The sequence below is a fragment of the Colossoma macropomum genome, unplaced genomic scaffold (genome assembly GCF_904425465.1).
Source record: "Colossoma macropomum unplaced genomic scaffold, Colossoma_macropomum, whole genome shotgun sequence".
In the NCBI taxonomy this organism is placed as follows: domain Eukaryota; kingdom Metazoa; phylum Chordata; class Actinopteri; order Characiformes; family Serrasalmidae; genus Colossoma; species Colossoma macropomum.
This window is the reverse complement of record NW_023494786.1, coordinates 13,516,911-13,788,353: the sequence shown is the minus strand read 5'-3', so window position 1 is coordinate 13,788,353 and position 271,443 is coordinate 13,516,911. Positions and strand designations below refer to the sequence as shown.

Here is a 271,443-nt window from a genome sequence, read left to right as displayed (position 1 = left end):
AAAACTATCGTTAAACAATATCTCAGACACCATTTTTTTACACATTCACCTGGTACATTGTGCCAACACAGAGCCAGGAAGACATAATAACCATTTTCCTTTCAAATGCTTCTCATCTCACAATGGGAAACACTTGACTTGATTTGAATTGGGGATTTATTTTTGACTGTATTTCTGTGTCAGTGCATTTTGTTACTTTCTAGGAAATAGCTGCAAAATATCAATGAAACTGTGACCATTATTAGTTCGATGAGCAATAAAAATGAAGGAGCCAGGTTTATAGGCCGCTATGCTAGCCTAATCCATGACACTACCTCCACCATGTTTCAGTCTGATTTTTTTCTTTGCTCCACATTTTAATCTTCCATTCCTGTTGTCATAGTTTCTGTCAATAAAACTTTAATAATGTGAGATTTACATTCTACAGTGTATAACTTTCTGTTGATTTATCAATATACTGGCAATTTCAATGTTTTCTTCACAGCTCTTATAATTATCACCTGTATTATACTCTACCTTCTTTTCTCACTTTGTCCAAAGGTTTTATTGACTTTGATACACTAATTTTATGCCATGCATCTGTTAATAGCTATAATGAATTTGTATTGGTTTTTGCTTACTGATTGCAAATACAGACAGAAGGCTAATGTTTTGTGTGCAAAGCTAACAATCACTTAACAAGCACACACTAAAACCTTCAGTGCCCCAGTACTTTAGCTACCCCAGTTTGAGAGACTGCCTGGAGCTGCAGTGTGGGTTTTGCCATTTTACTAAGGTATTAGGTCACAAGAAGGTGGCTTAGTTTGAATTTACCTAGCATATTCTATAATCAAAGAAACACAAATGTAACTGCTAGTGATGCACACATTAGAAAGATCAGGCCAGTCAATATGCTGCTGCTGATCAGTGTTTGAACACTGGAGGAGGATTTTCGCATAAACTTCTACTGCTGGCTTAAAATAACAAAAAATAACATGTAAAATGTTAACTATGAAATTTAGTATCTCTTCTTTTGCTATATGTTTCTGAAATGCTACATGTTCAATAGTTTATAGACATCTGCTCATCCAACAATTCTTTTGAAATCAAGGGTATTAATAGGGGGTTTGCACCTCTTTGCTGCAGTAACAGCCTCTACTCTTCTAAGAAGGCTTTACATTAGATGTTGGAACATTGCTGTTCAAATGCATTCAGCTTCAAGAGCATTAGTGAGGTCAGATACTGATGTTAGATGATTACTTCTAGTTCACAAACTCCACTCCAACTCATCCCAAGGGTACTGAATGTAAATTCATCACTCCAGAGAAAACAGTTCCACTGCTCTACAGTTTAATGAAGGAGGTCTTTATACCCCTCTAGCTAATTTCTGGCATTAAGCATGGTGACCTCATGTGCGGCTGCTCCAGAGCTTCAGAACTCCTTTCTCTGGAGTGATGGAGCACCATCCAGTACCCTGAGTTGCCAGAACTTATCCAACATCAGTACCTGACCTCACTGATGCTCTTGTGGTTAAATTCACACTGGTACTGATTCTCCTCAAAAACAAAATAGAGTTGTCAACACATTTAAAATTAATATGTAATACTACATTAGATTAATCTGTAAATAAGTGTACACTGTCAGATAAAAATGGTTGTCTACTCCAACACATTGTCAAAGGGTCAAAATGCTGGATCTAAATCTTTTTAGGAACCATAGCCATTTTTATATATAATCCTCATTTCAGAGAACCATAATTGATTGGATAATTGTCTGCTCAGTTTTTTTCTTGGTCAGTCAATGTGTTTTGTTACATTATTCATTTATACATAAGAGAGCTAATAAGGATCTCGAGTTGATTCCAGTTGGGGCATTTTGCATCTGGTTTCTGCAAAATGGGAACCAAAGAAGTATCACTGCTACTAAAGTAGGCCATTGTGGCTGACAAATCAGAATAAATCAAGCAGATACAAAAGCTAAACTTTAAATGTGCCAGAACATACTCTTTGGTAGATTGTTATGAAACATGAACACATTACAGGCCTAGTAGAGCATTAGTTGGAAACAGTCCCAGTGTCTGGTGATCTCTGTGCATCGTAAGCATAGACTTAAACATAATTTTAAGATTATTTTTGGCATTTTCAAGATTATTTAATGGGACAGTGATGTATAAAGTGCACTGTTATTCCCATTATGATTACCTGAATATAGATGTAAATACCCTCAAATTAGAGCTGTTTTTCTGTACTGTAACCTAATTGTTTCAATTCATATTCAGTGTGCTGGAGTACAGAGCCAAAACAAGAAATACTGTGTCATTGTCCAGTTACCTATGGTTTGCACTGCAATTTTCTATTTATACACAGAACAGTGCAGCTCTGCACTGCAATGTGAATAAGGACTGGAATGAGCAGTTTAATTATTGCATTAATTCAAGTCTACATTGTGCATAATTTAGGAGAGTCCAGACAGGACCAGATTCAACTTTTATTTAGTCAACAGAACTATGTTAAAGTTAAAACATAAAAAAAAACCTTTCCTGAATGACTATGTGGACCACACCAGAGTGTATATCAGAGTATGAATTAGTGGTCACTGGCTCAGACAAGGACTACGTTGGCAGGACATTAATTCCTCGTCTGACGGAGATTATGATGTCTGTGGATACTTCAGCACTAATTAACCTATTTCTGACTGCAGAACTCTTTCTCCTGCTGAATGCTCCTCTGTCCTTGGTTTTGACCACAGATCATGTTCACGTTAAGAACATAAGCTAGTTTTCTCCCTCAGTCTCCATACTTGCACACTCCGTGCCTTCTGTGCCACTGAACTGTCTGGAGAACGTCGAGCACGTAAGTACAGCTGGACTCAAGGCTGGCAAGGTAAGAACCTTCCAACAGCACCATCTTGTGGTGAATTTTACACGGAAAAATGAATAAAGGACATCCACACTGTACACATTCTTAAAATGGTTCTACAAGGGTTCTATAATAAAGACGAGGGTTCTAAATAGAACTATGAGCACTCAATATTTGAATGCATTTGTATGAATGAATGACATTCATTTGAAATGATTCAATGAAATCATTTTATTTCAATTCATTTAATTTCATTTCATATTTGAATGCAATCATTCAATGCAGACCTCAACAACAGTGAACGTGTCTTGGATTACTTGGAGCAGAAAATGCATCCAACTTATAAGACCGAACTTTGAAGGTGTGGAAATTTCTTTGAAAAACTCACAGTAGGTCTCCTGGAAAAGAAAGAACGCTATCATGAAGGCCGAGTGTGAACACAATAGTGAAAATTCTGATGTTGCATTAAGTTGTATTAAATATATATTTTTTTATATTAAAAAAATCAATGAAACCCAACCATTTGAATGCATAAATTGTTCTTTGCATGACCAAATGGTTCACCTCTATGATGAAAAAACAGTTGTATGTGAGCCATGAACTGCCCCCCCCCACCCTTTCATGTTTTTATCTGAAACGGCACACCCAAAGCAAAGGGGGGCGCTGTTCCCACATACTTTGGGCTACCGTCGTGATTTTGCTCTTATTTGAAAGGTAACGCGCTCACGTTTTTCCCCCACAGTCAGAATAACCGTATAAACGACTGACGCAGAGTAACAGAGGCTGGAATGAAGGAGTTTATTTCCGCTTAACTCAAAGCTGTCTAAACTGATCACTGCCTATTCAGTGTTCCTCAGCCTTGGTCCTGGAGCCCCTCAGTCCTGCAGATTTGAGTGTTTTCTTGCTTCAGTACGCCCGCTTTATTTTACTGTATTTATTTTTAAGGGCTTGTTAACGAGCTGATTATTTGCATCAGGTGTGTTGGGAGCCGGGAAAACACTAAAATATGCAGTGCGGTGAGGGCTGAGAGACACTGCTCTAGTAGGCTGCTTACAGTACAAACACGACTGAGCCACAGAGCGACCCGTGTCTGGCGGCTTTACTGGCCTTCGCTCATTCGGCGCTTATGTTGCAAATGAGACGAGTGTAACTGCTGTGAATAACGGGTCATAAAATGGTCTGAATAAAATCCTGAAGATTTCAAGCTTTCTATCGGTGTATTGTATCACTGTAATGCTGGACGATTTGTTGCAAAAATGATGTAACGTTATATAAAAAAACGGAAGTGAACGGCGGAAGTGGGTCGGTGCCGGTACAAGTATTCAGAGGTTATATATTTACAAGGGTTATTTTACGGTCTATTCAAAATCGAGCAATTATTGAGACAGTGATGAGCCAGACATTAAAAAAAATCATACTTTTATCGAAAGCTGTCGTAACCCCTAACCCCAATATTTCGATATGTGAAAATAATACTTACATTTTTGTATTTTTCCCAATGTTTTTCAAAAGATATTTTTGATTTCGTTTAAGTGAAGTTGAAAGATTTATATTTACAGTTTAATTCTAAGTAAAAAAAGTCAGAACATGCTGTCCCATGTTTTCATGTCACTACCAAACAGTTTTAGTCCAGAGGTGGAGCCTCTTGGATGCCTCCCGACAGGTGTGCTGCATGACACACTTAACATCCTGCCATGCTCTGTAGCCTGTACAAAAAGGCTGAGCAGGCCGAGTTTACCTTGATTTTTGAAGATGAGAGGAGGAAAAGATCTGACTTTGAAAGAGAGTTCATAATTGGTGCACAGTTGGCAGTATTATAATGCAAGGTTGACAGGTGTCACCAGGGGACAGCCAAGTTTTGTTCCCCCCTTTCCCCTGTCAGTGTGAAGTCCACTGAGGGTATTTTTTTTTCTTGTTTGTGTGAGTCTACATATTTATAAATACATCTCTTACATACAGCAAACCTCTTGGAGATCCATAAATCTTGGGAAATGTCAGCAATAAACAAAACATTGATGAAAAAACAAACAAACAAACAAACAAGAAAAAAAAACTTCATCCTATGATTTTTATCTGGGTGGGGGTGGTTTCTTCAAGGATGATGATGCCATCATCCACAAGGGGTCACTGGATGGTTTGATGAGTAGACCTGGGTATCAAAATTCAAAAGTTTTTTTGCTATTAACATCAGCACTTCTTGATTAGTCTGTGATCCATTACTGTCAGTCAGTACACCCAATATTTCTGGTTTGAAGGAGAAGTCCATCAATGTTTCAAAATTTCTGTTTAAATCAAATGTTGACAATAGTGATCAAAGGAACCAGGGGTCACGATGGGTACAATGCAAATATAGCCATTTTACTGACCAATGAATCTACATGTCTTTGAGTTTTTATATGTAATGTTGATTATGGTAAAATAGTGATAAACAATACACTGCCCCTATGTACCTTTTTCCATGAATGGATATAAAAAATGTTTTAGGTCAAAACATTTCAAAACTGTCATAAATCAATGTCACAGACATCAGGCAGCGTATTTGTACTATTTAACTTAATAAAAGGGCACATTTCACATCAGCAAACTCTGACTTCGCTTTCATCTTAACCATTTAACTGTGTAGGATAAAATGGCAGAATTCCCTTTTAAGCCACAAACACTTTAGCTTTGTTAATAAAGAAGGTATTGAAAAAAATATCATTCAGGAATCATTATCAAACTCAGGGTATCGCTACTGGTATCGATTCAATAAACTTTTTTTCAAAAAAACTTTTAAACAAAACCTAGAATTACTGTAGAGTATAAAAACATATGCGATGACATTTGCAGTCATCAACCCAAATGGAGATCTACAGGGGATTTTCCACCAATGTGTCAGCAAGCACTTTCCACCACCATCACCAAAACAAATATCTTCTGGAAGAATGGTGTTACACCCCTCCACTGTGGTTCCACATACTTGTAGAATCTATGCCAAACAGCACTGAAGCTATTCTGGTGGCTTGTGGGGAACCAACACCTTGTGGGTTTTTCCTTTAATTTGTCACCTGTATATACACAAGTGTGCTGCTTTTTGTTTAAGAAGAGTGTCACATCTTAAGAACCACTGTAAAAGCCACAATTAAGGATTGTAATGCTATTATTGTTTGCATATAATTTATACTATGTTCAAAAAGTAAGATAAGTGTAAAATTAAAAATTTAGTTATATTATAGTTGATAGCTATTACAAACCGGATTCCAAAAAAGTTGGGACACTAAACAAATTGTGAATAAAAACTGAATGCAATGATGTGGAGGTGCCAACATCTAATATTTTATTCAGAATAGAACACAAATCACAGATCAAAAGTTTAAACTGAGAGAATGTATCATTTTAAGGGAAAAATATGTTGTTTCAAAATTTCATGGCGTCAACAAATCCCAAAAAAGTTGGGACAAGTAGCAATAAGTGGCTGGAAAAAGGAAATTGAGCATATAACGAACAGCTGGAAGACCAATTAACACTAATTAAGTCAATTGACAACATGATTGGGTATAAAAAGAGCTTCTCAGAGTGTCAGTGTCTCTCTGAAGCCAAGATGGTAAGAGGATCACCAATTCCACCATTGTTGCGCAGAAAGATAGTGCAGCAATACCAGAATGGTGTTACCCAGCGTAAAATAGCAAAGACTTCATCATCAACCGTGCATAACATCATCAAAAGATTCAAAGAATCTGGAACAATCGCTGTGCGTAAGGGTCAAGGCCGTAAAACTCTACTGGATGCTCGTGATCTCCGGGCCCTTAAACGTCACTGCACCTCAAACAGGAATGCCACTGTCAAGGAAATAACAGAATGGGCTCAGGAATACTTCCAGAAAGCATTGTCAGTGAACACAATCCACCGTGCCATCCGCCGTTGCCAGCTGAAACTCTACAGTGCAAAGAGGAAGCCATTTCTAAGCAAGCTCCACAAGCTCAGACGTTTGCACTGGGCCAGGGGTCTTTTAAAACGGAGTGTGGCAAAATGGAAGACTGTTCTGTGGTCAGATGAGTCACGATTTGAAGTTCTTTATGGAACACTGGGACGCCATGTCATCCGGACCAGAGAGGACAAGGATAACCCAAGTTGTTATCAACGCTCCGTTCAGAAGCCTGCATCACTGATGGTATGGGGTTGCATGAGTGCTTGTGGCATGGGCAGCTTGCATGTCTGGAAAGGCACCATTAATGCAGAGAACTATGTTCAGGTTCTAGAACAACATATGCTCCCATCTAGACGTCATCTCTTTCAGGGAAGACCCTGCATTTTTCAACAAGATAATGCCAGACCACATTCTGCAGCAATCACAACATCATGGCTACGTAGGAGAAGGATCCGGGTACTGAAATGGCCAGCCTGCAGTCCAGATCTTTCACCTATAGAGAACATTTGGCGCATCATAAAGAGGAAGGTGCGACAAAGAAGGCCCAAGACGATTGAACAGTTAGAGGCCTGTATTAGACATGAATGGGAGAGCATTCCTATTTCTAAACTTGAGAAACTGGTCTCCTCTGTCCCCAGACGTCTGTTGAGTGTTGTAAGGAGAAGGGGGGATTCCACACAGTGGTAAAAATGGCCTTGTCCCAACTTTTTTGGGATTTGTTGACGCCATGAAATTTTGAAACAACATATTTTTCCCTTAAAATGATACATTCTCTCAGTTTAAACTTTTGATCTGTGATTTGTGTTCTATTCTGAATAAAATATTAGATGTTGGCACCTCCACATCATTGCATTCAGTTTTTATTCACAATTTGTTTAGTGTCCCAACTTTTTTGGAATCCGGTTTGTATAAGAAAGTCTTGTTTTAGTGGACAAAAAATACACAAACATATTAAATAGAGTAATTTCTTTGGTTATCTATTTTGGCTTTTTGTGCTTTTTTTAAAGAACTTGTTACAGTTAAGAAAATGATGTGCATTTTCACTGCATACTCCTAAGAATGCACAGAAGGCAGGTGTTTTCCATCCTGTGGTTAATTGCTGTTTCTTTTGACACATTATCTTCATTGTCTTTAAAAATTACATGTAAGCAACATCCTCATAATGCACAGCAAGCAGATTTGCAATGCCTCGACTTGCTACATCTGAATGCATTCTAATGCTGGCCTCGACAGCATGCAGATTTTAATGTTTGTTGTGGCTAAAGCTGTGGTATGTTCTTGCCGATTGACATGTCACTGGTGGTTTTTCTTGATAAAAGATGCGACAGACTGACTTAAGACAGGCTGATTCTACACGCACAACAGTTCCGCCGACAGATGCTTCTCTGAGTGTCATTTACTTTCTCATAACACACTGAGAGCTGTTGTATTCTGCTGATGGAATATTGGTAAGTTTTTTCGAATTTATACAGATTTTTGCAATGTCAATATATTGGCAAAATACAACGTTATGCTTAGTTATAATATCAGAAAAGCTCATTATTTACAGAGAGAAAGAAAAAAACAAAACATTTTTTTAATACTGAGAACAGAAATGTGCTGCTGTTTTGTTAAGGAAGTGCCACATCTCAGCTTCGCAAGTTCTATAAAGTTATTTTTACATACATAAAATTTATACTCATTATTATATGTTGCTGTTGATTCCACTCTTACAGATTACACTGTTTAGATGATAGCTTGTATTGAATAGTAGTTTTTGTTACCGGTGTTTACAAATAATGTAACAAACAACAACTAAATAGAGCACTTAAATGTGGCTTTTTGCACCATTGATTGTTATTCTTGATTGAGAGCTTTGACAATTTTAGAAGTTCAAGGGAGAGAGCTGTATCTGTTGTTTACATATAAAGATGCTGAGTTGTGACTTGTTTTTTCCTTCTCAGGTCAAAGTACTGAACCATGCTTCGGCTTCTGAGTGTGGTATTGACCCTAACTGCGGCAGCTGGAGCTTGTATGAAGTCATGCGAGTGTGCAGACAACAACACCTCCATCACTTGTTCAAACCAGAATCTTCTGGAGTTTCCTCAACCTCTACAAGGTGTCAAGAACCTTTACGTGACTAACAGCTGGATCCGTGCTCTCCCCAATGAGGGTTTGGAAGAACTTTTGATACTTGATCTCACCAACAACCATCTTGGTGCGTGGCTTACTGATACTCCCACCTTACCAAATATGAGAAGCCTCACCCAGCTGTTTTTAAGAGGAAATGGAATTTGCACACTGGTGACTGGACAATTTCAAGAACTGAACAATCTCACTTTCTTGGATCTCAATCAAAACAACATCAAGATTCTCCCACCAAAGTTCCTCAAAGGTTTGACCAACCTTCAGGTCCTTACCTTGAGCTTGAACCAGATACAAAACCTGCCTTGTACAGCTTTCAGTGGAGCTCCTGCACTTAGGGAGCTCCACCTGAACAATAATAATATACAGATGATAGAAAAAGGTGTGTTTGAAAACTGCACCAGTCTAGAAAAACTCATTCTGTCAAAGAACCATTTGAAAACCATAGAGAAAGGGACATTTTTAGGTCCACTGGGCTTGGCTCACCTTGATCTTAGTAAAAACAGGCTCGCCACTGTGCCCACAGCCGCGCTTATGGATACACCCAATCTCACTAGCCTCTATTTGCATCAAAATGATATCACCTTTGTTCCTGAAAATGCTTTCTCTGGACTGTCATCATTAATTAGACTGCATCTGAACAACAACCCCATTTATAGTTTAGATGAGACCTCCTTGCAAGGTCTTTTTCAGCTTGGTGAACTTGATCTGAGTTCCAATCAACTGCAGAATCTGTCCTCATTAGTATTTCAAGATTTAGGCAAACTGGAGTGCCTCAATCTATACAACAATGCATTGATGTCACTCCCTCAAGGCCTCTTTAACAATTTAACCAAGTTAAAAGAACTGCAACTAGACAAAAATAAAATTCGTACCATCCCGCCAGATCTATTTCAGTCACTTTTAAAGCTCAAACAATTACAGCTGGACAGTAATCTCATCTCAGAGCTCAACTCATCTTCATTCGGAATGCTGAGAAGGCTTATACACCTCGATCTTAGCAATAACAGCCTGACCAAAATTTCCAGACAGCTTTTTCACAACACAGGACTGTCCCCTGATGACACTGAACACCTATACTCGCTAAGAGACTTTAGACTTAGAGAGCTCCACCTGAGCAGTAATAATATTGAGATGATAGAAAAAGGTGTGTTTGACAACTGCACCAATCTGACTAAACTTCTTCTCTTCAACAACCACTTGAAAAGCATAGAGGAAGGGACCTTCAGGGGGGCACCGTACCTGCTTCACCTTGATCTTGGCAAAAACAGGCTTACTGCTGTGCCCACTGGCGCCCTTAAGGATACTCCCAATCTTAATCACCTTCACCTGCAACAAAATGCTATCACCTTTGTTCCTGAAGATGCTTTCACTGGACTAGCTGCATTGAAGAAATTGGACTTAAGCAAGAATCCCCTTGTAAGTTTGGATGAAAACTCCCTTAGGGGTCTCTTCAAGCTTAGTCAACTGGACTTGAGTTTCAACCAGTTGCAGGATCTGCCCTCTTGTGTATTCCAAGATTTGGGCATGTTGAAGAGCCTTAATTTGTACCGCAATGCTCTGACATCACTGCCAGAATGTTTGTTCAACAATTTGACCCAATTAAGAGAGTTGCAGCTTGATAGCAATAATATTTCAGTCATTTCCCCAGAGATATTTCATCCACTGACAGAACTCAGAGATTTACAGCTGGACCACAATCACATCTCTGAGCTCAATTCATCTTCATTCACAAAGCTGGCAAAGCTGAAGAACCTTTACTTAAATAACAATGAACTTTTGAGAATTCCTAAGCACCTTCTGCAGAAAACAAAACACCTGAAGGAGCTACAACTGACGCATAATTATATCCGCTCCATCCCAAAGTTTTCTTTCAAAGGCCTTACGAGACTCAGATATCTGAGACTCAGCCACAACCACCTTTCTGTTGTCCATACTGAGCTGCTAGCTAATCTTAGTGACCTACGGGAGCTATCACTAGATCAGAACCGAATAGAGAGGCTCCCAGTTCGATTTTTCACAGGGCTTAAAAACTTGAGAATGCTCGACTTGGCCAACAATCATCTGAGTTTCTTGTCCACCAATGATTTCAAAGACTTGTACACACTGAGAGAGTTGCACTTGAGTTTCAATAAGCTCAGTGAATTACCACATAATATCTTCTCATCTCAAGAAAACCTTCAGAAGCTCTTCCTGCAATACAACCACCTGCACTACTTACCCCCAAAGGTGTTCTCCCCTTTGATCTCTTTGCAAGAGCTTGATCTAGAAAACAACCAGCTCCAGTATGTAGCCCAAATGCAATTCCGAGGCCTGAAGAACTTGAAGCAACTACATCTCAAATCAAATAAACTGCAGTCACTGGATTATGGGACCTTGGAGGCTCTGACAGCTCTGAGATCCATATATCTCAGTGAGAACCCGTGGGATTGCTCCTGTGCTTCCAACATGTATATCAGCAAATGGATCAATAAGAGTACTCATTTGGTGAAGGATAAACCCACATGCTTTGCCAAGTCTGGAAGGCTTGCTGGTCAAGGTCTCAAGATTTCTGCCTTGTCTCCAAAGCACTGTGTCAGCGCTGCCTGCTGCTCTACATGTATGCCACAAATGCGAATGATAACAATGCTTATATTTTTCATCTTGAATGTGTAGATCCCGTGAGGTCCCGTTGTTTCTGTCCAAATTCATGTGCTTTATCATAGCTGTGGTCCAAATAGCTGTTGCTTCAAATAAAATGTTATCTTTTAATAATAACTCTATTTCCTGTGTCTGTAACTGTTTCCAAAACTTTACATTTATAATGATTTCTCTTAACAATGTGTTCTGCAAGTCTTTTCAAATACTGCTGTATGGTTATTGGAGGATGTCAGAAGGATGAAGTGCATAGTCTTTATCAGATCAGGTCATAACCACAGGCCATCAGGTCATAAACAAACATACATTCTTGCACATATTTTAGCTTCCTGTCAAATGTTTTAAAAGGTAATCTGTGCAGTATGCCAATTCAAATATATATAAACTAATCTGACATTAAATGAATAATCCATTTAGATTTACAACCCCAATAAAGGGTAAAAAGCTAAATTACTGACTTCCCAAATTCCAACCAAAACATAAGACTATAAAAGAGAACTATTTTGTGTTTTATTAATTCATACAACTACTATATATCCTTTCCATATTTCTCTTGCTTTAAGGGTCAAGAGAGAATCTATGGAGCTTCTTCTGTATACTGAGTTCTTGCACTGTCTATTTTACATAACACAAACACCAAAAACAACTTTTACAAAAGTACATTTTACTTCCAGACTATTGTCCACCTGTTTCTCTGCAAAATCCGTTATCCCCCTTTTTAACCTGTTCATGAATGGCCTGGATCCCCATGGGACCCCCACAGAGCAGGTATTTTTTGGCTGTGAAAATATACATAAAATTCATTAAGTCAGTGTCTGTGTGTTTTTAGCTGGACCCTGTGTGAGCTAACTGTAGTAAGACTTAATGAAGAATGCCCAGCAAATGTCCTGAACTTATGCACAGACAGTCAAAAATCCATATCACAGATATTGTACATGCACAGGCCATACTGTAGTCCATCTGTTTCTCTGTATAATTTGTTAGCAGTTAGCCTTTATTTACCCCATTCATCAATGGTCAGGGCCTCCACTGAACAGGTATTATTTGGATAGTGGAAAAAGATTAAGAATATTTGTTGGGTATTCATTACCAACATGCTGTTGAACCATTTTATTGCAAACACAGGCCTCCAACTAAAAAGACGAAAAACTGACTTGAATTTCATGTAATTATTCACAAACTATCTAATAAAACTGACATTAGAGCTAAGGAGCTGGTATTTTTAAGTACCCAGTGAGCAACATAATTCAGTACGGTCCCTCTCAGTCAGTCACCTAATTTTAAAGTGATGGTTCAGCCAAAAATTAGGGCCAAATGATCAAAATGAAAAACATAGTTACATGTATATGCACCCTTTCATATCCTACAGCAGTGCCACAGTAGTCTCTAGAGTGAGATTTTCTGGTTTAAATATTAGGAAAAAGACCTTATTGGGGATATTTTGGGAAGGTGGGAGGAGTGTTTGAAAAATTACAACTGCTTGGTGTAGATTTTTGGGGTGAGCTGTTTAAAAAATGTTTTTCTTTTTTTTCCTCAGTTTGGCTCGATTTTTCTGACTGAAACGGTAACAAACTTGTGACTGGCATTCAGTGTTGATTAAAGATCTTTCTTAACACTGCATAAAATGACGAATAGCATATTAAACTCTAGTTTAGGCCCCTTTATAAAGTACACAATTTTCCTCTTATACCATAGTATATCAGCATAGTTGATCAGCAGAGACTTTTGGCATCTGGAGTTATGAGGATAATTACACCCACTTTTATTCATTGACAATATTACGCCATGTTTTTTAGGAACTACATAAGCAATTCTATTTGAGATTACTTAACCACTCACTGTGGTTTGAGGCAAGTGTGATGATTCAGACATGCAGTTCGCAGTCCTACAAAAGTTGCTTTCAGTTTTTCAAAGAAATCTGCAGAGATATTTTCCCACACCTCCAAAGATTAGTCTTAGAAGTCGGTTGCATTTTCTGCCTCTTACGATTCGAGTAATCTCAAACACATTCAGTGAAGTTGAGGTCTGGACTCTGGGGTGGACAGTCCATTGTTCTTTGTTTGATTTGCCAAATTTTCTACCGTTTTGACAATTTACTTTTCTCAGTAAGGGCTTCCTGGCAGCTACACATCCCTTCAGACCCATAGCGCCGAGTTGTCTTCTCACAGTGGAAGGATGGACAAATATTTTTCTGAAGCAAGAGTGAAGAGTGAATTTTCTCTTCACTCTCAAAGATGAAAGTACTGCTTCTCTGATGGTAACAGTTTTAGGGGGCTACCAGGTCTTGTTGTTAAGAGCCCTATTTTCTCCAGTTTTGTAAACTCCTGTCACTTATTTTCATTTTCACTTGTACTTTATGGCCATTTTAACTGGAAATTAAATAAATAAAGGGTGAACTTTGACTTTTGCACAGTAACTGACTTTTGGAGAATAGGAGAAAATTTCACTGGTCATATGCACATTTATGGCTTTTCAAGTTTCTCTGATAACCAAAACTCCTACCACATTTGTCACAAGTGTACTGTTTCTCGCCTGTGTGTACATACATGTGAGCTTTTAGCGTGTTCAGCTGGGTAAAACTGCGCTTACAGACATTACAGCTGTAAGGCTTCTGTCCAGTGTGTACGCGCTGATGTCTGCGGAGATTCCCTGCAGAGGAAAAGCCTTTGCTGCACACATCGCAGCTGAAAGGCCTTTCCCCAGTGTGGGACAGCTGGTGAGATTTGAGGCTGTTCTGTTGGGTGAACGTCCTGCCGCACACTGCGCAGCTATAGGGCCTTTCTCCAGTATGAGTCCTTTCGTGAATTTTCAAGTTGCCAGCACTTCGGAAGGATTTTTTACAGATGCCACATCTGTGAGATTTGCTACCACCATGTTGATTCTGGTGATTCTGTAGGCTGTTCAGAGAACTGATGCTTTCTCCACAGATGCTACATGAGACGGTCTCCTCCAGGTGAGTCCTAAGGTGCATCTCCAAAGAGGTCATGCAAGCTGACACCATCCCACAGGCGACGCAGCTGAAGCCATTCTGTCCCATGTGCCGGCCGTCGTGTAGCCTCAGCCCATTGGGCTGGCTGAACCCTTTCCCACATGATTTGCACACATAAGGTTTCTCACCTGTGTGAATTCGTTCGTGAGACTTTAGTGTGTTCAGCTGGTTGAAACTTCTCCCGCATGTCTGGCAGGTAAACGGTTTCTCCCCTGTATGGATCCTCTGGTGTCTGTGCAGATTAGAAAGACAGGCAAAGCTCTTCCCACATGTGTCACAGCTATGCTGCTTCTTCACTGAGTTTGCCATCATGTGTTTCTGAAGAGAATGAGGTCTTTTGCAGATCTCCACGTAAGTTTTACCTTTTGCGCATCTTGTCATGCTACAAAGCCTTTCACGATTTCTTGGATGCCTCTGATGAATGAAAGTCTTGCCACTTTGGCAACAGCTAAGGGGTTTCTCCACAGCAGCATGTAGAGCCTGGTGTGCTCTAAGATGAATCAAGTTGCTGAAGGTTCTTTTGCAGTTCTTACAACTGAGCTTACTTTCTCTTTTCCAGTATCTAGTTTGTGCCTTTATATGCCTTGTCTGTCTCACATCATTTAAAGCTGCAAGTGCATTTGCTTCCTTCCATACCATTTCAGAAGGAACGTCAACCTCTTCTGACCTGCAGATGTTTTCTTCTTCATTGTTTTCCCCTGATTTTCCATTGTCGATGGCATTCTCTAAGCTCTGTTCTGGCCCCTCTTCTTCAATGTCCATACATTCACCCATTCTGGTTGTCTGTAATAAAAACATTCATATATTTTAATACTTAAAATCATTTAATATCATAGGACTGATTTGCTAAAATAAGCAACATTTTACAGGTCACATTAATGCAAAGTTCAAAATGTAACCAACCTGCTGTACTGTTGAGACTGAGGTAATTACGATCTCAGGTTTCTCAATATTTTGGTGCTCCTCTCCTCTCCAACTTTGTGAGACATCAGATATTGTCTCCTCATAGGCTGCAGCGAGTAAGAAAATATGAGGGTTTGGCAGTACAATGATAAGGTATACCGTGGTATTTAAAGATGATGCCGGTATTTAAAAAATATGATGGTATTTCAAAATGATTACGTCAAATGTCTTTTCCATGTATGAACAGCCTCAGAAACACACTCCATCTATTTAGATTTTAGAGGGGCTCACTGATTGGTGGTGGTGGAGCTCACTGATAAGTGATGAATATAGAAAGAAGGGAAAAATAAAAGCCAGGAACTTAAAAAAAAACCTTAAAAGATTATGCAAGATGGCAGCTACACAAACCACAGAGTGTTTTTGATTTCAGCTTTCACTCTAACACCAATCACTTAACTTTGCGCTCTCAGATGTCATCTGTGTGTCATTTTAGCATCAGTTAGCAGTATCCAGGCCTGTGCTGTGGTGTGTATGCACACTTGGCCTGCTAACTTAGGTACCGTTAGCTTAGCCAAAGTGTTACAGCCCCGAAAAACACAGAACAATTATAGCTTTAGTCATCTAAACTTGTTGCATCAAAACAGCAGTTAGTCAGAATCAAACCTGCACTGTGATGGGTGGCACTGTTTGGTCCTGTAGCCTGCTCACTAAGCTAACGTTAAGTTAGCCTATCAGGATAACTTAACATTAACTCAATATTTCTTGAGTTACAGACAAAGACCAATCAAAGAGAATGGTTTTGTTTACTGTAGATAAGCAAATTACCTCCGTTAAAAAACATAAATGAGACAGACAATATGATCTCGCCAAGTATGGTGAATGCAAAGCCTGTATGTAACAAAAGTCTGTGCCAAAAGCATGCTTATAAATCTTGAGCCCTTGAGGTCTCTTGTCCTACAAGGCTGCACAAAGTGGAGGAAGACTGGAAAGCTTAAGGCATCTTTTGGGACGAGCAGGGAGGAGGAAGGAGGGTGTGCATGTTATCTATACCTGTTTGATGCCATTTGGGTATTTCATGAAGTTCTTGCTTCCTTCTTGACACAGTTTTATGTCTTTTTGCCACCGGCTTCTGTTTCCTCTTGAGGTTATTGCGTGCAATCTGACTTTGAGTTAAATGCAGATGTAAAACTGCTGAGGTGTCACTGAAGAGCCTGCAGATCTTCTCTACCGCTTCCTTTACTTGCATTTCTAGGACAGCATTCAGCTGAGCCTGAAAAGTGAGGGAAATCAAAGCAAAAACAAAGAGACAAACATGACAAATACAAATTTCAGCACTTTGTGAAAAAACAATGAAACAAAACAAATCTGTAGGAACTGCTGGTTGGGCAGGCTGAGTACAGCTGTAACAGCAGGACATGTTAAATATTTCATTTGCATTATAAACTTGAAGTGACACATACGTACTGCATATTAGAGGCGGGCAATACAGGAACATATAATATCACAATACTTACGGATTTTTTTTACGGCATGTCGATATTTATTTTGTCTGACATCTAATAAGTTAGAACAGACAAAGTAGTGACACGTTTTAAAAATACTACCAAAAACTACAAATCCAATTACTTGCATTCAAACAGTGCTTAAATGGTTCTTTGCGTGGTTATATGGCCCTATAGATTAATGGAGAACGTGCTGTAGTTGGTTTTATATAGAATCTTTTTGAAAAGGGTTCTATATAGCACCAAAAAGGGGTCTGTTATTGTTATGGTGTCAAGTTTGTAACAACTGAAGAACGCTTTTCAGTTCTATATAGAACCATACACAACATTCTCCATCAATCTGAAGAACTATTTCACCATGCAAAGAACGACTTAAGCATGCAAATGGTTGTTTGAGTGTTCATTGTTCTGTACAGAACCAATGTATTTTCTAAAGAACCATCTTTTTATGAGAGTAGTGATATGCCCATTTGTTATTATAAAGGTCAAGTTCCAGTAAAAAAAATGACTGTTTCCCGTCGGCGGAGTGGCCACTTCCTGCTGCCAGATGCCAATCAGGGACTGAGCCTATGCTGGTCTCTGGCCTGAGGTCGATTGTAAACGGCACAATGTCCTTACACACTTATTATGGAGTATATAGTTACTTTTTCATAATCTTCAAGACATTTTGATCTACAGGTTTATGCTAACATGCTGGAAGACGAATACAATTTAAAGGGTCACTCTGGCCAAAATGAAGAAAATGAGCCATCACTAGCTAAGTTACATCTGCTGTAAACACGCTTTACTCGGGTCCTACAGCGGTGCCACAGCATCTGTACAGGGAGGAGCTCCTGTTTAAAGACTAGGAGCCCCCTCTGATTATGTATCCTGAAGGTCGGGGACTTTTTTGAAAAATTCCTCCAAATAAGTAACGATAAGGCCACAGTCTGCTGTCTGCTGGTGCATCACTGGAGGTGAACGGTATCTGAACATGTTACCGAGGGCGAGCAGGTCCTCATACTGAGGCGGACCGGGCGGATATTCAGTGGAAATTCAGATGACCAACCTTAAACTCGGCCGCTGTGCTGAGAGAATCGCTCTCTGTAAACTTCAACAGAGATTCATCCAGAACTCTGCCCATTTTGTGCACAGTGGCCTTCATGAGTGTCTCCAGGATGGAGAACACCTGAGGCTCCAAGAGCGACAACATCCGCTGAGTTTCTGAGCTTTTTCGCAACATGCGTTTCTGAGGAGAACATAGGTTTACACTTCAAAGAAAGAAAGAAATCAGCTGCTGAACCAGCGCTGCACTGTTTCTGTCCTGTGCTGGACGCTGACAGGAGCGCGGTTTAGTTCACTGCTGCCGCACACTGGACTGGGGAGGGATTACATCATTGTGAAAGGCTAGCTTCTTAAATTATTATTATTATTATTATTATTATTATTATTATTACTAAAGCTGAGATTTGACATAACATGCATTCTAATCTGATGTAATGTTACAGTTATGCTGAACATATTGTGGCTTTGGCATAAGAAGAAACCCAGCCAGCATAAACCTCTGGCCCATGTCCGATACAGTTTGGCTAGCCAGATAAGAAATCTCTGGCCCAAGTCATTTTGCCCAGATCCGGCAACCAGAACCATCAAAATAAGCCCATTTATGCCCCTCATTTTGTAGACTACTTCAGATGCAATAGATTTAACAGCAGGAGGTGATCGAGAGTCTGCTGCATTTTCATTTTTATTTCAAATGGGCCTGAATCATTCATGAGTCACTGAGCTAAAATGGCTAACGTTAGCGTGGTTTGCACTTTTTGTCCTCCATCACGTTATCTACAGTTATTTGTGAGATACCTGTGTAATGGTCGTGGCAGTCATGTCTAAGGATTAATTCCAACCAGTATCTCAAATTAACTGACACACCATCCACTAACTATATGATCAAATACAGTTTCAATTAAATTGTTTATTCACATAACATCACACATCAGCATTTTGGCTACATCTTTTGAGCAAAAGCCAAGAAACCTTTGCTTGAGAAACATTTTGAAAGTGTCCAAAAATGCAAAATTGTACAGCTCTTATGCCTGTATTTAGCACACAGAGCGTCATCTGTGTTCTTTGCAGCTGTTCAGATTAATGAAGCTTCTGCCTCACCTTTCACACATGCACATTTTTTTTTGCCAGTATGTGTTTGCATATGAGGCTGCAGGTTGTTGGGTTGGGAAAAGCTTATCAAGCTAATGCCACCTTTCTCCCCAGTATGAACTAGCACGTGTCTCCTCAGGTTACCAGAACCGCTGAAGACCATGCCATATGAAATGAATGTCCTCCCTCGGAATCTGTGTCAGCTTGAAGGTTTTGCCATATATAGTGCATTTGTGAGTTCTCCTGAGTGCAGAGACACATGTTTTCTGTGAAAAGGCCTCACCACAGACACTTGAAAAGTTTGCCCTCTGTATGAATCTTCTTTCATAATCTAGCTTTGAAGATCTGAACACCACCCCTGAGGCAACGGAGCTGTAGAGCTTTCCACACATTTTGCAGCACTAAGGTTTCTTCTTATTCACATTCTCATGACTGTACAAGAACTTTTTCCCACACACTTCACACATGAATGGCTTCTCTAACTCATGAACCAACACGTGGCCTTTAGGGAAGCTTTTGTAAATCGTTTTCTACACATTTCACACGCATGTAACATCGCAATGAAGGAACGTGTCTTCATATTCTTTGCAATCATAAAGCTTTTGCCACAGATTTCACACTTGTCTACTGTGTGGACAAGAAGATGCTTCTTCCGTTTGCTGGTGGACTCGAAACTTTTGCACCAGCCTCTCTTTTAAAAGTGTCAGTCTGTGTATATGAGCATCCTGATTTGGAGAGTCATTTCCCACGTGCTAGACAGGAATACAACTTTTCACCTGTGTGGATCCTCTGGTGAGAAATCAGACTCGTGTTGTGCAAAGATACAGCTTTATGTCTGCATGAGTTAGTTTGCTTCAGTATCTCTAAAGCTTTTTCCACATGTACAGCAAAGGAATGTCTTTTTCTCACCAAGTGTACAGCTGTGACTGTTGAGGGCCCTTAGTAATCTAAAGTTCAACCATGTGGTTTTGCTTCAGCGTGTCCCCGCAGTGTGATAATCTTAGTAATCCTAATCATCTGACTCATTCTCCTTCAGTTTCACTGGTTGCACATTTTGCTCAGAAAGCCCAATAACAGTGCTCTTTCATCACTGACTGCCACCTGAAGCAGCAAACAATGAATGTATTTCTAGGAGATATTCAAAATAACATACACTCCATTGACAATTAATAGGGTGACCTAAAATGTACCTACACCTTGGCCATTTTGTCAGGTACACCTTCACAATAAGGTTTACAAATACTGTAGCCTGTAGCCCATCTGTTGCTGTAGACCATGACTGTAGACTGTAGCCCATCTGTTGCTGCATAGTTTATAATGTGGTCCTATTGTAATCTCATCCCATTGATGGACAGGGTAGAAGATGTGTCAGATTCCAGTCCTGAAGGGTCACATCACTACTTTGCGATCTCTTATTAAACACACCTGATTCAACTTATCAGCTGATTAGCAAGGACTTTGTGAGTTGAATTCATAGTCTGTGTTTGAAATAGCCTACTACATGCTGCGGTGTCTGCCATGGGCCATGCTCAGGAGCTTAGGGGATGTGGTAACGCAATGCGGCTCTCAGGAGATGCCACACTCCCAGCATAAAACAGACTATTGTAGATGTTGTTGTTGTAGTTGCGACTAGTGAAACAGTTGTTGTTTGCCAAATTGTGTCCATGGAGGGTGGGCTCTGAGCGTGAGTTTGTCCACCCTCCACGTGCCCAACGCACGCTGGGCTGGGCCTGTTTGAAAATGAAAGAGCATTTGTCTGTATGCGCGTAACATTAGGGGTTCCATGTGACTTGGTTTGGATTAAGTAAATACTTGGATTAAGTAAATACATCTGGGTTTGCCTGTGTGTCTGCTGGAATCCCATATCTGTTTCCATAGCATTCAATATTTTAGCACATGCTCCAGACCCAATCAGGAAACCATTGCTGATTTCAGCTTTAACTGTTTCTGCCAGTAATTCCTGCTAAAACCACCATCATGAATTCCATGCTGAACTAAGCTGTTTGTTGTTGGTCTGATGCTGGTTTAGCTGCTCACCCAGAATGGTCATGCTTGTTGACCAGCATACCAGCATCTAAAATACAACATATACTGGTTTTGCTGGTGACCAGCTATGTTGGTCTATACTTGTTTTTCTAGCAGGGATGACGTGATGAGTGTTGACATATTCAAACCACATCACAGTAAGTATGTTATGAATGTATCTTCTATGCATGTATAACTGTATCATTCTGTTAATGAAATCAACTGTGTTTCTTTAAAGGACTACAATAGATAATACCTAATAGATAAGATGTTTCATTAAACGACAAGTTGTTTTTAAATTTACATTAATTATTAATTAACATTAACTTACATTAACATCCTGGGCTATTTCAGTAATTTTCAAAATAAAAGTTACTTCAGAAGGTAGTAGTAGATGTACCAATATATCAAATATTAAAACCTGGCTATGATGTTGTATACATCATGTTAACATCTCAGCTGATGGAAGAAATCCATTTAACAGATTTAAACTTAAATGTAATTTATTTACACAGTTAGCATTAAGAGAATTTTTGTCCAAAGCCAGAATAAAAAAGGAGTTTGTAAAAAATGTTCATTTCAAATGTTGTGAAAAGTCTAACAGAGGAAAAGACCATTCAAGTCAATTTTAAGCCTTCTTATTTGTTTTAATAGACATAAGCTGCAGTTCAAACTGCAAATGAAAAGTATGTTTTACATATATCACATGTTCAAGCTCCAAAGCAAAAATCTGAAAAACCCAGTATGAGTTAGTCTAAATGCAACCTACACAGTTATTTAGAGGTTCCTCAGGGATCTTCCAGTTTGGGAGTTAGAAAAGAGCAAAAAGAGGATCATCTAGGTCCCTTAGGTCGATCTAAGAACTACTGAATTTGACCAATTGAAATATTGGTGGTTGTAGCTTTCACTGATGTGTAATTCAGGGCAGGGAGTAACACAGGAATTCACCACTGACAGCTGATGACAACTGTGTGTTTTAAACATCCTGATTATATATAACAGAACCAAATGCAACCAAACATGGAGCACAGTAGACAGAGAATAACATGAGAAGAAATGGAGGGTTTCTATTACCTTCAAAATGTACACTATTTAGAACAGCCTCTTGTGTTTGAGTAATGAGAATAAATGTTTGATGCTGTACCTCTCCCAGCAATGAAAACCCAACAGGCCAAAACAAAACTCCCACCTTTTGAACATCTGCTACTGAAACAGTACATAAAACAGCATCTCAACAGCATAGCAAACTGCTATTAAAGGCACTACACTAGCGTTCATAAGTTTGGAATCACTAGCCATATTTTCCGTTACTTTTATACAATAATATTCTATAATAATACTTATTCAGTGTGGATTTAAGTAATACAAACTACTTGCCAAATGGTATTCTTTAGATGTTTTATATACAATTTCAGGAATTCTGTGAAGAGGAAGTGAATAAACGGATAAATACCTGAATTATTTTTATAATTTTTTTTTGTCTTGAGATCTGATCACCACTTTTGAAACATGATGAATTCTGCATTTTAATTTTATTATAATTTAATTCTCATTTCTGAGCAGCTTTCCCAGTCATTTTGGAACTCTCCTATGTGTTTCTCATTCTAAACACATCTGAAATGTCTTAATTCACATTTACAGCTTCTATTATTATCATATTATAATATCGTATCATATTATAATCATTTCATACAGTTGTCTGAAAGCAAACTGTTGTACTGGTTTATAGTTTCGGACTCTTTTGAACAGCAATTCCAAACTTTTGAACACTATAAGCATTCACACACATTTGTGATCATTGTAGTTCCTAAGATAAGCGTACTTCTTCCCACATTTCTCACAAGTGTATGGTTTTATTCCCGTATGAATCTGCATGTGGGCCTTCACGTTGTTCGGCTGGCTAAAGCTTTTTCCACAAACTTCACAGCTAAATGGCTTCTCCCCAGTGTGAACGCGTTTGTGCCTGCGGAAATTTCCGGCAGTGCGAAAGGACATTCCACACACTTCACACTTGTGTGGTTTTTCACCAGTGTGAATGAGCATGTGCATCTTAAGCCCATTGGGCAGGCTGAACCCCTTTCCACAAAGCGAGCACTTGTGCACTTTCTCATTAGTGTGCAGGTACTTGTGCACTTTTAGGTAGGCCTTGTTGACAAAGGTCTTTTTGCACACGTCGCACCTGTAAGCTTTTAGCCCCGAATGAAGCTGCTCGTGTGCATAAAGGCCGGACATGCTGCTGAAGGACTTCCCGCACACTTTACAGCAGAAAGGATCATTCTCTGAATGAAGCCTCTGGTGCATTTTCAGAGCGTAAGTGGAGCTGTAGCACTTGCCGCACACGTCGCAGCGCTGAGGGTTCTTCTCGGCTCTGGGTTCTTCTCCAGCGTCTGTGTGTGTGAACATGTGGTTTCTGAGAGCATAATTGTACACAAAGGTCTTCCCACATTTCTCGCACATGAAGGGCTTGACCATTCCATGCACTGGCATGTGCTCCTTCAGGGAGCCCATCTGACTGTAGCGCTTACCACATACCTCACATTCATATGGCTTCAGGCCCAAGTGATTACGCATGTGCCTTCTGAGATTCGCCCTGTGCCCAAACCTCTGCCCGCAGGTTTCACACACGTGGGGCTTCTCCCCGGTGTGAACGATCTGGTGCTTTCTCAAACTGTTACGACGCTTGAAACCCTTGTCGCAAAGATTGCATTTCCACGGCTTCTCGTCTGAATGAACCCTCCTGTGAATATGAAGTGTGCTCGATTGCGTGAAGCGCCTGCCACACGTCTCACACTGGTACGGCTTTTCACCCGTATGGAGCCGCTGATGCGCTCGCAGAATGTACTCCAGCGTGAAGCCCCTTCCGCAAATGCCGCACAGATACGGCTTAACTGGCAAGTGGATGCGTTCATGCGTCTCCAGGTCGATGAAGCTTTTCCCGCACGTTTTGCATGGGCGGGGCTCCTTCTTCTTTTCACTGTGAGACAAGAGGTGTCTTTCCAACGCTTTGGGAAATTGGTACTTCTTCCCACATTTCTCGCAGGGGGGGAGGGCGGCGTTTGAGTGTCTTCGCTTGTGCTGTATCAGGGAACTCTTCTTTACAAAAGCTTTTCCACACTCATCGCATTTACACAACGCCTTCTTCTTTGGCACTTCAACTTGGGAACTAGTTTGCTCAGTTAATAGAACTGCTGAACTCTCATCTTTAACAGCAGAAGCACCTGTATCTGCAGAAAACAAAACAAATAGTGGAATTAAGTAATAATAATAGTATTATTATTATTATTATTATTATGATTATTATTATTATTATCAACAACAATAATAATTAACTTATTTTAGCATTTTTAGCATAAAGTTTTATAGCATCTTTCATACAGTAGAATGCAGCTCAAAGAGCTTTACAATGACGAAGGCAAACAAAAAAGAGTAACAGAAAAACAGAGAAGATATTAAGAAAAGCATGATAAAAACGTAAAAAAAAAGTCAATACTAATAAAGAAACAATAAGTATAAAACACAAAATGAAATAAGACAACAAGAAAATATGTAATATAATTACATATTACATAACATTTAAAAATCTAAAATAACATATACATATGGAAAACAGAATTTCCTTTGCTTTTCTAAAATAAAGGAGTTGGAAGTAATATGTAAACTTTTAAAGGGCGGCACGGTGGCGCAGTGGGTAGCGCTGTCGCCTCACAGCAAGAAGGGCCTGGGTTCAATTCCCGGCTGGGCGACCAGGGTCATTTCTGTGTGGAGTTTGCCTGTTCTCCCCATGTCTGCGTGGGTTTCCTCCGGGTACTCCGGTTTCCTCCCACAGTCCAAAAACATGCCATCAGGCCAATTGGATGTGCTAAATTGCCCCTAGGTGTGTGTGTGTGTGTGCGGATGTATATGTCTGTTTGTCTGCCCTGCGATGAACTGGCGACCTGTCCAGGGTGTATCTTGCCTTCTGCCCGATGACAGCTGGGATAGGCTCCAGCACCCCACCGCGACCCAGAAGGATAAGCGGTTTAGAGGATGGATGGATGTAAACTTTTAAAGTTTCAAAACATATTCAATATGCAGTTCATATATGTCCATATATGAAAACTATGCTGCAAAAACACCTCGTTTGAATTCACTGGCTCCATGAGAACCAACTCATTTAAATATAACCACCTATTCAAGGTACAGCAGTTTAGCTCCGCCCATTCAAGTTGAAGTTCTAAGGAATGTTTCAGCTCTGAATGAGGCACATTGCAGGACAGCCAATCAGAAGAGAGTTTGTTTATCTTACATCAGTCTTAAAGATACAGTAACATAAACAGCCTGTTTACTTCTAAGGAATAAAGGGAGGTTGGAAATGGTCACGTATGAATACATTATGACTGTTTTTGGTGTATAAACCACACAAATTTAAATAAGCAGATCTCAAAATGCAATAAAATATAGCATACAGGCCCCATAAAGACTACTTGTATCAAAATGCGTTTTCCTGTCTGTACTGTGACACATTTTTGAGTGAAATATGGTATCTGTGAGGGTCTCGGAGCTAGCTGAGCATTTTGCTTGATGATAGGTAGGGGTAATGGGAGAGGGAGGTGAAACATTATTATTAGTTAATATTATTTTTTCATCAATCAAAAATCAACATTAGAGGAAATAAATATAAACAGACAGTACAACATCAGCCAAACGTTTCTATTTATATAGAAGACATGGAGGCCTAAGAATCATGCCTACTTTACTAATTTTACTACTGTCTGCTTGTGCCATCTATTGGCCATTTATGGTTTCTTAAGATACATAGATAAAACAATGGGACATACAGAAGTGAAACCCTTGGTTAAATGATGGAGGGATCAGGCAATCCAAATACTGACATAAAAAACTGAAGGTAATTAAATATAGATTAATATGTTAGAGCCAAACCAGTTGGCCAATAATATGAGGTGATACTGATGACCCATCATTTTAACTGTTTCGGCAAAAACGTTGCTGATAATTAGCCGACAAATACTTAACTTTCTAAGGTCACAGCATTGCAGGGATATAAACCTGTGATTTCCTCTCAATAAGGCAAACCTTACATAGTTGTGACACTAAGAAACCCTAGAAAACTCTACATTCTACATTACATTCTACATATACATTCTAACTATACAGCAGTGATACAAGCTGAACTAGCCAACTAACACACAAAACACCACAATTACTACAATAAAAACAAATGTACAGTAAATGTAAAGTAAAATGTATCCAAACCTAATTTTACAATACAAAAAACTTGGTTTATAAAGAGAATTAATTAAAAAATTTTAAAAATGTGGAATTAATTAACAGAAACCAAAATCATGAAGAATTCTGGGTAGCTCTCTCAAGTCATGTTGTCATTCTGTAGTTGCCGTTTTGCCAGTATAAGACACTCCAAGTCTAAGCTGGATTTCTTACAAATTGCAGCAGTCACACCCTATGGTACACAAAATGGTTCCAAGCCATGTATGGTTTGTCCTACAAACATTTTTCCGCTGAATTAAGAGGTTGTTAAGGAGCCGAAATAGGAATTTTGCTATATGCAAGCCAACATTGCTGCGCACAGAATTGACACCATTAGACTGGCAACAAGTTGCTTTAGCAGTAGTCATGTACATTACAAGTAGCTGGTGTTATAATAAATTAACAGTAGACTTACTGTTATTTCTTTTTTGTCATTTCAGTGGAGGGGTGCATTATTATTAATATGAATGTAGCACTGTTCACATTTCAACTCTTCAATGACCTCTATATTCCACTGACGTTCAGGGAAAAAATGTATGTGTGACAAAATGCATCAGGTTTGGAATTTTTTATGCAACACAGGATGCAATAGAGGCAATAACACTTTCTTCTGAGCTCTAATCTAACACACAAAATGTAACTTTTTTTATTTCCTTTGTTTCAATCATTACACTCACATAAAATGGGTGTGCTGAACATAAATACTATAATTATTTAACAACACATGGTCAGAAATACTCAGAAATAAAACAATACATACCCGCCGTTAACAAGATGGTTTGGGTCTGATTTTTAGCTCCATCTTCCTGCAGAGCAGAACCAAATGTGTTGATGGAGTTGGACTTCTGGGTGGCAGAACTCTAAAAGAAATAAATCAGATGCAAATAAATCAGATACTTATAGTTTAGTAAAGACTCATCAAAACCATTTAATACAAACTGGTTTGAACATACTTTTGGAATGGCGTCCAGCTGTGGAGGAGCTGTCACTGGCAATGCAAAAACCACCAGCTCATTCTGTACATTCCCCGAGAGAGATACTGACACTCCTACAAAAACCAGAAAAGAGGATGAGGAGAAGGTTTTAAATGTGTGAGAATCGTGAGCCACTATTACTCAATATTAGATATTCTCTTAAATACACGTCCAAGCTTTGTACTCTTTTCGCTCATATATCAGAGGTCTCCCCACATGGTGCAGCAACTGAAAATGATGCAGATTTCGATTCAGGCACCATTTAAGGTGGAACGGGAAAAACAGAACGAAAGCTGGAGAATGAGAAGCAACTTCAGCCTCGTAAAAAACACTCAAATGTTGAGAGACATTTTACAAGAAACGATTTTACTTTTGTGGAAAAGTACTGCTGGAGATGCGAGAAAAGTGGCTAGAGCTGATCTAAAGCTTACAGCAGAGCAAAGTAAGTCTGCTTTTTCATTTCTGTTATATTTTTTAAACTTATACTAGCATATTAGCACATACTGAAACATATTTACAGCCAAGATGGTAAAATGGACATTTTTTAATCGATCCAGAATCGTCCACGTCCGCATCGCGATGCATCTTAGAATCAACCCCCCCCCACCCCTACTTACCAGACACTCCTGTTTGGGCACTCTCAGTGGGTCCAGATGCATGTTTTAGCTCTTGCAACCTCAGATTCCACGGAGCTGGCACTCTTTCAAACACACTGTCTGGGTCGACGCCTTTAGACACTTTCACTACACTGCAGAACTTGAACAGGCGGCATATTTTCCGCACTGCCTCTTTGGCCAGGAACTCCAGGACAGCACTGAGTTGCGTCTGCGAAGGAGGAAACAAAGTTTTCAGACAAAATACTTTATGAATGTTCAGCATAATCCGCCCACTATGCACATAATATTCCAGTTACTTTTTAAAACCAGCCATTCTTTGTTATAAGTGAGTTTTTACCTTATTATCACATTATATCGATGTGTTTTTTGTCTTATCACAGTGCCATGGCAGGAAGACAGAAGGCAATTATTACACATTAAGAAGGACTGATTGAAAAGCCCCTGCCAAAATAAAACATGTTTAGCTTACAGGAATATGATATTCTTGCTCAAAAGACAACATTAAAACGGGACAGGACTTTTTATATCTTTTGTTGCTCCAGGTACAACTAGCTTAGTTCACAGTCAGTCCAGACATGTTGATTCTCTTGTTCATAGTAAAAAGAAATCGGGTACGTTTTTAGACACGGTTGATTCATATGTACGTAATTATATGTGGGTGAGTTAATAAAGATTTCCTTCAGTGTTTTAGAAAAATCAGGGAAATCTGTGTACTGTGGCTTTAAGGAGGCGTAGCACAGCATGTTAGAGGCTGCAGAACCTCTTCACTCATAACCAGCACAGTAACTTCAGCAGAAACGTGTCTGAGGGAACTTGGCTCGTAATTTAGGATTCGTCAGTAGTTAGTTAGCTTTGCTAGCAAGCTAGCGTTAGCTGCCTGGGTGGTTAGACTGCTAGAGCTCACTAAAACGTTACTCATTTGTTTCCCGGTTAAACTTACAACCTTGAGCTCTGTTTCATCCCCCGAACTCGCTGGATCTCTGTCGTCCTCGGAACAATCAGGATGGCAGCCGAAAACTCTGCAGATCTCTGCGTGAGCCGTTTCGGTTAACACTGTCATTATCATCATCGTCTGACTCTGAAACACTTCGTACTTCGACATTGCGCCTCAAATGAAACAGCACTGATAAAATGTGACAGAAGTGACGTGTATTACAGCGGGCTAGTTATGTTTAAGTATGTTTACTACCAAGAAACTGTTATTGTTAGCTAGCTATGCTTATCCGAGCGAGTTGAGCATCTGGGAGCACCAAAGATTTTCAACCAGTGACGTCACATCTCGCGACGGCATGCATTTTAAAATAAGAGTTGCTCCTTCATACTGAGCTTCCAGTCAGGACTATCTGTAAATTTATTCCCAATAAATTTCATTTTCACACTTTTTTGATAAACACGTGATGTGAAACACAATTATCAGATGTGCACTTAGTATGCATGGTGTTATTATCACTCATTAAATAAATGCTATGTCTTTATGAGAAATTAAAATTGAAGGGCTCAGAATTAAAAGAAACATCGTGTTGGTGGAGCGTCTAGCCAATGAGGGCTCTGTTGTCATCAAGCCCATGGAGAACGACTGCAGCTTTTGCCCCTGAAAAACAGCCTATGTCATCATGAAGCAATGGCCACCCTTGCTGAAAAAAAGACCATTAATTAATTAGGATTAAAACTTTATAGTTTTACTTTCTAATGGCAATTGGCTTAATGGTTACTTTAAGATACCACTAGTTTCCCGTAGGACACCTTTAGATCCTATTAGGAAACCATCAGATGCATTTGGAATCAGTCCCAGGACACCTGTTGGACCATTAGGATCTTTTACACTGTGATATCAGCACAAAATACAAATGGTGACCACCAGGAACTGACAGAAACATTTGGTAGCTTCCATAATTTTTTTCAGCAGGGACGCAGATGTAAAAAAATCTAAATGGCTTGCATTGAGCCAAGACAGGTGCTGATCAATCTATGTAGGCTGTGTTAAGATGAAGAGCCTGTTGTCTTTGTTTACAAACCTTGGTTCCAGAAAAAGTTTGGACAGTATGTGAAATGCAAATAAAAACAGAAAGCAGTGATTTGTAAATCCACTTTAACCTCTACAAAAACAGTACTATGACAAGGCATTTAATTTTTTTTACCATATCAACCTTTGGTAAATATGCATTATTCTTTAACTGATGCCTGCAACATGTTCCAAAGACTAGAAATGTTAACATCTTAAACAGGTGATGCTATCATGCTTCAGAATAAAAGGAATACCCAGGAGCAAGGACGGATCAAGGCACAGCACTTCGCATCAGTGAATAATCCAACAGTTTAAGAATAACATTCCTCAACAAGCAACTGCAAGGATTGTAGGTGTTTCACTCTGTGGTGCATAATATCATGAGAAGATTCAGGAAATCCAGAGAAATCTCTGTGTGTAAAGGGCGAGGCCAAAAACACTACTGAATGCCCTGACCTTTGATCCCTCAGAAGGCACTGCGTTAAAAACCAACATGCTTCTTTGATGGATATCAACATATGTGCTCAGGAATACTTTGACAAACTTATAATAATTAGTGATTGACATTTGCAAAAGTTTGCATACTCTTCCAGTTTAAAGGTTCAGAACTTAATTAACTCATTAGACCTTAATTGAGTTGTTAGGACTGGTGAAACAGGTCAAGGATCGTCATTAGGGATTGTCAGCTGATGATGATAATTCCAAAGCGTAAGAAGTCCTCTGACTCTTCAAACCTTGTGATAACACTTCACAACTATAGGCTTCTCTAAGCAGCTGGCTGAGGATTTGAAATTAAGCTAACTGAAGCCAAAAAAACAAAGGAAGATATCAAAGCTCTTCCACCTTGTAATTTCCACTGTCTGAAATGTCACTAAGAAATGGAAGTTAAAGAGAAATCTCACCAAGTAAACTCCCTGATAGAATTGCTTGTATCCTGGCCAGAAAGGCAAAGCAAAACCCATAAAACCCATATGACAGCAAAGGACCTGCAGGAAAGTTTAGCTGACACAGGAGTGGTGGTGCGTGTTCTACTTTGCAGCATTGCCTGCACAACAAATATACATGGTAGAGTCTTCTGAGTCTTCTGAGGGAAACCTAACCTGCAACCTCAGCACAACCGTCAATATGCAAAGTATGCAAAACAACATCTAGATGAGCCAAAAGGATTTTAGAAACAAGTGCTGTGGACTAATGAAGTAAAAATGGAGCTCTTTGGCGACCATCACCAAAGGTATGTTTGGAAGGAAAAAAGGAACAGCATTTGATGAATAGATCACCTTGCTAACTGTCGGATGTGGGTGGATCTGTTATGCTTTGTGTTTGTGTGGCAGCCAGTATCACAGGAAACACTGCACAAATAGATGGAGGAATGGATTCCACTAAATATCTGCAAATTCTGGTAGCAAGTGGGTCACAACCAATCAGGAAACTGAAGCTGAAAAAATATCTTTACAACAGGACAATTAGGCCTTATTCTTCAACCATTCTTAAGAAGAAATTTCTTCTTAATACCCACTCAAGCAGTTTTTTTTATGAAGATTCTGACATTCACCAGTGTTTTCTTATCTGGGATTTGTTCTTAGGTAAGAACAGAATCTACACACACTCAAGAGCACAAAGGTGTGAACAGTTCTGCCCTGTACATAATGAACCATCATGAACTACTTTGAGAGCTGAAGCTTTTGGAAACAGTCCCCTGACTGGAACATAATTTCGAGGTTGTACACGTCCTTCTTTTCTTACTTGCTCGCATCTTAGATCCTCCTTCCGAGGATGTGTAAGTGTTCAAGTGTGTCCTACTTCTCAAACATGCAAAAGCAAGTTTATTGTGCAAGATGACACTAAACACACACTAAATGCGCCTAAATGCACCCTTTCCCCAATACAGCATAGGATCGACTAAGGCTGAAAGATTTGTGGAAAATATCTAATTGCGATTTTTCTGACTAATATTGCGACTTCGATTTTAACTGTGATTTTTTTTTATTGAGATTCTGAGGCTTGACCCCTGAACGTAGTGTGTCAAACTGCCAGTAAGTCATGGTTGTGATGTCACTGTTTTAAGATGGTTCTTCAAGGGTTCTTTAGTAAAGACAATGGTTCTATGTAGAACCGTAAGGACACAGTAACAGTATGCTCTACAGTAACAGTTTTTGATGCTGTACAGAACCACATACAACACATTCTCCAATCTCAATGTTTTCTTTTCTAAAGAACCATTTTTTTAAGAACCTTGAAGAACTATATTTTTTAAGAGTGTGGGCTATAATTAAAGAAAATCACAGCTCTTGCGATTTCCAAAAAAATTGCACCGTCTTAAATTGCGATTTCAATATAAGAACGATTTATCTTTCAGCCCTAGGATCGACAGGGCAGGGCAGTCTCTAATTCTGCCATTCATCTAGTCCACAAGGGGATCATGCTGACTTCCATGAGTCCACATGAGATGCAGACTTCTGCAATCTTTGCTTTTAGAATTACCCTAAATTCATTAAAATCTCTCAAGCCCTTAATAAGCGCTTAAGATATGCTTGCAGCTCTGTGGCTTTACAGACTTGGAGTAATGACTTTCAGTACTATGGTGTACATTAAAATATCTTTGGAGAAACCCATTTGCCCATTATGATTATCCATTTTCTCATAGCTTCTGACCAACGTATTGCCCTGTTCCTTATTATCCTTGCCTTTTAATACCCTGTGTGTGATAAACAAAATTGCTGTCTTATCAATGAATCCAGTCAGCACTCAGCAAATTTTGCATCTGTGTGACTTTGCCTCTGCCTTTTGTTGTAAATACACGCTACTCCAGTGGTTCATAATCTCAGAGCTGGTGAGCCCACGTCAGGCACATTTTTGTGATATGTCTCATCTAGCACACCTGATTAATCAACAAACTCCTCATGAGTTCAAAATTTTATCCGGTTATCTGGTCTTTACATTATGATATTGTACCGTATTTCTCCTATAAAAGCTACTGTATCTTGTTCGTCATTTCGACAGACAATGGTAAAATGTTTGGCTCACGCAGATTTTTAAGTAGCTTTGTAACAGAAGGAGTGAAAAGAAAAAAATGCAGCTGTTATATGCAGATATGATGTCACACTAAAAAGACCCAAAGTTACTGTTGATATGTCTGTCAAACTTTGCCCTCTGGTGGCGCCAGTTTTCCCTACGTCATGAACGTAGTATTGATACACAATCTTGACAGGTAACCTGTGTATTATATACACTGGAAGGCCTCCGTCGTTCGTCTGTTGTTCTTTTTTTGTACTTATTTATCTTGGAACTGTCCCAGTTTATGTTGTCATGTCCGTTTCACTATGAAGTTCGCAAAAAGTCTGCGTAACTTTCCTGCGGACAAGATGAATGGCAAAATTATACATAACCCTACGGCCCTGTGCACTTTCTTGGTAATGTTCACATTAAGTTATAATTACATAAATGTGCAATAAAAAAATACTAAAAATGATTTTAACATCTTTATCATTTATTCTTATATGATTTCACAAACATATAGGGTGTTTCTATGTCCAAAAGCAAGTTAATATCAATTCTGAATAAAAGGCTTCTCTTAAATCTTTTAAATATATGGAGTACCCTAAAGCACATTGAAGAAAGGGATCTTTGATGCCTTTTTAAATGTTACTCTCACATCAACATATACAAACTGATCAGAAGCTTGACAGATAAGCTGACTTAATAGTGTTACACACAGCTTCCTCAGGCATCATGAAATAAAATACATTTTGAAAACAAGACATTTGTGACAGAAAAGTGCTATCCAAAAAATCTCCCTAACGATTTTGGTCCATTAACTTGAGCATAAAAGAAATTAAATGCACTCGTTTATATTGACAGATATTTCACTAAAATGAAGTACGTAGATATTTTGCTGATGCACTGCTGAGTATGACTGAAATGTGGCAACTTTTGGTGCAATAAATAAAGTCTATCTGGCATCTGGTACATAAATAGTCGCCCTTGATTTCTTCCGCAGCCAGATTTGAATAATATCATCAGTACTACATTTTCCTTGTATGATAATATGAGATGACTGCAGCATGAAATTATTCATTTAAATATGTGAAACAAAATTACAGATCATAGATCATTGCATAGTACCTTAGATCAAGTATTAAATCACAAAACATACAATTCAGTCCCATCAGTACTAGCATGAAGGCCAAGATAAGAGATGGTCCCATTCATTCAGATACTTCCAGTTTTTTTTTTCTAAACCGATGGTTTGTATCAGTAGTTCTGATTTTTATAATAGGCCAAAGTACTTTTGATCCCAATAATAATATATATGCCAGTAGAAATGAAAACATTTCACAAACATTCTCCATTCAGAATCAGTTTAACAGCGCTAGATGATGCCTCTTTCTCAGTTAAGCAATGTGGACATCAGCAAGAAGTCCTTTCGATACAGCTTGTTTTTTCAAAGGTTTTCACACTAGACACTGTCTACTCCCAGTCCCCTTAGTTCATTATGGAGTCAGAATGACTCAGCAGGGTTTTTTCATACACAAAATCCTTTTCAGGTGGTTACAGCATGTCATCCTGGTTCTCCCTGGCTGGAGGGCTCCTGCGGCTCCTCCTCAGGCTGGAGAAGAAGGAGGAAGCAGTGAGGGCTACGCGGCTCAGGCCCACATTCAGGCAGTGCACTTCAGACGTCACTGGCACATCAGCGAACAGAGCACGATCTCGGGACAGCCGTGAGAGGCTTTCGCTGTTCTCAATGTCCTTCACAATGTTCAGGATCTCCTGCCTCTCCGTCTGCCGAGTCATCCCCCGGATGTTCAGGATGGCGGACACATGCTTCTTCCTTTAGGAGGAACAAATAATAGGCCTTGTGTTTATTACCATTATTGGAGCTGTACTGTGTGTGGTGTTCCTGTCAGTCATTTGAATATCACTTCATTTGATATGTGTTGATTAGTACAGGTACAACAATGTCAATGCAGCATTGAAAAATCACAAAAATGGATGTTTAAAATAGTGTAGCGAAATGTATAACTGAATTGCCAATATGCTTCAGTCTCTTCCAAGCATCTTTCTTTGTTCTATACATCTGGGTGCATCCTATCAGAGTAGGTGGGCAGGAGGAGGCTAAGCTTAAACTCTCACCCACACTCAAATACCTGCTATTTTTCTTAAGTTGCTTATAAATTCTATGGGTTGCAAGGTGCTTACTTTGTTAGAATGCTGGAATATCAGGCATAGAAAAAGCTCTAAAACATTCTATTTGAGTACAAAGAAATCTGTGTAGAATATAAATAGAGCTATATATATATGTGTGTGTGTTGCTACACCCACACTGATCTATAATGCTAATCCAATAATGTGCATTCAAGTCATCTAACTTTTAATTTCCAGAGTTCATCTTTACTATAACCTGTATTAATTTGCACTGTATTGAGATGTGTTGAAACATCCATTACAAAGGGCATAAATTACAATATAAAAAGATCCTCCGGGTGGCAGAGAAAATATTAGCTCTGATCTCTGATGTGATGACGCACAACAGAGCTGAGGTGGCACAGCTCATCCTCATGCACACTCATGTATCAACTGCCCCCTGTAGTTTTGAGGGAAGAGGGTCTGCCCATTGATTTGACAGCAGGAAATCTCCAAGCAGAGTGACAGGAACCCAAAATGGCTTCCTGGCTACGGCAGTGAGGCCTGAAGGTTAACAACCAGCAGTGAGTTCTGGTGGACAGCAGTGCTGCATAATTCAGCATTTTCACTGCTTTAATAAACCTTGATAGTCAGCTAGTACTAACTCCTCAAAGTTCTTGGCCTTACAGGACAGTAGTCTGAACCTCCTGTCCCATAGAAGCTCTTACAAAATATGTGGTCACCATATTTGATGATACATGACTGAAGACACCAACTGATTCAGTTCTGAAAGTGGATTTTTTTGCTGCTCTTCTGTCTTACAGGGCCTTTGTTGTATTTTGATTTATATTGCACTACACATTTTCAATGGGAGACAGGTCCAAACTGCAGGCAAGCCAGTCTAGCACCTGCACACTCTGATTTCGCTAAAGGCTGACGTGTCATACCCCGATACACAATTACACTGTTAACAAGTTCATTTCAAAAGAGCTCAAGCTCAGAAAAGTCACCTACATTTCTGGACGTTGCAGACCCATGTCTTCTGCTATGTATAGTACAGTCTTCACATGCATTTGTGAATGCAGTGATGAATGGTGTTTATTTACAATGGTTTTGTCAAAGTATTCCTGAACCCATGTGTTGATATCCATCACAGAAACATAATAGTTTTTAATGCTGTCTAAGGGATCAAAGGACACTGGCTTTCAGTTGTAGTTTTCATATTTGCCCTTTTCGTACAGAGATGTCTCTGGATTCCCTCAATATTTTGATGGTTTTAAGCACCGTAGAGGGTGAAATGCCTAAAATCCTTGTAATTGCTTTTTGAGGAACTTTGTGCTCAAACTGTTGGATTATTTGCTGATGCAGGCATCAATTTCAAAGTGAGCATATATTTACAAAATCAGTGAAGTGTAAAATATTAAATTTCCTTTGAAATAAAAAAGGTACTCTTTTCATTTAAATACAAATAGAGGTGGATTTACAAGTCATTGCTTTCTGATTTTATTTCCATTTCACATACTGCCTCAACTTCTTTGTAACTGAGGTTTGTAATAGCAAACTTTAAATTTGACGTCAGAGTAAACACAAAGTAATTTGTAGGAGCTTTAACTGGGGCTAGAAAAAGTATTTCTACAATCAATTAATCTATCAACTATTAGTCAATTAACCGATTAATTGAACCATTATGTTGTTAAAACAGAAGCCATATCAGCGCTTCCTTCAGTGTACTGAAGTGCACAATCTGTCAGAATGACGGCATGAATCATATGAACATTTAAGAGCATTACAGATTGTTTTTGTCTTTAGTAATCAACAACTAACAGACTAAGTCAACTCATCCTTTCAGCTTCACTTTGCTAACAGTTTAAATGTGTGAAATGGAAAGTGTAGGAGATTTGAAGTTTCCTGCTTTATTTAGCACACATTCCACAAAAGACCACTTCCTCAGGTTTCTGGAGCCCTGTGGGACTTTTAAGCAGCAACTGCCCTCTCTAGGTTAAGCCGCAGCCAATGTGTTGGGCCTGGGCAGGATGCCTGTATTTTTGCTTTGTCTTCGTCACGGCTTGGAGATGGGCAAGTCCTCGGCTTTCATGTGAATCTGGGATAACCAAACAGAGTCCCATAAAAATCAGGAAGCCACTAAGGCCTTGTTTGCTTTCACAAGCCCCTCTTTCGTTGTCAGGCTGAATGGATGGAGGTAGCTATGTTTTTGCCAAATGACCTGAGATCCCTGCTTACTGACCTCCGCCATATCAGGAGGTTGCAAGGTATGCCGGCTGTGTGACAGAGAAACACTCTGGAAACTCACCGTACATCAGGGAATTCCCGAACTAGGACGCCAACCTCTATTTGGATGGAGGGAGTGTCCTCTAGTAGGATAATCTCTGATATGTGGGGTATGGCGCTGTCCAGCCACGAGGCAGAGGACTCCTAAGGTTCAAAAGAAACAGGACAATATGAGAAGAAGAAGAAGAAGAAGAAGAAGAAGAAGAAGAAAAACAACAACAACAACAACAACATTGACAATATGACAAACAACACTGACAAAATGACAATAGTAATTTAATTAAGTTAACTGTTAAATATTTCATGTATACCCCAGGGATGCTTTACAGAAGAGATGAAGTTGTCAGCATTACATAACACAGAGAAAGGACAAAAATAATTTCACACTACATTGCAATAAAGGTTGAATCATGTTCAAATGAATAAAATATAATACTATTTTGTCTTTTATTGTGACTTATTACTGATGCAATATATTTAATTCATGTGCAAACATGATCAAGTAAATTCAATTAAGTAAATTCAATGCATTACCTTTTCAGTGTATGCTACTATGACAGAAACAGGACGATTTGCAAACTATAAAGGAATGAAGTCAATTTCATGTGAGTGTGATGCAGTTCATAGCCTTGGAATCATTTATGGAGTTTGGCATCATTGGTCGTATTAACAATTGCTGTTATTTTATTCCATAATTACTTATACTGTATATATTGAAATAATATATTATACTATGATTCTAATGCTAGACACAAGATGGCATTTTAAGATGTTTTATTCAACAGTTCAGTTTTTATGGGAACAACAATAAGTTATTAAAGGATAAAGAATTTACTGAAATTATCTATTTAGAGTTCTTACATGATGAGTTATCTTTTGGTGTTCTGAATGTTAACTTTGTTAAAACTCCTCAATGTTATACAGCTTTCTCGGTCATTACAGAACCATCTGCAGCTCTGTTCATCATTCTGGACACATCTAAAATTTCTCTTTTACAGCTTCCTACAAATAAGTTGAAATGTATAAAGCTGTAGAGTAACTGCACAGCTACAACAAAACTGGTTGTGAAAGTGTGAATTCCAAGAGCAGTCTCTTTCGTCATGAAAGGATGTCTTATCCAAGGATGCAAACTAAGCCTTAACGTCATCAATATTTACGTTTTTTCTGAATGTTCTGTTGTTTTCTCATGGCAGCTTTCAATGCTAGCTACTCATAAGACAATCAGACATGGATCAGGCTGTCTGGGCAAAACACACAGGCAGCACCCGTCCAAACTATTGTTTATTCATAGTCTGGAAAAACATATTACCCTGAGGATTCCGCAGTGGAGCACATGCTATTGTAACTGAGGTTAAATATCTATGCCCACTATATGAAGAGTGTTCTTCCTGGCTCTGGGTTTGACCTTAGAGGTCGGCAAAGGCTTCAAAGTCCCAGGGCAGGACGCTCCTCCGTAAACAAAGCCATCCTGTTGTCCACAGAGGTGACAAACGGATGTTTTAACTGGAGCAAGGAGCGGCAGCAGCACAGGAGAAGAGAGGAGAGCGAGGGGTCAGGGAGACGACCTTTGAAATGAAGGGCCGTTTTTTTGATATGCATCAGTGCCACCATCCATTCTACATGTGTTTTGAATGCACTCAGAGGTAAACTACTGTTCAAAAAGTTAGATTCACTGTTTTCATGATCATAAAACCAATTTTGTTGTGGATACAGGCATAACATAATTGTAAAATGATGACAGCACTTTACAACTTTATAGATTTCAAATAATTAGCAGGAAGCTTTATAACACTGAGAACAAAGTTATGGTGATACTTTATATGAATGGTCCATTATTGATGATCTACAGATACTTAAAATATTATAACAAATAATAACAAACTTTCTGGTGATACTCAGTTGATTATCAACAACATTATTGTCAGGGCTAGGCTTAGGAGTAGGTGTAGGTTTTGTGTTGAAGTTAAGGTTAGAGTTAGGTCAACTTCAGGTTCAGTTGCAGTTAACAGATATTTAGTTACTTCAAGACCGACTGATCGTCTGCAAAGCATCTATAGTGGACTATCAAACTGAAGTGTTACCAAAGTTATAATAAGATTAACACCCAGCATGAACAGACAAATACAGTGTATTATTTATCATTTAATAACTTCTTATTGTGAATAACTTGAAATACTGAATAAATTATCTAAAAAATATCTTTGGCCAAGTTTGTAATATTTAAATCTACAGTGTAAAAGTCACTATCAAATAAAATAACAAAAAAGTGACTCCACCCTTTCTAATGGTGGAGTATTACACGACTTCTCACACTGACCATGGATGAGTCACAAGTTACCTGTAACATACTCTGATCTCACAATTACAATGAAAGCTGTTGTGTCTACAAACCTGTGCATTTCTGGTAAACCTTAGTTACTGTTTTACTGGTACTATGGAAGGTCCTCCTGTTTCATGGTCACTCCCTTCATATCCTGCAGTGGTGACTTTTTCCACATGAAAAAACACAAGAGCTGAGTGACTCACCAAGTCTTTGAAGAGAGTTTTCAGGTGCTTGCCCTCGTCACGTAGACGGCCTGCCATCCTCTTCCTCATCTTGAGTGATGTACAGATGATTCTGCCCCTCATAATAGCCCGAATGTATTCCGTCATCACCCGCCGATGGACTTCTCCCACCAAGACCTGCAATAAGTCCGTCAAAGAGGCCTTAAAGTGACAGTATGGCAACAAGCTAAATTTACACAATTTCCTCCCTATCTCAAACATACAGACGATCAGCTGAGACAAGTCTGGTGTCTGAAGTTTGCCTCTTTATTTTTGCACTGGAGTTACAGGCCTATAGTAGCTAACAAGTGAATCTAATGGAAACATACAGCCACCTTTTAGTATTGTGCTCCAAACTGCATCAAGCTGTTAAGTAATCTCACTTTCTATGGTTTCTAAAACTATGACATACTGTTATCTATAAAACTGACAAAAGTACAGACCAAATTCGGGCCTCAAGATGCTGCTGCTCCCATTTTAGCTATTAAGATTATTTAACAACTTGATACATTTTCAGTAAAGTGAGAAGATTTATGCCGGCAGGTGCTAATCGGTGGCTATAAGCTTTCTTGTGTTTCCCACATGTAGGTTATATTTTGGCACTGGGCCAAGGTACCCACAATATTCCCAAAACCCTGTGGGGACTGCCATGACACCTCAGTATTTCCAGAATTGAAATATATATATATCTATAAATGATATCCAGGGAATTTATAGTTAAATTTGCTCTGGTATGGACTACATCATGAAAACATGAGCTTGGGCTCGATGTGTGCTGTACCCGGTTGCCACAACAATTCAAAAACTTTGCAGTTGTTCTTGGAAAGTAGTTGCTTGAACACCAGCAGATTCGCAAACACTGTCCGTGCCCTGCTCGCTATGTGTTCTGTTCCATGCCAAGAAGAAGGAAAGAAAACTGGCATGGCTTGCAACTTTAAAACTGGAATATCTTCCAAGTAGGACATAGATTTGCTCTTAAAAAGACAAAATCATTCACTATATCAACATAGCTAACCTCAGGAGACAATTCCATGTTATCTACAAGTGTCGAGAGATGGGACACTGTCAAAACGTATTTATCATAGTTTTTTTAACGTCATTACTTAGCAACCACCTAGGAGTTTTGGACAGCAACATCAGAAACTAAAAACGGCTTCGGCTTCGACCCATGGGAAAGGGTAAAAATTCAGGAAAATCATGGATATGGACACCTGCTGAAGTATATTTCAACTATTTAAAAATGTGAATTTGCAAGAGCACAAAATTAGCTACTACACATAACTAAGAAAATTCTTTCTAGAATTTGCTTTCTCTCAGTTCTAAAGGTGGCCTAGTTGCAGTTACTTATTGATTTGGGTCATTTAGCGGTTTATATTAGAGGAAAATACATTATTTGAGTGTAGCTTGCGTCTTCGTTTTACCCTTTTTGCTTTGATAGGGTTTCTGCTGTCAGTCATGCAACTATTAAGTTTACTGTTATTCTCCTGAAAGATCACAAGAAAATGGCTTGTAAGCTGTACAGCAACCTACGGGAGCAAAAAGGCTCAGAAACAGATCTAAATCTTCACCTTTTTATTTTACAGTACAGACAATGACAATGCCAGATAAGAGCCAGGCAGCAGGTCACACTATCTGGTTTTATATAGCGTCGCTGTCCAATGAAAAATCTCCAAAATATTAACTTCAGAGGAGAAGGCAAAAACATTCTTACCTTTCAATGTAAGTCAGTGTAAAGAGTTCTAAGTGATTTTAGAGCATTTCTATTGGTCCATTCATCATGAAATTTACACAACTCAGCACTAAAATATATCTGCGGGAAACACTGTTTCCAATACTTGTTAGCTACATTAGCCTCATAGCTCCATTGCAAAATTAAAGAAGCAAACTTACCTTGGTTAACTACAGCTATGTTGCCTTAGCTGACTACAACTATATTTGTTGTAAGGTGAAAAGAGTGAAACTTCACTGTATTAAGCAATGAAACAATTGCTCAAGTGACTTCTACCAAAATTCAAACCAAAATCATCCTGACATTTTTAATGTAAGGTGAAGATATTGACTGAATGGTATAAGTATAGTTCAGAATAAGACATATAGCATTCTTCATAAAGTTCAAGTGGTGGAAGTGTTTGTGGACCTGGTATGGTGGGCTGTCCATCCTCCGGAACTTCTTGAAGTGCTCCTTGATGTGGGAGATGATATGCTCAAAGGCTTCTGTGTTGCTCAGCCATTTCCTCTTCACCAGTTTGTCAAAGAAAGGCTATAATAGTTGAGAGAGAAAACGTGTATCAGTAGTGGCAAAATAACCAGCGGGTGAACCTTTCTACCCGCGTTCAGGATGGGTGAGTTTTCATATCTAGAATTCCTGAGATTGAAATGGACTTCCTGTAAAAATAAAAAAACAGCGACCCTTAGGAAAATCCATTCTTAGGCAAAGAGGATGCTCAAAAAGACTTCAGCCCTCAAGGCCTGGCAGTGCCCGGCTCGACTGTGGGCCCTAAACGTAATGTGTGGCTTTCAGCCAAAAACATCTTGTTCAAAAATGTTTGTCACAACAAGCTATTTTTGTGCTTCGACCCTGAACTGAGCCTCAGCCAACATCCCTAAGAACAAACCACGACGGAAAAACTGATAAGAAATTCTTTATGTTCTTGGACAGAGGCACATAATCAACAAGGAATCCGTACATAATGAATGTGTGTGTGTGCCGGTGGAAAGACAACTAAATTAGTACGACAAGAAATATTCCTTCTGCATTCCTAACAAATGATATCTTGAAAATACACTTCAGTTCCAAATCTGAACTGTTACGTGCTTCACTGTAATAAATGACATCTTGGCACGTGAAATTATCTTAAATTTAGTTGATATATCTAACATTTTTCATTAGTAGTTGAATAGATTTATCTAGTCAATATATTGTACTGGCAGAACAATTCAAATACAAATTTTGCCAATCCAATAACAAACAATTACAAATCCCAACGGCAATAAGAAATATTATTTATACTGATTGGATTTTAAGGTTTCACTTGCTAATATATATTTTAATAAAGGAACTATTGTTGTTCTTTAATATCAAGTCAATGATAAAGCAAATGAAACCTTCTTAACATTTACCTGATTCAGCCAAATATTATTTGGTTGCAATTGAATGTTTTATTAGTGGTTTGGTTTTAAATGAAAAACTCTTTAGATTAACTTCTGTTTGTTGCTTTACTCTTTGAAACGATAACTTGCCCATCATTAACACAAGTGAACAACATGAATTTAGTCAGGAATGCACCAATTCCAGGAAATAATTTCTGACTTTGCAAGAGTTGGTTTTTAGCTAAGTCGTTCAGCTTTCTCTTGCTGTTAGTTGAGTTATCCTAATGTATGGTATGCCTAGAATATACGGCAGAGAGTGAGAAACTGTGCTGACCCACCCCGCTCACCCCTAATTTTGTGATCTTTTTTGTGTCTATTACATCATTCTAGCAATAATTATTTAAATACAGTAAATAGAACACATGCAATCAGGAGTGTTTGTGTGTGTGTGTGTGATGATCTCACCCTGATGTGCTCAAACAGTCTGTCATTCAGCACTCTCACACTCAGGTTTACGATCCTGTCCAGTGCAGTGTTGGCTCTGCGACTGGAGTCTTCACTGACAGCAGGGTCACACTGTACACATCTTTCCACAAATCCTCTGTTTACAGTACACACACACACACACACATTTTAATACACAGATCTGAGAAAAAAATAAGTGAACAATGAAATTCACACAGGAGCTGCAAAACCTCACCTGAAAGGTGGACAGCAGTTGGCCAGAGCGATGGTCTTGGCGACATAACCATCTTCATTTTCCCCAAATTCACTTATAAGCCCTTCGTGGAACATTTCCACCTTTCTCTGAAAGCTTTAAAAAAAAAGGATACAGACTCTACATGTTAACCAATATATAACCAAGGCTATCACAATGGATACACTGAAAATCTATAACAGAAAGTCCCCCCCCCTCTGAGAACATGATAATGGAACATAACCAATGAGAGAACATGAGTTTTTGTATTTATTTTACCTTCTTATTTTTCTTTCTTTCTTTTTAAAATATTTTATAATTTGCATAAAAATGATTTTTCATTTGCCCCACAAGCCAAACGTTTTGGGACCACTGGGCTGAAGCGTGGCTGACAAATTGAGAAAAACAACAGGCAGGGTACTGTTTGTAATTGTATGTCAACCCAGTGGACCTATTCGGTAGACGGACATCAGAAAGCGGCTAGTGAAGTACCGTGTCTTTTATAAAGTGGAGGTTAACTGTATATTCCTATGAAACTTTCTCACCTGTACAGGAAATCTGCAAGTCCATTAAGGCTGCACTGAGCCACTCTCGAGCCTAGATCTCGGTTTACTGCTGCAGATCTTTCAAGATCCTCCTGCAGCCTCTGTAACAAAATTAAAAATGAAAATTAATTCCTAAGTACTGTAGATGCAACACGTTTGGGTCTAGCAGAATTATTAGCAGAACAAATTCTTCCTGTGATTCCCCACAGATTAAGCAACCAAGACATTTGATTATTACAGCTTCACCATGTCCTTAATTAATTAACAGTTGATTAAGGATGTACATATTTGGTGACATATATTGTATGCAATTTTCCACCAACTACATGGAACTGAAGGTTTTTGCCATCGTTAAATCAATGCTTCAAAGATCACATTAATATTTCTCAGAGCACAGAGTTATACCCTGTATGGCCACTAGAGGTTAGCAGAGCCTCCACAAACTATGTGATGTAATGGAAACCGGAGCACAGTGGGAAGTTTTCATTTATTTTGGCTTCAGCAAGAAACCTATTCTCTCACTGCACTACACTGGGATGTGGGGATGCTGTTCAAAATATCCCAGCTATGTCCTCACAATGAACTCAGTCTTTAGAAGTTAAGGCACATTTTAGCGGCAACACAAAAACAACCACCGGTGCGGATCGACACCACAACAAGCCCACACAACAAGCATGCAATTCATGCATTAAACAACATGTGTCCAGGCATGAAAGTTTCTGCATACAAGGATTCATGGAGAAAGAAGATTTAATCAATTTCTCGGGTTGTTGAGCATTCACTGCATTTGCAGTGCTGACCTGAATAACTGTGCGGGCCAGTGGAATCTGATACTCCTCAATATGTAGCGACTCCAACCATCTCTTCTCTTCCTCTTCCAACACCTGAGACAGCTCGTTGGTTACCTTCCCCTGGAGTAAAACAACAAATTAAATCAATAATAAACTAATGAAATGATAACATGCTTAAATACAACAATTTTTACATGATCTATCCTTTCTTTATCCTTTAGAATTAAACAGACTGTTTTTTATTACTGTGCCTTAAAGACCAATACATGTTAATGAGCCATGATGAAATATGTAAATGTTCTAATTAGCTGTGTGTGAAACATTTCTTATAACTTCAGCATGAGTGGGCAGGGTTAAACTGCTGTAGGCTGAATAGGCGGATGTAAATGGTTTTTGTGGTGTCATAAAAACAATAAATTTAAAACTTTTTTTTTTGGATCACTCTTCTTTGCAGAATTGTTTTAATTTAGCTGCATTGGAGGGTTTTCAAGCATGAACTGCCCATTTAAGGTCTTACCACAGCATCTCAATGGGATTCAAGCCAGACTTTGACTCGACCACTCCAAAACTTTAATTTTGTTTCTTATGAGCCATTCAGAGGTGGACTTGCTTGTGTGCTTTGGATCATTGTGCTGCTGCATGACCTAACTGTGCTTGTGCTTTAGGTCACAAATTGACAGGCGGACATTCTCCTTTAGGCTTTCTGAGAGAGAGAGAGAGAGCAGAATTCATGGTTCCTCCAGGTCCTGCAGAAGCAAAGCAGTCCCAGATCATCACTCTACCACCACCATGTTTGACTATAAGTACGATGTTGTTATGGTGGAATGAGGTGATAGCTTTACGCCAGATGTAACACCAGGTGGACACATGTCTTCCAAAAAGTTCCACCTTTGACTCATCAGTACACAGAATATTATCCCAAAAGTCTTAGGGGTCTTCTAGATGTTTTTTTGCAAATGCTTTTGTGTTCTTTTTGGTCAGCAGTGGTTTGCGCCTTGCAACTCTCCCATGGATGCCATTTTTGCCCAGTGTCTTTCTTATTGTGGAATCGTGTACATTGACCTTAACTGAGGCAAGTCAGGCCTGCAGTTCTTTAGATGTTCGTCTGGGCTCTTTTGTGATCTCCTGAATGTCGATGCGCTCTTTTTGGTAGACTGATCACTCCTGGGAAGGTTCATCACTGTTCCAAGTTGCCATTTGTGGATAATGGCTCTCACTGTGGTTCACTGCAGTCCCAGAGCCTCAGCAAAGACTTTGTAACCCTTTCGAACTGGTAAATTTAAGTGACTTTGTTTCACATCTGTATTTGAATCTCTATAGAATGTGGCATCATGTGCTGCTATTTGAGACCTTCTAGCCTGCTTCATTTTGCCAGACAGGTTCTATTTAAGTGATGTTTACATTCAACAGGTCTGGCAGCAATCATGCCTGGGTGTGGCTAGTGAACCCAATAGTCAATTGAATTTGGTTAACTGGTTGATTTAGCAGCTAAGGGGGGCAATTACGTTTTCCACATAGGGTCAGGTAGAGCTGAACGACATTTTTCCTTTAATAAATTAAATCATCATTTAAAAATAGCATTCTGTGTTTACTTGGGTTCTTTGTCTAATATTAAAAGCAGTTTGATGATCTGAAACATTCAAGCGTGACAAATATGCAAAAAACAGAAGAAATTAGGAAGGGGACAAATACTTTTTCACAGCACTTTATGTCTGAGTACCATCAAGGAATACGGTAATTTTAAAGTAACAGCTCTTAAGGTAAACTCACTTACTCTTCTTTTTCCAGGACACGCCTGTGGATTATTTTGTCTACACTGTGGGCAAAGGACACAGGGCCTCATACCTGCATACCTCACATTCAAGTTACATAATTAGCTAAGGGGAAAAAGCCTTGTTGTTAGACTGACTCCTATTGTGTGGTGATCATTGTGGACAGGAAAACCGTGAGTTGACCCTGAAATGCCGCACTCTAATTGGCTGTGCAGGTCGCAACGACCAGTCATCTCTTGGACTGAACAGGAAGTGCCGTAGGTGCACCCTTTTCCGTCCACAGCTTTGAGGAACGCAACACCAGGGAGCTGAGGAGGGGAGAAAGTAGGGGGCAGTTTGGGGATTCGGACCCTTACCCTGACCGAGTTGAGGCAGTCCAGCTCCAGCTTGTCCACTGTCTCTGTGGGCAGCAATGGGCCGAGCCGAGAGCAGTTGATGGGTGATGTTATGGTCACTGTTCCAAGGACGTCCCTGCAGCAACAACAGGAAGAGTCAGTCAAACAGCGTGTCTGGACCTCAGTCGCAAGGAAACATTGAAATATGACGGGATAGGCGTGGGAGTGTACTTTAAGACTCTTATCAACAAAGGGTTATCAATAATCATATTTACTAAAATTATACCTGAAAAAAAAAACAGACAGCAAATGGCCTAGAAACTTTAACTCAATCGCCACGACTTCCGTTAAATGAAAATGTTACCCTCCTTACCAAAAAATGTAGTTAATCAGCGAAAACTCATTTGGTGTCTGAATTTTTCTTCTTCAGTTTTGCACCACCAATTAGCATCACACAAATGGCAAAATTCAGGCTTCAAGATGGCTGCTGCTACTGTTTTTTTGCTAAGCAATGCTCTTTTGCTCATTTTTATAGATAACAGTGTGTCATACATTGTCAGAAATCACACATGCAAGTCTATTTTAGGTTATTTAACTACTTAACATGGTTTGAGGCAAGTATTTGAGGATTTGAGTACATAGTTTGCACAATACTAACTGCAAATAACACTTCCTTTTAGCCACATTAGCCTTGCAGCTCCAGTGCAAAACTAAAGAAACAAACTTCAGACACCAAACATATCTCGCCTGATCAAAAACACTTGGGATAAGGGCAAAATTGGTTTTGTGGTTTTTGGCCAAGCTTTTCCTGAATAGAACCATCGTACTGATTATGTTCATCATCCACAGAAAGTTACTTCACCTGTTGTAGATGTTGTAGAGCCAGTCTAGAAGAGAGTAGATGTCAGTAATCTGCAGTTCTCCATTAGTTATGGCCTGCAAGCGGCGGGTTACAGCCTGGTGGTAGCTCTGCACGTACACCTGGAAGGCATCGTACTCCTCGGGGTACACAGACACCACATTCCGGCGGGCAGCCCCCAGGTCCTCCACCATGTGGCTCCTCAGCCTGTCCAGGTAAGCCGCCAGCTCGCCTGCCTGTATGTCTGCGTGCTGAGGCAGATTTCCATCAGCAGCCTCGGCCACAGCCTCCTTCCAGCGCTTTTTCAGCTCCCTGGGCCGCGGCCCTCCTTGGATGGCCCTCTCGCTCATGGCCCAGTCCCGGTCAGCCTGCTCCTCCTGCTGGAGGACCTGCACCACGAGGCCCAGGTTGGGTCCAGCAGTGGGAGAACGCAGAGACTCTCTGACCACATCCCACAGCTCCTTCTGCAGCGCCTCGTACAGCAGTTCCACATCCTTGGCCTTGCGCCGACTGCTGTCTTTGCTGGGGCTAGTCAGATCCTCAGGGGCGTTGCCTCCAGCTGGTGAGGAGGACACCTCCATACACTCCTGTTCCAGCTCCAGGATGTGGGTGTCTGCTAGGAACAAGTCTCGCTTGGTCACCAGCTGCAGGATCTCCAAAACTGAAGATGCAAGGAAGGAAGGGGGCAGAAAAAAGAAAGAAAAGAGGAGTGAGTTTTGCATAATGCATAGACATGGTTCTAGGTCATTTATATCAAGCAAGAATGCTTTTTATATAATGCTGAATAGAACTGTGTAAACTGATGTGACCTGATGTTAGATCTGTGCAATTACTCTGAGACGCTTGATAAATCAGAGCCCTTGGTGATCATGAATAGATCAAAGCCTACGTTACGAATGACAAAGTTGCCGAAAAAGGTTTGAAACGATGCCATAGAGGAACCACTTTTCCTACAGAATGTTTCCTTTTTCACAGTACCCATAAAATACTATTTTCACCTGTTTTGGAGGTGTCTCAGTTGAACTATGCAATTATTCTTTCTTCATCAACTTTGCTGGAATATATTTTGACAGAAATGTGCAAGATTTACAGAATTGGAAGTGAACCATTTTTTTTCGCAGGCCAACATTTCTAAAAGTCTTTTTAGTGTTTTTCAGTGCTGTTTTTTACTGTGGCAATTGTACATGATTTTTCGATTTTAAGAAAGCTGCAACTGTGTTGTCTTGGCACAGCCATTTTGGTGGAGAGTTTACAGCAGGGGGTTCTCACGCCTCCCCTTTCACCCCTCATTGCTCGCTAGAAGCTTAACAGAGTTACAACATTTGATACACAGAGAACCAAGAGCATACTAGTTAATCTGAAAAAAAAAAATTATTTGACTATATTAATTAAAGATAAAAATAAAAAAAATAAAAAAGAGTACATTTCCATTTCACTAGTGGTATGGCCACTATGAGGCTTGCACAAAGAGGCTACAGAATCATACTTTGAAAAGTGCTTTAGAGAACCAAAAGTGGTTCTTGTATGGCACAGGTTTCAGCTCTGGTCCTGAAGTGCTCCCTGTCCTTCAGATTTTCAGGTTTTCCTGCTGTAACACACCCACATTAATTCAGGAAGGGCTTGTTAATTCATTGATCAGTTGGATTGTTTTTCTTGGGTTCAGGTAAAACACTGAAATGCAGGGCACAGGACACTCCAGGAACAGTGTTGGGAGTGACTGTTCTATGGCATTGGTGCAAAGAATCCTGTTTAAGCCCCTTTCTTTTAGGAGTTTAGGAGTAATTTGTAGTCATTTACTATGACATAATACAACTTTAGCAGTTATATTCATTACTAGAGTTTCTGAAATGAGCCTTTAGGGAGGATACAATGACATGCTTATCTACTTGATTCTTTATTGTAACATATCCTGGTGTTAAAACACACCGAGGCATCGATTTCTTTGATGACCAAAGGCGTATCTGTTTGCCTTTGTCACTATTGAACTAGTTCTAATGAATGATTCCCACTCCCATGTCATACCATTGGGGTTCAGTGCATCTCTGGAGGACTGTTGCTTTCATACCCTTCCTAGTCTTGCATTTCATCAAGGCTCATCAGGGTCATATGGTGCCAGACATAAACCATTGCTGGTTATTCTTACAGAGAAGAAAAGGGTGAAAGTCCTTTTAACAGAAGAATGTTTAACTGGTTCATACAGAGTTACATGATGCACCATCTGCACACATAAAAGTGCCTCCAAGATGATACATCATGTAACTGTAGCATGAAGCGTTTAGTTATTTCAAACATCACCTACAGAGAAAACAAATCAATCAAGACAGGAGCACCATCTTGACCATTTTCTGCAAAATCTTTGTAGAAGGCTTTTGAAGCTAAATCCATGAAAAACCATTCATTTTTTAATTTTCACATAAACTTAGCCAACAATACACTACACAGGATATGTCAGTTTGTTAAGCACAATTTATGTGCTCCTACAAGGCCATGAATTATAGTGACCTCACTAGTGCCTCTGAAGTGGTCAAACAAGGACATTTTACATTTGTAATAAAACTATTGATGAAGTAGACCAGTTCCCACTGAGATCAGGGCTCACACCCATTACATCATGCCTGACCCTCTCATTTGGGATGGACAAATTTCTTAAAACAAGCAATTTGTTCTGATTGGTGATGACAGGACTTGACCCAGTCAGAAGTTTCGCCAGTGTGTTTGACTTGTTTCGCAAAGGAAGACAAGAGGTAGCTGAGGCATTTACTTCATGCCTCTTTTGGCCAAAAAAAAATGCCTCTCCCTGACTAAACCCTCAGAGGACAATCAATTAAAGTCTAATTCTAATTGTAATATGGATAAACCATGACATTAACATGATTTATGAGCATGACATTTATTCAGCTGGTAATATAATACATATGTGCAAACTATAGGGAAAGGTAGGAGTTACGAACCAACACTTTTTACAAATTTAGAGGGAAATATTGTTGCTGTCTTAATTAAACTTTATCTCCTAATTCTGTACAGTATGCATTTTTTTAATTACAAATGGCTTAAAAATAAAAACAGAAACAAAATTGAGTTACATAGGTTTTGATATGACATGAAAACTATGATATTCTATAGTACGTTTGCCTAAACTAAGATATTCTCGCAGAACAGGTGAGACGCAGGCTTATCAGGAGGAGGTAAATGACTGAGCTCATAACTGGGTATGTTTTCTTCATATGACTGACCTGCAGCACGCTAAATATAATGCATCAGTTTTCACAAACTCTGCTGTACCTCTTATGTAATCTCTTTGTTCGGAAACACACAGGGATGCCTGATTATATAGCATTCCCACTGTACCTCGGGGAGCCTGGAAACGATGTCATTTCCGCTCTTGCTTCTAAATCAGTCTAAAACTTAAAGGTCCTTTAGGAGGAGGGCGGGTTTTGGGTGTGATATACACTAGCATTCATACAAGTTCGGAACTGCTTGCCATATTAATGATTGCAATTCAACACTAACTAGATTGAAATATTAAAACTAGACACCAAAGTAGAACTCCGTTCATCATCAAACATTCCTCAGCTTTTTTTCAGCTTCCTACCAACTGTCTGAGGTCCATAGCACTCAGAGATCTTATTCTATTGGCACTCTATCTATGCTTAAATAGACTTAATGTCACCAAAACTACATCTCCCAACAGTTCTCATTCTAAACTGTATGGCATCACTCATGGTGGGAAAAAAAGCATTAAGCATGCCAAAACCACATCTACCTCCTATTGACACACTTGCTCTGTGTTTTGGAGCAAATGTAGCAACCTTCCAAGTAAATATATGAGCTGTGATATTTCTTTACTTCATTTCTAACATATTTAGTGATTAAAAAAAAAGTCAATAAACACGTAAAATATGTACATAGACATATTTGAGGCAATTTTTCTGAATGTTGCAAAAATTTAAGTATGGGCCTTAATGTTCACCACTTCAGCATTATTACACAATGGCCCCTTTTTCTCTATTATTACTAACTCCTACTTATTATAGCGCCCATTTATAACTATTTTCACCCCAAAAGACCTGATCCAGCTCAACATGTAATTATCAAAGGCTTTATGAGATCAAGTATGTTGAGGTAGGGAGTTCAGGAAGTAGCAGGGTGTAAAGCCTTATATTTACAGCATGTAAATTCATACCACAGTTTAAAGTATCCATAACTTATATATTTCTTGTATTTTCTTTCTCCCCCCTCAGGCTTTTATTACTGTGCCTGAAAAGACTGATGTATGTAAGTGATCTCTGTTCTGATTGGTGGTCGTGTACTGTGACACAATAAAAAAACAGTCAGACTGAAACGCTGCTTATAACTTCAGTGTGAATGTGTAGAGCATTACTCCCCAGTCGATACAGTCCATATATGGTAACTAAGCAGCCAAAATAGCCAGTTTTAAATTAATTATTTTTTTTTTTATTTGGCTGCTTAATTTCTGTATGGACTCCATGGACCAGGGGGTGAATAGTACACTTAGAAACTGTAAAACTGTAACAGTGTATACATACTACATAAAAGTCTTTTATTTAAAAAATTAGAAAATGTGATTTTCCATTATATGGGCCCTTTACATTTTCCCAAAACTTCCAAGAAAATAAAAAAGCTGTTTTTTATGATCAGAAGCTTCCCAAAAACCTAAAAAAGTTTAAAAAGAAAAAAAAAAACATAACCAAAACTAATGGGAGTTTCGCATTTAGGTGTGAAGGTGAGTCACAGATCAGCTGTGAAAATAAGCGAATCTGTCAAATTCTTGCTCAGACATACTGGGCTCCTCATACGAGTTAGCTGCCCATTCATTTCCTGCAAAAAAAATACTCATATTAGCAGAAAGGATGCGTGGGAGCTCGGCTGGCGCCCAGCCTATCCATCTCTGTCCCATTCGAGGAAAGACTGTGTGCAGCCATGCCACCACACACCGTCCCTCTCCGCCTCCACCTCGCATCATATCGGAGCCGCTTTGCCAACCCATCGGAAGGAGGTCTAAATATATAATACAATACAGCCCTACTGCTATCACAGAGGAGGAGGACCTGGAAAAATGAGTGTGCTTACTGTTCTTGTGTCAAAACCTAAGAGCCACTTCCTCTGGTAGGTTCATCCGGCTGAAGTCCTCTCCACCCAAGGACAAAACGTCACTGAGGGGGTGGGGCAGGTTTTGAATGAGCACCAATTTGAACATTGAACCTGCTTTGCTCCCTGACCGCCTGGTCCTGATCGCCACTGAGCAGAAACCTGTAAAGTATGCCCTTGAAACCACATTGAGCCTTAATTGCCACATGTTGAGAGCTGTTCTTGTGGCTTATCCCAGAGTCATTAAAATGGGGATGACTGCCAAGAATGGGGAGGGAGGCAGAGTCATCCATAAGAGAAGAACACTACATCTTTGTTTCCAAACACACTTGCCCTTTAAACTTGGTGTGAAGAGCATGCTTCGCTTATGTATAGATATACCACCCTTCCTTAACTGTAACCACAGTAACGTGAAAGTCACACCCAAAAACTAATAAAATACTGAAAAGATGATGCATTGAATCTGTTTACATTGTGTGACCAGGTAGAACACCAAAACTGACATTGTTAAAGCTTTCTTGTTTGTAAGATCTTAGAGAAATCTGAAAAAAATCCATGTGTTTTTGTCCATCCTTCCACTGTGAGAAGACAGGTCAATGCTATACGTCTGAAAGGATGTGTAACTGTCATGAAGCCCTCACTGAGAAAAGGAAAATTTAAACAAAGAAGCTGCTGGTGTTCTCAGAACAATGGACTGACCACCTCAAAGTCCAGACCTCAACATCACTGTATGTGTTATGGATTACTTGGATCGTGGGAAGCAGAAAAAGCAACCGACTTCTAAGAATGAACTTTGGAGGTTAAATATGTTTTCTACTTTTTTCTTAATGCTGACAAGTGAATAACTGGTACTCAATGACTTTGACTAAAGTTTAAACAAATGAAGGGTAGCCTGCATCAACACAGTTTTGTCTTTCTTACATTTGGCAGTAATTGTGCTATAATATTTTAGTCAAGTTGGAATGATGTCCACAGTTGAATCAAGAAAATTCAATATATCACTTTTTCAAGTGCAGAGAACTGTGGGAAAACTATGTTACTGGCATAAGCATTGCAGGGGTGGGGTACGACAACTAACTCCACTATAAAGTAATGACTAAGCAAGATATCCTCTAACATAGCTCAAGCACCTGCATAACCAACATCACTGTCAGCTGCCATTCTGTCACTACAGAGCAGATTATCCAGGGTTTCTGGGCAGGAGCTTGTATAGGATCTACTTACGCTCTGGCCCAGGACATGGGATTTCTCTTTATTAACCCCAAGTGGCACAAATTATTCAACTTCACTTCAATGCTCTCCGGTATCTCTGTTTAACTACCTGTTCAGCTGGCATACAGAAGGACTCAAAGGGGCTTTATAAAAACAGACCTTCAACACTCCCCCTGTCAGACTCCCCTGTGTTCCCTTTTCTGTCAAATGTGTGCGGGGGTGGATAAATATTTTTCTTCAAAAGTGAGCAGAGGAGTGCTGGGTTTCATTTCATCACTCCCCCCAATCCTCAAAGCCCCCACAGTCACAGCTGGGTCACATTTGCAGGGCTCTGGTGTCCAGTGTCCCTAGGCGAGACAGAGCCTGTCCCGATACCACAGGATTTAGCTTTATAGAATTGCTTGTGTGCATTTTCACCTAATCTTTATCTGCCCTACCTGCATACTGTCAATTACCATAAACACAATTTTTGACACTGCACTTACAATGGAAGCTGATGGGCAGCTGTTGAAGCAACTGTCCATTGGCTTCATTATAAGCATGGTTAGAGTCAACAGGTTTTCTGTTCTTTTCTAAGGAGAGTGAAAATGGGATGTGCAGGGGCACTCAAATACTTAACTGAGGTATCAGTTTTCAAATAACGTTACTGAAATCACTATTCAAGTATTCATTACGTTTCTTCACAGGAAGACAGAGAAAATATACAGGCTAACAATTCAGTAATGCCGATTTTATGTTTTAACAGGACTGTAAAATGTGACACAAGGGTTCACAGTGCTGGTGATAGGAACCAGACATCTGAAGAGTTTAATGCTAAAACTAAATACTGCCTGATGTCTGAGACACTGTTTTACAATGTTACATTTTTTAAGCCATTCATGGTGGTATGTAGGGTGTTGTGGAGTAAAACAGTCCCCAAAGACAACATTTTTTCAGATTTATTACAATTTTCCCATTATCATCACTGCATATAAAAACTCAAAAGACACATGTAGGTTCACTGGTGGTTTTGAGTAATAAATAAAATGGCTTTATTTTCATTGTAGACATTGCAACCCCTGGTTCTGATCACCACCACTGTAAATAATTACACTCTGTAACCACTCTGAATTTCTTTGCTTACTCAACCACTGAATTTTGTGGAAATTTGGAAAATTGGTGGTGTCTCATACAGATATTCAAATTACTCAGAATGCACTCCCTAATCAAAGTTACTGTCTGTGGTAACTGACCATATAATACAGATGCGGTAGATAGAAATTAGGTAAAAAAATTGCTGGAATATTCTTTTAAACTTTTAAAGGCATTTAAGCATTTGGACCCGAAGTGGCTGTTAGAATAACCACTGCCCCTCCTCAGGCATTTCTGTCACTGGAGACTGCAGGGCTGGGTGCAGACTGATGACATGAACCCAACGTCTGAGGACATGCTGGTCTCGCGCCCAGCCTTAACTGATGTGAATATGTACAGTGTCAACAGAGCAGAGACTAAATTAGGTCATTTGGAACATTTGCCCCACCTTACACTGTGGGGCTCATCAGCCCTTATTACATTCACCAATGATTTGCTTTTTGAAGAAGGTGGTAGTTTATGTGGTTTCACATGTGTGAAAGCTTAGCTGAGGTAGGTGAGGCTGGTAGTTGTTGGAGTCAGTCAGTCACACTATTGCACATGTATGAATGTATTGTGACCAAGGTCATGCTTTGACACTGCGGTTTCCATAGTGGCCAATGTTGTGTGGCTCTAAGCACAGTTATAGTTTTATGGTTCAGGGATGTGGGTTGTAATTTTGTAAGGTCTGGAAATCATTTACTACTCTGTGTCTAACGACCTCGATAAAGAGCCTTCTTATCAGCATGTATTCACCAAATCTAACCAAAGCCCATCTCACTGACCAAAGACACTTGGTTCCAAATCTTGTCTTGATGGTTACCGGACACTGGAACTGACTTTCGACTTCCATTTTATTCATAGTGAAAGAGAGCAGCTCTAACATGTTTCAAACAGGAGAAAGAAATCATGTTACTGAGCTCCAGATGTCTACCAGATTATGTAATGCTATTGCGCATTTTCTTTTTGTTTGCTAAATTAGTACTACAAAAATCATAGCTATGCATAGTTTAAGCAGAGTTTGTTTGCCGGTTTTTATTCTTCTACATATCTTGCAGTTCTTTACTTCATACTTACTTCACACAGACCAAACAAGCAAAAAAAAGGTGTGAAGTACATGGCTAATAGGGAAAATTTCCTTATTAAGCTCTAAGGACTTAGCAGTGGGTCAAGACTTCCCTTTCTCATGCTTGTCAGTACATACCTTACATATCAGTTTTATAGTAGCTACTGAATAATTCACAGTTCTGAACAATATGCTGTAAGATTAATACCTGAATAATAAGCCAGTTCCTTTCCACAGAACCATCAGCAGTTCCAGACTGGCATTCTTCCCTCCCATAACTTAACAATAACTTAACCAGTTTGCATTGCTTTCCATGTAATTACTAAAGAGCCATCCTTAGGATGTAATAAACATACGGGAGTTAAGAGGTCAAGCGTTTAAGGCATGATTATTGACCCTGAATCCTATCCTTAGCACTGTGTTTTTATTCTTGATGCACACAAGACTAATGTGCAAATGTAGTATAACATGTTAAATGTCCCTTTCCTGCCATTTAAACATGTGTAATGCTATGAGAATCAGTCCCTCAACACCAAGGAATGCAGCCACTTGAGAACATCTGTCCTCACAGAACAGTGTTTTCCTTTGACACACAACTTATGTCTGCAAAACAAGCATTGTTTTCCTGTATTTGGGGCTCATCCAAGAACCTTTTGAGGAAAAAATGAGTCAACTGAAAACTATACATGAACAGGTTGTGAGTTATGGACTACCTAGTGCTCTACCTTTTTGTGAATTAGCTAGCCAGGTTAGTCTTGTCATTTAAATGAAACTGAAAGTAGCCTATTAATGAATCTGCCACACCTGTCACTTTATGTTGTTTAGGTTTACGTCTTGCTTGAATATGTGATAAAGGTTATTCTCTAACTACACCCAGTAAAGTTATCTTGCTAGCTAGCTAGCCAGTTGCTACAGAGCTAGCTACTTCTAATGTGATTGCTTGCCCTCAGCTAAACCACTTGTGTACACTCTGCCACTATTACTAAGAAAAGATCACTCCCAGTTGTATAACTGGCGATATTGCTGTTAAAAATGATTCAGTAAACTAATTAATAAAGGATAACAAAAGAAATAAGTTAATGAACAATGAAAAGTGGCATTTTGCCTAGTAGTCTGCTTAACCACCAGTGGGCCGCCTGGAAAATACTGAGCAAAAAGCCAGTGAGCCACCAGCTTTGGAGTCAGTGGGCCAACAGTGGCCTGCTATCCTCTTGCTATCTGGGTAGCTAGAACCAGCTGGCTAGAATTTCACTAACTGAAGAAAATGGAGGTAAAACTACACGCTGACACTAACCTAACCATGTAGCTAACAAAACGTATAAGTGGCAGTATAGCTAACTAGACAAAAATCTACATGTCAGATGTCAGAATGTAAGACAGTCGTGTGAAGCTGTCTTTTCTGCACAGAGTAGAGTGTTTCAAAACCAGCATGACCATGACGGGGAGGTCACCAGAAAGTTTCCCGTCAACATAATGTGGTTAAACATACAAATAAAAGGGCTTTTTGTGCTGTGTCAGCTGGGGCATGTAGAGCAGCAGCTTGTCACCCTCCCCACTCCACCGAAAGAAAGCACAGACATGGCCAAACATGACACAGTGGGGTACATTCGCAGTTCCCCTTTACACAGATTCCTCTTTCTCAATTTTCTTTGCTTAGGTCATAATGTACTTGCAAGTAGAGGGTGATGCTTTAAGGCCTTCTGTTTTGACAGCCCATATTGTGCTCTGAAGATGGGTTCAGTTGATTGTAAGGTGATAAGGCCGGTGGTCCACTGGCAAAGCGCAAGTGATTAGATTTTGGATGAGGGCAACATGGAAAATGCTTGGATTAAGAGTTGGAATGCATGTCACCATTGCACACTACTATGACACCTGCTATTCAAATGGCCCCTTCAACAGATAACAAAAGCAGATATATATATATATATCTATGAAGTCCACATCACTTTTAAGTGACATTTAAAAGTGACATTCTGGCTGTAAAGACTGTATTAAACACTGAGCATGCTAATTGTATCTGTGGTAAAATCCTCACTATGCGAAACTACTTACATTACTTAAAAAGTTTCATTAAAGGCTTTCAGGAATTGGTCTATTACCATTCTGAGTCTTGCCCCAACAAGCCTTCTGAAAGGCTGTAACCTGATCTAAGCTTGCTACCTTGCACAAATACTTGCCTTCCATGCATGATGGGCATGCAGGTCCAGCTAAACAATCAAGCTCTGTACTAGCCATGTGCTCTGTCTACAACTGCACTCTATAAGCTGTCATAATCATGTATATTGCATAAAATAGAACTGAGACCATATTGTTGTCATGCTGTCGTCAGTAAACCCAGTTTTTGGTCAAGTGCTTTTGGCAGCCATAGGAGTATAGACAGAAAGAGACATGATCGAACACATAATTCTCTGGGAAGCAGCCTCTGCTCTTACCTGAGAGAGGCTCCCTTGGTTTGACCTCTGGCACCTCCTCCACTGGCTCCTCCTCAGGCCCGGGTGATGCTGAACGGTCCACCATGGACTCCCTCTTCTGCTTGCCCCTGCCCACGATCTTCAGAAAGGAGAGTCTGCGACTGCTTGAGTCGCCGTCACTTTCTGAGCACAGGTCTCCATTGGGCAAGCTCTCTTTACGGTTGTTCTCTCTGCATCTGCCTGCCATCCTGCACAAAGAGGGAAACCGATCAGAGTTAACGACTAACCAATAATATTATGTTTCACTTCCCACTCTCACCACTACCTATCATCAAGCGACAACAGTCAACTAGTTCAGAGCTTCAAAGAAATAGAAAAATAAAATGTGTTATGATTTCCAGTTCACTTTGTCTTTAACAGACACATTCTATAAAAGCATTCACCTTGAGCTGAGAATTATGGGTTCCTGCAGATCATTCTTACATTTCACTATATTTACACTGCTCAATGTATTTTTGTTAATCGTTATTCCGGTATTTGCCCTGTGATGGACTGGTGACCTGTCCAGGGTGTATCCTGCCTTCCGCCCAATGACATGCTGGGATAGGCTCCAGCTCCCTCCGGCGACCCAGAAGGATAAGTAGCTTAGAAAATGCGCGTGTGTGTGTGTGTGTGTGTGTGTTCCGGTATTTGCATTTGCAATATACAAGAATATGCAAATATACAAGAATATCCCTTAAACCAATCACAGTGCTTTTTTACTGTGAGCATCCAACCACAGCTCCAGATGTGTTTCTGTGGGTGTCTGGAGGAATTCAGGAATTTATGTAATCCAGAATTATTTTGGTAAAAATAATGCAAGCCGATCTTCACTACTGTGTTTTTAATACACAGCAGGACATATCAAAAAACAAAATGTAACAATATCAGGCAGGTTATAGATACACCCTGGGGGGCTTGAGCTCCTGCCCTTACACTGTACAAGTGCCCTTTTGGCATGTATAATAAGTGTTTTCTACATAGTCATTATTGAAGATCAATTCCAATGAGACTCAATTCAGTCTTGCCTGTCAGGGATACACGCATCACCACAGTGCTGGAAATCCTGCCAACAAAGTACTGAAAACATCAACTGCACAGTGTGGTAATTTTGAACAACAATCAAATGTAATGTTGGCAGTAAGGGGTGCTAAGAACTTGCTTAACTAAGTTTTTGTTATTGTAAAAACCAGACATTAATGCCTGGCTCTGTGGAGCTCATAAACAGAGTTTTAACTCGAAGATTTATAGTGACTAGATAGCTTAGTGACGTTATGGCCTTGCATGCTGGAGACTGGCACTGAAACTGCTGCTTGGGTGGTGGAATTTGTATTTCTGTCTACCTTGGGGAAAAACTCTTAACACGATGTTTGGTGTCCTCTGAAACTACCTTAGGAGGCTCCCCTCTGAACTCCTTCTGCCTTTCTTCTTTCTCTCCATGGGCGAGGGCATGCCAATGGAGCCTTGTGGAGAAGGAGTGGCGCTGCCTTTACTCCTGCCTGACATGCGCAGACCCTTGCCCAGCTTGCCCAGGGTCTTGAGTGGGGACACTCCTCGGATACGGTCCAGCGTCCCTTTGAAAGAGCCACCCTTTCCGGAGCCTCCGCGCCTCTCCTCATTGGCCTCGTTCTCGTCCTCCTCATCCTCGAATGGGTTGCGGTCCCGGGGCGCTCTCCCGTCCAGCAGCGAGCCCCCTGTATCCTTGGCCCACTCCTCATCTGAGCCATTCTCTTCGAATGGGTTGTGGTTGAGGCTCATCTTGCGGAGAATCAGCTCGCTGTGAGTGTTCTCCAAATCCACGTTCACCTTGCCCCCCTTCAGCCGAGCAGGGAGGTTCTTAAGGATGGGCATGTTTCTGCCTGGAAGATAAACACTAAAGGACAAAAGGTAAACACGCATTAGAGAGACATCTAATGACCAGCATCAGTGTTCTTAATGTCCAATATATTGACTGAGCCATCACAAATGAGGCTCAATTTGAGACACAGAATTCACAGGTAACTATCAGTCATGATTCTATAGTCTTTAGAATTATAAAGTGACTATTGATTCTATCAGTAATCAAGTAACCTACTGAGAATGTTGGCCATTAATTGAATAACCAGCTAAAAAAATCGCTAAACTATAAAAAGGATGTACCTGAACAATAATAAACCATAGCCTTTGAAAGAAAAACTAGGAAGCATTAAAAAGTATATATGTGGCATAAAAGTAATGCATGTATATGGGTGTGTTGATCAGACTCTGTTTCTTATTGTAAGAGAGACAGTAGAGATAGAAGAACTGAAAATATGCATTAGCATCATGCATAATGTCTACTAATCATCTGCCAGTTTGGACCACTCCTTCAACATAAAGTGACTGTATAGAGATTGTATGACCAAAGGAGGCTTCTACTTAAGCTAGGAGGCCGACCCTCCTAGCTTAAGTAGAAGCCTCCTTTGGTCATACAATCTCTATACTTAAGCTAGGAGGCCGACCCCCCACCAACCCTTTAAAGAACAGAGATAGGACTGAGAGAAATGAAAGATGAACGATGGGGTGGTGGTGAGGTGTGAAAACTGTCATGGGAAAAGCAAGGTAGAGATGGTAATTTGGTACTTTTTTTGAAAAAAAAATCATCTACAACCTGAATCTGTCTACTGTGAAGACATTTTAAAACATATGGTCATAAACTGTGTAAGACAGCTCTGATGTATCAATATTTTATGGTGTGATACCAGGTATTTGGGTCGCACCCATCTGTTTGGTTTGACAGATGTCTCCCTGCTTTATTACTATGATATATTAACCAGTTCCGTCTACACAGGGCTTAGAGATTAGCTTGTTTAGTCTGGAGGCTGAACAGTTCGCTCACACAGTTGAATATGAGAGCTTTGCAGATATCACACTGGAGCCTTGGTCTGCAATATCCTCTCTGAAGACTTCCTGTCTAATGGGGTGCACTTGGACATTTATGGCTGGTGATAAACGTGAAAGGAACAGTGCTGAATCACTTCCTGCTAGCTAATTTGCATGTTTCAGTATGAATGTGTGGGAGAAGTGGCTTTGCCTCAAACAAATTATTAAGTTCTACTGACTAAATTTTAAGTGGCAGCTGCCCAGTTTTCCGTGTTATAAACAGAACAAACCGGCATTTTGGTGACTTGAACAGTCATAGAAACTAGTCATGCACCAATATGGACACTGTGGGTAGATCCCGATATCTGATGCGTAAACATTTATAAAAAATAGAAATTCACATGGGGCAGCATTATAGAGAAATGCAGTAAAATGAATAATATGTAGAAAATTAGAACATAGCTGTGTTGACATTTTAAACAAGTGTTGTTATCCTGTGTGTCTTTATGCTTTCTAGTAATAAATAGGTGGGCCTTGAGGTGGAAAAGGTTGAGAACTCTGGCCTAAATGTTCTGCTTGTCTGAAATATGATAAAAACATATTTAAATATTGGTTTGAAATACTGGTCAAACATTTGTCTGATGACAATATTTTCTTTTTAAACAAAATGATTCTTCTTGTGACATGTTTCTGAGCTTATAGTTATCAGTAAAGTTATTTGCAGGCCTTGTGTATGACACTTTTGTAAATACTGATTAATGAAATCTTAAAGCAATTACATTCTGGATTACATTCTCGATTATGTGTTTGAACAACCCAAAGAACAAGCCACATTTGGTGTGTAACAGTAAGCTTTGAATTCCTGAAGAAGGCATATTGTTTGCAGCTTCCTAACTATTTGGAAGTAATAATGTGTTTGTATGTTTTTTCCATATGGGCCACTGAACCTGAGGACTTCCAGGATAAAATGAGACACCACAAAGGAGTTAAAGAATTTCACTGGAACTGTTAGTGTCTGACTGATTTGGTCGTCATGTAATTATCAAACAGGGTGGAAACTGATACTACAAATGAAGGTCGGCAGAAGAGGAAGTTCTGCAATAGACCAGATCGATGCTAGACACAGAGTACAGGGGTGGTTATTCTTACTGAGTTGTAATTCTGGTGCTTTACTGAGTTCAGTGTATGCGTGCAGTTAGTTTATAGTGATAGATTAGAGTAATCCATGTTCTTTTGCAACAAGTTGAGTGGGAAGTCAGAACAGCTGTTATTGCGAAAATGGGGAAATATTTATTCTGCACCACCAAAAGCCCAAGAGTATGAAGAGACAGTTAAAAAACAGCTGACTCAAAGAAATTCAGCAATGATGCTGAATACTGTCACTGAAGCATTCTGCATGGACTGAATCCAAAATCTCACTGGAGCCGTGTGGAGATAAAGTTTTGGGTGGCCTGTCCACACATGTACGTCACTCCTACTTTTCTCGTAATTCCCCAAATCACCTTCCAAAGCTAGCCCGGCTCTAATTATCAATGTTACAGTGGAGCACTTGTGGAACGTCGGGTTAGATCTCTGGGTGAGATATAAAGACCATTCTGCTGCTTTCCCAGGCTTACTCCACTTCCTGTCTTGCACAGGTAGCCAACAAAAGAGACAGGTTCCCCGCATTCCATCCCATCATAGGAGGATTCTCCATTTGGTTTCTTGAATGAAACAAGTAGGATCATATGCCTACCAATAAATGTAACACATATGATAAAAACAAACACTACCCAGTGGCTGTAGGTTGCAGCTGATAACTGCCTTTTTGAAGCTGTATTGAACTTTACAACGAAAAATGAACTGAAACCTGCTCGTCACCTCCCCTTTTGACCAGGCAGTGATTTGAGATCAATAGCCTTCATGTTTCGGTTTAATACCTAATCACTGTTGGGAATGTCCAGAGTTCCTGGAGTGCCCTGCTTGACCTTGGTCCAGCTTATCCCATCTGGATTACTTTGCATATTGTTTCCATAAAATTCACCTGGCCATGTCTTTCTCATTGGGTAACATATACCTTTATATACCTTTCTGTCTCTTGTAAACACATTTATTTACACTTTACACACATTTATAATTTTACACATTTTACACATGTGAACTCCTTGTGTATGTCAGTTTTACAGACCATGTCAATTATTACCTTTTTAAGATGTTTCCTTTTGATTAGAATGCCACTGATTTTGGTTTTGAACTCTTTTTCTGTATGGACATAAGAACAATGGTTCTTGGCTTGGGCATATAGTTCTAGATAAAAGGTTTGATTAGTATATAAACCTTGTGTGGAGGTACTTCAAACTTTAAAAAGGTTCTTCACACTCCTAATGCTGTTTAAAGAATCAACTTCTTTAGAGAACCAAAAGTGGTTCTGCTATGGCAGTGGATCTCAAACCAGTCCTCAAGCCCCCAGATTATCTACATTTTTGCTCTATCCTTATGCATTGTGAGCTGTCTGGGGTGCCCTGTGGACCAGTTTGAGAACCACTGCTCTATGGCAATGCTCCATTTAGCACATTAAGACTGTACTGATATTGGTTTCATTATTTCTTTTTAAAAGCACCCACCATGAAATAAATAACCACTACCAAGCACTGTAGAGTATCCTCGGATCAATGTGCAATGTGCAAAAGTAAAATGCAACATTACTTCTGTTATTTATCTTCCATCTTGTGTATCCAAACCAATGGCCCATGGTTGTTCTCTATCCTAAGAGCTAATCCTGTTCTAAGGGTGGAGTAAAGTGAGGCCAGGAAGGGAGGTAATAAGCGGAGGTGAGGAGGGGGAAAGGCAGTGTTACACTGTAAGAGAGAAGGCCTGGTGTCAAGATGTGCCAGAGAAAGGGTGTACTGGCCAGGGCTCTGGCACTGGACTACAGACGCTAGCTTGAGGAAAAGCCCTGGAATGTTGGAGTGATCCCAAGAATAATCTGTGCACGACTTTCCCTGAGGGATGGTTTAAATGCACCCAAGCCATCGAGGCATATGACCAGGCACAAGTCCTGCACAATGGCTTAGAAGCATGCAATGAAAATGCCTCTTTACTGGTTTTAAAGGTTAAACAGGTATCAGTGGGTTGAAATTAATCTGCAAGCTATGTGCATTATCCTTAAACACATGAGAAATATAACGAAAGACTTGAGATCAGATATGCCATGCCATAAAATATCTCAGCTGTAATCGATCCAGATGAAACCCTGATACATTACAATGACAGCTTCTTTCAATCTCTTCTTCTTGTGTTTTGGCGAGGTTCACTCCTATTGTTGCCAGTGTAGGCTATTAGACTAAGAAGAAACAAATCCTCCAAAATTCGATTAGATCATGTTAGCTTTGCCAATAGTCTCAGTGCTGGAATATGCCCTGCCATAAAGCTGTTTTTTTCCATGACACATTACATTTCGCAAGGTTATTGTGAGGGTAAATCTTTAACTGTTCACTAGCAGATCAAGGTTTAGATGCCATTAGAAACTGCAAGAAGGGTGAAGGTTTCTTTTCTCTGACACAGGAACAAAAATGTCTGGGTCAGCTAATTTAGATTTCAATTCCCAAAAATTTTATCCATAGTCTACACTCAGTAAACCTTACAGTACCCTCCTAAAAAATATGGATTTTCAAGTGTTCTTTAGTAAAGAAAATGGTTCTATATAGAACCATGAACACTCAAAGACTGATTAAAGGGTAGTTTGCATCATGAAAGGGTTCTTCAGCTTGATGGAGAATGTGCTGTAGATCATTCCATATAGAACCTTTATGAAAATGGTTTTATATGGCAATCAAAAGGGCTCTTTTCTTTGTTATGATGTCAAGCTTGTAACAATAGGAGAACCTTTTTGGGTGATATATAGATCCCTTTTCAAAAAGGTTCTATATAGAACCATCTATAGCACATTTAGGCCTGTTTTCCATTAATCTGAAGACCCCTTTAATGATGCAATAAACTCTTTAACCACGGAAAGTGTTCTCTAAGTGTTCGTAGTTCTATTATAGAACCATTTTCTTTTCTAAACAACCCTTGAAGAACCATATTTTTTAGAATGTAGTGTAGCTGATCCAGGATCAGACTCAGTGTTTCAATTGCTCAATGACTTTGTGAATAGCAACCCAGCTCAGTAGGTTCTCCAAAGTAACCTCACAGATCACACATCACTTTGGAGAAATTTTCTCTCAGTCTTAATTCAATTTGACTGCCCAGATCAATCCTCCAAACACTGGAGTCTGAATACCTGGACTGGAGTAAGTACAGGAACACTGACCTTGGCTGTTCTTGAGAACAGCTACAACCCAGGAGCACTCTTCTAAAATCATTTCATCATGTTACATGTCGTTATTCGCTTATTATGGCTGCAAATTAAGCATAATCTTGGATTAAGGCATGTCGGTGGAAATTTCCCACCAAAAAAGTGGGATTTAATCCGTGACCAGAAAACTGGCACTGTGACTCTGTAGTTATACAACACAGCCTGTAATTTTATAGTTAGACATAACTGCTTATGACTGATACTGACACTTTTTTGCTCTAAATCTGCTCTGTATGACTTTACTGAGTCTTGTTGTGCCCTCCTCGTTCACATCGAGTGTCCACAAAACTCTGAGAGCGAGGAAAGCGCTGAGCACAGCAGTCTGACATGTAACTGAAAGGAAAATAGCAGTAAACTTACACAGCCCATCCTGTTCATGATGCAAACGGGAATGAGACCAGAAAGAAAAATGCACTCCCACTCAGGTGTTCGGAGGTCGTCTGTGAAATTCTTCTTTTCAGCTCCTCAGTGAAACTCCGGTATCTGCCTCTTGCTGAAACGGTTGCGCAAACGACAAGCCGCTCACTGCACACTGCGCACTCACCGCACTTTTATTTTGGTGGGTTGGCCCAACATCCACAGTTTCTCAAGACGCTCAGGAGGAGAGCGCTGAGCTGTGGAGCTTATCGCCAGTGAGAGTGGTTTAGTCACTGTGAGGCGTCTCAGTCTCTCTAATTTTTTTTAGGTGGACATTCCAGCTTTGCTCAGTTCTGGGTCTTTTCAGGCTTTTATAGTGTAAAGAGATGAACTGATTTGGGAAGTGAGTAGATAAGAGTGGCTAGGCTAATCTTTTAGCCTTGTAGTAAGTTTCTACATTTCTTCCGTGTGTTTCATCCTGACCGTTTCACACTGCTTCTCATTTTACTGCTCTGTTCATAGTCAAGTAGACGAAGTGCATATTGATTTAAGACACTACTGACAGCATTATCTGTTCATGTATGTACTCACTGGGCTGTAAAGATACGTTATGGTGTGTGTTAAAATGCCTCGATGCTACACTCTCTGGAAAAAATATATTTCAGTGTACAAACGCTGAGAGTGGTACCATGAATGGAGGCTGTAGTGATGGCTGAATACTGAATACACTGTCCTAAATGTATTCAGTACTGTACTCCATTACAATACACAAACAGTAATGTATTCAGAATACATTTAGAATAAATCTTGGTAAGGCAGGTGGGAATTTTTTCATACTGTTTCTTGCTGTTACTGGATGACAGTTTTCTTCTGTTTAATTATTCTGTTAATGCATTTCATGAAAAATTTGTTATCATTTAAAAAAAAACAAACACTTTTTTTCCTCTCTCACCACTTGCTTAGGTCTCCTGCTGTTCCCGCAACCCCCGAGCATCACTTACAAACATGTCCACTACTGAGAAGATTATTAGTGTGATCATTCTTCAGTAACAGAGATTAATAACTGATCATTACATTGATTTATCAGTCTACTCAGGCTTTAGCAAGAACTTCAGTTTGTAAAGAGATCCTTAATTAGTTAAGAAAATTAAGAAAAATTAGTTTCTTATTAAAATTCGTTCAACAAGTATGTTTGCTGCATGTTGTGCACAGATTCAATTTTTTTTTTATTTAGTGGGTAAGTATTCTAAAAGTAATTTCCTAAAAATGTAATAGTAATTGTATTCTGAATACTGTTTTTACAAAATGTAACTTAGACTGAATAAAGGTACTTTCTGTATTCTGAATACAATTTCCAATGCTTATATTTTGTTACATCCCAACCCTTTCCCTCTGAAAATGAATGTAGTGTAGCATTAAGACTCATATAAAGTACACAATTGGACTTCCCTGCTAGAGAAACCAGCATAGACCAGCATGGCTGGTCACCAGTAAAACCTGCTCATGTTGTGTTTTGAATGCTGGTATGATGGTCAATGATCATGACCATAATGGGTGATCAGTTAAACAGCACCAGACCAGCATAAACCAGCTTAGCCCAGCATGGAATTAATGGTGGCGTGTACTGGTTTTTCAGCAGGCTTTATGGACCATGTTGTACCTTTGAGAGTTACATTTATGCCCTGTGTGCTGGTCCACTTACTGTGGAAAAAGAAGACTCCTCAATTCTGCTAATCTTGGTAACTGATAATGCCAGCAACATCAGAAAGACCGTAACACACCCTGCAAACATTCAGCTGTTGTTGATAATTCTGATGTCCTATGCTGCTGCTGCATTGGCTGTCATTAAAATTAGCCTGGGACCTCACACGGTTTACTGTCTTTCCACATTCATCTAATTTTTTTCACAGTCAGGCCGGACACGTGGCGAAAGGAAGCCAGCCAAACACCTATCAGCCATTCCCGAAACACAATAGAAATGGCAGTGGAGTGCGTCACAACAGCTACATTTCAATCACATCAGCCTAAAAAAAAGAACGACATTGTTTAGTGGCTGCACTGGAGGAGTGTGCGTCTCTCCAAATACTTGTTTCCCTTCGAATCCTGGCAGCCGCTATGAGCACAAAGAAATGACTTTTCCTTTTGTGATTGGGTAAACACTTGAGGAAGGCTTAGCCGCTGATTTAGGCTGTAAACAATGGATGGACACGAATGTCTGCCCTCTCTGGTCTGATAGCAGAGGTCAAATTACCACAGCAAAAGTAGCTTAGGTAATTCGAAGAACTTTTTATTGGCCTTTCTATGTTTCGTGGACTAGTCTTGAGATCAGAGAAAGAGGTAAAAACTTAAATGATCTGCCCGTTTACTCATTAACTTAGGTTTGGCAAATAAATCACACAAGCGAAAGAGTGTGTGCTCACCTTTGTGTGTTTTTCAGTGGCTTCTCTGCGAGAATGCACATGCTATAGATTTTTTAACATGTTCTTTAATCTTTTGCATCTTGCACCATGTGTGAAGAGTAATAAGATCCTTTGCATTCCTGCTACGCATGAGGGATAGAGCCTTAGATAACTGCAGGCACTGCTCTTTCCCATGTCTCTTCCTTGTTAATCAATTATGGGCCTCAGACTGCCTCTATCTGAGTGGAAACAGAGCGAGGACATCGCACACTTGTTCCTGTTGATTGTCATGGGGCAAGGAGAGCGTCAGGGAACTGCAACTGGCGCCACTTCTAAGACCAGCGGTGAATAAATAGAGGATAGATTGCGAGGCGAGCTCCAAACTGGAGTATATTCCTGGCTTTGGGAGCAGGAAATAACACTGCATAACATTAAGTTTTTCATTGTTATGAGTCTCTCCTGTTGCCAGCAAAGGTCACCTTGGCATTGCCTCAAAATATTTCCTGACACTTCGCCAAACGAGAAAGTATGCGGGCCCCTGTTAGGTTTACGCGGCTAGTTTGTTTATGTTAACTGGTTTGGTTGTTGAGCTTTGCCTATACTCTCAGAGTAAATAAAGTTGCAGAACCGGATTTAAACTTGTGGATTGAATAAACGGGAAAAATGCTTAGTGGCTAAAACATTAGTGATAGGCTCCAAGCCAGAGTCTGATATCTGTAAATGGCTATGCCAAAAATGATGCCATGCAAAGAAGAAAGGGGACAGAACTACTGAATGCAAAGACTGTTTTAATGCAGCTTACTAGTTACATACTTCTGCTCCTGATTTGCTGTTATTGTTGTATTTGTAACAGTGGCGTAACTACCAACAGTGCAGGTGGGGTGGGTCCCTTAATGTCTTTATTGGACCACCTTGTATTGCTAATTACGCTGTTTTACACCCCTGACTCAAGTGGAGCTACAATAGCCTAACATTAGCCTACATTAGGCACTAAGCTGACTGAGAGATAGCCAAGGAAGCAAGCAAATTACATTGTTGTTTTTTATTCATTGAAAGTCAGTTTTATACAGAGGGCCCATTCATTTTTTTCACTTTGGACTGGGGCCTGTAAGATCCTTGATTCTGATTACTATTTGTGGTTGTTGTTGCACAATTCCCTTGTAGATACACAATGAAACGCACCACTCTCCGCTTCCCTCCCAGAGCGCTAGAGCTGAAACCATATCCCTATTTGTCATCACACTTATGCAACCGCCGCTTTGCACCTGTGCACGAGGGACAGCAGGGGATGCTCCAATCATAGCCCGCCTGCATCCTGCTTTGGATGGCCCTCCACAGGGCCAAAGGAAGTGCCCCCTAGTCTTGCCATCACCCCTTGTTGAAAAAAGGGCCCTATTGAACGCCCTCGGAGCACGAGTCCCGCCCTCACAGAGCAATCTGCTGCTGCCCTGCTGCCTCAGCCCAGAGCCATGGTCAGGAGAGGAGGTACAGAGGGGTTATCCTTTATTCACGCTGACTGGAGCTGGTAGCATCCTGGTGCCATTTGGCTGCAGTAAGGGCATCTGTCATCCCAAGTAGGATGAGCCCTGGTTAGACGTCATAGAGTGGCCCTTTGCGCAGTCAGGGTCGCAGGTTAAAGCTATTTTAAGAGGGTCATAGTGGAAGTTGTCTCTCAATGTGAAAGTCAATTTGTGGTTTGAGGAAGGAGATATTACTACGTTCCTGTGTTTCCCACAGTTTTATGGTTCATAAAAAAATTGGCACTGATTTTGCTCAGTGGTATATCAGTTGGTCCTGATTCAGCAGATGATCAAGTGTCATTCCTTTTTTTTTCCTTTCAGTTTTAGTGTCCTCTACAGATTGAGCTCTATATAACAAATATCTGTACTATGATGTATGTGCTATTGTGAAGCCAATACTTTTATAGAGTCTTATAGATATAGGAGTCTTATAGTCTGAACATTTTTCTAGCATTGCCATGAAAGAACTACTCTGATCCTCTAGAGAACCTTTCAATGAATGGGATATGCGAGTGTGGAGATTCTTTTAAAAGCTCCTCAGCATAATGTATACTAATACTAATCTATACTTATAACTAAGGCTTTTATTTGCCTAAAAGCACACATCCTATAACCGTTTAGGAACCTTTGTTTTTAAAAACGTACATTCAAATTACTTTTAGATCATGTCTAACAATATGTGATCAACAGTCAGCTGCACAGCAGATTAGTGCCTTGGGTTATTTACCAGCAAAACAGGTCATTTCTGCTTCTAAGTGCTATATATGAAAGGACATCCAGGACGTTGTCTTTTACAACAGCGACACTGGGCACTTGACTGCTGTGTGTGCGTCATAGGCACGCTTAAATAAACAACGTGTGTGGAGATTCCTTAGATACGGACAGACCGATAAGAATCAGTGAATCATCAGGGCCAGAAGTCGGATTCTTACAAGTCATTATATTAGTCATTGACTAGAGCCAAACGTAAAAAAAACTAAATATATAATTCTCATCAGAACTAAAGCAACTGACATTAAATTGTCATTATAGTCCAGACAAGGTTAGACATCAGTTGGCAGATGTATGTCTATAGAGACATCAGTATGTCAGAAAGCTGTCCTGACCTGTCTTGCCTCTTATTGACATCCCTGAGGCTGAAAACCTCATTCATTTAACCAGCACAATTACTAATACAGAAGGTGCCCATCAAAGTTCTACAAGGCTGAAATACAGAGGTACATTTCTTTTTTGTCAACAGTGACACACAGTCTAACCAAACATTCCCAGCTTTTTGCTCTTACCTTGTTTATCAGCTCTACAGTGGTAAGTCCTCAGTAGTCTTAAAGATGGGACATCCCTGTGCCTCTGAGGTAGTGTCAGAGTGTTGGTAAGTATACCTTATGTAGTGGTAAAATTGAGAGCGACTAACTACACAAGCGTGCCTGTCCCAGCCGAAGACGCGTCTGGACCCTGGGGCCGGCTGTGGACGCTTCCTGAGCTGTTTTGCAGCGCAAAGCTGATGCTTTTTCCTCAGGAAGCCGGCCATCCCCTTTCCTTCTCACCAACCAACAACCCCCCCCCACTCCCTACACCCCTTGGGACGCTGGGAAGCACAGGCTTTCTGATGATACTAATTAGCCTGGGAAGAAGAATGATGGAGGGTTACCCTTTGTAGAGCACTTTCTTCTTCATTTGTTTATTTACTGTCTTGTGCCAACAGCCCCGATCGATAAGAGAGGCTGGTGCCACAGCCCATTGGCTAGCCCAAGTATGATGCGGTGTTGTGAGGGAAGTGAGGTTGAATGGAGGCAAAGCTGGAGATTGTTTCAGAGCCCTCTGTCTTGCTTCGGACCCCTTTTGTCCGTCCGAGTGTTTGTTGACGCTTGCCTCCCTCAACACAAGCCTCCCGTGTCTGAAGGTGTTTTCCCACTGTAATGGCAACACTGGCCTGCCATGAACCCTCCAACTAGAGCAGGACTGTGTGGTGGTGGTGGGCTTAGGCTGGGGTCACTGGGTACACCTTCACTGTCTTTACAGGAGGCCTTTGTTTGTTTTTCCACAGTAAGACACAGTGGTGTATTAGATCTACAGATCTGTAGGCCCAGGGCTTTGATCACCGCTGTGGTAATGACTGTCAGAGAGCTATTTATACTCCTGAGGTCTTATTAATGAACATAACTTTGCTGCTTCAGAGAATTATCATTTATATACAGTATTATAATCATAAAAGGCTTGTATTTTGGCTCATTTATTAGAATCTTTTAATTGTTTGAAAAACTATCGTTGGTAGATATAACAATGGATCTAAACACAATTCTAAACTCTTTCTCTCTTCTAAATTCTAAACTCTTCAAAGCAGTGCTGGGCAGGATTCATAAAAAATTCTAATATCACTGAAATCTGTCACAGTATCAGATGATATTTAAGTTTATATTAATAAAGTGAAGCCAGCCTTCTTGAGCACTGTTAGTCTATGCTATAAGTATGTTTTACAAAGCTGAGATGAACTTTTTAAGACCTGTTTTTTTTGTTCTCGTAATATTACACCAAAAGGAATCTTACACAGAATTGTTAACATTAGCTGAACAGACCAGAAAGAAATGTATTTTGTAAGTTAAAATATTAAAAATTGGAATAAACACTGTTGTATAACACCAGTACCAGTATAGCCAATATATAATTCAGCACTACTTTTATAAAATTAAAAACTACTTAGTCTGGGAATTCAGCTGAAAGATTGTGTACATTGTGCTGATGCTGAAATGCAGGTACTGTACTAGACCTGAGAAGCAACTCACAATGACTTAAAAGACCTGAAAATCATTGAGTGTCCTAGACACTAGACAACTAGTGGAGCAATTTTTGGCTGGACAACAAAAGCTTTTGAACAACAATGCTGCAGACCACACCCGCTAAAAGCAGTGAGTACATCTCTATTCTTAACCGGCAGCTTAAGCAATTCATGTCTTTGGTGCCCTCTGCTGATCCTCTAATGAATAGATGCATGAACAAAATAAGGGCCTTAAGTCGTAAGAGAATGGTTCACTAAAATACAAGCTTATCCAATTTTCTCCATACCATGTAAGCAAGAAATGATTATATACAGAATTATGGTTCCAAATAGAAACATTACAAGCCAGCTTTGGGCACCAAACATGTCCTATAGATTATTATTTTTGGGGTATGGGGAAATTGAGTACAAACTGGGTTCATGATATTACAGTGAACCATTCCTTAAAATCCCTTATATTGACATCAATAGCAGATGTCATAATTCATCTCAAAAGTGCTCTACCGGCTATAGGGTGCCATCAAAACAATTCATGTAAAATTGCAAGATCTTGTTGAGATTTGCTTTTGTGTACATTGTGCATTTTTCATATGTCATAGATGATCTGCAAACCACAAACTGAAATCCAAGCTCTTTATTTGAAACAGGAACATCCAGCTATTTTGACAAACAAATCGATTCCTACCAAATTTACATCTTTTAAAAAATCCATTTCAAAAAGGCTTTTTTAAAGTGGGTAGAAAAAACCCTGAGGATGTTACATCAAACACTGGAATGATGGGCTTGTTAGAGTTTTATCGGCCGCTTATTTATGATACTTAAAATTGAATGTGGCTTACCAGAAAGACGTTTTCTATCACTGAATTTCAATAGATATTTTGGATTTGGGTGCTGCTCAGAAAGAACTGGTCTAATCTATTAGCCAGATAAGTTGACCTACATTTCTGCCCTTTTGGCTACTGAATGTCCTGCAGAGTTTGAAATACATGGTGTTTTGAGCGTGATTACAAGCAGCAAGGTAGCAACGGCAGCAGCCAACGAATCAATAGCCCAAGACAAAAAAAAGAACAGGATATACACTGTACAGCTGTTTAGATGGACATTGACACAGGTTGTAGACATCACTCACAATCACATTTAAATACATAACAGCTTTTCTTCATTTCAAGCAAAGGACTCTCGTCTGACATGGAAAAAAAGTTGTCTGCTAAGTGATGAGCTTAAGCCAGGTAAAAAATTCACTTTGCACCAGGCGAAATAACAGAACAACTATCAGGGCAAACAGAAAAGTAATTAAGACATAAATATATATTAAATAAAGCAGTCTATATCACTAAATGTATAAATTATCTTTGGTCCTGCACAGTAAAATGACCACCATTTGAGTGTGGTGTCTGAGTTATAAAGTTTCAATCAGCAATGAAACACAGTGGCCGATGGTTCCTCATGGCATATACACTACAGGGGATCAGTACAACGAGGGTGAAAGCTCATACAGGGACCATACACAAGTGTGTGGAAGCAAGCTTTTGATACTTCACAAATAAAAGCTCCAAAATGCTAAAAGAAATCCACAAAACTGTGATGACTGATGATCATGTACTTTCAGGGACCCTAACTGACCTAACTGATATTTACAACTAGGCATTGAGAGCCATACTGAGAGTCAGTAAAAGTGTGCAGATAAGTGGCTGTGTACAAGCTGAGTGCTGGAATAGTTCCCTCTGGATGCTCTTCATGCATTTCGGTTAAAGTCTGTGTTAAAATACTGAAGACGGGCGGTGGTGGGTAAGCAGGGACCTTGTGGTCCATGCAAGCAAGGGGCACTCTCAGTGTATCTCAGTGTCAGGGGAGCTCTGGCGGTTGGGGAAGATATGGAGCTGAGCGTGCTCAATGCCGTCATTGTGGAGGTCCTCTTGTTTCTGCAGCCCATGAAGCTTCAGGACCAGCTCCTTTATGAACACCTGGGCAGATCATAGAGAAGATCAGGACACTGCAAAAACAGTTCTTGGAGGCTAATTGTAGGTAGGGAATACATATCGAAACCTTGTATCTCTACAATGGTAATTTTTCAAGAAAAGAAAAAATATTCTAGATTTTATTCTATACTAGTGTTGAAGCATTTCCATTTTTCCATTTGTCATAACATGACATTTTCACACAATGTAAAAGCAGATTTTCCATGATGTATTTGGGTTAAATTGGTAAAACTGCTCAGAAAATTTGTGGCTGCGTTAGAGGGAGTGCTTCAAATTGTTTTGCAAAATGAAGCAGGGAAGGATCAGTGATTCATTGTTCTTGCATTGCTTGTCAGCAGAGGGCAGCAAAGGAAAACTAAAAGTAATTGTTTTAAAAACACAAAATTTGGGCTTCAAGATGGCTGCTACTACCGTTTTCAGTCATGTGATGTGCTTTTGTCCATTTTATAGATACCAGTAGACGTGCCGATATTCAGTAAGGTATACTGCAACAATTAACACGCATGATGTTGTTATGTGGATAACACACACCACCACTGAATTTTAGTCAAACAAGCTGCAGCTCTGGTATCGAATGGTTCCACTAAGCTGTCACATTGTGATCCCTTACTTTATTTGACATTTGTACAGCTGTTTTATAATTGGCCTGAGCACCTTCACAGCTCATGGTTTAATACAGGGGTGTCCAATCTTATCCACAAAGGGCCAGTGTGGCCGCAGGGTTTCACTCCAAACAAGCTGAAATACACCTTATTCTACTTGTTAAATCAGTTGGTCTTAGTCTTCAAACATTTCATCAAGTGACCTCCTGCTTTGTTGGAGTGAGAACCTGCAGCCACATCGGCCCTCTGCGGATAAGATTGGACACCCCTGGTTTAATACTTAATGTGTGATGTAGAACACAGAAAGTCTACCACTTGGCCTGGACTTTTTTCCCTTTTTAAATCTGGAGTAATCCAAATAAAACTCTAGGAATTAATAAAGACTGATGTGCTGTGCCATCAGGGAAAATATCTTCAAAGACAGAAAAACCCCAAAATGTATTACCACCAACACATTAGTGCAATTAAAAATGACATTTAGAACACTAGATGTTCATGTATTATCTTTTATTTTTTCTTAATGCAAGATTGTGATAATATTATCGTATGTACTGACTGGCCGCTTCATTGAGTACACCTACCTCATACCTACACTCTTGGCCTCTATTTTATCAGTTCCTCTTGCCACATAGGTGCACTTTACAGACTGTAGTCCATCTGTTTCTCTGCATACTTTATTAGCCCCTTTTTACCCTGTTCTTCAGTGGTCAGGACCCCCACAGGACCACCACAGAGCAAGTAGTATTTGGGTGGTTGGTCATTCTCAGCACTGCAGTGACATTGTGGTGGTGTGTTAATGTGTGTTGTGCTGGTACGAGTGGATCAGACACAGCAGTGCTGCAGGTCCACTTATACCAGCTCAACAGACACTTACACAGTATGACCACCTTAGTGTCACTGCAGTGCTGAAAATGATATAAAATAATAATCCTTGCTCTGTGGTGGTCCTGTGGGGGTCCTAACCATTGAAGAACAGGGTGAAAGGCACCTAAGAAAGTATACAGAGAAACAGATTGACTACAGTTTGTGATTGTAACTACAGAGTGCACCTATATGGTATGTGGAGCTGATGAAATGGACAAAGAGTGCAGGTAAAAGGAGGTGTACTTAATGAAGTGGCCGGCCTATGTATTATTGTGATAATACATTTTTTAAGTTGGCCCAAGGCTAGTTAACAATTCCAATATCATACAGCGTCAGAAACCACATAAGCAAGTCTATTTGAGATTACTTCACAACTGGACATGGCTTGAGATTTTCTGATGATTTATAATGGTTGATTGATGGCTTTAAGCTTCCATTACTTGTAGCTACATTAGCCTGGTAGCTCAAGGGCAAAACTATAGAAGAAAACTTTGGACACTAGACATATTTTGGCTGTTTGGTATGTGACAGCGTAAGGGGAAAAACCTCTAAATTTGGTTGTTGGCTGAACCATCTCTTTAATGGATGGAGCTATCCACACTAACAGAATCCACTGGATGAATCAGCCCCGCACCTAATATGTTGACAGTTACTTAAACTTTTTACTTTTTGGTGAAGGCCTACTCTGCTCAAGAGCCACTACAGTGGTGCGGCTGCTAGGGCCTGAACGTAGCTCAAGAATTGAGTACATGTCTGGGCTAACTGCATTCATGAGGCTACTTTTCAAGCTCCTTAAAGCACTACAGACAATATAACATGGCTCCTCTGGTGGATATATGCTTCCATTCCTTTTTAGCAACATTATCCTTGCAGCTCCGGCACAAAACTAAAGAAACACCAGACTTGGCTGACATGTATGGCGTCTGAAAGGGTAGGAAAACAGCTATAAAAAAAGCAAATTTTTACATGTTTGAGCTAACTGCATTCATGAGTTGAGATAGGCTATTGTGTAAGCTCCACAAATACAATATTATATGCCATTTTATTGAATTCATCATTGCAAAAGGACTTTAGAAAAGCTACTTCAGAAATGACCCACAAATGATAATATTGGTTGGTGGTTTTCACATAACAGTCAGGTCCATAAACATTTGGACATTGACAAAGTTATTATTTTAGCTATAAAGCAAGCCATTATTAGGCTGAAAAATCAAACCCACCAGAGATATACCAAAAACATTAGTTGTGGCCAAATCAACTATGTGGAACACTTAAAAAGAAAGTATGCACTGGTGAGTTCAGAAACACCAAAAGGCCTGGAAGACATCAGAAACAACTGTGGTGGATGACAGAAGAATTCTTTCCCGGGTGAAGAAAAACCCCAAAGGAACAACACTTGGCCAGATCAAGAACACCATGTATGGCTGCCATTGGAACTGGTTCCCTTGTATGTATTGTGTGTATTGATGATATGACCACTGACAGAAGCAGCAGGATGAATTGTGAAGTGTAAAACTCATTGGATGGTGCTTCACAGTGCAGATGGACAATGACCCGAAGCATAATGTGAAAGCAAGCCAAGACTTTCTTTAAGGCAAAGGAGTGGAATGTTTTGCAACAAGGTCAAATCAATCACCTGACCTTACACTGACCAGGCATTTCACTTACTGAAGGCAAAACTAAAGGTAAAATACCCCAAGCCAGCTGCAGTGAAGGCCTAGAAGAGCATGACTAGGGAAGAAACCCAGCGTCTTGTGATGTCTATCAGACATCAGGTCAGTCATTGACTAAAAAGAATCTGCACAACCACGTATTAAAAATGACAATTTAACTTGATTATTATTATATGATGATTATGTTCACTTGTCCATTCAATTTTGAGCCCCTAAAAATGGGGGTAGGGATAGTTACGTATGAAAAAGGTTGTCATTCCTGCACATTCCTACACATTCACCTGAACTGAATGCAAAGTCTTGCATTTGAGTCCATATTCCTTATTTAATTTGAACTCTAATATGCTGTAGTAGACAGCTAAAATAATAATAACTTTGTTGACATGCAAATATTTAAAGACCTGACTGTAATATGTTGTGACCTCTTAAAGAATTATCCTGCCCCTTACACTTTCAATGCCAAAAATGATACCTTTTTGCAATACATTAAACTGAATAGAATGCAAATGTGTGATCTAATCATTTCAACATGCTGAGCACTCAAAACTGCTGATATCTCCACTGCTGAGTTTGAATCACTCTCTGTGCTGTGAAGTACAGTATGGCATGTTGTGTTAAAGAGGCTTTGTGCAGTGAAGCACAGACCAGCTTTGTTATCCACGATGGGCCATTGTACCAGACTGAAAGAAAAAAAAAATCTGCCACGACAGCAGATACTTACTTCTGTGTTGTTATTACAGGTCTGGAGAATGTCCTGTAAGAATAAAAAGGTCAAATTATTAAAAAGAAAGGTATGATAATGTAAAAGTGTCTTTTTCTTGTGGTTGGCAGAGTGTGGGGTGAACAGGACTGCACCTGAAGCCTTTTCGTCCTCTCCTCATCACTCTGCAGGTCCAGAAGCTCATCAATATTCACCTCCTCCGGCATGTGCTCTTCCTGCAGAGAGAGACACAGATTCACAGTGACAATCTAACATCGCCCAGTAGTCCTCTCCGCAGTCCCTGTGGTGAGTGAGTGAGTGTCACCCGTCTTCATTCTGTCCCCTGCGTGTCTATACACTGACAAAAGTAATGTACTGAATTGACTTGATTTAAATGCATACATTATTTCCACAAGAATAAATTATTGTCAATGGTCAGTAAACTAGCCAACTAGGACTGTCAAGATTATGTGACTTAATTTAAAAAAAAAATGGTATGTACAAATATACATTCTCAATGAATCAGCTTAGTGATTACTTTGCAGTTCTTCAACTCCTTGGAACCGCCGGTGGTTCCAAAACGCACTTTGTCATATTCTTCATAACTTTCATATTTCATAAGCTACATTCAAAAAGTGGGTGTCATATGAGAGCTATAACTGTCTACTTTTCAGTCAAATAGACGAGTAATGTAATTTTAAACCCTTATAATAGAAGCTGAACTCACTATTTTTTTGCCTACTGAAAGTTGACCCATTTTTCCACAAATCTGGGCTATAAACTATAAACAGATGGTGTCTCTTCAGTGATATACTCTGTAAAAATTATTTTTATAAAACTATACAAAGAGCATCTAAGATTTTTGGCTTTCAGCAGTAAATTGTAAGCATATAGCAATATGTGTATGATCATAAAACAAATGTTCTGTTCATTTGAGGGGAACTTTTACAAAAAAAATAAATAAAATAAAAATTTACATTTATTTCATGCAGTTACTGAATGATTTGCCTCACGATTTGGTCATGTAAATTCAGATGGAAAAACCAAAATATGCCCTGGAGAATAAGAGGTTAAATGAAAAACAGGGAAGCCATGTTCAGCAGTGTGAAGATTCTCCACAATGAGAAGCTATTAGTGCTTAAGAAGACCCGCACCAGCAGGAATGCATGTGTGATTGTAGTTTCAAATTGCATGTATATGAAGTAAAATTAAGAACTTGCTGTTGTAAATTGTGTATATAATTACTCAATTAATCACCAAAATCATCAACAGAGACAGTCCTAGTTCCTAGTCCTAGTTGTTTGCATAGTCAATGTTTGTAACCCAAGGATTAAAAACTGCTCATACAGTGTACACTTACTGGCCACTTTATTAGAAACATCTACCCTGTAGCTCCACCTTGCTGGCATGCAGTTTGAAACTACTATGTCAGTGACACTGCTGTGTTCAGAATGGTCCACCACCCAAATAATATGTGGTCAACAGAAGTCCTATGGTCAGCAACTGACCAATGATGAACAGGGTAGAGGGTGGCTAATAAACTGGGCATGAAAACAGCCTAGAGTTTGTAATTGTACACCTACTATATATAGTGGAGCTCAGATAGTTGGACTTCATGCATTGACAATACAAGCTGGATGTTTCTAATAAATGAATAGTGCAGAGATTGATTATACACTAAATGTCCAAAAGTATCCAGACACCCTACATAAATTAGTGTATCTGGTTACTTTAAGGTGCTTACATTGCTCACACAGCTTATATAGTTTCCAAAGAAAGGCAATGCCAATAGAACGAGGTCATCATGCCCAATGCCAAGAGTCGGCATAAGGGGTATAAAGCCCCCAACATTGCACTGTGGAGAAGTGGAACTGCGCTCTCTGTAGTGAAGAAGCACCATCCAGTTCCTTTGGGGTGAGCTGAAGTGGGGTTGGTGATCCAGAGCTAGTATCCAACATCAGTACCTGACCTCACTAATGACTGTGGCAGAGTTCAATCAAATCCTCATGCAATGTTCCAACATATAGTGTAAAGTCCCCCTAGAAGAGTAGAGGCTATTACTGCAGCAAAGGGGAGGACAAATTTGATTTCAGAAGCAACTTTAGATGAACAAATGTGTGCAAACTTTTGGACATGTGTAGTTAAAAGTCTATGAAGCATGAATAATAAATGTATGGATCATAAATGTATACCACAAATTAAACAAAGTGGTTTTAAGGCCACAGTGGTTCTTCTCATTTACAGCAGCTATTTATACATTTGTGACTCTGACTTGACTGTGACCACGAATTCATGGGTCACTTGCAGTGAAAACATGCATAATACCCTCACTTCACTGCTCATCACAGTATAGCTGTGTATGCCTTCCTAAGCTGTCTGTAAAGGTTAGCAGTCATAGTACATGAGCAGTGTTACATAAGCAGGATGCTCCTCTGCACACAGAGTGACTGAGCCTTAAAGAGCCTGCACCATTGTCCTCTAGCTCAACTCCACAGCTGTCTATTCTGACCTGACAGCTTTCATTCACCACAGCTCTCTCTAATCTATTGTAGTGTTAATAAGCATGAGCTGGCTTCACTTGTTCCACACAGTTTGGGCCTCCCCGCAGGCTTATATAAATGTAAAACACCAGCAGTCTTTTCACCCCTAAGGATCTGTCTGTGGGCCCATAGTTCTATGAATATACAGAAATGGCTGCGTGTACACCTCTGTTTGGTTTTCCACTGCTGCCTCACTCCTGTAGTGGCTTACTGCCCCAGGACTACTCAGTCTGAAAGTAGGCCAAGTGCGATTTCTGTTGGGAGCCTTTTAGCAAATCATTTATGGAAGGCAAAACCTGCATCTCTCCACTCTTTCCCTTGCAGCACTACAGCAACACAAACTGGCCTACAGTCTACCAAAACCAACTGTGCCATACTATTTACATAACACCACTCAGCACATTTCCACCTAGAATTACTCAGTATTGAGAAGAACAGCACGGCTGAACTCCAGATGCACTCTTTGATGCCAAAACAAAGATGTTATGGTCTGTGGAAAAACAGTGGAGCTGCAAGAAAACAGCAGTCATCAATTTATGAAGATAAACATTCACATCTGCACTTTTGGAAGATTTGCATCTAATAGGAAATCATGAAGATGCTCAGTGTTGTGCAGCTTGTGTCAGCAAGTCAGTCTCATATGATCATCACAGTTAAAATGGAAGTTCTGTATAATTCACTGGTTAAGTAGTAAACAAATGCATTCAGAGTGGATACATGTGAAATATTCTGTTCTAGAGAAACTTACTGAGTCAGAACCGTTCACAGTGGTGGTGATGGGAACCAACCTCTTAAGAGTTTAATGCCTCCAAAAGCTACATTACAGAAAGTTTTTAGATGAAATGATTAAAAATTACACTGCCTAAAGCCTGAGACATTGTTTTATAATCGTTTTGAGATAAGCTTTTAGCTTAGAATTATTTTTTTAAAGCTATTCATGGCAGAGTGGTACATGCAGAGCATGGTAAAAGCACGTAGTCCCCAAAAAACTATTTTTTTTTAATGTTCCACTATCAACATTACATTAAAATAGCTTTATTTTCATTGTAGATATTGCGACCCCTGGTTTCTATCACCACCATTTCAAAGAAAATCAGTGAATAAGTTTCTCTACAAGAACTATCCTTTTTGTGAAATGGCACAAATATCAATGTTCAGAAATATTTTGCAGATCAAAATCATATGCGTTGTATCATCAACTATGTATTTTTTTGCCATCCAACTTAAAATGTTATGCTCAGTGAATGAGTATTACTGCAGTTGCCGTTTCTTAAAAATATGTATTTCTTAATCAAAACAGTGGTGATGTTAAAACCACTGAGCATGTGCAAAAAAAAAGGAAGAACTAAGCTTCCAGCATTTGTTGTGGTCTTGCTGCTTTCTGTTAATTTACATCTAAATGAATTTTCCATGTTTTGATATTCAAACTATGCTGGTGTTTTATGTTTAAGTGAACAAGTTTACCCTGTATTGTAATAAACGATAAGCTCACGTTACATTTTTTGCACTTACATTGCAGTGCAAAATTCCTATTTCACTACTCAGTCCATGTTGCATATATAAAAACCATGTTGCAAAAACAGCTCGTTTTGTAATCACTGTTTCTGCGATGCCAACTCATTTACATACATCCACCTACTCAGCTTACAGCAGTTTAGGCCTGTCCATTCTTACTGAAGTTCTGAAGGAGTGTTTTAGCTCTGAGTGCTGAAAAAAAAAGCCTGTTTAATTGTAAGGGATAAGGAAAGGTTGGTAAATGGTCAATGTAAAAATTAATTATTACTTTTTTTGGTACGTAAAAACACACAAATGTTGTAAGTGGACCTTAAGGAAAACTAAAATACAAGAAAAATGTAGGATACAGGCCCTTTAATGCAACCTTATATTTCTGATTTCTATATCTGATACAACATTATCAATGTCACTATAACATTGATTAAGCATTTGCAGAACTTTTATTGCAGCAAATAAATACAGCAAAATAACAAATGAAATATTACGGGTTTTTTTTTTTTTGCTATGCAGTTTTAGTTTCACTGCTTCTCACCACTTTGTTATCAGGTGAGGACTATTTAAATAAGCTCTTATCAAGAGTACAACTGCAACAAAGAAGCAATCATGGAGAAGTGGTTGGTGGTAGGCTGCCTCTCAGGCTGTATGATAAGGTTACTGAGAGCCGGGGGGAACTGAGTGCAGAGGGAGTACTTTAAAAATTCTGAAACTAATGTCACCACCGAAAGGTCAGTCAGAGCAAGATCCAAGCAGTATCCCCTACTGGGGTGTCTGTGACCTTTCTTTCAACTCAAATGCTGCTGAAATGCTCTCTAGCGAATATGTGCGTGCATGTGAACGGCACATTCTGTACATGCTCCTTACAGGGCACTCACAAATGAACAAGTCATTTAATTCACATAAGAGACATCTAGGTCTTAACTTAACACCTGAAAAAAAGACTGTGATAATTAATAAGGAATCCTCAAATAAAGGTCCAGTCAAGTGAAATATTGTGAAATTATATTAATTTCACTTTAATTCAGAGCAATGATGAAATTTTGGCTGTGTCTGGAAACTTATGCTTCTTCTTCTGCCCTCCCCCTCCCCTACTGCTCCTCTCCTGCCCCAGAAGAATCCAGAGGAATCGAGGAGAGGAAAGGAGCAGGAGAAATGGAGAAAAGAAGCAGGAATTGGGAGAAATGGGACAGTTTATTCCTTTCAGCATGATTCAATCTGATGCTGACCATTGATGACCTAAGCCTAAAACAATGTTCGCTTCAAAGCACGCCCCTCATGCTCCTGTATCCAATCACAGCTGCTACACAGAGCCAGCTGATTTACATTTCTATTCTTTTTCATTTTATTTTACACCAAGTATGAAATATACAAAACAGAGAATATGTAAACACAGACAAAACACAGATGTATAGCTGGACTGCTCCATGTTTGTCCGTCTTCTTTGGGTGTGTGTGCGCAGTGACGTCACACTCTTAAAAAAGACGGTTCTTCAAGGGCTCTTTCGTAAAGGGAATGGTTCTATTTAGAACCATGAGTTCTATATAGAACCATTTCATGCTTAAATGGTTCTTTGCATGATGACACTGCTCTTCAGATTGATGAAAAATGTGTTGTATATGGTTCTATATAGAACACTTTTGAGAATCGTTCATTATAGCACCAAAAAGGGTTCTACTATTATTATGATGTCAAGCTTGTAACAATACAAGAAGCCTTTTTGGTGTTACATAGAACGATTTCAAAAAAGTCTCTATAAAGAACCATTTCACCATGCAAAGAACCATTTAAGCATAAATGGTTTCATATAGGACTCATGTTTCTAAATAGAACCGTTCACTTTAATACAGAACCTTTGAAAAATTATCCTTTAAGATTGCACTTTAAAATCTGTAAAAGGCTTCCTCCACTGGAAGCCACTTCAGCAAGTGTTTCAAGCAGCTTCTCTCGTCTCTTGCAGTATTCAGACAGCCAGTAAGATGGTGTCAAGGAAATCGGTTTCTGGGACATGGAGGAGAGGATGACGACGCAACCTAAATGACTTGTTTGACTTTGGTGAACTCTGACACGCAAATTCATATTCTCAGCCAGTAACACTACTGCTTTGGCTGTGCTGACCTCTAAAGGGGCAGCCTTTTGTAAAGAAGCACTGAATATTCAAAATGGAGGAAACAATCATTTTAGCAGTGTCTAAGCACAACTTTTTAAACATTTCTTCCCTACTGGCTTTAAAAAAAACACAGAAAAGAGAGACTGTATGACACACAGTCAGTCAGAGTGTATTACTATCTTTACTTTTGTGATTTTACTGTTTGTACTAACTGTGCTTGCTAACTGCAATGTTAGCTTCTTGGCTAACCATACCTGCACACAAGTCACCCCACTGCTGACAACCACGCTAGGTACATATATATATATATTGTATATAACATAATTAATAATTATTTTGACTTTTATTTTGTTACTGCTTGTGATTAGCGAGTTAGCTAGCCTTTTTTGTCTATACCTTATTTTCTGGACCAGCCTCGATGACGCCCATTTAGCAAGGCAAAGCAATCTGCAAAGCTGCAAAACTGCATACTACCACACTAAATACTATACCAAAAATAGTACACCACCAATAGAATTCTATGATAGTGTTGTTAGAATGGTACTATGCAGTTTTGGACACAGCTCAAACAGCTAGTGTGACAGCAGCTTGAGCCGTGCTGTAATTTGTTATTCAAATTATTAGTAGTATAATAATTTGCAAATTTTCAAGCACAATTTCAACTTATTTACTAAAATTTACATAACATATATAAAATGTGCAATACATTTTACACAGACCACATATAATTTTTGTGCAGAAGTGTGTTCTCTATGGAGGATGTGTTAACTTATTTTCATTTAGAAAATCAACAAAACTTTGACCAGGGGCGACTGAACTTTTGCACACGACTGTATATTTCACATCAGAGGCCTTTTATTGTTACTCTGATGAAACAAATCAATAATAAGCCATTAGTGATGCGAATTCCATAGTTCAAGCGCTTCACTTTCAAGCATGGTATAGCCAACTGTGAAATCAACAGTGTATTAAAAGGCGAACCCCTGTTATAACATATGTTTAAGCTAATCTTAACACAAACCCATCTGTCAAACCTTCACGTAGCTTGTGACAGAGTTCGGGACACATTCTGTTTGAGAAAGGTTCTTTTCACACAGAATGAGTATATTAGAATATGCAGTACGCCTGGCTGCTCTTGTTGCTGGTGAAGAGTGTGCACTCTCTCTCTCATTTTGTCTTGCAAGCATGAGTGTTGAGTGAATCACTCCATCCAGTTTAGCATCAGGGGATCCTCCAGGGCTGCGATTTAGTCCTCATTAATTCCAGGCCAGTGACTTGTGGTTAATGCAGGTTCTTTTCTTTGCTCTGACTTTATGAGCTTTTTCTTGTTTCCTTCATTTGAGAGCAGCTGTACACCTGCACTGAATATTCCGCTTTTCAAACAACACTTGCTTCAAATCTGTACATTTAAATAGATTTCTAGAAATCTGAGTAACGCTCATACTGTGACTGTCTATAGGCTTTAACCAATTCAATATTTGATGCTTATTAAATACACTGACCCTGAACAGGCAGATAAATGTAATTTTAATGATTGTAAAAGTGTCCAGATTTTATGCCAGAAGCTGTGATATATTCTCTGTATAGTAGTCCGCTGTCAGTTATCTGGGGTGGAGAAATGCTTAAGCACTTCAAAGACAGAGACTCTGTCCAATCAGAGAGAAATGTCAAGTCCTTTTGAGTGTCATCTGTTCTCAGATGTCTGTGAACTGTGACTCAACACTAAGCCATTTCATATGAAAAAGAAAACTTACCCCAGCAGTGGTTTTAATTGTTATATTCGACAACAAATTCGAGTAAATAAACACAATTAATTCAATATAATGCTGTTTGAGCTCTAAATGGGCTTTCCAACATACACACAAAAAATATATGCACTAATATGAACATGATCAGTGAAAAGAGAGCGTGTCAGATAGATTTGGGGTTAAAAATGGTAATAAGGTATTCCGAATTAAATGCTTCAAAACTGTGCTATGTAAGAGGCACCCCAAGGGTGACTAATATAATCACGATGTGAATTCTCTGATTTATATGCATCATTGTTCCAAATTAGTTTAAACTATGGTCCTACAAAAAACAAACAAACAAACGAACAAAAAAAAGACTATAGATATTTACAGGGATTATGTCTTTATCTATTGAAATCCAAGGCATTGATTCTTTCTATTTGGAAGAAATCTGTAAGTCTTTAAAAAAAGGATCTTTTTTTAAAAGATCCTTTTTACTTCTTTTAAGGTAAAGTGGAAAGATTATAGTTATCTTTTAAATTTAGATAACATTTTTCTTATTCAAAATATGCTGTCCCAAGTTTTCACGTCACTTCTAAAACACAAAGAGTCCACAGGCGGCACACCCCTGCACCCTGTCCCTCATGGCTACATGGTGAACAATTAGATCCCACTGTTTCGAAGTAAATGTCTCAAAGTCTGAAAATCAGTGTGTAACATTAAGAATTGTCACTCGTGAAATTAAGCAATCTTTTCTGTGTTTTATTAAAAAAATGTTTCATGTGATTTTGTGTGTAACTGTTCAGAGCTGTGTTTCCTAGTCATGTACTAGCCTGTGTTTTTGAGTTATGCTCAAAATTAGATAAAACTGTCACTACTGAAACATTTGGTAAAGCAAGGTGTAGGGTCATTCAAAGCAAAAGGATTTTAGTTTAAAATCAGTTAAAAGTCTGAATTTTGTTTTCATTTCTGATTTTGAACGAATTTGATAGAATGATCCATACACAGTAGTTAGGGCTGTTATCTACTGTGTGGTTGGTAAAGTGCTGTTTACTAAATGCCCACAAGATTTTACATTGCTGTCAGCAGGGATGGGCAAAATACTTTAAAAAGGATGAAGGCTGAATACTGAATAGTGTCCAAAAGTTTATCAGTCTCTTTAGAATTCACCTAATGAACATGTTTCCTACATGCCGTGCACTGATTATAAATAGTTAATAAACAATCGCTGGTAATGTTACTTTAAAAGATGGTGTATATTTTCACATTTAGTGGGTAAGTATTCTAAAAGTGTTCGCCTAGGCATGTAAAAAGTAACTGTTTTTTGAAAACTGGCTTTACAAAATGAAACTGAATACAGATGCTTAATTTCTGTATTCTGAATATGTATTCCCGATACTTGTATTCTGTTACATCCCAACCCTGGCTGTCAAAATAAGACTACAGACCGTCTTTGTGCTGAAACACAATGTGTGAATATTTTAGCACTGAGCAGAATTACATATTCTCTCTCTTTCTCACACAGACTCCCTGTCCATTTACTGCTACCTCACTTGCTCTTTCCGCTTGCCTGCTTTTTCTCTCTTGCCCTGACCGTGCATACATAGCATTGTATTAGCGTGGCTTTACAGGAGGGGCAATGTGCTTTTAAGCGGCCATTTTCACTTTATATTCCCAGGAGACTGGGGAAAGCAGTCAGACATTTGGTCAGTCAGACGGCCAGACAGACAGATGTCATTATTCATCAGGACAAAAGATGCATATGCTTTATGCCAATGTGGTACATAAAACTAGAACAACAATGTAAATAATCCAATACTCAGCTGACCAGCTTCACTGGCTGGTCAATTAGTCAAAAGGCAAAAATCACAGAACATTTCCACTGGGTCAGTCTATCACTTTGAAATCTATAGGAATGGCTTCAAATGAAGCCCACTGCCCAACACACGTGATTGGTATAACTGTGAGAGTAATCGGCTATGTCTGTGGCAAGAGATTATAGTCTGTGATAAAATCTTCAATTGTGAAGATTTGACTGATGCTTTAAAAAGCCCACTGGATTTTCATGCTCATCATGGTTTAGACAGCACTAATTTATTAGGATTACATAATGGATATATGGCATTAAACAGTTAAAGGAATACTTCAGCAACCTAATCTCTGCACCACACAGTCGATTACTATGGACAATCACTTGTACTTAGAAAAGAACTGAAAAACTGCTGCCGCTTATAATAAAAGCCAGTGGGACGATGCTTCAGCATCTGCCCACTGGCTTCAATTAAAAATGTTTTCAAGTCAACTTTTTTCGGTTTATCTTCTAGCTACAAGGAAAGGCACTGAACTTAGGAAATTAATCAACTGTGCGATACAGATGTGGCCGATAGAGATAAGGCTGAAAAACACTGGAGTACGCCTTTAAAGCAGATTCATCACGCTGAGTGTGCTGTGCTTGGTGGCAGACGCTGGATTAAAGTTAACCCAGTGTTGCTCTGCAAACAAACCTGCAGCAGAGCAATTGGTGCTGTTAATCTGGGCTTCTGATGAACCTCTGATAGAGCAGCAGAAGCCTAATGGCTCTGCTTAATGGGGCATGTGATGCTGGTTGTTTAGGCTGAGGGGAAGTGATGTAGCAGGACAGAAGGGGGGTTGTTGACGCACCGGGCTTTTCTTTGTGTGCTACACTGACATATGGGGTCTTTAAATCCCCAGCCCCCATTGCCTTTAGTCATGAAGAACACCCCAGGAGGTGGAGATTGCATCAATCAATCCCAGGATCGTTAGCATTGAGACCTGGCCATACAGCTTCACTGTGGTCAGGCCTTTCACTCTGCCAGGAAATGAAGGGGGAAGTGAAGGGGGGGGATCTGATTACATACTCGATGGGGTCCGTTCTTTCTTTAGCATCGCAGACCAACAGATGTTGTGGTTTACTTTCAAGACTAAAGATGCCAAAAATGGTTGTGCCACACTAGAACTACTTTGGGTTGTAATGTAGTATGTAAACATTTAAAATTCACTGCCCAGCCCATACAGTCCATATATGAAAATAAGCTCCATAAAGCCATTTCAAATTCAGTGTTTTCATGCAGTCGTGAAAACCAACACTTTACATATATACGCATATACAGCCTATGGCAGTTTAGCCACACCCATTCACGATGAAGAAGTGTTTCAACCCGGACTTCTTTTTGAACGAGGCACCCGATTACTTCTAAACAATGAAGAGAGGTTGGAAAATAGTCATGTAAAATTAATTATCACTGTTATTGGTGGACCTTGGGAAAAAATAAAATAAAATGTGGACCCTTTAAAGGTTTCTCCTAGAACTTTACGTCCATGTAAAGAACCATTTACGAGTCTTCATTTTAAGAGTGTAGATAAGACTTGCTAAGTCTTTATCTGGGTTCAGTATTGGTTTCTACAGTTTACTGCACAAAGCAATTGAGCACACTACGAATCATCTGATAGTTTTAACAGTACCATACAGAAGACATTGAAATCTGTATCAATCTTTTTTATTGTGCCTCTGCATCCTTAGGTTTTGTCTCTTGAGCAGGTGTGCATGTCTGGGTGTGCAGGTCTCCATGGCCATTAATTTTACCCAGCGATTAGATTGTATCTTCCAGGTTGTGACCAGTCTTGGCAACGGGCTTACTTTCATTAGACTGTAATAAACGCTTTGCTTGTAGGGAGTACACATGTGCGCTGTTGGGTTTTATTGGATCTGTAATGGGCAGCTGCTATAGAATGAGAACATATGGGACAAGCCTTGCCTTTGGCTAATACTGATATCATTCAAACCTGACACATGATGGAATGACAACTCTCAAGAATAACAACACATTTGAGCTACATTCACAAAGCAGGTAAAAGTGGCCAAAATCTGATCTTTTCCTTCATTTGTGACACAGATCTGCTATTAGTGTGGTAGGGTGAACAGCAAAAACACACTGAATCTGATATTATCAGTCTCAATTTGGGACATTTTCATATGTGGTACTGACATCCGATACATATCCTATGCGACTCAGTCTGAACAGCCAGATCGGAATTCATGCTTCATTCATTCTTGTATGTAAATTCAACTCCACATAAAGTCAAAATTTAATGCAACCGAGTATAAAAGATGGACGACAACAGTAAAAGAGGATTTCAGTGGTGGGATAGTGAGGTAACAGACCTTGTAATCATTTGGGATGCAAACCAACTTAGAAGGTACTTACAGCAATTGCTCCATGTTTGAAGAGATATCGAAAGAAATGGCTGAACGCAGCCATAAAAGAACGTGGCAGCAGTGTCAAAGAAAAGTTAAAAATCTGAAAGCAAAGTTTAAAGATACCAAGGATGTGCACCAAAGAAGTGGCCGTGGCCGAATAACGTGCCCTTTTTACAGCCAACTCAAACACATTCTGGGTGATAAGCCCCGCTGTTAGCCACTGGATTGGCCATCTGGATGAGTGTGCCATGTGAAGCGTTGTTCTTTTGTGCACATACAGTTTGGGAGCATGATCTGTCAAGACTAATGTCACATATAGGTCACATTATAAAGATATTGTGAACAGCCTAACAACAACAAAAAAAACAGACTTGGGCCACTTTTACCTGCTGTGTGAAAGTAGCCTTGGATGCTGCAAGCTAAAGGGGTGTGTCCTGGCTGCAGCAGTGTCCAGCTACCTGCGATCCACATGGCTGGATGATGAAGCAGTGCTGGTGGGCAGATTTACAGCTCAGTGGGTGAGCAGACAATGTGGCAGGGTAGCAGCCATCACAGCATTTGCCTCATCTTTCCATCTGGCTAATTCTACACTCTGAAAAGTGATATGTTAAATAACAACACACTAACTTGTATTACCTATTTTAACACTTTTGTGACATACTGTTTTCTGATGTTACACATTCTGTATTAAAAGTCATTCCAAATGCATTATCCAGAACTAGGTACAGAAATATTTCTACAGTAAAAGTAACACAAAATATGTCATCTCCAAGTGAACACACTGATGTGTCTAGTTAGAGGCCGTTTTAAGAGGGTAGCACCATTTCCAGTAATGACTACAGAAGCACTCTGCTGCTGCTTTCTTGCATTCTACAATTTTAAAAAGTCCTAAAAAGTCCAAATTAGCTAGTTAGCTTTAGTGATGCACCAATCCGATATACAGGATCAGTATCAGCACTGATACTAACCTTATTTAATGGATCATTTATCAGTCAGACATGACTGATCCACATTCAATCGTGGATCAACTGTGGTCGTTAAACTTTTGTTAAAGTTCCTAAACATCCCACTCACTCTTCAGTCCATACAGTCCATATACGGAAAACAAACCCATTTAGAAGTCAGATGAAGTTGTTTTTGTGATGTTATAAAACCGATGCATTTTTATATACATATCTTTAGTTTAGCCCATTCACGCTGAAGTTATAAAGAGTGTTTCAGCCTGGACTGCTTTGCGAATGAGGCACAATACAGAGCAACCAGTTCGAACAGGGATCATTTACATATAACAGTCTACAAAAGCATAATAACAGAAACAGCCTGTTTAATTCTAAGAGATATAGAGAGGTCATGTTAAATGAATTGTTATTGGTTTTGGTACATAAACCGACACAAACACTGTAAGTGGACCTCCAGGAGAAAAAAATAAAACACAAGAAAAATGTAGGACTTTTGCCCCTTGTAAACTGTAACAGCACATTGTCCAGTTTTCGACTTTGTGAAACACTTAATTTATTTCTTATATATTCCATGGTCCTTTTTCTGTTTTAGAGTTAAGAAGTGATGATCATGTTACTTGACACTCAAAGTATGATTCCAAGAATTTCCACACACTGAGATTTATAGATTTTAAACTGAAGAAGAGCACTGGCATCAGATTTATACTTGATATCAGCCCACTTTATGAATCGTAATCATTTTTTTTGGAGAGAAAAAGTGGGATCAGTGCATCCCTAGGCCACCCAGACATCCGCACACATCCTCCTTAATTGGAAACGAAGTATATTTACTGTTTACTAGGTGCCTGTTGGCTTCAGTATTGCTCAGGCTGTTGTCCATGTAAGGAAGTACGTGTTGCAGTCACAGCCACAACTGTTTGAGAACACTTCAGAGCTGACCCGTTTTTTCCCATACTTTTCTTGGGAACTGAACACTTTTTCTCTTGAAAAACAACCAAAATACTCCAACGCTAGCTGTAAACTGCAAAAAAAAAGTTGCATTCCAGTTTTCAAGGCTTCTGGTCAGGGTGTATGTCATGTCAGATAACCTTTGCCCTAAGCATTCTTTTCTAATGGATCTAAAGGCGCAATTATGACCAGTCTGTTGAGCTGGAGTGCTAATAAAAGAATATCAGTCCCTGAATTTACAAACACAGTGTTAAACTCAAACGCTAATTTGTTCCATTTGGTGCAAGTACTTTAAGTAAGTACTCTATATTAGGTGAACTGGATTATACTTATGGATGCAATGTGTATCTAAGCCAGCATAGACTATCATTTTATATTTGCATAATTTTAACACTGAGCACTGTAATGATTTTTTAATTACATTTTCTTGGTGGACTCTGCATTCAGTCATTCAGTGCAGTGCACGGAGGCCTTCAATCATAAAACAACAAAATGATAAAGGGTGGATTATGGTCTCGCATGCTCTGTTTTTTGCCTAAATTTGTAAAGCAGCTTATCAAAAATGTGATGGGACAGCATTAAGGGGTATCTGAGTACACTCTAAAAATGAGGGATCCTAAATGGTTCTTAGCTTGGATGTATAGTTTGAAGACCTTATGAATCCTTTACACTATGTGGAGGTTCTTTAACCTTTAAAACATTTCTTCACACTCACACATCTCATTTACAAAAATGGTTCTTGAAAGAAGCAAACTATTGAGAGGTTCTTTAGGGAACCAAAAGAGGTTCTACTATGGGACTGCTCTAAAGAACCTTAGTGGGCACCTTTATTTTTAAGAGTGTAGGGTGGATCAGATATTTTCGGACATTGGATATTATGGAACATGCATGTCATAGGCCTACACCTTTAAACAATATACCAATAAAATGACTGTGTAGTTTAATTAGCTTGTTTATAGTAGTTTAATTGGGTTAGCCTGCCAACAGTACCTCCCTCGAGCACATCTGGAAAGACTGCATTAGCAGTTTCAATTGAAATTGGAATAAACAAAAGTGTCTTAAAGTGTTACCTGATAGCACAAAATATCTGAATCCATCCTTTAATTAAAACAAGAATAAGGAAAGGCAGTTTTCCCAATCTGGTACTGTTATTCGTATGGACACAGTAGCCAGCTAGCCGCTATCAGGAATGAGAGGACTCACGCCCTTCCTGGGTAAACGTGGTTATATATAGACACTAGATGAATAATGCACCCATATTTTTTCTTCAGTTTTTTCATAAAACATGTCTGGGTAATAACGAAATTCCAGCAAAAATTACGCAACATGCAAAATAAAAACCTCAGCTGCGATTCCTTTTCTGATAAGCTGCTTCTCATTGTGAGACACACCTGCTTAACACTGGAGACACGCATGTACATTTCCACGTGGATCATTCTGGGTGTTCACCCACACACACACACACACACACACACACGAACAGATTGCGGTGTGCTCTAGTTCTACACTGAACTCTGTTCATTCACTCATTCAATACAATTCACGTCATATTCGGACTGATGCTCATCTAATCACCTCCAGCTCTTCAGTCATAATCAATCATGAAAATGTTTCATGACACATTTATCTCCACCCAGATGATTATTTAAATGCAGATATTATACATTTCAGCAGCCTCGCGCTCGTTTGCTCCGGTATATCACTCACCCTTCCCGCATAGAGTTCGTCTAGACCCGCGTCTATCCACTTCTCCACATCCAGGCGCCTCTGCAGCTCTTTTCTGTTGTATTTCACGGTCACTCTGGCTTGTCTCTTCTGCACGCTCAGACCGGCCTCCCGGCCCGCACCTCTGTTAGGTGAGTGCACTTTGCTGTTATACCGTCTCCCGACCCGGTTCGCTGCCATGTCCAGCTGCTCAGAGTGACAGTGTGCAGACGGGACTGGCTGTGTTTGAGTAGTGCGCTAGTGGAGCACGAGGAGCGCCGACATGCCCAGCAGGAGCGAGGCGCAGGTCCTAGCGCCGCCGGGTCAATGACTCAGCCAGAGCTGCTTCAGCAAGGGGCGGGGCTAAAGGCAGTAAGGTCTTGGAGGTCTGCTTCACACATAGCACCTCATCTTGGTTAGATGAGTCCTTGGAGGGGGGAATGCTGAGTGAACACAGACGTCGACTTCGGCACCAGAACCTACCCAGAAATTACCCACTGCAAACTCTTTTTTCACCTCCCCAAGAATTGGTGAACAAAGCTGTTTATAGGCTGTAGCAGTAAATTACTTTAAAATACTTAATATTTCAAATGCATGCATTCATTGCTGTGTTCTTATAGGAAACTCCACTCGGCAGCCATCTTTGCAATGACACCGGGCAGTTATTTCCACTCGTACAGCACCAGACTCCTCTCTCTTTGAATGGGTTGAGCTCAAAACGCAAAATCAGCAGGATGTATCTCAGAAAAGAGCTAAAGAGCAAACGAGGCCTTGGCATAAGTATATAATCTCCAAAGAAATTAAGCAGAAATAATATAAAATCTTTCAGCATTCACAGGATGGCTTTAAGCCTATGCACTATGGTGTACACTCATCAGCAGAGGGCGCTATAACAAGCCAATAACGTTTAGTAACTTCTTGATGGATCCAAACTAATCCATAGTTTTGCACCTGATCATCTTAAAATCAGACTTTAGATAATATGAGGAATCTAATATAATATGAGAAATTATGTAATGTGAAATGTTGACAACAGTATGCCTGCAGCACCTCTGCAAAATGGAGTAGATGGACTATTGGCCATTCCAAAGGTTCCGTGCCCAGGGATCTTTGAGTGCCAGGGGCCGTGTTGGGGAAACCTCAGACCAGAAGGCCCGAGGCGGTTCTGAGAGTGGGGACAGAGTGGGGAGAAAAATGACATGATCAAATATCCTTTGAAAATTATGTGACAAAAAATGAAATAAAGACCCTTCAGCCCATTCACTCCACCTCCTGCAACTATAAAGGGAAAAACAAGACCCTCAGCTCTCTACAGATAACTACAGACATATGTTTTGTGTATAATCTACTTTGTGTTATGAGCATCTAAAATAATTAACCCCCAAACACACACAACAAACCACAACACACACCAAAAATGTGCAGGTATATAACTATATAGGAAATAAAATGCTTTTGCTTATTTTTTACAGCACTGTTTAAAGTACACATAAACAAGCACAAGCAGTTTACTCAAGTTATTTTTCAGCTCTAGTTTAATTTTTGCGATATTGTCAGTGTCCAGGTGGGGGGCATCTAAAGACGTTTCTGCTGAGGAACCATGATTCCTGACTCTGTTTCTGACTTTGTTAGCTAAAAATTTGTACTTGTACATATTTTCACTCTGAAGAGACCTACAAAAAGACAATTTTCTAAGTAGACTGTAAGTCCCATGTAGTCTGTCTGATCGTTAACAAACATAATATACTTGTCTGTTGAACCATTTTGAAACAACTTACAGAAACTGATGGAAAACACTGATAGAGTGTGCTGTGACAGAATGTTGGTAACTGGTCACACTGTTGCATAGATGTACATTTTTTCCACACAATGTCAATGTGAAAAACAAACCCACAGGCCATACAGGAAAAACCTGTTAATGTTTATGGCTAAATTTAGCCATTCAGCATTCAGATAGTTATAGAAGGTGAACGTGACAGGAATAGCACAGAATTCTGAATATGAGTGAAATGCACCTGTACATGTATTGTGACAATATAGCAACAGATTTCTCTACAATTGCACACATCTCGCTCAATCAGAAAATGGTGAGTACTTGCAAAATAGTGTCTGGATCTCGATTACTGTTGCTTGGGCCTATATTTTGACTTGCTATTGTATTAATGTGTACAGAATTGTATGAATTATAAAAATTCCAGTCAGTCATGAACCTCCTCTGCGTTACAAGTGACTGTGCTGCCACCATGAGGCCACAGAGAGAATAAACAGCATGTAAAAGAATATAAACTCATTCATTTTATATTAGGAATACCATAATAATAGAAATAGCATATGAATAATTGCAGTCGTCATCATAATTATGATTAATTGCGTTTACAAATCTGTAATTTGACTGTGCAGCTGTCATAAAATTACATTATGTTGTGATGTGATGCATCAGTGCATTTATTGATGGAATAAATGCATAGCAAGTTATTGATTTCTTATCAGCGTGCTTCTAAAACCCACACAAAGCTGAGGGGTAAAAAGGATTATGCACAGGCGGCCTGGTTTTCCCCTGGGCCATTACACTACCAGAGCTATGAACTGTGAAGAGCCTGGAGTCCACTGCCCTTTCACACATTATCAGTAGCTTATTTTCAAATAAAGTGACCTGTTTGGTAGAAATGTAGTCAGATGTATCACAACTAACAGAAAAAGAGACTTTTAAAAAGAGATTTAATGTGTTAATAGTGTTAATAGCCTACAAGCTTTACAGTTGAATTCTCTTTATGACCCTGAGAGTAAATGGAGAGATGAAGGTGAAAATAAATATTTCAGTTTTAATTTGCACTCAGCCTATCTGACAGTCGCCCTGCCTCAACCTGCAGACACAGTCAGCTCCATAGAGGCAGTGCTGTGTTTCCACTGCAGTCACAACATTAGCTAATGATCAAGTTGTCTTGGTCTCAGTCAAAGGTATTACAGCAGGAAAAATTAAAGCCTAAAACTTCTTCTATTGGACGTGCTTGACTTTTGGTTTAAAATATCTGCCTGAGAAATCCTGCTTTGTGTGGTAAGGCATTTCAGGTTTAAATCTACATTTTCTTGACATCAGAAATTCAATTTGAACAAGGAAAATGTAAAGAAATAAAATGTGACATTTCAAAAATTTAAATTCTAACATTCAAAAGTACAAATCACTAAGTAGAGACTTCAGCTCTCATTAGTACGAATTCATGGCTTTTCCCAATTTATTTTAAAGTGGGGAAAATTTTTTATTAGCATAAATTAAAATTTTGCATAAGTTTTAGCATGTCAGTTCATCTGGACTTGGGTAAATTCAAATTATTACTTTACAATTTAATTCTTACTAGAAAATGTTTTAAAAGTTAAAGTTAAGTGCACTTTTCTAACATGCACATCTACCTTACCACTTTTTAAAAATACATTTATTACAGTAAAAAAAAGATTTAATCTCTGCTGGTAAAAATTATGACATGTTCTTATTTGATTTTTTGCGTTATTTTTTTGTTATTTTTTAGTTTTATTCTAAGACTGACTGGAGTCTTTCTTTTTGTAAACACTGTTGTTTTTTCCCAGGCAAGACAAACAATTACGTCAGTGCATGAGGAAGTAAGTTTGTGGGCGAGAGAGAGAGAGAGTGAGAGAGAGTCAGTCTTCACCTGTTAGCGCCGCCATCACCGACAGTCATTTAGACACCGCCTCAGTCGTTCCGCGCTGTCTGGTCTCAGTATGTTGCGTCTTTTGGCCTCCGTCTGCCTCCTGTGTGCCGCCGCTGTTTTCGCTCAGCAGGACGGCTGTAACTGGGACTCTAACGCGGAGGTGAAACAGGGACTCTCGCCGGACTCTCTGGACGCGGGCGCCACCTACGCAGCTCACCTGCCGGAGGTGCAGGAGGACGGCCGCTGCCGAGAGGAGTGCTGCCGGAGGGAGGACTGCCAGCTGGCCCTAATCGGCACCCCGGCGGACGGCAAGCCCGAGTGCTTCCTGGTCAACTGCATGAAAGAGGGCAAAGATGTTTGTGTTTTGTTGCCGAGCACTCAGTTCAGATCGTACAGGAAGAGCTCCGAGAGCCATCAGCTCAAGCAGAGGAGCGACACTCGCTCCTCCACCAGCTCCAACTCCAACTCCACAGGTAAACACAACACGGTTATAACGTACAAGGACGGAAATGGAGGAGATTAAATACACTGAAACATTTCTACGGCGTCACATATGTGTTCATTTTCACCGTTGTTATTCATGTTGACCATCATGTAGCCACTTCCTTGTATGTCTCACACTCTCATAAACCTTCAGGTCCATGTTTAATGTTTAATGGAATGTTAACACACCTGTACATTTAGTACCTTTATAATGGTTCAGAACAACTGAATAGCCACATTCGTAAGGAAGTTACGTATTTCAAATCCTGAGAGATTTTTTAATGTTTATTTTTCTTGAGTTGTGATGTGATGTGATCATTGATGTTTACTGTTTGCAGTAAATTCAAGCAACTCATCATGGACTTATCTTCAGAATCACTCCCTTTTTGGTCCCTAACAAAGTAACACGGTCACGTATTTGACGTGTATCTCAGATTCTTACAACATTAAAATGCCTTAGAGTGGATTCAGATATTCTGGTTCTTCAGGTAACTGGAGACACTTTACAAAATTCATTTTTGGTCCAAACTCATCTAATGCATACTAGTGTATTACTGAACAAAAGAAAATAGTGGAAACAGGCTAATTCGCATAAATTACAGCAGTCATTTCCCATCAGACATTGAATAAAACAGCTTTGTCATTCAGGGCCTGCCGCATGTCCCACGTTATCACTGTATAATCATAGCTTTTTCATATGCGCCACAGTATTTTTTGATGTTTTGTAAGGCCTAGTCTTGATCTCTTTGTAATGAAGCTGCTGGCAAATGCTCAGAAGAGCATGATCTGATGTAATGTGACATAATTCATCATTATAACAATACATTTTGTTTTATAGTTGTCCCTACATACTGTTCCCTAATACCTGAATCCGCCCTACTCAAACACACTCCCACCCTCCCCACCAAGCTGTCCCACCCACAGACATTACAGTGTTGATGTGGGAGCCCCTGTGTAGGGTTAGTTAGGCAAGACTGGGACAAAGACACAGTACAAGTGTGCGTGTGACTGTGAGGAGGATTACGCACGCAAAAATGCAGCAAAGCAACTCTTTCATTCTCTTGCCTTTGTCTAACTGGTTTTGTCCCGTCTGCTGAATGACTAGAGAAACACAGCTGTTGATTGTAAATAAAATAACACAAGCAACAAATGCAATACAGAAAGAATTATCAAATAATGCACTGAAACAAGTGCAATCAGTTAAATTACATTACAGTGAAACAGCATTAACTCTGTGTTAATCTGAATATCCAGTTTAAAAACACTTAGAATAGACCTTGACTTTTTTCTCCTATATTTGCCGTGTGGTTGAGGGTGATAAGTGACAGTAGGATACTAGCACTTGGATGCTAACTCTTCCCTTCACTCCCCCTCTCTGTGCATTTCAGATAGGTGCCGTTATGAAAAAGCTGTGGGTCCTTGTCGGGCTGCCTTCCCCCGATTCTACTACGATGTCACCAGCCAGACTTGTAAATTGTTCATCTATGGTGGCTGTAAGGGCAACGACAACAACTTCGAAACACAGGCAGACTGTGAGGCAAACTGTAGTGGAGTAACAGGTAAATCTTGCAGTGTGTGGCTTCATTTGAGTTCTGTCAGCCATGTTGTCCCTAATGGGCTGGGACAAAAAGGATTATGTGTCTCTGTTTAGACAGTCTTTTATAAAACTGCTCACCCTTGTGGAATAGCCTCATATCATGTCCAGAAATAGTCATAATCCAGAAAGTGTCATCATCACTCAGATGAAACATATTCATGTATTTTAGGTCATCGGGAGCTCTGTGCAATACAGCAGAAAGTTAAATACTTTATGTTTCTATTTTTCTACTTATATACCTTTTTACCATACCTCATATGCAGAAGTTTGGGTGCCCCTGGTCAAATGACATGTTGTTGATTTTCTAAATGAAAATAAGTTAACACATCGTCTACAGAGAACACATTTCTGCACAATTACTGTTTATTTGCTGAATTTAGCATACTGGAAAAAATAAAACAAAATGTGATCTGTGAAAAAAAAGTTATTATATATATTTTATGCTTTGTATTTTTCCTATATGTTAAACTTGGCAAATAAATAGGAATTGTGCATTAAAGTTTGTTTTGTACACTGTATATTTGACCAGGAGTGTTGAAACTTTTTGTATACGACTGTATGTGTTTCTCATGACCCATATGTGTTATTTTTGTTTGTGTTTTTTTTTTTATTAGAAAAAATGAGTTTGTATCACTTTACCGTTGAATCTCTTTCCTTTAATGTTTTTCTTGTACGATCGAAGGAACTGAACCCAAAAAAACATTATGTGGCGCAAGAAAAGAAAAACATTAAATATTAAAAGAAAGCATTAGGCTTGAGGTATAACTGCTGAAACTAGTGTGAGCCAGCATTCTGTACTTTCCAACAGGATGATTTATTCACAATTATACAAACCAACTCATTTTATGGTTGTGGGTTATGGTTCATTTTTATGGTCGATCTTGTAATACCAGCCTGCATTACTTTACCATCAAGCCTATACATTTGCATGTTGCTCCTGAATCTGCATTCTGATGTTCCAAATTCCAATAAGCTTTAATCCAAATACAGAACTGACTTGGGTTTTTCATTGTTTGGGCTACAGTGAATAATAATATGAATGTGCAGTAAAAGTAGCAGTAATGTTGTTGTGTGTTTAGGTGTGTGTACAGAGTATATACCCAGATTAGACTGTCTAAGCGTTGCGGACAGCTAACTTTAGGCTTAGTTGGAGCAATGCGGGAATTTTCCTGACTGTCACTTTTTTACTGGGCTACATCATCATGGAAACCTATGCTGCATGCCTAACCAGCTCCAGAGCAAGTTACATTTGGGATTTCAAGCTCTTGGACAACTCTGGAACAACCTGATAACTTCATCAGTGGATTTAATTGCCGTTCTCAATGATTGTGCTTAGTGATTAGTTTGCCTTTTCAATTCTAAACAGGGTATCTGCAGGTTCTTACAAAGCCATGAACAGCAGCCTGAACATTCTCCACTAGGTGGTTTTGTTTGGCACTAACAGGCTACTTCAGTAGAATTAAATTAGACTTTACTGAAAGAGTCACTGCAACATGCAAAATAAAGAATATGCCACTTGAATATATACAAGCTTTAAATGTCTGTGCTTAAGTAGGGCTGATTTAAGTAGTTAAACCCAGGGAAAGTGGCCATATACCACTGCTAGCTTGGTGCTAACACTACATTGACATACATGTAGAAATGCTAAGGGAAAATTAGCATTATCATAGCAGTGATATTCAGGCTACTCTTAAAGTGATAGTTTCTGCAGTGACACAGTGCTGTATAATGATATGTGATCTGAAATGTTCATGGCATGACTGTTTCAAGTCAGCATTGTAGATTTCTCAAACTTCCCCAAATATTAACATTAAACATGGCTAAAAAAGCTTTCTGAGACCTGCAAATAACATGAGAGTACATATTAAAAATAAATTCTTATAGACTCTCTTACAGTAAGAAACAAAGCCTAATGGCCATACACATTTTGCCACAATGGCTTTTTTTGTATCTTTTCAATGGAAAATTATTTCTGGAGTTTTTGAAAGGTTTTGCGTAGTATGTTATTGTTCAGTTAAGCATATTTTTTGTTTGATTGCTCAATTAATTGTCAAAAATAATCATTATATTACTTGATCACAAGTATAATTGATAGTAACAGCTCTAATATAAAGCAGTTACTCCAGTAAGCACTAGCATGGTGGCAGTGGCAATAGCGTTGGCTTTTCCCGTTATAAATGCATGACTTCCTACATATTTGTTTATTATAAATTTTTTCCTTTTTTGAAACATGAACTACTCAACTTTCATGTTTCATAAGATTGGCTACTCACTGTAAAAGTCATATTTTCATGCTTACGAGCAGGGGGTTAAATCTTAGCTTTAGTATTTAAATCTGGATTAACAGAGAAACTTAATCGCTGTTATAAAACGAGATAACTGTGGTTGCATTTGTTATTGTTGTTTTATAAAGCTGAAACGTAGTCAAGAACCAAGTCTAAGCTGAATGTACTTCATGACAATGGCACCAGGGCTGCTGCTCATTGCAGAGAAACTTTAACCTGCCATTCGAGTTCTGTCTGTGTGTGTGGTAAAGAAAACAAAGGCCCTAAAGAGGGAGGAAGAATTTGAGGAAGAAAACCACAAAGCCAGTAAAGGAAACTTCTTCCAGCTCAACAGGGCACTAATCCAGTGCCCACGCAGTGGTCCGTGGGTGGCTATGTGTAAGGGTCACTGTGTTGGGCCTTTTTAGCTACAGTATTTGAACGATGTTGACTTCAACTCCACTGAGGCTGTGGTTGAGTTTATGTAGGTAACCTGATAATGTGGTTAGATTCACTGCCTTTCAGTCCCCTGCCAAACCAGTGATTTTTAAACAGTTCAGTGTTATAAATGGAAAGTAAACCCCACCCATCAAAGTTAATTGTGAACTAGGACAATGGACAGTTGGACCTTTTTACTTGGTTTGCACAACACTTTACTGTCGATGTCTCACTCAGTCTAGCAACATATTATTGGTCACCATGCATGACACTGTGGTGCAGGTGGTTTCTGCTTACACCTGGTTGTTGAATAACCGGTTAGGTGACCTCTGTTGCAAGTAGATTACTTCCTCAAACAGGCCATGTTCAAAAAGACTCAGCTGTCACTGCATTCATTTTTTTCCTTAACCCTTTCCTGGGTGAAAATTTAGACTAATGCTGACAATCCATATTTCTCTGTCCATGTTTCCACTTCACATTACTTGCGTTTGTGCATGCAGATGATTAATCAAAATAATTAGCTTGAAACAAGGCGATATGTGTGTCATACTCTGTGAAGATTTGTTCAGTCATACTTGTTCTTCATTGTGTAACCATTTCCTTGTGTGTCGCATGTGCTTTTTTTCATTCCACCTTTGAAGCTGTTTTTGTGCAGTAATACTGCAGGGACCTTGGTAAGGTTCAGAACAGCTGAATAGTTCCCAAGAAGATACCTGATTTGAAGTTTTTTGTCCTCTACTTAGGTGATGTCATTGTTGACTCTCAAGATTCCCCAAAGCGCAGAATGGCTGGACCTGAGAAGAGTAAAGGTAATCATTGGAGTCTGCTGGCTTTGTGCTATATTACATGCAGGGCTGCCAAAATTACTCAATTAAAAAGAAAATCATTATTATGTTCTGGATGAACCAGCTTAAGGAGTAGTTTGCAGTTTGAATGATAAACATTGTACCCTCAAATCATTATAAAGCCATGTTCAGCAGTCTGAAGATTCTACTAAAGGGGGAGCTATTGGCATTCAAGTCACTTTTGACTTGCAGTGCTCAAAAGAGTGTTTGGATATGCTGTTGATCAGGTAAGGAGACAGAATTTCTGCTTACTTGGACATCAGCTATAATTTGTATTTGAACTGTTAGTTCAAAGTGTAAATCTTTCATAGTTGTTTTAGCTGCTTTACTGAACACATGGCAAGTTAATGATGAGTCTTGAGTCAAAACATTTTGACAGGCGAAAAAAAATCTTGTTCAAAATTGAGACCTGGCAAGTTATTTCAGTATTTGGTGTCAATGATATTGATTTGTACCGGTTAGCCATCCTGCTATCTGTGCTAGACTCGGCCCCTTCAGTGGACACACAGTTCTGTGTTGGCTTCTGTCTTTAGAGTATTTTTTCATATTTTGGTTTTGTTTTTATATTAAGGAAGCGGTATTTACTTTTAAAATAAAATCAGCTTATAACTGTCAGTTTCCCATGATATTATGTTTCAGACAATAATCACTTCCAACTCTGAAAAGTGTCTGGAATCCACAAGAGTGTTCTGGTATTCTGTTGGGATCTAAAGAGTTAAAATAAATAAATAAATAAAAATACTGTATGTCTCCATTACCAGAATGATTGATAGTCACATCCTAAATTATGCGCATAAACCATTTTGAATATTTATCTGAAAATATTTTATTTAGTAAAAGGAAGTTGGGACTAATGCCTTGGATTGTGTTTAGGAGATCATGGTGTAAATTATCTCAGCATAGTTTGGGCTTCTGAGTTGTCGCTGCCACGTAACACTTTCGGAATGCTGTTTTACTCATGTCTTCTTAAGAAGGTCACACACAGATAGCTCTGCAGCGTCACATTTCTGTCCACATCTTGTTCCTCCCAGTGTGCTTATCGTTCACACACTTCTGTTTTCCGTCAGTCCCTGGAACATGTGTAATTACTCATATTTGTTTGTCAGTGTGAAAATAAACTCTTGTCTTATCAGTTGTAGATACATCTCCAAATATTTTTACATCTCAAGTTGAACTGTCCAAATCTCAAGTTGTTTGATATAGGAGGAATCCTCTTGTCTTAGGCATTTAATGTCTTCTGCAGTTTTATCAGAATCAGTGATGAAATATCATTTGAATGAGGCCATATTGGTTTAACAAAAAGTTATAAAGTTCTGTCAAATAATCCTTTTTTGAATTGGCATTGCTGTTTTTATTCTTTGGCTTATTGTTTGTGTCTCAATGTCATGCCTCCTTCCTCAGATGATTCTAAAGCTGCCCTGCCTGAAATGACATCAGAAGAATTTGCAGGTAAACATTTTTTGATTATTTCTGTTGTCCATTTTCTGTAGTTTTTGTTTTGTATTTCTCTTTATCCTCTACATCTGGGACCCAAATGTGACTACTTGGGCCTTTTTCCTGCGTAAATAGACAGAAATGGACCTTCTTTCTGCATTGTTATGATCTCCCAATATTGTCAACGGTTTTTGTAACTAGTAACTTGTAATCATTGTCCCTAAATTTAGTGGTAATGCCATCCTAATGTGTTATTTCCAGAGAAGTGTCAGGCTGAACCAGGCGTTGGGCCCTGCAGGGCGTCCATCCCACGTTTCTACTACAAAAGTGGCACCTGTAAGCAGTTCATTTTTGGCGGATGCCGTGGCAACAAGAACAACTATGACTCAGAGGAGGAGTGCATGAAAAGCTGCACTGGTAGGCTATGTTTTGCACACTGTGGCACGTCTTATTTTTGTACCAGATGTTGATCAGTTTCTCTAGGGAATCAGGTTTTACCTGCAGATTAAAGTTACGATTTTACTTCTTTGCAGTGAAGATTGTGGAATCAAAGAAAGAGGACGATAAGGAGGACATTGAGGACTACCATGGTAATGTGGCGTCTCCAGTACATGACCAGTGCTGTCAAGTAGGGCTGTCACAAGAAAACGATTACATAGTTAATTTTTTTTAAGAATAAATTTTATTCAACAATTTGACAATGATCAGTTGACCATTTGCATGCTGATAATACATATTTTAAATGCTCCTACTGCTCTGCCTTATAGTAAAAAAACAATGCCTGATAGACCCATTTATATTTATTATTTGGCCCACTCCTAACCTGAATATCACTTTCATATATGCTTGCTAAACATCCCATTCCAAAACCATAGGTATTAATATAGAATTAGTCCCTCTTTTGCTGTTCTAACAATCTCTGCTCTTCTGAGAAGGCATTACTCAGGAGTTAAGCAGGTATAATGTGTTAGCAAATTAGCATTTAGTATTAGCATATCTTTTTCCAGTAAATTATTTTGGAATCTTTGAAAGCTGTGCTATGCTACTCTGATTATTTGAATGCATTGTCAAACTAGCTCTGTGTTGCATTCTTTTTAAACGTGCAAATGTGTGTGTGTGTGTGTGTGTGTGTGTGTGTGTGTGTGTGTGTGTGTGTGTGTGCTATGCAGAGGCCTGTACTCCTCCGGCTGACGCTGGACTGTGCCGTGCAGCTTTCCAAATGTTCTACTTTGAGCCCAGCTCTCAGACCTGCAAGTCCTTTACATATGGAGGCTGCGGTGGCAACAAGAACCGCTACGACACTGTGGAGGAATGCATGTCTAAATGTGCTGGCAAGCAAGGTAAGAGGGTGTAGTTTAATGGAATTTACATTGCTAATGAAAAGGAATGTCATGCATTATTACATTACAGCATTCAGTATTACATTGGCACAAAGTTACTTTTATCTTGGGGTTTTACTCACAGCTTAAATCGATGTATAGTATATTTAAGAAATATTTTTTATACTATCCAGGTTGCTATTTTCATAGAGTTGTCAAAGAGGACCTTTTGTATTTCTTGTGGACTTCTAATATTACATGGGAGAGAGGGACAGTACGTAGGCATGTTTTCATGGAAACAAGTGTTTCAGATCTTTTTAGACTATTGAGACAGGTGTATAGTTAAATGAATACATCAGTAAACGTTTGTTGGAGTGTCGGTTGGATTAATGGTTTTAAACTTTCTTCTTGCAGGGAGAAATGGACGCTCTCGCTGGACTCCAGGTAAGACTGAGACCTTTGAATGAGGCACTGGGTTTCTTGTGATACATTACTAATGGTCTGTAACAGAGGGAGCCCAATCTTGGCCCTGGGGATCTACTGCCCTGCAGAGTTTAGCTCCAACCCTGTGTTGAATCTGAACTCTCCATGGTGGTAGTTCTCCAGGACCAAGACTGAGCACTCCTGGTCTGTAAAGATACTAGAAAAAGGAGGGTTTTGTTCCAAAATGCATTACAGACCACTTTTGAGAATTCTCTTTTTTTTCATGATGGATGTTGTTCTGAGTGGGCTTAACACATTAAAATATTAAACTATAGTATGATTAATACCACCTTAATAAAAATGTGCTTACATTATACGTCAACTCTTATTCTTAAAAAAAAATATCCAAAGTTGTTACAAATGGATATACAGCATTTTGGAATGAAACATTCTGCACAGGAATACTAACAGGAACAAAAAAAAGAACAAATCTATTTCTGTAACAGATTATTGTAAATGTTACATTTATAAATAGATTTTGTTATATTTTTGAAAGATTTCTTTGTTTTTTTTTGTTTTGAAATTCTTGAGCATGTTACTTAAATCCATTTATCTTGGCAATGTGTGTTTGTGCACCATATATCATTAGAACAAATGCAAACTAAAATAAATACAGTAAAATGTAACAAGAAAATTCTTTTGAGCTGGTTTGAAGAACAAAGTTTGGCTCCAGATTTTTCCTCAAAGCCCCCAGACATCATATGGATTTGCTGAATTCCATCAGTAGCACACTTAATGTAATATAATGACCTTTTGATTCGCCAAAATAGGTATTAGACAATAGCTACAGATAATACTGGGCTGCCATGAGGAGAGATTTGGAAAGGGTTAAACATGGAAACATTGAAAACATTGGCATATGTAAAATCACTGCTTATTGTATAATGTTATTTCTATTTATTGACATTAATGTTAAGCAACAAAAAACACATTCTGACCAGATAAACAGCTTTTAAATATAATTGTCTTGGGTCCCTAAGACTTCTGCACAATACTGTACATACTGTATATTATTCTAGAATTGCAGTTACTTTACATGTATGGTGTTTGAACAGTTTGAGCAGGGTACTTTTAGATGACGGTCCTAAGCAGGACTCTGAACTGGTTTGAAGAACAAAGACGAAAAATAAAACAGTGTTTTTCTGGGAACAAAAATGTAACCTAAATGGTATCATCCTTATCAGTTCTGGAAAATTTCTTAAGCCTATTTGTTATTACGCTACCACTGTGAGAATGACAGGAAGACATTTTTAAACAGGGAATTTACTAACACTGTTGAAAACGTGTGCCATTACATTTGGACTTACTTTGACACCCTCTGGTTAATTATTAAGGGCTGTGTTTTAGCTATGTGTTGGAGCAGTTTATTGATACAGAATGGTAGAATTCCATAGCCTCTGTTTGGACGTGTCCTTATCAGTACAAACACAACTGTTGTGTCTAATAACTTTCTAATAAAGCTGCTGTTTTATTACATTAGGTCTACATACAGCCTGTAAACGGAACAGAATTAGCCATTTCATTAATTATTAAAATAATTATCTGATTTAGCAATGGTAAGTAGAGGTTGCAAGAACAGAAGACTTAGAACACTGGAACACAGGATCCAGAAGGATAAGTGACTTTATGTGTGTGTGTGTGTGTGTGTGATAGTCAGTGAAGTGCTTCAATTAATATTAGCTAATTTTATCAGCTTAGTCGTTTTTAAAGAAAAATAAATTGGATTGGTATCACTTAAATATTGGTACCAAATAAATATTCACTCTCACTCTCATTCTCTCTCTCTCTCTCTCTCTCTCTCTCTCTCTCTCTCTCTCTCTCTCTCTCTCTCTCGTCTCTCTCTCTCTCTCAGCCTTCTTCCTGGTGGCGACTCTGGCCATCATATCGGTGATTCTGCTGGTTGGTCTGCTCCTGATCTCCTCTCGCCGGACCAGGCAGCAGCTGATCTTTACACTGGACGACAAGCAGGAGCTCCTTCCCGAGGAGCATGTTCCTGCAGAGGAGCTCCCCAAACCAATTCTACACTAAATGTCTGTCTGTCTGTCTACCTTTCTGTCTGTCTATCTGTCTCTCTCTCAATCTATCTCTGTCTCTGCACTCCAACACTGTCTCACAGCCAGTTGCACATGTCGAGTTTGGGGAGAAAAGAATTGAGATGTTGCTCTAGTAGAAAGGCACACTATTACAGACTCTGATAGACGTCTAGAAGCAAAGTAACCTTGTGATGTGCTTTGCTAATCAAATGTCTACAAGAAAAAATGATAATGTTCATTCAGAAGAAAAGTTGATTGGTAGGATTTGACTCGTTATTGTCCTTTAAAACACTAAGTGGCAAAAATAATCTCTCAGTATGTTCTATTAAACCATCCCAATGTCTTTCACACTGCCATTTAAAGCAGCTGCCCCGTCAAACCTGGAAATAATTTATGGAAATGGATTTAATTTGTGTATTATAAAAGATTACATAAATACTCCAGATGAGGAGCTAGCAAGCTAGCAAGGCTATGGAAGAGAAAAGCACACCATACCAGCAAGAGTTATAAAAACTTTTCAGGTTGACTTGTTGAATGATGAGGTACAAATGTTTTTAACATGGTTGAAAATTCATGCACTCCCATGTTAGAAGGTAGATATAAAGGGTACAAAACAGGATATACTGAGCACGTCAGAATGTAATGACCCAGTAGCTTTTTTTATGCAACACTACTGTTTTACTACTTTAATTGCTAATTTCTTGATAATTATTATTTTTTTGTGATTAATGTACACTTTAATGATATTTTTCCTATTTAAATTCTGTTTTCAGTAAAATTACTGCATCGTTGAAAGCAATAACAGTAATATACACAAGCAAAAATTAATTCTCATTTTAAATGTGTACACAAATAAGTTGAACTGATTTCCATGGCATCCTATAGCATATGAGCAAATAATAAAATTATAATGATGTCCAGTTCTATAGTATAAATATAATCTAATGCTCCAGTATGATACAGACATGGCCAAACTCATAATACACAGATTAGACCTTGTTTGCATCTCCAGTGTAGATTTAACCCTATTTAAACAAGGAGTGTCTCTAGGAAGAGCTGGTCATGTGGAGTCCATGAATATGCTTATTATTTCCATTATGTGCAATTTTTAGTTCATTTTCAAGAATGAACTGAAAATGTGCCATTTATTTATCAACAATATATGTACTTGATGCCATTATGTATATATGTACACATGGTTTGGACAATCTTACACTGTATTTTTATTCTCTGTTTTGCTGGTAGGATGATTATCTTGTTCTTATAGGAATTGGAAATGTAAGCTACTATCTTTTGTAAAGCCTTGTGATTATTTTAAAATCTACAATAATAAAGGATAACTTTGTTTAGACTTTCATATGCTGAATATAATTTGCTGTGTGTTGCACACAGAAGCAAAGATATCCATAATCAAGTCTTGACAGTTATAGACAAATGTATTTTCTTCTGAGGTGCTGCCTCATTGTTTGATATTTGGGAGCTTTTTGAACGATGTACACACACATATAATGGAGAAAACCTGTTTCTCAGGAGTTTATGCTTAGAATTGGTGTTGGAATACAAAGCACTATAAATTTTAATACTGGTACTGTTGCGTTACTTGTTGGTTAACCAATAGACACCATTAATTATCTCAAAAATTTAAATTGAATTTTGAACTGTGCTGTACAACTTTATAAAAAGCTATCATTACTTTTAAATATGGTTAAAATATGATTTCTGAAAGTTTTTCTCCTATTATGCTAGTTTCTTTTATTTATACTATTGATACTCATGCCAAATAATTTGAAATGTTTAAGCAAAATAAATTTCTGATTTATCGTTTTGAAGCCCAGGTTTTGCGCTTGACCTGGTATCATTAACATATTCAGTGCAAACTGACAGTTCAGTTGAAAGCAAAATACCTTGAATTTCACTTATAAAACAATACATACTAGCTGTAAGGGAAACGAGTATTCAGACAGTGTTTTTGCTATTTAATATACGTCCAAAATATCCACTGTAAATGTACACATCTTTTCTCTTTGTACGTATAAATATGAACATAGAAGTCCAGAAACTTCATTCATAAACATAAAGATATGTTTAAAAACTGAATTAATATGGTAAAAAGTAATCAGACTAGGCTATATTAAATACACAAAACATTTTGAACAATCACAGATGAAGCGAATGATGTTGATTATCTTGTGACAGCACCGCATGTCAAGGTCTGGGTTGTATTAGATGTGTAATCAGTGAACAGTCAGTTCTCGTAGTTGATGTGTTAGATGTGGGAAATATGGGCAGGCATGAAGAGCTGAACGACTTTGACGAGCTAGATGACTTGATCAGAGCATCTGAGTACCTGCCAACAGTGGTCTGAGGAGGTGGCAACAAGGTGTTGGGCACCCAAAGCTCACAGATGCTCGAGGGCAACAAAGACTAACCTGTCTGGTCTAAACAGGCAGAAGGACTACTGTGGCATAAGTCACTGAAATGTTTAATGATGGTTACGGGAGGAATGTGTCACAGCAGTTCATTGCACCCTGCCTTGTATGGGGCTGCGTTGCAGGCCTGGTTCACCTTTTCATGGCAATGGTATTCCCAGATCCTATGGCCTCTTTCAGCAGGATAATACACTTTGCCACACTGCACACCAAGTTCACCAATGGTTTGATGAGCATGACAAAGTATTTAAGGTGTTGCTCTGATCTCCAAATTCGTCAGATTTCAGTCTAATCAAGATGTGTGGGATGGGCTGGAACAAAAAGTCCAATCCATGGTGACTCCACCCCAGACCTTACAGGACTAAAAGGATCTGCTGCTTATGTCTTGCCCTGCCAGATATCACAGGGCACCTTCATAGGTCTTGTAGAGTCCATGTCTTGGTGGGTCAGTGCTGAGGATCAACGGCATATTAGGCAGCAGGTCATTATTTTTTGGCTCACCAATGTGTATATATAGCACAGCACAGCACTGCTGTTTTTATTTACAAGGTGGACCAACAAGCCAGGAGTGACTGATAGAGTGGACTGTGAGTGGACACTAACACACACACTAACATGCCACCATCATGTCAGTCTCACTGCAGCACTGAGAATGATCCACCATCCAAATAATATACCTGCTCTGTGGTGGTCCTGTGGGGGTCATTATATGTAGTTGCCACTGGATGGGAAGGTTTTGTGTAAGAAGTAGCAGTCCTACTAAAGATGAAGGGTCTTCCTGATGTTCTCAGGACCACATTATTAAACAACACTTACAGTCAGTACAACTGGTTTGATAATAAGCAATTGTAAAAGTTTGTGGAACCACAACTATTTGTCCCCAGACAGGAAGGTATGAGAGAAGCCAGCAGTCACTTGATGAGTTGCAGGGTGACCTGAAAGCAGCAAACACAGCAGTTACTCAGAGAACAATAAGCAGTAAACTATACCACAATCACCTCCATTCCTGCACCCCATGCAAACCTCCGCTGCTAAGAAAAGAAGTACAAAGATGCACGTCTAACACTTGCACAAAGGCATTAAGACAAATCTGAACAGTGTACTCTGGTAAAATACAACAAAAACAGAACTAATTTAGCTTGTCATGTTTGTAGAAAGTAGGGTTGCGTGTCTGATCTGAAGTACACAGTACCCACAGTGAAGTATGAAGGTGGGAGCATCAAGATACGGGGCTGCTTATCTGCAAACAGTACTGGGGTGTTAGAGATTACTGAAGGAAACATGAAATGGAGCGATGTGCCGGGACATATTAGAGAAGAGTTTGATCTTAATGGCCAAAAAAGGGAAGAAGATGGACGTTTCAACAAGATAACGACAACAAATACACAGCCAAAATAACTCAAGCTGAAGGTACTCGCATGGCCTAGCCAATCTCCTGACTTGAATCTCATTGTAAAATTTATGGTGAATTTTGAAATTCCAGCAGATGGACCCTCATAACCTTGGGGAAATGAAGAAAGTTTGCCAAGAAGAATGGGCCAAAAATGAACCACAATGCTGCAAAAGATAATTGCTTCTTACCCTCAAAGCTGTAATTGCCAACAGTGGCTTTGAAATAATGTATCAATGTTAGTAACTTGTGGTATCTGAATACTTTTCTCACATTATTTTGGTTTTTAAACATCTATTTGTTTGTGTGTTACTGTCCAAAACAAACAACCAAAAAAGTATCTCCATTTTTTGGATGAATGGACCAATAGAAATGCTCCAAAAATGCTTGGAATAAAATCTCTTTACATTGATTTACATTAAATGTAACATATATGTTTGCCTTCTTCTGTGAAGTTGCCATTTTGGAGGTATTTGTTTTTCTTTGAACAGTTTTGCTTTTTGTTATATTTTGTGTTCATATTAATAAGAACAAAGTCAAAAGACATTAGTGTAATTGTGAAGTGGTGACATACACATGAATTATATTAAATAACAAAAACTAACGTGTCTGAATACTTATTCCCATCACTGTATGTCTGTGTATAGAATAGAACCCTTCATAGGTATGATGTCTCTCTCTCTCTCTCTCTCTTTTAATTTATACACAAGAATAAGTCACGTATAGTGATTGTTATCGTATGCAGAAGCAGCAGAGGCGCAAGTCATTCTGATTGGATGATGCTGAATCCAGAACGTGATGACGCAGAGAACGTGCGTTTCAGAAGAGTTCCAGGAGACGGTCTCGCTCTTTTCTGCCCTCACCTCATTCCTGCACGCTGAGACCGAAGGGAACCTGCCGCCACTGTTCCCTCCCGTGTTTAAGAAGATAAGGGTTTATAAGTATTCTTTGAATTCCCTGAATGGGGCTTGACCTGCTATTCATCATAAAGCGTCCTCCCACCCGGGGGCGCTGTTGGCTAATTCAAAATCCCGCTTCTGCCTGCCGAACCTGAACCCGCAGGAAGCCTAGAAAAGCTTTTCGGTTGTTTGCATTTTGTCCTGCTGTTTTAATGGTCAGTGGGCAGTGTCACCATAGTCCCCTTAAAGTGTTAGCAAGAGTCTTTTACTGATTACAGCTGGTTTCTCTCCTCTCTCTCTTTAAGCAAACACAGTCATTGGTGCAGACAAGACTATGATGCATAAACCACTTAATGGACTCATTGGATAAACCCCTTTAACACCTAGTAAAACCAGGCATGTTTAGGGACCGGCTAACCGGTCATCCACAGGCGGTGTTCAGAGTATCCCACAGTTCTGGCGCTGTAACAGCACCAGTGTTAAAGCTGCCTGATTTATAACCACGTCTTTCATCCTGGAAGTACTTTTTGAAAGTAAAGATGTGTGTGAGTGAGCTTGACACGGTGAACTGCTCGGCGCGCTGCGTTTCTGCCTTTGTCTCTGCAAGCTGAGCCTGCTGAAATTAGGTCATAAAGACCAAACGATTAGCTCATTTCCCAGTCATGTCCAGCCAGCCCCTCCACTCACACAAAGCCGAGAGGCAGAGGAAACCCCGAAACAAAGAGCGAGTGAGAACATTTGCACTGGGCATTGTGCTTTTGTAGCCTGCACTCTTAAAAATGAAGGTGCCAAAAAAGGGCTTTTTGAGTGATCAAGGAGAAGAACTGCTTTTGGTTTGCGGAACAGCCTTTTGTTGGACGGTTCTTTAAAGAAGTACTTTTGTAAATAAGATCCTTTTTAGAAAATAGAACTTTTTCGAAGTATAAAGAACCTCCACATGACGTAAATGCACTATATGAAAGGTTTTCCCCACACTATTAAAGTCAGAGTAAATCATATTTTTTTCTTCCACACTGTGACTTATTTTGTTTTTCCTTAATGATAGGTGGGGGTGATGGGAGGGGTAGTGGAAACATGCTATCATTGGTTAATATATTGGTGCACAGTGATGTAATCAAAACTCAGAAGAAGTTTTAGAGGTGGGTAAAAGATACTGCGCTTTGATAAAAGATTATGGGAAAACAAGAATTTAGTCTTTTAAATGATATGAATTGCGCTCAGTGACCAAGGACATGAACTAACTTGGCAAAAAAAATGTGACTTTTCATTTCAAGTTGACTTTAAAGGTGCCAAAAAGAGTTCTTTGGAGAAATGCCATAGAAGAACTGTTTAAGTGGTTTTAACTGACTTCTTAAAGAACTATCCAGTGAAAGGTTCTTTAGGGAACCACAAGTGGTGGCCCAATGGCAGGGGGGCCCAATCTTGGTCCTGGAGATCTACCACCCCGGAGAGTTCAGATCCAGCACACCTGGCTCTAATATTCGTCTGACCCTGAAGTCCTTTCTTACCTGGATCAGGTGTGTTAGATTAGAGTTGGTGCTACACTCTGCAGGGTGGTAGATACCGGAAATAAGCAAGCAGCGTTGCCGTGAGATGGCAACAAAACACTTTTGGAGCAACGCTAAAACCACATGCTTGACAATATGAAGGATTTAATTATTCTTCATCTTCTAGATGATGTATGTATATATTTTCAGGTAAAGTGACGCATTGTTTAAAAAGAAAGCTGCATGAAGTTTTAGTTTTACATTACATTTATGTCACGTCTTCTTTCTGTGAGTTTATTGGCTGGTTGTAAAGTTGAAATCTGATTACTGCCTGACTCATGTAGACCCCGGAGTTTCCTGTTATCTGATTACTCAAGTGCATGTAAATGTGTTGAACAGATTACTGACAAAATCTGATTTTCTGCAGTTATCAGATTAAGTGCATGTTAAGTTACTCATCGTAGCATATTCAAACATGACTCATTGTAGTACATAGCTAGTTGTCTCTTACCTTTGATGTAGCTCTTTATTTGATTCATGTTATTTAACTGGTTTAAAATGTAAGATGCCAGTTTGGCACATTAAAGAGAAGATAATGTTGTTTGTATTGCAAGTCTGGCTAATAAAAAATCTGGAAATGTGTGAGTGTGTTTCATGTGTTCATTTAGCCTACACAGAGTGAGCTTTGGGTTAAAAAGGGGGTTAATTTAAATAAGTAAAAAAATCTGACATTGGCCAATTTGACCGCAAGTAAATTAGAATCAGACATAAAAAAATTCATGATCAGTGCATCTCTAGTGTAAACCCTTTTTGGAACCTTTATTTTTAAGAGTGTAGAACTGTACCACTAAACAAAGAACTGTTTAGGAGCCTTTATTTTTAGGTGTGTAGTTTTAGTTTTAGGCATTTGCTAAAAGTAGCTTTCACCAAGGTTATAGGGAGACGTCTAGTCACAGAAAGAGAAGTGGAGTTAATGTAGTTTAATGAAAGGCAGCCTTGATTATGGAGAGGCTCTGAACCCCTCAAAAGCAAAAATCCTCCTGAAGCTGTTCCTGCTGTGTCAGATGAGAGATGTGACAGAAGTTTATCCAAGAGCGCACTGCTAGTGTTCAGACCATGAAAGCGCAGTGTTAGAAACATCCTCGGTGTTTACAGAGTGGTTAAAGTCCTTCTCTACAGACTCCCACAGACTGCTGGGACTCTTCTGTTTGTGTGTGTGGGTGTGTGTGTGTATGCTACGTTTACCCTGACCCTGCTAACCTTAGTGTGTTGTCAGTGCCCATGGTCATCTGGTTTCTATCCTGCTTAAGTGTAATTGTGATTGTTTAGCATGACACCCGGCTCCTGTCCCGCCCCTTTCACAGCTGCCTGCTTAAGCTGCACAGATACTCTGCATTCCAAATACATGAGTATGCAATGCCCCCTTCCACACACACACATTTATTTGTGCGAGAGAACCTAAAACTGGCTTTTTGTGAATATGCAGAACTGTTTATGTACCAGCCTAAGAGCTTAATGTATCTGACAGAGATTGTGCAGTAGAAACGTTCTAGAAATTACTTGTGCTGTCCATTTCAACATATTTTTGTGTAGCCTCTTTCTGCATGCCCACTAGTGACCATTCCACCAGCAAAATGGAAATCTACTTAAATGTTTTATTTAATACAGAGATATTGAATAATTTGCCCTGTAAATCTGCTATTAAATAAACTAGAACACTGTTGGCTCATTGTGTGAAATGTCTTAGTTCTTTGTGGTCTTTGTTGAGCTGCTAGCAAGCAATGAGGCCTGAAAGAGGAGAGATGAGAACCTCCTGCTGGGAAAACAATTCACAGCTCACGACAAAGACAGCTGTGCCGAGATAAAACAGACAGCAAACTTCAGCTTTCTTGATACCAAAAAATCACATACAAATTCCACAATATAAAAGTATTTCAACACAATAAATACACTTTTATAAATGTTGACTGCTTTGCTCACCTACCAAGATTGCTTCCAGTTTTGTAAATCAAACATTTCCTAGCAGTGTATTCCATTAATGTCGCTGAAGAATAAAAAGCATGCTTCAATTGAGGGACCTTCCGCAAAAAAGGTAGAAATTGTGTTTATAGCTACTGTTAAAAGCACTTTCATCAAAACGACAACATGGGCACTGCATTTTACAAACATGCTGCAAATTCGTAGACACGCGTAGAAAACGCAGAAAGCGCTTTCCTCAAAATCACAACACCAATGCTACATTTCATAAACGCATTGCAAAGCTAGAAAACACATGCAACTTCGGAAATGCCACCGTGTTAATAGGATACTCCAGCATTTTTCTCTCTAATACCTGTCTATTTCATCTGGAGCATACATTCAATCATTTACGTACACAGGGTGCCAAAATTAATGTCAATGGTAATTGACATACACTATGGATAAAGTTGCAGGCAAATGTTTGCGCTCCCCTGGTCAAATTACACATTTGTTGATTTTGTTGAAGTGAAAATCAGTGAACACATCCCCTACAAAGAACACACTTCTGCACACTGGAATATGTAATTACTGTTTATTTGCTGAATTTAACACATTATTGGTGGACTATTCTCAGTCCAGCAGTAACACTAAGGTATTTAAAAACTCCAGCAGCACTGCGGTCTCTGATCCTCTCGTACCAGCATAACACACACTAACACGGCACCCAAAAGACCCACCACCTAAATAATACCTGCTCTGTAGTGGTCCTGTGGGGGTCCTGACGATTGATGAATGGAGTAAAGGTGGGAAAACAAATTATGCATAGAAACTGATACACTACAATCTGTTATTTTAGAACTACAAAGTGCACCTATATGGCAAGTGAAGCTGATAAAATGTACAATGATTAGATACCTTGTGTAGATACAAGGTTGATGTACCTAATAAACTGCTCAGTTAGTGTATAGAAGTTGTGAACTAAAATTTTCAGAAAACTGCTCTATATAAATTGGCTCTCAGTAGATTATATGATAACTAACAAAACGTAATTTGATGAGAGGTCAAACTTTTGCCTACGACTGTGTAGCAGATAGAGATTAGGCTGAAAAACTGTTCATTTAACTGTCAGGCTATGAAGTCAAGTCAATAAGAACTTTGTTATTTAATTTATACAGAACTATACAGTAGAAGGAAAGTTCTTCCAGGGCTTCAGTGTGACCTAATCAAGGCCAGTGTACACTGGGCCTCACAGCAAACATAGACTAGACATACTGTAATTAATCAGTGCAGTAAAATAGTTACAATACAATATTGACTACTATAGTGCTGTACAATAGTACTGTGGTGTGCCAGCCCCAGTCTCAGGTCATCTCAATTCTTGTTGATTTTTATCCTTTGAACATGGTGGCTTTACATTGTATGAAAATGTCATGATGAATGGACCAATAGAAACGGCCAAAATTATTTAGAATAAAACCTCTTTACATTAATTTACATTAAAAGCTAAGGGTGTTTTTTTTCCTTGTCCTGTTCCTGTTTTGGAGAGGCATTTTTTTTTGACAGTGATGATATGTTGCTCCTCAGTAGATATCGGTCTTCCTTTCATAGATAATATCTGTGTTTTGTTGAGCAGTGAGTGTTTGTCTTCCTCTGAGGTGTCGTTTGCCACAGAAGTCTCTTGTCAGCCCTCTGAGCCCTCTCCCCCTGCAGCCCTACAAACCTCTCAGCCCCATCAGCACCTCTTTAGCAGAACAGACAGCATGCTGACCCCAGATCCGGAACGGACATGTGAATGTTAACCCCTCAAACTCTGCAGAATTAAGTTATGCATTAATCTTGTGGCCCGTTTTCCAGTACTTAATATGAATTATTCAGTAACTACTATGAAATATGTAAGGTATATAGTTGTGAGGGTGAGGAACAGAAATCTGGAGTCACTGACAGGTCCCTTGGGGTTTAAAGGCCCATACTGAAAACAGAGTTTCCTTGCTTCTTTTGTAATATAATAGTTTGATGTAGCATGTAAACACTGTTAAAGTGACACTCCAGGCAAAAAAAAGAATTTATCCATTGCTACGTCTGTTGTAAACATGCCTACTCACCTCTTATGGCTGCGCTGCAGTGATTTCTAAAGTGAGAATTCCTGTTTAAAGACTATGAAACACCCTTCTGATGAGATATCCTGAAAGTGGAAGTAGATTTAGAAAGACTACGAGTGTATTGGGGTCACTTTTTGGGAGCAGGTTGCTTGAATTGTATTTCGGTAGCTAGCTGATTTTTCAATTGAGTTATTCTTGTATACACAGAAAGAAGCTTGACAACCAAATGATGTTAGTGCTGTCTAACTAATAATAGCTAGCTAGCAGATGTATTTCTTAGCCTCTACAACAGTGGCTAGCAGTCATGATTTGTAGAGTGCTGTAGGGATTCCCGATGGTTGGGTGATGTATTTGTGTATTGCATGAAAAGCGCTATGCAGCTCTAAGAATATTACATAACCCAACAACCAACATATTAAATGCTTGTTTTTGCCAAATGCGCCTTAAAATTTCAAAGTGTACTATTCAATCCCAATTGCATACAGTTTGTATATGGAAATTAAGCTGCAACAGTCCGTTTTGAATGAATTGTTTTTGTGATGTCACAAACATGAATGCATTTACATATATACACCTATTAAGCCTATAGTAGGTTAGGCCCTGCCCATTCACACTGAAGTTATAAGGAGTGTCAGCTCGAACAAAACAGGGCAGCAGAGGTCATTTATATGTATCAGTCTTAAAGGCACACTAACAAAAACTGCCTGTTCAGTTCTAAGGTATGAAGAGCAAATGGAGGTTGGTTAAATGAATTAGAACTGTGTTTGGTACATAAACTCACATTAACATTATAAGTGGACCTGAGGGAAAAAATAGAAGATACAACAAAGTATATGGGCCCTTTAAGCAGTTAAAGGAGAGAGAAAAACAAGGGTGGAGAGACTCACAGGCAGAGGAGAAAAATTCCAGAAGATTGGCTGATAGGTGATAAGAAATGAGGGGGATGTAAAAGAGGGGAAAGAGAAGAGAGTGTGCAGGGGGTGAGGGGCAGATGGAGGCACGTTCCTCCCAGGCTGAGCATGATGTCATGGCTCTGTCTGTGTGGAGCGTGGAGTGGGCGTGGCCCAAGTGGGGCTGATGGGGGTGATGGCGGAAGGGGGACTGTAATTCGAGTGACCTCTGTCTAAAATTGAAAGCAGTTGTGAATCCTCTGGAGGGCGAAGCTTTGCAATCCAGACTCCACTCTCCGTTCCCACGACACCAACCGACCTCCTTCTTCCCTCTTTCCTGACTCGCAGCCCCTTCTTTTTCTTCTTCGTTCCGTTCTTCCGTCGTCAGTCTCTGTGCCTATAAATGGGAAGTCTGGTGGCATTTCTGAAGGACGATCTGTGCTGAAAAAGGCAAGAAAGGAGAGAGGACGGCGACAGGGTCAGAGTGTCCATAATAAACAAGCAATCTCCAGCTCTAAAAAAATGCTATAACGTGGAAAAATAGCTCAGATAAAAGAAGCTTGCTAAGGCGGTTAATCTCCATTCCCAGCTTCCTAACCCCTCATCCAACTGCCTAAGACTCTCCATCATCATTACATCAACTGACTACCTTCTCCATGTCTCAGAGACAAAGGCTTTTCTTTTGGGCCTAATTTGGACTGTCATAGATTCAGAAGCAATGATGTTTTAGAGGTTCGCGAGGGAGGAGATTTATACAGTTTAAATCTTATAAGGAAAATCTGAATCAGGGGGATAACAACCAAACTATTGTGTTTTCTGATCTATCTATAAATTCTCTCTGACCCTAATTTGTAGTTCTGGCTTGTGTTTGAAGGGCCATATCCTTCATTTTTTTCAGCCATTGTTTACAATGACGTCCACTTGAGAATTTAATTTGGTTTTATGTACCAAAAACAGTCATAGTCCATTTTTACAAGACCATTTTCCAACCTCTAGAGGTGAGAACAACTTGTAACAACTGTAATATAAATCCAGAATAAACACTGCATGCTAGCTGCTAGTTATTTAGTGTGGAGTGTTTTATATATAATAATAAATGTTTGTAACAACAGGCCAACACCTGGGCAAGATGACACATGTGCCAACAAGCCCCACCTGTTTGCATGAAATCTTGCCAACCTATGGCAACATTTATTATAGAAACACCAGGTGCAATTTACACGATAAGATTTATACTTTTATTTTTGCAGCATTAATATGTTGAACTTATTTTTAACCTTTACACATATGCATATTTTAGATGTCTGAATACATTTTCCCCTATTCATTTCAATTTTTAAACTTCTTTCATTTTCATGTTACTGTTTATAAATACATACTTTTTGTACAAGGTACAAAGTCAAAAGATATTATGTGTGTAAATTTGAAGTGGGTATATGCGCTGGACCTATATTAAATAGCCAAAACAAAAGGTCTGAATATGTCTTTCCACTCACTGTAACAGTATGTCATACAATATCAAGCAAGTTAACTTAAAGGGGAATCAGACTTATTTTTACATCTTAATGCCCGAATCCATAATTCAGGCATTATTCTGACTCATTTGGAGTGGTTTGACGTAAAATAGTTAATTGTATAGAACCTTACTGACTGATATCTTTACTGTGTTAATGATGTGAAGCATAAAACTCCTCAGACATCTGGTTCCTATCACCACCACTGTGAGCAATTCTGACTCAGTAAGTTTCTATAGAACAGAGTCACATGAGACTACTCTGAATAACTGATTATATCTTAATGATTTATCCAGAAATGAATAAAAAAAAAAGGTAGAATTCACATTTAACAACTTCATATAGTTGGAGGCAACTGGGTTGTGATTTAGACATGCAGAGGAATTAGCTTCCATTATGTTAACTACGTTAGTCTTGTAGCTCCAGTGCAAAACTATAGAAGAAGTCTTTGCACACCAAACTTGCTCAGCTGGTTGACTACATTTGTAGTAAGGGGAAAAACTGTTATCACTTTATCACTTTAACTGGAGCACGTTTTGGTATGAGAACCAATGCACACGCACATAGGCAACCAGAGTTGGTGAAGTCCCTGTCGTTGTCTTGGATGACATTTGGATGTCGGTGTGAAGTAGACTGTGTTCTGAACACTTCCAGAACACAGCTGTGATGTGTTCAGGCCTGGGATGTTTTAATGTGCCTATTGTAAAATTTTGAGCCCAGGACATCAGCCAGGTGAAATGTGGGTGGTAACCTTTAGGACAGCCAAGCATGTGTGTGGCAGACTTTATGAGTTATTAATTGTATTTATGGCACACTAAGCATTATGGGATGGTGCCCATTCTCAAACGCCTCTACACTGAAGGGAGAGGCCGCACTGTGATGTCAGATAGAAAGGAAGCTGTTTAAGGTCATCACCCCCTTTCTCTCCCTCTCTCTCTCCTCTCTCTCTCTCTCTCTCTCTCTCTCTCTCTCTCTCTCTCTCTCTCCCTCCCTCCTCCTCTTGCATCTTTGTCACCGCTGAAACAAATAACATCCCATTGTATTTTTGCAAGATAGAATCAGAAGGAAAGAATGTTTGGTGCCGATTCAAAAATGTAAATAGCATTTGGAAATGGACAAAAAAGAACTTCAACGTCAACTGAGTGAAAGAATGGAGCCATGTTTTCCCATTTCTCATTCTTAAGTGGACTGTGAATTGATTTGTTACATAACAGCACACTGAGCTCAGATAAGGGCCATTAGCACTGATCTGTAGTTGGGATATCGTGACGGGCGGTTCGCGCCGCTCTTTCATGCTGAGCTGAAGGGCGCTCTTTAATTTCCCAGCGCTGATTATAAGCTCTGCTGTGCGTTTCTCCTTTAAGTGTTCCCCATGGTAACCTTTGACTGGGGCCTCTTTACTTTTCAGTGTTTTCAGGCTATAGTGACTTGAAATCAAGTCATGTAACTTCTTTAACAGGTTGTTTTTGGTATAGTGCTGTGAAAAAGTCAGAAACTGCCCTTTATTTATTCACTTTTCAGTTAAAACAGCCATTCAGTACAAGTTTTGCATTTTTCCAGTGACAAACTGTGAATATTAGAGGTAGGCCTTTAATTCAGCTATGAATAAAAATAAATAATCTATTTAATTTTTTTAGCACCTTTCCAAAGCTCAAAGTCGCTTTACAGAGCATCAAAAAAACAGGCCATTTAAAAAGCCAACTATGAAATACAAGAATATCATAAAGGAAAACAAACAAGAGGGTGGATGGAAAGAAAAGAAAAATACAACACAATAGATGTACAGTATTAACAAAATGGCAAATAGGACAGAGCAAGAAAAACATGGGTATATTCACAGAAGAGAAAAGCAAAATAAGACAGTAAAAGGCAAGGACAATAAAAACATCAAAGGATGTAAAAGTCAAAACTTGGTCAAAACATGAGGGATTGGCATGAATATTTTTTGGCCATTCTAGATTAAACACAGATGCTTGAAGCTTCTTAAAGACATTCCATGTTTTCCTTGAAGCTTGTGACAGACATATTAGCATATATTTTACCTTGTAGCAGTTTCACAGTGACTCAGCAGAGAGGCCTGGTGTAGAACTGCTACTGCTGTTTTCTGACAACCCATTCATTAGGCTGCTGTTTGGATTCACTGTCATGGACATCACTGACAGTGAGTCCGAACAGCAGCCTAATTTCACTTTGTGACGTCACTCTTGGCCTTCTGGAAATCAAAACGTGATTGGTTGATTCAGATTAAGATTTCTCTTTAGCTCCTAATGTCCTAAGTAATAGGAGAACTCACTTAGCTATATCTACATAGATACCACAGAGTAATCCTGATTGGTCAATTCTCAGCTGTACGGTTCAATAATTTAACCCTTTTGTTTTCATCCAAAACTTAGCAATGAAACACGAGTAGTACTGAAGTACTGCAGTACTTGCGGAGTCGGTTGCTTTTTCTGCTTTTCACAATCCCGTTAAACCCAAACTGGTTCAATGACATTGAGGTATGGATTCTGGGGTGACCAGTCCATTGTTTTGAGAACACCAGCAGCTTCTTTGTTTCAGACCCATAGCATTGAGCAATCTTCTCACAGTGGAAGGATGGACAAAAGCACCTGTGGATTTTTTCTGATCTGAAGCAAAAGTAGAGCTTGATTTTCTCAAAGGCGAAAGCTTTCAGTACTGTTTATCTGATGGTGACAGTTTTGGTGGACTAACAGGTCTTGCATGATTGTTAGGAGTCATCTTAGGAGTTATTTTTATCTTTTAATCATCCTTATCTTTTTGAACTTCAGGTTTGGAAACTCCATCTTTGACTTTCCCCTTCGTTATGCAAGAGGATTATCTCAGGCCTAATCTTCTCAGAGGTATCTACTGAAAAATGAATAACTTATATTTAATGGCCGTTTTGACTGGTCTCAGACTTTTGCACAGTACTGTTGATTGTGTGAGTAGCAGACTGGTGGCTCATGATGAGCAGCTGTGGTGTGAATCAATGACATCCCTACAGGCCCAACACCCTAAAGACGCACTAATCATCAAGACAGTCATTTGTACTATTATTTTGTTTGGAAGTCTTGCACAAGCGAGTGTGACATAGAGAACACAGCACATGCCCCAGCTGGAATGCTTTTGGTTAGAGTTTAATCGTTCCTGTGCTTATTACCATGTTTGGTGATTGCGTCCCTCTTGGGGCATATCAGTGAGATTTGCCATTGGTCAGGATCCAGTAAGTAAATACAAATTTCTGCTGAATAGGTCTGATGCCTTATACAGTTTAACATCATAATGACCCATGACATGTACTGTATTGATATAATTCATTTAACTTCAGTTTCAGAACAGTTTGGCGGTTCCACTTCCCCCAGATGTGGTTGATCAGCAGAGGCATGTTTGGTGTACAAATTCTGCTTCTGTAGTTTGAAACTGGAGCTATGAGGTGAATGTTGCTAACAAACAGAAGAAGTTAATAGACACCCAAATCTTTTTGGTAAATACATGCACAAAACATTCCCATTCAAACTGCATAAAGGTCTTCATTAAGTTCGCACTGATTTCCTGATGTGGTTTAGGACACAGCATGACTTACTGTCAGCCATAAAAATTAACAATACTTCACTTTTTAGACAAACTCTGGGGACAGCTGTTTTAGATAACAAGTAATGTGCTAAATTCTGACTCCGCTTCACATGACCACATGTCATACAGGCCTGCAAACACTTGAAGAAGGTCACAGTTTCTGCTGATTCTATAGATAAACAAATACATATAAAAATTCAAGATTAACAGTTATTTATATAATAAATGTGTCCTTAAACATTGTCTGCAAAACCTCATTGAAGACCTGGATGCAGTGTAGAAGAATTTTGAGGATGTATTTATGGAAAAGATTTGGGTGACTATTGACTTCTATTGTTTGTTAGCAACATTAGCCTTGTAGCTTCAACACTAAACTAAAGAAGCAAAATCTGGACACCGAACGTGCCTTGCCTGATCGACTACGTTGTGTTAAGCGCAAAATTGTGTAAACTTAATCCTTTGCCGAACCATTCCTTTAAATCTAGTGGCGTGAACGTGCTGTTAATGAAGTCCTTAACAATTAATGAAACTTGACATCATGTTGTGCACCAAACAAAATGTTTACTCTCAGAAATACACTTGCATGACATACTAGGGATTATTTTTAGCGAGAAAAGAAGCAGTAGGCCTGGACACTTTCTCACTTGCTCATTATGTCTGCCAGGAAGTGGGGTGATGAAGCCTAAGAGAATGTCTGAATTTTTAACATGGCCGTGGACCACACTGAGCCGGGCTAACTGTGTTTGATTAGTGGCTAGAATTATCTTTATAATTCTCTTATACTCAGAATGGGAGTTGTCAAAAGTGTACATGAGAGAGATAGAGAGAAGCAATATGTTATTCATTATGATGTTTGCCCTTTTTTGCAGTAATGATTTGGAGCCAAGTGAAGAGAAAGAAGATCTGTGTGTTGGAGAAAAGTGATCTTAGGGTTTAAGAAAACTTCACATTCCTACTGGATTCGTATGCCAGCTTGACCCAATAAACAAAGACCTCTCCAAACAAACAACTCATAACAGTCGTCTGCTCTTTTAACTCCATCTTCACTGCTCTTAACATCATTCCTCCTCTCTTCCTGTGTCCCTTTCTCCTTTTTCCACTGCCAGTCTGAGAATGTGACATCATTCTCTGAGCATCCTTGCCACAGCATATTCCAGACATGGAGTCATGCAATAACTTACTTCTTATACAGGATCTGTCTTTTCACTCCATCGTGGAAACATTTCCACTGGCTAAAGAAACACTGCTGAGAAACTACTGGGGGCATATCGACTGCCTTTGGCATGAATGAATTGTATTGCTGAAACTAACAATTATTTCTAGAATCAAATTATCTGTTGACTCTGATTACTAATCAAACCATCATGCTCATCACAACACTGAGATCATTCAATGTTCCATCTGTGTGACAAGCAATGTCTCCTTTTATGGTGCAAAGACAATAGAAGCCATTTTGCTGCCAACTACATTCTGGAGTGTGTTGCAATGTGTGTGCATAATATGATCATTACAGAGCATTATAGAGCCTTTTTTTGCTTTTAAGTAAATAACATTACCTTTTTCCCAAATCAACATTGTCAATGACTGATCTACTTTGAGAAGTTGGTAACACTTTATTTTGAGTGGTCCTTTTTAGATGAAACAAACACTCAACCGACTCTCAAAAACATATGAGGGTGAGGATTAGGTTTTGGGTTGAGGTTAAGGTTAGGGTTAGGATTAGGGCCAGGGTGAGGGTTAGGTTTTGTGTAAGGTTGGATAAGGTTAGGTTTTGCGTAATGGAAGTAATATATTAACAATGCATCCACTTAATGTAAGTAATACATCAACAGAACATCCACAAGATATTTACTTCAGTATATTCAGATGCCTTTCTACTGCTACTTCACTGATATGTTGTTGATGTGTTACTGATAATCTGATAAGAGTTTATTAATCATCTACAAAAGACCACTCCAAATAAAGTGTTACCGAGATGTTATAATAAGAGGAGCAGACAGTTGACTGACATATGAATGGGATAGCCCGTAGCGCTCAACATGGTGGCTGTATTACTGAAAGTCCCGCCTTTCAATAAAAAGAGCCAATCGCCTCATTGATAACAGCATTAGCCGGAAAAGTACCCCTTGATACAGAGACATGCGTATGTGCAGTAGCCAGAACAACAAGAAAAAAACATATTTTGCGTGTTATTTGAATCAAACCAATTTAGTCAGATTTTAACACCGATTTCAAATCTGTTTTTGAAATGTTAATGTGGTTTTCAGATTCAGGTTTATAGGTCTCTCCTATGTCTTGTACGGCTGGAAATAACCGCCTGGGGCCGTTAACTTTGCCAAGATGGCCATTGGTTGAGAAACTTTACATAACATGGACAAAAATCCCATTCAAGCTAATGAGAAACTGTAGTGCACATTGTTTTTCTCAAAATATCTAAATTTAGAGTAGATTATTCATTTTATATTATATTTCTTTAGTGGTGAACCATGACTATCAGAGCTTGGCCTTCAGTTTGGGCCATAAATGTCAAAACTCATCCCTATGATCATGATAATTTCCTGTAGTGGCCCTATGGGATTCTAGTATCATATTAGCAAGTTAAATGTGATTATCATTAACATTTTTGGACCATTCTAGATTAAACATGGACATTTGAAGCTTATTATACTATCCATGTTTTATTTGAAGCTTGTAGCAGACATATTACAGCATATTTTCCCTTGTAGCAGCTCCTTGAGTAAAGAGCCCTGGCAAAGAGCTACCACTGTTTTATATTTCTAGCATTAGTCAGGCTACTTCTTGTATTCACACTCAGTGACGTATATAGGACCTCGAGAAGACCTGGAGTGACATATAGGTCCTAACCACTGGAATTCAAAACCTGATTGGTTGATTCTGCTGTCAGTTATGTTATGTTAGATATGTTAGTGGTTAATCTAACACATTAGGCCTTCAGTTCGTCTCCTGAAGTCCTAACCAATGGGAAAGCGAGCTGGGCTGTATCTACTCAGATACCACAGAGAAAAAAAATCAATTTTACGTTGAGTGGTTCAAGAATTTAAGCCTTTTGTTCCCAACCAAATCTAAACAATGAAATGAGTATTACTACAATGCTTGCAAGGTTTAAATACAGCAAGCATTATGACTGTATAAAAGATAAATGAACTAAAAATTAAAGACGTTATTTTTTACCCGATTTTCTCCCCAATTTAGTCGTCTCCAATTCCACCCGCTAGTTAGGACTCCCCCCAGTCACACGATGCTATCAACGCTAGGAGGGTGAAGGCTAACACACAGGCTTCCTCCGAGACCTGTGAAACCAGCCACCGCTTCTTTTCGAACTGCCGCTCACGCAACGTCACTGGACAGCCGAACGCACTCGGAGGAAAGCGCAAACCGCCAGATCTGTGACGTCAGCTAACAGACGCCTGCGCTGAGTGAGAGAGCGAGGCCAATTGTGCTCTCTCGGACTCCCGGCTACGGACGGCTGTAGCATCACCAGGGATCGAACTCGCGATCTCCTGATGATAGGGCCAACGCTTAGACGGTTGCGCCACTCGGGATAAACATGTTATTTTTTAATTACTTCACAGAAATTATTATGCCTTCTTAGAAGGCTTAGAGGCCCCCACTGTATTTATTTTGTTTGCCTGTGAAAGGTCATACTGTTATAATCAATCACAGTTTGTTTTATTGTATAATTGAGTTAACTTTAGTATTGTAGCAAACTCATTGTATTCAGCCTGCTTAGTTTTTAGTTTCTTTCAGGCTTCCAGGCATGAGCTGAAACAATGTTTAATGAGGCAAAAAGCTCAACTCAGAGCTATGGCCTTGAATGAACCCAGTTTGACACTCTTGGCTCTAAACAAAGATCAGTGCGATTTATCATTATGATTTCTCAAAAAGGTATTTTAATTAACATTTTCTAAAGCTTGTCCAACCAAGCGACAATCACTAAAAAGACAGATTTTGTGGTTAAAGCATGTTTAGGTTAAGTTTTGCCTTAATGAGGTGGTGGACAGTCTAAGAGAAGTCTCTCTGAGAGGTTTGGATAGATTAGAGCACCAGAAGATATATTTTGAAGATCTGTTGAAGATACATTCCATCTTTTCCTGGAAGTCAGGATGCTCCTTTTCAACAACTAGTGTTCAAAGCGAGCCACTGTAACACTGCATTACCACTGTGGCGTTTGAATGACTGGTGCGCATTTGTCAGCCCTTTTCTTCTCCATAATGGCTCAAATATTCCAAGCATCCGTTTACAAGGAAAGAAATTGAGTGCACTCAAACAAAGTTACTGCCACCAGCTGTGGCAACACATCCCAAGCTGCACAGCACCGCCCTAATTCTCGGCTACCACAGCAACAGGTGGAGGGCCGGGCGCTGGATTTTACGGAGCCTTTGGGCTCCACTGGGATCGTTGGCAAAACCACAGACAGCAACGCTCTCACATCCGTCGCATCTAACCCTCGGATGGACAGAGACAGGAAGCAAGCTTTCTGTTTACTTTCTCAAAGGCTCCAGTCGTTTCCTGCTGGTCATTTGGTCACTGAACGCAAAAGCTCAGGGTTCAATGCATTGCTGTACGCCTACCCGTCACGTATCTCTCACTTTGAGCAGTCCTTTACACTGCTATAAAATAAACCAGCTCTTCCTCTTTTCTGAAGATTACAGGATGATCATATTAAACAAGTGGATTTCCATCTAAAGACTTAGAGATTATTATTTTGAGAGAAATGTTCAGAGCTGCGGTTTGAAAGTCAAGGGCCACATCCTTCTGCATGTCCCATTCAACTGAACAGATAATTATCAAGGGTGTCAGGGTCAAATGAGGTGTGACAGAGCATGGAAACACTAAATGATGCTTTATATGGTTTTGAGTTCAAACAGTAATGTGGGAGTTGTGTATTAGGGCATTTACATTTTACTTAGAAGCAAGATAAAATCTTATAAGATCATTTCCACTCACAAATGCACTTAATGTTTCAGCCAGTGGCGCAAATTTTAGCTTATCTTTTTACTGAACTAAACTATTGTTCAAAATCTTGGAATTACTTTTTTATATTAATTACTTTTTTGTTTTATATAGAATAACAACTTATACAATGCCGATTTAAATACTCTAAATGAGAAAACAAAAGGTACTTTTAGACATAATTTTAAATATTTCAAGTATTTTGGCAACAGCAAGAAGTTACTTAAGGATAAATAATATATTGTAATTATCTATTTAAAGGATTGTTGGTCATCATCTTCAAGATTTGATTTCCACTTTTGGAATGCAGGGCATTATGGATATTAATTTTATTATAACTTTATGCAAAGAAGCCTCGAAGAGAGGCTTGGAAATGATCACACAAACATAGCATTAAAATTTTATGTCAGGCATAAAATCACTAATCCTTGTAATAATATCATTTGTATTTATTTTAATATTAGAGTATTTTGATAAAAATCTCTAATTTCTGTGCCTAAAACTTTTGCACAGAACTGTGTCTGCCATCATACTGGATTTATATTATTGAAAATATCTATTCCCAACTTTTGAACTGTAGTATATGCATGTGACCATAATTTAATGCCTGCTGTTAATTTCAATAGATTGATCTAACTTCCTTCAACATTAGTCCAAGTGAACAATTTTGTAGGAATGTTATTGTCTCCACAGATAATAAATCCAGAATGGTGTTGGACTTTTTTGATGTTTTTAGTGACATGGAATGTGGTTTTGAAATGTATTAATTATGTCTCCAAAAGGCTTGTGAGGCCTGGCCATGTGAGTGGCCACCACGGAGGCTCACTGTAGGCGTGTGCCCTCATAAAAAGGGACTTGTTGTTAATATCAGTGTTTGTTAGTTTTAAAGTATATATTTTTATTGCATTATTCTGTGTCGGGGGGTGTGGGTGCTTTGTATTGGGTGTTAATCACTGTAAGGGTTAATCCTGTGGCTAGTGGTGACCTCCTATGTAGGTTCAGTGCTTTGTATAGGTCTTTCTGCCCTGATGCTTAATAAAGAACACTTCTCTTGGTGGAATCATGGACCCTGTGTCTTACTCTATGCCAATGCTACCTTGGTGTGGGAAGTGGGATGGAGTAGAATGGCACTACAAAGATCAGAGCCTGATGAAAGACCATGATGATAGAGATGGTGCTGTGAAGCTCGATGGGGAAAACAGCCTAGCAAGGCTCGACAGTGTGAAGGCCCAAAGACAGCTCCAGCACAGGAAGACTCTATGTGGCGACCCTTTACTGGCTGGTGCTAGCTCCGAGAGGCTCAGGAGGTGTGACCATGCGAGCGACCACCACGGAGACTTGTGGAAAGCATGCACTCTCCTTAGAGGTGGGTAATCCAGGTGCAAAAAGTAAAAACCCTCCCCAGGATTTTGTTCCAACTGCCTGAACACCTTTGCTACTGGTTTGAGCAAATTAGAGAAGTCAAGCAGTTGGAACAAAATCCTGGGGAGGGTTTTTACTTTTTGGACCTGGGACAAGTCCTAAAAAGGGACTTGTTATTAATGTTGCTGTTTGTTAGTTTAAAGGTATATGAATGTGTTTACTCTGTTATTCTGTGTCAGGGGTGTGGGTGTTTTATGTTGGGGTTGGTCACCGTGAGAGTGAATCCTGTGGCTAGTGGTGACCTCTCACACTGGTTCAGTGCCTTTCTGCCCTGGTGTTTAAAAAAGAGCACTTTTTGTGGTAGAAATCATGGCCTCCCCTGTGTCCTGCTCTATACTGATGCTACAATATCACCTTATGTAATTTCTTTGCCTTCACATCAATCTTAACGACAGACTCAAATGCTGACATTAGTTATATTTAATTAGAAGCATCTTAAAATTTTTATGATGCATTTGGGTACCGTGCCATTGCTTTGGCAAAGGAAATGTTTGGACTAACACATGCTGAAACCAATGGGGAACCCTCAGGGCTTTCTAGGCCTTCAGAGAAGCTCTAATGATTTCTGTGTACTGAAGGCCTAGCTCTAATAGCCACAGTTCACCACTGGTTTAAACCCTTCATACTATTGCCTGTTCTTGCAAGAGAACAAACATCTACCAGAATCTCTGTATACAGTATGTTGGCTTTTGCAAATACTGCAAAATACTGTGATTATAATGATGATAATTACTGGTGCAATGGATCTGCTGTTACTTAACATCAGTTGCCCTTGAGAAGGTAATTAGGAAGCAGACAAAACATTTACAGAATAATGACAATAAAATGAAATAAAATTGTTCTCATGTAAAAGTTCTTTCTTTTGTTCTTTTGTATTCAGATCATTTCTGGCCCTTGTGCAGTGTGGACTAACGTGTGCTTGCACAGCTGCATTATTGCATCACCTCTCATCCACCAACAAACATGAGAGAGCCAAATTATATAGGTACAAGTTCTGACACTGTGGTTCTCAAGCTTCAAAATATGTGCTTGACAACAAGGTCCCAACCTCCTGCAGAGGCTTGTAATTGGTCTTCACCAGCGGGGGCCCCTCTACAGCTCTGTGTGTGTATTACCTCCCTCCCGCTGTGTATATGAATCATAGGCCATTCCAGCAAGCATTCAGCTTCACATGGATGGTCCCATTTTTCTCACAGTGACTCATATTTAAAGGTGATTTAAGCTTTTAACTCATCCAACGTTGCTACTTTGACTGAGTCACTGTTGGCCACATTCATGCTGGTTCACATTTTGGACAAAAGCAACCGATTGATTGGTCACGTCTTCACCCATTTGTTCGAGCTCCAGCAAAGAGCCAGGGGTTGGGTGGGGCCAGTAATGGTAACTTCCTGGAAGCAAGCATTAGGTGACTGGTGCCAGTCCCTGCAGTCTGATGGAGTTTTAAGCTGTTTAACAGCTCCAGGTCAGAGCCAATAACCAGGCTTCTTTAATTTGAGTAACCCAACACTTTTAAAAATAAAGGTTCCTAGACGGTTCTTGGCGTGGATGTATGGTTGTAGGAACAGCCTTAATTGGTATAGAACCATTGCCCTTATATAAAGGTTCTTTAAACTTTAACCTCTTTCAACAGTAGCCATAAAATGCTATTCCTGCCTGTTTTGGAGGAGGTCCATCAGTTGAACTATGAATTTTTTCATGAATAACATTGATGGAACATATTTCACAGGAAATTTTCACTGGAAAAGTTACAAAACCAGAAACTGAAATGGATTTTTGTCTGTGTTTTTATTGTGTTTTAATGCTATTTTTATTGTGGCAGTTGTACACAAAGTACTGCAGCTGTACACAAAAGCTGTCCATTTTATCTCAGCCCAGCTGTCTTTATGGATAGGTGTGAACTGTTTTCAGAGCAGGGGGTTCTCATCCCAACCCTTTCATCCCACATTGCTCGCTAGCAGCTCACCAAATTTACAAAAAACAATTTTTTAAAGAACCAGCTCCTGATGGTTGAGCCACGATTGATCTTTCAGGAGTGGCATTACTCCAAAGAACTTTTTAGCACATTCATTTTTAAGAGTAAACCCTTATGCCTGCTCCTTATGCTTTCCACCCTGGCCCCTTCATGTGCTCATGGAACTGGGGCCAAACTCCTTTTGGTATATCTAGGTCACTGGGATGTGTGTGGCTTGGGTTGAGAGCACAGCTTAATCTATGGGCTTTCTCCAGCAGAGTGCTTTCAGCTGTGGTGCGCGCCGAGCGTTTTTCTCCCCTCTATGATGGGTGTAGTGGTTTTGCAGCAGTGCAGCTTGAGCACAGAAAGCAACAGCTCACCATTCCAATGTACATTTGGGTCTTTTTGTGTTTGGGTGATGACTGGTTCTGGGACAGTAAGAATTGAATGTCTGTCCAAGAATGCAGAAGGGAGGCATGGAAAAACCTTCAGGAAGCCCCCCCAGCTCTCTATTTCTCCTCTCCTCCAAAATCTATCCACCAGCCACCCTAAGCACTGTTTAGGCCATCATCTGAGTGGAGGAAGCCATCATACAACTACTGTTTGGCCTTCATCCTTTTACTTGTGCTGAAATGCAGAATTTCTTTAAAACGATTGCTGTTTGGAGTGGCTTTTTTGGAAAGGCACACTTTGCAAATCACTGTAAAGTTCAGGTTCCTGTTTTAGAGTTCTCTGGCACACAACAGGGGTAGGGGTTTCCTTCAGATTTACCTTCAGATGGAACATAACACAGAATACCTACAGGGACTTGTAACTACTTTTATGGGTCCCAATATATAACACTGGTAGAGGAAGTATGCTCAAGCTGTGAACTCAAAATAATGGAAATTCATAAATATAAGCATGATTCATGTTGGCCAAGCTAAGAAAATAAAAGTATTGAAAAACATAATAACAATGTTGATGTGGAGCCACAAACTGGGGCAAATAATGTTTGGACTACAAAAGCACACTTTAGCAGTGGGAATTTTCAGGAAGCTGTTTGGTAATAGCGGTCTCTTAATATAATAATCACTCCATATGAGACTCCCTGACCCTGGAGATGATGAAGAGCTGTGTTTTTGTGCAAAAACTGTTGACCTAAAGCTGGAAGTGAGCATTCTTCACATTGTACCCCCACCCCCACACCCTGTGGAAGAGCATAACCTTCCTGACTGCAGAGCTCCTAAAGGCAGCCTATTTGTTTGCTTAGAAGTTAAATGTGTGCTTGGAATGTCTGTTGTCCCTTCTCCATTTACTCTTCATTCTCCTAAATACTCCGGTCTGCAGATCTTTCTGGACTACTGGTGAGTATAAAGCATTTAACCAGATATTTCTCACAGTTTGGCCTGATTCTCCTTTAAAGGTTGTATAGATAGATATAGACATTATCTGAACAGTCAAAATTTGATATGACAATCTACACTGTGTGTCCAATGGTTTGTAGACACCTGTTCATCCAGTGCTTCTTCCGAAATGAAAGTTTAATAGAGAGATTAATAGAGAGGGCTTGTAATAGGGAGATTCTTGCCTCTTTACTGTACTAACAGCCTCTACTCTTCTGAAAAGGCTTTACACAATATGTTGGAATGTTGCTATGAATGATTTGATTGCATTTAGGCATGAGTGCAGTAGTAAGGTCAGGTACTGACTTTGGATGTTTAGTTCTGGATTAAAACACCACTCCAACATATCCCAAAGGTGTTGGATGAAGCTCCATTACTCCAGACAATGCAATTCCACTGCTCCACAGCTCAGTGCTGTGGGCTTTTTAATCCCTCTAGCTGACACTTGGCATTGAGCATGAGCATGACTTAGACTCATGTAAGGCTGCTCCAGAGCATACCAGTCTGTTGGCAATGCTTTTTTTTATGTACATTTCGCAAGCTGAACATGCACCTTTGATTGCCTGTGTTAGCAATAGGTACACCTAAAAGCAGCTAAGTTCACTAATTATAATTGAAAGGCTCCTGAATATCTATGGGATCATGAGGTGGGGTGATCTTATTACCTTGATTTCTCAGGTCTGTCTGAACAATCCTGACTCAGACTAGAAATGTATGGACCAATTATGGGAATAACAAAATAGCAATTCACAGATACATGATGCATAAGTAAGTCATCGTACATAGATCATGGTTTATGTGTAATTGGTTTCTCACTGCTGTCCACTCATTTTTTTTGAAAGTGAAAATGAGTCATCTTAGGTAAAAGGCCTCACAGAGATGTTCACCACACTACAGCTCTTGATATTTGTTTTCGTTAGTCATAGTGATTGTCATGACGTTCGTCCCAGAGTTGTTTTATTCCCAAAAGCACACAAGCAGCAGAAAAGGAGTTAACTTGTACAGGAAGTTCAAGGAGTCTGAGGGTACATGGGACACATAAATATTTCCCTTTCTCCAACTCTGATCACATTTTCCTTTAAGACATATCACAAAATTGCTGGTTATGAATGTGACTGTGATTCTGAGAATTCCAGATGATTTTGAAGTGGTGCCAATCAACCAGCTCCTACTGCATCAGATCTTATTCCAAAAAGGTCATGCAGTGACATGCCGTGTGACGCTGACAGTAATGCTGCTCACACGGAAGTTGTCTAGGGTTTTTCTTGTTGATTCTAAGTAACTGATAAGTCACCTGGGATTCATAAAACCACAGAGAGGTTCTTAACTAGAGCTCTATTTCATTCTTCCTGACCACTAGAGGCAAAATGATGCACAGTGTGTGAGGAATACCAAACGCATTGTAACAGACTCACTAAGAGTGAAACCGGGGTAGCACCTGATCTTACTGCATGAACTGGGAAAACAGACAGGGTGACCATGTAGATGCTGTGAAACACTTTTTAGCCAGGACATAAATATATTTTGGGTGGAGCAACAAAACACTGATCCTTGCTGGTTGCTACATGGGTTTGTGGGCCCTAAAGATGTTTCAACAGAGGGTGGCCTTCATTCTTGTCACTGAAGCAAATTAGTGATGACTAATTAAGGAAATACACCGATCAGGCATAATATTATGACCACCTCCTTGTTTCTCTGCTCATTGTCCATTTTATCAGCTCCACTTACTATATAGGTGCACTTTGTAGTTCTACAATTACAGACTGTAGTCCATCTGTTTCTCTGCATACTTTGTTAGCCCCTTTTTAGCCTGTTCTACAGTGGTCAGGACTCCCATGGACCCTCACAGAGCAGGTACTATTTGGCTGGTGGATCATTCTCAGCACTACAGTAACACTGACGTGGTGGTGGTGTGTTAGTGTGTATTGCGCTGGTCTGAGTGGATCAGACACATTTTAAACACTGTGTCCACTTACTGTCCACTCTATTAGATGCTCCTACCTTGTCAGTCCACCTTGTAGATGTAAAGTCAGAGACGATAGCTCATCTGCTGCTTCACAGTTTGTGTTGGTCATCCTATAGTCCTTCATCAGTGGTCACAGGACGCTGCCCACAGGACACTGTTGGCTGGATATTTTTGGTTGGTGGACTATTCTCAGTCCAGCAGTGACACTGAGATGTTTAAAAACTCCAGCAGCACTGCTGTGTCTGATCCACTCAGACCAGCGCAACACACACTAACACACCATCACCACATCAGTGTTACTGTAGTGCTGAGAATGATCCACCACCCAAATGGTACCTGCTCTGTGAGGGTCCATGGGGGTCCTTACCACTGAAGAACAGGGTAAAACGGGGCTGACAAAGTATGCAGAGAAACAGATGGACTACAGTCTGTAACTGTAGAACTACAAAGTGCACCTATATAGTAAGTGGAGCTGATAAAATGGACAATGAGCGTAGAAACAAGGAGCATAATGTTATGCCTCATCAGTGTAAGACCTCAGCTGAAATTCTGGATCAGTCGTAGTGTGAGGCGGAGGGGTCTGAAATGTGATAACTATGTGTATATGAGTTGGTGATCGGACTCTCTAACATGTTCAAATGGCTCCTTATCCAAACAGTTGCCTCACCACCAAGGGTAGAGACTTCAGGGTGATCCTACAGGTCTCAAAGAGAAAGGAGAAGATCAATCTGATTTGATGGTGGTTATACACCAGAAAAGCTAAGAGTTTGCCACAGTTTTTGGCAAAGTATACCACTGCATGAAAGAGTTGCCAGGGTACCCACCCCTAGTAGTTTATAGCAAAGAGCACAGTCCATGAGGCAAATGAGAAAGCGGACACCGCAGTGTAAGTCACCAGAGTGAAGGGACTCATCTGTGGATACTACTAGTCTCTCCAGGCTACAAGAACTTTGTTCCAGGTCATAATGGAACACTATGGGTACTAGCATTCATGCTATTGTGTCCGGCTGTGCATACAAAATGGAGGCCTTGTTCCTTCACGTAAACTTGGTAGGCTGGAATAGCAAACTCAGAGACCATTGAAGTCTAGCAGAAAAATGGTTTGAGGCTTGAACGTAGCATGCTAAACAGGTCAGGTAATTATGGTTGCGTTGTACACTTACACTTGTAGGTGTGTGGATGCTTCGGATTGGTCTAACTCACCTACAGGCAGTTCACAGGCTCCATGTATTCAAGTAATTTCCCCACATAAAACTTGAAGAATACACATTAAAGGCAACTCTTGCAATCTAGAAATGACCCATTTTTAAATTCTAATATCCATATAAAAACAATAGATCTTTCAGTCCTACTATAGGGTGGTGGGCCCTGGTTGTTTAAGGGGTTAATAGTGCCTATAATGTAGCCATAACAGAAGGCAAATCAGAGGTAGCATCATCTGAATACATGGAGCTATGCAGCAAAATACAGATCAGAGGCAGCCAGCTTACACAAAACTCATATAAAAAGCCATCTTGCTGAGTTAGTATTCTTGGAGATCTTTCATCAACTATATTATTCACAGGAGAGTTGGAGTACAGTTCAATTTAGTGCACATTCGATAATAAATTATCCACCTTACATGCCAAGAAGGAGGAGGAGGACTTCTTAGCCTGCTTAGTAGGCTCTATTCAAGCATGAGTTGTTATGGCATGCCATAAGTGATTTCTACAAAGGCAGAAAGGTCATATTTAGGTTCTAAAAGCATCAGGCCACTCTGCATTGACCTAAATTGAACTTGGTGAGCAGTAGGTCGGAAAGTAGGCTCTGTATAGAAGTAGCCAGAAAACAATGTTGAAAATAAGGTCTTGACCTGTGCGCAGGCACATTAAGAGCATCCACAACTAATGGGCAATACCTATATGTTGTGGCGTCTGCCACACGCGTCGCATTTCAGAAGTGCCTTTTGAGCACCACATGCACCACCCTCCACTTCTCGTCCACTGAGAAGGACATTTGTTGCTGTTTTTGTTATTGTTGTTTTTCATTGGTTTGGGTTGTGTGTATGTGTTGAGTGTGTTGTGTTTGGTTGTGGGTTTGGCTGGAGAGGCTTGTGTGTCTGCCATAGCGTGAAGACATATGGCTAGAAGTGACCTGCCCTGGCTGTTTTTCATGTGCCTTTTCTGCTAGTGTAAATAAAAGAGCACTTCTTATGGCAGACATAATGGGCTCTTCTGCGTCTCTTTCTACACTGATGCCACATAATTCACTAAAATGACTCTTTCTGACTTGTTCATCAGTGTTCCTGGAGTGTGTGAACCATAGCAGTATCAAACTAACTTATTCTGCACAATACAGCTTAAAATCATACACAACCACTGATTACCCTGGTAGAAAAACACCATAGACTGGCTTATTTGGTCACCAGCAAAACTGGCGTATGTTGTGTTTTGGATGCTGGCATGCTGGTCACTCAGCATAGTTGTACCCTGTAGTTCAGACTGTTGCTTGTTCCTACACTGAATCAGTCTATTATGGCCAGTGAACAAAACTGTGTAAAGATGAACAGTCTGCAGTTGTGTTTTAAAATCATTGTTTTTTTTTTTTTTAACAGCGACTCGTTATTGTGTAGGTCACCGCACTGTCTAACTAAGCAAGATATCAGAGAACATCGAATCTGCGAAGCTGAATCGGTTCAGCCGGTTCACTCAAAAGATTCGTTCAAAAAGAAAGACTCGTTCGTGAACGACGCACCGCTCGAGCATCCACTGTGCTGCTCACCGCCTGAGGAGGAATGAAACAGAGCTGCTCCAAAGTCTGTCCAGATGTGGTTATCAGTTAATAGTTCTGTAGACTCGTTTCGGACTTTGTATGTGGAAAAACTCTGACTTGAATCGTCACTCAGAGACAAACTGTGCGCCCAAATGAGACAAAAGTTTTTTATTGATTAAACTGGTCTTTTATGGAGCAATACTCTGTGTTTCCTCACACGAAGGACGTCTGGCGAGTTGGGCGTTTGTTTCCTCCTCCTGAACAGCTGAGAGTCTCTCAGTGAGCCTGTGAGTGACGTGTGGCCGTTAGTCGTGTGAGTGTGCCTGTGCCTCTGAGTCACTGCGGAGCGGAGCGGTGATGTTCGTGTGGAGACGGGCAGCCCTCACTGCGGGACCCTGAGCACCAGGACTAGCAGCTGAACTCCGAGCGGCATCGCTCGTGTACGTGGGGCTAAAGCCCCCAACGCCTCGCTCTCTTCGGCGCAGATGTGACGGACACAGACTAATGCGAAGCTGGGAAAATTATTCGGTCGACAGACGAAGCAGACTTTTTCGAGCACGGTTGGAAACGGAGTGACTTCAGCACCTTTGATGACTTCAGTTCGCACACCTGTGAAGGTAAGTCGGGACTTTGGAACCAGGACAGATTATGGACATCTAGATAAAGCTGAGGAAACCTTTCATACAGTCATATCAATGGGCTGCTGCAGGCTGTATACGCGTGTTGTTGTGGTGCCCAAGTCAGAGTCCTTTTTGTCTTAGAAATGTCACAGTTAAAGCTGCTGAATAGCGACGACGATACCGGAGAACAGTTCCAGTAACTGTAAGAACAAATGCGTTTTCTCCATTCATAACACATAAGCTGCGAATCAGCAGCGTGTGGAGGTAAAAGTCTCTTTGTGTGCACAGTCAGTGAAGTTTATCATGGCATTGTGTGTCCTGTCATCAAACAGACTGTTCATTTTACTCACTTTACTGACTATTTCATGGTCTCACAAACTAGAAAGCTCTATTTTATGAGATATATTGAGCTGCATGTTATTGGTTTCTGTTATGGCACACGAAAGTCTCAAAATCTAAAAGGGATTAGTGTGGATTCAGGTATTATGGGACATCAGACAATATAAGATATGCATGTCAACACACTCTGAATGATAAAGCCATTCTTTTATTCATCTTCCCACCATAAATTACTTTTTTAATTGAATTAGCCAGTTTACAGTGTCTCCATTTACTCAGGAAGAACACTAATGAGCATCAGCTGAAATTGGAGTAAACCAGAGTTTCTTAAAGTGTCCTCTATCACCTGATGGCCCCTAATAACTGAATCCCCTCTATATGCGTGCAATCTCCAGTCTGTGGCCCGGCGCATTCTTCTCGGTGTGATTTATTACCCCGCTCTTAGCTCACAGTGCTGTAAGACATTTCACTGTGGAGTTGGGGAGGGTTGGGGAAAGCTCTCAGCATCAGATGTTCTGTTAGATACATGGAAAGCGTGTGCTTAGTACTGGTTTTCTGTACGGCTTCTCAGAGCCCCCCTCCTTTTTCTTGCTCAACCAACATTATTTTCTTTAGCAACTGGAATGCCGAGTATTCAGGGTGGACAAATAAAACATGGCAATGAGTCCCGTCTGGTCTCCATTCAGTCGCTCATTACTCCAGCCTGGAGTACGTCGTGTTATTAGCTGTCATGCCAGGGATGTCAATCATTACAACCTGAGCAAGAGTCTGCATCTGCAAACACAATAGGCCTGTGATTTAAACCATGCCTCGTACCATTGAGATGAGAGGTTCTGAGTGAATATGGAGCAGTTAAGCTGAATGGGTCATTTGTCAAAAGACTTTATCCATATTCCTCTTATAATTTAGCTCATAGTTGGTGTGTACGCACTTGCACTATAGCTTAGCTACACATGGTGTGTGTTGACATATGTGGCAGGCCTGCCAAGTGCTATTTGCTGGAAGAGCGGCCAGCTCCTGTTTATTTTCTGTGTAAACATGCAGTGGACCTGCTGGACACATGCATGTAGACCTTGGCTAAAACATGACAGTGCCGGATTCTGGTCCAGCGTTCACGCTAATATCTCTGTCATAGCAAAACAGTGCGCCTGATCTCTGCAAACATGGAATTATTCCCACCTAAAAGCGTTTTCTTTCTTTTTCCCAGCTACATGATTATTTTGAACATTGTTGCATATCACAGAGAAAAAAATATCTGTCTTGAATATCAGCCTCAGGGGTTTTTCTGGGGAAAGGGCATTGTTTAGTTACTCAGAGCCTATCACAGAGAAGAATGGGGCTCGGAATTGGTCATGCAATCTGAACTGAGAGACAGGAAGTTAGACCAACCCTCCCTCTGAGTGTTTGGAGTGTTGAATGTGAAGCTTACATGCTAAGCTCTGTTTGCTTTGAAAACCGGCATCCCTCTCACCCCTGCAGTAGGGAAAGTGGTGACCTGCTTCTTACTTTTTCTCCGTTTTCAGAGAGCGACCCCGTCTCCTGAGCATGCATAGGGAATAACCCTAATCCCCATTTCCTTTGCTGAACCCTAGCTAAAGGAATGCGTCCTGATGAGCTTCCCAGTTGCCTGCACAGGCTCTGTCAGCATGAACCTAGACTGTAATGCGTCTACAGAGCATCCTATATTACTTTTATCTGGGGGGTAATGATCTGTTCTACAATGTAGAATAATTTGTGGTGCTGAGGAGACTCTTTACAGCCCGAGAGTGTGTACACTGCATAGAGTGACTTGTATTTGCTCTATTTAAGGGTTTGCTTAACAACAATGTGTTGTTTCCAAACTAATGGCTCTTATTTGACAAGCAATGCTAGCAAATTCTGACAAGAATTGACCCATCTGTGCTTTATCTACAGCTACATTCTTTCATAGCAACTGCTGTAAAGTTGGGCAAACTTCACATAACATTGGCAAAAATACCATTCGACCTAATGAACTTGGATTGGAGTTCACCATTTAAAATTCTAGACTACCAAGCTATGTTGCTGTAGCTAATTGATGCTACACAGACTGAAAATGACAATGAATTTGCCACCATGATAACACTAGCTTGATTACATGATATAAAAATGCATGTGATATATCCTAACCATGTGATCTTTCACACACATACAAAATATAATTTGAAATTAATTATGCACTTAGAGTTGGGTGCAGTTTCTCAGTAGGTTTAATGGGACTTTTACCAACATCCTGGAAAGCTTGTCCAACCTAGCAACAGTTGCTATTAAAGAATGTATTTGTGGGTGGAGCATGAATAAGTCAATTGGAGCAGGAATCTTATGAAACTATTTTAGAGAAAGTTAAAAAAAGGTTACAGATATTGGCAAATTACAGTAATTTAACAGTTGCAGACCATTTATTAAACTTGTTGCAACTTAAGTATAAAAGCCCAACACGATGCACCACAGAAAAGGCTTAATTTTGTGAATACATTCACAATGCCTTTATTCATGCTTCTGTCTCTGTACATATAGTTTTGCAATGCCCCATAAACTAGAGTAACACAATATTCCCCGAGTACAGCTCCAGATGAAAACAAATAGATCAATGATGTGTGTATCTGGCCGATGTCCAGGTCAGTATATAAATGAAGCACAGCCTCAGACGGACTGTTTCCTCCTGACTTTGACCTCTCCGAGGCCTCTTGCTTCAACCTCAGCTCAGACCTCTAGCAGTCAGAACCTGCCTTTTATGCCCGTCTCCCTCGTGCAGCGGCATTTCCGACCCCATAATACACAGGCAGCCTGTGGAAGAGAGAGAAGTTGGCTTCAGTTAAAAGGGTGGGCTGGTTTGGAAGCATGGACTGGGGAGGGAGGGAGGGAGGGAGAGAGAGAGAGAGAGAGAGAGAGAGAGAGAGCCTTCATTTACTTTTGCAATTTCTTTCTTATTTGCATTGAGAATGAATTTACATCTTCCTTGAGCAGGAAAGAAAAAATCATATCCATTAAAATATGAACTAGCAACCTCATTATACTCATTCAGCAGTATTTGTTTTATGAAAAACCCAAAGCAACCACATACAGTCTCAAAAGGCCCATAATCTACATTGTGTTATATTTTATTTTTCTGAGTTTACGTACCAAAACAGTCATATGTCAGTTTTATATGACCATTTTCTAACCTTTTTTTATGCCTTACAGTTAAACAGGCTGTTTTTATTACAGTTCCTTTAGGACTAATATATGTAAATGAGCTCTGTTCTGATTGGCTGCCCTGTATTGTGCCTTGTTAAAAAAGTAGCCTGGGTTGAAAAACTTTCAATTCCACATGGATAGGTGGAGCTACACAGCTGTAGGCTGAAGAGGCAGGTATATGTAAAAGAATTGTTTTTTGTGACATCACAAAAAAGGGAATTCAAAACGGGCTGTTTTTGCAGTTTACCTTCCATATATGGACTGTACGGACTGGGGCGTGAACAGTTTTGCTGACATACCACACCAAACTCTCCTATATTAAAAAGTGAGGGAAATTTAATGTAATGATACATGCCTTTTAAAAATAAGGACTAATTATGCTCTTTTTAATCATACATGCAGTTGGGAAGTTTTGCAAGCATGATAATTTAAACAAGAAAATTATAAATATTGTCATGTTGCCCAGCTCTAATCCTAATGTTATGTGGAGGTTGCTTAAAGTACTAAAAAGGTTCTATACACTCAAACATCTCATTTACAAAAATGGTGCTCTAAGGAACCATCCATTGAAAGGTTCCTTTCTGGCAGCTTTAGTTTTAAGAGTGCAATACTGGAATTCAGCATAGAAGGAGAGATAGCAAGTTTATGACTGCATTGAGCCAATAACAGTGTAAATGAACAGACTAAAACTGTGGTATTTAATAGAATTAATGGAAACCTGTGTTTTGAGTAAATCCAGTTTTGAGTCTCTGACCAAAAGATTTTCTCTGAGTGTTGTGCTGGTCAGCAGGGTGTGCAGCAGTTACGCTGCGACTAAGTTTGTATGTCTGAGTGCAGGTGTGCGTGTCTGCTGACTCAAAAACAACACTGTCTCACGAATCGGTAGCATCTTCCATGAGTCATCTGTCCCGTCGCCTTCCCCATTCGTTTTGACGCATGCACACTAGAACTTGTCAGATCACTAACTGCATGCTGTCATACTCTGATGTGTCACTGTAAAAGTCCCAGACATCTTATCCTTCCAGCAACTCTAGTTGTGTCTGGTTTTCACCTCTCTCTGAATCATTTTTAATTGAGCCACTTCCTACTACCTACCTTAATTTCCTTTTATCTTTTGTCTGTGGCCTTCATTCATAGGCTGTATTGACTATGGTGTTTTTTTTATATTAACTAATTTTTTCCTCCATTCTCAGTCCTCATTCACCACTGCTTTTCAGGGCCAGTCATATAAACAGCCGCTTAGGACCCCCGAGCCAGCAGGGGGCCTTGTCTATATGTGGTCATTTCTTTTTTTGCTGCATTTTCAGTGCAGAAATTTAATCATGTAGCTGTTTGCATGAAAGTGTTTTTTTTTTATTCAAGATTTAACATCAGCATTGTTGAAACCGATTTCTTATAAGAAAGTCTGTCTGCTCAGATGCGTTCTTGGCACCGCCTCCCTGAGCAGTTTTTTCCAGTCATGCAACGCCAGGCACCTTTCTCTCTGAATGGAGAGAAAGTTGTAAACCTGAAACTGAAAACCACATTAACATGTCAACAACGTATTTAAACTCACTGGTAAAATATGATAAAAATTGCATAAACAGTTCGTAGTGTTTGGCTCAAATAACACACAAAAATGTGTGTTTTCAGCGTGTTCTGGCTACTCTATTCTCAGATCTCCACTATGAGTTGCTTTTCCCACTTATGGCTTTATCATCAAGCTGATTTACCATTCATTTTTTAACCAGTGAACTGTCTCCTCCTCCTTTATAATGTCTCTGATGATGCTAGCAGAATCATAAACAGTAACTACGTTCTTATGTTAGTTAGTGACAAGGCTGGTAACAGTTTTATTCTTGCATATAAACTTACTGTGGTGAGTGAAGTCCCCCAAGTAGGATGTTGCATAGGGCCCCCAAGTGTTCAGAAATGGCCCTATGTGTTTTTTTTACTGGCACTGAACTGCCAAGTAATCTCCACCACTGCTATGATGAAGTGCTAAAAGTGCATACGTCGCCCTGCACTTTAGATACACATTAAGGTTTTATCCTCCATGTTCGTGCTCAGCTCACCAGCTATATATAATTAGTTACACACAGAGAAACAAAGGGAATTTCCCTGGCAGTGGGAGGCTCAAGCTGATACTCTTACATCCCCACCCCCGGCTTCTTTTTTACAGTCCCATTCTTTATTATAGCTGATGACACTTTTACAGCGCCTCGGGAAAGTTTGGATGTTGCAGCTTTTACCGGTCAAACCCTTTTCCCCTCACTGCGCGCTCTCCGGGGTAATGAACGCTTTCGTGTGAAATTACGACTCGTCACAAACAAACGGAACACGGCAAAGAGCAAACATCACCGGACGTTGCCCCGAGCTGCTTATCATTATGTCATGAGGAGGCCGTTCTCCCTGCTTTGTCGCAGGCTGTCTGGGAATGCCCTGCTCTTTTCAGGACAACAGCCAGTTCCGTTATTCCCTCAGTAGGTGCTCTTGTTCTTGTTCTTGCATCAGTAACAAATTACTGACGCACACAGCTGCTGTTCTCACTCAGGGGGATATCACTGTAATGTGCCACAAGTGTGGTCCAAACCTTCACAGCTTCAGAATGTCCAGTTTAAGATCTGCTGAGCGCTTGAAATATGTAAACGACATCAGTTTGTAGAGTGTTCAGCAGATGTTCACTCAAATGCATTCAAATTTGCTTGGAGACGGGTATGTTTTCATGCACAGGGCTTAATAGGCCTATCTGTCATACTCATAAAGAGATAACATTTTTGCTGGAGAGGATTACACAGAGAAGCTAATTGAGCCACAGATTTTCAATGCGATAGATGTGCTTTCTGCTAATATATAAACAAGGCATACAGCCCACATCTGTTGTAAGTTAGGGACAGTATTTGCAAGACAAAATAATACCAATTTTGGATATCAGTGCTGAAAAGTTGACTTTGCCTGTTTGACCCAGTACCTCTTTTTACCCCCAATAAGAGTATGAATGATATGCATATTTTATGGTATTTTAGGGGTATATCAGGGGAGAATTCCAAAGGAGCTCTGTAGAGCGATGCCTTAGATGAAACGCTGTTGGTTTCAGTGGATGATTATTTAAGAAACTTAATTGAAAGGTTCTCTTAGAAGCCAAAAGTGGGTGTTCTGTGGCACTGCTTGAAAGACCCCTTTTGGCACCTTTATTTTTAAGAGTGTGTGCTGCATACATTAGTGTTTTTGTCTGCTTCTACACAGCAGCTTCAACTCAGGGCTTTCTCATTAGCTGGTTAGTTGTATCAGGTGTGCTGTGGAAGAGAAAACACCAAAACCATGCAGGACAGAGGTACTCTACGACCAGCAAAACCACTGCAGTATCTGAATATAGAAGGCAACCAAACAAATGTACAACATTTCTGCAGCTGGTACTTGAGGACCACATGCAGAGTGGCCTACTTTGCTTGTCTGCTTGTTCCCCTCCCCTGCACTTTTCAAACTAAGGGCCCATCTTGCTCCTGCCCTGTTTCGCTGTGCGTAAGTATGGGCATCCACTCCAGTCGAGCATTTTCCATTGTTGTTGCCCACGCCACAATAGAAGGCCTTTGTTGTTGGAGGGAATAAGGAGGAGGCTGAAGAGTCTGTTGCTGTGGGCCAGTGAATTGGAGCCAAGCCCACTGGGAAACGTGAAGGTCAGCTAGAAAAGAAACAATGATGTGGTGGTCCCTCTGTGTGTGGCCGAACAATGGGCAGGCAGGCAGGCTGGTACAGACCCCTCCCGCACTGTCCTTTATTGCAGTTCCACTGTTTATTTTTGTGTGTTTGGGTGCATCAGTGGTGGCTTTCCTCAGAGAGTTGGTCAACTGACTAACATCAAAGCACAACCTTGTCCTTTCACACACACACACAGGTCTGTTTTATACAATGCCAGGATGTGTGATATTACATAGGCTAGAAATGTATGTATTTATATGTAATAATAATTTTCTCAGCCCAGTCCTAAACCTGACCATAACTATAAGCTCAGTTACTGAAAAGCGATGGTTTAAAATATGAGCATGCAGGTTGTGCGCTTGCATACAGGCCTTGTGTTTTTGGGGATCCATGAATCACATCTTATGTTGTTATGTTGTCAAACCATACTTGCATCTGCTTCTTATCAGTGGGTAATCGACCAGTTCCAAGCCCTGCCTCATTTTCTGTCATATCACTGCCGAGAAGCTGCTGCTATCCGCTATTAGGTTGGTCAAGCTTTTAGTTTTTCCCGTAACAGTATAGGCTATATAGCAGGGGTGGCAAATGTGGTCCTGGAAGGCCATTGTCCAGCAGAGTTTGGTAATTTACCTGCTTTTAACACACTGTCTAAACCTGGCAATTAAATACTGAGTTGAATCAAGAGTGTTTAAGTAGGAAACTCACCAAATTACGCTGGACTTTGGCCCTTCAGGGCTGAAGTAAGGTCCTTGTGCATTTTTATACGTCTTTTGTGATTTCTACCATTATATCCTAATAACATTAGGATATTAGGATGTATTGCGGTTGTTTGGAAGGAAGAAAGTACCAAAGCTTTGCATACTGGGTTTTTTTTTTTGAAAAAGGAAATATGTAGCTTTTGTACAAAGCACTTTACAAGTCAGGAGCATTTTGCTTTCTATGTTAGTCCTGTTTTTTTTTATGTCAGGACATGTACAAAATGTACAAAAACTAACACACACATACACAGGCGCACACACACACACACACACACACACACACACACACACACACACACACACATAGGGACAATGCCTACAGTGTGACTCTGGAGTGTGTGTGAGTGTGAGAGTGTTGGGGGAAGCCTGCACTCGATGTAATGAATACACATCGCTGTTTACAGTAGCTCCACAGCAGCCCTTCTCACTGTGTAAAATCATATGCAGCTAATGGCTCACAGATTTCCATTGTATGTACTGTTTTAATGTTCTTTTCTCCTATATTAAAACCACAAGCTAACATGCAGTTCATTTGTTTCATTCTGCTGGTTCAAGTATAATGACATCACTGTTTGATTAGAATGCTGTCTGCTGTCTGCGCTGACGTTCTGTATGACATTGTCAAGAGCCAGCTGGATTATATTAGGCTGTAATGCGTGTGATTAGTCATTCTTAAATTATACAACTCAGATCCCTCTCACACGACGCATTTTTAACCTGGAATTGTCCTGCGCCTTCTCCACAATCAGTCACACGAAGGGAAAAACTCCCTCCTTACCCCTCCAAACACTCACGCACACATTCTCACACACGCTTATACACAAAAACTCACTTGTTTTTCATACAAAGTCAGGACGTGGGCTAAGGCCCGTCACGATCAGGAAGTTTTCGTGATTAATTGTGATTAACAATTTAGTTAGCTTTTTATATTCATTGTTTATACAAGGCTAAAGTGGTCACATTGGCTGATTAGCTGTCTTCCTTGCTATCGATACTTAGTAGCTCCCAACTGACGACAGACACAGGTTACGCTCAAATAAACAAACAGTGCTCACTGCAGACATCTAAAGGTGTTAACAAACATTAGATAAGCATAAAATTTTACTCACTGCCGCCCTCTTAAGTTGTTATACCACCAGTCAGAAGTTCACATTCTGTTTCTTGCCACATAAATATCTGGTTGTGAAAGCTACCAACTGTGGAAAATAACTGTGGTCAGTGAAAATATTGAAGTAATTGTGAAAGGCCAGTATGGGATCATCATCAGGTTAGTCCTGTTTTACTCTGATTTACGGACTGAAAATGTGCGAAAACAAACACATTCACACACACAGCTGTCCAGCTGTGTAGCAGGGCTCTGTCAGCAGGAGTGTTTGTCAGGCTGAAGAAGAAGCTGGGCTGGAAGAAGCACGCGGATGCACCTGGAAGCATGCCACGCGAGATACGACTTACACGTGAAATTACAGGGCGGAACAAGTCCTCCCTCTGTGCATTTTTCATGATGACATCGTTTTTGCTTGAGGAGCATGTTAGGCTGCACTTTGACACTGAGGTCGGCGCTCTGCATTAGGAGCTACAGAGTGGTGTTAGCCTCAAGCTAACCTCTGGGTTGGCTAACCAGATGTTGGCCCATTTCCACTTGGCCTGAAAATACCCCCCCCAACCCACCCCCTAACCCCCCTTAACACACCCCCTAACCCCCCTTAACACACCCCCTAACCCCCCTTAACACACCCCCTAACCCCCCCTTAACACAGCCGCTTACCCGCTATTAGACCCTCCGCGGCTGTAGAGGTGGGGGCAGAGTTAATTCTTACCGCAATTCCATTTGTGGAATTCGGCAAACAAGCTCTGGAGCCAAAAAAGTATACACGAGGCCTAACCGCGGAGTCGCGTAGCGTTCTGAAGCCTTCGCGGTCACAGTTACAGGAAGTGAGATGCCTTTTAATGAGGCAACACTGGAAATGGGGCTCTGAAAGGCCTGGGGGCGTGTGGTAGGAATTGCGCTGAAAGACAGTGCATGGCGACGAGCCAGACTCATTTTTAATTTTGCTCTGGTTGCAGAGAAGTCCAAAACAGATCATTACGCTTGGCTCACAAGTATTAAGTGCAACGAAAGTATGAAGGCACACATAAGTGCCTCTATAGTAGGAGTTATTGACCTAGACTGTCTTGAGTGTACTAGGCCGTGAGATAAGACACCTCCTTATTACCACACATAAATCAAAACTCCCCTGTTAATGTTAATCCTTTGAATCCTAGGCTTATCATTCAGCTATCAATCTTAAAGGAGCAGTGTGTAAGATTTAGGGGGGTCTATTAGCAGAACTGGAATGTAGTATAGAAAACCATGTGTTCATTAGTATGTAAGCACCTGTAACTCTGAATCGCTGTGTTTTCGATAGATTACAATGTACATATACATCTTTTTCCAACATGTTGCACCGCCATGTGTCTACAGTAGCCCAGAAACCAAACCAAAACGCTTTAGAAAGTGCCTTTCATGGTTTTAGCTGCCAGTGCTGGCTAACCATTTTGTACTGTGAGAAGTTTGAAAACCCAAATTTTGACAAATGGAGGATCATACTTATTATTTAGCACAAGAAAAAGTGAAAGAAGTGAAAACATGAAGAAGCAAAAGGAAATCTGGACAGGCGATGGCAGAAAACCTGGCCACCATAGGTTCTACTACTGTCTCGTTCAAAAGTGCATTTTGGTATCCGACAAAAATGCACCTCTTGCTATGTGTAAATTCACACTATTTTGACTATTTAAAAAGTTCACCAGAGTTGAACATTTATCAGAACATTCTCTAATGTTACCATACTTCAGCCAATAAGAGACAGTCTGGGGCAGGACTTCAGTCATTGATTTTGATGTTGAGCAAGATGGAGGAGAAACTGTTTGCTGCTGTCAGCACAGCTATACAGTCCAACTGTTAAGATAAACTGCTAGAACATTTTTGGTCATGACCATTCATGTTTGAAAGAATGTCCATGATTCCTGATCACACAAAAACGTAAAATCCACCTACAAACTGATGAAAAATAAGAAAAGTATTAAAAGAAATGAACAAATCCACTTAGAATTGTTGGAAGCTCTGCCCTCGCACTATGATATTTACATTATTTAAAACTTGAGAATCATGACCACTGAGACCTGACAGTCATGCTTGACAATTCACAGTTGGCAACTGACCACTATATCAATTGGTGAAGCTCTGTTTAACTGGAGCCTGTTTAACTTGGGCCCATATAAATTATATCGGCACTGCTACTTAGCATTGGCATCTGTCACAAATTTTCAGTATCAGTCAGGCTCTAGTAACTACTACTAAACCTATATGTAAATTATGTAGTTGTGAGGCTGAGGAACTCAGGTGGGCCCACATATGGTTTCTTAGAGTTGGAAGTGGTAACCTTTTGGTGAAACAGCAGAAGTCAGAGGAAAAGGCAAATGTCTAGCCTTCCCAGCCTTGTCTGAGTTATGGAAATCTGCTGGAAAGCTTTGAGCAGGTCTTTGTGAAGCTGAACCCCCTGCTGGTGGTGTTCTCTGACGGAAGGGCGAGACGGGAGTGTGTGGAGTGAAGGCCAAGGGCAGGTGTCACTGTGGGACAGGTTCTATCCCAACACCAAAAACAAACACAAGTGCTTCGTAGCCTAGCCCTGTCAGCCCTAATGATTTCCTTTCACTGGAGCGCCAGTCCCCATTGTGCCGACAGGACACATGCTCAACACACTGCTCGGGCAAGAGAGGAGCACATTCTTGTGTCCAAGCCAACCATTACATATGTTCAGCTTTCTCCTCTTTTAAAGGAGAGAGAAGGAGAAAAAGGCAGAAGAAAGCTTCTACGAGGTTATAGCACCCCCTCCCCCTCTTTCCCAAACAACTTCTATTAGGTTTCAGCTCTTTAATTGTTTTGGCTCCGAACGTATTTTTTTTCCCCCAATGCTTTTTTCCCCAAAGCCTTCCTCTTTCAGTGAAAGAAACGGAAGGCACTGCAGCACTGATAAAGAAGGACCATTGCCTTTAGCTTTTCTCTCTACACTATTAGAAGGAAATTCAACGGAATAAGAGTCATGTTCTACGACTACTATTCATGCTTCTGTTTTGTCCACTGGTGAATCCTGTAGGTTTTATCTGTCCTATTGCTCTAAAATGGTAACTTTATACGAAAGGGAAAACAATTAAAGAGGAATTCCACTGATTTGTCAAATTTCTGCGTAATAAATAGTTAAAATGTAAACAAAGTCATTCAGAGTGGTTTGATGCAAAATGCTCTGTTTTAGAGAAACTTACAGAGTCAGAATTCTTCACAGTAGTGGTGAAATGAACCAGACAACCAAAGCATTTGATGCCTTTAAAAGCTACATCACAGAAAGCTATCTCATGAAATGGTTACAATACACCACCTGATGCCTGAGGCATTGTTTTACAATAGTGTTTAGAGGCTTTGGCCTGAAATGTATTTTTTAGTCCATTCATGGCAAAAAGGTACCTGTACAGTGAGATAGTTCCCAAAGAGAACTTTTTCAGATTGCACCATTGTTAACTTGCATATAAAACTCAACATTGCATACAGAATCTGAAAAACACCTGTGGGTATACCAGGAGTTTTGAGTAGAAAATAAAATGGCTATATTTGCATTGTAGACATTGTGACCCCTGGTTACTATTACCACTGTGAAGAAAATCAGAGAATCTCTAGAATGCATCATTTCACATCAAATCACTCTGAATGTTAACATTTCAATTATTTAAACTGTTCCAAATTGTGTTCCAAATAAGTTTGGAACATTTTTATTCATCCATCGTAAAAATGTTCATATAATGCAAAGGACAGCTGGCACTGTCCAGCTGAAAAAAAATTACAAGTTTTTCATTTGACAGTCATGACATGCAAAAAAAGAGAAAAACTGCACATAAGAAGTGCACGTCCAATAGAACATACCTTTCCCCTCTTGACCTTTGTGGTCAGGACTGGCTGTCAGTTCTGCCCCACTTCCAAGCTCATGTTTTCTGCTTTGAGTATGAATGTGTTATACAGTGCACCTGGGGGTTGACAGCTCCAGCACTGAGAGATTTTTCATTGAGTGATTGGGAACATTTCTTTCCACACAGAATGCTTCACATAAACAGAAACTCTAAACTCGTTCAAAGCCTCACACTCATTCACATTAATGTTCACTTGGTTGAATAAGATAAAGCATTGTACTTTCAGCACAGACTGAACTGGAATGTATTTAGAAACCCTTCGTTATTTATAAAAAGGTATTTTTACTGTGTTAAATTTAAACTGCAGTGTTCTAATGTAAGGTCTTTTGCAGGTTTCTACTTCCTGTGCCATAGTCACACCATGCCTGAGGGAGCGGGCCGTGATAACCAGAAGAAGTCCAGCAACCAAGGTCAGCATGTGGTCTCCAAAACACTGCCAGCTGAAAATGAAAGCAAACTAACACAACATCCCTAATCAGTGAGGAATCAGGCAAAGAACTCTTTGATTCTAGTGTTGAGGGATGAAAAAAACATTTTAATGATGTTTAAATTGTTTTGCTCTGCAGAGGATGCCCATGAAAGCTCAAGCAGGAATATGAGTCCAACTAAAAGAAAAGAAAATCTGAAAGGTCTCTTGCCAGATACAGCACGGTCCTCACTGGAAATAAGACACAAAGCACGTTCATGATAAATATGTCCATTACAAATGCAATGAAAAGGTCCTGGACATTAGATAGAGACCCTGAATACCAAGAGCCTTGGCCTGCAAATGAGCACTGTTGATATTTTTAGACCATAGCCTCCTCCCACAAAGAATACTTGCTTACATTATCAAGGAAAGGGAACTGAAGCATGTCATGGAAATATCTTGACAATTGCGATTGTTTAGGGCTGGTCACTTCTTTTTGGAATGGGTTCTGTAAACAAGAGATAGAAAAGCCTGATCAGTGTCGTAATGCAAGGCCCAAATAGCACATTTAAATCCTTCGGCCAAGAATTATGACATTTGTTTATAGAAATAAAACCTAGTTCACTGAATTTGCATGTACGGGACTGTGCAAAAGTCAGAGACCACCCTTCATTTATGTAATTTCCAGTCAGTGCATCCAATAAGTAAAAGTTATTTATTGTTCATGATATGAGGAGATTAGATAAAAGAAAATCCACTTTCATGAGGTAGGGAAACGTCAATGGAAAATACATGAAAAGAGAAAATGGGACTCCTAACAGCCATGCAAGACCTTCTTGCTTTTTTCCTGATGCTGAAAAATGAATGACTTGTACTTAATGGCAGTTTTGATTTCTTACCTTTGCACAGTACTGTATTTGAGCGTTGTAGCACTTTGAATCTCACTCACGGAGTTCCTGTTTTGCAGGTCAGCTTGCTTCTCATTTGTTGCTTTTTTTAAAGTGCCTTAAACTTCCATTTACTGAAACCAATTCAGAACCCACACTTGATTTGTTTAATTTGTTTACTGGAAAGTCACTATCCATGGTTTCACTTCTGCAGTGGTGGTTTAGAAGACACAGCCACAGCTTGAAACACAGCGGCTGGGACCCAGTAGTGAGCAACATGACACATTACTCTAGCAGCATTGCATGTTTCCAACACAGTAATATTGTTAATGGACTTTGAAATTGCCCAACTAATGTTCATGGAATAGATTCCTTGTTTGATAGAGAAAATAAACCTCAGAGAAAAGAAAAACATCACACATATTGATCATATCGTAATGTTCAAGCAAGCATTCTCTTTGTTAGCACTGATGATGTACGCTGAACTCTTTTAGAGGAAAACACACCAGGCCTGGTTTGACCACATCCTCGCAGTCAGGTGCAGAGTGCCACATCTTTACATCTGTGCAACGGGCAAAAAGAGGAAGTAGCACCTTACGAGTATGAGCGCAAAGATATTAGTTGAAAATATTAGTAGATGCTCACTATATTGTGCAACACTCAGAGAGCACTCATGATTTATTTCGTTTCCAGTCAAAACGAGCACAAGTACAGGCAGTATCAGACAAAAAAGCAGAAAACAGACATTTAACAGACGTTTACACAGAAGGCCCTGAAACTGAAAGTAATATAAAATTGTTCAGTATTTAGTGCGTCCACCCTTTGCTTTACAGTTTCCATTCTTTTCGGAAGTTTTTCAAAGACATCTGTGAGGATAAGTTCAGTCTTAGCACTTGGTTGCATTTTTGCTTCCCACTATCCAAGTAATCCCAAACACATTCAGTGATGTTGAGGTCTGGACTCTGGGGTGCACAGTCCGTTGTTCTACGAACTCCAGCAGCTTCGTTGTTTGATTTTCAAATTTTCTTATTTTCCGCCTGTTTCTTTTTCTCAGTAATGGCTTTTTAACAGCTCCACATTCTTTGAGTTGTCTTCTCACAGTGGTGGGATGGACACGTTTTTTTTCAGAAGCAAGAGTGGAGCTTTTATTCTGCTCTCTCTCAAAGATGGAAGCTTTAAGTGCTGTTTATCTGATGGTGTGAGTTTTGGTGGTCTAGCAGGTCTTGCACAGATCCATTTTTTTACATCTTTTAATCATTTTTGAACTCTAGTTTTGGAAACTCATGTTTTTTCTCCTAATTTCCTGTGACTTTTCTTATGCAAGTTCAATCTTATGTTTTATCTGATCTCCTCAGAAATTTCCTGCAAAATGAATTGCAGTTTTGACTGGAAATTAAATAAATGAAGCGCGTTAGGTGACTTTTGCTCAGTGGTGTATGAATTGAAGTGCAGGCTGGTATCATAATGTGTTGTTTATCGAAGTTTAGGGACTTTCATATAGTCTTTCTGGTTTTGCAAGGCTGCACACCAATATGTGTTTAGACAGGAAGAAAGGGGTGTGGGTGTGACATATACATCTCTTTCTGTTTCACTCGTTTCAACTGAACCGTTTGTCAGGCGAGACAGCATGTTTAGCAAGTGATGTGGAGTGATGTGCTGCAATCGGAAAAAGGAAGATAATCAATTGTAATTTTGGAGTTTGGCCATGGTACCCTTGTTCGTTACCAGTGCTGGCTGAAACAGTTTTGGAGTAAGAGGACTGTAGCTAACTCTGGGCCAATGTTGTTGGTGATCTCTGAGTCTTCACAGTGAATTTGCCAACAGGAAATCAGGTAGGTGCTGTTGGCTTTGCTTGCTTTTCTAGGACGTGGCTATATGACCTTTGCATCAGGACACATAGTTTATTATCGCCCATCACTTAGACCGCTACATTTGGATTGGCTGATATTAATGTGAAAGACACTGCAAGCATTCCAGCCTTCTTTTAATGAGGTTTTATACTATCCTCAATGCCTACATTTTTAAATGCTCTCATACCATGTTTAAAAAACAGGTCTCTGGTCAAATGTATAATGAGAGCAGTAAGTAATCCTGTGCTATGAAGTTGTAATTTAAAGAGAACATAACAAACACATGGTTGGTTCAAATTATGTACATTGAGGATCACATAGATTTCTGTGTTACCCTGTTCTAAAGGGATCATTTAGACAAGAATATTTATAGAGAGGGAGTATTTGGACGCTGCCCAGCTCCAACATCTTATATAGGTTTTCATCATATGTCATTATGAAGAAAATCATTATGGCTTCTAAATGTAGCTATAATCACGTCTTATTCATGATATATAGATGGTATTAGTGCCACGTGAAATCCTCTGACTGCACTGAATAGTGATTTACAGCAGTATTTGTTTGTCTTGGTTCCAGAGGATGCATCAGGTTTACATTGCCACACTTGCATTAGGATTTATTTCAGAGTTTGAAACAGCTTGGCCCCGAGTGCATTTTTTCACCCAGTACAACCAAAAAACTTGTCAGAGAACTGGCAGCTTAGTGATCTGAGCTTGAACTGAGCCGACGCTAATCATACCAGTCTAGCTACCAATGATCTATGCTTAGCTGTGGAGGGCATTACTCGCTTCTCCTGCTATTTTTTTTGTTCCCTTTTCACATTTTTTCACGTGAGACTGCCGCCATATCGCTGTTGATCTTGGGAAACAGCCAGCCAAAGATAAACACTTGCTTTCAAGCAGTTTATGAGGCGCTTAAATCAAATTTAGACAATCGATATTGCCAAAGTGCTTTCAAAGCTTTGGAGCAAGGGGAAGGCGTTTTTTGAGAGCAGTTCCAGCTAATGGTTAGATGGAGCGTTTGATAGATGATAGGCAGACTTGGCCGGCCGGTGAGCGAGAGAGAGCGTGCAACAGTTGACTGCATTGCCTGCTAGGTCACAGGAAGTGGAGGATTGTTGCTCTCTGTTGGCCTCTGCTCAGTAAATGGGCCACCATTGTAGGTGCCACAGCTCCACATTCAGCCTCCAAACAATGGCCAGTCTTACTCTCTACAATGACCTGTTTCTGCTAGCCGTGATGGCTAGACTGTTTAGTTCACGCCCATGTACAGTACTTTTCAGTTCCAGCACTGTGGTGCTGTCTTACATGCACTGGGTGTAACAAGCACTGTTCTGTCCGAATGATTCGTGTGTTTGCATGTTTGGTCATCCAAGAAATTGAGGGCAGGAAGTTGCAATTCCTGTTTCCTGTGTTTTCTCTGTGTCCTTTTTTGCGTTTCTATGCAGTGCTGCTTGATTGACAGGCTGACTCTGTGGGTTTTCACTCTGAATTAGTGCAGTGTATTTTTGCTCAATCACACCTTTCCAGGCTACATGGTTTCCTGAGCGGCTGTCAGAGGAAACACTAGCAAAGCCGCACAGTGAGCATGTTTACTACTGCTGAACATATACTTCTGAGAAAGTCTATGAAGACAACAGAGAAAGTAATGATAGCAAGTAGTTTTATATGTTCAGAGCAAGGGTTTGCACGTAAAAAGCACATCTACTTCTGCACATGGGCCTACACTACTGTTTAAAAGAATCACCATTCAAAATAGTACAAAACAGGTTGTCTGCAGATACATATAGTATTCCATTCTAATATGCTAGTCATGTGCAACATCAGATAATTAGTACGAAGAATTTTAGATTCATCCAGAAGCTTTACATTTCATAATAATGGAGAATGCTATAGTTTTAGCATCAAGAATGAAGTTAAATGAATGAATGGTAAAGATGATGAATAATGAAGTGAATATCCAGGATACATCATATTCGAAAAGTAGAGATCAAATCTCAAGACAGATATTATTGTACAGAATTACAGTTTATTATTTGCATTATATCATCGTTCTATTTTTTATGTTGTTTCAAAAGTATCTAAATTGAATAAACCATCCAAATTTACATTTTGGTGACTACTTAATAATATTTAAGTCTGCCATGTACGTTAGTGTGTGTAAAATAACAAAAAAATATTAATATGACAAATAATTCCAAAGGTTAACAGTAGTGTATGCTTATGAAAAAGTATGAAGGCGAGGAAGAATGATAGTTTGTAATTTACATATTGAAACTAACTTTCTGTCTCTCACTTTCTCTCACTCTCAAAACTGTCAATCTCTCTCTCTCTCTCTCTCTCTCTCTCTCTCTCTCTCTTTGTCTCACTTTCTCTTTGTTTCTGTCACTGTCTCTCTCTTTCTTTCTCTCTTCCTGTCTCTCACTTTTTCTGCTCTCTCTCTGTCTCTCTCTCCAGCTGCTAAGCGGCCCTCCTCTGTCTCCTCTCTGAGCGGGATCGTGAGTCGGATGGCCTCATCAGGGGGTGCGTCCCGCGGGAGCTGCACTTCCGTCAACACCGTGTGCTCAGACAGCGACCGGGCGGCCAGCCTCAGCTCCTCAGCCTCCTCCGCCTCGCTACAAGACGCTCACTCCTCCTCCTCCTCTTCCTCACTGCCCTATGGAGCCGTGCCAACCTACTCCTGCCCCAAGCGTCAGGGCTCCGACATCAGTCTGGACCTCACCCCACTGTCCCTGCTGCCCGGAGCCATGCCCTCCACACCGCTGCCCAAGCTGTCTCGCCTGCAGAGGGTGGCGCTGGAGATTGTTGAGACAGAGCAGGCCTACGTGAGGGACCTGAAGAGCATAGTGGAGGTAATGCTGCTACAGCTCTTCACACCTTTATCTTAAAGGTGTAAAAATTGTAATGCGTCTTTTACACCTGAGGTTGCATCTGCATGTGCAGATGCATCAGTTTTTCAATGTTGGAATCAATTGTTTTAAACAAGCAAGACCCCAACAAGCTGGATGCCATTTTTGGCTTGTTTTCCACTGCTGTGTATATTCTTCCAGTCACGTTTGTGATTTTAGAGTATTTTTAAAAGCAGTGCTGAATCATGCCAAAATAATCAAACAAAATTGAGTTGAATCTTGGTGAAATTTGAATCATTACCTCCTGAATCATTTCATAAAGAATCTTTATCAAATCAAAATGTTTTAACATTTCTCTTTTATGACATTTAACTTTAGAAAAGAATACTACATAGCTAAGAATTTTATCCATACTTTTGTCCCTTTTTAATAGATAATGTCATATTGTATGTCACACAATAGCAGAAACTACATAAGCAAGTTTATTTGGGAGTACATAAAGGGGTGCTCCAGCTCTGGCCCAAAATTTCATTTTAAGCTGTATTCTGTAGCACAGTTGCATCCCTCAGCCTCATTAGTTTGACAGAATACAGGATTTTGTATCTTTTTCTGTATTTTTGTCAATGTTCTCTCACAACAATACCCAGAACACACTATGCAAATATGTCATACATTGTGAACACCCCGCAAGTGATATAGACATCCTGACTGCTAGCGTAGCCACAGATGTAGAGGCTAGCAAATACATATGTGATGTTGGGGTTCCTAGCAGTAACATGAGCTGTCTGGCCTTTTTCTGCATTTGTAAAACTAGAGGGGAAAAAATAATAAATTTCAAACAGCCCACCCTCAAGTTCAAAAGTTAAAGTTTCAAAAGTTCCACCTACCTTGAAGATACATCATCGGAAGGATGTTTTTCTTACTCTAGTGACTCTTGTGGCACTGCTGTAGGAGGCGAGTAAGCAGGTTTACAACAGACGTAGCAGTGATAAAGTTTTTCATTTTGGCTGGAGTGCCTCTTTAATAACTTCACATAGTTCAAGGCAAGTGTGATGTTTTAGCCATGCAGTTCACACTGTGCTAACCTGGCAGTGTTACTTGTCAGTTCCACTAAACTTATAGCTGCAATGTAAAATTAAAGAAGCAAACTTCAGACACCAAATATGTCTTAGCTGCTCGACTACATTCAGGGTAAAAAGAAAGTTGTGTCTGAATCATAGCTTTAAAAACATTTTGATAAATTAGGTGCCCTCAAACTTTGGACAGACAGGGTGCACCTCTCATGTTGAATGCTTTGAAGTGTAATGTATTTGACTCGCACCGAACTTCTTGGACGAGAACCGGCAACTTCAGTAGACTTTTATATACACCCTGTCTCTTCCCAAACCATGCGTGCCTGAGGCATTCCTACTGAGCTCTAGGAATCTGAACTGACACAAAGGCCTTTATTTCTGCGTTAATGGTATCATATTTACTTCAGATGTAATATATGAGCCATGTAGCTGATTGCAGGGAATGGCTGGATATTTGGCCCTGCCAGTTTTCTCCTGATCATTGTGAGATGTGGTGGTGCCATTCATCACACTCTCAGGTGGAGCGGAGGAGGCCGTGGCAGCGGATGAAAGCAACAGTAAATTTAATCTGTCACTTCAAAAGCATGTTTGCACTGTTTCTCGCTGGGGTCAGCCGACCCGGGACAATGAGAAGGCTGTTGTTCTTATCTCACATACACACACACACACAAACACATGAATCAGATGGTGCTGAATAGTATAAGAGACTCTTTGTAGAGACTCTCAACACGTTTGTCATATTCCATGTGGAGTCTGGCGGCTAAAGGGCCGTCTGAAAAGCTGACCTCTGGAGAAGGTCATTAAGCTTCTGTCAAGACAGGTAGAAGGTGAGTAGCTCAATAGTTTTAAGAATTTCACTTAAAGTCACCTACTTTACAGTGTTAAACTGGGATGCAACACTTAAATCTATAAGCCACTTGACTGTGATATTTAATGCTATGTGTAATGATTGTACAAAACTGATTTTGGTGTAACTTTAACTATGATACTTAAAGCTACACTATGTAAGATTTGAGGATTTGGATTTGGAAAAAGTTTGCGAGTGCGTTGAAAGAATATTCAAAGAGCCAAATAAGCTGATTCTGTTACTGGCACTGGCCTAATTAATATTGAATTAAATTAATGTGTGTGGTCATATTTGTGTATTTTGAGTATTTAACAACAGCTTTTAGTGTAGCTCAGCCAGTCATATTTTAGAATTAGAAGGAGTTTTATAAGTGCAGTTTTACCAGTGTGACTAACAGACTCCCTTTTTGGACTCTTTTTTCCACTAACACCTCATATTTTTACTGAAACTCAAAAAAAGTGTTAAACGTGTCCTAGCCTTAGCAGTTGCATTGTCACAGATGTTGGTAGCACATCTGTCACACCCATGGTGGCAGCAGAAAACGAGTTTGCACCACATGCTGTAGGCATTTTTACTGTGCATGCAAAACATGCAATGCAAAAGCATTGTCCATATCTAGCATATTTATTGCATAAAGTTGGTGTACCTGTGCTCATCAGACTTAAGCTGGTAGATGTTCGTAACTTGGAGCAAAGTTTGACAGCATTCAGAAATTAAGAGTAAACTAGCTGGTTAGACATTTTTGACAGACAGCCAAAAGCCAAACCGTTTTTATGGCTTATCATACAAGCTGGATTTTAGATATTTTTTATGGCAACACTGCATCTGTGCCAGGAGCATGGGTGAGTCCCGCATTGAATGACGGGGTCAGTTTGACCGGAGCCCTTGCTGAAGACTGAGATTTTTAGTCATGCTTTTTGAAGTTGCTGTCATGTTGCCTGTGCTGACCATTAACAGGTGTCAGTCAGGTGCACTGTGTTGAGAGCGATATGTGTCTGTGTGCGTGCATCTGTGATTGGCGTGAAGGGAATCAGTGTCCTTTGAATACATAGACTGAAATGCCTGAAATGTATTGCTTTTCCTTATCGCTCATGGGCCTTTTGAAGTTGACCGCTTTAAGATTTAATAAAAAGAGAAGGCATGCTATTGAGGCCTGCCCAGTGAAGAGATGCCTTTAGATATGATGGCCATAAATTGGTTGCTGAAAGAGAAGGCTTGAGCAGAGGAATACTGCTGTTTTATCAGTCTGCAGCTTCAAAACAGGACATATTTGTTGGGTGGGGGTTTGTGTGACACACTGCTGACTCGGGGATTTGCACATATGATTGGTCTGGAGCCCTAGCTGAGCGGCTGTTAGTAATAGCCGTCTGGTTTTGATAGAAAGCCCGGCGAACTATGATGTCAAAACTGCTTGAAAGTGCTTAAAAGAACTTTTCTTTGTGAGCATGTGTGCGTATTGTGCTCTATATTTTCAGGAGTGCTTTATAATTTGTCTGCATGTGCATATGTTTGTATGACAAAGAGCATTGGGGAACATTTTGGGGAACAGACGGAGTGAATCCCCTTTTCCTTTACGCTGTATCTCAGCCAAATAGGACAGGAAATTGGGGGGGGGGTGTTGTGGGGGGGCTTTGGCTGTAACCCCCATTTTGGGGCACAAGCAGAGGGGCCCGCTCACGAGAGAGAGGGACACGCTCCTTCTCCTCCAAACTCTGACCTAGTTTCTCAGACAAAGGCTCAGAGAAAGTGTGCAACTCTCAGTGACTCTCTCTCTCCTTTTTTCTCCTCCCTCCCTTTCTCTTATTCCTTTCTCCTTCCTTTGTCCGCCTTCCTCTCCAAAATTCCCCTCTGCAGTTTCTTTTTCTTTCTATTCCTCACACCTTTCTTTCTTTCTCTTTCTTTCTTTCTTTCTTTCTTTCTTTCTTTCTTTCTTTCTTCCTTATAAAGATGCTTGATTTGGTTCTGCCTCTCTTGTGGTTGACTCTCTCCAAGTTGTTTGTCCACTTCCATTAACATACCATAACATTCACCGACCGGCTGACAGGTTCAGACTATTACTCATTCTTATAACTTAATAATAACGCAATCATTTTGTTTTGTTTCCCATGTACAAACCTCAACTTAAAAAATTTGAGACTGTATGTGAAAGGCAAATCAAAAGCCAGTTTGACCTGTAGAATACAAAAACAAGTTATTTAATGTTTAACAGACTGTTTCTGGAATGAATGGACATCATGTTCCCCTAAACATAAAAAAAACACCCTTCCACGAGCATGAAGTTCAAAAGACAGTATGTCGTGGAATGGGGGGTATATTAGTGGGTATATAACATGCACATCTGTAAAGGCACTGTTAACACTGAAAGATATATACACATTTAGGAGAAAAATGCTAGACAACATCTTTTTCAGGGATGTTTATGCTTATTTCAACATGACAGTGGCAAGCCACATTCTGCACATGTTACAACAGCATGGCTACAGTCCAGATCTGTATCCCTTTGAAACTGTGTGCCACATTAAGAAGTGCAAAGTGCAACAATGGAGGCCCCGTATGGTTGGATCAGTTCGTGTCTTCAGTCCCCAAACATTTATTAAGTGTTGTTAAAATGAAAGGTGGTCAACATGGTCAACTGTTCCAGCTTTCTTGGAACTTTTGCAGGCATGAGTTTCAGACAGAATTTTCTCTAAAATCCCAGGCCTATGACAAACTAAGGCTTATTATTCAGTAACTACACAGACTACAATGCAAACTACCTGAGATGTTCTAGGGTTATAGAAGTATGTAGTTAAACGTTGAGCCCACTGTTGGGCCATGGCCCTTTAAGTGGTTAAAAAGATAACCCCAAATGGACCTATCCATGCTCTGCCCATAAAAGAACTAAGGGACTATCCCCTCTTTGAGCTTCAGCTGTATCATTTAGTCACAAATCTTGCTTTGTGAAATATGCCCTGCTCTGATTCTCGTATTTCTTTCTGTCTCCTGTTTTTCAATTTTCTCTGCCTCACTTTGACATCCCTCACTCATCCTCTCATCGCCCTCTTTCCTTCAGCTCCCAGGCAGCACCAGCGTCAGGGGAATTCTTTCTTGCTTATGGCGGACTGTAAATCAGTGTAATTACAGTGGCCCTGTTCCTTCTTTGCCTTTAAAAGGTGATGAATGCATTGGGCCCCTTATTTTCCACCTCATTTTGCCCCACCTCAGGCCTGTTTGCCTTCCCCGACACCCTGGTGGCTCTGGAAACAAACACGGGGCGAGAAAAAGCGCCCCATTACGATCTGCAGGAATGCAGCTGAGCGCCATGAGGAGTGAGGGAGGGGGGGGCACAGACCGCCATATCGTCTCGCATGCCTCGAAATGTTTGTTTGTTTATAGCTATTTATTGTAGCAGTCGAGTCTGGAGCCTTTTTTTAGTCCGTTTGTTTTTCGCTTGGTGGCCCCTTCTGTTAGCTATGGGCCTCTATTTTCTCAGGACAGATTGCATCAGTAGTTAATGCCAGCCATGGCACTTCCAATTTTTCCAGTCTATCACAGTTCAGAAGACCCATCTTATGGGTGTGGAATTATCAGATGATGTTTGTTTATGCTAAAAAGCTGCCCAATTAAAGGTTAATGAGGCCAAACAGACACTGATAAGCGGATACTCCTGATTAGCAGTGCCAGCTGAAGTTTAGACTGGGACCAGACAGACTGTGGCCAAAAATGTACCATTCTACTGAGACTGGTGTTGGCTGCTGGCCTCCGCTGCACAGAAATAGCTGTATTGTAGACCGATTAGTATTTATAGATGGCAATAAGTGCTTAGATCGCAAAGTCTGTTTTCCACATTAAGTCGATAAAGTAACTGGATCACGGCAGCACTATTAAGTTTAAAGGTTTATAGCAACACTTCGAGGAGTGATATTCACCCCCTCTGAATCGTTCAAATTCAAGTGTTAGCTCACAACAGTGCATTGCAAGAGTTACTGATTTGGCTGTTTCGACCAGAGAAGACATGGTGCAGTTGCATACCCGTGTGTTATTCGCTCTGACTGCCAAAATTTGGGGGCACAAAATGTTTTAAACAAAGTTCTCCTTGTTGGTTTGCAATAACATAAAGGCCCCATGTTCTACAGTTTTTATATTTTTCACCTGAGGTCCACTTATGATGTCATGAATTTTTGTAGTTTTAAGATCAGCCAAAAACAGCCAGAATATGTTTTTATATGAAGATTTTTCAAACTGTAAATGACCACTGTTCTGATTGGCTGTTTGGTATTGCGCCTTGTTCAAAAAGCAGTCTAGCCTAAAACACTCTTTTACTCCTAATATTAGGGGGGCTAAACTGCTGTAGGCTGAATAGGCAGATACATGTAAATGCATTGGCTTTTATGACATCACAAAAACGATGAATTCAAAATAGACTTTTTTCAGCTTAATTTCCATGTATGGACTGTACACTCTGGAGAATGAGTAGTACATTTCGAAACTTTGACAGTACTTACAAATAGCATCAAACTCTTTTAAGAACTCTTTTCCTTTGTTTGGGCCCTTTAAACAGAAATCAACTCCTTTTTTTGTTGCAAAATATGATATAAAATAGTATGTGCTTTTACCAATCATTTGGAAAGTTTCAAATCATTATTTAGGCAAAACCAACTCTTCATACCAAAGAAGACACTCTGATGAACATGAAGCTGAGTGTGGCACAATATACCCAATGTATATTAGCAAAAACTTTATTATGAAATGTTTTTTGTTAACAAAACTTTTGTAGGTAATTTTTTATTATCAAATTGACCAATGCTCCACCCACAAATGCATTCAGATCTTAGATCCAGAAAACAAAAACAGCATAAATTATACCTGTTAATGGATATTAGATAGATGTTGTCCATAATTATTGTTGTCCATAATTATTGAAATATCGAGTGGTCCCAGCCCTACAACACTTGTCACAAAAGAGCATATTTGTGGGCAGAGCATGTATAGGTCAATTGAAAACTGACAGTGCAAGTCAAACATTATCTGGAAAACATCTGCAAGATGTCTGCAAATTTTTGACGGGTAGACCACCGCACAGCCAATCTAAACTGAGCTCTGACAGCCTGGGTGAGCCCCTGTGTGGGTATGTGTGCAGCAGCCACTCCTCAGCAGGCCAACAGAGAAAGCTGTGTGTGTCACAGCAGCTTTAAGAGACAAGATCCATTTTCTCATGAGACCAGCTCGTGGCTTTGTTTCCCAGGTCAGAGGTACAAGAGTGCAGAGAGAGAAGATAAATATTGTAAGAGGGAGGGCCTTTTACCACTGTATTAATTGCATGTTTTGCTTTCTTGGGCTGCTTGGTTTGTTTACATGGAAGATCTTAGCGACTCAAGTCTGACCTTTTCTCTCATGTAGAAAGCCTCCGTGGAAATTAAATTACAACAATGCTTAGCATTGTCAGATCGCTTAGAGGTGAGAGGAACAATCTGCTGTGGAGGGATTAGCCACAGCCATCTTTTAGTCTTTTTAGGCAGTAGACTGTGCATGTGCAACTGATTTATGTGTGTAATGGAAATATAATGCCAAACTAAAGTAACTGTAGGTGAGTGAGATGTCATAGAGCTCATGAGTTTTTGAACAATTACTAACAAAGCACTGAAAACTTATTTTACAGCTGAGCTAATGTACGCCTCTAATTTTCAGTGCACGCTTCCTCTCTCCTTTGTCTCTCTCAGGACTATCTGGGGTGCATCATTGACTGTGGAGACCTGCCACTCAAACCGGAAGAGGTTAGCACCCTCTTCTGCAACATAGAGGACATATATGAGTTCAACAGGTAAGTGTTCTGCTGCTTTTCTTTCTTCTTCTTTCTATTTGGTTGAGGGCCCAGCTCATTCGGTGCCCTAGGCGAGCTCACACTAGGACGCCCTCTGAGAAAGGCCACAGAAAGTCAAAGTCATGGTGTAATCACTAATAACTCACACACCCACATGAGAACTCTCAGAGTAAAGGCAGTAGGTTAAATCATTCTAGCTACAAAACTAACCCCATGTCCAGATCATTACATTTTTGTGATGGCAGGATGTATTTATCTTTAACTCAGTTCCCCTCTTTTTCCATTTTTTTACTAAATTAAGTGCCCACTGGCTTTGACCTTTTCATTATCAGTGGTGGTCCAGTTCACGATCACTGCATCACTTTTGCTGAGTCACTGCATCACTTTTGCTGCTAGTTTGATTACATTTCCCACACTGAAAAAATAATTCACAGACTTTACTTGATTTAATTGTGCTCATCGGTTCCATATGAATAAAATATATCACATTGACTCAATTCTTGCAAAAAGTGAGTAACCTAAGAGAAAGAAATGTGTTAATGTAATTTATTTTATTCGTGTGGAACCAATGTATAAATGTAAATTAGGTGAAGTCAGTGACCTTTTTTTCAGTGCAGTAGCATGGTGCTAGCATTGCTAGCACCATGCTACTTCAAGTTTAAGTAACTTTTCAGTAGTGAAGCTGTTTTATCGATCGAGTTGTTAAACTAGAATTTATTCAAATTGTATTTTGTGTGTTTGGGATATTAGTTGTAAATTTCCCTCTGCTAAGCCCTACCCCACCGGTTACTGTTGCTACGTCTGACAAGCTTTCAGGTCTGACACGTCAACTTTGTAGTTCTTTGGGAATTAGCCAAGGTAGAGGATTTACCCCATAGAATTCTTAATGTTTCTTGGGTCCCTTTTTATTTGGCTAGCCCCCCAGTAGATGATCTACAGATGTTAAAATTGTTAATGAGCTATCTAGTGAAACTTGATTCTCAGCAAATTCAGGGTTAGTACCGAGGATAGGCTTAGGACTAAGTTAAGGGTTAAGTTTAGGTTTTGGGTTGAAGTCAAGGTTAGGGTTAGGGCCAGGTTTAGGGTTTTACATTTAGGGTGAAATAAATAGATATTTAGTTGAACGTAAGTTAGTGTATGCATAGGCATCTGTGAAACATTTACAGGGTGCTATTCAACTCAAGTGTTACCAGAAATTTCAGAGAGGAGTACACAAAAAGGTCTCTCCCTCTCAAAAGCCTAAAAAATAAATATATGATTATATGCATTTTTCTACTATTTGAATTGCATTTTATTGAAATTTTAATTAGCCTCACAGATAGCATCGTTCATTTACTAGCTTCAATGTAACAAAGTAATTTTGTTATGTAGTTAGTAGTGTAGCTAGCAGTATTTTTTGCTGATATGCTGTGCTATTTTTTGTAGAATAACAAGTAACTAATCAGCTTGCTACATTTTTAATATATCAAAACTAAAATATACTGTTTTTAAAACTGCTGCCCCACCACCAGTTGTGGTGCTATTCCATATGCCATATGCTTGTGTGTTTAAGCATAGCCGAGGGTATATTCTGTTGCTTGTTGTTTTATTAGATGTCATTTCACTGGCCAGTAGAGTCAGAGAGGGACACACACCTCTCCCAGTCCTATCATGTTCTCTTGGTTGGTGGGAGACAGTAAATAGAGGAAGAACAGCACAACAAAACAGGTGCACTGGTGAAAGAGTAGTGACTGTCAGCTCTTTTTTACATGCCCCCCTACACACCCACCATTTGCTGCCACTGGGCAATTGCTTGTACTGCCTATGCCAGGAACTCTCATTGCCTCTTTGTATAGAAGCCATGTCTGAGTCAGAGTTAGTTTGTGGAGAGACTGCTGTCTGGGTGGCAGTACTATCTGTGTAATGTGCATCAGAAACAATGACTGGCCCAGACCCTAGACAATCCCTGCAAAGAGGACAATATCCAGACTGCAGCCAAGAGGGAGAGTTTGTTTTTGATCCTCTCCAGCAGACTGTCTTCACTACTATCCTGCACTGGTTTTACAAGCTCCAGTCATAACTATTTTTTTTTCTTCACAAACAGAGAGGGAGCATATGGTTTATCACACCCTGAGTTCACACAGGGAGCACTGGAGTGATTTTAATGAGCCTTTTTTATATAAAGCCTTTGTGTATATGCCTCTCTGTCTCCTTTATGATGGTTGATGGCTGAACAGTACTGAGTGTTTATGTGTTATCTTCATTTGGCTAGCCTATTTTCCACATTGTTTTCAGCACTGCTTCTAGTCATCATCACTGCTGGGTATTGGAGCCTTTGGCTGCAGGGCTGTTTGTCAGCTGTTTTCTGACACCAGTCATGAGTGAATGGCGTGAATAGGGCTGTAGTTTGATGGATTAGTTAGCGGTTAGCGGGGGTGTGACTGTGGGGGTGTTACTGAGTTCTTAGGAAGAACCCGCCCCATACCTGCCATTTTTCCCCCATTTTTCTCCTCAGAGTTCTCCTGCCAAGGGCCATGTTTTCACACTTTTTCTCTCTGCATCTACGCCAGATCAGCCCCTCTCATTACAGGCCCTCTGGCGATCTAGCTAAGTTCTAGAAATCATACATGGCGCCTTGCGCCAGCCCTCATGGGAAATCTACTTTGTTATGTTGAAACAGAAATTCATACAAAAGTCCTTGGGTGTCCTCGAGGCATCTTGACTTGTAATGTCTGTAGAATGCTGAGGTTTCAGAGCCAAGTTTTTGTTCTCTCTTCAGGCACTTGGAGGCTTTCCCTGAAATTCGATTTACTTGTAATGAAGAGAATGGGAGTTAATCAGGCAGTTCCGGTGTTGAAATCTGCCCCCTCCGTCAGTGCCTCATTCTCGATCCTCATTCTTTTCCCTAATTGTAAAGCACATCATTTAGAAGGGGGCTGACCTCAGTTTTCTCACACTTTAGCCGCTTTTCCTCTCGCTCTTCTTTGCCCTTAAAAGCCTATCCTCTCATATGTATGGAATGCAGTCCCTGTTTTCATGCTCAACAGTGTTGTGTCTATTTTCTTGGCACAGGCCGGCATGTTAGCCTGCATATGGAAGTCACTTTACCCGGAGCTTAAAGCAGCCAGGCTCTGAGGTAGAGCTCCAACCCCCATGGTGAACAAGCCACACATGACCTGTCAGAGAGAGTAAGGGCGCAGTCAGGAGAGCAGTGCATGCTGGGCCAGCAGACAGGCCGTCTTCTGTTCCCACACTCATCAGTCCAGTTATAGCGCAGTGCTTTGTATCGTACTCCAGCGCTGGAATGCTGCAGTACCCTTTTAGTTTTTATTGTGCAGCAACTGTGGTGGAGCAGATTGTATTTACTGGCTTCAGATTCCCCATCGTGCTGCAGGGTGTTGAAAAGTGATTCCTCTCTTGACTCATTTCTGTTATTTTGCAACATCTCTGCAATGACTGCGGAGCATATTTATCAGGCCAGATTGTCTGTGCTGCCCTAATTCTTCACAAGCCTCACAATTCACAGTAAGCTTTGAACCCCAGCTGGGGTTTCACATGTTTTACTCTCATGCACTGTGGAGCTGTTTGTCTGCAGGCAGGATCTTCAGTAGCCTCTTGCTTTTAGGATCTAATGCACTGACTACATGGACAGGCCATGTTTACTGTATTGTAGCAGTTTTTAATAAGTATTATTGCATACACTTTATTGCATATGTAATTTTCAGTGTTTATATCACACTTAGATAGGTCTTAAACAGCCTGGAATGTTTATTACCCGCTTGTAACTATACAATAATTCAGCCAAGAGTGCCAATCTCAATTCCAGACATACATAAACACTGATTGGGTTGTTCATAAAGCTAGTCACTACAGTGTCTGCAGAGAATGAATCATCCATGATCAGTAGGCTAGTTAGACACAAAAGGCTTTATGTGACTACAGATGGAGATCTATGGCCCACCAGGCCAGGAGATCTGACACAAGCATATGGAACGTGGGAGACCACCTTCAAAAGGATATTCTTCACCCTAGAGGTCACCAAGGGTAGTTAGTGGAACCACCCAGACAGATTCCTCTGCTAAGTGAGAACTAGCCCCCTGCCTCATTTCTATCCTCTCCATGACTCCTCTGTGTCTTGGTGGGCTTATGACCTGTCGCTGAGCCATGCTGTGACGTAACCCCTGCCATGACCCCTTTGGGTGGAGCTGGCTGCCTGCTTCTCCAAATGCAAAGCATGATACCCATGATAAGTAGCAATATCAATATCAATTAATCAAAAAACATATTGAAATTTAACACTGTATCACTCAGGGGTCTCTCATTTGCTGTCTTTCATGGAAATCACCATCTGTAATCAAAACTTGTCGTGTCAGTGTATCATATCAGAGTAGAGTGGGTGGAAAGAGAGGAAGGGCTTATACTACACATGCTCCCACACTCAAATAACCGCCCCTTTTTCTGATGTTACCTAAAAAGGAGTTGCAATTTGTAGGGCAAATTTTTAAAAAGGCTGAATGGCAGGCTTTGAAAACGATCTGTTGGAGGACTTTCATTTATCTCAGCCAATTAGCATATAACCATATAGTGTATCATTAGAGTTCTGTGGCATTAAGACATTTTAAACACATAAAGTAGCAAATCTAATCGGATCTTGACCTTAGAAACGAAAAACATATTGAATATGAAAATAAATGCGTTGTTTCACCTTTAATGATAAGATGATAAGCACCCTTTTCTAAAGACAGACGTAGAGGGACTTTCCCAAATATTCATACAACGTTCTGCTTTTATCTGATTTTGGAGGAATTAAGATGTGTAGATTTTGCAGTCATGTAAGAGGAATTCTTGTTCCAAACAAAGGAATGGAGTGGATGTGTGAGTATCCCCCTGAGCGGAATCCTGCCTGGAGTGCAACTGAAGGTTTGACAGCTTCACATAATATAAGAGCACAGTGAAAGAGGCTTAAATAATGTAGTCTTTTTATTGTCCTGGACATACCACATGAGCCACTTTACTAGACAAATAGTGGGAGTGTGTGAAAATAGCAAGACAACAGTAGGACACGGAGGGGGAATAGAATAAGGGAGCAAGCGAGTCTTTGAAACAATATAGGGAGAGGTTGAGGTGGAGATGGAAGGAATGAAGGCCAGTAAGGGAGGTTCTGCTTTTAAGGCAACTTGCAGGTGACTCCCTTTCCTGATCCCGATCATAACTTCTGCAGTTAGCGGCACTAGGGAGGAGTCATCGTCAGGACACTTCCTTTCACTGTTGCCGGTGTTAAATTCAGCAGGTCACTTCCCAGTTCCACCTCATAAGCATTCCAATATAGCACTTTTTGGAACATGTGTGGCTTCTGCGACCATGATTCATTGCACTGTAGCTGTTATTAAACAATTCTGACACAATTAAAGAACTGATTGACACTGGCCCTAGTGGTTTCTCTATTAATTTTTCATTTGACCTCAAATATGTATCGCCTAGCTGTGCTAAGAGTCTGTGTAAGTGTTTTGTGATTGAGAGCCTGGGAAAGTAATAGCACGGATATAGCAAGCATAACTCAAGCCTCTGGCTCGGACGGCCCAACACTTTCCTGGGGCTTTGACTTTTAGTGCCAAAACCTCATAAGATGTGCCAAGTCCTAATTGAATCCAACTTGGCTACCAAAGTGAAGACATGCAAGTAGATGCATGGGCTGTGATCACAATACTGTACCTCACCCTCTGCCTTGTAGCATACGGTAACATCTTTGTTCTGGCGTAATTCCACACTGCCAAACTGTGTTTACAGTAACATTCCTTTATACTTCTTAATTCTAACTGAGCCATGGAGATCACAAACCTCGAATGGCACCTAGCGAAGGCCAGCTCTTTAGTGTGTTTTGAAGCACAGACTGTGCATGAATTCCCCTCCACTTTTGGTAAAACCGGACTGAAGCCCCCCCTCACCACAAAGGGTAGCCACGAAACGAGCTCCGTCTCCAGAGGAGGGGGGGGTGGGATTCTGAAGGCTGGAGTGCTGCGGTTTTTTCCGAACTTTTCCCCTTGGCCACATGAAGGCGCGACCAGAGTGTTTACAGAGCACCACGCTGTTTTCCGTCGAAACATCAGGAAGAGTTCCCCTGTGACTGACCAGTCTAGTGGCTTGAGGGCCTCTTGGTGATGATGGTTCAAAGTATGCTAACGAACTGAGTGAAGTCCACTGTGGTCAGCTAAATCATCATGACCTCACTGATCATCAAGGGATGAGTGAGCCGAATATTGCGAAGGAACATGCAGTGAAGAACACAGTGTGTTGAATTTACTTGATTTGTATGTGCACATCATCGTACCCACAATAATAAAATGTATTACATCAACGCAGTTGTGTCTTTCAGATTTCTTCCTTTTGAGAAAAACATGGTTAATGTAATACATTTTATTCATGTGGTACCAATTTGATTAAAGCACATTCAAGTCATTTTTGCTTGTAAAGTCGCACCAACCCCCCAGGAGATCAAATCTGCTCCACAGCGCTCTGAGAAAGCCCGGTTTCTTCTATTTCACATATGACTCACAATAGTGATTGTTTTACACAAGCTAGCCTCAACTCCCTCTCCTGATCTCCTGTCCCGCCGCTGATGTCGGCCAAGATAATCCAAGCCTGCTGTTTTTCATTCATTCAGAGGCTGAAAGGAGAGCTCCTCTGCTTTCCCCCTGCTCACTGCCATTTAGAAGATGTAAATCATGTGCTCCAGGTTCTCAGAGAGGGAGCATTCTCCTGTGTGTTGTGATGAAGCTGTGACATCTTTGTTGAGGGGAGGAAAAAAGTGAGCTTACAGTGTGCAGTCTTTCAAGTCCAGTAAAGGCACGTTCATGACACCGATGACACATGATTATTTGGCTTTCGGGTCCAGGAGCTTGGCTTGTAATGATAAAGCCAGAAAAAGGGGGCTTCAAGGTCTGTTGTGGGGATCTGGGGAAAGTGGGATTGGGGTGGTCTTGCTAAGCCAAAATAAGATGTATTCCATCTGTGTGCATTTAAGCAATAGTTTGAGTTGAATCGATGGAGAAGAAACAAATGAATACTATGTGGAAATGCAGACAGGAGTTGGGAGTCAGCTAAGGCCAGGAGCATCCTCTTGAAACACCAGTCCCAGATGTCTCCATAGAAAGAAAATAACAGTGCTTAAACACAGACGCATCCCAAATCCCAACTCAGGGACACTGGACTTCTGAGCTGTATGACGCTGCATTGCAGATTTCAAAGATTTGTCATTCTCTTGTACGTCGGTTCCATTGGATGGAACGATGGATGTTTGCAAGCATATGAGAGCCAGACACAGTAGATTGATCTTTTGTGAGAATATGAAAGGAAGACATAGCAGATTGATTTCTCACTGTGCATACCTCATTAACATCTGTTGCAAACCTTTTCTCTTTAACAGTGAGCTTTTGGAAGACCTGGAACGCAGCCATCATGCAGCAGCTATAGCAGAGTGCTTTGTGGAGAGGGTAAGTAAAGAAGAGTGAGGTCATGGACTTGTAATTACATTATTGGCACAAAATTCAGGCAAACCTGAACTGCCTTTGAGAGGTGAAAAGGTTTTCTGTCCTCATTTGTTTTTTCCACTAATGGATGCGTGTCTTTATTCCGTATATCAGTTGCATAAACTTTATGCAAATGACATTTGAGCATAGCTAAAAGTGTTAGAAACAGCGTCACTGATTCCTCATTTATTGTGCACTATTGCTGTTCCTACAACTTAAAATTTCTGTTTCCTGTTTAAATTAAGGGCCTAAATTTCTTGCAATATAGCAAGAAAGCTCAATTTTGTACTGTTTGTACCTAGCAACCGCTAGCACACTGCACCTCACACACCTCACCCTTTGCCTTGTAGCATACAGTAATGCACACCACAAGCAGCAAAGAGTGAATTATTGAGCTGCACGTGTGTTACCAGTGTTAAAGCCTACACTGATTAACATAGGAGCATTTTGTGTGTGGCAAGCAGTGCAGTTAACACATCTGGTGTAAAATTAAAAGGCTTAAAAGGCTTAAAAATGCTCATAGGACTAAGCTTAATGCTTGTCTCTGAAAACAAAATATTGTTATTGAGAATTTGCTGACCACTAATGTGGTCACTCAACCAAGATATAGTTGGTGTCTGGAGTTTACATCTTTTGTTTTGCAGTTGAAGCTCGTGTTAACCAGTGAGCACTGTGTAAACTGTATGGTTTACTCATCACACATGAAACTGCGCTAAGTGATCTCAAATATACTTGCTTATATGATTAATTAGAATGTATGACTTACTGTTAATTATAAACTGTATTATAAATTTGGACAAAAGTACAGTAGCACGTCAAGATGGCTGCTGTTACTGTTTTTACTGCAACGTAATCCGTCCATTTTAACAGTATGCCAAATATTATGACGTCTACATAAGCAAGTTTATTTGAGATTGCCATCTTAATGCGGTTTGAGGTGAATGTGTGATGATTTAGGCATTTCATTTCCGCAGTGCTATTCGGTGGTCAAAAGCTTCTGTTGCTTGCTACAGTAACCTCATAGCTCCATTGCAAAACTAAAGGGGGAAATTTTGGAGACAAAACGTGTCCTGGCTGGTTGTCTACATGTGGGGTGAGGAAAAATAGTTTAAATTTGATTACTCAATAAACCGTCCCTATTATGCCCCTAATGTATTTTTCTCTCCCTTGACAATACTGTTGGACTGGTCAAACTGTCTGCAGGTATACAGACTGTTAAACTATTTTAGAAACCCACAGCTGCTGGAATGAGCCATATGCTTGGCAGTGTGGCAGAGGCACAATCGTAGCATGTTGTCTGGGTGGTGTTTGGGTCAAAGACAGATGGGCTTTGTGAATGAATCCCAAACATATCAGCAAACTGTGGTGACCTTTGTACGCGTGTGTCAGCTGAGGGGATTTTCAGACACTTTCACTGACACACTCCATGCCACAGTGACATGACAATGACCAGACCCATGCGACATGGGAGCATAGACAATACCATCTTTGTTTTTTGTGGGAGAAGAGTTATGCCAGTGCTCTACTCTGCTATGATTTAGGAAATGGAGTTGGAGGGACGGGTGTAGGTCATATGAATGTATGGGTTATCCCAACTCACTGTAGCATTTGTTTGATATTCATTTATTTGATACCTTACTTTAGAGTAAGGTATGAAATAAGTGAATGCTTAATCTTCTAATTTTAGATGTGAAGCATCTCATTGACTTGAAGTAAAGATTTAGGTCATGGAAATTACCACAGGGAAAAATAGTGATGCTTTGCATCAATGACACAGTGTGATCTTGTTTATTGATAATAGTATAAACATATTATACACTTGATATTATACATATTATACACTGATATACTCTACATTATGCAGAGGTTCTTTAAACTTTACACCTGCACATCTCATTTACAAAAATGGAAAAGTTCTTTAGAGAACCAAAAGTGGTTATTTTGCAGCATCAGTTTCTTAAGAGTGTAGAATATGAAATGAAACATCTGCATTTCCTCTTGCTTTTTTCCACAAGGTATCCACCACTCCCAGGCCTAAAGGCCTGACTTTTTCTTCTGGCTGAATAGGCCACTGTTCAGATCAATTAGTATCGGTAAAGGAAACGGAGAGTACATTTGATTAAGCCATTACCGGTGGGTTATTTTGGGTTTTTTAGCTTGACTAACCTCATCAAACAGGCCAAAGGCATTCTGAGGACCTGTCTTTTTTGGCATTTTCTCAGGATCCTCAGCGATAAAAGATTAGGTTCTCAGTGACCCATAAAAAAAGCATCAGTCTTTTCTTTTTTTCCAAAACAAAGAAGTGCTTTCTGGAATGGACATCAGGTTCCAAATAAAGCACAAATCAGATGTGTTTACATGCTTGTACAGATGCACTCTAGTGAGTGGAACAGTTTCTGCCAAGCAGCCCATATCTGGCCAGATCTGCCGCTGGCCATTTCGCTGCCCAGTTTGTGGAACAGGAGCAGACGAAGGATATCACATGATTATGTTGTTGTGGCGCAGCTCCCGTGGCAGACATTGAGAATACTTTGTGGAAACATGCTAACATCAACATATTTGGGCAGCAGTGGCACAATGATTTATGGCTCCACACCAGCAACTGAGGAGTTTCTGGTTTGCATACGGGATGGGTCGTAAAGCTGCGACTGCAGGTCCCTACACTTACACTGATCACTGCACTCTTGAGATAAGTTGTTCCAAAAGAGCTACAAATGATTCCCCTGCCCCATAAATGGGTATGGTACCAATTTAAAAAGGACAAACCTGTGTGAAATTATTTATGTCTGTTAGTTTTATGAAAATAAGACTTATTGTTAGTTTCAATATATTTGTATAGTTTTTATAATGAGTTTTTTTCGTCATTTTTTTCTCTTTCTCTGTTTAGAGTGAAGCCTTTGACATTTACACTATTTACTGCATGAACTATCCCAAGTAAGTGGAAGTCTTCCTTGTGTGTTTTCTGTTTCCTTTCTTTTTTTCCAGTGGCAAACCGTGACTATTAGGCTTCCGTTTGAGTCATAAATGTCAAAACGATAAAAATGAGGAAAAAACACCTCTGTGATCATGGTCATTTCTGCTCGCGCCCCTATGAGATTTAAATATGGGATTTTGTTGATGATGACGATTCACAAAAACATTTTTTAGTTGTTCTACAACACAGACATTTGAAACTTGTAAAAGTAGAATAAGATAATCTGAAAACATCAAAAGAAGGGTATTAGTAGAGTACTTGCAGAGTTTAAGTACAACAAGCAAGATGATTATATTAAAATAAAATTGCAGACATTTTTTATTTTACAGAAATTATTAAGCCTTTTCTAAAGGCCTAGAGGGCCCTGAGGTTTCCCCACTGTTGTTTTATATCTATGATGTTGTCAGTATCATTTGCATTTTGTAATTTAGCCACCTGAGTTCTACAATGAGATGTGCACAATAGAAAACTACACTCTGACTCCATTGTTATAACTTTGAAAAGCCAGTGTTATGGCTTTTAAATGAGAGTTGCCTCACATTTCAACCCTTCTTTGTGTGCTTACAGCACAAAGGTTCCTGATCAAACAGCATGCATTTTCGTTTAAGTGTTCATTATCTAATGCATTGAAAAGCTGTTTGTTTAGTCATGTGATTGATTGACTGTCATCACCTCACAATCAAGCAGGTCAATGGCAATGAAAGACACGTGGGATTAATGTAGCAATGGTTCTCATTAGACAGTTTTAGTTGCAGGTCTAGTGGAAAAATCAGGCATATGACTAGATTGCATGCTTCGGTGATGACTGCTTAGGCTTACGTTTCAAACCCGTCTGCTTTATTCCCATGGGCCACCAATGCTGCAGCAGCAGATGTTCAGCTAAAGCTGATTCCTGACCCAACTTTCTCGGCCACAGTCATATTTACTCACACGTGTAAGACACACAACCAAATAGCATTGGCTCAACTGCACGGTTCTGAGTGCGCTAGCATGTGAGCGTGAACCTGAACCGTATAACCCTGCCATTCCTCCAGGACCAGCACTTTTTCTCTGATGCAGTTAGCAGACAGCTTAGCGGGCGCGTTTGGAGACGCTGAGTGTTTTTGTAAATAGTTTAGGCTTGGCTTAAGGGCTTTTACAGGGCCATCGGCTGAATGCATTACTACAGGGCTCACTGTTAGATGAAGTGCCTGCTAGGCAGAGCTGCTTAACTAATGAATCTCCCAGTGGACCACCCTCTGGATGACTGTCTGTCTACCTCTCTCCTTCAACACCAGCTCCGTGGCCGTCCTCAGGGACTGCATGAAGAATGAATGCCTGGTGCGTTTCTTCCAGGAGAGGCAGGCCACCCTCTGCCACTCGCTGCCCCTGGAGACCTACCTGCTGAAGCCTGTGCAGAGGATCCTGAAATACCACCTCCTGCTGCAGGTCTGTCTGGAGAATACAGTAGCTCTACATCATGTAGGCATCTTGCAGAATACTCAAATCATTGATTTGAGGATTCATCTGTGAAGTTTCACATTAATTCTACCTTCTACTTCATTGCCTTTCATTTCATTTATTTACAGTTACCCACATATAAGCAGTGATAGAGTCATAAAGCAGCAAACACAATGAAAAAGTAATACAGTTCAGTCAAGAGCATAAACAGCCAGAATAGTGCAATATGCCGCCAGAGTTTCCAGAGACTAATCAATGTCTCCCCCTTGTGGCAGGAGTTGTCCAAGCACTTTGACAAAAGTGATCCAGGATACGAGGTGGTGGAGGATGCCATCATCACCATGACAGCAGTGGCCTGGTACATTAATGACATGAAGAGGAAACAGGAACATGCAGTTAGACTCCAGGTACACTCAGATCTACTTTGTTTTCTACTTTTGTATGAATTTCTGTCTAAATATAGGAGTGGAGTCTTAACATAATTCTCACCGTCTGCCAGGAGATTGAGAGCTTGTTGCTAAACTGGACTGGTCCTGATCTCAGTGGATTTGGAGAGCTTGTTCTGGAAGGTTCCTTCCGGGTCCAGCGAGTTAAAAAGGAGAGGGCCTTCTTCCTCTTCGACAAAATGCTGCTTATTGCCAAAAAGAGGCTGGATCATTTCATCTACAGTACACACATTTTTGTGAGTCATCAGAATTGTGTATCAAAGTACAGATGTTCAAAAACTCTTGTTGCAGTATATGGATCAGGTGTGCACTTGTGAAAGTCCTAATGTGTCACAAACCATTGATTTTCAACCTCTTTCCCAATTCTAAAGTGCTGTAACTTGCTCCTGGTGGAAAACATGAAGGATCCTCTCTGCTTCAAGGTGTCAGATCAGACAATCCCCAAACAACAGCACATTGTTCAGGTAAATGTTTGAATTGTCTAGGAACAGTTAGGAATCTGGGGGAAATCTCAGTGATTATGTCTAATGTGTTACTTGAACTGAATGTCATTTTGATTCCACTTTTAAACTATGATTACTGGCATATCAATTTTTAGGAAAAGCAGTCTCATTTCAGTGGAGGAACTGCACACACATTTGTATAAATGAAAGGAAGATATTCAGTGACACTACATGTGCTGAATAATGACACATATGCAAGTCAAGTTGAAATAAAAATTGAGCTTTTTTACATTATTAGTTCACATCACTGACCATATTAAGCATGATTCACGATATCATGAAATTTAAAACATGTTTTTGTAATCTTCCATCAAAATAGAAAGAATTTTACCTACCTCTAAAACATCACCAGTGGGCAGGGAAAAATAATATTAACCTATAATATCATGTAGGGGTGGGCAATATAATGATGTTCATCATTATCAAGATAAATCACATCATGTCACAGTATGCTTTTCCAAGCATATTGTGAATATCATCAGTACTTACAATACACTGACCATTTCATCACCCCCGTCTATCACTGAGTGAAAATGCTCAGCTAGCTCAGAGACCCTCCCTGACACCATGTTTCACTTATGTTGACTTTACTGTTGCTGCAAACTGTGTGCATTTCTGTTCACTAGGCTAAAAACCAGGAGGAGAAGCGATTGTGGCTGCACTACCTCAAGAGGCTAATAGTGGAAAACCATCCTGCATCTCTACCCCAGAAGGCAAGCCTTGTGTTATATGTACTAATATAGTAAGCCATGTTAAGACAACTGCACTGCCACCTATGGCGACTTAAAAGTGCAACATAAATCATCATTTTAAAACCTGATAGTGAATGTAGATTAAATTAATTCTTTTTTTACAGGCAAGGCAGGTTCTTGGTGATACTTTTTGTCAATGTAAGTAATGCTTATGTTTATGTCTTTATTGATGTTTATTGATTTGTTTATGGTATGTGTGTCTGGCCTTCAGAACCGTCCTTGATGTGTGCAAAAGTTGAATTTTTATTCAGGTGTGCTAATATTTTTATATACCCTATTGCCATCCCTTATTTAACTGCCAGTGCTCTTTATATCCATGTTGTTTCACATTCAGCCCCTCAGTTTGAGCAAGAACCAAACCGAAAACCTGCTCCTTCTCCGCGGTTGGATGATGCTCATGGATTTCACAGAGGAAGAAGGCAATCAGGTGTGTGGGTTATGAATGAATAAAGTGAACACTAATTATTGCATTTTTACTAAAATCATTAGTTTTATGATCAGAATGAGTCAGAAACACTTTATTGCCAATATGGCACGCCTACCAGGAAATTCTGCTGGCGAAGTGGGGTGTGCCAATGTGCATGAAAATTGTGAAAACTTGTGCATACATGCAGCATCTTTTACAAATAAAACCTTCAATCATTCATATTCACTCATACTTTGAACAAAAGATGAGTTTCTGGGAAACTGTATTTCTAGTAGTTCAAACAGGAAAACATGTAATGCAAGAACTTGGCATGAAGTGTAAAGATTTGCATAAGCTTCCTGCAAAGTGATTCTGGTTGGTATTAGTATTCTTCTCTATTCCCAAAACTGTAGCCAGTTACTACATGCTACTTTGTTTACAACGCTATTTCCCAGAACCTCCAGAGTTTATCTATACTCCTGAGAAGGCCAGAAAAAGCCTTCCATTGCTTCTGGAAGGGAATGTGACGTACCGCCGTGGGCGCAGACTGTCAGGTGAGTTTTAAATGCACCTATAAAGCCTGGCATCAAAGAGTATTTTAACAGTTATTTCTAATCCCTCATGTGAGAAGAGACATTTATTGAAATCTAACTTGCCTGTATTTGCCCCTAGCCCCTGCCAAGGACATAGAAGCAGCATTTCAACAAAGTGGTGAGTGAGCTTGATTTGTGAACCTTATTATACACCGATCAGGCATAACATTATGACCCTTTGTAGTTCTACAATTACAGACTGTAGTCCATCTGTTTTTCTGCATACTTTGTTTGCCCCCTTTTACCCTGTTCTTCAGTGGTCAGGACCCCCATGGACCCTCACAGAGCAGGTACTATTTGGCTGGTGGATCATTCTCAGCACTGCAGTAACACTGACGTGGTGGTGGTGCATTAGTGTGTGTTTCACTGGACTGAGTGGATCAGACACAGCAGTGCTGCTGGAGTTTTTAAACACTGTGTCCACTCACTGTCCACTATATTAGACACTCCTACCTTGTCAGCCCACCTTGTAGATGTAAAGTCAGAGATGATAGCTCATCCGCTGCTGCACAGTTTGTGTTGGTCATCCTCTAGTCCTTCATCAGTGGTCACAGGACGCTGCCCACAGGACGCTGTTGACTGGATATTTTTGGTTAGTGGACTATTCTCAGTCCAGCAGTGACACTGAGGTGTTTAAAACTCCAGCAGCACTGCTGTGTCTGATCCACTCAGACCAGCGCAACACACACCAAGACACCATCACCACATAAGTGTTACTGCAGTGCTGAGAATGATCCCCCACCCAAATAGTACCTGCTTTGTGAGGGTCCATGGGGGTCCTGACCACGGAAGAACAGGATAAAAGGGAGCTAACAAAGTATGCAGAGAAACAGATGGACTACAGTCTGTAATTGTAGAACTACAAAGTGCACCTATATAGTAAGTGGAGCTGATAAAATGGATAATGAGGGTAGAAACAAGGAGGTTGTCATAATGTTATGCCTGATCAGTGTATGTGTGCTGTTAATACACGCATTGAAATGCAAAGTGTAGCCTGTTTTTTTTAATCGATTTTATAGAAACAAATAACTTCTTTAAAGTGTAATTAAATCTCAGAAATAACTTTTGGACTGAAGATATTATTTTTTTCCTTTTCCTTTTTATTGTTATGCCATACACAATTTCTGGACACCAGTCTCCTTAAAGGTAAGAGCAAAGTTTCATTTTAACTGAGAAAAAGATCAATTTCTTTTTATGTGTACAACCCAGTTCTTTTTAAATGTACAGACTATATTTCTTGATATCAGTTTAAATGTTTTGTATTTTTTTTTGGGCTCTTAGGCTGGCAGTGAGGGTGAGCTGTGCCCACAGCTCGACAGCTTGGGCTCGTCTGGCAGTACCAGTACACTCGCATCATCAGTTATTGAGGTTGATTCAGGCCGAGATAACCTGAGTCTTGTTCAGGATGATTATGAGGATATGGCCCCTCTCCCTTCACCACCAACAATGTCTATCACTGAGGAAATCATGCAGTTCATCAACCAGAATTGTGTACGAGAGGGCATGGCAGAGCTATCAGCTGATGTGGTGAGGAATGTACAAGTACAGTAAATGACCACCTATTCATCTTTAGGTTGTTCTAGAAACTGTAATTGAAAAGATTTCTTGCCGAAATTCAGGACACACTAGGCTGAAAACCAAAACTAAAAAAACAAAAAAGCTGACAATAAATTAATAATGTTCACATAAAATAAACGACAAAAAAATTTACAGTATATAGGCTATTGTATGTGCCATTAAACCACAGCAGAGATTAATTTGGTCTTTCAATTAATTCCATTTTTTATAGTTATACTTTGTACTTTGGCACTGTGACTATAGATGGTGTTGGGGTGCTAGTGGGGACCTTTCTGCCTCTTCTATTGTGTCACTGTATTTTCTGTATTGAATGGGATTTCATGTTTTAAAGTGGAATCAAACTGAGAAGTTCTGGGGTTTTGTATCCCCTCTTGATACTTGGTATGAACAGAGATTACAAATCACTTGTCTAATGTCTCTCTTAGAAACTCTGAAATAGAACACAGACAACATTTTCACAGTTTATCTGTTGTTGCATTAACTGTTTGAATGTACCTGCGCTGAAGAGTGCAGGAAAGCTACAGGAACAAACAGTACTTTCAGTCCCTATTTCTTGTTATCATTGTCATTACAGTTTTTCTCTTTTTCTAAAACACATTTAATGACACTCGGGTCGACTTAGTCTTCAGTTGTCACTTCCTTAGCAAAGCAGAAGTGTCCTTTTGCTAATTTTCATTGATTTCAGTCTTTTTTTACATAATTTTACAGAACAGTCAACACAGATCTCACAGAAAAAAAACAAAACTTAATTGAGTAACTGTAAAAAACAATGAAAACATGTAGTGACACGTTATAGCAAGTAATATCATTGTTATATCTACCTTCAGCACCCATGTGAACTCTGTAGTGCAAATTTGTCAATGCAGCAGTCACTTGTCATTAGTCGCTGACTGTAAGCATAAATAAAGGAGACTGCAGACAAGTACTTATCAAATAGGTAGTAGATAAGACTGTCATTATATAAAGCTGATTTACATAACAACAGACTGACCTATTGAGATTATAAAAAAATAAATAAATACAATTAGACAAGTGGATTCTTTCATAGGTACCATGATGATGACTTTCAAGGCAATTTACTGCACAACACTGTAAGACATGGGTCAAGTTGGTGCAGAAATTAAGTGGCGGCACAGTCAGCAATGTCTGTGCCAGATGTATTTGAAGAATTTTTCAACTAAAAATAGGTTTTATGATGTTGAAGAAAAGTGATCATTAAAAACATTGGTTGATTGATTAAATGTTTAAATTGGTTAAAATAAAATAAAATGATAAACAAATGTAAAATTAGTCAAAAAGGATGGAGCTTGGCCTGCTTCAGCATTCGCCTGTCTCTTGCTTATACACTTGCTACTGTTGACCTCGAGCCTTTCCAGCTGCTCCTCCTTGGCCTGACTGCCTAATACCTCTGATGTAACCATTTTTCAAGCCTGTGTCTCATATATCATCTATGAGTCTCTGTCCAGTCACCTTGAAGTATTTTCTATGCCTTCCAAGTGCACATATTAGATAGACTGAAAAGATGTCAAATATGATACCTGCTGTTCTAATTACTAATACTAATACTGTACTAATTACTTTTTGGGAACAGAGTGACCTGTTATTTACAACTATAACTGACATTTAATCACAGAGAGGGAGTCCCTGGATCCATGAGTCTTCAGGCTATCCTTAAACATACGCAATTCTAAAATGGCCAACCCTTGGCTGTAACCTAATCTCAACAAATCAATAGATACATATCACCAAGAAGAATAGTTGGATAACACAGTGAATCTTAAAAAGGTAGATAGGACACAATTCTCTTTTATCCTTATCCAAAAAAAAAAATATTCAGAAACATTTCTGCTTTTATACAATGGCAGACGTATGGTACAGTATGTTCTGTGTTGACTTACATTTGGGTTGGACCTTGTTCCACTCTCTGTAATTTACAATGGTTTATAATTGTTGCCCAGATTTTACTGGAAATGTCGGGTCAGTATGGTATGTATGCTCAGGCATTCTGTTAGGGACCCTCTATTTACAAATACAGGGGAAATGTAGTCCTTCATCCCTTACGTACAGTATGGAGAAAAGAAACATGCAGGGAAATTGTATGTTTCTGAATATTCTGTGAAATCGTATTTTTGTTTGGTTCTGTGGTGTGCAGTACATTGCATTAGAATGTATCTCTGGATATTTCATTCCATGATATTCTCATACTTTGGCATGTTCTAAACTTTTGCAAAGAAAGTGTGTTACTTTGGACAGCAAGCCTCTGTTTAGTCTCATGTGTTAACTGTTTTGAGAATATGACTTCTGAATGGTTGTTCAAGCATGTAAGAAAAACTGTAAATTTATTCGTGTTTGTTTGGTATAAGCCTATTTTTTTCTTTTTTCTCTTACAAACTTTTCAGTGTCTGAAATTTTGGTGCATCCCTAATTCTGTTAGCTATGCAAATTATACTCAATTGTGTGCTAACTTTTAATTGTACTATTAATCATTCACAGTTTGAGCCCAAGTCAGAGCCCTTGGACATCCAGTCCGCTGAACCACAGGACCTAGATGAACATCAACAACCTCAGCTGGTAAAAGAGGAAGATGCTCAACAAAGGAGTCCAGAGACCAAGCAAGCGCCATTAGATGTTATATCAGACAAAGAAGATGACAATGGACACTCTCCACTTAGTTTAGCAGCTGATTTACCCTCTGAGTTGTCATCATCCTCAGCCTCTCAAATGTCTGAACATAAGAATCAAATGGAAGAGACAACACCCTCAGAGGACAACCAGAATGACTCATCTGAGCCAGAGGTAGTCATAGTGACAGCCACACCAGAGGAGGCTGAGGGTCAAGCAGCTGAGGACACTATTGCCAAAGATGAAATAGCTAATGCAACACACAGCCAGGAAAAAGCCATCCAAGACACGCCAGCTGAGCCACAGACTCTCTGTGATCACCCCTCCACAACTAAATCTGCAGAAAATCCTCAGCCGTCTAAAGCAGAGGCTGAACAAAAGCTGACCAAAAGTGACAGGCAGATAATTGAAAAGATTCGCAGCTACTACGAGGCAGCAGAGTCAGAAGCTGTGGTGGAGGATGGGCAGATGACACGAAGAAACAGCTTCTCTCATATCCCTGCAGGCTTGGTAAAAGATTCTGTGTCGCGCTTCAATGTCTTTGTACACCAGGACAGCCTGTGTGATTCTGAGAGTGGACGCTCAGACTGCAATGAGAGTGACATCATGTCCCCACCGTCCAGCTTGCCTGATCAAAATGAAAAGACTTCCAGTCAACCTGACTCTACCAGTGTTGCCTGTGCAGTTTCGCAAAGTAGCCAAGTACAAAGTCACAGTGAGTCTAAATCTGATGATGATGAACAAATTTGTGACTTCAAACCCTGCATGGAGCTGTGGAAGGAGAAGGAGAGGAAGGCTGAGAGTCTGAAAGCCTCTACCTGTAAGGAGGGTAGATTGGCTGAGCGCAAAGAAGCAAGTGAAATAGAACTGTCATCCACAAATGATAAGAGGACTCACATACTCAATGAGCAGCCTTTACCTGAACAAGACCTTAAAACAGGCAGAGAGCCAAAAAGTCCTCAGGAAACAAAGAAGGTAGGCAAATTACTTCAGTCTCCTACTGGGGCGAGAGACAAGATTTCCTCTAATGGTAATCTAGATGGCCTACCCAGTCAGATCAAATTGGGCCGGTTCTCTCGCCATGGTAAGATGGTCACCTGCAGTAGGACGCTTTACGAAGGGATGGCTGATGTACCTGGCCTAGAATTCTTTGAAGGTGGGCCAGTGGGTCAGTGCGTAGTAGAGAACTCTGAAAAAATCCTAAACAAGGTGCAGATGCTAGCACGGATGTATACAGCCAAGGCAAGCAGTATGAAGGTACCGTTACATCAGAAAAGGACATGGGGGCCATGGGTAGGGCCCAATAAAGCAAATACCCCTCCCAAGTCTCAGCTACTTCTGCATCAAGCAGAGGTCAAGACAGAAAATCAACTCTCAGGTGAGACCCTACTGATGTATTGCGATAAATAAATTAATAACTCATATTAAGGGATAAATAAAAAAATGTCTTATTTATGATTTAATATAATAATTCTTTTCTTTTTTCCCACAGATGTTCACATAGAGTCTGTTGTTCCCTCTTCACCTGAGCCGTTTGGACATGTCATTGTTAGAGAGCAGCTGTCCACAACTTATCACCAAGAAAATGACTGTAACCTCTCTGGGAAAAAAGAGCAGGTTGTACAACTTGAATCTGGTGCAATAGAAATGTCTTCATCTGAATCCTCCACAGTGTCTTCATTAGAAGCAACAGAAGAAAAGCTGGCCATAGATTTGGGAGCTGTGATATCACAAAGTTCCTCAGAGAGCCCCTTACAAAAACATGAATTGAGCCCCACAGAACAAGCAATGGTTTTCAAGGCAGACCAAGGCCCATCACCTCCACTGAGCTCTGATTCACAAGCACAAGTTGTGCCAGAACCGTCATTTGATCAGTGTGACTTTCTGCCCGAACAGAAGACTAACCATACTTTATATTCAATCACTGAAGACCATTCGGTAGCAATAGAAAAACCCATGTATGTGAAAGAAGACGGACATCAAAGACAATTACCACCTGACAAACCAGCGATGTCTTGCTATTCTGACTCTAAGGATGAATGCTTTACTGATCCAGTAGCAGCTCAGTGCCTCAAAGAAGAAACCAACAGTGCCAAAGATAAAAACAACTCAAGTTTAAAGCCCTGTGAAACTATACTCTCCAGTGATGAGAAAGTGAATGAAACGCAGCTGCAGACATCGGTAAATTCCATTGATTATCCAGTTTCTTGCACAGAGGACTGCACGCCTAACGTATCTCAATCCTCTGTTGACGTTAATGAGGCATCTCTTGCCATAGTGCCATCACCATACTTGAACAACTGTGCCTCAGAAATAACAAGCAACAGCGAACTCCAAATATCACTGGAGGTATCCGAGCAGTCATTTTCCTCACAGCTCCAGTCTCAGCCCTCACCTACACCAAGCTTTACAAATGTGCCATCTCCACTTGAACCAGGAGGCATGCAAAACCCAGAGCCTTTGAAAGGCAAGGAGGCATTAAACAACGGTTTATCTGTCTTGAGCCCTCCTCCTACACCTCCTCTTTGTGGACCTACCACAGATAATCTTCCAAAGTTCACCAGCCAAAGACCTGACAATCTGCCAACTGCCATGGGAAGAAGAAACGTTCCTGCTAATTGGAACACATCAACTGTTACGTCTTCCCAAAGGTACTTCACTGTGCATGAATTTATTCTTGCATTCAGCAGTAGATCATTATAAATACAAGGCTTTGACATGATTAGTTGTTCTTTCAGATGGAGATATATGTCGCAATAGTGCTTATTCTCTGCCCCCTGTTTTTGGTCTGTTTTATATTCAGATGTACTGTTGCCAAAATAGTTTAATCTTGGTTTTGTTATGATTTCAGACTACCACAGAGTGAGCCCTGGTCCAAGGAGCAGGATCAGGACACATCATCAGCTTCTCTGATCTCTTCTTTCTCTGATCCATCATTCAGCAATACGTCTTCAGGCATTCCTTCAGGTTGTTCTTCAGAAACTAAACGACCATCTGCCTTTAGTACGAGCCTTCGGATACGCTCGCCGTCCCCCATTAGAGGCTCTCAAAATCTCAGCTCCTCTGCAGCTGCTTCTGCCCTTGCCAAGTCACTTGCTGCCTCTTGTATCAGTCAGACAATCTCTCAAAGCATGGCCAAAAGGAATGCTCGCATTCAGGCTACCTCTCCTTCTTGCAGTTCCCCTCCTTCCCCCGCATCTGCTTTGAGACTGAGGTCTCCCTCCCCCAAAGCAGTTACTCTGGACTCATGTGTACCATCTGATACTGGCAGCATAGGCTTGTCTGGGATGGGAAGCCAAATTCCAAAGTGTCCCCCTTCCCCATTCCGCTCAAACAGTCTGCGATCCAGCCCAGCAACTGTACAGTCCCCACCTCCTTATCGCAGCCATCGATCAATGTCACCAGCTCTCCCTGCCAACTTCCACTCAGTACCCTCTGCTGCACACACAAGGTCAGATAACTTTGAACCATCTCCACATACTAGTTTGAATGGCAATAACAATAACAATAACAGTCTTTGCAGTAATGGATGGGCTGGCAATCACAAAAAGCCATCATTATCAAATATAGGAGGCACTCCTCAGCTCCCTGATACCCAGAGAGGAGCCTCTCACAACAGAATTGCTCGACCATTCCTATCCTCCGAGCCTAACTCTCGTGTGCAGTCACCCTCACCTTCCCCTTCGCCATCTCCTTTTACCCGAATTTGCTCCCCACCTCTTGTCCAAAGCAGTACAGGTCCATTGACAACCAAGCCTCCGAATCCACGGACCCCCAGGCAAGGTGTGGCCAGCCCCTTTACACCTCTTTGTTTAGAGTTTTCAAGAACAAATTCAGCTTGCTCTTTGTCTCCATGCCCAAGTCCAAGGGTCACCTCCCCACCTCCTATAGGAATTCCTACAAATGTTTACTGCATTGCAAGCCCTCAGCCAAGGAACCCATCAACAGTGACACCTTCCTCCCCAACAAGAACAGAAGCAAGTTCTTCTTCAAGAGGCTCCAGAGTCATTTCTCCATGTTCAGCATCTTCTTTGTCCTCCTCTCAGAACCAGCGGAGATCAAGAGGCAGCAGTTTACCATTTGTGAGCCTGGCAGGCAGACCACCCAGCCCCTCCAGGAATGAGCACAGGTCTTGGGCTGAGAATGGACGATGGTCAGTAGACATAGAGTCAAACACAACTAGCCCTCGTGGACGGTCCTACAATGGCACCCCTACATGTGTCAGTCCAGGACCTCAGTCTCCTGTCAGGCTGACAGTTGGGAAGACTAACCATGGAGGAAAGCACTTGACAAGCATTGCCTGGCCAGATGTGCATGAACTGCTGACCAAGTATAATCCAGAGGACAATTCTGAATGTGACATGTTAACCTCTTCACTGTGCCCCGAATCTGGACAGGAGGACTCCGAATTAGGAAAGGCTACTTGCCGAAGTAGCCTTATTTGTGCCTATGTGGCTCGGACCCCTCCTGTACCTGAAAGAGACACTCTTAGTCAGTGCTCAGAAGAAGGTAAAAGAGAGGACAGTGTGCCATTACAGGGGAATAAGACTTTAAAAACCAGCTATGCAACCACTGTCAACCTGCAGATTGCTGGGAGTGGGAGAATTACGTCATTTAGTAATGCACAGGTTAGCCTTACTCAGACCCTGGCACCAGTGACAGACACCCAGGGCATAAGAAGGGTCAGCATAAATGGCTGCAGCCTCTCACTGCCGAACTGCAAGAGGCTCTAAGTGGAACTCCTCTAAGGCCTATTTGCGGAGCCTCTTGCTTTAATGACACTTTAACAGGCACTTTAGCATGTAGCAAAGGAGGCAGATAAAGATCCAGGTCCAACTCACTGAGCTGTAATGAAAATGTACGGGTTTCGAAACAATTATGCTAATGATCAGTGATCATTTCAACTCCTTACTTGCAAACGGTGCTTTAAATACAACTTATGTGTGGATTACTTCTTAACCAGAATTTCTGAAAATTCCCACCAGTGAAAGGACTTGTATTTAGCAGTGTTATTTTATTGCTTGTTTTTCATATAAGTGTACAATATTCTAATTCCTTGTTTGTAATTGAACCAAAGTTCCTGTCACTAAAAGCTTTTTCATTGGTTGTGATAGACAATACTCTTATTTATGAAGTTGTCTTTTTATGGCACTTAATTTTTTTCTCTCTGTTTTGCACATTTTCTCATATGTGGACCAGACGTGTCTGTAAAATTATTGGATTTCAGACAAAATACTTTCGTGTATGTGAAGAAAGGTTAATTTACATTAATTTTTTGAGGTGTCTATGTGTCAAAATACCATTGTTTTTGGAAACAAGGGAAGGTAGAGAGAAGCTGCTTTTATCAATATTAATCAAAAAAGATACATTCCATCCATCCATCCATTCTAAATTCATACTGCAAAGTCATTATGAATGTATTCATACTGGCTACAGAATGAGTCCATACAGCACAAGTCAATCCATCATACACTTACAGAGCACTTTAGTTGGCTAATACATATTATGTTAATGGTAAAGTGGACTCTTGTTTAAGGTTACCAACATTTCTTTATAATCAACTCCAGTGAATTTTGTGGGCACAGCATCTCGAGATAATTGAAACTTTAGCCACATTAGGCATCTGCTCACATACACAAGAAAGCAAGAATTTAAACAGCAAAACAAAGGAAAATATTATATAATATAAGAAGCAGGTTATTTAACAAATGCAGTAAATATAACTGCAACCAACACAGATCAATCCACCACAGCCTTAAAGCAGTAAGGATAACCAAATCAATTTATGGCATTAAATAATGTATTGTTCTTTACAATGTGCCATGATTGTCAAACCATGTGAATACACCTTATAATAATAATTTCCACCATGACTATTTTTATCTTAATAAAAAAAAAATTAAATCTGTGTAATGTGAAATTATTTTAGAATTGTAACTGTAATTGTAATTGTATAAACCTCAATTCCCAAAAAGTAGGGGAAGTATTGTGAACTGTAGCAATGACTGGTAAATCCACTTTGACCTGTTTTTCCTTATTAACTTATACACTCATTCTGAAATTGAGGCCTGCAACATGTTCCAAAAAGTTGGGACAGCAGCAATTTAACACTTAGAACATCTTAAACAGGTAATGCAGTCATGCTTGAGTATAAATACACCATCCAGTGTTTTCTAGACGAATAAAGGTTAGGACTGTCCAGATTGTTACTGATGTAAAGTACTAAAGCCAGAGTGCGTCATAGTTTCAGGGTAACTTGCACATCTGTGACACCACCATTAACACTGAAAGATATACATACATTTTGGTGCAACACATGCTGCCTTCGATGTCCTTGCCTTCCTCGACATGCCGTTACAGCAGCATGGCTGCATAATTAGAAAATATGGATATGACAACAAGATAACAAAGGCCCAGTACAGAAGACTTGTATAATGGCAAAATAGCAAAACAATCTTTCTTCAAAACTTGATCAGTTGGTGTTTTCAATCCTCAAACAGTAATCTAAATTAAAAGGGCAGGTGATGTAAAACATGCTCTTGTCATAACATTTTTGGAATGTGTTTCAGGCATAAAATTGAAGTGAGGGTATTTTTACAACAACAACAAAAAAAAAACGAAAAAAGTAAAAGATAAAACAACAAATACTTTCAATTGCTTTCAATTTAATACAGGTCAAACAGAATTTACTGATCACTGCTTTTTGTTTTTTTAGCATGTCACATACTGTCCCAACGTTTTTGGAATTTAGGTTTGTAGTTGTACCAATTTAAATTCATTAAATTGATTTAAATTCTTGAAGTCCTTCTAACTATTTTAATCTCACATGTGCTCAATTATCAGTTCAATCCTGAGAAACTGTACAATTAGAACTATTTTTGGAGTCTATTTGTTGTTCCTGGCAAAACAGCCGAAATTGCCACATAGTAACACGTGCATCTATGTGAATGGAGGAGAGGCCTATCTATGGTCGACAGTGGATGCCTGATTGAATGAGTATAAACCCTGTCTCATCACCATGCAGCTGAGAGCATCCATCTTACTTTGAGTCACACAAAGCATGCTCATCTTGCCCCAGAGCTGACGTAGCCAACAGTGACAGTGTTTCAAACCTCAAGAAACCACCCTATCAGCAATTTACCTGGCTAATGAGGGTGCCTGGGAACGAGTTTCCAACCTGTTGAAAGATGTACAGTCTGTTTGTTCACACTCATGGCCAGGAGTATGTGAAGTTAACTGACTTTGCTGACTAACTTCTTTGCTTTTAAGCTGCCTTTCCGATGGCACAGTTTTTCTGATCTTGAGAAGTTCTAGCAACAGTGTCCTTTGTGTTTTGGTCTGGGAATAGTGTGCCCTTACTGAAAGCAACACTGATGGCATATGCTGGCAAACGGTGTTTTGGTTTGCTGTTTTTAGTCTCAACAAGTGGGCTGAAGGACCAGGTACTCCTGCAGTACTGCAGAGCTGCAGAGTTTAGTGCTTAACCTGTTTGTTCCTGTTTGTTCCTGTTCCTGAAGTTGTTGGAAATCTGATTGACATCATACACACGCCAGTGCAGTAGGCTAATGTAATCATCTGCTAATTATGACAGGTGTAAGCACATTTAATGATATTTATTATCACATTAAAACACAGATGGCTGCTAAGGAAAAACAAGGACACAGTGCCACTCATTTGAAGCCCTGGCGCTGTGACAGACACATCTAGCATAGATAATGCCTGTACTTACAATGAATTACCTAATGTTACAGGTTATTTACATTTGTGAATTATTGACATTGTAATATAAAAACGTAGAGCAGTGTGAGTGGTTCCGTGTTTATTTCCACATTCTACTTACGAGGGGCAATATGTTACAATTTGACTGGAATTAATTATGAAATATAAATGTTGAAGTAATGTCATCAGCACAGGTATAGCAGCCTAAGAAAAAAGGTTTGGAAAAACTGAATTTCAGCGATAGAGTCCTTGACTGTGTTTACCTTTAGCTCTGGTATGTTTTGTTATGGACACTGCTCAGTATTCCTTCAATATGCCCAATCTTAATCCTCAGGAATGCAAACAAACAAGGTAGACTGTGGCGATAACATCCAGCGCCACAAGATCCTTCTGGTCTGGGCAAAAAAACATGCTCCTGTGCCTAAAAGCATAATGATGCAAGAAGAAATAAAACAAGATATAATCTTTTAAGCGCTTGAACAAGAAAGAACAACCTGATGCGGGTTTGTCCTTAAATGTTTTGTGGATTTCCAGGACGGCATTAATGTGTGAATGAGATCTAGAGTTGAAATGCTGGTAGAACTGATCCATGCTCTAAAATTAGCTGGTTTGTGAATATAGCATTTTACATTATTAGCAAATTTTACATTATTAGCAAATCAGCACTTTATGTGATCTATTTAGAAGTATTTATAATAAAATTAAATAATACAATCACAAACAATAGGAAAAAACAGCCCCAACACACTAAACATATGCTAGCCTAAATAAATGTTTTTAAACTGAATTTAAAAAAAACCTTTTCCTAATATTCTCTAGAATGCTATTCCAGATGTGTGCAGTAAAACTGCTTCAGCTGGGGAAGTGGTCTGGACAAGCTAAATACTTCAACAGATTAGCAAGACATACTAAAGCTAGGCTGTTAAAGGTTTTAAATGTCATGTAGTCAAAACTGGACTAACATGCTCAGACTTTCTTTTTCCAGTGAACACACAGGCTGCTGCATTCTGAATTGGATGGATCTCGTAGGGTTAGGGTCATGTGACTCAAATGATAGACTAGCTTCTAGTGTTACTGATTGAAGCTTTTTGCTCACACAGAAAAAAAATCATCAAAAACATCAAGATCAAGGATAAATCTACAACCTGCAAGTTCCTGATCAGTTAACCATTCATGTCTTCCATTATGTATATCTCTAACACTGAATCTGACTGAACAGACATGTACAGCTGCCATAGTTAACACAGTTCTTGCAAATTATGTGAACTAGAAGCTGTAAATAAAGGGAGAAGCCCAAAAACAGAGCCTTGTGGAACACCATGTTGAACTCTTCTATGTTATAAACACCCCCCCCCCATGTAAGCTAACAAATTGATGATGGATTACATGGTGCACTGCACAGTTTACTCAGGTCAGGAACACTCTGTATGAGAGCTTCAGCTGTAGATGGTAATTAGACCATTCTTGTGAACACAGAATTTATCTGAATGATCTATCAAGCAACATCAACATAACATAATGATAGCTATGCAAGTTGCTATTTACCTAACTATACAGAGCAGCACGTGGCAATATGATAGCAATCTGGTGAACAATCTGTTTACCTCTCAGCACAAGATGCCGGATGTAGATTCAAGTAACTGACTCCCATTGTGCCATTGTTGGCCAAAATGAAAACTGGCATCTTGTTGGTGCTTGTGCAGCAGATGAAAACTGGGGCGAAGATGGGATGAAGACGGGAGGTGGTGCTGTTATACCGTCTGAGGCCTGCTCATATTCGTAATGGACAAGCCTCCTTTTCCAAGCGTGCACAGTAACTGATTTTGACATGATAAATAAAATTGACATTAGTAATCACAACGAAGAACTGTCAAATACTGAGGGAGATACTAGCATGATGGCACCCTGTAGAAGAGGCAGGACACAATTACAAGAAGTTGTGCACTACAGTTTTCAGGCAAATGGCATATTTAAGTTTGAGGATGTGTTAATTTCACTTAAAATCAACCCATCATGTAATTTGAATGTTCAGACTTTTGCATATGACTGTATGCATCTGTATTTTGTTTAAAATATGAACCACAATTATATGTTATATAAGGTTCAAGGCTAGGAATAGAAATAAAATACTAGTAGGAACAAAAAGAGAGTCCGGACTGGAGACCTTGGACGACCCAAGTCTACAGTTGCTCCAAGGAATTTGTTAGACACAATCATTTCTCGCTTCAAGGTATCCTAATTTATTTGCATTAAACCGAGAATCTCTGTACGTTTGCCTCATCACCCTGACGCTGTGTCTCTTGTTGCTCGTCGCTAAGTCCCAGCTATAAATCTCCTGCTCATATGAAATGACTTCTCACCTGTCGCTCTGTTGCCTGCTAATGAAAGCAGTGGTAGGAGTGAAATATTTTACATTCTGTTTTACATTTAATAAAAGCTAATGAGGATTATATACACCACTCAGGCATAATATTATGACAACCTCCTTGTTTCTATGCTCATTGTCCATTTTATCAGCTCCACTTACTATATAGGTGCACTTTGTAGTTCTACAGTTACAGACTGTAGTCTGTCTGTTTCTCTGCATACTTTGTTAGCCCCCTTTTATCCTGTTCTTCCGTGGTCAGGACCCCCATGGACCCTTACAGAGCAGGTACTATTTGGCTGGTGGATCATTCTCAGCACTGCAGTAACACTTATGTGGCGCTGGTGTGAGTGGATCAGACACAGCAGTGCTGCTGGAGTTTTTAAACACCTCAGTGCCACTGCTGGACTGATAATAGTCCACCAACCAAAAATATCCAGCCAACAGTGTCCTGTGGGCAGTGTCTTGTGACCACTGATGAAGGACTAGAGGATGACCAACACAAACTGTGAAGCAGCAGATGAGCTATCGTCTCTGACTTTACATCTACAGGGTGGACTGACAAGGTAGGAGCATCTAATATAGTGGACAGTGAGTGGACACAGTGTTTAAAAACTCCAGCAGCACTGCTGTGTCTGATCCACTCAGACCAGCACAACACGCACTAACACACCACCACCACCATGTCAGTGTTACTGCAGTGCTGAGAATGATCCCCCACCCAAATAGTACCTGCTCTGTGAGGGTCCATGGGGGTCCTGACCACTGAAGAACAGGGTAAAAGGGGGCAAACAAAGTATGCAGAGAAACAGATGGACTACAGTCTGTAATTGTAGAACTACAAAGTGCACCTATATAGTAAGTGGAGCTGATAAAATGGACAATGAGGGTAGAAACAAGGAGGTTGTCATAGTGTTATGCCTGATCAGTGTATAATGTCCATACACAGCATTCTGCACACCTCCCCAGTATCATCCCACAGAATGACCTTTCAAAAGGCAGTTTCTGAGCAGTAACAGAAGCTCAGAGCCACTCAGTCGTCAAACTAGCTAACTACGCTAAATACACTGTCAAAAATACACTGCAAAATATACATAAATTTACTGATAGCTTAGTTGCTAAGTTACAGCTGACACAGTTTTAACTATGCAGTACTGGAGACATTACTGTTTTTTTACTGTATTAACACACAGTACACACAGCCTGTATATCTACAGTAATACTGGCCATGCTTTTACAGCTGAAGAGTACAGAAAAATACATAAATTATAGTAGCAGACATATAATCAAAATTACAACAAATTACAGTAGTTACTTCAAAAGTCAGTTCACTTGTTAGTGTTTACTGTGTACTACAGATGAAGTTTACAGCTGTCATTAACTCAACAGCAACAGTGGGACAGTTCAATTTTTAAAGGAACGTAAAAATGCAAACTATACAGTAAACTTTTATAGACATCAGCTTCATAGCAAAATGCAACAAAACAAAATTTAAGACAACAAAACACACACACACGCACGCACACACACACACACACACACACACTTCTGCGTCAATTTATAGTACTTTTACTCGTACTTGAGTTAATTTTTAATGAAATACTTGTACTTCGCTACTTTAATTTTCACAACGTTACAGAGTAAAAACAAATGAGCTTATCAGCTCAGACACCAACACGAACTGAGCGCGATTAAATTTAAAAATTCACCACTCGAAAAAACAGCAGCTCCGGCAGGAAAACCCCTACAGAATGGGGAGTGGAGAAGGACAGAGGAGAACTGGACCAGCACACACGAGGAACAGACCGCGTCCAAACGCTCATCTGTATTCATTTTCACATGAACTAAAGAAAACAGCGTTATTATCAGCGGCCAAACACGAAACCTGCTGAGATCCGCTCTCACAACTCGACTCCAGCCTGAGGGAGCATTAGCCGAGCTAGGTGATCCGAGCTGAACAGGTACCGTGTTGACGGTTTTCCTCTGTCTTTTATAATGCTTTGGTTTATTAAACTTAAAATCTGCTGGGTATATTTTATTACAAGTGTCTGTCAGACACTTTAGTTAACAGGCATCGCCCACAGCCTGCAGTTTACCGTACAGCCTAGTTTAGCTGCTGCTTTGGAGATAAACGGTCGTGAATGGCTGAGATAGAAATTTAGTTTAATACAGGATCTTCATCCACTCTGCACAGTGATTCTGTCGCGCTGTCCACTGGCCTGATCTGATCCCTCCTCGCCCGCCCCGCCTCTCTCTCTCTCTCTCTCTCTCTCTCTCTCTCTCTCTCTCTCTCTCTCGCTGCCTTGGTGTTTGTCTCTAATTGTGGGCGGCTGTGTAGCTGTTTAACTGTCTAATGCAGTAATAATGTCTGGTTTTGTATGAGGTGATCAGCATGATTACTAGTGAAATATACCACAGCAAAAGCTGGATGAATTGCTGATGTTCCTGCTGATTTTAATGGTAGAACAGATAGCAGTGAAAATACACAGTTTGAAGGCTGTGAATGTGTTTACTGTCTGTAGAGGGTCACACCTATTAACATAAGCTAGAGTCCAGGGAGCTGATGGGCAGCAGGACTCACTAAAATGACATTATTAATTAAGCAAACTGCTCATAATTTTGACTCAGTTTTTTTTCTCTTAAATTAACTTAATTAAACAGTAACAGCCTCTGAACAGTCTTTCAGGGATTCAAAAATATTTTATTAGAAACAGATAAACTAGGACATCTTATATAGTCATCTAACCATGAAATGCATGCAGTTTAATGTAAACCTTGTTCCTTACACAGTTCACAGAAAGGTGTGTAACTGTGCACTAGCAAAGTGAACTCAGCTCTCAGAACTTTAGCTTTAGTGTTTTTCTGTTCGGCGGCGCAGTGGGTAGCGCTGTTGCCTCACAGCAAGAATGGCCTGGGTTTGATTCCCAGCCGGGTGACCAGGGTCATTTCTGTGTGGGGTTTGCCTGTTCTCCCCCAGTCTGCATGGGTTTCCTCCCACAGTCCAAAGACATGCAGTCAGGCCAATTGGACATGTTAAAATTGCTCCTAGGTGTGTGTGTGTGAATGTGTATGTCTGTCTGTCTGCCCTGCGATGGACTGGCGACCTGTCCAGGGTGTGTCCTGCCTTCCGCCCATTGACAGCTGGGATAGGCTCCAGCACCCCACTGTGACCCAGAAGGATAAGTGGTTTAGATGATGTGTGTGTGTGTGTTTCTGTTCAGATTATTTCCAGTGATACAGTCAGCTCAGAAATATGTTCAGGTTGTGACAATGGAAATACAAAAAAGTAGCTAGGTAACTCAGTACTTAAGTAGTTTTTAATGAACTGCTCATTTACTCTTACTTGAGTAATTTTATTTACTAATACTTTTACTTGTACTTGAGTAGATTATCACTACAGTAACAGTACTTGTACTTGAGTAGGGATTTTCAGTACTCTTTACACCCCTGAGCCTATTCCAGCAGTCATTAGGTGGAAGACAGAAGGCAGAAGACAGGAAACACCCTGGACAGGTCACTAGTTCATCACAGGGCAGACACACAGACATACACACTCCAACCCAGAGGAAATTTAGTGTATCCAATCAGCCTTGACTGCATGTCTTTGGACTGTAGGAGGAAACCCACACAGACTTGGGGAGAACCCTGGTCACCCGGCCGGGGAATCAGACCCAAGCCCTTTTTGCTGTGAGGCAACAGCGCTACCCACAGCGCAGCTCAAAGAACAGGATATTAATGTAATTAATTTAATGCATGTGATTCTACATGACATGCCATACCAAGTTTGACCTATTGTATTTTAAACGTTAACTTACTTTAACTACTTGAAAGTCAAGCAGCAGATGTGTAAAATTGTCATTAGTTTGATTTCCAAAGCTGAGAAGTGTTTTATAAAGTTAACATATGTGGAAGACCATGCTCACAGCTCAATATCAAAACTGTAAAAAAGCAGCTCTAAGGTAAGGTTACTGTATTTGCTAACATTGATTTTGATATGATGTCTGTGACGTTACAGAACAATTTTAAAAATGGCTAACTTAGTTTTTCTTTACTTTCTTTACTAGCTGCTGACATGTAGCTTAATAAAAATACAAGTAAACAAGCAGTTTGTGCACTATTTGCATTTAAATTCTGTGTAAACATATATATTAGCAACAGTCTATTTGCTCTACCCTGCTGGAAAAAAAGACCATTAGGATTGAAACCTAATGGTTTTGCTTTGTAGTGGGAATTGGCTTAATTGGCACCACTGGTTTTGATGGATGTTTTGAATAAATAATCTTTATTTTCTGATAATGTTAACAAGTAGTGTTTATTAACCAAAGAATAGTAATCTTCACACTGTAAAATAGGCATTAGCTTCAAAGCCTGTTTGTAAAAGGGGCCTCCTGAAGCTTGTTAGGATCTGCTGTGTGAGCAAGAAGAACTGCCCTTGAGATAAGAACCAGCCCTGGAACAGGTGAACTTAAAATGCAACCAGTCAAAAGTTAATGTCCTTGGGTACTGGAACATTCTGGTACAACTAAGATAAGATATTTCTTAAAAAACATATTTCATGTATGATTGGAAATAAGGGTTCCCAAGTGCAGATGTGACGGTTCCCATGTACATATAAGGTTTGGAGATAATGGGAACTAAGACGGTATTGGATTCCATAGAAAAGGAGGGGCGATTTCTTCGTCGCCCCAAACAGGATATAAAAGTGGGTGTTTTTGACATGTTCTTTGCATTGTGGTTGTCTGGGAACCATCTTGCCATCCAAGCTCAATAAAGCAGAAGGCCTTTTCCTTCCTTCCACAAGAACTCAGCGACTGAAGTCTTTTATTTTACTTTGCTTTTTACACTTTGACATTTTTCTTATTTTGTTAGAAGTTATATTGCAGTTAGCTCTTAAGGTAACAGTAGTAGAACACGCTAGGAGGATCCATCTCTGTCCACGGGCCTTGAGCACAGAAGAGAGGCTTTTGGGCCTGACAGTTTCCTGTAGGACACCTTTAGATCCCATTAGGAAAGCCTCTCAGTCCCAAAACACCGGTTAAACCATTACAGTCCTTTACACTGTGATATCAACTCATCAGGAAAACACAAAATACCATCACTGACTAGTGACTGAATAGTCACTAATGGTGTTTTGTGTTTTTCCTGATGTTTTGACAGCGTAAAGGATGCTAATGGTTTAACACATGTTCTGGGACTGATTCCAAATGTATCCCACTCCTAATAGTTCTAACCGTCTCTTTTATGTGTACTAGAAGCTGTAAATAAAGGGAGAAGCCCTAAAACAGAGCCTTGTAGGACACCATGTTGAACTCTTCTATGTTCTGAACATAGCGGGTTACATGGTACACTGCACAATCAGGAACACTCTGTATGAGAGCTTCAGCTGTAGATGGTAATTAGACAATTCTTGTGAACACAGAATTTATTTGAATGATCTATCAAGCAACATTAACATAACATAATGATAGCTATGCAAGTTGCTATTTACCTAACTATACAGAGCAGCACGTGGCAATATGATAGCAACCTGGTGAACAATCTGTTTACCTCCCAGCACAAGATGCCGGATGTAGATTCAAGTAACTGACTCCCATTGTGCCATTGTTGGCCAAAATGAAAACTGGCATCTTGTTGGTGCTTGTGCAGCAGATGAAAACTGGGGCCAGATTCTGCTGGAAGCCCACACAGCAGAGACAGGAGGTGGTGCTGTTATACCGTCTGAGGCCTGCTCATATTCGTAATGGACAAGCCTCCTTTTCCAAGCGTGCACAGTAACTGATTTTGACATGATAAATGAAATTAACATTAGTAATCACAACAAAGAACTGTCAAATACTGAGGGAGATATTAGCATGATGGCACCCTGTAGAAGAGGCAGGACACAAATACAAGAAGTTGTGCAAGAAGTTATATTGCAGTTAGCAATAGTTTGTCTGTATTATTAAAAGATAGTCAATAGGTGTTGCTTGGAAATGTGTAATTTAGACACACACTATGCATCCAGTAGATGGCGCTGTTTTAGTTTGATTTCCTAAGCTGAAAAGTGTTTTATAAAGTTAACATATGTGGAAGACCATGCTCACAGCTCAATATCAAAATTGTAAAAAAGCAGCTCTAAGGTAAAGTTACTGTATTTGCTAACATTGATTTTGATATGATGTCTATGACGTTACAGAACAATTTTAAAAATGGCTAACTTAGTTTTTCTTTACTTTCTTTACTAGCTGCTGACATGTAGCTTAATAAAAATACAAGTAAACAAGCAGTTTGTGCACTATTTGCAATTGCATTTAAATTCTGTGTAAACATATATATTAGCAACAGTCTATTTGCTCTACCCTGCTGGAAAAAAGACCATTAGGACTGAAACCTGATAGTTTTGCTTTGTAATGGGAATTGGCTTAAATGGCAGCACTGGTTTCCTGTAGGACACCTTTAGATCCCATTAGGAAAGCATCTCAGTCCCAGAACACCCGTTAAACCATTATAGTCCTTTACACTGTGATATCAACTCATCAGGAAAACACAAAATACCATCACTGACTAGTGACTGAATAGGTGTTTTGTGTTTTCCTGATGGTTTGACAGCATAAAGAATGCTAATGGTTTAACACGTGGGTTCTGGGACTGATTCCAAATGTATCCCACTCCCTAAAAGTTCTAGTGGTCTCTTTTCAGCAGGGCAGGAACAAACAGAAACTTTTGATGGTTCCTGTTTTTGTTCTTCTTGTTTCTTTATATATACAGAGCCTCAGATGGTAAAAAATGAAAATAAGGGAAGGAGTGTTTGTAATTTGTGAGCATGTTTTCTTTTATACATGGCAGCAATTTCTTAAAAGACTCCCATGATTAACAAATCATCAGTTTCCTTGTTTTCTTTTAATCATGCATATGTTTTCTTTTTGATTGTGCGCACATTTTCTTTTATTCATGCGCAAACATAATAAATATTGTAGATACAGGCTGTTTTATAAAACAGGCTTGATTTGTGAAAACTTTCATAAGCAGAGTTCTATGCATTTGATTTATTTGTACAGCTCTATTCATATTTTCATTTGTAATAATATTTCAGTGATTTGGCCAAATATTGATCATGTAGGGCTGATCATGTAAAGAGATGAAAGCAGGCTCAAATGAATTCACCCAAATTGTGAAATGTTTAACAACAATATTTTTTTTCTGTTAGTCCTTTATTGAACTAAAATGCTAAAAATTCTACAAAATAGAAAACTTTGACTTGGGGGCACTATTTCAGATAAATACACTGCCAGTAACCATTTTTAGTAAAATAAATCTTTCTACCTTCTAAAATGAAAGGAAAGTTCTGGACAAGTGATTAGAAACTTTTTTAACCTTTCGTTTTTTAGCAGTTTAACTCCATTCACCCGCTTGTGGGCGCCCTCTTCTGTTTTGCAGTCCTGTTTTTGATGTAACGGAGGGCCAGGCTCCTCATAAACCAGCTCTGAGAAGGATCCATCGGTGCGTCCTCAGAATTCAGCCGAAATAAGTCCGCGTTTCTCGGCCGCATTTCAAGGATCCTCCACGTTCTTCTGAAATAGGACGGTACTCATGACATACACGGCCGAGAAATGGAACCTTTAAGGTTGCAGCCGCGTAAATGAGACACAGCATTAGAAGCAACACACACTTCACCTGGCAGCAGCCACTTTAAAAATTGTTACATTTAGGCCACATCTAAGATCTTCGGGCAGTTTGTTACAGTTATATGCTGCATAACAGCTAAATTCTACTTCACCATGTTTAGTTTGGACTCTGGGGTCTGCTGGCTGACCTGAGCCCATGAACCTAAGGCTACGTTTACACAGCAGGTAAAAGTGGCCCAAATCTGATTTTCTCACCAAATCTGATTTTTTTGTATGGCTGTTCACAATATCTTTTAAATGTGACCTGTATGCGACATCAGTATAAACAGATAACGCTCCTAAACCGACCCGCATGCGCAAAAGAACAGTGCGTCACGTGGCGGCTCGTCCAGAAGTAAACAGTCATGACGGCCGGCGAACGCCAGTCGCTCCCGGAGCTTCAGTTTCGTCTTCGCCAGCATTGCAGGAGCGATTATGAAGTTCCGATGGTTGACAGTTGAGCTCATCACCCAGAATGTGTTCGAGTTCGTCGTAAAAAGGGCGCGTTATTCGGCTACGGGGTTAGTTTTGTGCCAAAATGTTTGAGAGAAGATCCTGATGTTTGAGAGAGGAATCCCAGTGAACATTTGGCCGTTGAAACAACGTATCTGACAGCCGTTTAAACTACGCTTTATTAAGGTTGAGAATGAAAGTTGAAAAGACGTCTAAACTTAGCCGTTGAAAAAACGACCAAAATAGTCACATTAAAGACGTCATTTTAAGGACGTTGATTTAACGTTGAAATCACGTAACAACATAACTGCTGTTTAATTTACGTTTTCTAATGGTTGAAAATGAAAGTTGAAAAGACGACCAAAAAAGTCACAGTAAAAACGTCATTTTAAGGTGTTCTAAGGCCTTGGAAAAAATGTTAAATAATTAAATAAACTGAAATATACTACCAGAGTCACCTAGCAGACGTAGTTTCTGGGTTTAAAGGCATTGAAAATTAATCCAAAATTAATTTCCACTGGTACACTCTCAAAAAAGATAGCACTTTACCATGAATCCTATATAGAACCATTTCATGCTTAATACACTGTACAATAATAGAACCTTTTTGGTGCTATATAGAATCAATTTTTTCTATATAGAACCATATACAACACATTATCTGTCAAAGTGAAGAACCTTTTCACCATGCAAAAAATCTTCCTGTAGTTAACTAACAATTTTGATTCCAATGTAAACATAAAACAAACTTTGTTAAATGGAAACTTTATTGAAAACGTGTAGTTATTCTTAATTTCATTTGTGGAACATAAAACTGGACCATGAACTTCATCAGGACTAAGACATATAAGATCCTATGCATCAATTCAGAAAGAATTTTCACCTTTGAACCATAAGCTGTGTCAGTACTGTATAAGATTTTCAATGTTTTAATGTAAAAGAAATCAAGGTAATTATTTAACAAGACAAAATCTTGTTCATTTTAGTTTCTGAGAAGTCAAATAAGAAAAGAAAAGAAAGATAAAAGCTCTGCAGGGGGCATGCTTGAGGTGATTGGCCAAGGCAGCATCCATCTCATGAGCTGTGGCTTTGTTGTTCCACTTCAGAACTGTAGCTAATATAAAATACAAACAAGACTGTTACAATTAATGTACACACAAAGCATTAAAATCTCCTGGCAAAAACAGACAGATCTGTGGAAGGTGAAAGCCATTCTAACGTCATACTTATTACTTATTTCGTCTTACTTATCAATTAATAATCACAATGCTACAAGGCCTTTGACAGCTTTTAATTCACATATATTTAAACCTTTCAAATCTGAAATATGTTCCCATATAATATACATAATATTTTCCTGTCTGAGATGTTGCCAATAAGGAGTCATCTGATAATTACAAATCTATTTTTTTAGTTATTTTTAAATGTTTATTTCAGTGGGCTTCTAAACAACTGTGAAGGAGTGCTAACGTGATATATTCTTATAAATGCAAAGGGCTTGAGCTTGTCTCTAATTTTATATACTGTCTCTAATTTTATATATTCTCCTAAGACCCATGAGATTTCTAAACTCTATACTAAACTGCTGGGAACCAAAAGGCCTCTTATTTTGGTCAGTGTTTATTTGTTAAAGGAATAAAGCACAGTCCAAAAAAGGAACTGGGTAGTTAATAGTAGACTGGCGACCTGTCCAGGGTGTATCCTGCCTTCCGCCCAATGACAGCTGGGATAGGCTCCAGCACCCCACCGCGACCCAGAAGGATAAGCGGTTTAGATGATGGATGGATGGATGGTAGTTAATAGTACAGAATGCAGCTATATAACATAGGAAACATCACAGAAAAGCTCAGTAATATTATTTGACTTTTTTTAAATGACTTACAAATTCCAATATCAACTTTGACTGAAATGACACACTGAGAAGTCTGTGCCACCTTAATGAAGACATAGATGTGGTTTGAAGGGGTTGAAAGATGTTTTCAGGAGGTATTTACAGAAATGATTTAGGTGAATATTGACTTCTAGTGTTTGTTAGAAATGTTAGCTTCACATCTTCATTGCTAAAGACACAATATTTGGATATCAATTATGTCTTGGCTAAAAGGCTACATTGGGGGTAAGCAGAAAATTGTTCAAATTTTATGTTTTGCTAAACCATTCCTTTAGATAGGTTCTTAGTCATAAAATGAGTATGGCAACTGATAACCAGGAAAACTGTACATAAATTGTTAACACATTACGTTTTGTTGTGTTTGTGATAATACTTACTTTTTTAACTTGTGTGCATTATTTGACCACTGCCAGTATGTTGTTGTGGCACACAGACAAATCCAGTCAGCTTCTGGAACAAATATTTGTTTGCAAAAGAAGATACAGCTACAGTTAATTCAGTAACTTATCTCATAGAACATTTCATTGTCTAATAAAAACTCACTAATGATTTCAACGTGTGTAACCAAAGCTAAAGAACAAAGTATTAGAATGACTGCCACATTTTCCCCTGCCTACCAACATTTAGAAACACATCTGTAGCTTCTGCAGCTGTATAAAAAAATAAGCTAGCTAGCGTTAGCTACTCAAATTACCTAGTTGCATAAGCTAGCTACTTTCAAATACTGTAAAATAATCATTAATTGTGGTACTAATGGCTAACTTTTACAAACGAGCCCGCGCAAAAATCCAAGAATAGCTAATGTCAGAAAACGTGTGTTGTCGTGATGAATCAATAGTGTTAGCTAGCGAGCTTAGCTTTTATCAGGACCTTCACCATCAATGACACTGAACTGAGGGAAATAAAATGACCGTTACCTTCGTTAATAAGCTTTTAATTCGCTATATTCAGCCAATGCAGACAAATCTTTAAATCTACGTTAATGACGTGCAGCACCGACCGCTATGTTTCACGTAGTTAGCACGACTGTTCAGCACTAGCTAACCTTAGCAAGGCAGCTTCAGCAGCTGTATCAAATACTAGCTAGCTAACTGGCTAACATGTACCCTCTATTCATAAACAAACGATAATACTAGCTAATATTTAAAGATTCGTTGTAAGCTTAGTGACTTGTATATGGCAAAAGGTCTAACCTACCTAAAACGGCCAACTAACGTTTACTCACCTGGATCAATGAGACAGTAAGGCCGTATGCGGTGGGCGGCTCGCTGAAGACTTTCTCAAACGAGAACCTTCCAAAGGCGCAGTGATTGGTGTCTGTTCAGACGGATATCGCGTCTTCTTTTAAACCGCTTGATACATCCACCAAACCCACAGCTCTTAAATGACAGGACTGCCTTGCTAAAAGTGGAAATGCAGTTGCAAACAGGATTGCAAATACATTTTCATTCTGGCAGAGCCGGAGCGCCATGAGGACGAAATACAATAAAATGGGCGTTTTTTATGTCTGACCATATTAAGATAATGAAACGCTGCTTTTCTGTATTAAACGTTTCCAGCTATTATACACTGAAATTAAAGCGCAAATAAAGTTGCATTCAAATTCGAATTGTGTCTTAAATAATACACACTGCTATGAGATTTACAATTACAAACACCATTTAGCACTTGCATTTAAATTTGAAAAAAGTCCAGAAAATGAAGAAAAGCTGATGGCACCATGTGAAATAATGACAACCACACTCCATGTGACGTCATATGGCATGTTCTTTAACACCACAAAGACAAGTGAAATATTATCAAGCTTCAGCAATCAGCATCTAACAAAACAGTAAGCCAAAACCATCTATATTTAACATTTGGTATCTTTGAGAAAAGAAACATAGCATCTCTGGACTGGAATACAGCTTTCTTTTTGTTTCTTATTATTATTATTATTATCATTATTATTATTATTATTATAAGTTGTAGTTGTAGTTGTAGTAGTAGGCTAGAAGCAGTGGTACTGGTACGGTTATTATCTTGATCGTTATAATTATTATTGCGTTATAGTGAAACGTCCATTGACGTTATTAGTAGGTCACCAATGAACTGACTTTATAAAACTGATTTTGGACGTCTGTTGACGCTCATAACATGTCCCCGACTGACCGACTACTTTTAAACACATTTTGAACGTCCACGGACGTTCTTTGTTTACTGGGATGGTCCGGTTTGAGAGGACAGCGGCGCTCTGAGCGAAGATAATGAAGCTCTTCACCTTCAAAACGCGCACGTGCGCGCAAATCATTTCTGCTCTCACCTCCGCAGCGCGCGCTCAACTTTCACGTCTGCTCGCTGTAAAATGTCTGAATGTTTGTGCCAAAACTCCAGCCAATCAGAGCTGCCGAGGGGCCGCTCCTGTCAGCGCACCAATCATGGCGTCTTTTATTAAGCAACTTAATGCCAATTGGTCAAGGCACGTTCGTGGCTGTGGTATTGAGTCGACTAGTCTGCTTGTAGCCTCGACATTAGCTACATGGTTTATAGCTTTCTAGTAGCAAATGAATAGAAATGATTTATCAGTAATACTCTGTCAATAATAACGTATTAATCTAACTAACATTGGTAGCTCGGCCATTTGTTTCCTACTAGAGGCTTAACGGTAGCTAACTTCAAATAAACAGCTTAACATTAATCAACTAAGCTGACGTTAGCAAGGTTTCTTTGAATGTAGCTATTATTTAAATGTAGCTTATTTAAACCCCCTCACTGTGCTTCTACATTTTCCTTGTGCTGAACATTTAAGCTGCATCCAAAACCCCACAAAATATGTGGTTTTGGACGCAGCATTGGTCTCGTAAGTGCTATGGATACCACCAGAGTCCTTGTAGGAAAGTCTGTCCACATGAGTAGTGTCTTGGCAACACCACCAGGCAGCTGTTTCCAGTTGTGCAAGACCAGACCCCTATCTCTTTGAATTAGGAGAGATCCATAAAACCGAAACCAAAAGCCAAATTAATTAAAAAAGGCTTTCGTTCAGCAACTTTGATAAGCAGAGCAGCAACAATCTGTTTATTTAGTATGAACAGAATAAGAATTTACATAAAACCAATAATGGGGTAAACCAGAAAATAAATATATATTTTTTGATGTAAAAATGCAAGGCATTAATGTTTAAAATACAAATGTAATAATGAGCACAGTTTAATGGTGTTTTTATTACTCATGAATTTTAAGGATTTGTAAAACATAGCCAAATCTGTTTTGAATGCTAACCAACTGGGAGAGTTTCTAAAGACTCTCTAGAATCATTAGAATCTAAAAAAACATATATGTATGTAGTCTTTAGCCAAAATTATAATAACTAAAAATTCTGGCTTAGAATTATCAATAAAGATACCATATTCTATGAATTTATATTCCAAGTCAGGTAATTCAGATTTAGTTTTTAGCCAAGCATAAAGATTTTTCCTAAACTTTTTAAATTGCTTGCAGGAGAAAAATAGATGTTCTGTTGATTCTACATCTTCTCAGAAAGTGCAAGCATGACAGTCCATATTAAATCTATGTCTTAGGAATTCATGTTGTTTATAGTTGTACTTCCTTCGCTTTGGGTAAGATAGGAAAAGAAAGCTATTTTGTTCGAATTTTAATGATTTTCACTTTTCCACAGTCTAATTCCAGGTCTGTCTGAGTGGGGGTGGAAACACTAATTCTGTGGTTAACGTCAGTGAGCACGAACAGCCAATGAGCTGCTCGGTTCGCCATCCAGTCAGCACTTAGTCGCAGTAATGCCAGCGTCCTGCTGCCCAAAACACGTTTGTTGTAGAAAAAATGAAACATACAGTTACGTTTTCTTAGCTTTTTAGTGAAATATATCCTTCAGCTTTCTAAAATTAAAACATTCTAGGCAAGTGGTTAGAAACTATTTTAACGTTTCGTTTTTAGCCGTTTAGCTCCATTCTCCCCAATCATTTGGGACTCGCTCGCGGGCGCTCTTGGTAGCCACGTTTAACAAACATAGCAACAGTAACTAAGGGGGGCGGGACATGTGCCCGTGTAAACCCGTCGTCAAAATAAACAAAGAACGCAGGATGTAGGACCTTCATACTGCCATGAAGACGTGAAACAAATCAGTAGCAACGACGGGAAAATAATCTTAAGAGGAAACGGGCGAAGTTGACCCCCTCCACACCCACGCGCGCACACAAATCCCCCAGATCCCCTCACTTAGTGACCTGCGAATGTCTGCGTTTCTCCAACGCAGGGATGGTATCACTAACGCACAGTCGCTTGTACCTAAGGGGCTAGACTATCATCTCTGACCTCTGGTGGTAATTTTCAACAAATACAGGCTGTACACACCAGATCACCAGCTGATGAAATCACTTCGAGCCGGACGTGTTTCCAGAAACATGTTTATGTAGAGTCAGTGTCGATTAAATTTCATAATGCGGACTAATCACTGTGCTCGTACGTGTTAACTTCAAAGCGCCGTCAAGCCACGGCTGAGGGGCGTTTACATTCCCAACCGCCCCACCCTTCCACTTTCTCTCTCTCCCTCTCTCTCTCTCTCTCTCTCTCTCTCTCTCTCTCACTCTCTCCCTCTCTCTCTCTCACTCTCTCCAAACCCCGCAGACTTACCGTGAGAGCGCGTGTTTTTCCGTCACTGAGTTTAACATTCTCTGCAAGCAGAATGAAAGATGCACTTTGTCCTTCTCTCTCGTTGCGGAGGAAACCAAGAGGACTTTGCTGATTGTATATTCTTAAATAAAAGGCTGTTTTATACGACTGTGACACACACGCGTTTGGACTCTGAGCAGAGGCCGATTTTAGGCTCTTTTCCAGAGTCATGCAGGTAGGTCACCTCAGCGCTGTGACACTTATGCTCTGTTGTACGTGTAACAGCTTTAAAGCTCACTGATTTAACGGTCATGCAGGAGTATTGGAAATGTGTGCTCAGCTTTGGGTGGGCCATCAGTGGGCGCACTTGTACTCAACTTTTACATTACGTTATTTATGAAGTTTAATCGCATTCCTGTGAACTGTTCAAGCTTTGACACCATTCAAATATGCACCTCAAGCCTATGTTATCGTAGTATAAGCCTGTAATTTTCATGATTACCCAGTCATTACAGCGTTGTATACCCACTCCATTTATGACTTTATTTTCCTCTTCAGATGAACTTGGGAGGACAAGCGTGGATTAAACGCCAGTTTTAGGAGATGGTGCATCGTGAGTGAGGAGCAGAAGTGTGGGGATGGAGATGTAGTCCCTGTCCTTTAACACACTGCCTCCTCCCAGTTCGCGTGGTGGGCCAGGACTGGGATTATGTCTGGGAGAAGGACGGAGCAGCACCAATGTTACATGGATTTTGCGCCTTTGATTCTATACTTCGTCGTCGTGATTATGCGACAAGCCAAGTGTCATTCAGTGTGCTCTTCTGAGACTGTAACTGAGGTGCGAAACTTAATGAAAAGGCTGCCGATCGAGGTGTGTTTTCTTACCTTCTAAATCGCAGTAGTTACCAGCCTTCATCATGGCTGTCGGAATTTGTGCCCAAACGATGTGAAAGTGAAACTGGTTCACGTGTGTTATGGAATGTTACCGGTGAACTGTAATATCAGTGATATCACAAACGTCAGCGAAGAGCTCATCATTTTATGAGCTGTTTGCTGATGTTTGTGATGTGGACTCGGATTACTGTGTTAAGTGTCAAGTGTGTTAGATTACCTGACACACGGTTTGAATCTGAAGCTCGGAGAAAGAAGCACAGTGCACGAGCGCTCCGTGAGCAGGATCGGGAAAAACTGATTTAGATAATGAACTTTGGCGCTCATGCGCGGTGCATTTTTCTCAGAGCTTCTGATGTGAATCAGGGGCCGTATTACAGAAACGTCTTACCTTTTTGTCTTAAATTAATCTGAGAGGTCAAGATTAGATTTTTCACAAATTCGTATAACAGAAGTAAATCTTATCTTGATGTAGGAATCTTATCGTACAGCATCTGGTCCTATCTCGAGTTAGGAAACTTAGTCGATCGAAGTCGACAATCAACTGGCATGTCTGTTACCTAGCAACCCACCATACACGCACAGCTGAAACGTAAACACCTTATCAAAATAATCCAGCTGGTTAGCCAGACAGCTAGCTACCGCTACTGATGTAAAAAAGGCTCAAAGGCTCACAAAATTAAAAGCACAATAAACTACAAGTTAAGAATATTGTGAGAGCGTTTCGTGCTGTTTATCAGAGCGTCGCTTCTTCGTAGTTTCAGTTTCAGTTTCCCCGAATGCTTCAGTCGACCGCGCTAACATTACTCTTCCTAATAAACAGACGTTCAGCTCTGTATCCTCATTATTCACCACCATCACTTTAATATTTTGTCTGAAGAGTTTTCATCAACATTAACACACAAAGGTAATAATGAGGGGACGGTGGAGATTGTCTGCAGTGTCTGGGGTTATTAAAAAGCTATTAGTCAAAGCACCGTTTTCAATGTAATAAAATAAATGTTGGATTATTATGGTAGTTATAGTGAACTATGCCGCCTGTCACTGCATAAAACGATAGAAACAGACGGTTAAAACAGAAGATAAGTCACCTCTGGGGTTTTCTTAAAGTTGGGACAGATTTTAGGAAATGTTTAGTTAGGATGTTTCTGTAATACAGTTTTCCTGTCTGGAGTTAGGATAAGATTGTGACTTAAGAACTGTTGTTCTGTAATAGCTTCTGTCCTAAATTCAGTCCTAACCAAAGTTGTAATGGTGACTAAGCAGATACTTAAGAAGTTTCTGTAATATGGCCCCAGGTCTTTTAGATCACATAATTTAAACTGCGTATGGCAGGAGTTAATCTAGAACCATGACCAGAACAACAAATGTTCATATAACCTGTTCATATAACATTAATGATAGCATAATCATTAGTCTTTTTGATACTGATGCCAATATGTTCTTGTCTTATTGCAGGAGTTGAATAATTGCAAGCTGTACACGCCAACTCTAAATGATTACGAGGTATATGATTTTGCATGTGGTTCAGGTATTTGATGATGAAGTTTCAGGTTTTGAATTTGTTGGGAGTTGAGTTATGTAGCCTCTCATTCTCAACATGTGTTTAGTTAGTTGTAACACACTATACTAATTTGAGTCCTTAGGCAAGACTCTTAATGCTACATTTGTCTGCCTCTGTAACATGATTAAACTGTCAGTCTGGATAAGAGCTTCTGCCAAATGCCATGCAATATTCTCAAGATGGTGCATATAGAGCTGTCATTATTCCTGCACTGGAATTGGAATTCTTAATTTCATAAATAACAAAGTGTTATTAAAAGTAATATCCCAATCAGTGAAATAGAAATGTGTTTGTAATTTAAAGACTTTTTTAGGCATGAGCTTACAATGTACTAAAGAAACCATCTGACATTTGGTGTTTTCTTGAATATTTTAGAGTAACAGAGCTGTTTATTCCTTTCAGTAATAGGAATTCAGCAGTTTCCTTGCTTAAGCAGAAACTGAATGCGCAGCAACATCAACACCAAACATAGCTGTTTACATTTAGCCCATTAGGAATTCCAGAGTTCTTGTCTACGCTCACTAAAGTTACCTTAAACTTATGTCTTCTGTCTCCAGCAGAACTGCTCCAGGTCCATGCTGAAATGCTTTGAAAAGGAGGCCGCTGTTCTTATAACAGAGAACAATGGAATTCCTTCTAAAAAATTAATTATGATGCTGCACAAGCTTGCAAGACAAGTGAGTATGATTGTTTTATTTGGTTATAAATTTATAGTATAAAGCTCTACTTCTGCACAGTGTAGAAAAATTTAGTATACACAAACACGTATGTGTGTATATGTATGTATAATTCTAATCTTTCAAATCTTCAACACTGTGCATATATATTTATATAGATAGATAGATAGATAGATACATCTATAGCTAGATAGATACATAGATAGATACAGTTTACCTCAGCGATTAGGAACACTTAAATGGTCGGCCATGACTTGCTGAGGAATATATATGAGATGAAACAGGCCTAATTCCCACAGTCATCCATCACTATGAGAAACACCAGAGAATACAGCAATGATGTGCAACAAAAGGCTGTTGAGCTGCTTGAATCAGAAAATAGCTAAATAGTTAAAAATGTCCATTTTCACTATCAGTGTAATAAATTAGAAGCTTTAAACAACTGGAGATGTCAAGAATTGGCTGGGAACAAGACATATGTCTATGCTGAGCCCACACACAGTGATGAGGATAGTTCGTGTGGACAAAGAATCTTCAAGGATCACAAATGGAGAATTGCAGACATTAGTTAGGTCTTGGGGTCACAATGTCTTCCAAACTACAATCAAACACCACCTATATAACCACAAATTGTTTGGGGAGTTGCCAGAAGAAAACATCTGCTGTCAAGGTCCAGCAAAGTTTGCCAAACATTAATGAATTTCCAGTAAGACTGTGTTCTATGGTCAGATGAGACCAATATAAAGGTTTTTGGCAACAAACACCAGATGTGAGTTTGGTGTGGACACAAAGATAGCCATGCAGAAAAGAACCCCATCCCCACTGTGAAGTAGATCTATGATAATGTGGGGCTGGTTTTTCTCCAAAGGCCCTGGACAGCTTACTATATAAACACTAGATCCTTTGCCATGTGTTCCGTGTCTCATGAAACATTATAGGAGATTCCTTAACTCAGAGCTGTTATCTTTGCAAAGGGAGGCTGCACACAGGTGGCACACACAGATTTGAGAAAAATATTTCATGGTAACATTCAGGGTATTTTTTTTCAATCATTGAACTTTAAAAAGGTTAGATTTTTGTTAATATTTTAAATGAAAGATCAAAAGGATAAGCAATAAAGAATGTTTTTATATTTTATAAAGAAATTGTTTATGTATATATACATATTATATATATATATATGTATATATATAGAGAGAGAGAGAGAGAGAGAGAGAGCAATAGATATATATGTGTTTTAGAAGTGCTCTGGTAAAAATGTATATTAGATGTTTGAATTTCTGTTCTTTGCCTTGGCCTGGTAAATGGGAATAACATGGATTGTTCACAATTTCTGAATAATTCAATTGTTGAAATTTAAACGAAGTGATTCAGAGTGTTGTCATGTAAAATGGTCCAGTATAGAGAAACCTACTGACTCAGATTTCCTTACAGTGGTGATAGGAACCACAATGGTCACAATGTCTACACAAATATAGTTATTTTATGGCACCTTGACCCTGTCTAGGTGGTACTGGGAGGTAACATATGAGTTTGCATGGCTGTGAGATGTAGTGACATGAGCCAGGAGGAGGAGGGAAGTAGACACTGACAAACTCTGAAAGTCAGTCAGTGTTTTACTGAGTTATACTCAACATCATCATGAGTCAAAGACAAAAAAAAGAAAAACAAACACATAATACAAAAGAATATGTAGCTGAGGGAGGAGGACTTGGACGATGGCAAGGAAAAGTAAACGAAACAAAAACAAGCTAGCCTGTACTGGAGGGTTATCAAGCTACTACTAGCTTGATAGCTAGTCAGTGCAACTGGGCATGACTATTTTGGGGAGAACATTGGAGATGACCATTCTAGACCAAAATTGAAAAGCTATGTTGCGCCCATCAGGTAGTGTATTCATAACCAACTCAGTCAATAGCTTTCTTTGAGACAGCTTTTACAAGTTCTGGGGCTGGTTTCACAAAAACTTTATTGAGAAAAAACTTACGAAGGTTCTTAAGACAAACACTAAGAAGTTCATAAGGATGTTCTTAAATACAATTCTCGGAAAAAAACTTAAGAAGTTTTCAAATATTCTCTCAAGATGATTGTAATTATTTTCTTAAGATTTTCTTAAGAAAATATCTATTGTTTTCTTACGTAGGCTGTGTATAAATGACGCAAGATACATTTCGAACTTGAATCAACTGTTATTAGTTTAGTCCACTCAGAGGATCAAAATGGAGGAAAAACATCAAACCAAGTGTTTTAAAAAAGGCAAACCAGAACTAGAGTTTATGGCGGAGGAAACCGAAAATAAAAAGCCAACAGAAAAAAAATCCTACGTGGAAAATACAATAATTGTGGGGTGACGGTGGAAAGTCTGAGGCAAGATGTCTTAAGATCTGTTGTAAGATTAAGTACACATTTAAGAGCATAATATTTTCAAGAATACCTCTTGTTCTTACAATTGTTCTTAAGGAAATAGTTAAGAAACGAAAATAAAAGAATTCTTAAGATGTAATTTGAAGAATAACATTTTTTCGTAACTTTTTTCTTAAGAACGAAGTTAAGAAAAACACACATTTAAGAAGATTTTCTTTCTTAAGACACTTTTGTGAATCCGACCACTGGTTCCTATCACCACTATTATGAACAGTTCTGTGCACAGATCAGGTTCTTTAGAATGGAATATTCTGAAGCTACTCTGGATGATGATTTATTTATGGACAAGTGTTGAAAAAATGATGAGCTTTCCCTTTGAATATGTGTAATTCTTTGTCAAAAAATCTTATCTTTCATGCAGCAAATTTCTTGGAGCCCAACTCCACATCTGTGCTGATAGAAAAATAAAGTGGATTTTATGTAATTTCTGCATTAATGTCATTGTTTATGCTTTCACTGCTCATGCATTGCCCCATTTCCCTTTCATGACTCAGTCAGAGCAGAGTACTAATGCGCTCACAGACTGGAACTGGCAATTGCAAACCTGAAAATTAAAACAGCTGTGCAGCTCTGCCATGAAAGCATTTTTTCAAGCATTTTTGAGCTCAGCCTGTTATGCTTTGCTCTGTTTTTGGTACAGTCCTGCAGAGAACACACTGAACAAATGGGCTAATGGTGGCTGGAGGTTTCTCATATAAGGCGCAGCCATTTGTTTCTAATACTGGCGGCCCTAATCTATTTGCAGGCTTGTGCACAGTCATTGTTGAGGTATATGGGCTCAAGTGAAAAAAGGACAACCTGAACTAAGATGAAATTCAGTGTAACAGACAACATACAGTAAACATGCTTATCCAGAAAGGCAGTCTAATTATATTTGGAAGAAAAGCATATGTAGTGTTGTAGTCATGTTAAAGCAGCACTATGTAAGTTTTTTTTTGTAAAATTTAAAAAAGTAGCATTACTACTTCAGGAGGAGAAAAATGCTAAAATAGGGTGTGCATACATCTGCAAGTCACCCTGTAAACCCTAAAATGACAATTTAAAAGTCAGAGCTGTTTTCAAAATAGGTTTTTTGTGCTACTGTGGTTTACGGGCTAATTCACAAATATTTTGTGTCACAATATTTGTTGAATGACATACAGTTAAGGTCAAAATTATTAGCCACCAAGATGATATGGAACATTTTCCAAAGATTCTGTCCAATATTAGCATAATTCATAAAACTTTGCAGAGCAAATATTGATCATTGTAAAGGCCCCCGATTTGGTACATTTTGGATTTAAAAAAAAAAAATCAAGATTCCTGTATAACAAATTGGAGTGGTCAAATTTATTAGCCCCCATGTGAATTCTTCAAGAAAATGTAGCAAATTGAAATGTTTAGCTTTCAAATCACATCTGAACTCCATCTGACTTGATTGGTGCAACTAATTAGCATTGAACTATGCTAAATGGACTCCATTGAACAGGGCTAGTGGCACTTGACGGCTAGATTGAGATTATTTACATTATAAAGAATATATAGATTGTGTATTATATAGATTGAGATTACTCTTACATTATTTGTAACAAGTAAATTCATCATGCCAAAATAAGTCTGGACCTCAGAAAAAAGGTACTGGATGCCCATCTTAAGGAGGACGGCTATATTGCCATAATGCTATGGGGCTGTTTTGCTGCTTCAGGCACGGAAAACCTTGTTTGGGTGAAAGGGATCATGAAGAAAGAATATTATATTGACATTTTAAAGGATAATGTGAAGAAATCTGCTGCCAGTCTGACTTCAGGTTGCCACTGGGTCTTCTAGCAAGAACAACAAAATGGTCCTGGAGTGGCCCTCTCAAAGCCTAGATCTCTATACTATTGGGAATCTATGGTGGGATCTTAAAGTTATGGTCCATGTTCGAAAACCACGTAATTTGGATGAGCTGGAACAATTTGCCATGGAGGAATAGGCTAAGATCCTTCAAGAGACATGTGCCAACCTAGTTAGAAACTACAGTAAAAGGCTGCTGTCAGTTGTGAGTAAGAAAGGCTACACTATTGATTATTAATTGTAAAAGCGCTAATAATTTTGGCCTTGTCATTTTTGCTTTTTCTCAGTGCGGCAGTAAAATATCTTTGACAAACTTTGTGAAGATTCTGTCTTTGTTCTTTTGGAAGTAATTACTGTAAACAGCAGGGTTCAGGGTTGCAGCAGTCATATTTTATTTCACCCAAATAAACACAAAGCAAACACAACCAACGCTATGCTAAGCTGGCCACTTTTCAGTGGCTTCAGACAGCTAGACTTCTCAGTCCTTTATCACTTAAGCTCTTCAGTCAGTCTCTGTTGCTGCTGCTTGTCTCTCTCTCGCTCTGTTCCCTTTCAGCTCTTTTTAAAAGGTGCTCACGCTGCCAGCCAGATCAACATCAGCTGGCTCTCATTAAGGTCAGCGTGAGCACCCGAGCCGAGAGGGGAGGAGAGCTCGCTGCTCCGTCTCCTCGTCACCGCCCCCAGCTGGCAGCTCGGCCGCCCGGGTTGAACGTGAAGTGTAGTGAAGCGGCCTCGCTGCGGAACAGGGGGCGGAGCTCGTGCGGCGTAGCTCGGGACTCGCTCCTTGCCCTCGTGCCTCTTGTTGCCGGCACCGTCCTCCTCCTCCCGCCGTCACTCGCGTCACTCGGAGCTCGGGCTTTGCCGTCCGTCCCCCACCCACTCGCGGCTCTCTCCCTGCCGTCCTCGCCGGGGTTCGTCGCGGCTCGATGTTCGGGCCCCGCCTTCCGGCAGGCTCTTTTGCTTTTGCCTTAAAATGTTCCATATGAACCACTTTTTTAAATATACAGTTTAGGCCAAAACCTTCTCAAAACTATTGTAAGACAATGTATAAGGCATTAGGCTGCAGATTCATAATCATTTCATGTAATAACTTTTTGTGATGTAGTCTTTAGAGGCATTGAATGCTGGTTGTCTGGTTCCACCACTGTGAACAGTTCTGACTCTATGTTTCTCTAGAACAGAGCATTTCATATCAAACCAGTCTGAATGACCTTGTTTAAATCTTAACAGTTTATCTTAGTGGAATTCCCCATTGACTGCAAATAAATGATTTCAATACACAGGAACAGTATGTTTAATGGAAAATCTGCTTGGTCAAGCTTTGTTAACTTGTAATTAGTCAGAAGGCTTTAAGGAACATTCCAATACACAGTAAAAAACTGAGGGTATCCATCAGGATCTGACTGCCAGAAATGACTGATTATGAGTACATTAACTTAGCTTCAACCTTGCTGGTTATTTCCAGTTGATGTGTGTTTGTGTGTGTGTGCTTCTGTGTGAGTGATTGTGTAATTGTGTGTGGGCCAAATTAAAGCCAGCTCTCTATTACAATGCGTCATTTCCTGATGGATACCCTCAGTTTTTCACTGTGTATTATACACACAGACCAATTGCACATATTTCCTTGGAATGTTCTTGAGAGCCTTCTGACCAATTGTCAGAGTGATAACAAAGCTTGACCAAGCAGAATCTTTTCCATAAGACTTAATGTTCCTGTTTATTGAAATCATTTATTTGCGGTTAATGTGGAATTCCTCTGATTGTCCAAAAGTGTTGCATAAACAAACTGTTAAGTTCACAGTGGTGGTGATAGGAACTAGACAACTAAAGCATTTGATGCCTCTAAAAGCTACATCACAGAATGTTATTACATGAAATGCTTATGAGTGTGCAACCTAATGCCTGAGACACTGTCTTACAATAGTTCTAAGAAAGTTTTGGCCTAAACTGTATTTTTTAAAATCCATTCATGGCAACGTGGGTCATACAGAATGGCAAAATAGTACCAAAAGAAATGTTTTATCTTACCATGATCAATATTACGCACAAAAGTTTCAGTTGGTTCAATGGTCATTTTGGATAGAAATAAATAAATATATAAATATAATAGCTGTGTATGCGAGCACTGGTTCCTATTACTGCCACTGTTAGGAAATTTGAGATCATGAGTTTGACTTGATTAAATTGAAATGTTGAAAAATCAGTGAAATTCCCCTTTAACAGTACCAATCACAATGCTGCTGAAAATAATTGCAGTTAGCATTTTTATTTTTATGACAAAATGTAAATCACATGTGATAGTCTGGACCATGCATTCATTGGCATAACTGAATCAGTTCATCAGCTAATGCTAAGCCCTTCATGAGCTGAATAAGTTGTAAATAAGTGTGGAGAACACTAAAGCCAGCAGAGTCATGACCCACCAGGAATGCCTTTTGACCCCATTGATCTACACAGCGTCTCTGACATAATACTGTGCTGATCGTATTGTTCAGTGTCAATGTTGTTCAATCGTATTGTTCTATATCTTAAGTTGCAGGACAAGAGGCTGACCTGTCCAGCCTGTGAGGTCTACAAAGAAGAAAAAGCAGTTACATTCCTCAACACTTTACTTAAAATCTTGCAAAAGATGAATGCAAAGAATAACTGTTCTTTTTAGTCAAAGCTAACCATAATCTGTGCTCCTTATTATAAAGAAACATCTCTAAGAGTGCATTTATAAGCATGTAAATTATGTTCACACAAATGTATATTTTATTTTGTATTTGTCTATGCAAAGTTATATCCTATATTTTATTAGATTAATACAATTTAAATGTGCCTTTGTTTTTTATTAATCTGCTTTGACAGCAAACTACCTCTCATATGGCCACTTTTTAATTATTAATTATTTTCCTTCTTAATGGGTTTTAGGAGGGATAGCATATTGAAATGTTTTAAAAGCAACAAGCAAGGCTGAAATCTATGAGGGTTTCTGTTTGTTTTGTAACTATGTTGACTTTGTGATGTCAACTTTCTGTTCTTATTATAGATTTTTGACCTGTGTCACCTCCATCAGCTTTAAAGACCCAAGGAACCTAAATCTAATTCTTTTTTTTTTTTCCTAATTATTAGGTTAATCTTGTTCTTGCAGGCGAACCGTGCACTAAGTACAACCTTTGAATAATGTTCTGGTGAGCAATAAATGACCGGTATATTTCACCATATTTCTCTCCTCTCAATGTAAACTGGGCAGGTTCAATCTTGGGTAACGCTTCCGTAAGCATTCCCCTTACCAATCACAAGACTGTTGTCTCTTGGCCCGCCCACACAAAACAGTTTTAGTCAAAAACACTTTAGCGAGCTAAAGCACACTAGGAGTGTTGGGCAGAGAGCTGTCAATCACGCTGCTCTTTAGCTTTGCACACAGTTCTCAGATAGGTCTGATCAGTGGTTTTTAAGTCTGTTATATTTATATCTTGTTTTTCATTCAAGCTTTGCTGGATGTTTAATGTAACACTCAAGTTTAGTATCATGACATTTTTAATATTATCCAACCAGTATACAACATACACTTCATGAGAATGTAATTATTGCTTTCAGTAATTCTATAACATTATTTTCATTGTTTGAACATTCCCATGAACCTGAATGTGAAAATCATTTGATTTTCACAGTTACAGTTTCCATTTTTCATCATCAGCATCCAGTGAGAGCAACAGTGGCTGCATGTTCCAGCCAATGATTGCATATATTATGTATATAATATATACAGAAGGTAGTTTCAACTCATCCGTGATTGTAGTCCTTTCATTCTTGTTCTTTTGTTAGTTTGCTGCTATAATATATTAACTGGTCTCCCACAGGAATTTCCCAGTGTAGTCAAAGGTGCTGAAGGTTTTGCTGTAAAAACCATTCAAAAAAGCTATATTTGAACGAGAGAGCTACAATTGCAGATTCTATCATAGCAACATACACTGCATGCTTCAGTCTGCACTACAGATGGGTCTACTACTGCACTATTACTGGTTCGAAAGGATCAAACAAGGAAAATGCATTAATGCCTTAATGCCTTAATAAAAAATGATGCCATTAATCATTCATTACAAGCTTATCAAGCAATAACTTCAGGCTGCTGTTTTGCCTTTTTGTGTCTACTGCTTTCTTTCTGCATTCCTTCAGTATACTTACAGTTTATTAGCCCCTACTACTTTTTGAGATAATATGTTTGTTGTGTCAACTATTCTAACAAAGCTAGCATGGGCAAAAAAAAAATCCTAGCCGTATTTTGCTCATCTATATTATGGGTGAGGGTGTTTCTGGAGAGCTCTGTATGCACTTCTAGGCCATGCACATTAGATAAAGTGTTATAACTGTATTGATTAACACTGTCATTTGTTATCGAGTCATTTGTTGCAGCTTGACCTATTGATATACTGCTGTAAATAGTGAAATAATCATATTTGTACAAAATAAAGCTCTCTGATGAAAAAAAAATATGTTTTGTTGTTTTTACGTTGTCTGTATATAAAATAAAACTCTTGCAATATTTTCTCTTTTTTTCCACTGTGTGCTTGTTTACTTTTTATAGGCCTGAAAGTCCTGGCCTCCTGTTCAATTTGTTACATTTCGAAACACGAAAGGTGACATTCTGTTTGTTAGATTTGATCTTCTTCCTTCCTGTAGAACCAGTTTCACAGTTTGGGAATTTAAAGAAATGAAATGAAGAGAAAACAAAAACGAAAGCCAGGGCTTCCAGGGTTCACGTACTTAAAGCCACATAATCCATTAGTCTAAATAAATGTAATATCTAGACATAACTAACTAGTTATTACTAGTTATTAGTTATTATTACTAGTTCATTGCTTAGTTTTATCTATTGTTCATGTTTGGAATTTGTCGAGGACATGAAAAAAAGCTCAGCAAAACTGAACATGTGGTAAAAGATAAGATGCATTATGGTGGTGTATAATTTTGAAACATTAATTAGTATGGTAGCATGCACCATATACTACAACCCTGTTTCCAAAAAAGTTGGGATGCTGTGCAAAATGTAAATAAAAACAGAATGCAATTATGTACAAATCATTCAATCTTATAGGGAATTGAAAATAGTACAAAGACTGCAAGAAACTTTATTGTTTGTTGAAAAATAAATGTCCATTTTGAATAAGATCCTAGCAACACATTTAAAATAAAAGCGGCATGTTTATCACTGTGTTGCGTCACCTGTTCTTTTACAGCACTCTGTAAGTGTTTGGGAACAGAGAAGGCCAACTGCTGTGGTTTTAAAAGTGAAATGTTTTGATGCTGTTTCAACAGTTCAGGGTCTCCTTTGTCATATATTTTGCTTCATAATTGGCAAATGTTCTCAGCGGGTGACAGGCCTGGACTGCAGGCAGGCACGCACACTTTTTTACTACGGAGCCATGCTGTTGTAATACATGCTGAGTGTTTGTCATTGTCTTGTTAAAATAAGAAAGGCCTACATCTGGATGGCAGCGTATGTTGCTCCAAAACCTGGGAATATCATTTAGCATTAATGGTGCCGCCATAGATGTGCAAGTCACCCTTGCCATGCGTAATAATGCTTCTCCATACCATCACAGACGCTGGCTTTTAAGCTGTGTGCTGATTACAAGTGGGATGGTACCTTTCTTCACTGGGGCAGTTCCCCTCTTGTCACTGGGGTGGTACCCTCAAGGGTACATCTCAGTACCTTTAGTCAGGGAACATAATTGTACCATAATCATCGAAATTAGATTTTCTATGTTATATTGATTTCACACACTCCGTCTCGTCTCCAGGTTCTAAAACATCAGGTTATTAAAAAAAACATACAAAAATGTACTTTTCACCAGGGCAAAACTTTTTTAAGATACAGAATTGGACCCTAAAACCACTGTTTGAAGGTATATTAACATTGTTGGTACCTTGATGAACGAAATATGTACCTGTACAGTGCCTTTATTTCTTTTGTTGCTAGATCCTGTTTATGTATGGTTTCTTCTTCACATGGTATAGTTTGAACTCGCAGTTGTGGAGGCAGTGACGAGCTGTGTTCACAGACAGTGGTTTTTGGAAGTGTTCCTGAGTTCATGCAGTGATTTCCACAACAGAATTCTGTGTTCAGTGTCTGTTTTTAATGCACTGCTGTCTGGGGGCCTGAAGATCAAGGTCAGCCAGCTAATATTGGTTTTTGGCCCTGTCCCTTGCATACAGTGATTTCTTTCAGTCTTTTTGTTATTATGTATCGTAGATGATGAAAAGCAAAAGTCCTTTGCTATTTTATGTTGACAAATGTTATTCTTGAGTTGTTGCACTATTTGCCTGCACAGTCTGAGTGGTGAACTCCTCCTCATCTTTACTTCTGAAAGACTCAGCCACTATGAGATGCTCTGTTTATACCCAATCATGTTACTGACCTGTTGCCTATTAACCTAATTAGTTCCAAGATTGTAAAGTCTCAGAACTTAATGAACTTTACATATTAGGACTAGTTAGACTTAGCATAAAAATGATTTGACTCTTCAAACCTTGTGCGAACACTCAACAACCATGGGCTCCTCTAAGCAGCTGGCTGAGGATCTAAAAATGAAGCTAATTCATGCATACACAACAGGGGAAGGCTGTAAAAAAGTGCTTCCAGCTTGCAATCCCCATTGTCTGAAAAGTCATGGCAGTTAAAGGGAACTGATGAAGTCAAGGCAAGATCTGGAAGAACAAGAACACTCTCGGATAGAACTGCAGATGTGTCAACTTAATCCTAATAAAAATACTGAGGTGAGTGATGGAAAACTTGTAGAATTCAATTAAAACCCACCCTGTGATCCTGTGCCCTGAAGTCTTAGCTCTCATTATTTAGGCAAGCTTTTTCCATTTATTACCATCATGGTTTAAAAATGTTGCACAGTATCCTATTTTAATTATTTATTTATTTGCTCAGGCAGCTGATACTGATATTCATCCTTGAGCTTAACAATAATCTCAACCAGAAATCTTTGCATGTATATTCATTTGTCCCGAATGGTGTGCTGTGTTGTAGTGTGCAGCTTGCTTTACACCCATGCGTCCTGCAACACAATGATTTTTACAGCATGCCCACCAACCACTGCTCCCCTAGATGCTGCATTCAGGGGAATTTTCTATTGCGTATATACGCTATTTAGATGCTGGCTGATTTTGCTCAGCATCTGTTTTGTTAGGCTGTTTTAAATATCAGCAAGCAAATCAGGTGTTTAATCTGGTGATTACGGTAAGGTAGTTGTATTGGTCAACATCTAGATTAGCAAGAAACATTTTAGAAACATGAGCTGTGGATAGATGTAGTAAAAGTGTTTGGCCACCATCACCAAAGCTGCATTTGGAGAAATAGGGAGCATGGAAAGAACAACTGTTGCCAGCTATTAAGGATGTGGGTGGATCTATTATGCATTAGGATTTTGTTGCAGCCAGTAGTGCAGGAAACATTGTATGGGTAGATGAAGAATGGATTCCATGAAATAGTTCGGGAAGCAAATGTGAAACAGTCAGGAAACTGCAGCTGACAAGAGTCTGGCTTCTACAAGAGAACAATGATCCATAACTGAACTAAATCCACTGTGACCTTCTTTTAGAAAGGCTCTCACAGTCTGATCACTTGAACATCTTAAACACAGCTGAAGAATATTGCAGAACCAGAGTGAGTAAAATTCCTAAAACAAAAAAGGAAAGACTCCAACAAAAGCTGGACAGCAAAAAAAGTGTTTTCATGCAGTGGTATCTGTCATAAGGGCTGTTACTAAATACTTTAGCGAATGTGATATCTGCTGAAGGGGCTGTAACTACATATTTTACTGAAAAGCTTGGGTGTCCAAACTTTTGCACATGCCACAATTACTACTGTATTTTTTTCATTTTTTAAATGAATCAAATATTAAGTAGTTGTGCATTTACATTTGCATTCTTTGCAATAGTTTGCAGTCGAAGCTGTGTTTACTTCTTTTCCCTTCAGAAATTCGACAAAATATGTCATTTGGCCAGAGGTGCCCAACATTACTACTACTACTGCTATTATACTATATTATACTAATGAATGTATTACTAATAGTGGTGCTATTTTGACATGGTGGTGTTTGGTGTAGTGATACATACCACGTACTTTACTTGAGGTGCATAACATAATACATATACCTTTGGTACACCGTGATGTTTTTCATGATAACACATGGTCTTTGTGTTCCATTGCTTTTGTGCAATCGTTCTGCAAAATAAAGAAAAAAGTCAGTCAAAGAAGCCCTGAACATTGTATTAAATGTGCTTTCATATTAGCAATTTCTTTTAACATGAAAGTACAAGCCTTTTACATTACTCAATATTTCCTGGATTAATCCAAATGTTTTGTTCCTGCTAGTCTGTAAAGCACTTCGCAGCCCAGTGACTGTGACTGTGTATTCTGTTTGTTTCTGGGTAATTCCAATTTGTTTAGTTTGCTAAAGCTTTTATGGGCAACAGCTTCAGAATTTGACGTAGACCTGCTGTCATGCTCCTTTTCAGAATTTGGCAGCAGGTCAAATATTATCTCATAGAAGTTACCAAATAAAGTTATTTAATGCATCATTGTATCTGTTTTTGCTTGTGCTAAAGAACAAACTTGGGCTCCTTCCAAACCCACCACATAGTGCTATGCTATACCTACCAACACAATGAATGCACTATTAATGATGGTGTACAATTTTGACATACTATTTAGTATTCTAAACTGTACCATACACTATACAGTCCTAAATAATGCTATAGTATACAATACTATATTATACAAAAAATGCAATATTGTACTATACTCCACCATACAATACAATACTATACAATGCTATACTATGCTATACTATACTACACTATACAATATGATACAATAACAATATAATACTATACAATAGTACACAATACAATACAATGCTATACAGTACTATATTATTCTATACTACACTAATGAATTTAGCTACTACCAGTGTTGTTCAAATGTTTGGTGAACGTTGTGATCTACACCAGTGTATTGAGTGGAAGGTCGCAGTGCTGCTCCAGTACAGATGGCTGCGCTGTTCTGTTCAGCTTCAGCTTCAGCTTCAGCTCTGCGGTGCGGACCGGAAAAGTGATCAGAAAACGGAGCCCCGCTTCTTAAACCTGACCGGAGAAAAGCCAAATAAGAATTCACTGCTTGAAAACGGATTTGGCTGGGCGTATTGACAACCTTTGTTTGCCTTCAAAGGCTTTTCTATAAAACGGTAAGTATAAAGGTTTTCAGCTGCTGCGCTCGTGTTTTAAATTGGGTTCTACGTTGCTCCATGGCCAGGGTGCTAGATACCTGAACCAGCTGACGTTAGCTAGCTTAGCCCATTCCCTCGTCGACTGTCTTAATTCAGTATCTTAGAAAAAATGTTAGGGACTTTCCAGCATGTAGCTTAGTTTGACATCTGACTGGTTGTAAACAAGAGCTGGAGAAAAAACAGTGACCGTATATGATTGCGGTTGGCTAACTTAGCTTAGCTTAGCTTAGCTGCCCCACTGTAGCTAGAAATGATGCTGGCTAAGATAGCTAGCTGGCTAACCTAGCGTTAGCTACCTAAGATGGCTGTAACGTTAGCATCTCCATTTTCACCAGGTTCCCTGTTAGTTAACGCTAACTGTCTGGCGTTAACCGACTTTAGGTATGGAGTGGTCGAGCTACAACTTAAGGGAACATGCTTAGCTAATTTGCTTAATTTTGATTTCATCTTGCCAGATTTAAAACGCGTGCTGTGGTTGGCTGAGTGCTAACCTCAAGCTAATCTAGCTAACGCTAACAACATTGATAACATTAACACCGACGTCGGCTTTGGCACCCTGTTGTGCATAAGCCATAGATCAGTGGAATAAACCTCCTGTGTGAGTGATCTCTGCCTGTTAAACCTGAAGGAAACATGTTAGTTAACTCTGAAACCTTACCTGTTTGGTCAGCATGCCGGCTTCAGTTAGGACTGAATCTATTAGCACAGTAGCTAATATAGAACGACAGTTTCTACGTTCATTGTCTTATCCTAACTCCAGCTATGAAAACAGTTTTACAGGAACATCATAACTAGACAACATTTCTTAAATAATGTCCTAACTGTAGGACAACCCCGATGATGTCCAAACGTCTGTTTTAACCGTCCGTTTCTATCGTTTTTAGGCATCTGTGACAGGCAGCACAGTTCTAGTATAATGACGTTACATTAAGTCCCCTTGGATTTATAAGGTTGTGTCTGCGTTTTGAGCAGTTTTGAGATATTAAACTTCAAAGATTTTGCATTCCAAATAGCAAAACTGATATGTGGAACAGGACTCTCTCACACCTGAAAATCACAGACACCCTAAATTTATTCTAAATGTAAAATATCAAAATCCTATCAGATTTGTAAATGAGTTGTTTTTGGAACAGGTCAAATGCAGGTAGGACCCTCTGATCCTAAGAAATCACTTTCTGCTTGGAATTCTAAGGTTCTGTCTGGTAAAACATAAAAAGAAGCAATGATTTTAAAGGGGCACAAACAGTTTATCGTAATTTGTTTTAAAACATAAAATTGGTGTTCTAGCACAGTGTCTGCATGTGTTAGAAAGTTGTATATAACGTAATGCAAATTTGTGAAAAATCTTATTTTGACCTGTTAGATCTTCAATTATGACAAAAATATGAGGTTTCTGTAATACAGTGAATGTATTTGAACTTGTTTTGCAGGTGAAGTGGAGAGATGTCTGACAGTGAAGACAGCGACTTTTCAGACAACCAGAGTGAGCGGAGCAGTGAGGCTGAGGAAGCCGAGGAGAATGAGGTGATGTTTCTGCTGTGACTGAAATTATATTCATAACATTTACATGAATGTTGCACTAAATCTGTTGACTCTATTTGTTCAGCATCAGTTTTGGGTCAGTTACTCAAAAAAAAAAATACATTGCAAATTACTAACGACTTATCTCAACCTGTAGTGGTATTGCTTATTATGTCCTAGAAGAGTGATCTCACTACTCATTGCTTCTGTGATACTCCCTAAAACCTATACACATCTGCATGGACTGGAACAAGTAATACAAGGGGGGCATTTTCAGTTATTTATTTTGAAAGAAGTTCCCAGTCAGGGTAACGGTATTCCAAAGGCATGTCCCTGTTCCTGCCTCTGAGTGAACTAACAAGGTAAAAAAGGCAGTCAACTTTGTTATTCCTTCTCACCGCAAATGCATTAAATGAGGATCAAGGTATAGTTATTACAGGATACAGAGCTACATTTAACACAGAACAACAGCAGACAGAAGTACAAAAGATAAAAGTAATGTAATATAATAAATACAGACAATAAACTATATAAATGCTATACAACAAAACCTTTTGTAAAGTATGCAGTTGTATAAAGTAGCTCATGCCCATTAAGCACAGGGAAGTAGAGTACAGTGGGCAGTTTTTGTACACGTGAGCAACTTTGATTTCAAGACAACTTTAATGTGTTACACTTCTTTAATGTCGTTCCTGTGAATAATGTCCATGGGCATGCATAAACTTTCTTTTTTGTTGAAATAAAATAAATAAAAGATAAGAGCACAAAATACAAAATATAATTTTATTGCAGTTGTTATTATGCATTCTGCTGCTTTATAAAATAGGGGAGGTTGGGTACTATAATGGATGATGTAAGGCAGTGATCTCCAACCCTAATCCTGCAGATCTACCTTCATGAAGAGCCAATTTCCAACCACAGTCTGCCACATCTGCTCCAGCTAATTAGCCTCCTCCCAAGTTCCTGGTTTATTGGATCAGATGTATTAGCGTCAAGTAAGGGGTGGAGCAGCTTATTGGTTACAGGTTGGAACCAAACTCTGCAGGAAAGTCGTTCTCCAGGACCAGGGTTGGAGACCCACTGCTTTAATGCCTTTTGGGAGGATTCTGTTTAACTGCTTTGTGCACTTAAACAAAAATATATTTTTTCTAGGAGGAAGAAGGGCAAGGAAGTGTAGCTGGCAGTGATAAAGCAGAAGAAGAAGAAGGAGAAGACTTGGAGGAGGATGAGGAGGAGTATGATGAAGAGGAAGAAGAGGATGACGACCGTCCTAGAAAGAAACCTCGACATGGAGGCTTCATCTTGGATGAAGCTGGTAACTCCACAAACTCTAGCAAAATGGGTCCAGCACTTTTCATCAAATTGCTAATTAATACTTTTGTTTCTGTTTCTTGGCTAGATGTGGATGATGAATATGAAGATGAGGATCAGTGGGAGGAAGGAGCAGAGGATATTTTGGAAAAAGGTGAGCATTTGAAATAGTGTCTAAAGTGTTTTCAATTACATGTTACTTTTAGACATGGTAGTTCTAGATGTACTGCTATTGTTCAGGTGGTTTGTGGTAAATCCTGGGATGTTAAAGTGCAGTTCGGTGTTAAGATATATTTTCCATAGATATAGGTATTCGTTTTTGCCTTACTGAATGGATTAAATGATGTTATGTATAGACATGAAACATAGAAACAACATGACATTTATAGTTGCTATAACTACAGTAAATTAAATCAGAAGTTTATATTTAGCATGACTTAACTGATACTAGGTGTTTTCCCCATTGTGTTCCTTGTACTCATAATTCTTTGTCTCTTGTGCATGCCTTCTTCAGTTAACGGTAAACCAACTCCAGATTTCTCTGATCCTTCTGTTTTTCTTGTCTAATTGGCTTAATCCTCATCATTTTCTCACATTTGATAAAATCCATGCCCATACTATGCAACCTGTATAACACTTGTCTGCAGTGTTGTAATGTGGTTTTGGTAATGTTTAATTTGCACACGTTCTAATCAAGGAGCATGGATGGCAAATACATGTTTTGGCTTTTCTCTTCGGTTATGGAAGTAACTAATTTAATGACTGTAATGAATACCTGTATGAATATTTAGGCTTGTAAAGTTCTTGGTAAGTCCTCGAGGGAAACCAATTGTGACCGTTTGCCTGAAATTGCTCCTTTAGGGACACAAACGTAGTGAAGTCTTTCATGGACAGAATGAATTCACATGCTTATTGTAATGCATCTGCTAACAATAACATGACATTAGCATCTCATAGTTTCCATCTCTGAAGTACATACCACCTAGTGCCTGCTCATTACTGATGATTTCCCTTTTTCCTTTTCTTTTTTAAAAAAATGTTTCTCTGTTCCCTTGCCTGCAATTGCTGTGTGCACATGAAATTGTATTATGGCTCATGTTCCTCCCTCTCCAAATCTACAATCGACTTGAACAGAGGAGGCTGAAGGTACGTGCTTGACTCCTTGGATATACTTACTGCCTGTTAGTCTTTAGCAGCTGTTTGTTCCTCAGAGCATAAGAGGAGAAGCTTAGTACTTTAAAGAGGAATTCCACCATTTTTTTTCCAGTTTCTGCATAATTTAACCTTTAAGATGTAAACAGTTATTCAGAGTAAAATACTGTAGAGAAACTACAGTTTTTATTTGTAATATTAAGTGATAAAATAGTGGTACATCTGAAAAACTACATTTTCTTTTGGCCCTATTTTGCCTTACTGTACCCTCCACTGTACCCCTCCATTATGAACCGACAGGGCTCCAGACTAACTCTGTTCCATCATTCTGGGGACAGTAAAACAAATGGCATACAGACAGAGTTGGCTAAAATATTTTGAAAAAAGCAGGGATGGCTGAATACTGAACGCAGTGTCCTAAACATATTCAGTAACATTAAAAAGTAACAAATTCAGAATACATTAAGAATACAATTGGATACATATTAATAAGGCATATAAGAGAAACTCTGCGGTCTTATTTTTATTGAATTCACACAGAATTACTCACTGTTAATGGTTGGCTGTTTTCTTGATGTAATTCTTCTGTTAATATACTTCATGAAAAATTCACTTATTTAAATAAAGTTACATAATTTTGGCTGCTTCAGTCCACCGTTACTCCCATAATCCCAGTACTGCTCTCATAATCCTATTGCTGTCTTATGAAGTAAGCAAAAATCGCAATAACAAAATCCTGCAAATTTGGCTATAAAGTTGGTAGCTATGTAGTTTTCAGTTAATGACATGTATGTAACACAAAATGCATGTATGAGTTCAGTACAATACCAGTGCTAAGCTTATCATTGTATCATCAAATTTATCAGTCTACTCAGCAACTTGTATTTCTGTGAAAAAAAGGCATTTTCAGTCCTTCTCAGAAGTATGGATTTACACATCGTGTGCTAATATTTAAAAAAGGACATCCAAAAAGTTAATAAACAAGCATTGATGGTGTTCCTTCCAATTTAGTGACTAAGTATTCTAAGAGTATTATCCTAAAAATAAGAGGTAACTGTATTCTGAATGCTGCCTTCACAAAATGTAACTTGGACTGAACACAGATACTGTACATCACAGATATTTTGAATGTGTCTGAATGCTTGTAGTCCATTACATCCTAACCCTGCATACGGAACAATGGTTAAACTGTTTTAGGATGCTCCAGAGATAATTACTTGTGCCAGCTGTGTCTTGCCCTCCTTAAATATAGCAATGTTTAATCCAGAGACTGTTTTTAAATTTCTTTGTAAGTGGCTTTTTCTCATCAAATGTCTACCGCTTGCGCAATACTAAATTCCTTTAACCCATCAGTGGGAATTCCTGTGCAAGATTAGCAGTAATCTAATGATTGTATCTGTTCATATTTTTAACATGCACAACCTTAAACGGACAATAAAAGCTTGAAATAGACATTTAAGTAACATTTTTTTCCATTGTGTGTTTTACAGTCCCTGGTCAACGTAGTACAATTCACATATTCGTAGTTGTTTTTTGTGTACAACAGTGTCTCAGCACCCAAGCATTTAATCCTTTCAGACCCAAATTATGTTCCACGGCACAAAAATATGATCTTGCTCTATTCTTAATAAAGGCAACTGTAAATGGGTATAAATGTTAGGAATTGTTTAACTCCTTCTTTCTAGCTATTTCTGATGCCCATTGTCAATGCACGCTGGTTCTGAAGAGCAGCAGCATTCCAGCATGAATAGTGATCATTTTATTTGTTTAAAGTTATTACAAGAAATCCTGAATTCAAACACAGTCTGAATTTACAGTATTTGCAGGTCATTACAAGAAATAAAGTGATGCTTTAAAACATTACATATTTTGTTACAGAGCTTTTGGTACTCTCATATGTGCACATAAATGTATTTACGAACCACAGATGTGTGTGATTGTATATGTTTGTATGCATGTGTGCTATCTGGCATTTGTCAACATTTTAGGAATCCATTGTCAGTTTTCACTTTTTCTTTTCTTTTTTGAGAATTTCTTTAAAGCTAGTCTGGAGCATTTTACATCAGACAACTCTTAATGGCTTTGTTTTACATCTTAACAATTTAATTATGCAGAAACTTGGTGAAAAATTGGTGGAATTCCTCTTTAACCAAAAAAGAGAATTATCTGTGGCATGTTAAAATTAAATGTTAAAAGTTTGTGACAGTGATGCTGACATAATGTTAATTAGGGGTGCACTAATGATGAATTTTTTAGGGCAGACTTTGCCATTTTAAAAGATATGTTTACACCTGGGCATTTCACGTGTCTTGAGTATCAGGAATATTTCCAGATAAAGATTTTTCACAAAAAAATGCAGGTGTAAATGCCACCCCCCCCCCCAATAAAATGCATGATTTAAATCCAATCAGGAGGTGATTTTGGGAGCATTTTAGCCAGACGTTACACAAGTGTAAATACCTCACGTGTGTATTTACACTCAGGGGATGGGGTGAACAACTGTCTTCTTTAAGCATTGTTGTAAAGCGGATGTAGGAAAATGTGTAAAGCCATGCACAATTGTGATTTTCGAAGAACCAATGATCTTTCGAGTAGAACACACGAAACAGCGAACAACACCGCAAATTGGTTGGTGCATATGAGCTGATTTGCGTATTAGGCACCGTACAGCAACTGGATTTCAATTCCACTAACTGGAGTTTCATTTGATTACCAAATGCAGATGAATCTTTTACTTTTACTTGCCAGTTTTGTTTTAAAGAAACAAGCAAGGATATAATAGCATTGTTTACTCTTTACTCGTAGCTTGCACTTTGCAGGCAATGAATGCACTAAAATGAAGCGTATAAATTAATGGGTAGGTCTAACACTAGCACAGACATGCACTCACAGCATTCAAACACGTTACAAATATGCTTGGCTAGTCGTGTTGTTTGTGTCAAAATCGTAACACAGGGTTGCCAAAATAAAATTAAATCTGCCAATTGCCAATCATGTGTTACTGCTCAATAACAGCCAGTTGTGATCATTTACCTCCTTACAGTTGATCAAATTGTTGTCTGTTCAACATTGAAAAATATAGAATGAGACAACATAAAAAGGTTGCTAGAAATACTCATAACGTGCATGTGTGGCAGGATCACCCTCTTATTATTAACTGTCTCTCATATCTCCTCACTGAGTGTCTTTTTCCAATACGCAGTTTCCAACATTGATCATGTAGCTTTGGATGAGGATCACTCTGGCTCCCGTAGACTGCAGAATCTGTGGAGGTATGAGGCCACAAACGCACTTTTTTTTTGACCTCAGTTGTAAGGACAATCTGTTGCACTTGTCAGCTAAAATAACATGGGGCTTCCCCTCCCTTTGCAGAGATTCCAGAGAGGAAGCCCTGGGAGAGTACTACATGAGGAAATATGCCAAGTCCTCAGGGGGAGAACAGTAAGTACTCTGGTTGTCTTTTATTTACACAGAAGCTAAACTACCCTGTTGCATAAATGGTGCTCATTGATTCCTCTGGCCTCCACCTTAGATGGCAATTTCTGCAAGTGTAAAAAAATAAAATAACTGTGCAGTGTCACATCAAACTCTAAACTTTCACATGTTCCTAAGCCTTAGCTTTTTCTTATGGAGTAAGTCTCAAAGGAGGCATTTCTCAGATTTCTTAGAATTTTGTTTTTGTTTGCATAATAAAATAATTCAGAACAAGAAGTGTATAAAAACAGGTGGCGGAATGTGTATAATGCAAAAATTGCCATTTTATCTTTATGATCCAAAACCATCAGTGAAGCTACAAATGCTTCTGAGTTTTTATATGTAATGTTGATAACGGTAAAAACTTGGTCAGTTCTATAAAAAAAGTTTTCTGTGGGTGCTACAACCCTTACAGCGTCCTGCATGTACTTCTATGCTGTGAATGGATTAAAAAAATACTTTGCAGGCCAAAAGCTTAGCTTGTTACTATCGTAAAACAAAGTCTTAAGCATCAGGCATTCTGTTTGCAACCATTTCGCGTAAAACCTCTCGTGAGGCATCTTTTGGAGGCATTAAACGCTTCAGACTTCTGGTTCCTATCACAACTGTTGTGAAACCGTTGCCGTTCTATATAATGTTTCACATCAAACTACTCTGAATGACTTTATTTTCATCTTAAAGACAGAAATATGCAGAGATATTGCAAAATTGGTGAAATTTCTTTTTAACAATATAGGCTTAATTTTTGGGAAGCTTTCTTCATTTAAGCAAACTGGCTGAAAAACATCAAAATAATAAGATAATCTATAAATATAATTGTTACTGTTTCTTTTCACATGATTCACTGTACATTTGTAATTTTTTTTTCTAGTTTCTATGGTGGATCAGAGGATCTCTCTGATGACATTACTCAGCAGCAGTTGCTCCCTGGTGTCAAGTAGGTTCATCCAGTTTTTAATCTCCATTAAACTGAATAAAGTGATGAATTCATATATAAAATGCATATATAAAATGCATTTTTTCAGGGATCCAAACTTGTGGACTGTCAAATGTAAGGTAAGCAGCGTGCCAGAATATCTAGGTAATGAATATGTAGTATGTAATTGCACTGCATGTGTCATTTATGCTGGTGTTTCTTTGTAGATTGGTGAGGAGAGGGCAACTGCCATTTCACTGATGAGGAAATTTATTGCTTATCAGTGCACGGATACGGTAAGCTACTAAATGTTTAGCCTAACTGAACATTTGCTTTAAAAAGTTGTATAATGATAATGTTAAGCCAGTTGCAGTTACTCAATAAAAAACCTTTCATACTTCTGCTCTGATTTCTGTCCCCTTTCTGCCTCCACACAGCCACTTCAAATCAAATCAGTGGTGGCTCCTGAACATGTGAAGGGTTATATCTACATTGAAGCATATAAACAGACTCATGTCAAGTCTGCTATTGAAGGAGTTGGCAACCTGCGAATGGGCTACTGGAACCAGCAAATGGTGCCTATTAAGGAGATGACTGATGTCCTCAAAGTGGTCAAAGAAGTGACTAATCTTAAACCAAAATCCTGGGTCCGCCTTAAGAGAGGCCTGTACAAAGATGATATTGCCCAGGTGGGTTGTTTGAGTGTTCTAGTCAGAACATGAACAAGAAAAATGTTTTTAATCTAGGTCAGACAATACGTAGGAGCTGTACACCAGCACCTGTGAATTTTCACTTTGTTTATGCTATTGTTTGCATGTTTAATTAATCATTAGTCATTCCAAAATGCTGTTCGTCTGTGGAGTTTAAGGTGATTATATTCATACTGTTTCGTCGTTTTAGGTTGATTATGTTGAACCAAGCCAAAATACGATATCACTGAAAATGATTCCACGAATTGATCTGGACCGAATCAAAGCGAGGATGAGCATGGTAAGAAGTAAACTGTATTTCTTTGTTTTGTCCTAGCAACTTGTTCGTTAATTAAAAGACTTTGCTGATCTTAAGAATTCCTTGCATTAACTCACAGAAAGACTGGTTTGCTAAGAGAAAGAAGTTCAAGAGACCTCCTCAGAGACTGTTTGATGCTGAGAAGATCAGGTAAGAGAACATGCGGCATCTCTCCCTGTGTGGGTTGGTTTGTTCATTCATTCATTCATACATTCATTTATTTGAGGTGTGCATCATGTCTGATTTGCTCTCTGCCATGTGCGTACAACTGAATGTCATTCTAGGTCTCTTGGCGGGGAAGTTAGCCACGATGGCGATTTCATGATATTTGAAGGCAACCGCTACAGCCGCAAAGGCTTCTTGTTCAAAAGCTTTGCCATGTCTGCTGTGGTAAGTCATATTACTCCTGCATGGGATTGTCTAGTTGTTTTATTCGTAATGCACTAAAATATATATGTGGTGCTTATGTGTGTGTGTGTGTGTGTGTATGTATATATATATATATATATATATATGTATGTATGTATGTATATATATATATATATATATATATATATACACACACACACACTATCTAATTGGAACTGTTTATCTGCTTGTGTTAGATTTTGTCATTTTATTTTAGTCTTACTTAATATTATGAGTGTGTAAGTGTGAGTGTATATCTTCATCTGTGACCCAATAGCACACATCTGATGATTTCATATAGGTATTTTTTGCATTAATGTTGTCTTCTGCCTGTTTTGTAGATCACAGATGGGGTTAAACCAACTCTCTCAGAGCTAGAGAAGTTTGAAGATCAACCTGAAGGCATTGATCTAGAAGTGGTCACTGAAACAACAGGTCTGAGAGTTACTTAAGTTTGTGAGAGAGAGAGCGCTATTAAGAGAGAAATTATACAAAGTTTGTGACTAAAAATGAAAGTCTTTTTCACTAGGTAAGGAGCGAGAGCACAACCTCCAAGCAGGAGACAATGTGGAAGTGTGCGAAGGCGAGTTAATCAATCTTCAAGGGAAAATTCTGAGCGTGGATGGTAACAAGATTACGATCATGCCCAAACATGAGGACCTAAAGGTGCATAGTATTACGTTACTGTATGTTATTCCGGATTTATGATCAACGCTTGCCTGTTGAATCTTGTTTTCTCTCACGTTCAGCTTTTGGTCAAACATGAGTCAGTGTGAAAATACCGTTAAAATCTAAGCTGGTTATCCTTGTATTTCAGAGTGCTTTCCATAGAGAGCAGCTGATGCAACTACTCAATAGCTAAATGTTTTAACATGGTCAGTTCCCAGCTCTATACTGTATAGTACTGTGTGTTTCCCTGGCTTCATAGGTTTCCCTCTTTCTGTCCTTAGGATCCACTGGAGTTTCCAGCACATGAATTGAGGAAATACTTCCGTATGGGTGACCATGTGAAAGTTATTGCTGGTCGTTATGAGGGTGACACAGGCCTTATCGTGCGTGTGGAAGAGAACTTTGTCATTCTCTTCTCTGACCTCACCATGCATGAGGTGAGCTGCTTCACCACACTTTCTCTTTTAGTGTCACCTTACTGTCTAGGATTCAGTTTTCCATTGGAAAACACTGGACACTATTTCCCAAAGATGGTGTAATGCTCTTGTTAAGATCAGAGACTTTTGTCAAAGTAATGCTGCGTTCACATTGATTGTGGACAAAGACAGCAAATCTGATGTTTGTGTTTCTCAATGGAGCAATGACAACACATCTGGACAGAGGCAAAGGCAGCGCGTCTTAAAGGCCAGCAGAGTGTTCCATCAAGGTCTTAATTCTCCCACCTTTTGTCTGTCATTAGTGGTGGGATCCCTAGGTACCCAACAGTTTGATTTGATTTCAGGATGCCAAGCTGCAATTACAAAATGATTTTCGATGCATCTCCGTTTTTGCTTTTCTATATTCATTTTACAACTCAACTGAACCATCAGGACACTTAAGCTGAAAATGCAGCGAAGTTTTTTCAGATGGTATTTCACACACTGGGTAACCCCCAGCATATTTTTAAAAATATTTTTTGCTATAGCTTTACAGTAAATAATTCAGTAAAGACCAGTTAGCAGTCTCCTGTGCTTGCTTGTTAAACAAAGCAGTGTTTCTATGTAGGGTATGTATAAATGGGTGTCATACTTTTTTTGCTTTATATGCATATAATTTGCAACCATTGTGTTGCTGCAAACATGCATGCAGTACAGATCCTGTTTTTTTGTTCTTCCTCTAAGCTTGGCTGTGCTGCATTGGCGTATCCCACTTTATAAAGTCTCTAGCTGTGCGTGAGATTATTTAACAGGGGTAACACAGAGCCTACATAAAAATCTGATTGTATTGCTTTGTGAATCAATTCAGGACTGTAAGAAAATCAAGATGCATCTACGAATTGTTTGTTTATCCCAGCCCTGCCTGCCATAGTGGTGGAATAAACAGGATGTTCATTTTTCGTTAAACACTGACACCAACTAGCACATAGTTTGAGCACATCTGGCCTTCTGCTACAAACATTTTAAAGGCCACATGAAAGTAATTTCCATCTCTCAATAAATAATGAGACTATCGCAGCTAACATTTGCTCATCCATTTTTGGTAGAAATTACGTCATGTCAGCATTGAAATTAGTCACATACCGTTCCCGTTTACATCACTTCTGCAGTGGGGTGTGGTTTGTTTTGACGCCATGTGAATGCAGCATTACACTAGTGCTCTAATGCTAGCATCTTACGATGAATTGTGTTGTGCTGTGCTGTGTATTGTGGGTTAAATAACTGATTGCATATTGATCACGTGTGTTTCAGCTGAAAGTCTTGCCTAGGGACTTGCAGTTGTGCTCAGAGACAGCTTCTGGGGTGGATGCAGGAGGCCAACATGAGTGGGGGGAACTGGTTCAGTTGGACCCCCAGACTGTGGGTGTCATTGTCCGGCTAGAGAGAGAGACCTTCCAGGTAGAGTCTTTTCAAGCATATCAGTTCCCTGTGGATCCCATCTAACTGGTCATTTATTATCTGACAGATTTAATTGTTTCACTTGTTTTGCTAATGCGAAGTGAATGTGTAATGGAGTGTTTAGTGGTTTAAGTTGTTAATCATGTGATCTGTGTGGTGTGTAATGGGCATTCATTGATCCCAGGTGCTCAATATGCATGGCAAAGTGTTAACTGTGCGACATCAGGCAGTGAATAGACGGAAGGACAACCGCTTCGCTGTTGCTCTGGACTCAGAGCAGAACAACATTCATGTAAAGGACATTGTTAAAGTCATAGATGGACCACATTCGGTGAGCAACTCTGTAACCATTGCTGACAGAAAATATCAGATCTGTGATCTGTAGCAACACTTGTCTTATTTTATTTTTGTTAAAATACATAACTGACAAATTAATTAGAATGAAGTGTATGTGTTTGTGTGACAGGGCCGTGAGGGGGAGATTCGTCACCTCTTTAGGGGGTTTGCCTTCCTTCATTGTAAAAAGCTGGTTGAAAATGGGGGCATGTTTGTTTGCAAGACTCGCCATCTTGTGCTGGCTGGTGGTTCAAAGGTAAGTGTGTCGACAACATTACAGAATGTGTTCTCCATTGAGTGATTTTTGCCAGGAATCTCTGTAATGTTTATCATTTACTAGCACCAAAAGCAAAAGCTTGATTTGATTTACACTACTTAATTGAAAGTGCTTTTAGAAGGAAACATGCAGAAATACTGAAATAAAATAAAGCTTTCTGTACTTTTTCTCTTTTTTGCCTGAATATTAATACAGAAAGTAACACAGAAAACTAAGTATTCTTCCCCCTGTCCTCTCTCAGCCTAGAGATGTGACCAATTTCACTATTGGTGGGTTTGCTCCCATGAGCCCAAGAATTAGCAGTCCAATGCACCCAGGAGGAGGGGGTAAGTGCTACTTCGTTTCTTACCAATTTTCTGCTTATGTTTATTAATGTCTGACACAGAATACACTGAATAAAAGACAAGTAAATTAAAGATCAGTGGACGTTATTCTGTGTAAGTTCCTTTTCTTAATGCTTTACTATATTTGATGTAGATCAGCTAGAATCAGTCTGTTCTCTCTGCCCCTCAAGGTCAGATGCAGAGAGGAGGTGGTGGAGGTGGCATGGGGCGTGGCCGTGGTAGACGAGACAACGACCTGATTGGACAGACAGTGCGCATATCCCAAGGACCATACAAGGGTAAGGGAGATTTTATACATTTGCATAAGTTCATCTAAGAATTTCTTGACCTTAATAGTTGCATAGTTACTGCTGGATATGAACTAAAAGAATATGTTAAGTATATGCATCTGTTTTTCTTTGGTGAGTCTGATCGTTGCCTCTTTTTTAAGGGTATATTGGGGTTGTGAAAGATGCTACAGAATCAACAGCAAGAGTAGAGCTCCACTCAACCTGCCAAACCATTTCTGTGGATCGCCAGCGTCTCACCAGTGTGTACGTCATCACTTTGAAGTCTCACCTCAGAGCCCCATGCAGATAGTGTTTTGTTTGGGTAACACAGAATTAGTGGAAAGCTTACACTGGCAAATTGTCTATAAAAGGATCTACAATAAAAGACACCACTTTACTACAGTTGATCATATTGATCATGTTTTAAAAAGTAGCATTTCTCCTTCTTCTTTATGAATCAGTGGTGCAAAGAGATCTGGAGGAATGACTTCCACTCATGGACGGACTCCAATGTATGGCTCGCAGACACCCATGTATGGGTCTGGTTCCCGTACCCCTATGTATGGCAGCCAGACGCCCCTCCACGATGGTGAGACCCCAAAGCAAAACTGTGTCGGTAAAGCTCTCTTATTGCTACATGTTTGGATGTTTTTTCCACAAATGTCTTTAATTATTTACAGGAAGCCGTACCCCTCATTATGGCTCTCAGACTCCACTGCACGATGGAAGCAGGACACCTGGGCAGAGCGGAGCTTGGGACCCCAACAATCCCAATACACCGTCACGGTATGGGCACAAGTATTCGTCAGATAACCAGCTGTGCGACTAGTAAAATTCTACTCAAAATTCGCAATACATGTCTCATCTGAATCTTAAAATTAATTCATCTAAATAATGGTGTCATTGAATCTTGTAGGATGTGTACTCATCATGGCCAATATCTGACTGACACGCAAATTCAGTGTTTCCCACAGATTTGAAATATATATTTGAATTATATTTTGGTGCTGAGGTGGGGAGCTGGAGACTCTAAAGCATAAATAATTAACAAAGTTTATAGTAATAATTTTTTTTTTCTTTTAAATACAGTGATAGCGCTCAGTTATTGCAAATACACAGAATTTATTGTTTACAAGACTGTGCAGGTATGCCAGTTACATACAAATGTTAACAGGAAGACTTACTTGCAGGCTTTGTTAATGTCTCTTTCTCCTTTGAGTGTGAGTGATGTATTCTGACTGTTTTAGTAAGGTTTAAATGGTTTAAGATGGCTTAATGTGTACAAAGCACTTCTCTGTGAATTTGCACTCATCAGCGTTCCTCAGCTGCAAGTCTGTCCTCCTCCTTACATGCTTCTTGTAAAAATATTTCAGTAATCATCTGTTAAGTAAATACTAGAAGAATCACTTGTGCAACTGCAACTGCCCCCTCCCCCCCAACCTGAGCTGTGTTCACATAGCAGTCTAATTCAAAGCATGTTGTTTGTTGAAAAGTGAATTAATGAAAAAGTGAATTAATGAAATAGTCTGAATGTACTTTGGCGGGTGTCCATACACTCTGATGCGCCACCAAATTATAATTTATGAGTGGGAAACACTGAAATTGACCCGATGTAAAAGTTTTTTTGTGTGAGTTGTAGGGAGCATGTGATCAGCACAATGGTAGTTTAAAAAATAACACACAAGCATGAAAAAAGTAGACATGCATTGTCTGCTTTAAACAAATACAGTGCTGTGAAAAAGTATTTGCCCCTTCCCAATATCTTCCATTTAAACATATGCACATTTATGTCACACTTGAATGTTTCGGATCATCAAACTACTTATATTAGACAGAGATATCCCAAGTAAACACAAAATGCTGTTTTTAAATGATGATTTCATTTACTGAAGAAAAAATGCTGTTCAGCCCCACCTGGCCCTATGTAAAGAATTAATTGTGCCCATAGATACTAAATCAACCTGTTGACTGAATTGAATTGACTATTGGGTTCAATTTCACTAGCTAGACCAAAGTAATGATAACTGTCAGAATTGTTGAATCTAAATCACTCAAATAGAACCTGTCTGGCTATATGAAGCAGGCTAGAAGGTTTATAAAAGCAGCACACAATGCCATATTCTAAAGAGATTCAAATACAGATGCAAAACAAAGTCATTGAAATCTACCAGTCTGGAAAGGCTTACAAAACCACGGGACTCTAGTGAACCACAGTGAGAGCCATTATCCACAAATGGAGAAAATTTGAAACAGTGGCAAAACTTTACAGGAGTGGCTGGCCTACCAAAATTTCACCAAAAGCGCATTGACGACTCATCCAGGAGGTCACAGAAGAGCCCAGACAAACACCTAAAGAACTGCAGGCCTCACTTGCCTCAGTTAAGGTCAAAGGCTCATCTTGCATTTGCCAAAAACATCTAGAAGACCCCCAAGACTTGAGATAATCAAAAAGATGGAACTTGTGGAAGATATGAGTCCCGTTTAGATGCTGTGGCAGGAGCTTAAATGGGCAGTTCATGCTCGAAAATCCTCCAGTGTAGCTGTCCTTTAAAGAAGAGTGGGCCAGAATTCTTCAGCAATGTAAAAGACTCATTGGAAGTTATCACAAATGTTTGCAATTGTTACTTTCTAGGGTGGCACAACCAGTTATTAGGTTTAGAGGACAATTACTTTTTCACACAGGTGATACAGATTTTGAATAAATAATTATCTTCTGTAAATGGAATTATCATTTAAAAGCTGCATTTTGTGTTTTGTCACATTTAAATGTGACAACAACAGAGGAAATTGGGTGAGGTACAAATACTTTTTCCACAGCACTGTAACTCTTGAATAACATACATTTTCTATTCATATCACACGTGTTTTGAAGTAATTGTTTACAAATTTTTATGGCAGTACTCAACCACAACATTACTCATTCACTAATCACTAACAGAAGCTCACATATATCATAACCCAGTTGAATGCAGATCCATTCCTACACATGACTGACCTTTTACTCTTTCATTTATTTATTTATTTGTTATTTTTTGACAGGCCGGATGACGATTATGAGTTTGGGTATGATGATGAACCATCACCGTCCCCTCAAGGCTATGGGGGTACCCCTAATCCTCAAACTCCTGGGTACCCAGAAGTGCCCTCCCCACAGGTCAACCCACAGTACAACCCACAGACCCCTGGAACCCCTGCAATGTGAGGAACTCTTGTGTGCATGATCATGTCAGGTGTAGTGTAAACTGGTTGGATATATTGTGTTTGTGTGTATATATATGTATTAACTTTTGACTTTTTGTGCTCCAGGTACAATACAGATCAGTACTCTCCATATGCAGCACCCTCTCCACAGGGCTCCTACCAGCCCAGTCCCAGCCCTCAGAGTTATCATCAGGTGGCCCCCAGCCCTGTGGGCTACCAGAATACCCACTCACCTGCCAGCTACCACCCCACCCCCTCACCAATGGCATACCAGGTAGTGCTCCTTTTTTTTTTGTTTTGTTTTTTGTTTTGTATTGTAAGGCCACTTAGTAGGAATTCACTGTATCTATATCTGAATCAATGAAGATAATCCATAGTCAATAATTTTTATAATTAGCAATAATTCTTTAATATGCATTCTAAAACAAGTACACACTATAATCCACATAGAAAGTGCACTGTGTGTAAAGCGGCTTTCACACTGAGTGTGGAAAATTCACTGCTGAGCTTTCAAACACATTATTTCCAGTGGGTTGCGCATCGTAGACATGGCCACGACAGATGCACATATACAGTTAAAATGTTGTCAAATTTTGCACAACTTTGAACAAATCTTAGCACAGCCAATCAGAGAGAAGTGCATGTGTTGGGTGGTTCCTATTGCTACCCAAAAGGTTATTTTTTTTTATCAGAGCGCCGCCCACTTTCATGCCCAAAAAGTGAGCGCAGTACATTCCACATTCAGCGTGAAAGTGGCTTAAGACAGGCTAAAAAAAGATTCAGTGGTGTCATAGCTATGCATAAATTGTCAAGTTCTTGTGAACTACATGAACTACATTATTTCGCACTCTTATGCAAAGTTTCTCACAACAGTGTGTGTGTGTGTGTGTGTATATGTATGTATGTGTATATATATATATATATATATATATATATATATATATATATATATATATATATATAATATAAAATACTTATTTGTTGTTGTTATTATTATTATTATTATTATTATTATTATAGTTATATATAAAATTATTAGTGCATATTCCAAAGTATGTGCTTCGAAATCCAGCAACAGAGAAAGGTTAATCACTCAAGGCCAAGCCAATTAAAAATGAGAAAAATAAGAGGTTATAAATAAATGTCAGAACCACAAAGAATTCTGGGTAGCCCCACACCCAGTGCTATAATATTTCTATTAATTAACACTTGCAGGACATGGATTCTGCAGGCTTTGTCGTGAATCGACAGATTTTTCAGCCGCACACTTGCGGATAGAGTTTAAAAATTGTCACTTCACAAGTTAACTAATCAAAAAGAGGGCAGTTAAAACTGAATTGGGGAGCAATCTCGGGCAGTTTTTCTTACATTTTGTGATTTAAAATAATGCTCAGCTTGAAGATTAAAAATATTGATTCTGTAAATTATCTGTAAATTAATTACCTGTAAGTTACCACCACCAAAAACCTTGAGAAATAGATGAGTATCCTTCAGTGGATATTCCTGCTGGCATTCCTGCCCAGAAAGAAAATAACCAGCACTAGTGACTTGCCTGAGCTAAAAACAGGACGTTAAATTATCAGTAATAATTATCAGCTCTAATTTCAATATGGGGCTGATAATTCTAAATAAATTTTTGTCTGCAAATAATATGTATAAGTATAGTATGTACTTGTACACCCCTAGCTGCTAATCTCTGTAGAACCTGCTGCTAATTTATTGGCATCTTTGTTACACGTGTTATACCAGGAAAACGCTTTGTTCATTATGGAATGTAGTTAACGAATTTCATGATTAAATTTGTGACCCTTAGGCCAGTCCGAGCCCCAGCCCAGTAGGTTACAGCCCCATGACTCCTGGGGCCCCGTCTCCAGGGGGCTATAATCCCCATACCCCCGGCTCCAACATTGACCAGACATCTAGTGACTGGGTTACCACAGACATCCTGGTGCGTGTGAAGGACACTTTCCTGGATGGAGGTGTTATTAATCAGACAGGCGTCATCCGCAGTGTGACTGTAAGTAGACCTCGCCTTGCCAAAAAACAGAACTGCTTTCATCTTGTTTGAGTTGTTTGATTGGCATGTTTTCACATTCGCACAAGGGTATCTTTTTTACTACCAGCATTCATAAATTCAGCTATGGATTGATTTTCTCTGACTGACACTTTGAGCTGCAGCTAGATTTGCATATTACCTAAAGTGGCCTTGAGGGCTCTTATGTTGGCACGTTTTTCTGGCATGCTGATTTCAGTTCGTCGTATGAACATGTTCTTACATTCAGCTGTTGAATTTGCATATCTGCTTATGTTGAAACGCATCCAGAAGTCATACAGGACGAACTCCAAGGGGTTTCAGGACATTTACTTTAATGAGCTTTTTAATGGCCTTTAAAGGAGTACAGGAACTTCCCTTTGGAAACTATAATACTTTAAATTTGTTATGGAATGTTCCTGTTAGAAACAGTGACACAGTGCATTACCACTAAATCATGTGCACAGGGAAATTGTAGAAGTCACCAGATGCTGGATGTTTTCCCTAATGATGCTCTTTCAGGGATGTAATGCAGTCATTTAGTGTTATCTTCAGTCAGCATGACCAGATCAACAGAGCGTTTTGCTAGTATTCAGAGAATTTGATGATGGCTCCATTTAATTTGTTTAAATCTTCCACCATTGAAGTTACAGTGCAGGCATGTCCATGCTGACCATTTGGAAATGTATCAGCATGTACAATCTTTCTTTGTGCTACTGTGTTTCTTGCACGGTTTAAAAGATGCACAAGGCTTCCTTTATTTCTGGGTGTCACCAGAGTTGGCAATTCTGTTTTGTTCTTATCCTTTCTTATAAAGCATATTTAAAATCTTCATCTAAAGGGAACTTCAAAATTTTCATTCGCAATGAGATTCAGGTCAAGTAATTGATTGTTTGTTTTTTCCCTTTTTTTCTAATGATGCAGTTTCTTTGGCACAGTCATTGTCCAGTTGCATCTCAAAGCGCTGTTTTAATATGTTTGGTTGGATCTAAGAAGTTAATATGCTTCTGTTGACTTTGAATAATTGCTTTGGATAATTTGTTCCTTTTCTCTTCCAAACTTTCCTTTTTGTAACATCATTCTGCTACTAGTATTATCTTACATTAAATAATGAATGTTATTAGCTGTAGTTTGTATCTATTGGAAATTTTTCTCCTCATGCTAGTGAGCTTGTGTGAGTGCTAAACTCACCTTATTATATTTGCCTCTTAACAGTGGACAATACGATGATACTAACATCTGTCTCTGATTTTTTTCAGCCTCATGCTGGCATCTTTTACTGGCAACAACACTTTTTTCCTGCTACTGTCTCCAAATGCAACATCAGTAGACTCCAAATGCAAATTCCTCATCTGAAATTACTTATGGGCCTTTTTAAGCTTGCTTGTCAATGAATTAACAAGGCAATAACACAGGTCTCTGACAACTTGAGCAGCTAATGGTTCAACGGTTTCTAAAAGGCTAAGAAATAATTTTTTGCAAAGGCTGTTATTCTTATGTTTCAATAAATATACAATTACATGCTCTCAACTTAGAGCTTACAGCCTGCACATTATCTTAATATTTATTGTTTTAGTTCAAATAACAGTCTACTGGAGTGCAAAGCCAAGGCAATAAAATTGTCACTTGCGATATACGTAGTACATTGCAGAAAAGATTGACTTTGAGCTTTTCTACTCTAAAAGGCAGATGACTTGGGTTCAGCCTGAGGATCTCTTTTACTATTTAACTCAAATTTTGTGCTATCTCTGGAGAGAGAGTTAGATCAGAGCTGACTGGAGTTTTGCTGTGAGCGAGTTTACTTCCCGGGGGTGTAAAGTGTCTACCTAAGCTCCACTGGGGAAATATTGCTACTAAATGCAACAGGACTCCTGCACTGCTGTTGCCACACATTAGATTTTTGCCTACAGTAAAGTTCTCAAATCCGTGTAAACTGCAACTGAGCTGTGATATTTCAAGGACTAATGCCAACATTTGCCACTAAGAGAAGTTGGGAAGGTCTGACTACTGGACTGTGGAAAAATTCCATTGTTGACTGTTGGTGCTCATAGTCACCACCAGTGTTCTGTCTCTCATCCCCTACTGTAACTAGGAGGGAACACAATGTTTCCATTTATAGAAAAAACGCACAAATTCTTTTGGTGAACTAAGAACAGCGAAAATGTGAGCCATGTGTTGAGCCCAGAGGAGCCTGGGGTTTAGCACTGATTTAAAGCAAAATGACCAGGATTTCCAGACCTGTGCTCAATGTTGTCATATGTAGTCTTTTGTTGGAGTAACATTGTCTAGTGCTAGTGGACACAACACTAGAATGGAAAGTAAAGGAAATGAAAGATAACTGTGTGATGTGGCAGATCTTCTAGTCTTAAGAAAGGCAAATACACCACAACAAAGCTGACTGAAAGCAAGTCTGATACGTGGCAGTCACTTTGTCGTGACTAGTGCAGATGGAAACCAGAGAGAGTGTGGGTGGGAACGAGAGAAAATGTGAGATTGCGGTTGGGAGCAGAATGAAACTTTACGGGAGCGGGACTGTGCTGACCTCTGCCACAAGGGTAATGGCTTCTTAGGCCTTTCGAAGAAAAGAGCCAAATTTAGAACACTAAAAGGAACTCTTTCTGTTATGTTTTGCTTGCAGGGAGGAATGTGCTCAGTGTTTCTGCAGGAAACTGAGAAGGTGGTTAGCATCTCTAGTGAACACCTCGAGCCTGTGACACCAACTAAAAACAATAAGGTACCGCCTCTGCTTTCCACTGCACAACACCAAGACAGCTGTGCATACACTTCAATATCCCCCTTCAACCAGCATCAAAGAAGACAGAGCTATGTGTCTTACAAAAGCTTTTCTGTGAATCATAAGTCACTGTTTTTTGAGGGTTTTTTTTTTTTCCTAAATATTTCTAAAATAAATAAAGTTTTTTTCCCTTCACATCCCGATCCAAGGACTGCAGCACTGAGTATCTGCCAAAACTGTGTCACAGTCCGATATTTATATAGTTTTTGGAGATAATGGAAAAAAGCAGTGCAGTAAATACAAATAAACAATAACTAGCTCTTCATTACGAATAATTAGGGTTGCACTGATACCATATTGGTATTGGCACCGATACTTGCACTTAAATGCAGTATCGATTATGGGGATACTAATTCCTGTGACCGATATCACAAAGCAATTTCTGACACGCATGCACTAATAAGTGACCCATGCATGTGCAGCATTATTATTATTATTAGTAGTAGTAGTAGTAGTAGTAGTAGTAGTATGTTTTTTATATAATATAATAATACAGAAACAATAAAGAGTGGAGCATTTATCAGTATCGGTATTAGAAGGGAAAAAAGTGGTTTCAGTACATTCTTAAAAACAATGAATAAATATCAGAAATAAATGGACGTTAAAATTAGTAAACTAATCCAATTTAGACAAATTATGCTTGTCTGCCAGTTAATTTAAAATGCTGTAGTAAAACCTTTATTTGTAGTATGTGTAGCGTGCCATGCCCTGAAGTGACACTTTGTTTTTTGGATGACTTTTATTTCCTCATGATCATACTACAGCATTTTAAATACTGATTTTGAATTTAAAGTTGATCTAACAACTGCAGAGTGGCCTAGTTGTTTCTCGTGATTTTGGCTGCAGCTTTACTCTTACCGCCAAGTGTGCAATAAAGCTTAGATTGGCTGAGGCACTGATATATAGGATTGAGACATCCCTAAAGGCCATAGTTCTGTGCCTTGTGTGCAACTGTAATGATCGTTTGTGCTCAGTCACTGTAGCAAACACTGTATGGTGACCGTCTTTCCCTCTAGCCCTGTTAGATTTGATTGTGTAAGCAGCTGTTGCTGAGGTTGCTTGTTTTTCCTTTTGGAGAACCCTTGTATTCATTTTTTTTAGTTTTGTTTAACACTATCGTGGCTATTAGAGCACTGAAAGAGCATTTTGCAGTTTGTATGTAAATCCTGTAATGTGTCACTGTTGCCTTCAGGTGAAGGTGATTTTGGGAGAGGACAGGGAGGCCACAGGTGTCCTGCTCAGTATAGATGGAGAAGATGGAATTGTCCGAATGGAACTGGACGAGCAGCTCAAAATCCTCAATCTCCGCTTCCTTGGAAAACTGGAAGTGTGAGCAGATGCACTCTTCACACAACAAAGCAGCATTCTTGTCAACAAGCTTTTTGTTTTTGTTTTTTTTTATTTGTTTGGTTTCTGTTTCCCATTATAGATTTAAATCACAAAATAATGAATGTGGTTTGCATTTTACAATGTTATGTTTGTTTGTTTTTTTTTAATTAGTCAGTGTTTTAGTGGATATAGCTCATCTTTGGTGTAGAGACTTGCTTTTGGGCAAACTGATTCCATGTCAATAAAATGTGAAACTTGTAATGTTGTACTACATTCTTTTATGTTTACATTAATTTATTTTGTTTCTTAATTACCCAAAGGAAAAAAAAATCTTAAGATTGTGTTAGAGAAATAAAGCAGATCTCAATATTATATTAATGAAGGATCACTGATGTCTGAATTGTTTCTCCTAAGCCCCTCTTAGGAGAAAAAGAGGAGATTAACATCAGCATTTCACTGTAAGAAGTTCTGGTGATAAAGGAGAAAAGTATGAGTTCTCCTTCTACACTGATGGAGTGCAGAAACAGTTCTGTAATATAGAATAGAGCTTTATAAGAAAACAATGAGATCTTATACTTTTTTCTTATGGAAATATTATTCAGCTGAGACTGGGATGAGATGAGTCAGACACAAGTGTTAAACCTCATGTGTGACAACATTTTGATCAAAGTGAGGGTTATTTCTCAGGAGCCAAATTTTAGAACCAAGAGAAAATGGTTTAAGTCTCACTCTGATTTCAAACTGGACTTGTGTCTGGGAGAAGTACCTGAGATCAAGAGGAGCTCTCATTGAGAATGTTTGCTCTGTCTGGGTAGGCATGTACTGTGGATGTAAAATAAGCTACACATGGTGTGTTCCTGCCCTACCAGCTAGCTCATATTTTTGCTTTAATGCTTTAAGTCACCTGCATGAATGCTCATCAGAATTGAGGCTTTATGCCTTAGCTCCCTTCAAGCTGATGCTTGTCATAAGCTGCCATGTTCAGATGCAGGGTTGTTTGGGATGCTCATAGTCAATTGGGAAGTAGAAGAAGGTGCTGTTCTTGGGACATGGATGTCCTAAAGAGGTGTTTGTGGCCTTGGCAACCTTGAGTATGTGTTCCTTTTCCTCTTTGTGGCATCCAAGAGTGATGTTCTTAGAGATGTAGATCTTGAGCTGCACCCATGCCTCTCGCTCCTAAATTCAAAGGGGAGAGCTTAGTTTTTTTTTGTACTCTTTTTAGTCATGTCCACAGATTATCTGCCAATCTGTCAGGCCACCTTTACGCTGTCCATTAATTGAAAGGGACCAGCATAGGACCGCCACAGAGCAGATATTTGGGGTGTGAATTATTCTTAGCACAGCAGTGACACTGACATGGTAATAAAAGCATGGTGGATGCTGGGGTCTTTTAATCACTGACTGAATAACCAACCAAACATATCCAACCAACAGTGCTTTTGCAGTCAAAAACTGATGGCTGAAGAATGACAAACACCTGTACTTGGTTGACGTGCTACAGTCTTGAACTGTACACTAACATGGTGGTTGTGTCTAATACCGTGATCAGTAGGTGTACACAGTTTAAAAACCCCAGCAACGCTGCTCAGTACTACCATGTTGGTGTCACTGTGCTGAGAATGACCCTGCAAAATAATACCTGGTCACGATGGTCCTCTGGAGGTCCCTTTCCATTGACTGACAGTATAAAGGGTTACTCATTAACTGTACAGCAGCAGGTAAGCTAGTCTAGTACTATCAAAAAATAACATTCCACATTTGAATATTCATCGGATCAAATGAAAAACGTCAATTTGGTTAGAATGATATGCGTGTTTAAAGCTCTGCTGCAGTTCCTAGTATGTTCTTGGCCGGTGTCGGATGACTGTGACTAAATGCCTGGGAGAACATGCCGTTGCTGACATTAAGGAAATTAAACAAAATGACCCATTCTGGCTTTAATTAGGCATGTAAATGTAAGACTATTGGAAACACATGGCACCTCTTTAGCAACTTTGTGCTTTCATTCTCACAGTACTCTTTTACTGGCCTGTAACGAAATATCTGAACTGGGGGATTTTATGGAAAATTGCCAAAAAATAATTAAAATATTAAAAGCTGTCTCATGACTCCAGGTTGAGAACCCAGGTTTTCCATCTATGTCTTTCATGCGAATGTTGAAATGCGCTTCAAAAAACATAACCTTCCTGTTATCCTCAAATTTATTAACCTCTTTATTCGTGGGATCAATTCGATCCCAGCAATGTAAACCTCTGGGAAATATCAAATTTCTATGTGTACGTTTCCCCCTCCCCCATGTGGTGTGAACCATCACTGGTTCTTACACTACTACAGGTATGGTTAGGTTAGGTTAGGGCCCTAAAGCAGAAGACTATAAAATTGCATGTTATAGTGACCTCAATATAATTCAAAACAACCAAAAGAAATGTGTGTAAAATGTTGATATTTCTTATGTTTTATACAGCTAAACCAGCCAGGGGTCAAATTCCGCTTTCAGGACTGTATGCCCCTGTGCCGTTTGCAGCAATTCGGTTGGTGAGGTTTTTATTTGTTTGCAGTCTTGCTATTAACCAAAATATAAATATTTACGGTTGCTACTCACCTTCTCATCCTTCACACACTGTAAGACATAATTGTCTCCAAGGAACGGCCCCAGCGCAGCATGCACATCCTCATGCTGAAATCACAGAGTGATGAGTCACAGAGATTGAGCAGCATTTCTTGACTGGCATTGAATATGGAGGCTCATGACTGTAACCTTACCTTATAGGAGATGTTGCAGGAAGGCTTGATACCTGCATTGGTGAGGGCACTATATGAAAGTGGAAATGGAAGTTAATGATACATCCATATCTTCCACCTCCTTCATTTCCAGGTGTGCTGTGTTATGTAATACGGGGGACATACTTATCAATGTCAAAGAGCGTGCGGAGTTTGAGTGAGGTTCTGAAATAATCAGCTGGAGAACCCATGCTCTCCACACAGGCAGCACATGTTCCGTGTTTAAACCATTCGTCTCTCCTGTCGAAACACGTAAGAGAGATTGAAAGAAGAGTGAGAATGTGAAAATGAAGCCATTTCAATGGTTTTGTTTTCAAGTTATTACAGTGAAAAAATTAAGCATAGCCTCAAAAGATAACTTCTTCAAAAAAGTTCCTGTGTTAGGAGGGTTCCACAGTAAGCTTTTTGTCAGGAAGCACTAGTGCCTCTGATCTGAAATAAGCAGGAGCACATAGAAAAATCTATGAGCGCGAACTTAAAACGAACATCATTTCCTCTTTTTTTCTTTGTTCCTCCTATCAGTCAGAGAGGATGTTTAATTCAGCGGTCCGATTTTTCCTACATTGTCTAAGCCCTTAAGGATTACCCAAACAACATTAGGAACTACCATTTTCCATCGTTCAGTATTTCTTCTTTTCTTGCAGTTTCTTTGATTTGATGTGTTCCTGTCTTTTTTGTAATTAACACAAAGTATGTCTTTGTACCAGCAGTTTTTATTAGTTTGTCCTGCCAGCCAGTGAGCTGGACAGACATTTCTTACTGTAACGTCTTTATAGTTTGAAATAGTGTTTTTATAATTTTTTTTTGTTTATTACAGTATAGACTAGGGCTGGCTTTACACTGTGAAACTTTAATTGAACTGAGTTACATAACAGAAAATGCTGTGCAACTTATTTGAAACTCAGCCGCAACAGAAACAAGTTTCATGAAACAGCCCATCAAAGCTGGGATTACACATCACGTGAGCACACCAAATGACATTCAACTATCTGAGTCTAGTATTGTCTGTGTCTGTGATGACACTGCCCAACACGGTCAGACAAGCTTTTTGAACCATGACATTTACGTGAACTGCCCTGAGGCCACAGCAAAGGCAAAAGACACGATTCTTACAGTAAACCAGCAGTTCGTAACTAAACCATGAGCCTTGACAGCTAAGACCGGTGACTACAGTGCTATTAGCATGCTGAGGAAGGCTGTGCCAAAATGCATCTGTGCTTAATTTTATATGAGTGCAGTCCAAACTTTTTTCATCTGTAAATATAGCAACATTCAAGGCCAGTGGCACGCATCATTACAAAAATCCACACATTTGTGTTCATGCATAATGATTATGCATAGCTAAGTGGTAACATTACACTAGGACCATCTGTTCTCGCACTGTAGAACCTTGATTTTACACATCACAGTTCTAATAACCTCACAAAAAGTTAAATACAGAGTTAGCCTTCAAGATTTTGTACAGTGAGACAGTCAGGACACATTACCAGAAACCAAAGCAGGTCTTTGTTTTAACCAGTGATGGCCAAAGCTGAGAGAGTTCAGGCTCCAGCTCCTAGCAAAAAAAGAGAAGCAGGTAAAATGACTGAATGTTTTAACTCATATAGTTTGAGATTTAGCAGTTTGAAATAACTGAATTACCTGAAGATGGGAGTGATAGATTTGCCAACAAGAACAGCAGCCTTGAGTGTGCTCAGGCCTAATTAAAAATCACAGAGAGAAGAATGTCATTTAAACACTGGTAACTTGGCCATAAAAACTTAAATACAGATTTTTTTTTGGCTTAGTTGAAAACTGAAATTAACAGTTAGGTAACTGTGGGGGAAAAAATAGTTTTAGTGTCCTCCATTGTTGTTGTTTACCACAGGCCATGGATGGTCCAGTTCCGAATGTTTTCTGGTATCTTGCAGATATTTTTATGTTCAAGGCTCTGTGAGAAAGCAGTAGTTACAAAAATGATGTCATTCGTTAGACAGAAAAAAGTCCTATTAAGTCAGTGTTCTACGTCAGAGACACATATACATTAATACTGTTATTGAATTGGATGTTTTCACTGCTTTATGACATTTTGACTCACCAGACAGAAGCTCCCTGGCCACTGCACTGTGAAAATCATGCACGTCCAGTTGCAAGAGCTGAAAATAGACAATGTAAGTTAAACATTGCCCTTTGCTTTAACAGCATTTAGGTGGCAACATGATAGCAAAGGACAGATCTATTCTAGATAGAAATATTAATAGCAATGTGATGTGGTTAAACTTTGGAATAAGCAACATACAGCTGAATGCAAAAGTTTGAACAGGAAACAAACTTTAATATGGCATTTCAGTGCACAATTGTAATTTATTTGCTGAGTCTAACATATTGGAAACATAAAGCAAAAATATAAAATGTGCCATAACTTTTATACATGCCATATTATCTGCTTTTCAGTATGTTAAATTCAGCAAATAAACAGTAATTGTGCATCAAATATGTGTGTTCCTTGTAGAAAACTTATTTTCACTTTTCACAGAAAATCAACAACACAATTTGATGGGGGTGCCCAAACTTTTGCATACAACTGTACCTAATGTTGGACTCATTTATAACGCAGGTTTATGACTATTATGATCAGGCTTGCAGCATCTCTATAACTATTTTCTTCCAAATGGCAAAATATGCTTTGTCTTCATACAGAACAATGACAAATACTATAAATGAACCTTACTGGATTGTTTCACTTGTGGTCCAGTGGGCTTCTGGACCCTGTGTGAGAGCCCATCCAGTCAGTAGAGCAGTGGAGCAAATCCAGATGAAAGATGATTTACCTGAAGCATACATATATAAATACATGCACAGTTTGTAGAAATACTGATTTCAATTTAGTTTAAAAACGGTTAAGAGTACTTACAGCAGGCCATGATAATGCTGCACACTTCTGAGGGATCAGAAAACAGTTACAGAATCGTTTCCCTTTTCAGGGGTTGCTGCAAAGCAGAACTGAAGTGAAACAAGACACACTGCAGGTGAAAGTTCCATTTTTGAATGTCAGCAGAGGAAACGGGGAAGTGATACTGCAGTGGCAACTGTAAGCACAGCTGACCGACACTGCTCCACCTTCAAAAACTGCTTCTATAACATCCACATCAGCGGACAGCGGCCGCCATATCACACAACGACCGGCTATATATTACTTACTTACGCCATTTGAAAATGCGAGCTGCCCTTGACAGTTTGTGACCATTTCTTGACAAATGGACCAACAGAAATAATCGAGATTGACTTGGTATAAAATCTTGTTACATTGGCTTATAATAAGAACAATGTTCCTTCTCCTAAAAAGTTAGCTGAGCTCATCTGAAATAGACTGATGCACAGTGCAAACATATTGTGGTCTGACGAGTCAACCTTTCAAACTGTTTAAAATTATATAATGGACACTGTGTTCTCCAGGCTTTCTAGATGCCATCTTTTTCAGCGATGTCCATGCTCAATTCAACATGACAGCACCAAAACACATTCTGCATGTGTTACTACAGCATAGCTGTGTAATCAGAGAGTGCAGGTGCCAGTGTGTCACATTATGCTGAAAATACAGGAACAATGTATATGGCTGCACAGCTGAAGACTTGTAGAACTGAAGATTGGCTAAAAATTCCACTTTCAAAACGGGATCAGTTCAGTATATATAATTTAACAATTAACACTATAACACATGTAAATCATGAAATTATTACTCTATTTAAAGTTAAGGCAAGCTGTATACCATATTCTTCATATTTGTCTCTTTAGTGTTCCAAATTGTTGGTGACTGAATAAAACCCAGAATTTTTTTCCATGTTTTTTTCTTATTCAGAAATCGGGGTCTAAACCAAACCATGGATTTGGAGAATCCTTATACCCCTAGTAACTAAAAACTGAACTGAAGCAAGTATTTCGTTACTTACTTATATAAATCTATTTATAAATCAATTTATATATATAATATATATATATATATATATATATATATATATGCACTTTCAAATAATATAACTATTTCACTATATAATCATTAGTTACATCCAAAGTCAAGATTTAAATTAAATTAAAATGTAAAAAAAAATTCAATTTAATTAAATGGCGATGCAGTGCAAAGGGGGAAACCAGCAACAGATGGCTGCACCAGGGGGTGATTTGCACTCAAAGTGAATCAACGAGGAAGACTGTTACAGGAAAACTGGAAATCAAATGAAATTGCAGCTATCACTGACGTATAAACTCAGCCGATGTGTCATCAGTATATGGGGAATATAAACAGTTTGTGAATGACACGTTTTTGTATGTGCCGCTGGTGAAGAGTCAGCCTGTGACCACGCGGACAGTGAGTGGATGGTCTGAGGAGACCTACGAGGCACTGCAGGACTGCTTTGAGGTTACTGATTGGCCGGCACTCTGTAAGCCACACGGAGATGACATCAACGGGCTCACAGAGTGCATCATGGACTACATACATCTCTGTGTGGACTCCACTGTCCCAACCAGGACTGTTAATTGTTACCCAAACAACAAGCCGTGGGTAACAAAGGACATTAAAGCTCTCCTTAACAACAAGAAGAGGGCCTTCAGAGCTGGAGACAGGGAGGAGGTGAGAACGATCCAGAGGGAACTGAAGACAACTATCAGGGAGGCTAAGAACAAATATAGGAGGAAGCTGGAGTGGAAACTCTGTGGGTATGGAGCTGGCCATTATGGACAATGGCTCCCATCCACTCTACGACACAGTGATGAGGCATAGGAGCACATTCAGTGCAAGACTCATTCTACCGAAATGCACCACAGAGCGCCACAGGAAGTCATTCTTACCTGTGGCCATCAAACTCTATAACTCCTCCCTCAATGTGTGACACTATGGTTCATCTGTGCAATACTCAATACCAAATTGTACTGTTCATATGTGTAATAATAAAAATAATTTAATTGTTTTTTTTTAATTATGTGTGCAATACCTCAGAGGTGCAATAATTGATTCATTGATTGACAGCCCATTTATTAGCATAAGGACAAGGAAATACAGAAATAAATAAATAGAGAAATAAATATATATAGAAATTAATACTTTTGGAAATAAATGAATAAAAAAAAAATTAAATAAAGAAACATAACAAAAAAATTACAAAAAATAATGAGGGAAAATTACTAAATAGAAATATATAAGTAAATGCAGACCTTAATTTATGCAAGGTTTTATTTATTAATAATTATATATATATATATATATATATATATATATATATATATACTTATCATCATCATTCTTTGCTAATATTCTAATTCATACATTAATTTACTAAGTCATTTATTTTTAATTTTATTCATTTTTCATTTTGGCAGGTCTGGTCCACCATTCAAAATGCTGTGTTTCCGTTACTGAAGAAATTGTAAATATAACAATTTTGTGAAAAGAGTAACAGCTGTATAATGGGCAACATATTTTTATATTTCTGAAGGTGGTATATATTTTTCATAATAATGATGGTATACATTAAGATAATTCACAGTTTTAATGAAATAAAATGCCTGCTTTTGGTAAATAAACACAACCAGTTTACATACTGGCAGATACATTTTTTCTATTAAGAAATATGCTTGAAACAAGCTAAATGATCTGCCAATATAGTGTGATCATTTCACTTTAAATATGTAATAAACAGTAAATAACAGTTATTTTTGGTGTGTATATATATTTCAGAATAGGTTATTTAACATCAACTCATACACTATAACGTATTTGCATTTTCTTAGGGCCCTTGGATCACGGGGTCCTTGGGTGGCTGCCTACCTTTGCCTAGTGCAAAGGCCGCCCCTGCAAAGAGACACTTTACTTATTTATTCAAAATGATTTGTGAACCTACACGTGTCTTCTGAGTTTTAATATGTAATGTTGATAATGGTAGTAAATCTGAAAAAAGAACTTTTCTTTGGGGATTATTTTGCCTTCCAACACCCTGCATGTAATCTTCCTTTAACAATCATTTTTATGTATTTTTTCATGTATTTTAGGCCAAAAAGCTTCTCTCAGAACTACTGTAAAACGATGGCTCAGTCATCAGACAGAGTATTTATAACTATTTCATGTAGTAACTTTCTGTGAGCGAGCTTTAAGGAGCATTAAACACTTCAGGAGTCTGGCTCCTCTCACTACCACAGTGAACCAATCTGAATTGATAGGTTTCTCTAGAACAGAGCCACACCAAACCACTCTGAATGACTTCAACAGCTTAATTGTGCAGAAACATTGGTGGAATTGCCCTATTGTAACTGGCCAAATACCTGAAATACTTACTAAAACACTGAAAATACATACATATGTACACATACATAAATCACTATGACAAATGATTATACATTTTGAGCAGTACTGTACTTTTGAGTGGAATCACCACCACAGGCACAAAATGTGAACCTTATCTGTTTTTAATAATGTAATAACAGAATAGCACCAATAACAGTAAAATCATTCATATTCTCAGCAGGGCCAACTTCCACTTCTTCATATTTGTAGCATTACTAGTTCCCATATTGCCTGGCTGGATGACTGGGATAATCCACAGCATCTGGAGCACTGCTTTAGTCCAGTTGCAGAGCTGTCCAGTGTGAGTGTTTGTTCCCTCCCGTCCACCATACTTGGCATCGGTTCAGAAGTTCTGCAGTGTGTATGTGCGTCCTTGTATGGGCCCTGGCTAGACAAGCAGCAGGAATCTTCACAGAGAACAGCGAGCAACATGAGGCACTTACTGGTAAAAACCTCGTATTTACTAATGAATTCTAACGTTGTTGGTAACAGCTTTATTTGTTCTTATGTTAAGCCTGCAAGAGGGGAAAAATGACTTACTAATGGAAACCAGCTCACTTAAGCAGGGCAAAAAAAACCAGATTGACCTCTGTGCCACATTCGGCTTAGTTGAAGTTCTGAGGATAACATTATCAGTCCCTGGACTGGAACTTATTAAACAGTTTCATCTTGTAATGAACCTTGTTATTGTAAAAACAAGTGGTAGCAATAGAGGAAAATTGCTGAATGACTGCAGGCCAGAAATAACCTGTTAACTGATATGGAAGCACTTGCTTTATGAGGAAAGCAAAGTGGACCGTACAGAGGTTTGCTGTCTGCTCAAACAAACTTTAAATCAGGAACGTTATACTGGCCATCTAAAGCCAAATGACTTCATATGTGTTATTAAAAATTTCTATGCATTAACTTTAACTGAGCTCTTTCCCTTGTACTAGTGTAAACACTGCATGCATGTATTCCTATCAAGATTTCTTGAACAGGAACTAACACAAACCTACGTTTGCTGTCTAGAAAGAGTTAATGCAGGTCATGTCACCCTCACACACTCCAGGTTTAGCATGTGTACATGTGCACGCACACATACACTGAGGAAAGGGTCATCTTTTCTGTCCCACCCTCAGTCTGTAAACTGAGCTCTGATTGGTCTGTTCTCCATGTTGCGCAGTCTCAACTGTGACTAATACTGATTCCTACTCCTGTTTCACTTGCACATATGACCTTGGGAACCATAATGTGTGCTAAACCTCAGCCATGTGTTTGATTAATGTGTAACAACTTAAACAGACTACTAGACTAGACGCATTAAAGTTGGGTTCTAAAATAGTCGGTTTCCACAATTTTGGAGCCGTAACAACAAGAGGTTTGACACTGAATACAGTATAACCTTAAAGTATCAAAGACTTCTTCCTTGTGTGATAAGAAAAGAATTTTGATGGTTTCATGCTGCAAATATGCTATTTAACCCCTTAAACTGCAAGGCCACACTCATAACTACATAATAGTTTTTATGGAATAATTCACAACAGTTGCTGAATAATGAGGCTGCAGTTTAATGGAACACATTAAAGCTCTGTGCAACTATTGGCCTAGACGTTTAGATAATTTCTTTAAAGCAGTATTTAAGTGGGATCTGTGAGTATTTAGACAGTGACTCAGTTTTCTGTTGATTTGACACTCGATTTACACCTTATCAGTACTAAAGCGTATCAGCCTCGGGCCGATATCAGCCAAAAATGACAAATTGGATATTGCAGGGGGAAAAAATGAATCTGATCCAATCCTGTAACAAAACTAGCCTGAAATCTCAAACAGGCAAAAGTGCACAAGTAGGATGCAGTAGGCTATTCTGAACACAGCATTACTTAAAAGTAAAGAACATTTTGGCACTCTCCTATAAAGTTGCCATTTTGGAGACACTTGTTTTTCTTTGGAACGTGACGATATACACGGTCATATACTGAAGACTGGGAGCCCCTGGTTTAATAACATGTTTTGTTGATTTTCTAAGTGAAAGTAAGTGAACACATCCTCTACAGAGAACACACTCCTCCCCATTTTAAGGTTTAATTACTGTTTATTTGCTGAACATATTTGCTTAACATTTAGGAAAAATATAAAATATTGTATGTTTTTCCAGCATGTAAAACTCCACAAAATTGTCGCTGTCGGGACAAAACTTTGTATCTATTTTTTTTACTTCTTTACATAATTTTAAAACACAATTCAATAGGCCAAAGCCTTTTGTCAAAGACTCCTTGTGGAAAAAAAAAACCTCTTTACCTTAACTTACATTATAAGAAACTGTATTCAAGTGTGTTCTTTGTAGAGGATGTGATATTTTCCCTTAGAAAATCAACAAAACGTAATTTGACCAGGAGCGTTCAAACTTTTGCGCTTGACTGTGTATCGGTACCACTTAATACTACTTAACTACTTAAACAAGTTGCTGCTCAACTGTTTCTTGGTTGACTGTTTATGACTGGATTGTTTGTTACATACACAGTAAACAGACAGTTACGGGAACAATAGTCTTAAGAGGAAAAAGAACTGCCTAGGACCCAAAGCTTCAGACCTTATTTTGAAACTCTGGCTTGCCAGAGGACTTGGCTCACTTGACTTTATTATTGATGTTACTACGGAAGGCAGCAGCAGGAGGAGGAGTACAGAAGTGTCTCGACAGCACAAATCAAAGACGACGCCTTAAAAACACATTTTAAGTGGGAAAAGAGCAATAATATGCTCTGATATACAGGCTCTGATCAGTAGATCAGTAGATCCTGACAGTTGTCTGGACATGTGCTTCAATAGAAGGAATAATTTTTAAAATTCCTAACTCTACAGAGGTAAATATAAATAAGTAAAGCAAAATCGTGCAAATTAGATTTACAAAGAGGCAAATGGAGCTCTGAATTAACTAAAACTCTGAAGGAAAACGCTGGAGAATGCTTCCAGCATTGATCTCATGTGATTTGCTTATGTTATTTTAATACTTTTGCTTAGCTCTTCGAAACCACTGGAACCAAAACTTCCCTTTTTTTTTACTTGCCCGTAATAAATTTGTCTGTAATGTCTTAGTGAGATGATGCAACTAAAAGGTGTAGTAATCCAATGTCAATGGGCTTATACTATAAATATAACATGAGATGTGTGGTCACAATCCATTTTTTGTGGAATTTTCATTAGAGCCTTCAGCGGGTGGCCGCCCGGGCCATCAACACAACAGCCAGACAGATGAGGAACAAGGTTCCAGAGAAGCAGAAGATTTTCCAGGTGAGCTATATGAGAAACACAGATGTACTCACAGCATGTTCATTCAGTGCAGTGCTGTACATACACTTTTAACAAGCTCTGTGGGTCTGAAAGAGGACATAGAAATGAATCCCTACACCAAAAGCAACAAATATGAGAGGACTCTTGTGGTTCTTTAAACTTTCCTTTTTAAAGAAAGTTTTAAAAAAAAACACCATAATAATGTGTATGTATTTCCATATCCATATGTTCAAACCAAAAATCACTAGGTTTTATATTTCAGAACGTAGCTGGTTTAGGAGAGGAAACATTCTTGCAGTATGTGTTTAACATTCTTCTTTTTCAGGAGGACAATGGCCTGCCAGTCCACATCAAGGGGGGGACCACTGATGTGCTTCTCTACCGCTTAACCATGACCCTCACTATTGCTGGTAGAATACTACACATCCTGATGTCCATCACTGCATCTACGTCCAGTGTTGGTCTAGTGCTTTGCTGCATCCTTATTACATTACTGAATCTGATCTTTCTCTCTGACTCTGTTTATAGGCACTGGATTTTCCTGTTACTGGCTACTGGTGGCCTCAATGCCCAGAAGCAAGGCAGACTAAGGAGGGCAGATGAGATTATTGTGTGTTTCTTACATGAATTCAGTTGAATTCACTTTCATGCTGTACAAATACAATTTCAAATAAATGTATAGGGTATATAAATCAAAGTGTGCCAGTGTGCCTCTGTAGCCTTGGGCTCTACAAAGCATGTTAGTCCTGTGGAGGTGTAGAGAGCAGAGAAAATTCTCTACAGCAGTGTGCTTGGCTGCATCCAAAACCACTTTTATTCTGTACTGTACTGTGCACAGAGTACTAATAAATGTACTACAAATGACATTATACATATACATTATATATATATATATATATATATATAAAGAGAGAGAGAGAGAGAGAGAGAGAGATAGTCCTCACAAAATGACTGGTTCACGAAAGTTCTTTGGCTTTATCTTTTATATTTGGCAGTTATATTTATTCTGTTTTCAGAAATTCCCCTACGGCAAAATAAATATAAATTCAAAATCAGCGTTCCCACTCTTTTTTAGGAAACTATTTTCCATGACTTCTGTACATGGCTCTTTCTCACGAAAAGTAATCTCAAAACAATTTATTCACAAAAACCATTCCTTAATCAGTCATCATTTGATCACAAGCTCTCCAAAAACATGACTGAACATACAAGCTACAAGGAGCTGCCTTTTATTAAAGTAGCCTTGCTCTATCAGGTATTCCGACACAGCGTCTACATGCAACTTAATTGCATGTAACTTCAATAGGTATGACTGGACACTCAAACTGGGCATTAGCAGCTAAAAATATGCAACCTTTGTGGTTTCATCACCCAACTTCACACTTTTCCAGGACATTGTCAATTTTCACATTTTCCAGGTGTTTTCCATGATCAGGGAAAAATGATCCAGGTTTTTCACAACGTGGGAACCCTGAAAATGTTTTGAACACAGCCGGCAGATGACGTACATCTGCAGTTTCCCTCTTCACGCAGTTACAGACCTGGTCCTAAAGCTTTGACTTTGCTACCACCTTGTGGCAAAAATGGATCTCTGCCAGCAACGTGGAAAAATACAGTTCAATTACTCAGCTTGAACAGTCATGAAAAGTTGAGGAACCATTGGATTTATCCTCCACAGAACATAATCTAAGTACTAGAGTGAGTGGACACACTACTAATCTATTCCCAACAAAATACCATTGCACAAGTACAAATTTATTTTTTTTTATTATTTTTAGCATAGTCATTAATACAAAAGCAAAGGCTGCATTTCCAAAAACATGCTGTTAAAGTTGACATGTAATTTGTATTCAAGGAGATTCTGTTGATAATTTTATCTGGACAACACACATAAGGTTTAAGGTCGGTAAAATTGTCGAGGTAGATTTTTACGCAAACATTGCACTAAGCCTTGAAATTAAAGAGTGCATGCAGAAAGTTACTGAGTAACTCTGAGCAAGCATTGTTCTGTATTTGCAGCTGCATATAACTTGTGCCTTGTCAGACAAGCAAATACTGTTTGTGAGATGTGCATTGCATCCATTGGTTAAAAGACCCATCTTTAGTGTCAATAAAATATTTAAGTACATTATAACTACCTGTTGTATACAATTACTAACTAAGACAACAGTGTTGTTGATGAATAACTAAGCTACTAGCTCATGTTCTAGTAAACTGTGGAAAATTTGATTAATTTTGTAGTGCACTGTAGACATTTTAAATCATTTAGCTTTAAAGTATTTATGTTTGCGCCCTGCAATGGACTGGTGACCTGTCCAGGGTGTTTCCTGCCTTCCACCCTATGGCCGCTGGAATAAGCTCCAGAACCCCCTCGCGACCAATAGGATAAGCGGTTTAGAAAATGTGTGTGTGTGTAATTATGTTTGAAATCAAGTGGTGAGATAGCTAATAAATGCTATATGTTACGTTTTTCTAAACAAATTGCCAGTTTTGCTTCTACTTCTCCTGGACAATCTAATATCATTAGTACACAATATAATATGTGAGCAGGGAATTTTCATATTCTCATTCTGTTTCTTGTTTTGTTTTCATTATCGTAGTGCAATGCATTCCTGTTCCAGCCTGCAGGCTCACTGCAGGTGATACATTTTCCAATAGAGAAGAGAGCTGGTAGCTTAGTTTACTCTATTTTGGAACACAACAGCTAGTCAACACAACTATTCCAGTTTTTTCAAAAAAAGAAAACTCAAGCAAAGTCACAGTAAAGCCAGGCAAAGTATCACAGTCGAGTATCAGAATTGTGTTTCACAACTGTTAAGCAGGTTAAAAACCTTTGTTCACTCAACAAAATTATACATCACACATATTTCTCCAGGCTCTGACAGCTTTCAGTAATAACTGCATTCCAGTAAATTCCATGATACAGAACTAAATAATCTTTGTAGTGTAATTAACGAGGAAGTTTAAAACAGTGATTGGGTGAGAGAGGCACGGCAGTAGTGGAGAATAAGGAATACCTCTGAAGACTGACTCCGCTCTCTTTGCTCTGTAATGGTAAGACTCTTAATTCCTTAGTGCTTCTTGGGAGCTCACAATGCTCTAGCGCAGAAAACGGATGCTCATCTTGTGGTCAATGTTGACCTTTTCCAGTGACTAATGCAAAACAAAAGAAGACCAATTCTCAATCTGAGCTCTGTAACAACACTTTAAATGCATCTGTCATAAATTACAGTCAATGTGGGTTTGTGGTAATACTTAAGAAACAAAGACAACTTAAAGAGATCTTTCATTAAAAAAAGTTAAGTAACTGTCTGTATTTTAAAGAGCCCAAGTTTCTGTGGTTTATCTACCAAAAAGAGTCATAATTCATTTTTATGCGAACATTTTCCAACCTCTCTCTATTCCTTAGAATTAAAAAGGCTGTTTGTTACAGTGCCTTTAAAACTGATTTATGTAAATTACCTCTGTTCTTATTGGCAGCCCTGTATTGTGCCTAATCAAAAAAACAATCCAGGCCAAAACACTCCTTATAATTTCAGTGGGAATGGGCGGCCTTAAACAGCTGTTGGCTGAATGGGTGGATATATGCAAATGCTTTAGTTTTTTGAGACTTCAAAGAAATAATGAGTTCAAAATTAGCTGTTTTTGCAACTCTAACATGAATCTGAAACTAATATGCAAGTTATGCAGTTATGAGAGTAACTAAAGTGTGGACCTACACACCTTTACATTTGAAATATCACAACCACTACACATAAAATGAATATTTTTTGAGGTGCACAGTGCACGTAATGTTGTTTTACCTTTCGAAACTCCTCAAAAGATATGGCATCATCTTTGTCCAGGTCTGCCTCTTGAATGGTGCGGTCTGCTATGCTTTCCAGCTGTTCCTCAGTCACCTGCTTCTCCAGCATTGCCCGCAGAACCTGCCAAATGTCTTTCAGATGTCACTTGATTAAATCAGGCAGATTCCTACCTATTCTAGAGTGCTTCAATATATGAATGTAGTGAGTGCACTACATTCATATATTGAAGCACTCTAGAACAATATTCTCAACCCAAATATCTGCAACACTCAATGTTAGCTTAAGTGCAAAATACAGGTCCTGGGGGGGAGTCTGGGACTTCCTAATAAATCTCCTGGAGCCCCTGAATGTCTGAAAAAAATCAAAATTCTTTCCCTGAAACTAAACTTATCAAGAACTAAATGTATCGAGAAGTTACGCTGTTCGTTAGGGAAACACAGACATTCAAATACAAATTCAGAAGAAGGTCATTGTTTAGCTTACTTCACAATCAACAATCTTCTGTCTTTAATATCCTTAACTAACTATGCAGCTCTGGTCTGCCTCGGGGTGGCGCTGTAGCAAATTAGTCCACCCTGTTGGTCCTTCATAGTCTAGCAAATGTAACTAAGACCAGAATAATTCTGAAAAACCTTCACAATATGCCACAGCATAATTGTTAATCTGACAATTTGTCCAATTTTGCAAGAGATTAGTGGAAAGAGTGAACTGGTACTCATTTCTCAAACCGAAGACATTTTGGTGCCATTGAAGCTAGTATCAGCTGAGCCCGATGAGTTAGCAGTTAGCCAACGCTGGAGTAGCCAGCCAACATAGGACCCCAAAACCAAGGAGTATTTCACACACTGATGTTAGACTGATTATCACTACCAATATATATTACACCAATAACTTTACCTATGACATATGATATGAATTGGTCTAATACATAATTATAAAGATGAGATCAATCTAAACATAAATGTCATAATGATATTTGGGTAGGTTTGTCTCCACTTTATATTGCAAACTCAATATTTTAGACCACATAGACGACTATCAATAAGCTTTGATAATGGTGCTGTCAAACACAGAAACACAATTAACATTACCTAGTATGAAAACATTAATGTTTTAACAAGACATTCACAAGCACTGACCTGCAAAAGTTCATGTCTGGAAATCTTGCCATCCTTGTCCTGATCGTAAAGCTGAAAAGCAACTATATAACCAGTAAGTTAGCTGACACATATATAATATAATATTTACCTACAAGACGTCAGATAAAGAAATAGTTTAACCCAATAAAAAACCTTCCATTAAAGTAAAGGTGTACTATTTTCTTTTCAAAAGCAGTGTAAACATACATTTAAGTTTGTTGCTCCTGCTATTTATGGGGTCTGGGGAGTTGGGCTCTTTAGGCCGGTTCTTGTCAATGGGACGAAAATGTGCCAAGATCCTCACAAAGGATGGGAAGTCCAGCATTTCTTCTCTGAAAGGAACATAATTTCATTTATATGTAATTCCAAGCATTTTACACAGAGAAACATAATGAATTTCTCTGTAAAACTCAGTGACACCTTGATTTCTTTTTAATCTGCATTTTTGTCTCTTACCAATAACTCCTGTCAATTTGTAACAACTCCTTACTGTCCTAAAGGTGTAGGGGATGTGATTTTTGCAGTTGTCAGTTAGTTAAAATTACTACACTCATTGCAGTTTAGCTCTTGATATTGTCCAAAAGCAGCATGTCAAAACTCTCTGTCCTCGCCCATTTCTCACCAATTTGTCAATACTATAAAACCAGTCATACTTATCACTTAGAATTCCTAGTACACCCTTGAATAATATAAAATATATAAGCTTATAGAGCAGAAGTTCCACTGTGCATGCAGTAACTGCATCTTTCATTACAAAACAAACGAACATAACACTTACATAAATGACTGCAGTACCAGAGCCTCTGTGTATTAATCCACAAAGAGATGTTCTTACCCTGAAGTGAAGAAGGCCCCGACTATTCTGTCACAAATAGGGTTCATGGCCAGCTCCTTTATGGCTACAAAATCTTGAGGACTTTAAGAAAAATAGGTTAATGAGACTTTGGGTATTTTGTGCCAGGCTCTGTAAGTGCCATTAAAACATAGAAAAAATGCTTAAGCATCTTACCTAAGAAAACCTTTCTTGTCTTTGTCCAGAGCTTTGAAGCGGTCATACAGGCGGACGAGATGTGCAGGAGTGACTGCAAGAGGAATAGGGCACAATCAACACCCTCATTTTCTGTACTTTAAACACCGAGTTCATTTACACACACATAAGCTGATCATTATTGGAATTTAGCAGTTATCTGATTATTCAAGTGGTCATGTAAACAGCATACTCTGATTCCTTAGATGAGATTAAGGCCTAGAAATACATTAGAGCTGGACCCACACTCTGATTTCTTTGTTTTCTCAGCTTGCACATATGTGAAAACAGACCGCTATCCCAGCAACAATAAACAGTGCATAACACAGCTGAACACAGGTTGAAACCAAGTACATGCCTGACGAAAAAAAACAGTTCGAATATTTATCATCTTCTGGATGATGTACATTCATATTCTCATACTTTGAGACACATATATAATGTGTCTCAAAGGTAATATCACAAGCAGTCATATGGCATTTGAGTTTTATGTGACGTTTACATCACGTCTTCTTCTGTGAGTTTATTGGCCAGTTGCAAAGCAGAAATCCAATTACTGCGTGGCTCATGTAGTAGAACTTTGTAGTAGAGTTTTCCCAATACCTGATTTTCTGCAATTACCAGATTATTAAGTGCATGTAAACGCACACGCTGTGTCATGATGATAGGGACACAGTGGAATCAGTCAGGTCAGTTTTAAAGGTGGGTCATCCTTTTAATGTCAGAACACTTTTTGTAATATTTGGCTAAATTCTCCTCACATTCTGGCAAGTCTGAATAAATTAGGTGTGGCTGTAAGGCTCTGTAAAAGTGGGAAAAAGACACACTGTAGACCACCAACATTCAGCCAACCAGGACGAGGAGGCGTATTTACTCACCTGTCAATCATGTTGCACGCACAGCACTTACGGGAAGCCATGTTTTAGCGCTGTACAGCTAGCTAGCTCCACACATGAACTGTGAGAAGACCCCTTTCTAGAACTTGGTTAGTTCTTCCAAAAGTAAAAGTAATACAAAAATTGCCAGTTCTGTCACTTCTTACGACAGTTTGCACGGCCAAACAAACCAAGATAAAAAACAACGGAAATTTTAAACGAAAACCAAGAGAAGAAACGAGGGAAATTTTAAAATAATAATAATAATATGACGGATGTAGAGTGAAGACACAAGGCTGAAGCTGAAGAAGTCAGGCCTGAGGCCCCAAAGTGTAACTGCTGCACCATTTAAGGTGAAAATTCAAACGAGAAGCTGGAGAACAAGAAGCTGAATTCAGCCTCGCAGCGAAGACCAGAGCGCGCATCCGTGCGGCTATGGGTGTTGAAGGACATGAAGAGGGACCCCTCACTTTATATCTTCTGGACAGGTAACTTTATTATTGCACATTACATAATTTATTAGAAACTACACAGCTGACTTACAGCTGTGCAGCAAAATAACTTTATAGCTAGCTAGCTAACGTCCATGTTAGCAAACGGTTGTAACGTTAACTAGCTGCCTACAAAGTAGCTAACCTAACCTATGTCACCTAGCTTATGCTGTTGCACTAGCTTGGAAAATAAGCTAGCTAGCTTGTTAACTAGTTAGAGATAACATGGCAGCTTGTCTGACGCTTACAGAGTGAACTCTAGGCTCACTCCGTAACGATAGGCAGCCAGCCAGCTTGTACGTTAGCCAGCTAGCTAGCTATTCAAGCTAACCTAGCTATGTAGATGACCGTTCGCGCCCTCATTTCAGTCACAATAGTAAATGATGAATAAGAAATACACACACACACACACACACACACACACACACACACATTTTCTAAACCGCTTATCCATTTTATTCACCACATTCGTCGCCAATATATGAGGGTTTCTCTCGCTGCCTTTTTAAAAACTCTATTTCGCTTTTGACTAAACTCCTGTGATCTTGGCTCCTGTCTGTCACAGCAACTGTCACTGTCCATCCACTGCCTTCAGACCCTCAGCTCTCAGCCCCCATTAGAAACTCACGTCAAAACACACCAGTTCACTGCAACCTGGCCTTCACATGTTTACAACTAAAAACAGCTGCACATTACGTGACCAAGACACTTAAAAAAAAGAGCAAGAATAACAAATTATTCCTTCACAAAATGTAAGCTAGTTAATGAAATCACGTTCATAGGGAAGATTTATGTCACCGTTATGCACTTTGTGCTCGATATAAAGCAGAGTTAAACATTTTGTACAGAAAACAATGTTGAATAGTTCAACGACAGCGATCCATTGACGAAAAACACCAACTTTAACCTACTTACAGCCAGTTTCTTGCATCAAGTCCTCCGCGTTGGGGATTTTTGCCAGGGTGGAGCTGGTGGAGCCCATCTCATACTCTTGTTTTTGTCATAGCCTAGCCAATGCTGCTAACAGATGTTTAACGCAGACAGGTTCAGACAGTCTTATCAAGCTCAAATTAGGAAAACATCGTCACCACAACCGCAAAATCTCGACCAAACCGACAACATTTTCAAGCTTGTGTTACCTTCACGACAGACATGAAATCTGACCAATCCCAGTTTCACGACCGTTACTGCTTTTCGCACACTTATTCCGAAACGTCCCGCCTCCCTGCGTCAGGATTGGCCAGTTAACACCATCCTGCGTTACAATTGGTCAGTAGTTCGGCGGACCGCTTGTGAATGTGAACGACTGGCCAATCCCAGCGCAGGAAGCGGGTTGTGTCTGAATAGCGGTGGGAAAAAAACAACGCGGACCAACGTGACCAGTAACTAGCAAAAGCAGGACACTGTAGAGCGGTCACTGCAGCAATCCAGAGGGCTCTGCTCAAGAAAGCAA

General features: G+C 39.4%; 12 protein-coding genes and 1 long non-coding RNA gene across 17 annotated transcripts; 6 read left to right on the top strand and 7 right to left on the bottom strand.

Moving 5' to 3' along the window:
* The first annotated feature begins 8,072 nt into the window (after positions 1–8,072).
* si:dkey-182i3.11 (leucine-rich repeat-containing protein 15) lies at positions 8,073–11,532 on the top strand. The gene is made up of 4 exons (XM_036596855.1): positions 8,073–8,192; positions 8,688–9,364; positions 9,917–10,287; positions 11,524–11,532. Exons 2-4 carry the CDS (start codon positions 8,704–8,706, stop codon positions 11,530–11,532), a joined length of 1,041 nt encoding a protein of 346 aa, XP_036452748.1. The 5' UTR covers positions 8,073–8,192; positions 8,688–8,703.
* Positions 11,533–11,927: 395 nt separating this feature from the next.
* si:dkey-182i3.10 (gastrula zinc finger protein XlCGF57.1) lies at positions 11,928–18,197 on the bottom strand. Its single transcript, XM_036561289.1, has 4 exons — positions 17,948–18,197; positions 16,448–16,667; positions 15,398–15,504; positions 11,928–15,277 (listed from the first exon to the last, which is right to left on the bottom strand). The coding sequence occupies exons 1-4, from the start codon at positions 18,119–18,121 to the stop codon at positions 13,949–13,951; spliced, it is 1,830 nt and encodes a 609-aa protein (XP_036417182.1). The 5' UTR covers positions 18,122–18,197; the 3' UTR covers positions 11,928–13,948.
* A 3,493-nt stretch (positions 18,198–21,690) lies between these two features.
* Positions 21,691–29,166, bottom strand: LOC118801102 (zinc finger protein 883-like). 2 transcript variants are annotated; one of them, XM_036561276.1, is made up of 5 exons: positions 28,854–29,166; positions 27,914–28,121; positions 27,276–27,370; positions 27,083–27,182; positions 21,691–24,281 (listed from the first exon to the last, which is right to left on the bottom strand). In XM_036561276.1, exons 1-5 carry the CDS (start codon positions 29,013–29,015, stop codon positions 22,837–22,839), a joined length of 2,010 nt encoding a protein of 669 aa, XP_036417169.1. In that variant the 5' UTR covers positions 29,016–29,166; the 3' UTR covers positions 21,691–22,836. The 2 variants fall into 2 exon arrangements, with proteins under 2 accessions (XP_036417169.1, XP_036417176.1); XM_036561283.1 differs by having other exon boundaries at positions 28,857–29,166.
* Positions 29,167–33,384: 4,218 nt separating this feature from the next.
* exoc3l2b (exocyst complex component 3-like 2b) lies at positions 33,385–66,663 on the bottom strand. The gene is made up of 13 exons (XM_036561269.1): positions 66,446–66,663; positions 60,299–60,781; positions 58,891–59,117; positions 47,965–48,622; positions 47,124–47,238; positions 45,005–45,115; positions 44,205–44,305; positions 43,663–43,776; positions 43,428–43,563; positions 42,010–42,132; positions 39,855–40,010; positions 37,351–37,472; positions 33,385–34,746 (listed from the first exon to the last, which is right to left on the bottom strand). The coding sequence occupies exons 2-13, from the start codon at positions 60,757–60,759 to the stop codon at positions 34,467–34,469; spliced, it is 2,604 nt and encodes an 867-aa protein (XP_036417162.1). The 5' UTR covers positions 60,760–60,781; positions 66,446–66,663; the 3' UTR covers positions 33,385–34,466.
* Positions 66,664–73,753: 7,090 nt separating this feature from the next.
* ppp1r14ab (protein phosphatase 1, regulatory (inhibitor) subunit 14Ab) lies at positions 73,754–94,921 on the bottom strand. The gene is made up of 4 exons (XM_036561268.1): positions 94,675–94,921; positions 79,108–79,188; positions 78,974–79,006; positions 73,754–75,098 (listed from the first exon to the last, which is right to left on the bottom strand). The coding sequence occupies exons 1-4, from the start codon at positions 94,870–94,872 to the stop codon at positions 74,964–74,966; spliced, it is 447 nt and encodes a 148-aa protein (XP_036417161.1). The 5' UTR covers positions 94,873–94,921; the 3' UTR covers positions 73,754–74,963.
* Positions 94,922–98,280: 3,359 nt separating this feature from the next.
* On the top strand, positions 98,281–110,589 carry spint2 (serine peptidase inhibitor, Kunitz type, 2). Its single transcript, XM_036561264.1, has 9 exons — positions 98,281–98,809; positions 100,208–100,378; positions 103,862–103,927; positions 105,365–105,412; positions 105,659–105,814; positions 105,931–105,987; positions 106,567–106,737; positions 107,131–107,160; positions 109,052–110,589. Exons 1-9 carry the CDS (start codon positions 98,407–98,409, stop codon positions 109,225–109,227), a joined length of 1,278 nt encoding a protein of 425 aa, XP_036417157.1. The 5' UTR covers positions 98,281–98,406; the 3' UTR covers positions 109,228–110,589.
* A 29,306-nt stretch (positions 110,590–139,895) lies between these two features.
* plekhg2 (pleckstrin homology domain containing, family G (with RhoGef domain) member 2) lies at positions 139,896–191,930 on the top strand. 2 transcript variants are annotated; one of them, XM_036561251.1, is made up of 20 exons: positions 139,896–140,538; positions 153,839–153,916; positions 159,109–159,503; positions 167,120–167,220; positions 174,623–174,689; positions 177,613–177,659; positions 178,977–179,127; positions 179,415–179,546; positions 179,639–179,821; positions 179,957–180,049; positions 180,715–180,801; positions 180,945–180,978; positions 181,175–181,267; positions 181,702–181,800; positions 181,919–181,957; positions 182,975–182,985; positions 183,121–183,366; positions 185,911–187,417; positions 187,532–188,690; positions 188,891–191,930. In XM_036561251.1, the coding sequence occupies exons 2-20, from the start codon at positions 153,868–153,870 to the stop codon at positions 190,770–190,772; spliced, it is 6,375 nt and encodes a 2,124-aa protein (XP_036417144.1). In that variant the 5' UTR covers positions 139,896–140,538; positions 153,839–153,867; the 3' UTR covers positions 190,773–191,930. The 2 variants fall into 2 exon arrangements, with proteins under 2 accessions (XP_036417144.1, XP_036417146.1); XM_036561253.1 differs by lacking the exons at positions 139,896–140,538; positions 153,839–153,916 and adding an exon at positions 156,325–156,634 and having other exon boundaries at positions 188,891–191,929.
* A 13,074-nt stretch (positions 191,931–205,004) lies between these two features.
* On the bottom strand, positions 205,005–207,551 carry LOC118801054. Its single transcript, XR_005006440.1, has 4 exons — positions 207,336–207,551; positions 206,488–206,560; positions 205,906–206,034; positions 205,005–205,333 (listed from the first exon to the last, which is right to left on the bottom strand). It is a non-coding gene; the product is annotated as an uncharacterized LOC118801054 (long non-coding RNA).
* Positions 207,552–210,312: 2,761 nt separating this feature from the next.
* On the top strand, positions 210,313–222,558 carry il15l (interleukin 15, like). The gene is made up of 5 exons (XM_036561238.1): positions 210,313–210,950; positions 211,274–211,586; positions 213,065–213,112; positions 213,728–213,847; positions 220,620–222,558. Exons 2-5 carry the CDS (start codon positions 211,425–211,427, stop codon positions 220,743–220,745), a joined length of 456 nt encoding a protein of 151 aa, XP_036417131.1. The 5' UTR covers positions 210,313–210,950; positions 211,274–211,424; the 3' UTR covers positions 220,746–222,558.
* A 4,605-nt stretch (positions 222,559–227,163) lies between these two features.
* On the top strand, positions 227,164–250,546 carry supt5h (SPT5 homolog, DSIF elongation factor subunit). 2 transcript variants are annotated; one of them, XM_036561210.1, is made up of 31 exons: positions 227,164–227,328; positions 228,801–228,894; positions 230,044–230,206; positions 230,291–230,356; positions 230,717–230,722; positions 231,337–231,348; positions 234,557–234,626; positions 234,727–234,795; positions 235,700–235,765; positions 235,854–235,884; positions 235,972–236,040; positions 236,182–236,433; positions 236,645–236,734; positions 236,832–236,902; positions 237,037–237,142; positions 237,502–237,595; positions 237,690–237,826; positions 238,111–238,266; positions 239,557–239,703; positions 239,888–240,034; positions 240,170–240,295; positions 240,558–240,642; positions 240,831–240,938; positions 241,091–241,193; positions 241,391–241,518; positions 241,610–241,715; positions 243,969–244,127; positions 244,236–244,404; positions 245,944–246,147; positions 248,801–248,896; positions 250,149–250,546. In XM_036561210.1, exons 2-31 carry the CDS (start codon positions 228,814–228,816, stop codon positions 250,287–250,289), a joined length of 3,258 nt encoding a protein of 1,085 aa, XP_036417103.1. In that variant the 5' UTR covers positions 227,164–227,328; positions 228,801–228,813; the 3' UTR covers positions 250,290–250,546. The 2 variants fall into 2 exon arrangements, with proteins under 2 accessions (XP_036417103.1, XP_036417113.1); XM_036561220.1 differs by lacking the exon at positions 230,717–230,722.
* rnaset2l (ribonuclease T2, like) lies at positions 250,410–256,222 on the bottom strand. Its single transcript, XM_036561230.1, has 10 exons — positions 255,960–256,222; positions 255,777–255,876; positions 255,144–255,201; positions 254,929–254,996; positions 254,708–254,765; positions 254,554–254,621; positions 253,193–253,306; positions 253,049–253,097; positions 252,888–252,962; positions 250,410–251,461 (listed from the first exon to the last, which is right to left on the bottom strand). Exons 1-10 carry the CDS (start codon positions 255,967–255,969, stop codon positions 251,267–251,269), a joined length of 795 nt encoding a protein of 264 aa, XP_036417123.1. The 5' UTR covers positions 255,970–256,222; the 3' UTR covers positions 250,410–251,266.
* A 3,468-nt stretch (positions 256,223–259,690) lies between these two features.
* LOC118801021 (cytochrome c oxidase subunit 7A2, mitochondrial) lies at positions 259,691–263,349 on the top strand. The gene is made up of 4 exons (XM_036561199.1): positions 259,691–259,827; positions 262,566–262,652; positions 262,978–263,062; positions 263,181–263,349. The coding sequence occupies exons 1-4, from the start codon at positions 259,813–259,815 to the stop codon at positions 263,240–263,242; spliced, it is 249 nt and encodes an 82-aa protein (XP_036417092.1). The 5' UTR covers positions 259,691–259,812; the 3' UTR covers positions 263,243–263,349.
* A 1,051-nt stretch (positions 263,350–264,400) lies between these two features.
* Positions 264,401–271,205, bottom strand: chp2 (calcineurin-like EF-hand protein 2). 2 transcript variants are annotated; one of them, XM_036561185.1, is made up of 8 exons: positions 271,130–271,205; positions 270,906–271,010; positions 268,607–268,679; positions 268,433–268,513; positions 267,805–267,929; positions 267,598–267,659; positions 266,456–266,578; positions 264,401–265,805 (listed from the first exon to the last, which is right to left on the bottom strand). In XM_036561185.1, exons 2-8 carry the CDS (start codon positions 270,970–270,972, stop codon positions 265,752–265,754), a joined length of 585 nt encoding a protein of 194 aa, XP_036417078.1. In that variant the 5' UTR covers positions 270,973–271,010; positions 271,130–271,205; the 3' UTR covers positions 264,401–265,751. The 2 variants fall into 2 exon arrangements, with proteins under 2 accessions (XP_036417078.1, XP_036417083.1); XM_036561190.1 differs by having other exon boundaries at positions 270,906–271,007; positions 271,130–271,203.
* Positions 271,206–271,443: the final 238 nt, after the last annotated feature.

What these genes read in the sequence shown, in the direction of transcription:
- si:dkey-182i3.11 (XM_036596855.1), top strand. Translation starts at nt 8,704, where the DNA reads ATGCTTCGGCTTCTGAGTGTGGTATTGACCCTAACTGCGGCAGCTGGA. An exon ending in CTTGGCTCACCTTGATCTTA is followed by an intron (nt 9,365 to 9,916) that starts GTAAAAACAGGC and finishes TTCACAACACAG; the next exon opens with GACTGTCCCCTGATGACACT.
- si:dkey-182i3.10 (XM_036561289.1), bottom strand. Translation starts at nt 18,121, where the DNA reads ATGTTGCGAAAAAGCTCAGAAACTCAGCGGATGTTGTCGCTCTTGGAG. An exon ending in GCACAGCGGCCGAGTTTAAG is followed by an intron (nt 16,668 to 17,947) that starts GTTGGTCATCTG and finishes CTCACTTTTCAG; the next exon opens with GCTCAGCTGAATGCTGTCCT. An exon ending in CAGTCTCAACAGTACAGCAG is followed by an intron (nt 15,278 to 15,397) that starts GTTGGTTACATT and finishes TTTTTATTACAG; the next exon opens with ACAACCAGAATGGGTGAATG.
- LOC118801102 (XM_036561276.1), bottom strand. Translation starts at nt 29,015, where the DNA reads ATGTCGAAGTACGAAGTGTTTCAGAGTCAGACGATGATGATAATGACA. An exon ending in AGCTGGACGCCATTCCAAAA is followed by an intron (nt 27,183 to 27,275) that starts GTATGTTCAAAC and finishes TATTTCTTTTAG; the next exon opens with AGTTCTGCCACCCAGAAGTC. An exon ending in AACCATCTTGTTAACGGCGG is followed by an intron (nt 24,282 to 27,082) that starts GTATGTATTGTT and finishes TGTTTTCTGCAG; the next exon opens with ATACAGGTGCTTCTGCTGTT.
- exoc3l2b (XM_036561269.1), bottom strand. Translation starts at nt 60,759, where the DNA reads ATGCCCATCCTTAAGAACCTCCCTGCTCGGCTGAAGGGGGGCAAGGTG. An exon ending in ACTGCCTCAACTCGGTCAGG is followed by an intron (nt 45,116 to 47,123) that starts GTAAGGGTCCGA and finishes GTTTTACTCCAG; the next exon opens with GGGAAGGTAACCAACGAGCT. An exon ending in CGGGAATTCCCTGATGTACG is followed by an intron (nt 34,747 to 37,350) that starts GTGAGTTTCCAG and finishes TTCCTCCTAAAG; the next exon opens with GAAGAAGCATGTGTCCGCCA.
- ppp1r14ab (XM_036561268.1), bottom strand. Translation starts at nt 94,872, where the DNA reads ATGGCAGCGAACCGGGTCGGGAGACGGTATAACAGCAAAGTGCACTCA. An exon ending in AGAGGACGAAAAGGCTTCAG is followed by an intron (nt 79,007 to 79,107) that starts GTGCAGTCCTGT and finishes TTATTCTTACAG; the next exon opens with GACATTCTCCAGACCTGTAA. An exon ending in CCTGTAATAACAACACAGAA is followed by an intron (nt 75,099 to 78,973) that starts GTAAGTATCTGC and finishes TGATCTGCCCAG; the next exon opens with GTGTTCATAAAGGAGCTGGT.
- spint2 (XM_036561264.1), top strand. Translation starts at nt 98,407, where the DNA reads ATGTTGCGTCTTTTGGCCTCCGTCTGCCTCCTGTGTGCCGCCGCTGTT. An exon ending in TGGACCTGAGAAGAGTAAAG is followed by an intron (nt 103,928 to 105,364) that starts GTAATCATTGGA and finishes CTCCTTCCTCAG; the next exon opens with ATGATTCTAAAGCTGCCCTG. An exon ending in GTGCATGAAAAGCTGCACTG is followed by an intron (nt 105,815 to 105,930) that starts GTAGGCTATGTT and finishes ACTTCTTTGCAG; the next exon opens with TGAAGATTGTGGAATCAAAG.
- plekhg2 (XM_036561251.1), top strand. Translation starts at nt 153,868, where the DNA reads ATGCCTGAGGGAGCGGGCCGTGATAACCAGAAGAAGTCCAGCAACCAA. An exon ending in GAAGAAGTCCAGCAACCAAG is followed by an intron (nt 153,917 to 159,108) that starts GTCAGCATGTGG and finishes CTCTCTCTCCAG; the next exon opens with CTGCTAAGCGGCCCTCCTCT. An exon ending in ACTGTTACGTCTTCCCAAAG is followed by an intron (nt 188,691 to 188,890) that starts GTACTTCACTGT and finishes TTATGATTTCAG; the next exon opens with ACTACCACAGAGTGAGCCCT.
- il15l (XM_036561238.1), top strand. Translation starts at nt 211,425, where the DNA reads ATGTCTGGGAGAAGGACGGAGCAGCACCAATGTTACATGGATTTTGCG. An exon ending in TGAAAAGGCTGCCGATCGAG is followed by an intron (nt 211,587 to 213,064) that starts GTGTGTTTTCTT and finishes GTCTTATTGCAG; the next exon opens with GAGTTGAATAATTGCAAGCT. An exon ending in CAACTCTAAATGATTACGAG is followed by an intron (nt 213,113 to 213,727) that starts GTATATGATTTT and finishes TTCTGTCTCCAG; the next exon opens with CAGAACTGCTCCAGGTCCAT.
- supt5h (XM_036561210.1), top strand. Translation starts at nt 228,814, where the DNA reads ATGTCTGACAGTGAAGACAGCGACTTTTCAGACAACCAGAGTGAGCGG. An exon ending in AAGTCCTCAGGGGGAGAACA is followed by an intron (nt 234,796 to 235,699) that starts GTAAGTACTCTG and finishes TTTTTTTTCTAG; the next exon opens with TTTCTATGGTGGATCAGAGG. An exon ending in AATCCCAATACACCGTCACG is followed by an intron (nt 241,716 to 243,968) that starts GTATGGGCACAA and finishes ATTTTTTGACAG; the next exon opens with GCCGGATGACGATTATGAGT.
- rnaset2l (XM_036561230.1), bottom strand. An exon ending in AAGACCTGCTTTGGTTTCTG is followed by an intron (nt 253,307 to 254,553) that starts GTAATGTGTCCT and finishes GTGTTTCGACAG; the next exon opens with GAGAGACGAATGGTTTAAAC. An exon ending in CCTGCAACATCTCCTATAAG is followed by an intron (nt 252,963 to 253,048) that starts GTAAGGTTACAG and finishes CTGTGATTTCAG; the next exon opens with CATGAGGATGTGCATGCTGC.
- LOC118801021 (XM_036561199.1), top strand. An exon ending in AGAAGCAGAAGATTTTCCAG is followed by an intron (nt 262,653 to 262,977) that starts GTGAGCTATATG and finishes CTTCTTTTTCAG; the next exon opens with GAGGACAATGGCCTGCCAGT. An exon ending in CATGACCCTCACTATTGCTG is followed by an intron (nt 263,063 to 263,180) that starts GTAGAATACTAC and finishes CTCTGTTTATAG; the next exon opens with GCACTGGATTTTCCTGTTAC.
- chp2 (XM_036561185.1), bottom strand. Translation starts at nt 270,972, where the DNA reads ATGGGCTCCACCAGCTCCACCCTGGCAAAAATCCCCAACGCGGAGGAC. An exon ending in GGGGCCTTCTTCACTTCAGG is followed by an intron (nt 267,930 to 268,432) that starts GTAAGAACATCT and finishes TGTTCCTTTCAG; the next exon opens with AGAAGAAATGCTGGACTTCC. An exon ending in CCAGACATGAACTTTTGCAG is followed by an intron (nt 266,579 to 267,597) that starts GTCAGTGCTTGT and finishes GACATTTGGCAG; the next exon opens with GTTCTGCGGGCAATGCTGGA.